This window comes from Myodes glareolus, chromosome 10 (genome assembly GCF_982192425.1).
Source record: "Myodes glareolus chromosome 10, mMyoGla1.1, whole genome shotgun sequence".
Classification (NCBI taxonomy): domain Eukaryota; kingdom Metazoa; phylum Chordata; class Mammalia; order Rodentia; family Cricetidae; genus Myodes; species Myodes glareolus.
The window spans coordinates 45507203-45795560 of record NC_142035.1 but is presented as its reverse complement, the minus strand read 5'-3'; the positions used below and the strand labels follow the sequence as shown (position 1 = coordinate 45795560).

Sequence of the window (288358 nt, the reverse complement as noted above, 5' to 3'; positions counted from 1 at the left end):
AACTCGAGGAAACTGTGATATCCCACAATCCATTAATGCCCCAAGCCCAGCAGCCTTCTTAGATACCAAGGACAGATGTGTTCAGAAAGAACTTCAGGAGACAACTCAATTTGCGATTGCAACAACAACAGAAACCACTTGGCATAAGTTTAGCCGAAGTAAATGAAAGACCTTTTAATAAAAACTTCAGAATACTGGAGAGAAATTGAAGGCAACACTAGATGTGGAAAGACATCCTATGTCGTGGTTGGAAGGATGAATACTGTGAAAATGGCTGTCTTACCGGAAGCAGTCTACAGAACCAATGCAAGGCAATAAAATCCCAACACCATTCTTCATAGACATAGAAAAGAAATAATCCTAAAAGTCCCTTGGATAGTGGTGTGACAGGCTGTAGGAAGTAAGGACACGCACGACCCCACTGATTTCTCTTTCTCTACCCCACCTTCCAGTTGCTGCCAGGGGTGTCTAAATAAAAATAACCCTCACAGTCCCATAGGGAGTGGTGCCATTAAGAGGTGTGGCTTTGTTGGAGTAAGTGTGGTTTTCTTGGAGGAGGTGTATTGCTAGGGCATGGGCTTTGAGGTCTCAGATGCTCAAGCCAGGCCCAGTGTTGAATGCTCTTCCTGCTGCCTTTGGATCTGGATGTAGAACACTCAGCTCCTTCTCCAGCACCATGTCTGCTTGTGTGCCACCATGTTTCCCACCATGAGTAACTTCCCACCATAACGGACTAAACCTCTGAACTGTATATAAACCAGCCCCAGTTAAATGTGTTTTCTTTATAAGAGTTACAGTGGTCCTGGTGCCTCTTCACGGCAATGGAAACCTGAACTAAGGCCGTGTCTGTGGGTCAGTATGTCTTGTCTGCCTGTGCCCAGGGGTTACAAACAACTAAGGTTATGGTGGTCACCCAGATCGAAGCTCATGTGGCCTCACTGGAGGCCATTTCCCTGGAATATCAAGTCCTGCTCCTAGCAGGTTCCTCTCTGGAGGATGAGTTATCCTAGGCTGGGGTTCGATGCCCTAACCATCCTGGAAGTAGTTGATCGCATGCTGGAAGGTGAAGTCCACAGTTCTGGGACCCATGCTGGAAAAGTGAGAAGTCAAACAAGAGAAGGGGGGGTGATGAGGATGACAGGCTGAGTTTAGTAGTGGATGCAGAACCACCCCAGGGCTCTGTTAATGGTGTTCCAACCTTCACCAAGAAGGATTTCAGTGCCAACTGTTGAGACTTATGGGATCCTTATGCTCTCTAATAAAGCCGCGTTTCCCAGACCAACACCCCTAAAAAATCATATGAAAGCAGCAAAGATTTCCAATAAAGCAACCCTGAGCAAAAGGATGGTACCACCACATCTGCTTGCAAGTATACAGCAGAGCCATAGTAACAAAACAAGAATGGTTCTAGAACAAAAACAAGCATGGAGAGCAATAGAATAGAATAGAGGACCCAGATGTAAACCCGTGCAGCTAAAACCATCTCAGTTTTTACGAAGATGCCAAAATGCACCTTGTGGGAAGACAGCCTCCTAAAAAAGCATGCTGGGGGAACTGGGTGTCCATGTGTAAAAGAATGTGCAAGTCCAAGCCAACCCAAATCCCAGGATGGAGTGGTGAGCAATAAGTAGTCCTACCCATTGCTGAGGAATGACTGACAGTTATTGGCTAGGAAAGAAACAGCCACTCTCCAATGGAAGACCACACACAATTGGTCTTGAAGGGTTTAGGGGGAAAAAGACCCAAAGCTGAGTGAATAGAGAAAGGGCTGGGTTTAGGAAGAGTTGGGGTGAATATAATCAAAATATATTCTACAAAACTCTCAAAGAACAACTAAAGAGAAAGAGAAAATAGGTTTGTGTACATATTCCACCATAACTACCCTTTCCTGGTCTTTAACATGTAGTCCTTTGTAGCATACAACAGATCCAAACAACGACAGCATGTAAATTAGAGTGAGTACTAGCAAAATAATGAACAGTATAATCATATATTGGCTTAAGAAATGAAGCACACGGGGAGGTGATGGTGCACACCTTTATCCCAGCACTTGGGAGGCAGAGGCAAGTGGATCTCTGTGGGTTTGAGGCCAGCCTGGTGTACCTAACAAGTTCCAGGACAGCTAGAACTGTTACACAGAGAAACCGTGTCTCAAAAAACCAAGGGGGGGGGGTGGTGTGTGTGGTGGTGGTGGTGGTGGAGGAAGAAGAGGAAGAGGAAGAGGAGGAGGAGGAGGAGGAGGAGGAGGAGGAGGAGGAGGAGGAAGAAAGAAGAAGAAATGTAGCACTGTCATTAGTCTCCGGGGTCGCTGTGTCCCTTCTTCACACTGAGGCAACTGTTATCCTGAAGTTGTGCTGGTTGGCCGTTTGCTTTTCTTCATATACTATATTTTGAGGTATATCTGGTGGGGATCAGACGAGCTTGTACCCAGGGTTCAGGCTGTGCTGAAATCTATTCCACATGCCTCTCTGATATCTCTGTTATCTATGGATTCCAAACACATGGTCTCTGAGTGGCAAAGGCAGCCGTAAAGAGGACTCAGACCTAGAACACAATCGTATTTTAGCTGGTTTGGTTTTGTTTGCCATGTCCACAAATCTCATTGGCCAAAGAAAGTCCTGTGACTAGCTAAGGCCAAATCATATGTAGTTTATTCATTTCCATCAACATAAGGTTTTTCAATTTTATCTTTATGTGTATAGTTGTTTTGTCCCCAATGGATGTCTGTGCACCCCATGCCTTCAGTGTCTATGGAGGCCGGAAGAAGAAGCTGGATTCCCTGGAACTGGAGTTGCAGATGCTTTTGAGCCACCATATGGGCGCTGGGAATCAAATCCTGGTTGTCCGGAAGAGCAGCCTGTAGTCTTAACCACTGAGCCCTCTCTCCAGCTCCAACATGACATTTTGCTGATACCATTATGCCACAGTATAGTTTTCCTTTCTCTGAATAAACACGTGGTTTTAGGTTTTGCTAATTAAGAGTATAGTGTTTTAACAGTCATGTGACTATGCCCTTCAGCAAATAGACAAGCATTGCCACAGACTGTATAACTACCTAGTACAATTAACAGAATTTTGAAGGAGAAAAGGTGATTCGTGTGACATCTGTGTATTCCAAGAGTACTTTTAATTAGGTGCACTTGAAGGTCGTTTCATTCTTGTATAATAAGTCATTGTTAACTGAGTGTTTTCAGTTGACGGCTCCAGCATTGCAATAGCTCTCTCAGTGCTGATGGCCAGCTTATAGAAAGCTAGTTAGGTGTGTTTATCCTTTAAAAGCTAGTTGACATGAAAATGCCAAAATAAACAAAGGAGATGATACCAAGTGTTATTGCCCAATGGAGGAAGTAGTCAACTTTGCATTAAATTTCTCAAAATGTCTTAGTACTTTTCTACAGATTGCATAAACACCAGTTCTCGGGTCTTCATTTAGATGATTTGCCTCCTTGGTTGATACACAACATCTTGGGCTTGTGAGGTGACCTATTGCATCAGCGTGAAGACCTAGGTTCAGATACAATGACAGACACAGTGGTGTATGCCAGACATAGAGACCAAACAAGAACCAGTTCCAGCATCAAGCACATCTCTTCCTATGCAGAGTAAGCAGAGAGTGCTAGCTAAGTGGGTCACTATGTAATGTAGCAACTTGGGACTGGAGAGATGGCTCAGAAGTTAAGAGTACTGACTGTTCTTCCGGAGGTCCTGAGTTCAATTCCCAGCAACCACATGGTGGCTCACAACCATCTGTAATGATATCTGGTGCCCTCTTCTGGCCTACAGGTGTGGAAGCTGAACATTGTGCACATAATAAATAAATAAATAAATCTTTAAAAAAAGAAAGAAATGCAGCAACTCAATTTTCAACTGGTCAAAATAAGAAACATACCCACATGACCTTGCTTCTATTTACTTTTTAAAAATTAGATTTATTTCATGTGTGTTTTAACTGCATATATGTACGTACACCACATGTGTGCTTGGTGCATGTGGAGGTCAGAAGAGGGTATTGGATCCCCGGGGTGGGAATTACATGTAGATGGTGATGAGCCACCATGTGAATACTACGAACTGAACCAGGGTTCTCTGCAAGAGTAACAGGTGCTCTTAACCACTGAGCCATCTCTCTAGCTCACTTCTATTAACTTCTGTGGGGGAAAAAACAGCAGTCAAAAAGTTCTTGCAGGCCAGGTGTGGTGGTGCAATCCTAGCCTGCTAGGAAAAGTCAACAGATCACTGTGAGTTTGAGGCCAGCCTGGTCTACATAGTGAATTCAGGACAGCCAGGGATACGTAGCCAGACTTCATAGACTGTTACCATCCTGACAGCTGTAATTTCCACAGCCTGTGATTCATTCTTGCGCAGAACAGTGCTTGCCTGTGTCAGGCTGACTTCATCCAAGCACCACCCTATTCACATCTTCTCTTCTGTGACTGTATGCGGGGAGGAGCTCGGTAGATCGCAGGTCGGGGAAGCCACTTCCATCACCAGAGGCTCTGACAACTGTTCTAAAAGTCGGGGTCACCTCTGCACAACATATCCAACTGACTTCATTTGAGCCCTCCTCTGCTTTTTCCTCTCAGCCTGTTTACTGTTGCAAGGGTGAGCTAATAGGAGGTAATTCTCACTTCGCTTCCTACTTCCCTCACTTCCAGACTGTCAGAGAAATCACACAGGGCTTCCCTGCGTTTCCTTTAAGGGTGGCAAAGAACACCGCCACTGCCGCCGATGACACAAAGCCCAACTGCTGTCACTGAGAGCTGTGCCACAAGAGCCTCTGTGGAGTCTGTTACACACACTGATGCTCATTGGTTTGAAAGGCTCAAGGTCCACATTTGTCCCACGCTACCATCTCGCCAGCAAGAACCACGCAGGACACTAGGATTCTTCTGCAGAAAAGCTTTAATGCATCCTGAGAGAGAGAGCATAAGCTAACATGGCGGAGACCCAGGACCAGGTGAACCCAGCCCTTATAAAGGAAACAGTCCTCACTTCGGACGTGTCATTCCTGGATTGGTCCGCTGCCCAAAATCCCAGATGATGCCTCGGGAGTAGGCGGGGACGCAGTAGTGGAAAGTTACCAAACACGTGTGCGTTACCTAGTTCACCTGGTGGTGGAACCGGATGCCAGCGCCATCTTGTAATGGAGTATGTGGTTGCGGTCCTCTACACACATTGACTTTCCTTTCCTTTCCTCCTTCCCTACAATTGCTCCACAACAGAAAAGTAGGCTCTTTGGGGGAGTTCTGTGTGAAGTATGTGGCTTCCATACAGATGTCCCAGCTCCCGCTGAAAGACAATATCTTGTGACTTCATGTAAGATGTGGTTCCAAACTCTTCTTTGCCACTTGTGAAAGCTAGTCTTTGAGAGGAATGATCAAACACCGATGATGGCCCACACCAGTCTCTTTATAAGCTTCCTGCTCTCCCAAATCTGGTTGACCATTATCTTCTCTGCAAGGCAGCATTGCTGGTCCTGTGACTGCTTGTCCCCAGGGTAGCTCTGACATGGAATGCGTGTTCCCTAGCTGCATGCACTTAACTTGAGACTAGGGGAATATGCCACCACACTCAGTTTTGGTGGTGCTGGGCTTCATATATTCTAAGCAAGCACTTTATTAACTGAGCTACAAACCCAGTCTACCATACTGTTTCAATGTCTATAATTGTTATAAATAATGGGGGAGAGAATGCCCCAACTAGACATCTTATGCCACCAAGTGAAACATAGAGTGTCAGGAATAGGGTTACATCTAGTTGAATCATTGGCAAAAGAGGTCTTATAGACTCTTCCAAACAACTCAGGCTATTGCCAAAGCTATTGGTTGACTCCCACAAACTTATGGTGAGACCTATTGCTGGAGACAACAATATTGAGTACAAAAAAGTCAAGCTGGTACCTAAGCAGAGACTTCACCCCTGCTGACTAGTGTTCATGGTACTGGCAGACACTTTGCACACTATCAGAGGAGGAGGATGGTAATCAATCCAACTACAAACCTCAGACCTATAACAGTGACCTGCCTGTAAGATAGTCTGGTGCAATAGTGGCACAAATATTATGGGAGTAACCAGTCACTCTCTGGTTGGATTTAAGGCCTACTCAATGAGATGGAAGCCATGCTTGACGCTATTAGAGTGGTCAAGAACCTGAGACTGGATAGGTCATGGCTCTAGTATGCAATTGGATGTTTCTGTCCTGCCCACCTGTTCCCAAATATCTGATAGCCTCTTCCCAAATAATTGACTCAAAGGCTTAATATTACTTATAAATGACTGGTCAATAGCTCAGGCTTATTACTAACTGGCTCTTACGTTTTAAGTTAATCCATATTCCTTATTTACACTCTGCCACATGGTGGTACCTTTATTAGCATGGCACATTCATCTCCTGCTCCTTCTGCATCTGATTGACCAATCCTAACTCTGTCCTTCTTCATCCCATCATCCTTAGTTTGGTCACCCGGCCTACATTTCCGGCCTGGCTACTGGCTAATCAGCATTTTACCAAGCCAATTCAAGTGACAAATCTTTACAGTGTACAAGAGAATTATTGCACAGCTCTAGTATTTAGAAAACCAAATGTTAGTAGTCGTTAAAAGAGCATAGAGATAAAATAACACGTAATGACATGCTGATATACCCTCAAATCAGTGCCTCACTCAGCCTTCATCTGAGAAGCTAGCACAAAAACCCACAACTGGACAATGTGTAGAGAGTCAGAGACTTTGGAACACCCAGGCCTAAATGGGATGTCTTCACCAAACCCCTCCCCTCAGGACTCAAAGATCTATGTGGGAGAGAAGGTGAAAGAGAAGAACCAGAAGTGATGGAGGACACCATGCAAACAGTGTCTTTCAGACACAACAGAGGGCTTTCAGTGGGAGCTTCGTGAGAGCCCTCTCTCCCGGGACTCACATTTTAAAAGGGGGAGGCAGCACTAAACAGCATCGAGCTGTGAAAACTGAGGAAAGGAGTCTTGTTATTACCTTACATTATCTGTCGGTGGATGAACGTCATCCGCACAGAGATCTAAAGTGCTTACTTGGAAGTAGAATCATAGTAACCCACTGTCACTTCAGGCATGGGAGTGGGGAGTGGGGGGTGTAGATGGGAATTTCTGCCCTGGCCAGTCCCACAGCCATTCAGTCCCACATAAACACACAGAGGCTTATATTAATCACAAACTGTTTGGTCTATTGTTCAGGCTTATTGCTAACTACCTCTTACAACATAACCCATAATCTTATCTATGTGTAGCCATGTGACTTGGTACCTTTTCTCAGTGTGACATTCTCACCTCTCTTCCTCTGCTTCTGGATGACAACTGCATCTCGCCTTTCTTCTTCCCAGAATCCTAGTCTGGTTGTCCCGCCTATACTTCCTGCCTGGCTACTAGCCAGTCAGTGTCTTATTAAACCAATACAAGCACAAATCTTTACAGTGTACAAGAGCACTATCCCACAGCAGGGAACATAAACCAGTAGTATTGTGTTGGTCTTAACTGATGAAGTAGAGTCTGCAGTTTTATAACCAGATGACTTGGCATGTGTGCTCGAGAGGATGGGTGGCAATCCTGCTCAGAGCAGCAAAGCTGAATGCAACCCAACTATACTTCAACAGGAGAAATAAACAGCAAAGTGAGCGTTAACCAGGGAGATGAAATACAGGAGAAACAGTTTGAGGAAGTGCTTTGTAGTATTAAAGAGAGGCAAGCAAACCATGGCTCCATGTGTCAACTTGACAGAAAGTCCCTGACAAGGGCCGGAGGTCCAGAGAGAACACACCACTTCAAAGACACACAAAACTATTCAACATAGCCTGTGGCCATGCAAAGACGAGCGGAGAGGGAAGGGGAGTGGAGGGATGAAGAGGGGGAGGGAAGAGCTATAGGCAAAATGTAAAGAAGGGAACTGATAAAGAATGAGAACATTCTAGAAATGGTTGCAGAGATGATGGTGGTAGGAGAGAGGGGCTTGCAGAAATAATCGCGGGGTCTATATGCGGAGGTGCAGACAGTTGAGCTGGGGTGGGTGCTGTCATGAGCTGTTCTTGTATTGTGTGCACAATTTATATGTTCTTTTGAGCATAGAAAAAAATGAAACCTTGATTAGATGATAATTCATGAGAGCCTGGGCCACAGCTCTCCCTCTTCCTTTCTCCAGATGAGCTTCATGCTAAAAAATTGATTTAAGCAAAACCTTACTCAGAGATAAGTCAGCAAGAGTTAGCCCAGGGAACTTACAGAGAGAGGCTCTGCAGGAGGAAACGTGCCAAGCAAGGCCTGCTGGGAAGCCATCAGAAAAATCTCCGCTAAGGGAGGACACCGTGACCCAAATTGCTGCAATAAACTACCATCTAACCATCCTGAGACCTATGTCCTCACGGAACAGAAGGGAGACAGCAGGATGCCTTGGCAAGAAGTTGGAGAGCCAGAGACATGGCAGGTGTGAGGGGGCGTAGGAGAGATCTCTGCTCAGCTCAGAGAATTTGGCTTTCTGAGAGAGTGTGTGATGCAGATGACCAGGAGCAGATGTGACTGCTTCCATTGGAAGTCATTTGGCTGCTCAGTCCATGCAGATGTGCAAGTGTGATAAGAAATAACCCTGACTGACTCCCAGACCCTTCTTTCCCGACCTCCATCTGCTGGAAGCTCAGGCCTGCATGATGGGGGACTCTGTCCCAGCACAACCTCTCAACACACCGTCTTTCAAAGATGGGGCCTGAGTACAGCTTCCTGGAACTGGTCTTAGAGCGAGCTGCCTTGGACACAGAATAGATACCCTCAGCCACATCTCCACCCTTGGTCACCAACTGAAGCTGTTTGGATCCCAGTGTCCTGTGCTCCCAGTCGCTGCTGCCCTGATGCCCTGGTCCAGTGCCCAGGGCTTCTGTGACTCACCTTCCTTTGTCAACACCTCCCAGGCCACGGGCTTTGCTCCTACTTGTCTCTGGTCAGCACATCTACCCTTTGTGCTGCTGCCCTTGGAATCTCATTCCTTCTTCACCCCTACTCTTCTCCCTCCTTTTTCTCTTTCCCCCTCCTCTCCCTCTCTCCTTTCCTCTCTTCTCCCCTCCCTTTTCCTATCCTCCCCTCCTCTCACTTCCCCTTTCCCCTTCCCTCTCCTTTCCTCTCTTCTCCCTTCTTCTCTTTTCTCCTCTCCTCTCCCCTCCCCTCCTTTCCTCTTCCCTCTCTTTCCTTTTCCTCTCTTCTCTTCCTCATTTAAAAGACTTATTTTACGTATGTGTGTGAATGCCTGCATGTAAGTATGTGCACCACGTGTGGCCAGAGGAAGGCTCACATTGACATCTCTCTTTGTCTATTAGCATAGCTGAAAGAAAAAAAACAATGACCATAGAAAGAACTAGTAAGGCGGGTGGACAACCAGTCTCTCCCATGATGCTGTTGGAAGAGTAAAATGGTAGCACTGTGGGAAAGTTCAGAAGTCTCTTAAAAAAAAAAGCTAAACAGCAACGGGCAGTGGTGGCACATGACTTTAATTCCAGCACTTGGAGGCAGAGGCAGGCAAATCTGAGTTCGAGGTCAGTTTGGTCTACAGAGCAAATTCCAGAACAGCCAGGACTACAGAGAGGAAACCCTGTCTCAAAACAAATGAAAAACAACAAAGCCAAAACAAACAAACAGAAAACTGAACATGCAACTTCAACCTGAAACCATCTTCAGGGAAGCTTCCCCTGCAGCAGACAGGAAGGAACACATACAGGGACCCACAGCCAGACGTTATGCGGAGAGAGAGACCCTGGAACACTCAGACCTAAAGGTAATGTCTCCATCAAATCCTTCCCCTCGGTTCAGGTTCAGGGAATCCCTCAGAGGAGGAGGCAGAAAGAGTGTTTTAGAGAGCCAGAGGGGATGGAGGACACCAAGGAAATAAGGCCCTCTCAATCAACATGAGCAATACCCATAGAAACTCACGGAGACTGGAGCCATGTGTCATGTGTATGGGGACTGCATGGGTCTGCCCAACTATATATATGTATATAGCTAATTATATATTAGTGTTTTTATGAGATTCCTGAGTGTGCAAACAAGTGGCTCTTTGATTCTTGTGCTTTCTCTTGGGTGCTTCATGCTTGTTTTAAATTATTATTCTTCCATAGAAATTTGTTTGTTTTCTAATGAGAGACAGAAAGGGAGTAGACCCAGATGGGAGGGGAGGTGGGGAGGAACTGGAGAGTAGAGGGAAGGAAAACCATAATCAGGATATATTATGTGAGAAAAAATACATTTTCAGTAATAAAAAATCTTGGTAGAATGTGAACATGAAGATAAATAAACCAAAAAAAATGAACATACAGTAATCACTGGACTTGGTGACTACAGTCTTGGGGATTACGTGTGCACAACAGCAGTACATGGATATCTACAGCAGCTTTCTTCTCACCGGGCCAAAGTGGAAAGCACCCAGATGTCCCTCAGAGCACTATTCAGACCTTGCAGAGGGCAAATGCGTCACAGGCTCGGCAAAGTCCCGATTCACCTAGGCTGGGGCAATCCTGACTTCAAAGCTGATCTACGCCTTTACAATAACTTGCCGCAAGCACAAGCAGCATCTGAGCTGGATGCAGATTTCAAAGACAACAAAGGATCGTGTAGTTTAAATTCTTCACTTTTCAGTCAAGAGGCTGCGTGCCCTAATTGCTTCCATTCATTTATGAAGAATTTAGCTTGCAGTTGGACGGCAGTCAGTGGCTGACATACCTCATCATACCGCTGCAGCCACCTGTCATAGTAGTACTTACTTTTGTTGTACAGTTGAGGAAAAGTAAAAATTGTTAGAAGCCTTGATGATGGAACTCTGCACAGAAGCTGAAGGGCGCTGATAATGCATTCGCCTGCCGTGCTGCAGTGGCCTGATGCATGAGGTGCCCGCAAGGTGGCGCTCACGTCTAAAATTTTATTGCTCCAATGCCAGCAATTCATCAAGAAAAAAAAAAAATCAAAGCCAGAGGGTTGTATACATCTGTAAAGTCAATGTTCAGAGGCTACAATCAGAGCACTGCAGCAAGGTTCAGGCCAGCCTTGACTATGCAAAGAGACGCCCTGGGAAACAAAACAAAAACCGACAGTCTGGCCATGGTGGTACATGGCTATAGTTGATCCCATTATTTGGGAGACAGAGAGAGGAGGGTCACTACAAGTTCCAGGCCAGCCAGAGCTACCCAGCAAGAAGCAGTTTCAACGATAGGAGGCTGGAGAGATGAATCCTTGGTTAAAAACACTGACTGCTCTTCCAGACCTAAGTTCAAGTCCCAGCACCAAAGGGCAGGCTAACAACCATCCCGTAACTCCAATTCTAATGCCGCCTCTGGTCACTGTGGCACCAGGTGTGAATATAGTATATATACATATTTGCAGACACTTGTGAAAATACTCAACCACACACACAAAAAAGGTGTGCCTGAGCAGGCTGAGAGGTGGGCGCCCTGGCTTCTTCAGAAGAGTACTGGATTTCTGTCAGTTGTAGAACCAATCACACGGATATCCACAATGCTGCAGGTTGTAAACAGCCCCTGTACTAGCCAGCGACACTATGAGCCTTGCGGGTTCTCAGGGAAGTCTCAGCTGCCTGGGCCTGCCATCTCCACTCTTGTCAATCTTCCTCACTTCCCATTGGCTTCTCTTCTTCAGAACCTTGGAGGAGGATCCAGATCTACCGCAACCCTACCCCACCCGCTACCCTACTTCCAGCCTCTTCTGCATTGCCAGGCCCTGGGCAGCTAGTCCTGTTAGGGCCTGTCATGCAGCACCCCACAAGGCAGCCTCAGTCAGACCTCTATAATAGTGATTCTCAACCTTTTTAACGCTAAGACCCTTTAATGCAGTTCCCTGTGTTGTGGTGACCTGCAACCATAAAATTATTTCGTTGCTACTTCATAACTGTAATTTTGCTACTGTTGTGAATTGTAATGTAAACATCTGATATTCAGGATATCTGATGTGTGACCCCTGTGAAAAGGTCAGTCCATCCGGTGGGTCACCTCCACAGGTTAAGAATCACTACTCCTGCTTTATCCTGGAACTAGCTCAGTTTTAACAGGCTGACCTTGAACTACCAGAGATTCTCATGCCTCTGCCTCCTGAGTGCTGGGATCAAAGGTATGAGTCATTATAACCAGCTTTAATGCACACACGTGCTCACATGCATACACACAGTTTTATTCCTCTAGAGAACCCTAATTAATACAACTAAAGAAGTTGAACCTCTTTTAAGTATTTCTTAGCCATTTGTCATCTTTGAGAACGATTTGTTCAGTTCCACAACACATTTTTTTTTGGGCCATTTGCTTTCTTGATGTTTAGTTTTTTGAGTGCTTTGCATATTCTCAATACTAACCCAATGTCAGATGGTGAAAAGTTTTTCATTCTGAAGGCTGCTCTTCATTCAAATGTTTCCCTTGCTGCACAGAAGCTTGTGAATTTCATGAGACACATCTGCCAATTTCCTGTGTGACCAGAGTCCTATTCAGGAAGTCCTTACCCCAGGTTTAGGGGTCATTGAGGAAGAGGGGTGTCTCTTAGTTTGCTTTCTCCTGCTGTGATAAAACATGTTCAAAAGTAACTTAGGAAGGAAAGGGTTTATTTGACTTGTATATACTGGGTCACTGTCCACTGAGGCAAGCCCAGACAGGAACCTGGAGCAGACGCCACAGAGTATGCTGTTTACTGACTTCCTCAAGGCTTTTTCAGCCTCCTTTTATATCTGGTGCGGGAGAATTGTCTGTATTCTGTCAATCATGTTTTAAATAAATGCTGATTGGCCAGGCAGGAAGTATAGGTGGGTCAACCAGACAGGAAGTAGAGGCAGGGCGATGAGAACAGGAGAATGCTACTAAGGAGGAAGCCCATTCCTCCCATTCCTGCCCAGACCACCGAGAAGCAAGATGTAACCTGCCCCATTGGAAAAAATACTGAGCCATGTGGCTAACATAGATAAGAATAATGGGTTAATATAACCTACAAGAGCTAATAAGTAGCCTGAGCTAATGGGCCAATCAGTTTTATAACTTATGGAGATCTCTGTATGATTTTCTTTGGAACTTGCTGGCTGTGGGGTACCGGGCAGAACAGAAACCCCAACAAGCCAGCCCTCATGTTACAGAATGGCGCCTAACCTCATACTACAATATCCCACCCAGGACCATCCCAGGGATGGTACCACACACAGCAAGCTGGACTCTCCCACAACAATCAATAATACAGAAAATGTCCTAAAAACTTGCCGACAGTCAATTTGATAAAGGAATTTTCAACCGGAGGTTCCAGAGGTAGTGACTAGAGAAAACAGTATTTTCCAGGCACTATAGATACAGCTGCATGAATTCACGTGGCATTGACAGATGTGCAAAATCAAGCAAGCCAGTCCAAATCCCAGTATAGATGGGACGGGGGAAATCATGAAACCCCACTGCTAGCTTTGCAGCTATTGCCAATTAATGGTTTCCAAGAGACAGAGTTCATTTTCTTCAAGGGTGTGGCCCCTGAGAGGTTGCCTATGGTACAGGAGTCCCACCCATGCACACACTGCCAGCACTAAGTGCATCCAATGGGATTATTTTATTTTATTTTTTTTTTTTAAAAAATACATGAACGAGGCTGGAGAGATTGCTACAGATGAAGGGCATTTTCTGTTTTCAGACGATCTGGGCTCAGTTTGCAGCATCTACACAGTGGCTCATAACTGTCTGGAATTCCAGTTCAAAGGGATTCAATACCTTCTTCTGGCTTCTGCCAGTACCAGGCACACTACAGTATACATGCATACATGTAGGCAAAACACTTATACACATAAAATTATGGTAAGTCCTTAGACAGCTTTAAAAGAGCACTCGACATAGGGAGTACTGGGGAGCAGGACAGGGCACGGGGAAGAGGCGGATTTGATCAAAACACAATATATACATAAATAAAATTCTCAAACATTTTAATCATCTACTTGAATTAACATACACTTATTGGGACTGGAGAGATCACTCAGCAGTTTAGACACTGCTGTTCTAGCACAAAACCCAAGTTCAGTCTCCAGCACCTCCACCTCTACAGCTCCTAACAACCCATAACTCTGGTCCAGGGAATCCAATGGTGCCCTCTAACCTCTACTAACACCAGGTGCGCACACACACACATATGCATGTAGACCAAATGCTCATAAATCAACCTAAACCAATTTTTGAAAAATGTTTATAAATACTAAGTATGTAATTTATCTTACTGTGAGAATAAAATGCAAGCTGCTAAAATGAAAACCTACACAAAATTATGCTGGAACATTTTACAGACCTGTATTCCCATTCACAGACATGCTTAAAGGCCGCAGAACAGCTTAAACTGATACTGGGAAGAAGTGGGAGTTCTGGAAGAAAGTGAGAAATATCATAGAATGAAAGGAATGTCCAAAGAACCCCATCAGAAGGCCTAAGATTCAGACTTGAGAGGTGTCCCTGTAGGGAAGTGAGAGTTACAGCTCTGGAGCTGCAAAGATATCCTGGCCTATGGGGAAGCCAGGGTATACTTGGCAGAGCCGCAGGAGGACAGCTCTGGAGGCTGGAGCTGCAATTGGACATCTCAGCCCATTTTATGGGCCAGTTAGATGACTCACTGTTACGAATATCCTACTTTCAACTTGAAAAATCACACAATCAAAACGAAAGTAAATAAACTGTATCTAAATCTCAATGAAGGGTACTCTTTCATGAATGCAGTGTAATCAAACCTATCACACTGTAGACACTACAATGCAGTGACAGCTACCCAGGGAAAGACAGGCAGAAAAGACGATTGTTCCTCATGACTACCAAGCTGGACTGCACCACACTCAGGCCCAACAAGTTCTACCTTCCCAGACAGGCCAACCCTCAGTGCGGCCTCAGGAGAGAGCTGTGTGCCTCAGTTTACTCAGCAGTGCCCATACACAGGACCAGAGAGCGATGCCAAAGAATCATACAACTCTCCAGAAAGAATAAAAATAATTACATTCAACTTTTTTGAGACAGGGTTTCCCTGTGTAACAGTCCTAGCTGCCCTGGAACTAGTTTTTGTAGACGAGGCAGGCCTCAAACTCAGAGATCCACCTGCCTCTGCCTCCCAAGTGCTGGGACTAAAGGTGCGCGCCACCACTGCCCGGCTTATATTGAACTTTTACATGCAAAAGCTGAGAGCTGAGTGTAGTGACGCACGCCTTTGAACCCAATACTTGGAGGCAGAGGCAGGAGAATCGCTGTAAATTTGAGGCCAGTCTGGTCTACAGAGCAAGTTCCAGGAGAGTCAGAGCTACAATGAGAAGGCCCCCGTCTTGAAAACGACAACAATAAAAACCAAACAACCAAACAGACTTGACATCAATAAACTATCCCAGTGGTCATAATGCATTTTAAAATGTGCATTCATGGCAACATGTCATGCACCATGGAGAGAAAAATACGGCAGGTACGATGAATGCTACCCGTGTCTCTCTGGAATGTCTCAAGGTTCAGTAAGATCACTGGCACACACAATATAACGAGTACTAAAAGGTCCCTCCCTTTCGACAGTATTGGCAATGAAGAAAGATGGCACAGAGATAGAGTATGGTATGGCGGGGTAAAGTGATTGAGAGAGTTTCCAAGCAAAGGGCACAAAGGCACAGGGATGGTCACAGGCACAACTCTGCTGAGTAGAGTGGAAAGGTGACAGCTAGTGATATGGACCCTGGGTTAGCTCAGGTAAATAGTCTAGTTACCCATTAACAGGAAGAGGGACAAGGGTTCTGTGGTAGTCATCCCAGCTCTTTGAAACTAAACCCACACTCCACAGCAACTCCTTTCCATAACCTCTCTGCTGTGCCCCTTTACTTCCCTCTGCCCCGGAGACCACCATGGAGCTAGAAGTGGAAAGTCGTGGGAAGGACCACAGAACAAAACTAGAAAAGTCTAAGGAAGTGCTCACACATGGTGTGCAGGTCTACAGAAGAAAAACAGGTCTGTTTCCAAAGGTACTGATTATACGAAAGTGCTAAATTCCCATTTGACGTGGGGAAAGACATAGAAATGGCCATGCAGAAGACATGTTCTAAACTATGCTCCATTAAACATCACATTTCAAATACAATACTGTAGGATTGCAGGCCCATATCTCCGCAGTGAAGAGCTGACCAAAGCCCCATTGGTGTACTGTTAAAAAACAAACCAGGAAGCTGAAGGTGGTAGCGCAGGGCTTTAATATCACAGGAGGCAGAGGCAGGAGGATCTCAGAGTTCAAAGCCAGCCTGGTTTACACAGTGAGTTCCAGGAGCCAAGGCTACACAGGTTGTCTCAAATTGTCATTTCAAGTCTTAGGTTCTTGGCTCCTGTCAAAGTATGCCAAAGAGTGAACAAACTGCCTCAGTAGGAACACACTGAGAGAGCAGTGAGCCAGCTTTATGATCAGAATGAAATTGCTGTTCATCAGAATACCATTATAAAACCATTCTTCAAAAGTAACACCTTCTTGAAATTCCATCTGAAGATAAAGAAAAAAATAATAAATCTGTCATTTTATTTAACATTCATTCTGAAGTTACAGTTTTATCAATACAATCTGCTTCTAATGAAGAAATCTTAGTATAAGCCTAAAAACATGCATTTATATACAGTAAGATCTTTGACATTCCTAAATAAATTACATACATGATATATATTAAACAATAAAGAATACCAATTTGAGAATTCAGGACATTTATTTTTCTGCACGGGGATTTAACTACTGTAACACTCACACAGCAGTTACGTGTACTAGGTAGTGAGACACTAAATAAGTATATTCAAAGTGTCTACAAACAGACTTTGTTTTTTAAGTGACAAAATATTTTCAGTCCTTGACATCTTCTCACTCACCTAGCACCAGATGCAAGGACTTAACAGTAAACATGTACAGTCTCATGCTTAAAACCTAAAGCATGCATTGAGTCAAATTTATATATTGTGATCTATACTACTATGTATGCAATATATAATTCTTTACTAACATTTTATACATTAAGTTACCCTGCAGCATTCTGGAATTTTAACATTTATGCAAAAACAGTTTTGAAAGGTTTATAAAACAAGTTTCATGGTTTGTCTGCAGGCTGGCGTGGGTCAGGGGGAAATGGCAGCAGTCTGAGATTTAGGTGGATGGAAACAGTGCATGTTCACATCAACTCATGTAAGACACCTACGTACACAGATGACAAAGATCTGTAGAGCTGGAGTCACCAGTGCAAATACATGCATTTGAGGTACTTATCTTTTTTCCATGGTCAGGTATAATTATGCAGTCATTTTTTTCAAGCACTGAAGATTTAAGACCTAATCAAACGAAAAGCCTGAACTTTAAATATCAGATATTTATATAATTAATTTCTTAGTATTATGCTTTTAATGAAGATTCAACATTATAGGCTTAGATACTCAACTGAAAATATTTAACAGTAGATTTTCTCATTGTATAGACTGATTGGTAATTATACCTGGCCAAGTGACAAATAGTATACTTGATATTTTTGCAGGAACTGTAATGAAATAGTAAAATACTTCATTATTGCTTCATTGGACTGAGAACCTAAACGGCAGAGAAGCAGTGTTCAAGGATGAAACTGAGCATCAGAACGTGACACATGCCCCCAAACGTCTTCTGTGCACTACAAACTAAGAGGTTTCCACATTGTCGATGCCATTGGCATCTACATGGATACCAGGCTCCCCACAAAAAGAAGAGGGGACAAAGTGGCCAACACTGGGACACAAACAGCTCTTAAGCTCTGGCAATTCTTGCTTCAGGCGTTCCAACTGCTCCACTTGGAATATATTTGGCTGTTCAGGCATCCAATCGTATATCCTATGGTGAAATAAACACAAAAAAGTAATGTAATTTCATGTTTATTAAAGCTGCCTGACTTAACCTTTCCAAGAAAATTCATTTTTAAAAGTGCCTGGGATGCCCTTATTGCAGAGATTTTATTCTGCTTTCTGATAAAACCAAAGTGTTAACAGAACCGTTCCTTTACAGCCCTGGTTACAAAGCAATTCTTCAAATCAGAAAACGGAATCCGCAGGTTCCTAGCGATTCTCAAAGTGTATGTCTTCCAAATCAATTAACTGTTGTGTCTTATTTCACAGGAGAAAAAGCTCCTGAGAGCTGGCGCTTGTCCCCAGTGACACAAGTCACAAGTGAACAGTATCTAGTGTGGAGAGAGCAGAGAGAGCCTCTGGTGGGTGAGGCTTGCCCAACAGCAGAGACCAGCTCCACATGCTGCCCTGTCAAAGTCAGTACAGGAGAATGCCAACTAGCAGACAAAGCCATGAAATTGTAGAGACTGGAGAAAAAGACAGCTGCAGTATCAGACAAAAGTTTTAGTTAGAAAAAAAAAAAAGATCAATTGCCAGCCATTCACAGGGAAAACAGCTTTAAAAGTAGCACAGTTTCCTTTGATCTGAAAGTAACGTGGGAGGGAGAGGAGGATGAGGTGGAGCCTGAGCAGCAACTCAGTATCTCAGTCTGGCCACGGCTGTCCTCCCTCTGACACTGACTTATGAGGTAAACAGATGTCTCTTAGAATGGAAGATGAGGTCCAGTGGAGGGTTTGGTATTTTAGAAAACCATCACCACTTCTACCAGCAGCAAAAGAATGTGTTAACCAATTAAACGTAGAGACAACCCACCCCTCTCAGCTGACCACACTAGAAGCCAGTTAAAGTCCCCCAAATATGATGCAGGCATTCTCTTATGAGGAATCCAATCAGCCAAAAAGTAAAGCCCTAAATACTAAGTAACCTCAGAGGTCTGAACAAGCAGGCCACCAAGACCACCCTAAAATGACACCCACCTCAACAATCCACTCACTAACCCAGAACTTCTAATTAATTTTCTAGATTTCAATCTCATCTAGGAAGCCAAGAATACTTTTAAACATGGAATATGAAAAAGGCAAAAAAAGACTAACTGTCCTGACCTGGAAGAAAGAGGACTTTCATCAGACAAAAGGAGGCTACTACTTGCTCCCTGCATAGCACTTTCAGCACAAAACAAAGTCCTCAGGAATTCAAAACACAATAGCATATAAGGAAAACTCAACAGAAACAGAGGGAAAGGTTCAGAGTCTTCCAGAGTAGGATGAAGAGCAAAACAGAGAATGGATTACAAGTGTTGTGTCCAAGAGTGAACAATACAGAGGGCTTACATAAAACTGAATCTAGAAATGTACATTCCCTGTTTTCTCCAGTACCCACCCATCACTGAACTACATTCCCACCTAAAGTTCCACACCTCTACAATCTCCAAACAAGGTCTCATGTCTGGTTTTGGAACTGACCTTCTCATCCTGTCTTTACCTGCAAGAGTTTTGGGTTGCAGCCACGTAGCTTCACACCAAGTTTGTGCTGTGCTGGAAACAAACTGGGTTTTGAGCACACTAGGCAAACACTATACCAACTATGCTGCATGCCACGTCCAGTCTTTAATGCCACACATCAAGCAAGAGGCTAGTGGGGTACCAACTGCTCAAAACAGGGGTAAAACCACTCAGAAGATCCATTTCTAGGATTTCAGAGCACTAGTAACAAAGTAGATTCTCTGAAGTCTCAAAAGGGAAACAAATTATACTTGAGGAAACAGCAACCAATGTGACTTCACAGTTTTCAATGCTAACAGAGAAAACAAAGCATGATGGGGGAATGCAAGAAAACCCTAATAAGAAACATACAGAATATGAGCCTGGCCATACTTTCAAACAAAGAAAACCTACAAACATTTACAATTAATTCTATGTCCTCCTCTCTCAGGATGACAAACAGGATGTGCTCTGTATCAATGATAGCAAACACAGAGAAGAGATATGGCTATGGAGACAGAAGTTTGAAGACTTGAAATGCCAGCAAGTGGCTGCTCTCAGGAAGGTGCCTGTGCTCACGGAAGCCAGCTGGTCTGTACTGGGACATCTTAGTGAAAACAGGAAACCACTGACACTTCAGTGGTCTTGTAATCTAAGGAGAGTGTCCCCTAGTCTCAACCAGGAACATGTTTTAATACAATATGCCTGAACCATGGGCTCATGTAGTTTCCTTCTCACCTGGCAGGACTCTACCCTGAGAACTGGTCATTGGTTATGATGGACACTCCAACTTACTTATCCTGCGACTCTTCAAAAAATGTTTGACTCAGACATGGATGCCTAATTTTGCTGAGCTAGCAGCTGAGTGGATCACAAAGCCAATGAAGTCAAGGTTTTAATCTAACAGTACATAACACATAATGGGGAGCACTAAGGAACCTTGTTTTTAATCTTACATACATGTATCTGTATTGTGAGTAAGCAAAGTTTTGGAGAAACTCTACATCTATATTTCAAGAGACCTGGTAAATAACATCCATATCAACATTAATAGCCTAATTATTATTAAGTAGTAGAATAACCAATTAGATTATATAGCCAGAACAGAATTTATAGCTATATACAAAAATGGATTAAGACCACAACAAAGCATAAAAATTAAATTAATATAAATATCAAATGGCCTATTATTTAAGGATTGAAATAAGACTAAAGCTTTTTGAGAAAAATTAAATGGCTGAGAAAAGGGGAGGGAGGGAGGGATGGAGGGAAGGAGGGAGGGAGAAACTGGGATTATACAGAAGCACAGAGGACTTAAAATCACTTGCCTTTAAACTCACTACAAGTGTTTGTTGTATTTTCCTCTCTTCTCTCTTGTTCCCTCTCTTCTTTGAAGCTGTTGGTGGTGCTTGGGACTGAACTTAAGTCATTCACAAGGCAACTTAAGTGCTCTGTCACTGGTCTATGGACTCCAAGTCCCTAGAATGGGTCAAGCTAGGCATTGGTAGGCATGCCTCCAATCTCAGAGCTTGCATAGAGGCAAGAGGAATAGGATTTCAGGGCCTGCTTCGCTATACTAGACCCTGTATTGCCTGCTGTACCAAAGCCAGATGAACATTTAACAAAGCTATAAAGGTCATCCTAAATTAATCACTCCCAATGAAATGTTAGAAAATAAAACGCATCAGCTTTACATTACAAATCAGGGCTACCTGTCCAATCTGTGCTTTAATGCTTCTGTAGAGAAACAGTTTTTCATCATTGAAAATGCATACTTAAGGTTGGGCTGCATGTCAGGTGCTCTAGTGCGTTCTTAGCATGCATTCTCCAGCACCATCTATAGCAGGGTGGTGGCCCATGACCATAATTGCAGCATCAGGTGGAGACAGGAGTGTTGGAAGTTCAAGGTCATCTTCAGCTATATAGTAAATATAGCTGGGGCTATATAACCAAACCAAACCAAACCTATACTCCTATCACCCCTCTTTCATAAGTTTCCCAAAGGCTCCAAATCACTAACCACTCAAAACCACCTAAATTTGTCCATTTAGAAACATACAAGCCAGGTAGTGGTGGCACTTTGAGGCCAGCCTGGTCTACAAGAGCTAGTTCTAGGTCAGGCTCAAAAAGCTACAGAGAAACCCTGTCTTGAAAAACCAAAAAGAAACATACAGGTAGCCAGGCAGTAGTGCATGTCTTTTATCCCAGCACTCAGAAGGCAGAGGCCAGCAGATCTCTGTGAGTTCGAGGCCAGCCTGGATTACAAAGAGTTCCAGGACAGCCAGTGTTGTTACACAGAGAAAACCTGTCTTAGAACCCCTACCCCCCAATAAAACAACCAAAAAATACAAGTAAATATAATATAAAAACAATAAGACAGGGACTTGGCCAGGGACAACTGAAGGAATAAAAAACTGGTAGTTTTTTTTTTATTGTAAGCCTTAGTAACTATTAGAATTTTTTATATTATACACACATATTTTCACACCAATATAACCTCCCTTGTCTCTCGGACCCTAATTAGAACTCATGCCAGTCTGGCTCTCCAAATACCTCAACAGTCATGTCCTGCCTCATGCATGCTGAACCTGGGCCTGAAATGTAAGTTCTATCAAAGAAAATATGCCCATCTCAAACTTCCAAATGTCCCTCTCTTCACAGATGCTGAGCCAGGAAAAGCTTTCCTCAGCACTTGGTATGACATTATCCTGCTATTCATGTCAACATCCAGCTCCAATCATGAAAGTCCTCGAGAGGAAGGAGCTGCCTAATTTATTTTCCTTAGCAAAATCATCTATGGAATTACCTCACACCATCTTTTCTTTGCCCCCAAATACTTGCAGTCATTTTTTCTTCTGCATACTCACAGATACACTAAAATTTCCCAACATTTGCTAAAGCCAGTATTTTTTTATCAAATTGTTAAAATAAAATTAATATTTTTATTTTGTTAGTTGGAAATACCTATTTTAAAAAACCAGCCAGCCAACTAGTTTAGAATGCAGGCAGACAGGCAGATAGCATGCAGGCTACAATTTAAGGCAGCAGAGCACCTAGGCATAGTGATCAGGTTTTGGAAAGTTGAGACAGGAAGATTGCAGGCTAAGCCAACTTGAGCTACACAGTGAAACCCCTTCCTGTCTCCAAAAATCAAAATAAATTAAGTTAAACAAATAAGTGAATAAACTAGACCAGCTTAGACAAAATAGTGGGAGTAAAATCTTTATTAAAAATGATATAATTTATCAGGACAAAGCATAGTATGTATTAAATCCAAGGAAAGTATATTTTTGGTTTTCAAGCTGGTCTGGTCCTTTACAACCCAAAACCTCAAAATAAAAATAAAAGTAAGAAAGAAAAGCAACCTTGAGTATCAGCAACTATTAGACTATTAAACTTCCATCTTAAAATACTAATTCCTAGAAAACTGTTTTTCCATCTAGTCAATATTAGCTCCCACAGTCTTTATTTTATTGCCCTAGCCTCTGAAGACAGTACACAAAACAAGCAAAATGCCTTGCTCTTGTGTGTCCCACAGTCTCTCTGTGTATGCACTATGGAACAGGGAGGTACTAATTCAAAGAGGCCAGGAAGGAAAGAGGGCACACGGTGTAATACATTACATGCTGTGTGTCAGTCACTGATAAATGGTGTTGAGCAAAGTAAAAGCAGTGCCCTGTCAACAGAAGCTACTGGCAAGTATAGTTGAAGAGCCTTCCTTCAAGTGAATTTCTCCCTGAAGCAAAAAGAAACAGCACATGGAGGGAAGTCAGAGAGGAAAGATCCCAGAGGAAAACAGGGCTGAGAGGTGACGGAACTCTGTCATGAAGACTTCAAGGATTTCCCTGAGAAAACAGAATAAGGAGAGTGCCCATTTATGTCGAAACCAGGGTGATAAGAAGGGACAAAAAGGTCAAGGAAATGTCCTGAGTTGCATACATATATTACTGGGAATGTATAAAGATATAAAACCCCATAGAATTCAAATGAGATCAATGTAGTGGTTTGAATGAGAATGTTCAGTTCCTGGTAGACAGACTTATTTGGGAAGAACTAGGAGGCTTGAAGGAGGTATGTCACAGGGGTGGACTTTGAGCTTACAAAAGCCAACAGGTCCAGTCTCTTTCTATCTTTCTGTCTCTCTCTGCCTCCTGCTTGTAAATCAGAAGTAAGCTTTCAGCTACTGCTTCAGCACCATGCCTGTCTGCTGCCATATTCTCTACCATGATAGCCATGGGCTCAACCTCTGCAACTGCAAACAAGATCCCTACTAAATGCTTTCTTTTGTAAGTCGTCGTTGGCATGGTGCCTTTTCACAGCACAGAAAGTAACTAAGACAATCACTGAGAAAGTTCTGACAGACAGGAAACAGGTGTGGGACAGGCCAAGGTAACTTGTACATTTGGGTTAAGGCTTCTCAAGTGGTTTTGACATAGTTCAACATCTGGAAAAAGCTCACAAGCTATCAAGATAAACTTTAGGCTAAACTACTTCATTTTAACCTAATTAAATTTAACAGTTTAGAAGATAAAAAGCTACACCTTTTATAACATTCCATGGAGATTTTTTACAAGAAACAAATACCTATCATATATTAGACCATTTACTCCAAATTCCTTCAGTTTCCTTCTGTTTTCAGGATCATTGGTGTCATCACCCCAGCAGAAAATGACCAATCCCTTAGCTTTTGCCTCTTGGACATAAGATGGGTTTCTAAGCAGGTCTTCAGTATGGGCATTAATCCCCTGAGGGAAAAAAATTCATTGTTTACAAAAAAAGAAATGTCATTACAAATACTAAACTATCAGACTCTAGGTTAGTGCTCTTTAGAGGAGATGAAACAGGGAAAAATGAGCAGATATTTTTCTTATAATTTCCCTTATTTAATGGATTATATACACGTGTGCATATAAACACAACATATTATTAATACCTATATGTAATTTATAAGCACACTGAATATGTAGTCATTGTCATTTCTCTACTTGACATTAGTTAAACCACGCCGGGCATTGGTGGCACACACCTTTAATCCCAGCACTTGGGAGGCAGAGGCAGGCGGATCTCTGTGAGTTTGAGGCCAGCCTGATCTACATTAGTTCCAGGACAGGCTCCAAAGCCACAGAGAAGCCCTGTCTCAAAAAAAAAAAACCAAACAAACAAATAAAAAACCATTATTTAATACTGTATTAAAAAAAGAGAGAAAAAAACGTTTGCACAAGCAACATTTAATGTACTTAGCAGGCTGAGTTTATATATTTATTCATTGTATATGTGTGTGCATGTGTGTAACAGTAACAATTAAGTTAATTATTTTTAAAGAAGAAAACTGGAACATAACTCACCAAAATATTTTCAAACTGTGCAAAGCTCATAGCAATGGGTGTTGTCCTAGATCTGAGGTCCATGAGTTCAGGGTAAATATCAGATTTTCCTTGGGTCAAAAATAATATGGGATATTTATTTTGCTTTTGCCGAACCCTAAATAGACAGGATAAAGAAAAAAATGGTAGAAAAATAATAATATTACTTTGAAACTTTAGAAACTACTAAAAAGAAAGAAAACAAAACAGAAAGAAACAAAGATATGCATTATGGCTCTTACCCACAATCCCAGCTCCAGGAGGTTGAGGCTGGAGGATCACTGTCAACTCAAGGCTAGCCTGGGCTACACAGCGAATTCTGGTCTACAGATTTCACACTCAAAAGCAGAACAAACAAGAAAGACCAATCCCATTACTCAGACACAATCATGTCAAACATAAAGATTTAAAGCCTTTATATACAAGAGTAAAATAATCTTAGAAATGGAGAATGGGAAACCGCAGGAGGGTTTACAGCTTGTATGACAGACGTGGGGATACAAGATCCACTACAGTACAGACAAAGGGTGTCAAGGTGGAGGGCACTTGGGAAAAAAGTGCTCTTTTTCAGGAAGGAAAGAAATGGACAACTGGCTGAGGACAAACCAGGGTGCCATCTGGACAACCTCCCAATACTGCCTCCCAAAACCTAGCTATAATCAAAGGGTGCAAAAACAAACAAAAGAACCTGAATATTACTCACATTGTACAAATATCTGCATCAAACGAAGAAAATACTATTCTCCTCTTCCCAGAATTTTCTAAAACAGTTTTTAAAATTATATCCAAAAACAGATTCATGTCAAAATATGTTGATAAGTTGCCATCCCATACTCCATCCTATAGAGAAGGAAGGAAATGAGAGGCTGTGATACATGCTGGAGCCACAGTATTAGACAAATGCCAAGAACAATCAGCCTAATATTTATAAATGTAGTTATGTGTTTTCCAAAGGTATACAGGATATTACAGGATACAGAGAGTAAACAGATTATTAAGTTAAAGCAAATAATCATATCCATCTTTACAGTTGCCCCCCGCTTGGGAAGCAGGAGATCAACTTATTTTAACACACATCACATGTATAGCATGAAGCACAGCCTTCAGCTGTATATGAATCTCAATCATTAGCACATCTGTTATTTTGTATTCTTTGACCTCTGATTTGTTTACCCCCTCAATGCAATTAGTAACTAGTTCTGGTCTCTATATTTAAAACAAAAAATCAGATTATTTTTATAAGTAAAACCATGCAATATTTTCCTATGGCAGCCTTACTTCTTTTTAGCAAATAATTTCTCCAAGGTCTATTTAATGTGGCAAATAGCAAGATCTCATTTTTTCTACAGACTAAATGTATGGCTATTTCTCGGCCTGTTTGCCCAGTAATGGACACGTAGACTGTCCTTTTTTTTTTTTTGCCTATTATGAAGAAGTAGGCAATAATTACCTTTACAGGGTCATGGTGCTTTCATTCCTTTTTGGTAGATACCCAGTGTGGAGGTTTGAAAGAAAATGGCCCCCTCAGGGAGTGGCATTATTATAAGGTGTGGCTTTGTTGGAGTGAGTATGGCCTTGCTGAAGGAAATGTGTTACTGTGGGGCTGAACTCTGAGGTCTCCTATGCTCAAGCTACACTCAGTGTGGCACCATAGTTGCTTCTGCTACCTGCAGATCAAGACATATCAACTCTATGCTCCTTCTCCAGCACCATGCCATCTGCAGGATGATAATGAACTACACTGTAAGCCAGCTCCAATGAAGTATTTTTCCTTTGTAAGAGCGGCTGTGGTCATGTCTCTTCACAGCAATAGAACCCTAAGACACCCAGGAAGAGGGATAGGAGATAGCTAGGTTATATGGCAGATTTCTCTTTCTAATTTCTTTAGAAACTTGCTTTCCATAATAGCTGTACCCTCTATATTCCTGTCCAACCATGCTTAGGAGGTCCATTTTAACCACATGGTGGCCAATATTTGGTTTCTTTTAACTTTTTTGGCAACCATGTTAAAGACATATGGTATGATACCTGCTCGTGGAACTAACATTTATTTCACAGATGAGGAAACCGAAGACGAGGAGGGACTGACTGTCAAAGAAGACATGGTTATCTAGTGATAGCACAGCAAATACTTAATGTACTGAGACAACAAGGATCAATTAAACAACCAAAGGCTTTGGTTTTAAATAAAACCAAATAAAATAAAAGATACATTTCTGGAAACCTTCAATTTACTATGACTTAACTATTTTGACATAATCTTCACAAACCATAAGATGTATAAGTCATTAATTATTACAAAATATCAAAATCCTTAAATATTAAGTCAAAATAATTCTCAACGCCTCAACAAACAAACAAAAAACTACATATTAAGAAAATCTTGGTCACAAATTTGCTGTCTGAACCAGGACTGCCTTAGCCTGATATAAAGCTAGTTATGAATTTTTCTAAACGAAACAAATCTAGGCTGTTGGTCCAAATGTCCAACACATAAGGACTCCACATTCCAGGCAACCTTTACCATACATACCTTCCTCTAGTCCAAAATGCATTCAATAATTAGTTCTTTCTTTCAAAGCTTTATTTTTTTTAAGTTATGGGTTTATGTGTGGGTATATGCACATCATACAAGGTGCCTGGGGCCAGAAACGTTGGTTCCTCCTAGACTTGGGGTTAAGGACAGTTATAAGGACCTGATGCTTAACTGAACTTGTATCCTTTTCAAGAGCAGTAAATGCCTTCTACTCTCAATAGTTAAATAATCCTTGTTTTTCTCAAATAGGATAAACTCTAGGGAAAAAGGACTTTACTTTGTCCTTATTCTGCTTATGTTCTCAGTACTCAGAAATGCCCTGACCTTTACTAACTCTCAGTAAGTATTTGTGGATAAAGAATAAGTAAACCTGGGAATGATTTAAAACATATTTACAAAAGTTTCTTCTCCTGTGGTAATATTTAGCTAAAGAATGCTCTTAGAAAATTATTAATATATTTTTAGATGTAGACCATAAAGAAATAATTAGTGAGAGTTTGACTATTTTTTAATATACCAAAAGCTGTTTATATTAATGTATACACAAGCCACATGTATACCAAAACTTTTACAATATACACTAAGCAATTAAAAAGCATTCAAATACTAGTAATAAGTGTAAAGTATGAATTATTAAAAGTCTTGGTTCAGCAGGTAAAGGTGTTTGCTACATAAGCCTGACATCCTAAGTTTGATCCCAAGTTTGTGGTGGAAGGAGAGAGCAGAGTCCTAAAAGCTGTCCTCTGACCTTCATGGGTATCATGGCACCTTTACATATTTTCACAAAAATACACACAAATTTCTTTGTCTTCAACTCTAAAACGTTCAGCAAACAATGTGCTTCAAAGAAAGAAACACAAGACTTCAGTTTTATTCAGTGTCATTAAAAACAAAAAGAGGAACAAAAAAATTACTTACCCTGTGTTGGCAAATCCATTTTATTTCTATATTAAATCCTACTTCTTCTGGCAATGATTCTAAAACCTACAGTGTTGTGTGTTGATGATGAATTGTGTTGGTTTTGGTAAGATGGATGGCAAAATAAGGAGGGGGAGGAAAACAGAATTATTACAAAAATCAGTAAGAATACATTACCAATATGTTTATTGTCATTATAATTCATTATCTATTCTAATACTGAACTAAAAACACAGTAGATTTTTATGTTAAATAAGAAGAAACAATTTCCAAAAAAGTAGGCTTAAGTAATATCTTTGATAACTCAATTTTCATCATAAAAATAGACCCTTAAGCCAGGCAGTGGTGGTGCACACCTTTAATCCTAGCACCTGGGAGGCAGAGGCAGGAGGATCTCTGGGAGTTTGAGGCCAGCCTGGGCTACAAGAGCAAGTTCCAGGACAGACTCCAAAGCTACAGTGAAACCCTATCTTGAGAAGAAAAAAATAGACCCTTAACTGTGGGGAATATTATTTTCAAATGTGTGACTTTTGTTTACGTTGCATTTGTTTAACTTTGTGAAGCTGTGTTACTGTGCCTGTCTAAAACACCCAATGGTCCTAATGATGAATGGCCAATAGCAAAGAAGGAGCAAGGACAGGTGGGGCTAGCAGGGAGAGAGTGCAAATAGAAGGAGAAATCTAGGAGAGAGAAAGAGGAAGAACAAGAGAACAAGGAAAGGGAAAAACTAGGGGCTACCCACCCAGCAAGTCATGGAGTATGAAGGAAAATAAGACATACAGAAGTGAAAAAGATAAAAGCCCAGAGACAAAAGGTAGATGGGATAACTTAAGATAAGAAAAGCTGGCAAGAAACAAGCCACACTAAGGCCAAGCCTTCATAACTAAGAATAAGACTCCATGTGTGACTTATTTAAGAGCTAGGTGGTGGGCCCCTCAAAAAGTTGAAAGAGTAAAATATCCCACAGCACTTAACCTAAAAGCTTTTTCATCATTCCTTTAAAAAAATATCTAAAGTGAGCTACTGGAAACAAGAATTGAATTAAGGAAGACTTACTTTATCCCTAACTCTAAACCTAACCCTAACCCAAGTCATGCTTTCTGAATTACATTCAGATATGTGGAATATACTAACATAAGATTAAGTAAAAGCCCTTAATCCCAGTACTTGGGAGGAAGAGGCAGGCGAATCTCTGTGAGTTTGAGACCAGCCTGGTCTACAAGAGCTAGTTCCTAGTTCCAGGACAGGCTCCAAGGTTTCAGAGAAACCCTGTCTTGAAAAACAAAAAACAAACAAACAAACAAAAAAACAAAAAAGAGATTAAATAAAAGTCATCATTTTAACTTTTTAAAAGGTGTCGTTGTTCAACAAATACCATGCTAATTGATAATCCCCAGAAAATACTATGCTATTGAGGTCCATAAATCAAAAAGGCTCATGCACGCGCGTGCGCACACACACACACACACATATACACACACTAATCACACACACAATTATAAACAAGTTGCTCATTCTTTCTAAAGAAAATGATCTGGACACATGGCAATCTGATGATTTAGGGAGCTATAATTGTAAAATCAAATTAAAAATATGATAAGGAGTGCTTGCTTGAAAGAGGCCCTAAGTAAATTCCTACCAATACCACCAAAGCAAAACCAGAAATTCAAGCAATTACCAGCATGAATAGAAGCATAGTTACTAGACCAAACAACTGACTTGAAAAAGGGGTTCATTATGAAAGTACATAAGCATCTCTCTAGCATCTATATAGACTTTCCTGAGGCTGTAAATTGTCTCCAGTTTTTAAAATATTATTATTACTATTATTTTAAAGGCAGGGCCTCAGCATGTAGCACCTGTCCTGGAACTGACTGTAGATCAGGCTGGCCTCACAGAGAGCTGCCTGTCTTTGCCTCCCAGAGTACAAGATGAAAGGTGTGTACCACCACGCCTGGTCAATTTTTAAAATCTTTATACTAGTTTTTGCATTTTCATAGTGTATTTCTGAAATCTTTTTTTTTAAACAATGAAGCCTCTTATGTTCTCTCCAGACTGTAAATTTTAAATACTACAAAAAGGCCTCTTCTACCATCACATCTTCCTTCCCCCTCTTTTCTTCCTCTTTGAGCCCTCTCCTTTCCTTCATACAGAAACATGCAAACTTGCTATTATCACCAAATTAGCCCAATAAGGGAGGTTTTACTCAACTAAAAGTTAAATAATTCTTTAAAACCATCTGAGCCTCAGGGGTGATAGCCAGCACCTGCAAACCCAGCACTTGGGGCAGGCAGAAAACCAGGAGTTCAAAAAGTGTAGGCCAGCATGAGCTATGTGATATCATGCCTCAAGCCTCCCATAACATCCATGATAATAAACTGATACAGCCTTTTTAGTGCTTGTTTAAGAGAGTAAAACAAACCATTATGCAATCAGGTATCAATGAGATAGCCTTGTCCAGGTACCTCAAGGAACTTACCATCTTAAGAGAAGGAAATGGCTGGTTTTCAGAAAGGAAATTTTCTTCCTCAACCACACTTTCTGAAATTTCAAATTATAAAAGTTTGGTAAATAAAATGCACTAGAGCAGATCTCCTAAACCCTAACAGAACCCCTGCACTGAAGCAATTACCAGATTTTAGGCTTAGTATTTCTGAAGGCCCTTGCACTTATTACCTTTAGCCATTAAGAAGAGTCCCATTTTCTAAATGAGCATCTAGCAACAAGACTTAATACTTCATGTAAAGATCATCCTTTGTGGCCCCAACAAGTGATTTGTTTTTAATAAAAACTGTTAAGATGACTTTCTGAATAGTAGTGAGAAGCAGTAATTATTCTCAGCAAAATTTGTAGTTGTATCAAAACCAGTTCACTGATTAGACTTAGAAAATCTAAGGGTTGGAGCATAGCTAGGGTGGTAAGGAGCTTGCCTAGCATGGATGAAGCCCTGGGCTCCAGTCTCAAGACCAAATAAAAGTAAGCATGGCATATGCCTGTAATCCTAGCACTTGGAAAGTAGAAGCAGGAGGGTAAGTTTAAAGTTATCCTTGAGTATATAGTAAACTTAAGGCTAGGTTAAGCTACACGAAACTGCCTTAAAAACAAACAGGAAAATCTATGGCTACTTTTGTTATCATAATCTTCTAATCCAAAATGGATTACATTTTTAAGAATCATAGAATTTTCTCCTAAAAGGAAAAATAAAATATCAATAATCCATGTACATCATAAATTTATTTTAAAATTAAAATTAGGTAAAAAATTTGCAACTGAATAATTAAAAGTAAAATTTTTGTGTACTGTCATAAAATATGTCTATGAAGTCATTATTTTGAGATCATCTTAGGTCTAAAGGACATAAGCCTTCACAAAGACAGTCACGTGAGCACTGGCCCTTTGCATTAGACTGTGAAAGTCAGTCTCAGGACTATGAAACCACTGTCCTGCCTTTGAGAGACAGCATAGTCTAGCTAAAGAAAGGGAGCACAAAGCAATAGGTTTCAAGAGTTTCAATGAATTACTGAGCTCTGTTGAGAAAGGAATGTAAAGTGGTCCTCCACAGCAGTGCTGCCTGACACTGTGTGAGGACACTGGGGCACAAAGTAGTGAAGTAAGTTACCTGTCCACAGTCACAGCTAGAGGGATAGGCTGATCAAACTCCTGGCACTGGACTCTGTACCTGAGAGGTACCCTTCTCTGTAACAGTTAAGAATGTTTGGAAAGAACTGACAAAAACTAAGTGAAGCCTATTATGCACCTAACACTCATCTGAAAAATCAATGTAAGAGCTACACATTTATGAAATTGTATTCAGACAGACCAATACTATAGTCATTATATGACCAAGGATACATTAAAATGAATGGGAAATATCCATCCTATCAATGCCAATCATAAAACAAAAGCAGTGATTGCAAACTGGCACATACGTTTCCGATCTTTGGCTTTTAGTGCAGTCACATGAGAAAGCTAGAACACAAACAAACAAAATACAATTAGAAAAAAATCCATAGTTTATGAAGGTAACTAGTAATTAAAGGCAATTAAAAGTAACTAGAAAAGCTACAAAGCTAGAACAGACAAAATGTGGAATTACTAGTTTAATAATAAGCACTAAGCATTATGGTACTTTCTATATAAAATCATTACCAAATACTTACGGGGTAAAAGAAAAAAAAAACCCTAAGTTACCAGGCAGTGGTGGCACACAACTTTGATCCCTCAAAGATAGAGGCAGGTGGATTTCTATGAGTTTGAGGCCAGCATGGTCTACAGAGTGAGTTCCAGGACAGCCAGAGATACACACAGAGAAACACTGTCTTAAAAAACCAAACCAAAACAAAAACTCTTAAGTTAGGAAACTATTTCTACCTAGTTATTAACTTAAGTATCTAACAGGGATGAGACACAGAATCAAGCAAAGTAACACAGCAAAACAAAATATACTAAGATCTGAAATATGAATAAAACTATCACATAAGTCCTATTGCAAAACATGATGGTTCTACAGACCATCTACAGACAGAAGCAACCTAAGACTGTGAACACATACTCTACAGCTAAGACTTATAGGCTAATTCCTCTAAGAATGGAACTCATGATACCAGCAAAGAAAATTGGAGATGAGCATAAACCCGTCCCTCAATTAGACCAGAAACTAAAATATACTTTATGTATGTTGAATGCATAATTATTCTTAAGTGCAGAGAATATTACTAAATCAGACAAATGCAAATCATACTAAAGCTGAAGGAAAATCCATATTTTTGTGTCACTGTTAATACCTTCAATAACTGGAGCTGGTCAAATGTTAATTCTTTTACTGGAATTTCAAACAATTCAACTGGATCAGCTTCAAATTTCTATTAGAAAAGAGAGAGGGAGACATTAATCTGTTTTACTATTTCTGAATGTTTGTACTACATACACCCATAACCTCAATTTACTGAAGGTGAGATAGCTCTTAGGTAGGCATCATGAACCCATCGTGACCCCATGCTGTAGTATTAAGTCAGAAGGACCTAATACTACAGGAGCTCTTGTTTGGCTCCTTGCCCTGTAGGCTTATAAGAGTCTATGGCCTTGCACATGCTAGACAAAAGCTCTTCTCTCTGAGCTACACCCCAGTCCCTGGCTTTTGTTTTTAACGGAGGCATCCAGTATCTGGAAGAAAAAGGCATCTGGAAGGGGTGGAAGCATTGGTGACCGAGCATGACGTCAGGCATCATTTTCACTGCCTCCTTCATGCAGTGTTCATTTGATATTTATCCATGCTACATGCCTAGGAAATCAACATGCAAGTATTATAAGCGAATTAATACTGCAAGTAAGTTTCTATTTTTTCTAAGCTTTTCAAATACCTAACTTGACTAAAAGTAGCAGCCACACAAAGAAATTTCCATGAATATGTGTCTGATTATCTATAAGCAATATTTAGAAACTATTATCGAGCATGTTCTCTCCACAGGCAGATCTAATCTTAAAGCCGTATCAAGTGTTATGCTGTAGGAAGTACCACTCTCTTAATGAAATGAGCTAAGGTAACACCATTAAATTAACTCAACATTAAAAGCCATTGCACAAATATATTTACTCATGAACATTGGTACAAACCTGTGTGTGCACAATTTTTTTCTGGAAGGACACACAAGAAACTATTAAGAGTAAGGAAATGAGATCAAGGGAGGGGGAGGGAGCTTTGTCATTCATTTCACTCTTTGAACTACTTGCATTTTTTTAATGGACATGGAGAAACTGTTTTTACACATAACTTAAAAAATATAACTCGCCGGACAGTAGTGGTACACACCTTTAATCCCAACATTCGAAAGGCATAGGCAGGTGGATCTTTGTGAGTTTGAGGCCAACCTGGTCTACAAGGCAAGTTCCAGAACAGCGACGGGCTAAATACACAGAGAAACCCTGTCTCAAAAAAACTAAAAAACAAACAAACAAAAGCCTAAAAAAGGAATAAAGAAATAAAACTCAAGGTAAAAATATACAATTCATCACTTTCATTCCCTCATTAACTCATTCAGATTCAACTTCATAGCAAGATAGTCTGTTGACAATAAGAGATTAGTAAGACTCTACAATAAGCTATTTTAGAAATAGTATTCTCTTGCAGCAAAAACCACCTTCACTATTGGTCCTTGGGTATTCTGCTTCCGTCATCAATAGTGTAGATGAATCTTTTTACCCTCCTGACATATTTCACAAAGACAGAGGGTTCTTATTGAGGTCTGCTTAGAATCCATCTGCGAAGCGGGCAGAGCCAGCATCCTGTCAGATTCTGTCCAACACTCGGGTCAGCTACAGTGCTCTACATAGCAGCAAACTGGCCTCGACTTTAAACCAGCTCACATGAAAATGATAACCATTATTTTAAAAGTGCAGGAAGTTCACCTGTATGCTCCAGGCCAGAATACAGACAATTATGTTCTTACAATAATAATGATAAATCTTAGGATTCTACATGTATTTTTAAGCCTCCCTATGGACTCTTCCCTGTATCATGCCTTCCTCTCCATTCTTTCTGCTTCTGCTGCACCTGTCTCACTGCTCAGTAGCCATCAAATTCCATCATTCACCAAGACAGGGATTGGTGTTGAAGTTTAGCTCTGAACATTTCTTTTCTCAACCACAGGCTTTCCTTTCTTCCTAACTCTCCCATCTAGCCTGCCTTGACTAAGGCCTTCGATATACTAACTCCACACCACTCCACTGTGGTACCTTGTAGCTTTGGCTAAACTGTGCCAGCTGACTGATTTGAGATATGATGCAGAAACATGTGGGGTCCTGGGAAAAAATTTCTTCTCTTCTCCCTGTATGATCCAGGCCAGAATACATAATACTGACAAAATGAAGAAAGTACCTGGCAGGTCCCTTCATCGGCAATATCAAAAGGCAAATTTATCAGCACTGATACCTGACTTATGGAAATCATTATTCCCATCAAACCTATGTCTTAATATTATAAGGGCTTAAGAATTGGCAGTATTTCACTAAGAAAATGAATTTACTAACTTTAACAAAAAACTAAACATGTAACAAAATTTCTTTTTTTAAATATTTTATGACATTGAGTAGGAAATACAGAAATTTCAAAATACCTTTTTCATAGTCAAACAGCAGGTGAGATCATGATATACCACAGGCACAAAGTCCTTTGAAAGGTGGACATCAAATTCTACAAATGCTGCACCCTGATAAAAGAAAAGGAAGCAAGTGTTTGAAACAAAATACTGGTAGACAACACATTTCTCAACACAAATCAAAATTTTTGTTTAGAGTAAAATTATAATTTTGCACTGGAGTCACAAGCAGCTGTGAGTCACTGTGTGGGTGCTGGGAACTGAACCCAGGTCCTCTGAAAGAGCAGCCAGCTACTGAACCATCTCTCTAGCACTCTTCCTGTTGATTTCCAAAGCAGGAAAGTTTTATGGCTTTAAATAAGAAAATACCACACAGTTTCGGCAAGAGCACAAACTACACCACTTCCTCAGAGTCCAACTACTTGCCGTCACATCTTCCTACTTAAAATATTTTATTTTATATAATCATTCATTTAAAAGAAAACTTTACTAAGAGGCAAATGATGCTTAGTTAGCAACAATGATCTAAAACTAGTTCCAAATTATGAACTATGGTCTGGTATTATATTAGATTAGAATATCTTTCAACTAAAAGGGAAAATTACATACTAATTTTTTTGAGACAGGACCTCACTGTGTAGCCCTGTCTGGCCACGAATGTACAGAAATTCACTTCCTTTGACTTCAAAGTGCTGGGATTAAAGGTGTGTGCCACCATGCCTGGCTCTCCAAATACTTTTTAAATACTAAAGTAATTACTATAACCAATTTAAGATGCCATAAATGATAAAATGTCATATACTACTAAGAAAAAGAGGGAAAATGTTGCTAATTAAACCATGAATCAAGCTATTCTGATTTCAGAGAGGTAAAATATGAACAGATATTAATATTAACATTAAGTAATCCACAGTGGATTATGTTTACGAATTTGGGTAGAAAAGCACTGGTTACAATTCCAGCAAAAGCAAGATGAACTTAATATAGTCCAATGATCTAGGACTTGCCTAAGGTCTTAGATTCAATCTGTTGTACGAAAAAAAAAATTCATTTTTTTTCTTTTTGGTTTTTTGAGACAGGTTCATCTAGCCTAGGCTAGCCTCAAATACATGTTAATCTTCCTGTCTCCTGGTGTGGGAGAATTGTCTGTATTCTGTCAATCATATTTTAATAAAACGCTGATTGGCCAGGCAGGCAGTATAGGCGGGAAAGCCAGACAGGAAGTAGGGGTGGAGCAAAGAGACTGGGAGTATTCTGGGAGGCAGGAAGCTTCCTCTGCCACTCCTGCGCAGACCACCGAAGAGGCAGCATGTAACCTGACCAGCTGAGAAAGGTACTGAGCCGTGTGGCTAACATAGATAATGATAATGAATTAATATAAGTTACAAGGACTAATAAGAAGCATGACCTAATGGGCCAATCAGCTTTATAACTTAAAGAGATCTCTGTGTGATTGATTTTCCTTTGGAATTTGCTGGCTGTGGGGTACCGGGTGGGATAGAAACCCCAACAAGCCAGCCCTCATGTTACAGTCTCCACCATGCAATTCTTTTTTGGGGGATAGGGGAATGACAGTATCTTTCTATTTAGCTCTGTCTGTCCTGGAACTCTCCAACTCAAAGAGATCCTCCTATTTTGCCTCCCAAGTGCTGGGATTAAAGATAAGCACCACTATGGCTGGCTTAAACTACTTTATAAGGAACATGGAAGCCACTGTGAAAAAATACGGAAAGGAAAAGGATGAGATGCCCTCTCATCCCACACACCAGTTAAGTCTAGAGTCTGAGTTTCTTGGTCAGGTAAAGTAAGCAAAATAAACTGATACTTTGTGACTGGATAAAAGAAGAAATTTAACATAATCAAGTTTATTTTTTCTTTTAAGAGTATAGAATAACATATTTTATTCGATATGGTATTTTATATATGTATTGATACATTTTTAAAAGTGTTATATAAAGACAGCCAGAAGACAGTTCAATGGGTAGGAACACTTGGCAACAAGAATGATGACCTAAATCTAATTTCTGGGACTGACATGGTAGGAGGAGGTTGCTGAGACAGAATTCCTACAAGCTGTCCTCTGATTTCCCCATGTATACCATAACATGTAGACATGTGCTAGCGTCCTACCCCCAATAAATAATAAAATGCAATGAAGTGTTATATAAAATCACTACCTTCTGTAAGCATTATTTCTAAACTAAAACCAGCCATTAGGAACATTTTATCTCAAAAAAACAGGTGGGAAGGGTGCATGGTGGCTCATTCGCATAATGGCAACACTTGAAAAACAAAAGCAGGTACCCACCAAAGTTCAAGGCCAGCTTGGTTATATCAGACAATTTAGGCCAGTTTCTCTATTTTTGAGACAGAAAGAGCCGCCCCCCCCCAAAAAAAGTATGTGTGGAAGGTTTGGAGAAAGCGGCTAAAGTTCTTATTCACTTGTTGCTATTTCAAAAGATGTGGGTTCAGTTCCAGCAGCCACAGGACATCTCCCAAAGGTTTGTAACTCCAGCTACAGGGGATCTGACACCTTCTGGTCTCCAAGAAAACAAGGAACACATGCAGTACACTTACACACATTCAGGCAAAACACTCATACACACAAAATGTCTTAAAAGGTTGGTTATTATTCTGTTATTTACATGTGAATCCTCACCACAAACCTAAACATACACATACATACACATCAAAAGACATTTATTCTTCACTCAGAAACATTTTCAGAACAAGGAATAGTTTTCTTTCTATCAGTTAGTACAATCTGGAAGAGTTCTCTGTCTCTATTTCAACAATCTAAAGTTATTTAAAGAAAGTAAATGGTGGAGACACACCTTTAATCCCAGCACTCGGGAGGCAGAGGCAGGTAGATCTCTGTGAGTTCAAGGCCAGCCTGGTCTACTAGAGCTAGTTCCAGGACAGACTCCAAAGCTACAGAGAAACAGTCTCAAAAAACCAAAAAAAAAAAAAAACAAAGAGAGAGAGAGAGAGAGAAAGGAAAGAAATGGTGCTTACATGACTCGCAGCATTTCTTAAAGAAGCGATAGTATTTTCCTGTACTTTAGCCAGCCTGAAATAGAGAAGTAGTCATAAGTACTAAAGAAAAGAAACACTGCAGTAAGCATCTTCAACAGTAAAAACAGGACTTACCTTTTATACAGAGGCTAATTTTGTTATACTCAAAATATGATAGGGAACAAATTTGAATGATATGTGCACTTACTTCATAAATACAAGTTATATCTATTACTTATAATGATAGATGCATTCCACATCACAACACATACCTTCCCTGTACTTGGATTTTTTTTTTCTTGGAGACAAATGAGGTGCCTGATTAAGGAAAGCAATCCTTTTCAAGGGCATGAAGAAACTAAGACAGAAGAAATTTACTACTTGCAATAAAGCCTAGAAATGTCTTCATACTGGAAAAAGATGGGAAACTGGGAACGACTGACACACCAAGGGTAGATTTCATTAAGAAAAAGAAGGAAAGATGCTAGAGGGATAGCTCAATGGGAAAGAGTGCTTGCTACTCAAGCATAAGGACTTGAGTTCAGATTGCAGCACCCATGATGTCCGCAACCATGCTTAAAAACAAAACAAAACAAAACAAAACCAGCAGCCAGGGATGGCTGTATATGCTAAAACCCCAGTGTTGCAGTAGACAGGCAGAAGAGGTCTGCTGGGGCTTGCTGGCTGCCAGACAAGCTCCATTCAGTAACCTGGTGTCAAAGGTACAGAGTGACACCCACAGAGCTTATTGACAGGAAACTTGGAAATGTTTCTTCCTTAAATGTAAACTGACTTGGTTTGGAGACCTATTATAATATCATAATGATAACCACAATACCCAAAGCAAACTAAAAATCACTCTTTAAAAAACAATGTGGGAACTGAAGAGGTGGTTCAGTGGTTAACAGCATGCGCTCTTCTAGAGGATCTAAGTTTGGCTCCTACTACACACACAAGCTGTAACTCCAGCTATGGATGATCTGATGCCCTCTATATTCCATGAGTATTGTACACACATGAACACACACACACAAACAAAACACCAAAAAAACCCCTATGTTTTTAAAGGTGGGATTAAATTTTACAGAAGAAAGCCTCTGGCAATTAAGTACGCCACTGAAAGAGTTATAAAACTAGAAGGGAAACAACTTTATTGGGCTGGCATTTGTTATCTGATAAAGCCTAGACTGAACTTACTATATACTTCCTTAGAGCTATGGCTATGTAGGTAACAAAGAAGCACTCAATACAGGTAACTTTAACAGGTGAGGAAATTAAGACCCACAGGGAGCAGCTTCCAAGAACAACAATCAAAGATAAAAAGGAGACAAAAAAAGCTTTCTGCATAAAAATCTCCCTCCTGGTTTTCCATTTTTAATGTTTTTTTCATTACGCATGCAGTATATAAAAAAGATTGAACATTATCCCAGGAGAGACTTGGTTTCTATTAAAACAGTAATCATTTTCTCCTACCATCACTTTCATTTAATTCTAATGGTAATGAAAAGGCATTTTCAGATACTTAGCAGGCAAATTCATTAATCTCACCAAGTACGAGCTAATGAATGGTAATCCCATCCAAATATGAAACTTACTGGGCAGTTGTTGTTGAGTTCCCTGCACCACGATGTCCAACATCCAGTGGTATTCTTGGCTTCCAATATTTGGAAAATGAAGACTGCATAGAACAGCTGTATCCTGGTAACGGCTTGATGACGATAAAGTCAACTTCCATAGGGAAGGGGGGGGTATGATTAAAAAGACCACTATGAGCTAAGCGACATCTGAATAGAACCAGCTTTGGTAATTTCTATCAAACAAGATCAAGGCAAAACTAATGCAGAAAATTCAGTAAGTATGCTTCTTCAAGTGTTATTATCCTATTAATAATGAAAGCAAATTGTTTATTTTGTCTTCATCACTTGCAAATAATTTAAACTAGTATAAATTCTAGCACAAGCTTAGGTTAGTTTTAAGGGCCTATCTGCTCCTCCCCAACTTACCTCTGACTTTGCCTATAGTTTTTCTGGAAACTCTGCTCATGATGGGGAGAGTAAGGACTCCAGCACTCTTCTCGCTCTCAGCAATTGTAGATGACAGTAGGCATGCTGTGCCCACATGACCGGGAAAAGCATCACCCTGAACTACATGCTCACTAAGATCTTCCTAAAAAAAAAATTTTTAAAAAGCAGTTCAGAATGTCCTAATTCTTATTTATATTTTTTAACATTTAAAAAAATTGTGTGTAGGGAGAGAATGAGATTTGACTTGCAAATGTCACTGCATACATGTAGAGGTCAGAGGACAACTTACCAAATTTGGGGCCTCTTCCATCATGTGAGACCAGGAATTTTGAATTCAGATCATCAGGCTTATAAGCAAGCACCACCCTTACCCACTGAGCCATGTTTTCACTGGACCCAGTAAAAAAACTTTTAAAAAAGGTGCTTGTAGAGGTCTGAAGAGGAGTCAGAACCCCTGGAGCTAGAGCTACAGGAGAGAGCTCAGGTCCTCCACAGAAACAGAAAGCGCTCTTAACCACTGAGCTGTTGCAGAATATATGTGTACACTGTAAAGATGTGTCTCTGCCTAAGGCACTTATTGATTGATTTAATAAAGAGCCGAACGGCCAAAAGCTAGGCAGGAGAGACTAGGTGGGAATTCCAGGGAGAGAGAGCGAGCTCTGGGAAGAAGTGAGATGGGGATTTCACCAGCAAGTCACATGTGCCATACTAAAAAGTAACCAAGCCACATAGCAGAACGTAGATTTAAAAAAATATGGGTTAATTAGGTTGTAAAAGCTCACTGGGAAAAAGTCTAAGCTAAGGTCAAGCTTTCATAATTAATAAGTCTCCATGTCATGATGCGGGAGAATTGTCTGTATTCTGTCAATCATATTTTAATAAAATGCTGATTGGCCAGGCAGGCAGTATAGGCGGGAAAACCGGACAGGAAGTAGAGGTGATGCAATGAGAACAGGAGAATTCTGGGAAGCAGGGAAGTTCCTCTGCCATTCCTGCGCAGACCACCGAAGAGGCAGCATGTAACTTGCCCAGCTGAGAAAGGTACGGAGCCATGTGCTAATGTAGATAAGGATAATGGGGTAACATAAGTTATAAGAGTTAACAAAAAGCCTGACCTAATGGGCCAAACAGTTTTATAATCATATGGAGTCCTGTGTGTGATTTCTCTTTGGGACTAAACAGCTGGGGGGTTGGGCAGGACAGAAAACCCCCAAACAAGCAGACCCGGCCCCCTCGTGTTACATATGGCACCCACATGGATAACTGCATCCACAGAAAACCTGAGAAAGTTTGGAAAAGAATAGAGTAAAACATGTTTTCTTGGTAGCAGCAATTTCTCGGGTCTGCTCTGTTTGCTAGAGGCAAGCAAGTGCTCTCATCTAAGAGAGGCTTCCTGACTCAGCTTCAGCTGCAAAACTTTGTAGCTCCTTTAAGAGGTTCAGCCGTGAAACACTTAAACGGTGTTGATGAAAAGCTGAACACATGCTTTTCAGTTTTCAGCTATAGCAGGAAAAAAGCTATGCTGTTTTAAAATGCCGGCTTTCTGGGCTGTCCTGCCAGAGCAAACTGACTCTTTCAGGCAGGCAGTCCTACTGAATATGGTCTGTGAGCAGAATGCTGCAACTTGCTTGCTAGCAAGGACCTTGAAACGTCATAGAGTTGTGGCAGTGAACACAGTTCTGGCTGGTATCTCAGCCATGAGACTGGAGAGCTGGGGAATGGGCTGGATCTAGCCGTCAAAGCCACTGCTCTCCATATTGCTTAGTAAATTAAAGGCTCATATGGTCAGAAAAAGAGAGATATACAATAAAGAGAAATTCAAAGAGGAAGAAAACCTCTAAATGGTTTACAATGTGTTAAAAATATATGCAGGCTAAAGATTAAAGTCATTAAAAATAAAAAAAAAGAAAACGGAGACATAGGGTGTGGTGGTACACACCTTTAATCCCAATGCCTGGGAGGCAAAGGTATATTGACCTTTGTGACTTCAAGGGGCAGAGGTAGATTGACCTCTGTGAGTTCAAGGTGTGGTAGTACACACCTTTAATCCCAATGCCTGGGAGGCAGAGGCATATTGACCTCTGTGATTTCAAGGGGGCAGAGGTAGATTGACCTCTATGACCTCAAGGTGTGATGGTACACACCTTTAGTCCCAATGCCTGGGAGGCAGAGACAGATCTCTGTGAGTTCAAGGTGTGGTAGCACACACCTTTAAGCCCAGCACTGGGGAGGCTGAGACAGAAGGATCTCTGTGAGTTCAAGGACAGCCTGGTCTACAGAGTTATTCCAGGACAAAGATATATACAGAGAACCTGTCTCAAAAGCCAAAAATTAAAAGTAAAAATAAAAGAAATAGAGGTTGAAATAAAGCCACATAAAGATGGAAAATACACAGAGAATCTTGATACTGTATGTTATTATGCTCTCTTTGAATTGTTTGAATGCTGAGGAAGGAGCAATAGCTGCTAAAAGACTTTTGTTTATAAATGCTGCTGAACTAACCCAAGATAGGTATTTTGAAAATACCTTGGTTTCAAAACTGAAGTCAAAAGGTTTGTTACTTTGGAGAAGAGATTTTGCTTTTGTTTCCACAGAAAATGAGAGGTTGTGGATTCATTCTGAGTTAAGAAAAATCCAGTATGATCAAGGACGGCCACCTGAGAAATCTCCGACAGGAACAGATGGCCCAGATGTCTGAGTTCTACATCCAGAACAGATTCAAGACTGCTGCCTGAGATGATCAAGACTCATAGGATACTCCAGTCAGGACTTGATTATAACTCTAAATTTTCTTTATGTCCCCATAAGATCATCAATGCCCCCAATCAGCAGGAAGTAGCCTGAAATACTACGCCCACTTTCCCAACAAATGGATTATGGGTATTTTCCTTTGTTTAAAAAAAAAAAGAGGGAAATGATGCGGGAGAATTGTCTGTATTCTGTCAATCATATTTTAATAAAACGCTGATTGGCCAGGCAGGCAGTATAGGCGGGAAAACCAGACAGGAAGTAGAGGTGTTGCAATGAGAACAGGAGAATTCTGGGAAGCAGGGAAGTTCCTCTGCCACTCCTGCGCAGACCACCGAAGAGGCAGCATGTAACTTGCCCTGCTGAGAAAGGTATGGAGCCATGTGCTAACGTAGATAAGGATAATGGGGTAACATAAGTTATAAGAGTTAACAAAAAGCCTGACCTAATGGGCCAATCAGTTTTATAATCATATGGAGTCCTGTGTGTGATTTCTCTTTGGGATATGCCGGCTCTGGGGTGCCGGATGGGACAGATACCCCAACAAGCCAGCCCCATCATGTTACAATGTCATTATTTGTGGGCTTGCAGTTCAAAAAGAAAGACTGCAACACTGAGCCACCTTTCTGAACTGCCCGAAATTTTTAAACATAGTTAATTTCCATCCCCCAAAAAGCTTTCATGTAAACTTGGACTCTATGCAGACAACTAATGAGAAAGAAATCTAGAACTAGACGCTCAATTGGTATGGTACTTGCCTATGTATTATGAAGCCTTAGGTTTGATCCCCAGCACTGGACAAAAGCAGACATGGTGGTACATGTCAATAACTCTAGCACTTGGGAAGAGGAAGTAGGAGGACTGGGATTGGCTCCTAGGTCATGTCCAATTACACAGCAATTCAAGCTAGTCTGAGCTACATGAAACCCCGCCTCAAAGATAAATGTACACATGATAGAGTCAAGCATGGTGACACTTATCTGTGACCAGCACTTAGAAGGCCAAGGCAGGGAGTATATTTGTAGTAAAATCTTAAGGTAGGCACATGAGTAATTAAAAAAATGTTCAACCAAAACTTCATACTATATTTTTAACAATTCCCATCATGTTAAGTTTAGTTCTATAATTTTTACATTAGATCTTATATATTAAGAGACAGTCAAAAGGACACTCACAAAAGTATCTAAAAATACCACCAAATTGAATAATTCAAAATTTACAAAACTTTCAATCATATGTAACAAGTTTCACTCAGTATGTTTAAGTCTATCTTGAATTCTGTTGCTATCAAGAAAATGTAGCTAGATATTACCACTGTCATAGCATATTCTCAAAAAAACAGAAATCAGCAGGGGCAGCAAAGGACCTAGCGGCTGAGAACCAGTACATATAATTTACAGGACACTGTATAAGGACTTTAAGGAAGGTATCAAGCAAGTATTACTTGCAGAAAGCAAACAAGCTAACAGTCCTATGTGTTATTAAGTTGGGGCCTCAGCATAGCTTTTTCAAAGCCCGGCATAGATAGCTGAGCAGGTAAAAAGTATGCTTACCTGGTGTTTTAGTTACTTTTCTACTGCTGTGATGATATACCATGACCTAAATAAAGCAACTTGGCGGGGGGGGTGTTAATGGTTTATTTTGTCTTACAACTTTTAGTTCAACAACCAGGGAAATCAAGGCAGGAAACAAGGCAAGAACTTGGAGACCAAAACTGAAGCAGAGGTCATACAGAAGCATTGCTTAAAAGCTTGCTCCTCACATCTTTCTCAGTTTGATTTCTTATGCCATCCAAGACCACCTGCCCAGGGATGGCACAATGGGCTTGGCTCCCCACATCTATTGTCAATCAAAAAAATACCCACAGATATGCCTACAGACCAATCTTATGAACGCATTTTCTCTAGTAGGATACCCTCTTCCCTAACATGCCTAGGTTTGTGTCAAATTAAAAAACCAAGCAGTACATCTGGAAACCTGGGTTCAGAATCCAGACCTACATACAGAAGGGACCAAATATTCCTGGGTGGGGGTAGTGCAAAGTTTTAATCCCAGAACTTGGGAAGCAGAGGCAGGCGGATCTCTGTGAGTTCAAGGCCAGCCTGGAATACAAGAGCTAGTTCCAGGACAGGCTCCATAGCTACTAAGAAACTGTCTCAATAAACCAAAAGTGGGGGAGGGGACCAAATCCCTAAGTGTCCTCTGACCTTCACATGAGCACATGGCATCATGTACATACATGTATACAAAAAATTTTTTATTTACTTGTTGCTAAACATATTAAGTTATAAAATAAATCTACCATCATAGTGACTTGTTACAATAAAAAAATACATTTGAGGCTGAGGATGTAGCTCAGTTGAGAATGTCTAGCATGCATGACGACCTGATCCCATTTGCAGCCCCACAGAAACTAGGCATAGATGTCCATGCCTATAATTAAGGTCCTTCCTGACAACATACTGAGTTAGAGGTCAACATAAAGGGCTACAAAAGGTCTTATTAGGGAAAAAATAAAATAAACTGACTTCCACCCTCTCTACTCAATCCATCGAAAAGGTCTTTGGAAGTTTTATATTATATTACTTAATAGACACATACATCTTGTCCCGATTAAAAATAATTCTACTGAAGTTGCTTATTCTGCTCCACTAAGTTTTCCTAAGGAGCAAAATCTGATCATATACAAACATAAGTTCATGCCTAAATTCTCTGCCTAGTCCCTCATTGAAACTACTACTCACCTCAAAAAAGTCAAAGATTAGTTCCAGGTTATCGGGCTCCATTGTCTGTATGCTGTACTCAGTCCAGCGATCAGGCTGTAAGCCATACCCACATTCTGGTTGTGAGTGCCTGCATTTGAACTCATGGTCACTTATTAAGGATATCTCCAGGCTGTTGGACATTTTGTGAAGAATAGTAGGAGACACCTTATCATCATCATCTTCCTCCAGACCCTCTAGTGTAAGCTTTACCCTGTATTGAGAAGAGTGAATAATAAAACCCAGTAAGAAAAAAAAAATCACAGAATGTACATAAGTACAGTTATAGCGTTTTTCAAATAGCAAAAATAACATATTAGACAATCCACATTGTAAGTTTATTTACCGTAATATCAATTATAGCTAGCTCTCAATTTCTTAGCCTTCAAAGAGTAAGAACTCCTTTCTAGGAGATCTCATTTTAGGTAGATGATATGATAGATGAATTGATCTCAAAAGCACAAACTAAACCAAAATCTACTAGGTAAGAAAGTCTTTTAGGAGGGAGTAAAGTAGGAACAACAAAAAGACACATAAAGATGTAAAATACACAGGGTGTCTGGATCCTACATGGTATCTTGTTAACTTTGAATTTTTTAAATGCTAATATATAAAAAAACAACAGCTGCTAAGAGACACCGGATTTTGGAAATTGCTAAATTAACTATATATTTTTAAAATGTCTTAACTTCAAAATGAAAGTAGACAAGGCATTGCCTTTTGTTTCCACAGAAAACAAAAGGCTGTGAATTCCTTCCAGCGATCATATTTGACCCGGAGAGACCTCCTGAGTATCTTGGCTACACATATGGGGCAGGAAGTCAAAAAGATTATAGGACAGGTGACGTGTAAATCCTTTACATGGGAACAACTGTGAGATGAGATATGATCTTACTGGCTACAGAATCCTCATGACTTATTATTACATGCCATCTTTTCATACGGCAAGGATAAATTCATATTAGTTTGGTTATACAGTCCAAATGGACTTACAAAGTTCATAGATGCCTTTTACCTGACCCAAATACAAAACAAGAAATCACCTTTAATTGACTTGTGTTCATTGCACATTCCATACTTGTGTATTTTCAGAGCAAGGGACCAGACACCAATGAAAACAGGTAGCCCAGGTGATCCAGCCCCTCAAAATGGCTCTGTTGCAATATCCTTAGAGTTCTGCATCCAGAACAGCTTCAAGGCTGCTGGCTGAAATGGCCCAGCCTCAGAGACTACTTCAGTCAGGACTTGTACTTTCCCATTGCACAGAGACTGGACAACAAAAGTTACAGCTAGTTTTCCCAGCACTGGATTGCTACCCCAACTTTCCCAGGGTCTCTTAAAGATGCCATATCCCTCAGGCAACAGAAAGCAGTCTAGAAAACATGACGCCACATCCCAAGAAGCGGGGTAGGTGGCTTTTGGTCAATGGGCTATAGATGTTTGTCATCATTTAGGGAGATTGGTTACAAGCTATTATTGGTCATGGTCAGGAAAAAAGCTAAACAAAGTGGGCAGACTCAAGGATCTCTTTCTGAAGGATAAAAAGGGGATTAGAGTATAGAAATGAGAGATTAAAAAGGTAGATTGTTGCATCCACTTTTTATCATTGCATATTGAGATATTTTTATCAAAATAAAAAGTGATGATGCTGCTGGGCAGTGGTGGCATACGCCTTTAATCCCAGGACTCAGGAGGCAAGAGGCAGATGATCTCTGTGAGTTTAGGACCAGCCTAGTCTACAGAGCAAGCTTTTCACGACAGTGAGACACATCTGCTCCTAGCAGCACCAATTTACTTCCCAAAAAGAATAGTGGACATCAAAAAAGCTCCATATGGAGTTTCTTAGGGAGCTGGGACAGAGATATCTGCCTATAGAACACTTGCCATGTTCCTCTCTACCACAGTAATAGTCCATGTAGCTTATAAAAAGTAGCTGCCAAAGAAAAGTATTACAGCAAACATCACTTTGTGTGTATATATAAATATTTTGTCTTTTATTTTGCTCATTTGTTTTGAAACAGGGTGTAAGACTATGTATCTCAGATGGCCTGATACTAGTTATGTAGCCCAGGCTGGCCTCAAACTCAGAGTAATCCTCCTATCTCAGCCTCCTTAATGCTAGGATTATAGACATGAGCCACAACCTGAGGTTCTTTGCATGAACATTATTTATGCACGTATATACTTATGAATCAACCCACTTTTCTAATCAAAGAATCTGGAATAAACCTCATAGAAACAAACACAAAACCACTACCCAAACCACAGGACATAAAGACTAGTCTACTCCTAAGGAGAGGTAATTAGCTGCAGAAACTTTTAATGCCAAAAAGTATACTGAGGCTGAGATAATTTCTTCTATCAATTAATGGAAATTAATCAAATTAAGTACTACTAATGTAGAGAACAAGTTATTGTAGAAGGTAACAGATTACAAAAAAAATTTATTCTAGACTTGATTTTGCTTGATGAGAATTGAATCTAGGGTCTCACCCATGCTAAGGAGCATTCTAGATTTAAATGGAATCTTACAAATAATAGAACTTTATTAGTGTGGGCTGCTCTCTCTGTATAAGCCCCTGCCCCAAACACTGTTGTAAGTCATATAATTGAGGTCTTCTTGACCGGCCAAACATGCAGATTACTCTATTAATAACCCTGTTCTGGTACTGCACTATAAAACATTTCATTAACTCAAAACAAAAATCATCATCTCCTCTCAGAAAGTAAACTCTTAGGAATGGTTCTGGACAACTATTAATCAGGCAGAGAGATACATCAGGAGAAACCAGAAATGTACAGAAACGAGAAGACAAAAGAACCATTTAAAAGAAGGGGCAAGTATAAAGGAAAGGGATCTGTAATTGAACAAAAGAAAACGGATGTCAAACAGCTATATAATGCTGTAATCCACTACAAAGTTAGCACTGTTACTTTCTATCTATGGATGAGTCTCCTAGAGAAGCTGGATAGGAGGGTGAACCTGAAGAAAATTCAGGTAGTTTTCCTCCTGGAAACAAAAACTTTATTATACATAGCAGACTACTTTAAAAAATAGAAGTCAAATAGACAAGGCACACATAACAAATTCTCTCTAAGCACAACAGCTAATATATGGGGTTTAAAGTGCTACCTGGAATGGATCACAAGGCAACCACTGCTGCTTGACAAAGTTCCTGCATTTTGACATTGCAGATCACACTTTACCATCATCTTTTTACTTTCATTTTTAACAATTCTCATTATTAATGACTTTCCCTTTGGGGAACTTTGTGCTTTGGTAAAGGATGAAAATGTGAATAATGGTAGCCTTTCTAAACAAAATAATTCTCTGGGGAAAAAAATAAACTTGATACCTCAGAATAAGGAATCCTTTCATGCCCTCCTAATTATACAAGGAACAGGAAAGTTAGAAATTTCCTAGACACACCTTATTCCAAGGTTGAAATGCCTTGGAAGTCAGAGGGTCCACAGCCTGAGGGCATCAAGGGGAAAAGTAGGGAGACATCAGAATGGTTCTCAGACCAAGACCTCCTTCCGTTTCAGGAGTGCAGGAGGAGAACAGCCCAATATAGTAACAGGAGGACACAAAGGGACGCGATTAGGGACAGCTCAGTACTTATCCCCTAGAGGAGTATAAATTACTCTTAAATTGGTGTGGGTTCCCACGGGTCCTTTTCCCAAGGTCAGGCACCTGGATGGGGTCCCCATTCCCTCAGGAAATTGAAGAAAGTTCCTGCTAGATACAATGAAAATTACTCTTTTTATCTCTGGCAAGAGGAACTTGTGGCTCTTCCACTAACACAGGGCTGTTGTCTACTATCAAGATCAATGCTAGATTCCTCAATTTCTGATCTCACATCCCTTTAATTTAATCCTATGTGCAACTCTAGAGTATAAAAGGTGTATTCTTTTTTCAACAGATGATGCTGGCAACCATCCCAATTCTCCCTCTGATCATGTTAGTCACCCCCTCCCAACCCCATACATCCTCTTTGGGAACTGACAGCCTCCACTCCCGTCAAAGTAGGTTTCTGGCAGCTACCCACTTGTTCTTACCTATGATTGGGATATGTATTATAACATGCTTAGGTACTGAGAGTAAATAACTAAAGATTTATAGGGTATAATATCATTATAAATTATACTAAAAAGATAATGTTAAGGTCTCCAGTTACTGCAAATGGGCATTTCTACCCAGCCTTGATATACCAGAAAAGCTTGCTTGTTACGTAACAAAACCTAGAATTACAAAGCCTAGAATTCTTGATTCCAAAATCACAAGGTTAGATGTCAAGAGTCAAGGTAGGCTACATCTTAAGGAAGCCAGCTTACTCAGATTTATGTTCAATGGTATAACAACAAAACTAATTTATCTTTGCAAAACTTTTCCATCTATCCACTAAAATAGGGAAGGGGAGGAGGGGAAGAAAAGGAGGAAGACAAAGGAAAGACTAGGTCGCAACCAAGTTTGGGCTCTAAAGGCATTTCTGACAATCGTTTCCTCTCACCACAAAAACACTTGTTTTGTCCATTTTAAAGCAATCCTGCAGTAAAAAAGGTTAACTGACAGAAACTACAAAATACAGAAGCCTAGAAACCACTTTGATTTTACAAAAGAAAATTTTTCTGGTTGCAATTTTAAGAGTTAAAACTAATATAAATGTGTAACAGCAGCAATCTGAGGGAAAAAAATAGTTCACTATCCAAGAACCCTAGAATGTAAAGGTGGGAAATCCACACTAATAGCAAAAATAAATGGCTTAAGTAATAAAATCATGTAGTCATACCTAAATCTAGATTTTTTGAATTTTTTCTTGGTAATTGAGACAGGAGGCTTCTCAGAATAATGCAGACGTAATCTAATTTCAGTCTGACATGTGAGCCATCCAGAATCCAGTGTTTCAACACCATCTGGTGGGATAAACAGAAAGGATAATATAATTACACACTTTTAAGCAATCCAGTTAAGTTTAATACGTATTAAAAACTCTAGTTCACATTCATATTTCAATACACTGAGAGTATGAAATTCTGGTTCTTTCCCAACATTAATTGTAATTAATAAATTAACTGTAATTAAGAGTAATCTTGAATGTATCACTGAAAAAGAACTTTCATTTGAAGTTAGAGAAACAAAGTTAAATGATTACTAACAAGTGGCTACTTAGCAGCTCAAGTTAATTAAGTAAATCTATAAGAATTGCCATTATAGGCCGGGCATGGCAATATACACCTTTATTTTTTCTTTGGGGTTGGGGCTCCTGGAACTAGCTCTTGTAGACCAGGTTGGCTTCAAACTCACAGAGATCCACCTGCCTCTGCCTCCCGAGTGCTGGGATTAGAGGCGTGCACCACCACCACCTGGCCAGCAATACACACCTTTAATCCTTTGAAGAATTTGGAGGCAGAGGCCCGCAGGTGTCTGTTAGTTCCAGGACAGCCAAAGCTACATAGTAAGAGACCTGTCTCACATTGAAAAATATAGATAAATATATGGCTAGATGGATGGATGGATGGCTGGCAGGCAGGCAGGCAGACAGACAGACAGACATTATTGCTAGACATGGCACCTTTCCATCCCAGCACTCAGGAAACACAGGCAGGAGAATCTTTGAGTCTGAGATCAGTCTGGTCTAAAAATAAACAGACAAACAAAAACAAAACTTGAAAAGCTTCATATCCATGTAAAACTGACCTTGAAACTTGTATTGAAGACTTGAAAAAAGAGAAGAACCAAACTGAGTCAGCTCTGATTCTCCCACTAATATGAGTCACCATAACAAATGGTGTAATAACATTCTGTTAATACTACTGCACCTGAAGTTACCTACTAATAAAGGCAATAAAATTTTCATAAATACTAGTGGTGCTGTTTCCAACCTAACGTTTTAAACCAACAGGCATTAAAAAACAAAAAATCAAATGGAGGGGGGCTGGAGAGATGACTCCGAGGTTAAGAGAACTGACTGCTCTTCCAGAGGTCCTGAGCTCAATTCCCAGCAACCACATGGTGGCTCACAACCATCTGCAATAAGATCTGGTGCCCTCTTCTGGCCTGCAGGTATACACGGAGACAGAACACTATATACATTATTAATAAATCTTAAAAAAAAATCAAAAGGCTTTTCTCCTGAGGAATGTCTTAATTGCCTGGCAGTGGTGGCACACACCTTCAATCCTAACACTCGGGAGGCAGAGACAGGTGGACCTCTGTGAGTTCAAGGCCAACTTGGTTAGTTCCAGGACAAGCTCCAAAACTAGAAAGAAACCCTGTCTCAAAAAAACAAAAACAAAAAAACCAAAAAGAATGTCTTAAAATCTTCAAAATTCAAATATTATTCATAAAATGGACAAAGTCAAAGAAATGCTTTTCCACCCTGAAAACTAACTAAAGCTGAAATTAATGACACTGGGAAGTAAAGAAGATAGAGACAAAGACAGAAACGCTGCAACGTATAACCATAAAAAGTAATTAATGACAGATATTATGTCATATATTATAGCTGAAAAAAAAAGCTACTCTCTGGGGGCTGGAGAAAAAGCACATACACTCTTAGAGAGGACCTGAGTTGCAATCCCAGTATCCACAGCAAACAGACCACAATATCTGTAACTCCAACTTGAGGGATTCTGCCACCCTCTTCTGGCCCCTTGAACACACCGGTACACGTGGGCACGCACATATCCACACACAAAAAATAAAATAGTATTAACTGGGAGTGGTAGCACAGAGGCAGAGAGAGCTCTATGAGTTCGAGGCTAGCCAGGCAACATAGTAAAACCCTACCTCAAAAAACTACAACCTAAAAACAAACAAACAAAACAAGAACAACAAAACCATTCTCTATAAAGTTCTAAAAAATATAGCATAAATATTTTGTAAATAATAGGACAAGACTTCAAAAGTAAGCATTAAAGTTATTCAAACATTTTAGACTATATTATTTCTAAGATAATACTTCATAATGAAATAATGGGGAAAGGTTTAATTCCTTTTCATATACTACCAAAGGATATATACAGCCTCTGTGTTTAATGAATATAGTAAATTCTCTAAAGAGCATTCTTGGCAGGAAAGCACACTGGTCCCCAGCAACTCATCTCTGGTTAAGAGTCAGGCCACCTTTGACCCTCAGGTACAGTACCCAGTATAAGTAAGACAAGGCAGCATGGCAGTCTGATGGACCAGGAGACTTCCAGCCACTAGAGAAAGTTTGAATTCTGAGGATAAAGTACTTACTGGAGCAGAAAGTAAAAACATTTTAAATGTGTCTTGAAGACAAGAAATTTTCAACTTTACTATAAATTAGTTTTTGAAGAGTTAGCCATAATTACTAGAACATTCTGGCTGTCTGGATTTATTGTAAACACATTATTTTTTTTTTTAAAGATTTCACCTGCCTCTGCCTCCCAAGTGCTGGGATTAAAGGCATGTGCCACCACCGCCCGGCTGTAAACACATTATTTAAACATACAAAATACACAAATTTAGCCTAGAAGCAACATTTAGCTCTTTAAATGTTTAGAACCATTTTCTACATAATAAGTGCTAAAAGGAAATGGTATGCTAATACTTTAATACTAATAATATAAATAATTTTAAAAAAATATTTGTACCAATTTAAGGGTATAGTCTCATTAATTAAAAACATATATACCATGTCTAACCAAATTGAGAAATCCTCTCAGGTATACTTCCTCTATCAGGTATACTTCATTATAATTATATAAGCTCATAAATCTGAAATGACCAAACACTAAAAACAAAGCCATGAAGCTATTTATGATTTAACAGAATATACTTGTCTGTTTTCAACATGCATTGTGTTGTCTAGTATGTTATGCTATTTCCAATGAGATGTTAAGGCAACAGGTTAATCATATCAATAAAAGTTTTCAAAATTCAGTCTCACTTACTGTGGATTCCAAATTGTCCATCATCAATAATGATTTCACTTTCTGGAATTCAAGGAAAATAAGAAGCCTAGTTAAAAACCCATGATGTCTACAGAATGAATGAACAATTGAGAATTTACTTTAAGTACTGCTTAAAATGGTAATTCTATAACATAAAGTAGCCTAAAGTGAATAAGCATATTTATAGTGGCCCTGGATAAAGTGTTCCTTTTCAGGAGGCTAGCAAGCAGTGTTGGTCCTACAGACTTGAGTTCACAAAGAGAGACAAGGTCCTGGGAAGGTGCCCTGGAGGACTGGGACGAAGCTCAGCACCCACCATGCATGAGCCTACCGAGCTGTTGGACAAGAGCTCCTTGCTTACATCTCAAACCAACAGTCTTGGCACAATTAAAATGCTTATTCTTATGTGGTTCACATTCATAAATTAGCTAAAGTGTGAATCTCCTCAAACCCCAACATTCTTGCAGCCAGCCAAAAGCTTTATAAACAGCATACACTTACCTGTACATACAGAGCTGTGGAGAGTTACCAAGAATAAGTGCTAGCACAGCCCTTCACTAACAGTTCAAGACCATTAAAAAAAGCTGCAAAGTTGTATCTAGTAACACATGAAATACATTTCCTTCTCAGTACTCTTTTCAGCTTACTTTAAGCAGCCTGAAGCATCTGTTAAAATAAGTAGGGTGCTTCCTAAAGACTGTCCAGCAGACTACACATCGCTTTTAAGTTTACATCACCTTCTTCGAAAAGCCAAACAATAATTTCTATGAGAATAGAAATAAAATCTTTCTCACAATGCAAAAATATATTTAATTTCAAGATGCACCCAAATGCAAACTGTGTTTTAAAATACTCAATTCTCATTAAGCTTCAACTTCAATATGGAATTGTTAATTCTAAAGATGCTGCTGTAAGAACTATCAAAAAATTAAAACATATAAACATATAAAAAGAACCCAGATGGAATGAGACATCTATTAAACAAGATGAGCCCTCTAAGTAGAGCGAAGCAGAAACTCCCACCACTTTCTAATCTAAGCTACGAGACCCACAATCAGTTGTTAGTTCTCAATTTTGATCTTCTGTAGGAACTAAAACATGTACCTCTTAGAGTCAATTCATAAATACAAGTAGTTTCGTGTTTGTAAAATGAGTGTCAAGATCTATTTTCAGCCTAGACAAGTGAACTAAAAAACACCTGTATGAAAAGAAATACTATTTTTGGCATTGGAAATTGAATTTTAAAAAGCCTCTGAATATAAATAATAGCACAGTCAAGAGGGAGCTAAAATGAATTAGAAGAATATGTCAAATATAACAAAGAAATGTAAATTCATTTGTTTAAGTATTTGCTAGTATTTAAAAATTAAATATGATAACTTTATTAGCATTCAAAAGAATTTTTTAGGGTTTTTATTTTGGATCAATTTTTTTCTTAAAAGGCTCTCTGAGCAAGAAAGCTAATAAAAGCCATGAGTCCTCAATAAAGAAGAATGATATTAACTTTCTAACAACTCCAAATTGAAACATAATAGTCTAAAACCCCCAAATAAAATAAGTATAAAAGCATTTTTAATAGTTTATAAAGAATAGCTACTAAAACTGTTCAGTTTTGCAAGATCCATGAAATGCTAAGAGCAATCTGGAGTACTGACAACGCATTGATTTTAAACTTCAGAATAAAAATGTATTCAGTCCCTAAGCCACTGTGCAGCACATTAGTAACTTAATGCATACGCCTCAAACAGATGCAGTTAATGCCCATACCTAAAGGGGTTATTGATCGTGGTTGTAGATGAGTCTCCCACTTGTGAACTATGACTTGACATGGACCACCGATAGTCTGCAATTTAAAAGTTAAACGTCTGCAATAATTTCTTATATCTTATTTCTAACCATGATTCCATTAGATGTTTGTGGCCTAAGTCTTACTCTAAATACAAGACCAAGAAACAAGAAATTCATCTTGCTAGTTATTAATGCTATTATGTACCAAATCAGGTACATACCCAGGTCACAAAACATGATGAAATATTACAAAAAAATGAGTTTAATCAATAAATAAAAATAACTGAGATGAACTGGCACACAAAACTCTCTTAAACCCATTTGCAAATTTATCTATTGTAGTTTGATTTCTTTTAAAAAAATTAATTTTGCACCAATATTAATTCTAAGTTAAAGTTAACATCATTTATACTTTCTTTGGTATGTCAAAGGGGTGTTTCTAAATATTCCCCTGCTATACTTTAGAAAGACTACATGTTTAGGAGACAGCCTAAACAAGCTTATGAGAGCAGGGCAAGAGCAAGTACCTCAAGATCACACAGCATACATTACTGCAGGAAGCTACAGGATAGCAAAGACCTCTACTTAAGAATATTAAATTTATTATATTTTTCATATTATAGTAACCCATGTTTGCAAAGAGAACAAGAAATCCTAGAATACATAAGTGAACAGCCAGGTTGAAGAATAATTGTGAGAAAAGTAAAATTAAATGAACATCAAACTTGAGATTTATGCTTTCAAATTTAAAAATCATAGTATAATAATTCCTAATGCTGCCATCATGTTTCCTTAATAGCAATGAAAATTATGTGCTGCTGTTGACACGCAATTTTAAAACAGGAACGAACCAACAGCAAAGACCCTCTGAACAAACACAGGGCAGACTACATACTTAAAATTATGTGCCAAAAAAGCATTTATACATCTTAAAAGCAGACTTTGAAATTACAACTCTATAGGATTTATTCTATGATAATTTTAACAAAATACAAAAAAGAAAAAAGTAAATATAAAAATTACTCACTATTACACTATTTCAGAATAACTACTACCAACATAAATCTTTGAAACTGGAGTATATAAGTTTCTCTGTGCCTATTATATAGCTTTAGATGGCTCTTTCATAAAAGTATCCCACAAATCTTACTGAATTTAATTGTTGATTTAATTTGGTAAGTGTGCCAAATAATCAGTATTCAACAAAAGAGACATATTATTAAATAACTAATTCTAGAACTTAAGCAAACAGGTTAAATTCTTTTCTAAAATTTATAAACAGTTTAAAAACTACAACAGCACTGGAGGTTTACTCAAATCGCTAAATCTGAGATACTAAATGACATGCTCTTTCACAATACCTCTTTGCCATTATATGGATTATCTTAAAATATTGTGAATTTTATTTCTAATACACTAAAACATAGTATATTTAATACTGTATCATCTGCTATATATACAAAACTGTTTTAAATTTTTTACATTTATTGAGTGTATGTGAGCACACGCGTGCATATGTACACGCATAAAGGCATATTTCCATCTGTCTTTTATTTTAACCTTCAAAAGAGGCAAATGTATACATTAAGAACAGGTGTGTTCCTTAGTAATGAAAGCACATAATGAACTAACCTAAGCCTTTTCTCATTCACTCCACTTCTCGCTCATACCCTTCCACACCTCCTGGCAGCCACACTATCTTTCTCTCAGAGATGGTGTGGACTTCTATCAGTAACCAAATGTAAACTAAGACGAGTGCCGTGAATATAACTATCAACAGGGACAAAAACAGAGGGAGAAAGGAGAGTTAATTTTGCTTTGGTTTAGGTCCAGTGTCAGGATAACTCTACAAAATATCTACTGTATCTATCCTAAGAATAGTCTTGTAAATTATATTTCATAGGAAATCTATTTTAGTAATAATTTTAATACCTTTCATTTCATCAACTTTAGTGACAAATCCATTTTTTGTCACATATACAATTATTTGTATAGATACAATATCTAGGCACATATACAATTAATTGCCTAGAACTTGAATAATGAGGAATAGTCCAAGGGCCAGTTTGGTAGGCGACTTTCTGTCTACAAACATTCCCACTACAAATACGTGCTGGCTAGTACACAAAGTGTTAGAGAATAAAACAAACAAACAAACAAACAAACAAACACACCATTAATCCCAGTACTCAGGAGCCAGTGCCAGATGGATCTGAGCTGAGGACAGCCTGGTCTACACAGCCAAGTTCCAGGCCAGTTAAGACTACAAAGTAAGATCTGTCTCATAAACAAACTAACAAAATCCCTAGTTTTAAAATAAGTACACGGATTTCTGTGTTGCTGTCTATGACTTTTACATTAGGGAATATAATCTTAAATTTACTTACTTATTTTTATAAAGATTTTATTTATTATGTATACAGTGTTCTGGCTGCATGAATGGCCTACATGCCAGAGGAGGGCACCAGATCTCATCATCAATGGTTGTGAGCCACTCTTTGCCTGCTGGGAATTGAACTCATAACCTCTAGAAGAGAAGTCAGTGCTCTTAACCTCTGAGCCATCTTTCCAGTCCCCATAATCTTAAATTTAAATTTTGCTGGTGGACTTAAAAAATAAGACTCAAATATTGGGAAATTTAAAATCCCAGTAATGATTCAAAAACACATAATCCTTTATGCTAATATGCTAATCTATATACTAACTATAATCACCTATTCTTTAAATTTTTAAGAAAGAACAGTTCTGTTCTTCAAATGATGTCTTAATTTTAAGCTTTTGGATTCAAGTAGAAGGTTACCTTTGGAGAAAGAGTAACAAGTATTATTAACATAAATGCCTGTAGTTACTTCACAATTTAATATATAAAATCGAGACTATGAAATATCTCTAAACATATGTATTACTAACAAAAACATTTGCATTAATTTTTGAAAAGATTTAGCTATTCTCTTTCTAAAAATTACTTTTAATTATGTATAGGTGTATCTGCATGTGTGTGGTACAGGTGTGGTGCAGGTGCCCTTGGAGACCAGAGGTATCAGATTCCTTGAAGTTGAAGAAACCCTACTTGTTTCTTTCTTAAATAGTTGAATACTACTCAGCTACAGCAAGCAACAGGAAAAATAAAAGAACATGTAGAGTTTGGTTTATGTTTTTAATACATCAGCATGCAAAATTGTGAGTCGGGTAAAGGCATTGCTTGCAGATGAACTAAAATTTAATTTTTACTAATTCCTTTCTTCCCATAATTTAAAAAATAACCTGCATGTATGAAGGCAGGGATTTTACTTTACAATACTAAACTCAATATTATTTAACAACATTTCTAGTAAGTCCAACAAGAAAATGGTCATCCCATTCAAATAAAGTAAGGTAGACATCAAGTTAACAGTAAAGCATTTGGCATCCAGAAGAATGTTATTATATCAAGAAGCTGCCCTAAAAAATGACAACCTAGGCTATTGTAAAAATGAACAATTACCTTATAGCTGACTGACCTGTCAAAGCATTTTTAAAAATAGGAAAGATGAAGGTAAAAATAAGTTAATAATGAATTAAATTATGAGTGTTGGCATTATAAATTATGATACTTTTAAAATATAATGGTCTGTTTCACAAAAATGAACTAATTTTTCAAAGAGCATAATAAAAATTGCATAACATTTCACTCTAAAAAAAATCCATCAACTCCTTAAATTTAAAATTTAATGCCTTAAAAAAAGTAGTTTAGGGGCTGAACAGATAGCTCAACTGTTGAGACACTGGCTGTTCTCCCAGAGAATCCAGGGTTCAATTTCCAGTATCCATACCATGGCTCACAGTATTCCATAACTCCAGTCCTATGATGTCTCTGGGCATTGTCAGGCCTCCAGGGGTACCAGGCACACACATGCTGCACATACATATGGACACACAAGCAAAATACTCATAAATGAAATAAATCTTTTAAAGATGAATATTTAGTGAAGATGTGAAATCAATGGACTCTGTGGACCCACACTGAGTTTCCATTTCAGGAATGTCCATCACCTTTGTTTGCTATAGTTAAATAAAGGGAATAGGTGCTACCTGCAAAATTACTACAATGTATCCCATTAACATCTTACTCCAACTTTACAAAGTCTACAAGAACAAACATGGCTTTGAGAAACTGAGAAAAAGGAGGAGCTCACAATACCCTCCCTTTCCTGTGTTCCACAGATTGTCAATGTTGCTAGGGATAGACGTTTTCTTTAGCGGTCGAGAGATTGGCAAGTTGTTCATTCTCCTATAAATAACCCTTCACCCATGCTCCTGTAAGCAATTCCAAGTAAACTCACTGGTACATGAGCACACACTCGTGCATGTGCACACACGCACACACACATATACACATCAAGAAAAAAGGAAAATAGAAAAAGTGAGGGGAAAAGAGACTTTACAACTCTAGGAACTAAAAAAGAACATGAAGCAATGTATGGAAAGAAGCATGAATTTTGACACTGTATTTGCTTATAATAAAATTTAATAATGAACAGGACCCAGGAAGCCTGTATTTTAAGTCCTTCATCTTATAGATAGAGCTGGCATCCATCTAAAGGTGAAGAGCAGTCACAAGTTCATCTGCCTGAAGTTCTGCAGCTACCAAGTTAGACCCCTAAAACTCCTGCCCAGTGACCTCATCTCCCACTTCAGCTTCCCTGTCAACCCCAATATTCATGAGATATGGATTCTACATATCTGTATATTTTCATTATTCAAGATGCCTTGCATATGTCCATCATTTGGCAAACTGTTAAGATAAAGTTTCATAATAATTATAATAAAAAGTGTTTCATTTTAAAAGGACCACCAACTTTTAGAAGTGTTACTTTAAGTGGGCATAAAGGGAAAAGAAAGCAGTCATATGCATGGGATTTTATGTAGCTATTTACTCTAGTCCATGAGAAACATACTTACCAGGGCAGCCCCTGCATCACACGGTACATGTGTACACGATACAGAGCAAGCACCTACTTAAAGAAACACACTCACCAACATATACTGTAAACTTTTGCAAGTATTACAAGGGAAAACTCAGTTTATTACTGACAATTTTCCAAGAAATGTCAGTGGACTGATTTGTTGCTTCTGGTTACATTTTCTATGAAAAAAACCACACTACAGGTTGGCTTACTGTGACCTGTGTTGACAATAGTTTTATGTAACTATCCAAGGGACTCACTGACTTTCACTGTCCATATCCTCCTTTTCAAATAAAATTTAATTTCCTATTACACAAAGTTTCTGTGTATCAGGACTCTCTTCTAACACCGGAGTGCCATGGTTTGTTTATTCATATACAGTTTAATTTGTACTGGAGGACTAGACCATGACCTCTAGACCAAATAAGCATATGCTTTTTGTTAGACTATTGTCAAGATAAGCCAACACAATGACCACCCACAATGTAATTTCAGTTCAATTACTGAGTGTTTGCAAAATATTCTTGGAATAAAACAGGTAATAGGTGCAAAAGACAGCTGAAGTGGATTTGTCAGCTTTTATGTTAGCTGAGAGTGAAGTAACAGAAGTTGCTAGTACCTTTCATCTATAACAAAAGTGTTCTATAATTCCCAAGGGAAATACATTTTTTCCAAAGGCCTAGTCCATGTTTAGTTTCTTACATCCCGGCTAAACTCTTGGTCACACATGCACAAGTGTGGCAAAGGTAAAAATCCAAAGGGAAAGAATTCGTTCACTAAAGAAATCAATGTCTGTAAACTAAGGAAACAAGTTAACATTTTCCTTTTCTGAAAATGAAAACAATCCTAAAATAACAAGCTGTGAACAGGCAGACTGAGAACTAATAGATACTCTAAAGCTTTCAGAGAAGACCCTGACTGGTCAGCAGCACCTATGGGAAGCTCCAAGAGGAATCACTTTGCTTTTGGTAGGCATTAAACGATGCAGCCACAGAGACAGATGACTGTCATGAAATAATTTTTTAAAACAGTAACTTGCTTAAAGTTGGTTAACATACTTTGCTAAAGGTGTTTATACCACATAACATTAAAAACATGAAAAAAAACTGCAATTGGTACTAGTTTACAAAGTTGCAGGAAATGCACACATTAGAAAACACTATATAACAGGACATACTTACTATTTATTAGTCTTTCAAAAATCCCATGACAGATAATGTCTGTCTGTGAAGAAGATACTTACTTGATTTTTTTTTTTGGTACAAAAATATTATTAAGAGTTCAATTTCTATTTGACCAAAACATATTCATTTTACTTCTAAAGTTTTCAAACTTAAATTAGTTGCTTTTGAAAGTGCTAAAGAAATTAAAAAAGAAAGAAAGACATACCTTTGGTTCTAAAAAGCACCCTCTGAAGTAGCGGTACTGAATTGATATTCCTCTACTGAGAGTAATCGCTGCTTTCCATAATATACTGATGGATGGACACACACAAAAAAGAACAACATTAACATCAAGGTAAAATGTATAAAGAACTCATAATTCACAAAATTTCTCAAATAAGGTCACTACTGTTCTAGGACATCTGTCTGTGCACTGTGAAGATGTGTTGTTGTGATTGGTGTAGTAAAATGTTGAATTGCCAATAGCTAGGCAGGAAAGAAGAGGCAGGACTTTCAGGCATAAAGAGGAAGTCAGAGGGATGAATCTAGGCCTGTGGGATTGACCAGTGAGACTCAGAGAGGAAGCAGGAGGTGTAGACTGGAAGAAAGGTAACACCATAAGGGAAAATGTAGATTAATATAAATGGTTTAATTTAAGTTGTAAGAGCTAGTTGAGAACAATCCTAAATTAAGAATGAACTTTCATAATTAATAATAAGTCTCCATGTCATTATTTGTGTTGGTGGCCCAAAGAAAAATCCAGCTACATCCTACCCATGTTTTTACTCCAGGCTTTCCCAGAAGGTAATGGGAATGCAGTGATAACCCCACTCTCAAGGAGTTTGCTTTCCTGTATGGGTAGACAAATGCATAAGCAAACAGCGAACACTAAACTAACAAGCCTAGGTGGAGAGGTGCCAGTCTTCAATCCCAACATTTGGGAATTGAGGCACAAAAATTCTGAGCTCTAGGTCTGAGTGGACTGACTGCAAAGCAAATTCAAGGCAAGCCTGAGCTACATGGTAAGACCCTGTGTTAAATTTAAAAGAGAGAGAGAGAGAGAGAGAGAGAGAGAGAGAGAGAGAGAGAGAGAGAAGACTCCATGGGAGGAAGCTTAGGAGCAGAATCCTCAATGAAAAAAATTATCTGAGCTGAGACTTAAAGAATACGAAGTAACCAGCTACACACAAAAGCAGAAAAACTATAGAAAATCAAATCAAAATATACTGTCAATCTTCTTTTGTCTTCCAACTTACCCAAGATGCTATGTGTTACTAGAAGGTTTAAGAGTACAGCCTTCAGGCCATAAGTGAGCCATGAACACTGGCAAGTTATAGTCTACTAACTATCCTTTGTTCTTTAAATAACTTAAAATTCCTATCAGCTGGTATTTCTCATAGGGACACTAGATATATACATATAATATTTAGGACAACTAGTAAAACAAATGTGATTCTATCCTAACCACTTTTCCATGAAATTAGAAAATTAAAGCCTGGATCGATCCATAAACTCTGCCCGAGATTAATTGCACACACCTAGGTCTGCCCTTTCCTAGTCTAGTGCACTAGCAACAGGTTTATACTGAAATTAATGCTGCTAGTGATTACATTTCTCTTTGTGGTTAAGGAATCAGAATGGCATGTTGTACTCAGTAATATCACATACTTCCCAAAGAGTAGTTTCAGTCAAGCACACTAACACATACTTGTGACAGCAACTGCTTAGAAGGTTAAGGCAGGAAATTTGCAAGCTCCAAAATCAAGGTCAGCCTGGACTATAGTGTGAGTTCAAGTAATTTAATTAAGAGCCAATCTCAAAACACAAAGTAAGAACAAAAGCTAGGCCAGGGATGGTGGTGTACACCTTTAATCCCAGGACCCAAGAGCACAGATCTCTGTGAGTTCAAGGCCAGCCTGGTCTCTACATAGCAAGTTGCAGGCCATTAAGAGGAACATGGTGAGATCTTGTCTCAAAAATTAGTATTTTTTTTCTTTTTTTGTTTGCTTTTTCGAGACAGAGTTTCTTTGTAGCTTTGGAGCCTGTCCTGGAACTAGCTCTTGTAGACCAGGCTGGCCTCAAACTCACAGAGATTCTCCTGCCTCTGCCTCCCATGTGCTAGGATTAAAGGCATGCACCACCACCACCTGGTTCTTATCTTTTTCTTTAAGAAGCTAGCAAGATGGCTAAATGAGTAAAGACACTTAGCCGAGCAATGGTAGTGCAGGTCTTTAATTCCAGCACCTGGGGGCAGAAGCAGGCAGACTTATGATCTGAATTTAAGGCCTAACCTGGTCTACAGAGTGAGTTCCAGGACAGTGAGGGCTACACAGAGAAATCTTGTCTCCAAAACAAATAAACCAAAAAGAGTAAAGACACTTGCAACCAAGGTAGACAACCTGAGTTCAATCTCCAAGACCCACAGAAGACAACCTATTCCCGAAAACTGTCTACACATGCCATGGCATGGGGTTGACTCATATACATATATACACCTAAATGAATACATAAAGAAATACAATTTAAAAAGAAACAAGAGAGTGAACAAAAAAACAAGTAAAGACCTCAGTGGTAGAACATTCCTCAAGCATGCACAAAGGCCCTAAATTCAATCCCCAGTACTGCTCCCCAAAACAAAAATAGCTTCATATACCAAATGTGAATGGATAAGCCTGCAATCTCACTATTCAGAAGGCTGAAGCAGGAGGATCTCGAGTTCAAAGTAGTCTTAAAATAATAATATAATAAGAGCAGTTCAATGGCAGTATGCATGTTTAGCATGTATGAGGGCCTACATCTGATCCCAAAAATACACACACAAAGAAAAAAAAGGAAGAACAGAAGAAAGAAAAAACGAACAATGAACTGAGAAAGACTGAGAAGCCTAGAGATAATACTAGATTCTGTTTTAAATGAGATAAGACCGCTATCTAGAAAATTGATGGGTGGTAGAGCTAGGGCGATGGCATGGGCCTGTGCAACAACTGAGAAGCTGAGCAGATCTCATGTTCCAGGCTCAAGATCAGACCTGGTAACTAACACAGCAAGATATCTCAAAATAAAAAGCAAAAGGAAATGGCTGTGTAACTCAGTGATATAGCTCTTACTTAGCATGTGCAAAACCTTAGGTTAAATTCCCAGTTCATCTAAAATGGGTGGGGCTGGCCTCTCAGGAGAGATAGGTTCTTTGGGAGGGCTCAGTGAGTAAAAGGGCTTGCTGCCAAGCTGCCCAGCTCCCAGATGCTAGGAGAGAGCTCACCCTGCAACTTGTCCTGACTTACACACACACACACAGGAAAGCAAACATGTGTGTGTGTGTGTGTGTGTGTGTGTGTGTGTGTGTGTGTGTATGAATATATATATATACTCATACAATAAAAGACATAATAAATAGATTCAATGCAATGCCCATCAAAATCCCAACAAAATTCTTCAAAGACCTTGAGAGAATGGTACTCGACTTCATATGGAAAAGCAAAAAACCCAGGATAGCCAAAACAATCCTATACAATAAAATAACCTCTGGAGGCATCACAATCTCTGACTTCAAACTCTACTACAGAGCTATAGTACTGAAAACAGCCTGGTATTGGTCTAAGAACAGACAGGAGGACCAATGGAACTGAATAGAAGACCCGGATATCCACATGTCTTCGAACACCTGATTTTTGATAAAGAAGCAAAAAATAGCAAATGAAAAAAAAAAGAGAGCACATTTAACAAGTGGTGCTGGCATAACTAGATATCAACATGTAGAAGAATAAAAATAGACCCATATCTATCACTATGCACAAAACTCAAGTCCAAATGGGTCAAAGACCTCAACATAAAGCCAGTCACACTGAATCTTATAGAAGAGAAAGTGGGAAGTACACTTGAACGTATTGGCACAGGGAACCACTTCCTAAATAGAACCCCAGCAGCACAGACACTGAGAGAAACAATTAATAAATGGGACCTCCTGAAACTGAAAAGCTTCTGTAAAGCAAAGGACACGGTCAACAAGACAAAACAGCCTACAGAATGGGAAAAGATCCTCACTAACCCCACATTAGACAGAGGGCTGATCTCCAAAATATACAAAGAACTCAAGAAATTGGTCACCAAAAGAACACATAATCCAATTAAAAAAAAAAAGTGGAGTACAAACCTAAACAGAGAACTCTCAACAGAAGAATCTAAAATGGCTGAAAGACACTTAGGGAAATGTTCAACATCCTTAGTCATCAGGAAATGCAAATCAAAACAACTCTGAGATTCCATCTTACACCTGTAAGAATGGCCAAGATCAAAAACACTGATGACAACTTATGCTGGAGAGGTTGTGGGGAAAAGAGAACACTTCTGCATTGCTTGTGGGAATGCAAGCTGGTACAACCCCTTTGGATGTTAGTGTGGTGATTTCTCAGAAAATTAGGAAATAACCTTCCTCAAGACCCAGTAATATCATTTTTGGGTATATATCCAAAGGATGCTCAATTGTGTCACAAGGACATGTGCTCAGCTATGTTCATGGTAGCTTTGTTTGTCATAACCAGAACCTAGAAATAGCCTAAATGCCTCTCGATTGAAGAATGCATAAGGAATTTACACAATGGAGTACTATACAGCAGAAAAAAAATAACGACAGCTTGAATTTTGCAGGAAAATGGATGGAGCTAGAAAACACTATTTTGAGTGAGGTAACCCAGACCCAGAAAGACAATTATCACATGTACTCACTCATAGGTGTTTTCTAAATATAAAGCAAAGAAAGCCAGCCTACAAACCACAATCCCCGAGAACTTAGACAACAGTGAGGACACTAAGAGACTTACATAGATCTAATCTACGTGGGAAGTAGAAAATAGAAAAAGACAAGATCTCCTGAGTCAATTGGGAACATGGGGACCTTGGGGGAGGATTGAAGAGGGGAAGGGAGAGGCAGGGAGGGGAGCAGAGAAAAATGTAGAGCTCAATAAATATCAATAAAAAAAATTACTCAGTGGTTAAGAGCACTGGTTCCTCTTTGAGAGGACCTGAGTTCAATTCCCAGTATCCATGTGGCAGCTCACAACTGTCTTTAATTCCAGTTCCAGGAACTTAACACCTCAGAGGTTCCTAGATTTATAATGTCACCATTACTCTGTAACCTGGCATTTTTGCACTCACCTTTCTGCTGTCTCGTTCTCTGGAAGAAGAGTCACCGCATTTTGAGGATTCCAGTTTCCCAGGGCATCACAGCTTCCGCATATTGCAAAAACCTCTCCTAAAGAAATCAGAGAAGTTAGACTTTTCCAAACAGCAAACTTACCAATTTTAGAAGCAAGAAGAGAGCAGTCAGTTGTAATTGTCTTTAGATTCTCCCTGAGTCAAGAAAGGGGAGACTCAGGCAAGGCTTTTGATGCACTGGTCACTCTTACCACCTTTTAAGATAATTTGACTCATCTCTCCAGAATCAGAGGTAGCAAGAAGAAATAGGCACAGGAACAAGCTTTTCTTTATTTTTTTCAACTACTTAGTAAGCAAATAACAAGCAAGCAAGTAGCAAAGTGATGAAGACACAGTACCTTCATTGAAGCTTCCCAATATAAAGAAATAAACACCAAAGAGGGTATTTGTTTGTTTGGAGACAGGGTCTTATTACGTAGCTGTGGCTGTCCTTGAACTTACAGAGATTTACACAGCTCGGCGTCCAGAGTGCTAACAATGGGCTACCAAAGACATACTAAGAATTCTAGAGAAATATTAATTAATAGCTGTAAGAGTCTCCTCCAACACCCCCCTCTGCTCCCTCTCCCTCCCTTCTCATACTCCCTAAACTTGAGTGTCTGTCTGTTAGCAAAGGTGGTTACTATGTGGTTAACTCTCCTCAGTTCATCTCTGTGATGTAGGCAGTTTCTTTTAACCTAAACTGCCTGTTTTCAACTCCCCTGGAGGAGGATAGCATAGGGACTGCTGAAGGGTGAGGTTCCAACCTTGATCCCTAACACCTGTAACTCCACCTCTTGTGAAATAGAAGCAGAAGTCCTTGGCTACCTAGAAAATTAGAGGTAAACCTGAAATATATGAGACTCTGTATCAAAAGGAGTACAACTTAGTCTGTAGTCTTTAGGAGGTTACATGCAGGTCCAGAGATGAGCAATGGCCAGCGATAACCATCACCTAAGCAGCAATCTGAAGAATTCTGCCCAGGGTATAAAACAAGCTTTCTGGCTGAGAACATAAACTTAGATACACCTTCTTCTGGCCTCTCCAGGAATTATATGCACAAGGTACACAGACATACATGCAAGCAAAATACCCATACACATAATATAAGGGGGAAATTTTTTAAATGATTAATTTTTAAAAAAAAAACTAGAAAAAAATGCTCATTTAATTTTAAAAAATATTCTAGAGTAAAGCTTTACCTGGGAAAAGAGTTCCTCTTATTTCAAAGGTGACCTGAGAAGGTGTCATTCTGATGGATTTATTTTAGAATTTCTGCTAGGGAAGAAAAGAAAAATAATCACTAATTATATACAAAGATAATAGCTTTTTAACCATCAGTACACAATGGGGCTGGGAGAGTGTTGTTCAGTTGATCCAGTGCACAATGCCCTTGGTTCAATCCCCAGCACCACGTAAACCATGCATGGTAGCACTAAAAGATCAGAAGTTCAAAGTTATCCATGCTGCACAGTGAGCTGGAAGCCAATCTGCAATACATGAGTCCCTGTCTTAACAAAGAAAGGGATCAGCTGGGCGGTGGTAGCACACGGCTTTAATCCCAGCACTCGGGAGGCAAAGGCAGGCAGATCTCAGTAGAGTTTGAGGCCAGCCTTGTCTACAGAGCGAGTTCCAGGACAGGCACCAAAACTATACCACAGAGAAACCCTGTCTCAAAAAACAAACAAAAAACAAAAACAAAGAAATGGATCAATGAGACAGCTCAGAGGATAAAAGCACTTGCCACCAAGCTTGGTGACCCGAGTTTGATCTCCAGGACCCAAGTAAAAATGGAAGAAAACTGATTCTTGAAAGTTGTCCTCTGACCTGTGCTCTTGACACACATACACTTAAGTAAATAAATGTTATTTTAAAAAACATTTAATTGGCCAGGCAGTGGTGGCACAGGTCTTTAATCCCAGCGTTAGGGCAGTAATGGCAGGTGGAACTCTGAGTTCGAGGCCAGCCTGATCTACAGCCTGAGTTCCAGGACTACTGAGAAACCCTGTCTTAAAAAATAAGACAATGGCTAGGCAGGGGTGGCACATGTTTTTAAGCTCAGCACACAGAAAGCAGAGGTACCCTTGGTCTACTGAGTTCAAGGCCAGCCTGGTCTATGAAGAGTTTCAGGACAGTCAGGGCTTTGCAGAGAAATCCTGTCTCAAAACAAAACAAAACAAAACAAAACAAAACAAAAACAAAAACAAAAACAAAAACAAAAACAAAAACCAAACAAACAAAAAACCTAAATTGGTCCATACCATATAATCTCATTTCTTGGGAAGCAGAGGTAGGGGATCTCTGAATTCCAGAAGATTTAGAACTAAAATCAAACAAACAAAAAACCTAAATTGGTCCATACCATATAATCTCATTTCTTGGGAAGCAGAGGTAGGGGATCTCTGAATTCCAGGAGATTTAGAACTAAAATATTTAATGACTTGCAATTCTGTGATAAGTTTACTTTTAAAAACTTTTAAAATCTTTTTTCTTTGAAAATGTTTATACAATTTGACCATATCCATGCCCCACTTCCTCACTCAACTCCACCTAGAGTGCCCTCTACCTTTTATCCCAACTTCATTTTACATCTTCATCAGTAAAAAGAAAATAACTTAGATAAGAAAAAGGCTAAAAGAAAAAAAAGTATATAGCAGCAAGTAGTCAGAGTCTTTACATACAAACTGACTGCATTAAGTACAAGTGTCCAGCAAGACTTACGGTTTTGTTACACACTTACCTTCCAAAAACCCAAGGATGAGTGAACAAGAAATATTGCAAAACAAGTATGTCCAAACTTTATTTTAAGGGAGTCAAGATTCTCTTGTCACACACTTTCTCCTTTGATAAGCAGCTGTGCTGTGCTAAGTCAACCTATCTTTCCTAACCAGGTCGAGGTCACGTGGTAGGAAAAGTAAACCCTAGAGACAGAAAAAGCTCAACTAAAGACTTCTACTTTAGTGACAAAACAGTAACTTAAGTCCTTCCGCTAAACCTACAGAAACTAGTTATGTTTGGTTAAAAAAAAAAAAAGCTTATGAATCTGTTTCTAATATACAATGTTAACTTGCTACCCACACAAATCCTTCCTCAAAATTAAGTCTTTTCAGATATTTTTTCTTCATAGGATTGGCACACTCAGATTCTTTAAATTTAGTCTCAACTATAGTCTATTACAACAAAACAAAACAAAAATAAAAACAAACTTGAAGCCAGGCGGTGGTGGCGGACGCCTTTAATCCCAGAACTCGGGAGGCAGAGACAGGCGGATCTCTGTGAATTTGAGGCCAGCCTGGTCTACAGAGTTCCAGGACAGGCTCCAAAGCTACAGAGAAACCCTGTCTCAAAAGAAAAAAACAAAAAAAAAAAAACCAAAAAACACTTGATCTGATGTTCATATATTCACTTTCAAGTCTACAATATTATGCAAAATCAGATCTCATGGTACTCTGGATTCTAAATCTCTTCTCAGTACTGTCTTAACCAAGGAGAATGTCTTCTCACTTCACAGATTTTATTTACAGAACTCTACACTTCTATGGCTGAAATCCTTTGCCTTTTTATTCATATTTTTCTCTCCAATTTTTTTCCTACCCATCTCCAGACTTAGCCAAGTATATTTGCCATACTTAACTAAGACAGGAAATTACTTTTTAAGTATATACATATACATAGATACATACATCTCTAGATAGTTACTAAGTCTAAACAAAGAATACATTCTTCAAATAGTGAGACATTTTACATAACAACTCAAATATCCAAGCCAGAGTTAGTTCCAGTATAGGCTCCAAAGCTACAGAGAAATCCTGTCTCAAAAAAACCAAAGAATATAATTCAAATATCAAAAAAAAAAAACCCAGCCATTTGTGGAGGAATTCCAATCATGTCTTTCTTTATGCAACATGCCCCTTAACTGACAAACTAAATTTTATTTCATTTTATTTATGAATAAGGATGCTTCTAGAATCTAGTGGGCAGAGGCCAACAGTACTGCTAGTATCACAATGACTGAGCAGTCCCCTCCACAAATAATGCCCAGTTCAAAACAGCAATAGGTCTGAGGTTCAAAAGTCAGACCTATAATACCTAGATAGGGCTAGTAAGTAATCGAATCCACAATTAATAGTAGCTACACACTATAGATGCATTGTCACATAAACACCAATTAGAAAATGTAATGCTGAAAGATATTTTATAAATGTACAGTATCATACATTTTTACATACATATGTAAAACAAGATTAATAATGTAGTATGATGTTGTACTTGGATAACTTTGTTTATGATAAAACGCCAAGACTATACACAGGAGAAAATGTGTCTGTGAGTAAAATAATTTGTAAAACCCTACTTGATTTTCTGTTTCTAAAAATAAACAAGATCTTTTCATATGAATCCATCCTGTGCTAGAACTGCTAAAGAACATCTCCACAGATAAACAGTTCTGGATTAGCCTGCTTCCTGAACACTGCAACAGGTCTTTTAGGACGGCTGACAAAAACTGGAGTATAATCCTGAGCATAAAAATTAAAAACAAAACAAAACAAACACTTTAAAGTTACTGATTTGGTGGGGTTGGGTTTTTTTTTGTTTTTGTTTTTGTTTTTTTTTTTTTTTTTTTTTTTTTTGCTTTTCGAGACAATTTCTCTTGGTAGCCCTGGCTGTCCCAGACTTCAAATGCTGACCAGGCTAGCCTCCAACTCACAGATCAGCCTACCTGCTTCTGCCTCTTCAGTGCTGGGATAAAGGCATGAGCCACCACCACCTGGCATGCTGAATTAATTTTAAGGAACAACCTAAACCCATAACTCAGCAATATGGCTGAATAACCAACCTCAATTCATTTATGTATGTGAGAAAGAGAAAAGGCGAGGGAAGGAGTTCCAAGGTATACACGTGAGGGTCAAAGAACAATTTGCAGGAATTGGTTCTCTCCTACCATGAATATCCTAGAGATCAAATTTACGCCCTCAGAACTCGGCTTTTCAGTAAGCATCCCTTTCTGCTCAGAGTCTAACCAGCTTGTCAGTCTTAAACTGCAACTTGAACTGTAACCCAGTGTTTATCATTCTAAACTAAGGGCAATCTCATCTAGAAGACCACAGAGTTGGTATTAAGCTAACTATTCATCAGCTGGCAATAACCAATTCAGTCAAAATAAGGTAAAGCACATGAAATTATTCTCATATATTCAAATCAACAGCGGGTACAAACTTAGCTGTAGACATCTACTACATGAGGACACCAGGAAGAGTCTGTGTATTTGATAAAAGGGAAACCAACCAAGCTTTCAGTTGTGACACAGCTACAGCAACTCGGCAGTGAACAGCTGCAGGGAGTGCAGCAGAGGCAGCCACACACGCGGAAGGAAGCACAGACAGAACCACCCCAGCAGACCAGTGCCCTAGTCCACTGCAACTGTCAGAAGCCAGCAATCTACTTCAGTTGCCACCTGGGATGCTGCTTCACTGGCAGCTTTCTTCACGATGGACAGAGGCCAAAATGTTGGTGCAGGACTAAAGCATAGAGTTTTGGCACCCAACTGCCTCCAAACCACAGTGATAGTTTTGAAAAGTGTCTTTCTACTGAGAATCTCAAAATCTGCACATTGACCTTTATTTCTTCTGCTGAACAAAAATATCCCGACTTGGATGGAGGAGGTCTTTCAGATACACATAAAACAGTAAAAACTGCAAGTCACTGTGCATACATAGCTCATCAGACAGACACCGGCTTACTACCTTACTACACAGCACACTTCTGGAGGTTTTGATGTTAGGCTTTGGTAACTTTTTTTTCCAATACAACCTCCAATTTGTACTGTCTAGAGATAAACACTACACAGCACTTTCAGCTGAAGTTGAAAAGTTAATTTGCTTACTTAGTTTTGAGGCAGGATCTCACTAGAAGACCTGCCTGCCTCCACCTCTAAGTGCCTGGGTTAAAGGTGTGCACCACCAGTCCTGGCCTATTTTAACCCTGTTAGAAGACTCAAGAGGTTTTTACATGCCACTGTAACCTGTTTACATTAAAACGTCTCAGTTCGCCCTACCTAGCAAAATCAACTTCACTTTTTGTGAAACGTTCAACAGTGGACCTAACCAGTTAACCAGCATGGGAAACACACTGAAGATTAAAGCTAACCAAAGATACGGGACCATTCTGGTTACAGCTGAACTAAAGGTAGGTGTTTTTAGCTAACGGGTATATTTCTAGCCAAAAAGAACATCTCTGTTTTCCTTTACAGCTTTTGGAAGAAAAAAAAAGCTGTTTCTAATTCTCCTCGTTCTTCCCTAGATTCCACCAGCTTTGATCCTCAGACCATCCTACAACCAAACAGTTTAAGTGTCCATACTGATTTCTACTCAAGCTGGCAGGGGATCATTATAGCCCTACTTCTAAGGGCTCCATATACTCTAAGCCGATATTTTAAACAAGAATGGTCTTTTTCATTAAGCAAGCGTATATGAAGATTTCTGTAAGCCAAATTAATATTTTCATCAGCTTTAGACTTTAGACATGCAGTAGAGATTTTCCAAATATTTTTCATTTCATGTTGACATTATTTTCATATGTATTTATCATATGTTTGTTATATACAAATAGCTGATTCACCCACCACCAACTTTTTGTGCACACCAAATATTATCCAGTTTTGTGTTCATTAATTCTCTGGGTCCAAATTTCCTGCATCTTTCTTTGTAGATTCCAACTGTGTTTAAAACACTGACTTATCTCCTCTAGTACTTAAGCCACTGCATGCGGTTTACCTGTTTTATTTTGTGCTGTTTGTTTCTAGAACATTGGGCAAAGGGGGAAAAAGACTAACAGCTTGTATTTATTTCTTTGTTATGTAAGTGTTAGAAATGTAACAAGCAGAAAGGTAGAGTTAGTGGGCAGGAGCAGGGAGGCAGGGACAGGAGTACGGAGGGGTACATCAGACCCGTCCACCCAGCTCTCTCGGTCAGAGAATCCCTGGAACTCGGCAAACTCCCGGCTTCCCTCCGCTTCTGGCCGGACCCGGCTGATGAAGCCGGCGACGCCAAGAAGAGGACCGCGACCCTAAAACGTCACCGAGGGCACCGACTACCGAGTTCCACGACAGCCCTGGGCTCTACCCACCCTACTGTACTGTCACCCGGAGTTTCTTTGGCGGGCACTAATTTTAGGCAATTTGGGAAAATCAGCAGCTGTCAAAACGGCGCGAGTCATCAGCACCGGCGCGAGGTGGCGCCGAGGAAGGGAGGCACGGAGAGGGCTTCGGCTCCAGCGCTGCCGTTTCTTTGTTCCCCTATTTTCCGCCCGGTTATTTCCGAGGTGGTCCCGGGTCACGCCGCCCGGAGGGACGCGGCAGCGGGGGACAGCCAGTGTTCCAGCCGCAGCGCGGCTCCGGGACGCCAGGCCGTCCGCCCGCACCTCCGCGTGAGCGCCCGCCCGCACCGCCACCCGCCGACCGCCCTCACCTGCCGCTCCGCGCCGCGCGGAGAGCCTGGGCCGCGGCCGACTAAGCCGAGCGTCCGCGCCTCGCCAGCGCTCCCTTAGGTGGCGGCTGGCAGCGCGGAGCCCCGCTACAGCCTCCTCTCAAACCGGTTTCAGCTGCCCTAGACTAAACTGCCAGCCCACCCCGTGGGGCGGGGTCGAAGGGTGGCGGGGAGGGGCGGGGCCTGACGTCACGCCCGGTCCCTTTCTGGCCAATCGGCAGCCGCGCGCCGGGGGCGGGCTGCACGTTCCTGGCAGGCGGGCCCAGAGACCTGGTAGCCCGGGTCCCTCGGCTCGCCTGGTCAGGCTCAGCTGAGGACAGCCGGTCACGAGGGGGCGGCTGTAATCCCAGCATCCGGGAGGTTGAGCAGGGCAGGAAGATAGCGAGTTCGAGGCCAACCTAGGCTGCAAAGGTAGCCTGACGTTTTCTAGAAAATAGCTTTCTTTACCAAGCACACCAAACACACTCAAAGTAAACCATTAAAGCTGCCAGGTGGTGGCCGAGCATACAAGCTCATGTCTGTGAGCTCGAGACCAGTCTGATCTACAAAGTGAGTTCCAGGACAGCCAGGGCTACACAGACAGGTTTCCCTGTCTTGCAAAACAAAGCAAAAAGTAAACAAAAGAAACCATTAAAGCTGAAATAAGGACCTGGAGATAACTCAGTGGATAATGGCACTGTCCACCAAGCTTGACGACCTTAGTTCAACCCTGGAACCCACAGAGTGGGGAAGACCCAACACTCTGACTGCTATAAGCCTGCTGTCACAAACACTAAATAAATAATAAATAAACTAGAGACAGATCCTCCCTCAACAGGGTTGCTTATTGTTTTAAGTCCTCCTTCTCTCCCCTCCCCTCCCCTCCCCTCCCCTCCCTCCCTCCTTCCCTCCCTCCCTCCCTCCCTCCCTCCCTCTCTCTCCTCTCTCTCTCTCTCTCTCTCTCTCTCTCTCTCTCTCTCTCTCTCTCACACACACACACACACACACACATTTTTTTTTTTTTTTGGTTTTTCGAGACAAGGTTTCTCTGTAGTTTTGGAGCCTGTCCTGGAACTAGCTCTTGTAGACCGTTCGTAGAGATCTTGTAGAGATCCGCCTGCCTCTTCCTCCCAAGTACTGGGATTAAAGGCATGAGTGCGGTAACTTCTAATGCAAAACTATGTAACCAGGTTACTTAAATTGAGATTGTAAACAAACAGAAGCACCTTCTCCTTTGAGGAGCTACTGGAGGTCCAGAGCTGTACCAAGCGATGGCTAATCGCTTGGCGCTGACTTCATTTCTCTGTTGTTAATCATACTTCAGCCACACAGTTTTTCAAAAGAGTCTACTTCCTTTAAATGTTTATAAAGTAGATCTCCATTCTTCTGTTGTCACCACTTAGTCAAGCTACTATCGTGGAATATTTATGGTTAAAGATGGTAGACCTGACCCATGCCCCTCCCTAAATCCTCTTGAAATAATAAACAAAAAAATGTCTAAGTCTGATGCAGGTCTATAATTCCAGAATTCTGGAAGTTAAGTTAGAATTGCTACCAGTTGGAGGCTAGCCTTGGCTACACAGTGGATACCAGACCTGCTAGAGCTATGGAACAAGAACTTGTCTCAAAACAGTAACAAAAGCATGGCTGGCCCAACACATCCTTGAGCTCCACATTGGCAGATTCAAGCAATCACAGATGAAAATAGGAAAACATACACTTGTGCTAACCATAGCCTTTTTTCTTCTAACCAATACAGTATAGTGAATACTTATGAAGCATTTTCATCATATTAAGTATGATAAGAAACTAAAGAGCCAGGTAGTGGTGGCGCATGCCTTTAGTCCCAGCACTTGGGAGGCAGAGGCAAGCGGATCTCTGTGATTTCGAGGCCAGCCTCGACTACAAGAGCTAGCTCCAGGACAGTCCCCAAAGCTGCATACACATTGGAAGGAAGGCCTCAGACTAGAAACAGAGGGATTTCTGCAAGAAAATTAGCTGGTAACAGGAGAGGATTTTCAAAGAAACCTGAATCCACATAGGTCGAGAAGGGATTCCTGGAATGTTTTCCAGGCATGCCTAGAAACTCCTGGATAGCGCCATTTATGTCAACCACGAGCCTAGTCCTGCCACCGGAGATCCTAAAACAAGACCTGGCAGTGTGTCCCCTCCTCTTGCTGCCACTCTATGTGAGGGATATCATAATTCCTCAAACACATTCCTAAGGAGATTAGTTTGAGGATTAACCTTATTATTACTGAAAGGGGACTGAGTACTTACACTCACAAAAATACTGAACATTTGCCATTTTATTTGATGAAATAATGCAATGCATTCTCAGTTGTCTGGGATCAGCACGCAGTCTCGCTTTGTGTGTTCCTCTTTACATGTGCGCATGGGGAAAGTTCTCCGTTTGGGAGCTAGGCCTCGATTTGTGCTCCGCCCATCGCCATCTGTGACATTATGAATATTAAATATTCAGTAGTAGATTTATTGCTACTAATGAATTTTGACAGAGAATTCCAGGGAGCCCATTTACTTCCTTAGTCAATTTCCTAGAGGTGGAGTTGGGCCGTTGCTAAACTGCTCCAGTTCCAGGTTACTGAAGTTAGTTCATTCAATTCTATTTCTCATATGCATTTTAATGTGAAAATAACTTAATGCTGACACTAGTTTTAAGCAAATCACCAATTATTGCTCCTACCACTGTTAGTGGTCTTTTCTTACTATTTATTATTGTTTAAATTTAGTTTAAAATTGCAAGTCTGTATTTTTGTCACAAGCACTGATTTTTCGTGTGTGTGTGTGTGTGTGTGTGTGTGTGTGTGTTTCTCCCTTGGCGGTTATAGCTACTATCAGCTTTGTTTTGCGTGCGTTTTCTTTCCTAGAAGTGTTATGGCTCAGATAAAAGGCTGATACTGATCTTTCGTCCCACATTCCACTAGAGTTCTCTATCAGCGTATTTATCATTCTCCACCTTATCAGTTGTGTGGTTTGTGAACTGTGCAGTGGACTGGCTACTCCTAGGGAGTCCTAACTCAGCCCGCACACAGTGGAATGCATCTTGTAGGTCAAGGCCTCTTGAACTTCTAATACTCATGACCCCTTCTTACTTGAGAGTTTTACAAGCCCTGGAGTGTAAAATAGATGAACAGGTTCTGCCAATGTGTAGGGAGGTGAGAAGTGCCGGACAAACTCCCACCACTATGGAGCCACCTGCCCATGGCTTTCTTCTGTAAGGGGCTGTATCCTCTCAAACTGCAAATCAAAATAAATCCCTCCTTCCTAAAAAAATAAAATAAAAACCGGGCAGTTGTGGTGCTTGCCTTTAATCCCAGCACTCAGAAGGCAGAGGCAGGCGGATTTCTGAGTTTGAGGCCAGCCTGGTCTACAGAGTGAGTTCCCGGACAGCCAGAGCTACACAGAGAAACCTTGTCTTAAAAAGTCAAAAAGTAAAATAAAATAAAAAGTAAAATAGGCATACAAATCAAACATTTTTTGGCAATAAATCATAAAGTAATTTATTTTAAGCTTACACTTTGGTATGAATACCAGTTTTATTATTTATTAAAACAAATTTGTTTATTTTTACATAAAGATTTAATCTTGACCTGGACACAGTGGCACATGCCTTTAATCCCAGCACTCCGAAGACAGGTGAATCTTTGTGAGTTTGGGGCCTGCCTCGTTTACATAGGAAATTCCAGGATAGCCAGAGCCACATAGAGAAAACCTATCTCAAAACAAAACATGACAAGAAACAAACCAACAAAAAAATCCTAGCTACTTGGGAGGTTGAAGTAGGAGGACCACAAATTCAATGCCTGCCAGGGCCAAGGTAAATTCGGGACCCGCTTGAGCAGCCTAGTGAGACCTTACCTCCAAAGAGGTCAGGAGACACAGCTCTGTGGTAGTCTCCCTTCCTGGCACAGGCATAGCCTTGGCTTCAACTCTCAGAACCACAAATAACCCAAACTAAACTTGGCCGAATGTGTGAAACTACAGGATATAGACTATCTTAACATTTCTCGGAGTTTATTGATATTTTAATTTTATAATTGCCCAGCTGGGAACACTTTTCTTAGCATGTCTCCTTGTGTGATTTAGATGATATGTGTGTATGAGTACATGTGTGTAGTTCACTTGGCTGTCAAACTGTGAACGCAGGCTTAGTTGACCTTAAGCTTCTCTGCCATTTTTCTTTCCCCTCCCATCTCCCTCTAGAAGTACTAGGATCACAGACGCCAACCACCCTTCTGGTTTTCTTTTTTTTAATTTATTTATTATGTATATAGTGTTCTGGGCACCAGATCTCATTATAGATGAGTGTGAGCCATCACGGGGTTGCTGGGAATTGAACTCAGGACCTTCGGGACAACACTCAGTTCTCTCAACCTCTGAGCCATCTCTCCAGCCCCCTTCTGGCTTTCTTTAACAAAAAACAAGAGTATTGGAGATCAAACCGGGACTCCCAGACTTGTGTAAGGCTACAGAATCATCCCCCAGATATTGACAGATATGGTGGCACACTCCTGTAATCCCAGCACCTGAGAAGCAGTGGTGGCCAGATCAGAAATTCAAGGCCATTGCTACACAGGTGCTCAGGGCCAATCCAGGTTATAGGAGATCTTCTATCAGAGAAAAAAAATCCATGGAGTTCAATAGTAAGTAAAATGTGTGCTTTGCACGCACAAGACTCTGGCTTCAATCCCCAACACTTTAAGGGAACACTTTTTATTTATTTTATTATTTTCTTATTTATTTAGGTTTTTCGAGACAGAATTTCTCTGTGTAACAACTCAGGCTGTCCTGGAACTCGCTTTGTAGACCAGGCTGGCCTCCAACTCACAGAGATCCTCCTGCCTCTGCCTCCTAGTGCTGGAGTCACGGGTGTGCAGACCACCACCTGGCTAGGGGGTACACTTTTCAAATGATTCAACAATTGACTAGTCATAATTTTATTTTACGGAAAATACTGATAACTTTCCTCAAAATGAGCTACTACTGTTTTCAGAGTATATCCTGCCTGTAAACAAAAGAACTCTTAAGAGTACTGTTACCATGTGCTGGGCTTAAATACCCAGTTGCCAACTGCAGCCTGGCAGCCAGCCAAAGCGAGCTGGGACTGGACCCAGGGAGGCAAGGTTTCTTGGCAAACGTGGCGCATTAATTATGTGCGTGTTTTTGATGAGAAGATTAGAGGCCGTGCTTCTGCTCTCTGTCTACTCCCGACTTGCAGATTCTCACTCCTCCTTTATCATTTTACCCATAAGACAGAAAGGAGAGAGGGAACTGACACCACACGGAGCTTATCTGATGGAGCTGCAGATGGGCCTCCTAGAACCGGGCTGCTAGGGAAGGAGCTGGGACAAGGATCATCACATCCCAGCATCAGACCTGGCGCATGGCAGCTGTAAACGCACCTCCACAGAACAGAGAAAAGTTCAGGAGACATGCTAAGTCCGTGTGGTAGTTCTGGCTGTCATTATTTTATTATCAGTGATAAAGTAATGGTGACTAAATCTACCGTTTCCTTCCTTCCTTCCTTCGTCTCCTTCCCTCTTTCCTTTGTTCCTTCTTTTGAAACAGGGTCTCACTATGAAACCTTGGTTAACCTGGAACTTGCTATGTAGAACAGACTGGACTGGAACTCATAGTGATTCCCTTTCCTCTACCCTCTGAGTCCTGGGATTAAAGACTTGCTCCACTACACCCAGTTCATTGCCTGGATTTGGTCAGATGTGGTGGTAGACACTGTGAACCCAGCACTGAGAGGTGGGAGTAGCAGGAGCAGAAGTGTTCAAGAACAATCCAAGTTATAGACCTTGTAAATATATATATACACAAATAATACACACACACACACACTCACACACACACACACACACACACACACACACACACACACATATATATATATATATATATATATATATAGAGAGAGAGAGAGAGAGAGAGAGAGAGAGAGTCTCTACATAGCTCTGGCTCTCCTGGAACTCACACTATGTAGACCAGGCTGGCCTGTTATGATTTTTATATTTAATCTATTTCTTGTGTGTGCGTGTACATAAATGCACGGCCCCACTTAATACAGGCCTCCACTCTGCTGCGTGAGCTCACTGACTATCCTAATCATATACTTCCTGCGTTTACTTGACCCAGCCAGGCCTTTAAGTCTGAATTCTAAGTTAATTGTCCATGAGTTAAAGGGAACCTTTATATATGAACACTTACTGCTTTTTCCTACTACACAGCAAATTAAGTCCTGGTCCAAGGGCCACAAAGAGAATTACCCAGACCTCTCAGGATTCACCAGTGGTACTACACAATCAATTCATGTGATTGTATACAAAAATATGACACTAAAAAATTCAAATGTTGTCCTAAAGAAAAAGATGAGAGCCAGGTCTAGGGCTACAGCTTTTGGAAGCTAAGGAGAGAAGATTGGAAGTTCAAGGCCTGGCTGTGCTTTTAAAGTGAGTGAAAAGCCAACCTAGTGAACTTGAAAAACAAAACAAAACAAAACAAAAAACCGGCATCAAAATACAAAGTGGGAGGGAGCCCGGCGGCGGAAGAGCACTTACCACGGTACAAAAACAACAAAAGCAAACAAACAAAACAAAACAAAACAAACAAATCCAACTAGTTCAGGTTCTCAGCACAGCGAGGCTGGTCCAAGTCTCAACTCCTCCAGGACTCTTTCATCTCCTTTAAAATCTCCCAGGAGCGTTCACTCTGTCCTAGTACGCAAAGGACGGGGCTACTCCAAACTATGCTGTGGCTCTGTGGTTTCAGAAGGCTAACCCATTGCTTGCTTCCAGTAATCCCCCATTTTTACGCTGCTAATGTCATACAACGCTGATGAGGAAGAGGAGGAAGCTGTGACGAACACATAGCCCACATTCCCGCCGCGCACCCTCCGAGGGGAACCCCAGAGTCCTTTCTGTACAGTACTCCGGGGAGCACCCTACAACAGCCTGGACTCAGAAGAACATCTGCATTTCCTATTTAGTTATGAATGTGTTCGAGTCACTTCTCTCAGATGTCTCCTACTCACAAGAAATAGAAATAGTCCCGACGCAGCTATTAAGTGCTCAGGGCCTTGACTGCACCACTTCCCCCGTAACTCTCTCCAGAAAAGGCATGATGGTGCTCTAGCACATGTGAGTGACAGTGACTTTTTTACTCCTGCTCTAATTTTATTTACTTATTTTGGTTTTTCGAGACAGGGTTTCTCTGTGTTACTTTGGAGGCTGTCCTGGCACTAGCTCTTGTAGACCTGGCTGGCCTCGAACTCACAGAGATCCGCCAGCCTCTGCCTCCCGAGTGCTGAGATTAAAGGCGCGCGCCACCACCGCCCGGCTCTAATTTATTTTTTAAACACAATCTTCAGGTATCCGGACTAAGCTCCTATCAGGGTACACACAGACTTGTGGTCAGCAGTTGCTCCAGTGCTTCGCCATAGAGAAAGTATTTCAGGGCACGTGAGACGGCTTGACCAGTAAAGCGTGACTTGTCACCAAGCCTGGGGACCTGGGCTGAACTACCAGAACTTCCTGGTAGAAGGAAAGAACCGACACCCGGAGGTCATCCTCTGACCTCTGACCTCTGACCTCCACATGCGCCCAGTGACACATCGGTATCCATATGTGCACACATCCAAAACCAACAACCTTGTTAGGAAGAATTGGGTTGGGTTTGGTTTTATGTGTATGGGGGTTTGCTTGCCCTGCCTGTGTACCGTGTGCATGCCTGGTGCCTGTGGAAGCCAGAAGAAAGAATCGGATCCCCCAGAACCGGAACTCTGAACTGTTCTGAGTCATCACATGGGTGCTGGGATTCCGACCTGGGTCCTCTGGAAGAGTAGCAAACACTTATCTCTCTGACCTAAAAGTAAAATTTCTTTTTGTTTTTGTTTTTGATTTTTCGCGACAGGGTTTCACTGTAGCTTTGGAAACTGTCCTGGAGCTCACTCCAAACAAAATTTCTTAAAGCTGGAAAGAAAATGTATTTTATTTACCGAGACAGTCCCTCGTAAGTTGTAATATGTAACTCAAGAATTCTGCACCAAGATCATTAGCAGTTAAGAACCGTTTTTTGTGGGGTTTTTTTTGTTTGTTTGTTTGCTTCCTTGCTTGGTAGATTAGTATTTTCTAAGAACATTTATATTGCTTTATGCTTTTCAATTTTCAACTTTTGGCCTTTTGAAATAGGATTATTCTGTAGCCCAAGCTTGCCTGGTCTTATTGTGTAACCCAGCCGGGTTTAGGGTTCCGGGTAATCCTGTCTCCACCTTTCAAGGGCTAGGATTTCATGTGTGACTCTTTGTCTTTCAATAGAGAACCGATGCATAGGAGCCATCTTGCAGACATGAATTTATTTAATCCTCCAAAGCATCCTTGAGATGGCGTTAGCATCCCTGAACGAGATGAAGGCCAATGAGGTAGACACTTAGCTGCTTCTATCTGACTGCCTGACTTTATACAAATTGCTCATTCTCTCCAGGTTTCTTTCTGACCTAGAAAACCAAGATAGAATCTGCCTTATCAAACATAAAATCAAAAAAGAATGCCAGGTGTGAAGGAGTTCTTGTATACAGCCCCTGATCTAGGAAAAACAAAAATTAATATTGTTTTACAGTTGTTAAATACAACCATAAAGACTCCTGAACTACAGTGTGCAGGAGGTAGCTCGGTTGCTGACTGGATAACCTTCCTCCAATCCCAATTCGCCCTTCTCGGATTGGGATTTTAGAGTTGACCTTGATGGGGTGGGGAACCAGGAAATACTACAAGCCCCTCAGGGCCCTTCTTCCTGAAGAGCCTGTTGGTCAGTAGTTCCTGGCCACCACACTTCATAGACAGAGGAACCATGGGTTTACTGGGCTGGCTAACATTCAGATTTTTCTTTCCTTTTATGAGATGCACTGATTCATAACTTGGCTCTGCATGTCATGTGGCCTGTTTTCCCCAGCTTTGATACAAAGTAATTCCAAGCATGGAAAAACAGCCCCTAAAAGGAATTTCCACTTGACAGCTGTTTCAGTCTGATTAGGGAAGCACAACACATCACACACAACACCGTGGGTCGTCGGTGTCGGTGCGAGGTTTCAAACAATGACAAAACGCAAACCAAGCCCTCTACGCTGCCAATGGCTGCCCCAAAGGACCCAGACTGACAGTTTTTCACCACGATTTTGTTTGTTGTGCTTAAGCCTTGTCATAGCTGTTTATCAATCAGGCACTAGCTCTTCTTCTACGGGACCATGTTTCATAAGAACGGTTGATTTAGAGAAATTAAGATATTTTATTAGAATAAAGCAGTATCAGCCAACATTATTTCAGTGACTGACATTCAACCCCTGAAAAACGTCCCTTTTCTCTGTGACATTTCAACCCAGTAGGGGCCAAAAGCCTCCTCCTGTCATGCTCACATCTTCAATCCTCCGACCACCTCCACTGGCATGCTCCAGTGGTTACAGCCGACAGCATTCAACATTGTAGGTCTAGCTGAAGAAAATAAAAAAAGGCCCTGCCTTCTGACTGGTCACATAATCAGCCACGTGACCGATAGCCAGCCAGTTTTTCTCCACAGCCTCAACTAGGCTACCCTGTCTGTTTGCAAGACTTCTGTAACTGGTGCCAAATGCTCAGCGGTTTAAAACTAAAGAAATGAGTTCTGTCTGCGTTCCAGAGGCTGAAAAGTTCAAGTCACCTTATCTGCAGCAGGTTCTCCCTCCGAGGGCTCTAAGAAAGCAACTTCTCTAGGCCTGCAGCTTCACATAGTGCCTGTAATTTGGGGCATTCTTAGAGTTGCAGAAGTGTCTTTGATCTCTGCCTGTCGTTTGGCACATTCTCCTTATGTGTCTGTCTTTGTGGTGTCGTTGTCCCCAGTGTGTGTCTGTTTCTTCCTTTTTTTTTTTATAAAGATAGCAGCTCTACTGAACTGTGATCCACCCTAGCGGCCTAACCTTAACTAGATTACATCTGCAAGGGCCCCGTTACCAGATCAAGGCACATTTACAGATATGGGAGTTGAGTCTTGAACAGGACATGGTTCAACCCAGAGCGGATACTAAGGGGTCCTCTGTAGAAGCTGCATAGTTGAGGAGGAGGTAGTGAATAACCGGGCCAAGCCCATCATGATTCCAAAGGAGACTGCCAGAACTTATGTGGTGTGGAAAACAGACAGGGGGCAACCCCTGGAAGCTGCAGAGTGCCGTCTGCATTGCATTGCTGCCAGCGGCTCACTCACTCCCTTGTCATTGCTCACCCGAGTGGCTTTCTCTTCCATCCTGGAAAACCACTGGGCCTCGCTTTAGTTTCTAAATGAGTCACCACGATCAAAATGCCTGACTGGAGGGAGGAGAGTTTTGTCTTGCCTCCTGGTTTCAGAGAACAGTCTTGTGATGATGGGGATGGCAGAGTGGAAGCAGGAAGCAGAGCATCTGTCAGTCCACCGATGCAGAGGATTGGTCCTCAGTCCAGGAATCACGGGAAGCTAGAGTAGAGCCAGAAGTTGGCATAACCTTCACAGTCTCGCTCCCAGTCACCAGCCAGGCTCCATTTTTAAGAAGCTACAGTAATCAGCTGGGTGGTGGTGACACACACCTTTAATCCCAGCACTTGGAAGGCAGAGGCAGGCAGGTCTTTGTGAGTTCGAGGCCAGCCTGGTCTACAAGAACTAGTTTCAGGGCAGGCTCCAAAGCTACAGAGAAACCCTGCCTTAAAAAACCAAAAGAAAGAAGAAGGAGAAGGAGGAGGAGGAGGAGGAGGAGGAGGAGGAGAAGGAGAAGGAGGAGGAGAAGGAGAAGGAGAAGGAGAAGGAGAAGGAGAAGAAGAAGAAGAAGAAGAAGAAGAAGAAGAAGAAGAAGAAGAAGAAGAAGAAGAAGAAGAAGCAGCTACAGTAATCAAAACTTCTCTCAGAGACCTGAGCCTTCACAACATGGGCCTGTAGGGGACATTTCAGATTCAAACCTTAATAGTCTTTAACCGAAGGAATAACTTCCCCAAAGTCAGTGTACAAACAGGTAGTAAGACTGACAGACAAATTCATCAGTCAAGTAGAAAAATTAGGATACACAGAGGGGTAATAAGTCTTCGTGGAGACAAAGTTTTAAAATTTATTACATTTATTTGTGTGTGTTGGAGGGACAGTCCACAGGTCACACTAGACATATGAAAGTCAGAGAATAGCTCTCAGGAGAGGACTTGGGGATCTGAACTCAGGTTTTCAGAATTTGTGAGAGCACCTTTTACTACTAGAGCCATCCCACTGCTATCACAAAGACAAATTTCTAACACAAAAACCATCCTTTGATAGATGTCATTTATTTCTGTATTTCTGGGGTCCTTATTTACTTTGAGACAGGATCTCCCTATGTAGCTCTGGCTACCCTTGAACTCATAATCCTCCTGCCCCTGTCTCCTAGAAGATGGGGAAATTGCAGAACTGTGCTACAGTGCTTGACCTACCTCTGTTTTTTTGACAGGGTCTCACGCTGTAGCCTATGCTGGTCTGGAACTCACTATATATCCCAAGCTAGCCTCCAACTCACAGCAATCCTCCTGCCCATGCCTTTCAAATGCTGGGATTACTGACAGGAGCTACCATGTTCTGCTATCTCTACTTTTATTTATTATTTTATTTATTTATTTTTTTTGCTATCTCTACTTTTAAAAGAGTAAAATGCCCATTAAAATTGTGATAAAAGCCCAGTATAAGAATGTAGGTCTGTCATTCCTGCTACTCAGGAAGCTGAGGCCGGAAAACCACACATTCAAGATCAGTCTGGGCCACAGAATAACTTTAAATTCAGTTTAGGAAATCTAGCAAGATCTTGTCTAAAGAAACAAACAAGCAAAAAGTAAAACAGGATGTAGTTCAGTGACAGAGCACCAGCCTAGTGTGTGCAAGGCTGTAGGTTTGATCCCCAATCACACACACACACACACACACACACACACACGCCAGGGAAGAGAGAGAGAGCACTTAAAATGAAACTAGACTTGGCAACATGTCAAGCATAAATTAAATTAATGTCAGCATAAATTTTCTTTTTCTTTTCTTTTCTTTTTTGTTTTGTTTTGTTTTTGTTTTTGTTTTCGAGACAGGGTTTCTCCGTAGCTTTGGAGCCTGTCCTGGAACTAGCTCTTGTAGCCCAGTCTGGCCTCGAACTCACAGAGACCTGCCTGCCTCTGCGTCCTGAGTGCTGGGATTAAAGGCGTGCGCCACCACCGCCCGGCTCATGTCAGCATTTTCATGCTGAGGAAGGAGGATCATGAATTTGAGTCAGTCTGGCTACATAGAAAGACTCTGTCTTAAAAGAAGAAGGGGTGGGGCAGGGGGAGGTTATTTTTAAGCCCATCGTGGTGACACACATCTGTAATCTGTCTGCATTTGGGAATGGAGGCAGGAGGATCCAGCGTTCAAAGTCATCCTCCACTCCTTTTTTTTTTTAAGATTTATTTATTTATACAGTATCCTGCCTGTAGGCCAGAAGAGGGCACCAGATCTTATTATAGGTGGTTGTGAGCCACCATGTGGTTGCTGGGACTTGAACTCAGGACCTCTGGAAGAGTAGTCCTTTGAGCCATCTCTCTAGCCCCCATCCTCCACTACTTATCGAGTTGCAGGATAGCCCTGTGCTAAAGACTATGGGGGAGCAAGGAGGGAAGCTGGGTGTGGTGGTGCACACCTTTAATCCCAGCACATGGGAGGTAGGACAGACAGATCTCTGAGTCCCATGCCAGTCTGGTTTACAGAGTGAGTTCCAGGACAGCCAGGACTACACAGTGAGACCCTGTTTTAAAAAATAATAATAATAAATAAATAAAAGAAAGCATGTAAGTCACCTATGTGATAGTACACCTTTAAGAATGTGCTCTAGAACATTAAAGCATCTGATGTTGCATGTGCCCGTCATAATGGTATAAATAGTCCCCACAGTCATCTCCAGCCACCAATATGTCATCCCCAAATGCTGATAGGACAAGCTGTACAATAGTTTATCAGATTTTCTGCAAAAGCAAGTGGCTCTCATGAGCACGATAAGCTGGGGCCATGCAGAGTAAACTGAGAGGTAAAAAAAAGCTGGGGCATTTATCTTTCAACTCCAGCTTTTACTGTTAGAAGACTAATTCCAGGGCCATAAAAATTCCACCTGCTGGCTTGCCTCAGTCAAGGCAGTGACCAGAAACTACTTCCAGACAGATAGAAGAAACAAGAAGCCATAAACATATATAAGAGCTGTGTGCAGGTGACTGTCAGGGCAGGCTGAAAGCAGGGTGAGTTGACAACGGAATATACTTCCTGGAAAATCAGGCTCCCCTCTCCCTAAATGGTGCTGGGACCCTTTCACAGGTTAGGCAGGACTTTTGCCTGTGAGCTATGTCCCCAGCTCCAAAATCAGGAGATCAGAGTCAAAGAACATGTGTACTATATCCTTCTAATGAGGAGCTCTGGCCAGGCTGTGTTCCTGCAAGGCTAGTCCTAAGCATTCCTCAGAGCTCTGAGTACAGCTACTTCTCTACAACTAGTTCTAGGGCCTTGCAGCTTCTGATACCTATCTGTTTGGGTGACTATAAAAGATACAATGGACCAGGTGGCTTATGAGCAACGGAGTTGCTCCTCGTAGTTCTGCAGGCAGGAAGTTCAGGATCAAGGCACTGGCTGCTTCCTGGTTCCTAGATAGCTCTCAAGAGTCTCCTATTATAAGGGCACTAAAGACAATGCAGAGGATCCTCCCTCATAAACTAATAACTTTCCACAAATCCCACCCCCAACTATCAGCACCTGAGTTGGCATTTCCACCTGTGAGCCTCGAGACACACGAATACTCAAGCCAGACAACCATCCTTGGGAAATCCTTTTCAAACTGTAGTCTGCAGGGCCATCATCACTGGAAGTCCTGTTAGATGGGAATGTGACTTGATAGTCCCCGGGTGCAGCTTCTGATGCTACAGCTTTGAGGAGCTCCAAGTGACGTCTTTGGCATCTGTGGTCCCATCTATCCTTTGAAGAATGTTCTCAACGGAGCCAGATGTGGCAGTGAAAGCCTCTAATCCAGCATTTGGGAGGCAAGGGCAAAGAGATCTCAGTGAGTCCTAGGCCACCCTGGTCTACACAGCAACTTAGAAGTTAGGGCAGCAAAGAGGATCTCTGGTTTGTCTCTTGTGCAGATTCACTGGGCTGCAATCTGGGATTTTAAATTCACTCTCTACAGCTTTAGTTTGTCTTGCTACCAGCGCTCCACAGTTATGAAGTCACTTTTAATTTCTGGGGCAATATTTACACAAAAGGTGACCATCAAACATCAAGACTGTAATTCAACATCTTTGGTTCTAGCTTCCTTGCTTTAGGCATGTCAGTTGTTGAGAGTCTTGCTATGTTACCCAAGCTGTTCTTTGATTGTCAATCCTCCTGCCTCAGCCTCCTGAGTGCTGGGATTGAAGGCACACCAGAGCCTGGCCTTCGGTTCCAGTGTCACCATCGTGTCCCCCCCAACCCCTGCATGAGTCACCTCCTTAGAGACCTTGGGTGAGTCATCTATTGGGAGTCTACAAGCTAAGGTTGGAATTCAGAAAACAATACCCCAAGGTGAAGGTCTCAGAAGCTTAAGGTGGTTTCTGCTTTTCCCCTGCCCTCTTTTTTCTTTTTTCCACCTCCTGAAAGGCAATCACAGAAATCTGAATTCTTCCCCAGGCAGGTCACAGATGCCACAGCACTCAGACTCTCTGGGATTCTCTTGGGTCAGCCTCCTGGGTGTTGGGATTGCAGGAACGCACTATTATGCTGTGCTCGGAATTGATGCTTTTAAAGGAATGTGAAAATGGCTTTGCTTCTCACCCTTTTCAAGGAAAAAACCACCGCTGGTTCCTCCCCAGCGGCCCCAGGCCGTCTACAGATAGAACTGGGCATTTACCTTTCTTTGTTTCTGTCCCATATCTGTCAAGAGGGTTCTGGTGATACTTGGTGACATGACTAGACCCGTTGTGTGGACATCTGTCTATTCCAGTCAACACATTGTCAAAGCAGATCTGTTAAACTCACTCTTCCCGCTCTCTGACACCTCAGTCACTTCCCACACTGAATGGCTTCAGCAGTTACTATTGTGGCTGCGAAGTGGTGACTAGGCAGTTTGTAATTTTCAGCAAACCGTGAGACGACTTTAATGTAACGTGAGACATGGGCCATGCTTATTTTCCGGTCAGAACAGCTTCAGAAGAATGAGTGCGCAGAGAATGAAAATAAAGGGACTAGACTAATGCCCTTGGTGTCATTTCATTGCTTTTTGAAAATAAATGGCCGATTCTTAGCTGTTAGTAGGACCGTCCACCTGCCCAGCCCAGGGTTTCTCTACTCCATTTCCAAGTTCATCTCTTTGTTAGCCTCAGGTCCTTGCTGAAACCTTACCATGAAGAAAAGCATCCTCTGTTTCTTTACCTTCCTGAAGCTTTCTCATCACGACTTGAGATCTTATTCTATGACATTGGAAGTCTTTACCAAGTCAAGAACTAACCCAAGGACAGGGGTTTGATCTGACCAAGAGGGCACATCAAAGGGACAGAACACCAGGCCCAGAGGTGTAGCTCAGCGGTAACACCCTTGCCTAGCAGGTTCCATCTCCCACACCATAGAACCAAACAAACAACTACAAAAACTATAGTGACAAATACTGGTTTCCAAAGTACCCAGTACTGGCTCAAGAAAAAAGTTAATAATAAAATTGTTTGGTTTAATCTTAAGAAAAGTCACTCCATCGATACAAATAACTCCAATTAGACCCAGATTAGACCAATTAAAATGTCTGCGTTTAATAAATGTAGCACTCTTGGGTAGACCAAGACAACAATGGCAGGGAGAGAAGCCCATGCAAACCCTGGAGACCATGTATTCCTTTTCCCAGCCCGATCCTAAATAACCTGTGGGAGTGGTCCTGACCCTCCCCAGGGGAGGGGTCAGCGCTTGGCAAGCTGGGAGTTGGAGTCCGGACCAACGCAACTCCCAGGCCAGGGGTTGGGGTGATGCTCCCAACTTAATATTACAAAAACCAGTTGACATTTCTTGACAGGGTTTCTCTGCATAGTCCTGACTATCCTTGGACTTGCTTTATAGACCAGGCTGGCCCCAAACTCACTGAGACCCACCTGCCTCTGCCTCCCAAGAAGACCAAGTACACACCGTTAAAGGTGTGCACCACAGTCGCCCAGTGATATTTCTTCCTAAATGTTATCCAACTACACACTCTTGATTAAAAGTGTCCCTGAACACTGAACAAAGAGCTACGAGATGCTCAAAAGAACACAATAGCCCCTGTACTCTGGATGCCACCATCTCAAAACTGGGAATCACTTGAGTGAAGGAGTGATTACATTGAAGAAGCACAACTATGGATAAAGAGGAGGAAATGCTTGTGACCAGTCATTAGCTTTTATTAGTAGTGTCCCTGCTGGTCTCAATAGCAGTTACTGTTCTTTGACAAGAGAATTTAGTTGGGTAACATTGTTCTAAGCAAGTCTATAGGAGCCACACCTCCATTCCGATTCTTTTCCTTTAAGAGCAAATCCAGTCTAATATAGTTTAATGGTAGTGAGATGCTTGCTTTACATGGGGTGGCAGGGAGTGAGTTGCTGAGTTCAACTCCTATACTATAAAAGGCAAACAAACCCAACTTTATTAAATGCCTATTCATCCCTCCTCGGGTGCTTGATATCTCTTTCTGCCCTATGGTAAAGTTCGAATCATGCATAGGCTCTACTGTTCCCTTACCCTGCTCCTGGCCTTGGGAAACAAAGCTACAGAAAGTCACACAGCCAGACAAACAGCTCCATCACACAGCAGCCCAGTAGCCTTCACAAGGATTTCTACTGTGCCTCTGATCAATTCCCTCTTTCATTTCTTGGATTAATTTTGCTGCAGAACAAACTCTGAAATGTAGTGACCTTGAACAACCGTTTCATTATCTCCCTCAGTACTGCTGGCTGACCAGGCAGAGCTGGGGACTCAGGATTTCTCACGGAGCTGATCCTGCCTGGGCCACATGATGGCTTCCTTGCGCATGCGTGGCCTTTCAGCTGGCATGATTGGACTAGGCATCTCTGTTTTCACCCTCCTTTCCACGTGAACTTCCTCGCAGCATGGGGCACTAAAGAAAGACGTCTTACCTGGTGACTGGTACATTTACCAAAGTAATCTAGTTAAATAATAGATTGGGGTTTTGGTTTCTTGTTTGTTTTTTTAAGTCTAGGGAGGAAAGATGCCCTGATAAATACAAACTAAGGGATGTTTTGATTCTAAAGCAACATTGTGGCCTATTCAAGGGCATGTCAGCATCTTCTGCCCCTTTCCTACATCTCAAAACACATTTATGCACACAATAATGATTTCTCTTCAAACCTAGCACATGTAATTCCAGCAGGCAGAAATCAGAGGTATAAAGATCAGGACTTCAGGACCAGCTTGGGTTCCATAACAAAAATTCTGTCTCAAACTGGGTGGTGGCGGCACAGGCCTTTAATCTCAACTCTTGGTAAGCAAAAGCAGGCGTTCCTCTGTGAGTTCAAGGCCAGCCTGGTCTACAGAGCAAGTGCCAGGACAGGCTCCAAAGCGACACAGAGAAACCCAGTCTTGAAAAACAAGCAAATAAACAAACAACTCTGTCTCAAAAACAAAACAATGCTCCCAACCTATATCTTGGATCCTTCACATCTATTTCTCTGTTTTCTAAAATATACCTGTTATATACCTGAGTTTGAAAAAAAAAATCATCATTAAAATATACAAACCTGTCTGGGAGGTTGTAACATTGCTCCCAGCAATCCAATCTCAGTGAAATATTCTGTATCTACCAAGCACTAAGAGCTGCTCAATTTAGGCTCTGGTTTGAGATATCTCAGGAAAACTGCATTCAAGATGGCTGCCAGGCATGTAGCTCTCTGAAACTCGGCTAGGGTCCAAAGATCCATCTCCAAGATGGATCCTGGTCCTTGGGGAGATGCTTCACTGTCTTTCTCGTTACCTCTCCACAGATTATGTCAGTGTTCTTTGGACATGTGGCTGCCTTCCCCAAGAGTACAAAATCCAGAGAAAGCAAGCGAAAGGCCACTGTGACTTTTGTGGCCTTGTCTTGGAAGTCATCCCACAGCGTTTCCACGGTGTCCTGTCAGTCCAAAAGGCCAGCTGTAGTCAGTGAGAGAGGATGACAGGGGAAGAGATGGCCGAGTGCCTGAGCTAGTCCGGAGGGAGACAGGTGCCGGGACGCAGCGTTAGACCCCAGGGCAGACAGAAAAGGCAAGTGCTGATTTAGCTCCCGGGTCTGGGAGAGAAACAGCTCAGCAGTCAGCAGTCACTGGCGTGGCCCACAGAAGATGAGTGAAAACAGGACAATGGCACCGATTCCTCCTTTTTCTGTTATTCCTGCACAAACGACAGAAGTGGGCTGTCCATGCTTGGTCATTTTCAATTTCTTGGCTGAACTATAAGAAGAATACTTCTCTTGAAATATTAATTAGCTTCATGATGATGCTAGGAAGACTTTTTTTGTTTGTTTAGTTTGGTTTGTTTGTTTGTTTGAGACAAGGTTTCTCTGTAGCTTTGGTGCCTGTCCTGGAACTAGCTCTTGTAGACCAGGCTCGTTTCGAACTCACAGAGATCCACCTGCCTCCGCCTCCTGAGTGCTGGGATTAAAGGTGTGCACTACCACTGCCTGGTCAGGAAGTCATTTTCAACTTCTAACAAGAAATCAGGGTCACCCCTCAACAAGGACGTAGCCAGGAAGCTTGCGCGTGCCAATATTATTAAGAGTTAATTTGCAGAACAATCGTGTCCAGGGTTCGTGCTGGGATGAAAGGAGATGATTTTCTAGTGCGCATTAATTGAAAACCGAAGCAAAGCGGACTTTGTGATCCAAACAGGAAGGGAACACTGGGTGGCTGTGTTCTGACAGTAACCTTAGAGCTTTGTTCTTTCACAACGTGCAGGGAAGCAAAAGGCCTTAAAACTACTTTCATCTGGACCTGAGCTTTTGGAAGCTTGCCCTCTCCGGTCTGTCTCCACTTCCCTCTGGCCGGCCCTTCCCCTCCCCTCCCCTCCCCTCATCGGCTTTCATCAGAGGCAGCAAGGGCATCTCTGTTGCCCAACCCGGCACGTGCTTCTGTTTTCAGCTTTTCTTACCTAAGCAAAGCCAATCAGTCGATCACCCGCTGTTTCTGTAATGTTCTCCTAGTACCAGGAATGTCCCTTTCTCGCTGTTTGCCACATCTTTGGCTATCCGTGTATGCTGCCATTCTTCAGCCTCTGAATGTTGAGCGTCTTAAGTGCTCTGGGTCATAGCTGTGTACTTCCGTGTGATCTTATCCAATTCAATAGCTTTGATGCCATCAGATGCCATATGCTAAGATTTATGTTCCCCGCCCTGGTCTCCCCCTGCAGCTTGAGATAACTATATCCAAACTGTGGTGCCGATGTTTTCATTAGGGAATCCACAGTCATCCAGATGTGCCACCTGCTGCTCTTCCTTACCATCCAAACCTGTTGCTCTACCCTGAGCCTTACCTGCCTTGAAACAGCACCATCTGTCATTCAGATGCCCGACCTGGGTGTGTCTCTCCCCTCGCTCTCTGCAGCCAGTACATCCAAGGTGCTGTCTATTCAATTTCCAAAACTCACCGCAAACATGGCCGCCTCTATCACTGCCCATCTCCCATTCTGGTCAACTTATTCTTATTACAGAAAAAGAGATATATATGAGAAAATAAAAACCATATTACACTAGCATTTACACAAGACACTTTAATGGATTCCTACTTCCCATGGAATTGAAAATAAACTTGTACTTGATGAAACATATCTATAATACCAGCCTTTGGGAGACTGAAGTCTTCAAGACCCTGTCTCCAAAAGCATTAGATAGGTCAGTAGGTAAGTAGATAAATAGAGAGATAGACAGATGACAGATAGATGATAGAAACTTGCAGAACCCTCTAAGTTGCTACAGAAAGGGATTTTGTTTTCTTTGTTTTACGTATATGCATGTATGTTTTATGTATATGCATGTATGTCTATGTGCATGAGTGCTGGTGCCCACAGAGACCAGAGGCATTAGAACCCCTGGAGCTGGAGCCACAGGCACTGTAAGCCACCTGATAGGTGTGCTGGGAGCCCGTCTTGGGTCTTCTACAAGAGCTCTTAACTTCTGAGCTATCTCTCCAGCTCCGGGAATTCTCACCGCCCTCCCAAACTCATTTCATGTCACTGGCTTTGGTTCAGAACTCCAATCCTACCCAGCCAAAGGGTCTTCGCATGTGCGGTTCCACCCTCCTAGAAACTCTTCCCCTCTTCCTTCAGGTCCCTCAGCGTGGTCTCCCCTATCCATCCTATCTGAAACAAGTCATTCTGCTCCTTTATGGCTTGGCTCTTCTCTTCCCAGCTTCACAGTAAATCCTGTAGTGCTAAGGCTAGCCCAGTTTTCCCACAGACAAGCCAAGGAACACGTTAGATCTAAGAAAAAGGAAAAGAGCATGCCCTTTTCTTTCCCTTCTGTGTGTACTCGCTTCTGCACAGCAGCGCTCAAATCTACATGTTGGTAAGACACAGCAGCACGTGACAATCAAAAACGAGAACGCTCTTGAGACCCTTTCAGTGAAACCCAGTTCCTGTTTTGCTGTAGGCTGGGCCCTCGATGACACAGCTGGACTCAACTGGGCATGCAGACACTGGGAGATTTTTCTCACGGTAAGCCTCGTTTCCGGTGTTTCTCACTAGAGGCTGTTGTTATTCCCCTATTCTCCTTCTCTAAGACCAAGGTCCCAGGGGATGGACACAGGAACAAGAAAGGAAGACTTGGACGCAACTTAAATGCATGTCAGTGCATGAATGAAACCCCAGATTAGGTTCTGGCGCTTAGAAAGTCTTACATTTCTGGGAACTCCAACATTCTAGAGCCACACCAGTACAGCATTTCATTCAGGGCTTGGGAAGGCATTTCGTGTGCATTCAGGGTACAGCCTCTCACAACAAGACCCTTTATGTCATAGATGCTGAGCTGACAACAGATCTAATAATTGTCTGTTTAGTTTGTTGTTCGTGTTTGTGCTCTTTGCATATTGTTTGCAGCCCAGGCAGGCCTAAAGGTTGAAATTCCCTTGCCCCAGTCTCCCAAATGCTGCGATCACGGACGTGCACCATCACACCTGGCAATCTTATGCTTTTGAAGTCGCTTGGCGTAAATGTTGATCACTAGCCAAGTTTTCAGCCGAATTGAATGCATGGGCACGCCTCACCTGCCTTCAGCATACAAAAAAAAGCACAAATTGCCTTTGTTGACTTTGTTGATCCTGAATATCTAGTTCACAGGGGAGTCCCTGGAGAACCATCCTCCAAGAAAACAAAAATCTTTCATATGTGTCAATAGATACAATCTTCTGATCGTGGTAGAATGCTTGCCTATCACGTGCGAGGACTCAGGTTTGATCCCCGCCTCTGGAAAGAATTAGGACATAAGAAAGTCATAATGTGGTGAGTGGGCAAATAAAGTTCCTTAGGAAGAACAGAGCTGTGTCAGCAAAGCATTTTCACATAAATAACTGACTTTCGCATCAAGAAAAAAGTGAGCTGCCAGATACCGCAGGGTCAAAGACCCAAGGCTCCCACATCCTTGAGGAAATGAATCCTGTTTACATTAATTTCTCTAAGGAAGAAACCTTAGTGACGAGCTGAAATCCTTTCTGTGTTTTCTCCTGCCATTTTCATGAAGTTTTCATTCAGGACTCAGTGGAAAATTCAAACTAACACCAAATAAACATTAGCGGCATTGTCTTTCTTAGTTTCTGGTGCTGAGGCCTAGTCCAGGCCTTGGCAAATCCTCTCATGCCCAGCTCCAACCTCAGTCCAAAAACCTTAACTAATTAATTTTTCTTTCTTTCTTTTCTTCTTTCCTTTCTGTCTCCTTCCTTCCTTTATTAAACAGGGTCTTACTATGTAGCCGTGGCTGGCCTGGAACTCGATATGTAGATCAGGCTAGCCTCAAATTCAGAGAGATCTGCCTGCTTCTGCCTACCCAGTACTTAGATTAAAGGTTTGTGCCACTACACCTAGTCAGAAACCTTAATTTTAGCATAAAGGCCAGGCTATTGAATTAAGAGATTTTTCATAAACAGCTAAGCAGACTGTATCTCAAGACTGTTTTTGTTTCTTTCTTTATGAGAGGAATTATTTTTATAGGGGATAGGAATTTCCGATTCCCCCAGCTTTCCAGTTCCTCCTTTTGGTTTTATGGGACAAGGTCTAGAGCCCAGGCTGTCCCTAAAGTCACCCTCTTGCCTCTGTCTCCTGACAGAGTTCTGGGATAGACATGAGGTTCCCCACTGGCTTTTGTCCCACTTAGCATCTCTGGGACATTACTATGTGGGATGTAATGTGGGACATTACATCAGTCCCATCTCTAACTCGCTGCATCTGGTAAACTGGAAGTTACAAAAAGCCAGGAGACACAAACACAGCTCCCCTTTGGTTACTCAACAGTGGAGACAGGATGCTTGCCACACTCTGTGAGTCACCCAGATTGGCCAATCCCAAGATCCATGTCCTGTAGGAATAGGCCTGATCCAAGTTCTTCCACGGTTAGGAAAGTAAAGCAAGATGCACACTGCAAATATTCCAGAGCCGGGAGGACCTTCAAGGACTGTGCTATTGCTCTCGCATCCTTCCCTCTGTGTTCCTCCGCTTCCTCTCCCCACTTTTCTTTCCGACAGAATTAGAGTTATTTAAAAAGATGTTAATGTAGATTTTTAAGCCTGATAGTTAAGAGAAAGACATTTAGAAAGAAAGCAAGCCACGCCCCAGAGTGTGAGCATGGGCTCCTAAAGGTTTCCCTAGTACATTATCATAGGAAAAAAAAAAATCACTGGCTAGTCTTTTATTTTGGAGTTGACGACCAGATCTGAACTTTCCTACTTTCAGGGCTGGAGAGATGGCTCAGTGATGAAGAGCAGTCGCTACTCTTCCAGAGAACCAGGATTTGATTCCCAGCACTCACATGGTGGCTCACAAGTGTCTGTAATTCCAGTTCTAGGGGGTCCAACACCTTTGTCAGGTCTCCAGGGGCACCAGGCACACCTGTGGTGCATAGACATACATATAGATAAAACACTCATGCACGTAAAATAAGATATTCCTACATTTTAAAATGACTTAGTGAGAAAACAATCACCACCTTTTTTTTTTTTTAAGAATTGGATCTCATGTAGCCAAGGTTGTCCTCAAAGTGGCTGTGTAGTCAGGGATGACCTGGTCTCCTTGTTTCCGCTTCCAGAGTGCTGGGCTTACATGTGTGGGTCATCAGGACCGGTTTACGTGCTGGTGTGGATCGAACTCAGGGCCTCACGCTCACTAGGCAAGCGCTCTACTGACTGAGCTATATTCCTGGTCTTCCATGTGTATGTAGGCAGGAAAGCTGAAAGAAAAGTACATTCCCACTACAGCACACCTGACAATTACATCATCCCAAAGCAGAAGGAAACCACGGGGGAGGTTGTTGGTAGCAACCATTTATCAGTAGGACAGACATTTAGTCCCTCTCTACTGTTCTTGTGGTGGCACGACATTTGTACAGGTTCTACTTCCCTGTTTTCTTGACAAAGCCACAGAGTCAAAACTCTTGCGTTACTTGGCTCATTATCACCAATAGAAACAAAAACAAAGGAGGGGATGGACATGAGGGTGAATATCTGAGAGCAGCCCTTAAGAGCTAGATCCAGAAGAATCAGAAGCTCAAGGTGATCTTTGCCTACACATGTGAGGCAAAGGTGATCTTTTGCCTTGTCTATGTGAGACCCTATAATCCTCTCCCTTCCCCTCGCAGATGTGGGAGTGGTACACATCTGTAATCCCAGCACACGGAAGCTGAGGCATAAGATTATGAGTTTGAGGCCAGTCTGAGCTAAATAGCAGGTTTAAGTCTAGCCTAGGCTACATAGAGAGACCCTGGATTTAAAAAAAATAATAATTTACAATGCTATTCCTGGTCTCCCCTTTCTGACTTGTTTGTTTTCCACCTGGGTGGTCCTGCACACAGACTCTGCCAATTCATTTCTCTCCATCAGAGTTTGTTCCGGAGTAAACTCAAAACCCCAGCCTGATGCTGGAGAGATGGCTCAGCAGTTAGGAGCTGAACTGCCCTTCCAGAGGACCCAAGTTCAGTTCTCCACATCCATATCAGACCGATCACTATTGTCTGCAACACCAGCTTAGCTCCAAGGGGGTCAGATACCTTTGGTTTCTACCGATACTCACACGTACATAGCCACAAACAGACACAGGTGTGAATAACAATATTAAAATCTGTTTAAAAGTTACAGATTGAGCCCCAGTCCTTCTCCAAAGAGCTTGGTCTTGAGTTCCAGTCCATTTCTCTCTGAGCAGCACATCCTGCTGTTTGACGTGGAACAGCACTTTCTAGTCCTTTCCAGAAAGTTCTTGAACTGTTTCCCCATTTTCCTGTAGTAGTTTCAGTGTCTCAGATTTTCGATTAGTCTTTGCTCATGTTGTTTTCTCCTTAAAGAAAGTGTCATTTCTTTTAGTTTTGTGTGTGTGTGTGTGTGCGCGTGTGTGTGTGTGCACCCTCACGCACACGCGCAAGCTCACTCACGCACATTTGTGCTTGTTGAGGCAGAGAAGGGTGTCGCTTCTGCAGTAGCAGTAAGTGCTCTTGATCACTGAACATCTCTCCAGCCAGTTGAATTTACTTGGATGCAGGACAAAAGATATAGCTCGGGAGATGACCCCAGAGACTGACAGATGGGAAGTTAAGGAGACTCCGTACAAAATCCGCCATTATCAGGGGGGACACGGCCTGCAGAGTGGGGAGCCAACATCTGCGTGCTGTGCTTCTGACAGCATGTTCTTGTCTTCTGCAGGCAGGGGTCCAGTTTCCCCAGTTCCTCTATGAGATAGAACATTTATTCTTAGTATATCTTTTTAACACCTTCGTCCAAAACTAGGTGTCTGAGTGCGTTTATTTCGGGGGCCCTCTCTTCTGTTCTATCGTCTATGTGTCATAGACTCTGTCATTAGAGCTCTCCAGCCTAACTGCGGTCAGCATCTGCGGTCAGCCTAGATGTACATAGACAGATCATCTAAGCATGATGCATGTACCCAGTAGAACTTTAGTCAGTCATAAAGAAAAAATGAATTCTGTAAGAAAATGTATAGATCTGGATACATTAAGCTTGGTTATTTAGACTCAGAAGGACGAATACTTCAAATTCTCTCTATGTAGATCCTAGTGTCCAGTGTTTGTATATGTGCATTTATGTGGGCGTGAGTGTGCGTACAGAATATGAGACCCCCCCCCCAAAAAAAATAAAGGAGCCACGAGAGCACGAGAGGGAAGACGAGGTTGTAAGGAAAGGTGATGGGGAGAGTAATAGCACACACTGGAAAAGAGAGTACTGGGGTGGGAGGGCACAGTGGAGGAGGAGGTCAGAGACTGGGGGAAACCTAGAAGGATCAACCAAAACTGGGCAGGTGTGAAGAACCATAGCTACACATTGTTACTCTGTGTGCCAGTCAAGAACCTTAAAACTGCAAATACACAGAGACGCTGGGTGTGGTACCTGCCTGTGATCTTAGCACTGGGGAAATGGCAGAAGGATTTGGTCCAGTCTTGGCTGTACATGAGACCCTGTCTTGAGTCTCCTTCCCCCTACACAAAAACATCAGACAACTTTTAGCACAGTCTGAATCTAAATATAAAAGGAGGAAGTAAAATGTTTTCCAAACACGCCCTGTAATTTTCTGAGTTGCCTCTTTCCAAAGAACATAACATTTCACCTTTTTTTACACAAACAGCATTCTCTCCTTTCCTTGATCTGCCTCGCCCTGCCCGGATCAGCTTGGAAGTCTCAGGCCTGGGAATGTGCAAGTGGACTGTGATTAAGCTGCCATTTCTCCACAGCTGCTCTTAGCAGCACAAAAGAGACCCAGCTGAAGCTGCTCGCCGAATGACATGATACAGACTGCTCTAGACGACAGCGAGAAACCAAAATCTATGCAGTGTCTGTGTGTGCGTGCGTGTGTGTGTGCATGCGTGCGTGCCTGTGTGTGTGTTGAAGACTACATATCCTGTATACATTCTGTTTCCTGCTTTCTGGAAACAAAAAGTCTTGTGACTCAGGGCTGCATTCGAAGTGTCTAAATTCAGAGTAAAAGAGTTGTCAAATTCTGCAGGAGCTACAATGCCCTCTTGAAACTCACCAGACGGGTTCTCCAGTCATCCCGTAGTGATAAAAATGGTGCTAACTACACAGGCTTGTTAGGAGTCTCCAGAGAAACAGTGAATTCACATTTGACGCAAGCACACACATACTAAGTAAAACATGACCATGGCACCCAGCACACAGGAAGCTTTGATTATTGGTACGTATGTAACCGTCTGTGGGTGTTGTTTTCCTTTCTGTGACTCTGATAAACCATTCTGAGCAAAAACAACTAAGGGCATTGGGGGGGGGAGCTGGTGGCAAAGGGTTTATTTGGCTTATCCTTCCAGGTTGTGGTCCACTAATGAGGGAAGTCAGGAGGGAACTCGAGGAACCTGAAGCAAAAACCACAGAGGAAGTTTGCTTGCTCACTTACTCACCAGTTCATATTTAACTGGCTGTCTAATACAGACCAGGACCACTTGCCCAGGGAATGTTACTGCTCACAGTGGAGTCGCCTGCATCAATTAACAACCAGGACAAGCCCCCATAGGCATGCTTACAGCCCGATCTGATCTGGGCAATCCTTCAGTTGAGACTCCCATCCCAGGTGAGTCTAAACTGTGTTAAGTTGATACTTACATGCTAACTAGAACCATGGATTATACATTCCCATTTAAAAAAACAAAAAAAAAAAACAAAAAACCTGTAGGGCCAGTGTGATAGATCAATGGGTAAAGGTCTTGCCACCAAGCCTGGATTTAGTCCCTGAGACCCACGTGGCGGAAGGAGAGAACCGGCTCCTGCAAGTTGTCCTCAGATCGCTATACATGTTGGTCCTAGCACACACACACCTACACACACACCCCTAATAAATAAACATAAATAAAAATACTGCAGCTTCGAAAATATTTAATGCTTTCAGCTCTAGACCAAACTTCAAAGGCCTAGTTATGGTGAATGAACAACTCTTGTACCTTTAAGGAGGCCATAATAAAGGAAATAATAGTCTTCACTTCTGTAATTTAGCCCCAAAAACATGAGAAACATAGTAATAAGTGACATTTGAGAACATGTTTTCTATCCTTGAGTCAAGGTGTCATGTTGCACAGGTTAGCCTCAAATTCCCTATGAAATCCAAGCTAGCCTTAAATTCATGATCCTCCTGCCTCTACCTCATTGTTGGAATAGCAGGCATGCACCACCAGGCCTGGCTATTCAGAACCGTTCTACCAATGCAGCTCAGGCTGATTTTGAACTCAGAATCCCCCTGACTTTAGCTCTGGAAGGCTGGAACTGCAGCCATGCGCTACTGCAGCCAGCTTCGTGCAGCTTTTTCTGTCTGATAGAAGCGTGGTGTGTTTCAGTAGGACATGCAAATTTGCCTGAGATACTGAAGTGAAATCCTTGGTTTCCAAGTTCAGAAATGCAGAGAAAGGTTAACTTCAGAGGGGGCTGGGCAAGTATAATCTGATCCAGTAGGTCAAGCTTCGTGACTGTTTCTTGCCTCTGCTCTGCCTTGTGTCTAATACGCTCTTCCCATGCTTGTATCGCAGTACGTGAGTCACTCAGAAGCCACAGCATGTTCATATCCGGTGACAGAAAAAGTCTTCTACATACTCTTTCGGTGTACTGGGGAAGCCTTTCTCATTGTTTCCTGGCCCTGACTCAGAACCAGCATGGTTAATACTGGAGGAGGAGATAGACTTTCTAGTGTCTTAAATGCAAGGTTAAATATGGAAAAAAATTCACCCTAAAATGAATTGTAAAAATAGGAAAGGTACCTCCCCCTACCCTGGGAGACGCAGATTTGTATCCTGGGAAGCCTATTCTGAGACAGTCTTTGAAGTACAGATTTATTGGAGAGAGCCCTGGGGACCAGTGCCCAGGAGAAGGAAGGGAAGGAGTGGGGCTGAACGGAAAAGCTGGATGTCAGGCAGTCTCCAAGGGCTCCAGTCCTTGATGTGGGTGGAGTATCGGGGAGGATGAAAGAGACCAGGGACTCTCTCCTGCTGTCCCCACATCCTGGTGGCTCAGGTGTAGTCTGTGTTGCGGAGGCAGGAAGAGGGAGGAAGGGAAGGAGGGTAACTCCAAGGGATGACTATTTTTCAGATAATCGTTCTGCTGATAACATTTCCAGTCACTGGGAGAGAGAGCCCTCCCAACCTGAAGAGGAATCTGGGCAGTATATTAAGTAACCAGGAAGCAGTTATGGCGGGGGGGGGGGGGGAGAGGGGAGAAAAGTCACCCAGGTTTTTCCCTTTCCAATTCTTGGGTGGAAACTCCAGCTGCCTGATTAGATGCTAAGATGTGGGCCAGGTGAGAGCTTAAGCCACGATCAGGTATCTGCCCTCAAGCTGAGTGTGGTGGTGCACACCTGTGCTCCCAGCCCCTGGGAGGTAGAGGCAGGAAGAGCTCAAAGTCAAGGTCAGCCTGGACTAAATAGTGAGTCTGAGGACAGTACAGGTTACGGAGAGACTTTCTCAAAAAATGGGCAAAAGAAAGAAACAAAGAAAGAAAGCAAAAGAAGACTGTTTCTCACGAGTACACCCACTCATTCTGTGAGCAGTAGTTCTGGACCACATGGGTTTCCTCCCTCCCTCCCTCCCTCCCTCCCTCCCTCCCTCCCTCCCTCCCTCTTTTCTTTCCTTCCTTCTTTGTTTTTCTCACAGTTGTCCAGGTTAGCCTTGAATTACCAATCCTTCTGCCAGCCTGCCAGTGCTGGGGGCTGGCTGGATTTCCTGGGGAGCAGCTCTCCTCTAACACCAGCTAGGTCCCCAGCATGCCCTCCCTTGCCACCTATGACCTCTTCTCACGAGAAAGTCACCGTAGATCCACGAGCAAAAAATAACTTCACTGAATCTCTAGCAACAGCAACCAGACCAAACACAAGCATTGCAAATCCGAGCTCAGATCTTTTAGAGGCCATTGCCCTGGCTTCTACGTTGTTGCTAACTCTTTCTGTTTCCACACACTTGTTGCTGGAGGGCATTTCTGGAAAGAAGCTGACTCAATCTCCAAGTAGCATCTGCCCATTCGTGTGTGTCCTATGAGTAGCTAAGAGGGCTGCAGGCAGGGAGAGGAAGCAATGACACACCTCATTGGGCAGCTAAGGGGACAAGATGTCTCCCCAGAGTCTCACCCTGGAACTGTCCACTCTGAACAAATGAGAATATGAAGAACATGGAAAAGTTACAGAGAAGTCACCTCCGTGATGAATGTTTTTGTAAACAGAACAGACAACAGGAGAACAGGCTGTGAACCAGGGGTTGCGAGGCCAGGTGTAAGGATGCTCATCCTCAACCCCAGCAGTCCAGAGGCCAAGAGAGCTCTGAGAGTTTGAGACCACCTTGGTTTATACAGCAAGATTCATGGCCAGCCAGAGTGACATAGTGAGGCCCTGTGGAGGAGGATAGAGGAGGAGAAGGAGGAGGAGGAGGAGGAGGAGGGAGAGGAGGAGGAGGAGGAAGAGGAAGAGGCTGTAGCAGTGGCTGCAGCTCCAAGATCCCCCTTTCATACGATGATGCAGAATTCAGAGGGCACATGTGAGCCATCGGTGGTTGTTGCATCCGTTTTGTCAGCAATGAAGACGCAACATCAGACTCTTCTTAACTGCGGTTTTATTCAGGCCCTTAAAATAATCTTCTCATCCTTTCGTTACCTCTCACAACCTCGCAACCTCTCGCCCCAGACAGAGCCAGCCCGCAGCTTAAATAACCTCTGGGTAGCCAACCCCAGCAAGCCACGTGGGAAACACAGATAGGCCCAGAAACGCAGAAGCAAGCCAGATCTTAGCGTTAGCCATATATGGAGTTGTTACACACCTGAGAGCATTCATCGTTGGAAAGGTGGAAGGTAGGAATCAGCGCCACCTGTAAGGCGTGGCATCACGCAGCTCCCTACAAGTGGTCATAGCCTCCTTCTAGTCAGTATGCCACGGCTACAAACAAAACAAGTGAAATCCAACAAATACCAGGCTCATTTTTTTTTTCTCATGAGAACAGAAGCATCAGGAAGTAAGAATGTAGTGCCTTCGGTAGTGCATTTGCTTAGGATGCATGAGGCCCTGGGTTCAATCCACTGCATTGAATAAACTGAGCACAGCGATTCCCACCTATGTGCCCAGAACTCTGGAGGGAGGGAGAGATAGGAGTACAAGGCATTCAAGGTCAACTCCATCTTTATGGTGATTTCAAGGCTAATCTGGGTTATGTGAGACTGTTTCAAAGACATGAAAGAATAAAAATAAACACAGCAGCAGAAAAAAACAGCCTAATATTGGCAAAATAACTGTAGGTAACGGTACTTGCCACCGAGTCAGAAACCTGGAATTTGATTCCTGGGACCCATATGGTAGGTAGCAGGTAAGAAATGACTCCCATGAATTGTCTTTGGACTTCTACTTTGGTGCACATGAACACACACACAAATAAATGAATAAAAAAATTCTTTGTTTTTTTAATTCATTTATACAAATAAATGAATAAAAATTTCTTTGTTTGTTTTTCATCAGAGGGTTTCTCTGTATAGCTGGAACTCACTCTCACTCTGTAGACCAGGCTGATCTTGAACTCACAGAGATCCACCTGCCTCTGTCTCCCAAGTGCTGGGATTAAAGGCGTGAAAGCTGTGTGCCACCTCTGCCTGACATGAATAAAACTTTAAAAGAAGCAATCCTCCTGCAGCTGTAAAACACCTGAAGTCAAAGAAGGACTCCAACTCAACTTTAGAAGGTCAACCCATGGAAGCTGAATCCAATAAACTGTTTCATTCCATCTGACTCCCATAGGAACAGCCAAACACACAGCTTTTCTGGATGAGACTGAATTTGATCGGTTGCCGGTGTGAAATATAAATTTTGCTCTGTTCTTGGCTCGTCCGAATCTCCTTCTTGAACATGAGGTACACAGAGTGCGACACTCTGCACTTTTCTCCTTGGTGATCACCTGATTTCACCAAGAATCTCCCAGTCTCCTTGCTCTTGGTGCAGAGCTCAGGAGTGTGGGAGGAGACACGCTCTCAAGGGAGGGTAAATCATTTCAGACAGTTCCTCAACCACCCACGTCACTCAGCAGGAGCCATGGGTTTTCTCCCAGGCAGGAAAGTCTTTTTCTGTTGGATTCAGATCTGAGCATGTTTGTGTTAAGGGCAAAGCAGATTTCCTAAGCACCAGGCTATATTTAGAGGATCTTGGGAGAGGGAAGAGCTCGGAAGCCTCCTAAACTTAGATTCAGTTTTCAGTTCAGAGTGTCTCTTAGGGACAGAGATTGCACGTGCATAAACATGTCACGCTATAGATTCCAGACTTCCTGTCCCCCTAAGCTAAGCTGAGACCTCAAAGATGAGAAAGGGCACTCTCCGACTCAAACAAAAGAGAGGGGATGAGATGGAGCTGCTGCCTGGATCAGTGTCCTGGGAAGTAACCAGCAACAAGACTAAAGACAAAAAAAAAAGGGGAATTCCTTGGACCCAGAGAAAACATTCAGTCTGATAGCTACAGTAGGCCGCGAGGTGATTCTGCAGAGACAGTGTCTGGGTATTCTCCCAAAGGCAACAGGAAGTTGGCGATCAAGGTGGTCACACAACTGGAGTCACAGTGTAGAAAAACTGCACTCGACCTTCGTGACTCCGTGACAGTCCTCGATCAGGGTGCTTCCTCCAGGCCTTCTCTTCCTGAGACACGCTTCCCTTCTTCCTCCCAATTGCCATTGCCTCTGGAATGACAGCTGCTACAAAGGGTGATTAGGGAGCTCCACGCTGAGACCAGAGAGGGACTGCTTACTCTTTGCTATGGACTGCAGCGGCCTCAAACTCTTAAGGCTGAAGCCCTATCACCAGTGATTGTACTTGGAGATAGAGTTTTTAGGTGGAAAAGTTATGAGGTCATGAAAGATGGGTCTTCATCTGGTAGCATTGCTGGCCTTAAGGAGGGAGCTAGGGGTCTCTCTATTCATACTGTCTTCATAATGAACATATTGAGGCTTTTAAAAGCTTTGTAAGTATACAGTACAAAGGTGGCCATCTATCAGCCTGATCTAGTCTTTTAGAACCCTTTGTTCATTACCTCATGATACTTTGTTTTGACTATCCTAACAGGCCGTATTAATTTTTAGTTACATTTGTATCTTTTGTGTGTGTGTGCGTGCGCAGGAGCATGTACCCCAGCATGCATGTAGAACTCAGAGAACAGCTCGAAGGAGTTGGTGCTCTGCCTTTATCATGTGGATCCCAGGGACTGAACTCTGCCTGTCAGGCTTGGCAGCAGGCATCCCTCCCCGCCCTTGCCCCGGCCATCTCTCCAGCTTCATATTAGTTTCCTGTGAATGTCTGTGACTAAAACATCTGGCCAAACAACTGAAGGGAGGAAAGAAGCATCTGGGCTCATAGGTTCAGGGGACCTCAGCCCATCATGGCGGGGAAAGCGTGACGAGTGGGACCTTGGGACAGCAGCTTCCACATTGCGTGCCCAGCCAGCAAGCTGAGAAAGCAAGCAGGAATCAGAAATGGCGATGGCCCTTGAATGCCCACCTTAGTCACATACGGCTGTCACCCAGACCCACCTGCTACAAAATAGTGTCACAAAAGCTGGGGTAAGGCATTCAGAATGGCACACTCAAACGATAAGTCACTGTCCTTCCAGACAATCTGGACCTGTGAGAAACTAGCTATGTCTAAGACTTTTAAGCCACTGACCTTGACCAATCATTTAAGATCGTTAACATTATGGTCCCATTAGAGTAAACGTTACACATTTGTAAAGTATTCCCCATCCACGGCTTCAGTTACCAATGGACAGACAATCTGAAAATAGTAAATGGAAAATTTCAATAATATGTTTGTACATGTGGGTTGGCAAGATGAAAACACTTGCCACCAAGCTTAGAGTCTTAGTTATGGTTTTGCTGCTGTGAAGAGACACCATGACCTAAGCATGTTTTTCAAGACAGGGTTTCTTTGTAACTTTGGCTTGTCCTGGAACTAGCTCCTATAGGCAAGGCTGGCCTCGAACTCACAGCGATCTGCCTGCCTCTGCCTCCCAAGTGCTGGGACTAAAGGTGTGCGCCAGATGACCAGATGACCATGGCAACTCTTATAAGAAAACATTTAATTGGGGCTGGCTCTAAGGTTTAGTCCATTACTGTCATGGCAGAAAGCATGGTGGCGTGCCGGCAGACATGTTGTTGGAGAGGCAGCTGAGAGTTCTACATCTGGATCCATAGGCAGCAGGAAGTGACCGAGACACACCGCAACTCCTCCAACAAAGCCACACCTCCTATAGGGCCACTCCCTGTGGGCCTATGGGAGCCATTTTTATTCAAGCCATCACACCTGGTGATCTCTGATGAGGTCTGAGAGCTGCACTAGTCTATGGGTAGAGAGATGAGTTTAGAGGGCAGTCCATTTAGCAAACAACAATAGTAGGTTCTCCCCTAAGGCTGGTTAGCTCACCAACCGCAGGTTCTTGGTTAAATTTGCAGTACCAGGCGTGTGTTTCTTCCTGTAGAGCAGGACTTAAATTCAACCCAAAAGTGAAATATTCATGCTGCTATTGCTGTATCTTGCTCTGCAGGTTATTGTTGCAGCTCATAGGATTCACAGTTGGGTAAGACTTTGATGACTTTTGATTCACCCCACCCAACCCAGGAGCCTGCTGCATAATCTCTTCAGGTATTAGGAGAGTTAGCCAGCAGGGAGGAAACTTCCTGGTTGGTACCAATTTGACTTCTCTGTGTCCCAAGGTATATAGAGTCTTCAATAGGATCTGGTTTTTGGGTTTTTGAGACAGGGTTTCTCTGTAGCTTTGGAGCCTGTCCTGGAACTCGCTCTGTAGACAGGCTGGCCTTGAACTCTGAGATCTACCTGCCTCTACCTCCTGAGTGCTGAGATTAGAGGCGTGTACCACCATCACCAGGCTAATAGGGTCTTAAAATCCAGCTCACACCAAGAGCAGTGGCAATAGTCTGTATTGTTTTAAGGATTTCTGGGGTATCTTTGACCACAACTCAAGAGGAGGTATCCCACACTTGGTACTGGGCTTTTTATCTGGCAGCCTTTGGCTCCTGGGGCGAGTCTTCTGTGTAGAGTAGCTCCAATTAAACTTTCATATTAATATGCACATATATGAATGTATATGGAGCTTCTAAAATAGCATATTTCCATATGGCTTTTTCAAACATCCTTAGCCTTTGTCATTCCTCCCCCAGATCTCTCCTGTGCCCTATCCTCCCATCCCTTCCCCTGCCTAAACCTCCCTCACATTTTTTCCCTTTCATATAACCTGTGTTCTACTATCCCCAGCCCTTAAAACCGTTCTTCTCCCTTCTCACCAGTGGTCCCTTTCTAGTTTCCTGATTGGACAGGTACTGCCATCTAAACATACAATGCTAAAGACTCAATGCTAAGATCTACATAGGAGTGAGAACATGTGATATTTGTCTTCCTGGGTCTGGTTTACCCTTTGGAGAATGTTTAACAGGAGAATTTTTTTTTTAAACAGTGTGTTGATATATCAGTGGCATGTCCAGAGTATGAGAATGTAATTGTATTAAGGGTCCTAATTCTAGTCTTTTTCTTCCTTTTTTTTTTTTTGTGGGAGAGGGGCTCTTACTATGCAGCCCTTGCTGGACTGCAACTTGCTTCGTAGACTAGGTTGTCTCCAATCTTGCAAAGATCTTCCTGTTTCTGCCTCCAGAGTACTCAATCAGTCATAAGCTACCATTCAGTAAGGGTCCTAATTCCCTATTCCCCCTTCTCACCCGTACCTTTGCCATGACACAATGCATCCTTCCAGAAGAAAGGAAGAGTCTCCAATTGTAAACCATCACCCCAATTAAATGTTTCCATTTGTGAGAGTTGCTGTGGTCATGGTGTTTCTTCACAGCAAGGGAAACCATAACTAAGACTGTGGGGAACGCCAGCAATCCCATCTTTTCAGAAGGCAAAGTCGGGCAGCGTAGGGAGTTCCACCCCACCTGAGCGGCAGCTGAGACCCCATGCCGCACACTCACACACAAGTGTGGAAGCAGGTGGCGATGGAACATGGCATCCTTTTGCACAGTGACTGCCAGCCCAGAAGTCAGACTTGAGAGTGAAGCTATGCTTCTATGGTACATTCTTTCCCCCACTATATACGCCACATTAGTGGGACAAGTCACACAGTTTTCTAGCAAACTCGGGAGCTCGGATGTTGTGACATCCTCTTTGAAAACATCGGAAAGTTTGCCCTTAGTTCTTCAGTGCCTGTGGCAAGACAGCAAATGAGACCCATGAGAATTAGGGCCTCGCGCGACGTTCCGCATGACATTTGCTGCTTCTGTGCCTAGGTGAACCCCGTGCAACCTAGAGGCTTGAAGCGCAGGGGCATGGTCAAGTGTTTCCATCACAAGGGGTGTTGGCCAGAGTCATCTAGGGTGGAGGATCCTAGTGCGGGCAGAACCTCCTCACTGCAAAGGGGATGCCCTAGACTCCTCTGGGTGTCATTCAATTGTCATCTTGATACAGGGGCAGATGCTCCAATCTCTACATTTCTCTAGGCAGCCTGCTAAGGACCTTGTGTTTCCTTGATACACAACAACGATCTTATGTTCGAGTGTCTTGAACAGTTCAGCTGTACTTCAAGGATGAACTGATCAGGGGTGTGGCCGTAGATCAGTAGTAGAATATTTGTTTACCAAGTAAAAAGACCTTTGATTCAGTTTCTGACACCAAAGGGGAAAAAGTTGACATAGTTGTGTATATCTATGTATCTCAGCACTCAGAAGGCAGGAGCCAGCTGGGCTACATGAGGCCATATCTATATTTAATTTTTAAAAAAGAGATATATTAGGGGCTGTGGTAGGACACTTGCCTAGCATGTATGCATAAGGGCCATTCAATCTCCAGTACACACATACATATATTACATATTACACAATATGTGTTACAAATTATACCTATATATATGTGAGCTGTGTCTGTTCTTAGGTTAAAGTGTTGATAGAAATACCGAAAACATCAGCAATTTGAGTGTTCTTTTCTTTTTCTTCTTTTTATGTGCTATATGTGTATTCATATATGTATTTGCATGTATGTGGTCACATGTGTGTGCAGGTACACATGAAAGCTATGCCAAGAATCTTCCTCAAGGAAGAGGTAGGTGGATCTCTGAGAGTTTGAGGCCAGCCTGGTCTACAGAGTGAGTTCCAGGACAGGCTCCAAAGCTACACAGAGAAACCCTGTCTCAAAAAACAAAAAACAAGAAGCAAAAACAAACAAATAAAAAAGAACCTTCCTCAATTGCTCTTTCACCTTATTCTTTTGAGGCATGACCTTTCAATCAAACTCAGCACTCCCCATTTTTGCTAATCTTGACAACCAGTTTGCTCCAAAGTCTCCCCATATAGTGACACCCTCTCCTTCAACCCTCTCTCAAGGTCCCCATGCTCCCAATTTACTCAGAAGATCTTGTCTTTTTCTATTTCTCATGTAGATTAGATCCATGTATCTCTTAGGGTCCTCATTTTTATTTAGGTTCTATGGGATTGTGATTTGTGGGCTGTTTTTCTTTGCTTTATGTTTAAAAACCATTTATGAGTGAGTACATGTGATAATTGTCTTTTTGGGTCTGGGTTACTTCATTCAAAATGATGTTTTCTAGCTCCATCCATTTGCCTGCAAAATTCAAGCTCTCGTTATTTTTTTCTGCTGTGTAGTACTCCATCATGTAAATGTACCACATTTTCCTTATCCATTCTTTGGTCAAGGGACATTTAGGTTGTTTCCAGGTTATGGCTATGACAAACAAAGCTGCTATGAACATAGTTGAGCACATTTCCTTGAGGCACGATTGAGCATCCTTTGGATATATAACCAGAAGTAGTATTACCATATTATCGGGTCTTGAGGAAGGTTGTTTCCTAATTTTCTGAGAAATTGCCACACTGACATCCAAAGGGGATGTACCAGCTTGTATTACCACCATCAATGTAGGAGTTTATTTGTGTTTTAATAAATAAAACATATATATGGCAGAAGTAGACAAGAGCTTATTAACCGCACAGAAACTGTATTAATTAAAACATTGCTTGGCCTATTGGCTTAGTTATATTTCTGGCTAATGCTTATATCTTAAATTAACCCATTTCTTTTAATCTGTGTATAGCCACGTGGTTGTGGCCTACCAGTAAAGTTCGTCGGGCATCCCGTATCTGTCTCCCATAGTGGCTGCATGACATCTCTCTGACTCCACCTACTCTCTCTATATTTTTTCAGCCTGGCTATAGTCTGTTAAGCCATTGACCTAAAGCTTTATTAACCAAAGACAACAAAACATATTCATGGCATACAGAGGAGAATTCCACATCATCGCCCCTTTGTCTGAACTTTGGTAGAGGTAAGAACTCTCTGGTGACTTGGCTACTTTGCTTTTCTGATCTTCAGCTTAAACCCAGTATCTGTCTCTGGGTTTTTCTTATTTGTGCTATAGCCTGTCTGTGTCTTCTGAGTCTGAAATCGCAGGCAAGTTGCCACTCCCACCTGGCTTTTACACAGATTCTAAAGACCGGAACTCTGGTCCTCTTGCTTGTACGCAAATGCCTTACCACTATCTCCTCAACCCAAGTTTAAAATAAAACAAAACAGGTTCTAGGTAAGTAGTCCTGACCAACCTTGAATTATCCATCCAATCGACCAGGCTGACCTCAGACTCACAAACACCTACCTACCTCTGCCTCCATGCCCATCCCCAAAATGAATGTTTATATATATACCAGAAAAAAAGAATTTTAGTCATTATATACGTAGATATGAACCAATAAGGAAAGCAGTCAGGTTTGATAGCATAGGCCTATAGTCCCAACACTCTGACCTTGAACTCACTGTGCAGCCTTTGCTGACCTCAAACTCATAGGGATCCTCCTGCCTCAGCCTCCTGAGTCCTAGGCTTACAGGCATCACCCCCTGTGTTTGGTCTTGGGGTGGGAGTGTTTTTAGACAGCAGCCCAGATTGGAACTTAGAGCAATCCCTTTGCTTCCGCTTCTTAAGTGCTAGGATTGCAGGCAAATTCTACCACTCCCAGTTTATGACAATCCTGTAAAAATCGGTAATATCCAGAGTTGGTAGGGAGCCATACTTCCTTAAAAACTTTCAAAGGACTAATGATGTCCAATACCTCCGTGGATATACACTGTTGGTGGTACTGAAAACTGGCAGAGCCTTTGACAAGAGTTGAGTATATGACACAGCACTTTAAATTTTAGCCATCGAGTCTGAAGAAATTGTTACTCATATCCACCAAGGGCCAAATACAAGACAAGGCATGAGTCACAGGCTGCAGACAGTACAAAGCCTTGCATGAGAGTGCCTATGTGAGCTATGATTCATCCATTTTATTGACAACATGTAACACCTACAGCGATGGTTTGAGCAGACCTAGAGGCAATAACAAGACAAAATCTGGCACAAGGGTAACCAATGAGGACTGCCAGTGTTGAAATCGTCCTCAGAATGTCCTGGTTATTAGGCTCTGGTAGAAATGAGTAAAAATCTAGGCTTTGCCAGGCAAGGTGGTTCACACCTTTAGTAGCAGCACTTAGGACATAGAGGCAAGCACATGCCTATGAGTTGGCCTACATAATGAGACCCTGCCTCAACCATGAATAAATACAGTTCAGTCAAAAAGTAAGCTGTAAGTGGGATATAGGAGGGTTCATTGATGAGGATTCTCGAGAGTCACAGAACTTACGGAATGAATCTATCTATCTATCCTCTATCTATGATACACACACACACACACACACACACACACACACATGAATTTTTTTGGAATGACTTACAAGCTACATTCCACCAATGGCCAGTTGTAAACAGAAAGTCCGAGAATCTAGCAGTAGCTGCTCAGTCCCACCAGGCTGGCTGGATGTCCCAGCTGGTCTTCTGTATCTGCTGGAATCCTGAGGAAGTTGCTCCAATGCCAGGGCAGGAGTGGAGGTGCTGACAAGGTGAGGGCAAGCAGGTGAAGAAGGGCACCATTCCTTCTTCCCTTGTCCTTACATAGACTTCCCGAAGAAAGGTGTGTCTCCTCACCTTGAGGTCTGTATTAAAGGTGTGTACCTTCCACAACCCGGAGCAAATGCAAGTTGTCTTCTTGTCTCAAGATCCGGATCACAAGTGTGCCTTCCATTTCTGGATTTTAGTTCATTCCAGACGTAGTCAAGTTGACAACCAAAAAGAGACATCACAGAAGGTCAGGTGTTCAAAGCCATCCTTGGCTATACTGTGACTGCTAGACAAACTTGACCCATACAAACTCCTGTTTCAAAGACAGAAAGGAAAAAGAAAAACAATCTCTTTGAGACCCAAGAAAGGAGTCAAGACTTTAACACTAAAAATAATGTATCTAGGGCTGGAGATGAGTTAGTGGAGAAAGAAAACATTTGCCATGCAAGTGTGAAGGCCCGAACTAGAATTCTCAGCACCTACATTAAGTTGGATTCCATCTGTAACCTTAGTGTTCCTGTGGAGGGAAGGGCAGTAGAGACAGAACAGTTCTTGGAAGATCCTGGGTCAGTTAGTCTGACAGACAACACCAGTAAACAAGAGACCCTGTCTCAAAGGAAAGTGAAGATCAACATCTAAGATTGTCCTCTGATTTGCACAATGACATCATGACACACACATGCCTAGACTCATGCCGACATACACCATACATAGATATTCATAGACACATATATAAATATGAATCTATATGCATGTGTCTATACAGGCATAAAATATGCTTTGTTAAGAGTAGTGTTATGGTTTTGTTTTGTTTTTTTTACATTTGTGGTGTGGGAGGTCCTTCTGTCTATGTGCTACTTTTATTAGTTAATGAATAAAGAACTGCTTTGAGCCTATGGCAGGGAAGAACAGAACTAAGCAGGGAAAGCTAGGCTGTATGCTGGGAAAAAGAAGGACGGAGTCAGGGAAATGTCATGGAGCTGCCACCAGAGTCAGACATGCTGAAACTTTGCTGGTAAGCCACTGTCACATGGCGATACACAGATTAAAGGAGATGGGTTAAATTAATGGGTTAGTTTAGGATATGAGTTTAGCCAGAAATACGCTTAAGCTATTGTCCAAACAGTATTGCAAATAATATGGTTTTCTGAGTGGTTATTTTGTGACTGAGCAGTCAGGATGAACAAGCGACCCTTCCCCCAATACATAAAAAAAAAAAGACAGAGCTTTACTATAAACCCCAGACCAGCCAGGTGGTTTCACAGGCTGATCCTTCTGTCTCTGCCTCCCAAATAGTGGGATTATATTATCTAGTTCCAGCAGTGTTCATTTTAGGGGAAGAGAGGATATGGGGGAGGGTGAAGTGATTCTATAGCTGTTATTTACTTTTGTAGAAAAATAAATGTAACTTTCATAAATATAATAAAAAGCAATATACCCCTGCCCCCTTCTCTCTCTCTCTCTCTCTCTCTCTCTCTCTCTCTCTCTCTCTCTCTCTCGAAAAGCTTGTCTTTTGTAATTGATCTGTAACTCACTATGTAGTTTAGAATTTACAGAAACCCTCCTGCCTTAGCATCTCAAGTACTAGGGTTTTCAGATGTATACCACCATACCTGACTGCAAGAAGACTATATAAAACCGCAACATTGCTGGGCAGTGGTGGCACACACCTTTAATCCAAGTACTCAGAAAGCAGAGGCAGGTGGATCTCTGAGTTCAGCCTGGTTTACAAAGCTAGTTCCAGGAGAGCCAAGGCTATGCAGAGAAACCCTGTCTCGAAAAAACAAAACAAACAAAAGAGAACAAGAAAACCCTCAACATTATATGCACACACATGTATGCACACCTACATGCTCTCACACCCACACAGGCACACCTTCACAGCTATGCCTTAGGCAAGGCAATATAAGGTTGATTCTCATCCCTGAGCTATAGAATAGCCAACATTCAAGAACTTTCAAGAACATTCAAGATTTTCAAGAACATTTCAACATTCAAGAACAAGAAAAGTCATGCTACTTTTGTACATGTTTTGTGTCCATTTTTTTTCTGAGTTTGGGTCTTAGTTCACAAGGGCGGTGTGTCAGAACTGGTCTTGGTTGAACACAACTGTAATCTCGGTCCTGGAGAGGGAGGGTAGACAGGTGGGTCTTAAATTCCAGGCCAGCCTGGGCTACATATTGAGACCCTGTCTCAAAAACTCAGAGCTGGAGAACAGCTTAGAGATAGAGCACTTGCCCAGTGTACAAGGCCCTGAGCGTGCTCTCCAGCGCCTCCAATAACAACAACGATGGCAGCCTGCTGCTTAGCATTAACCTCCTAGCCTGACGAGGCCCCTTTCTCCTGCTCTCATCCTGCTCCTCCTCACTGTAGCTGTAGACTTCTCACCGTCTCCAGGCAGTGAGGACAGACCCACCTTGCTCCAGTAGGATCTGTGTCTTTGGAAGTGGTCCTGGTGAAGAGTCCATGCAAGGTATCCAGGGAGAGGAAGAATTCTTCATCCCGTGCAATTTGCCTTGGGTCTCAGATGCTACTCTTGTCCTACAGCAGATTTAAACAGCGTTAACACATTGCTTCTGATGTGATGTATTTCTTTATTCGTTTTGGTTTTTCGTGACAGGGTTTCTCTGTAGCTTTGGGGGATGTTCTGGAGTTCACTCTGTAGACCAGGCTGGCCTCGAACTCACAGAGATACACCTGCCTCTGCCTTCTGAGTGATGTGATTAAAGGCATGCATCACCGCCTCCTGGCTTCTTTATTTGATTTTTTTTTTTCAAGACAGGGTTCTTCCGTACAGCCCTGGCTGTCTTGGAACTTACTCTGTAGACCAGGCTGGCATTGAACTCAGAGATTCACCTGCCTTCAGAGTGCTGAGATTAAAGGTGTGCACCATCACCGCCCAAGATGACAGATTTTTTTTTTAATTGAAGAAACAAATAAAACTGAAAATACAGCTAACAATGCTGTCTCTACCCTGCCAGCTTTTCTCTTCTCCTTCTTTTCATAGACACATTAGCCTCCTGAGAGCAGTATGGTCCAGGTCAGTCCACATTCCTATGTGCACCAACCAGGTCCTGGCAGGCTACAGACAATGGGAAGGGATGCCTGTTGAATAAAGGTTTCCTGCAAACCTGAAGGTTCAAGGGGACACAGTGAGGGGTGTGAAATCTTCAGAGTGGCAACAAACAGCAATATAGAACCCAGAAAGTCCTGCCTGTCCCTATGCAGAGTCACCTGACAGTAGCTGTGGTCTTTCCAGAATCGACACAGCCCTGCCCACAAAGCCAGGCACTGTGACAGGAGGAAGAGACCAGAGCCCACCAGTCTCCCTCTTGCCCTCCTTCTAAACTCCTTCCTACCAGTGTGTGTCCACTGGATAAGAGCCAGGGGATTTGAAAGAAACCAGGAGCACGGGGCCATCCTGAACAATGTGGTGTGAACTCATTTCAAAAATCAAATAAAAAAAAATAAGTAAATAAATGGAACCAAGCAGGAGAGCTCATAATCCTAGCACTCAAGGGGTGGAGGCAGGAGGATCACAGGTTTGAGGTCAGGTTGGGCAATAAATCTTATCTCAAAACCCAAAATCAAAAGAGATAATTTAAATAAATAAAAGGAAAGGTGAAAGGAGGGGAGGTGCTGCTGGTTTCTATAAGGCTTCCAAGGCCAGAGATTGGTAGAGATAACGGGGAATTTGTGTTCACAACACAAGGCATTGTTTCTGGGCTTTTACAAATTGATGCGTATCACCTTTACTCTTGGCTTTCTCGTTTGCTCTTTCATTCACTGGTGTTCATTTATTCATTTGCAGTACGGAAGATTGAACCTAGGACCTCCTGCAGCGGTAGAGGCAAGTGTTCCACCACCAGGTAACTTCTCCAGGCTTCTTTCTGCTCTTTATTTGGAGACCGGGTCTTGCTAAATTGCCCAGGATAGCCTTGAACTCTGTGGCCCAGGCTGGCTTTGATCTTATAAATCTTGTGTGTACGCCTGCCAAGTAGCTGGGCTTGCAGCCTGTGCCACCACACCCAGCACCATTTTATTTTTGCTATTTATCCATGCTGAAGACTGCAGCACTAATTCACACGTCCATTTTAACTCCTTCCTCCTGCGTCATCATTTCACCCTCCTACACTGAGCAGGTTATGTGCGTGGGGCCCAGGGCGTACGTGCAAGAATCTTGTTTGAGTGCACATATGCGTATATGCATTTGTGCACAAACATAGCCACATATCTGAGCCTGCATATGCATATTTACATATATATGTATGTTCCCACCTAGCTTTCCTTTCTGTAGAATTGCTCCCGATGGTAATAATTCCAACCTTCACTTCCACAGTTGGCTCTGAAAGTCCTCATTTCTGACCCTCCACTTACACCACCGTTGCTGTGATCTCTGACTTGCAAACCTAGCCAATCCAGTGGTTCTGAAATGGTATATCCTTCTTATTTTAATATTCACCTGCGTAAGTGTGCTCTTTGCATGCCCCTGCCTCCCAAGCTTCAATGACAACTGTAAAATCCCGGCAAAGGCTGACCAGGAAATGCTTGGGCAAACTGCTGAGGCATGCGTGCTTCTGGTTGGTTCCTCTGACCTCCGACTCATATCCCCTGAATGCCAGACCGCACAGTGGGGGCTTCATGCCAATCCATTTCACAAGAAGAAACTCAAAGCAGTCTCTGTCTCCTGTGTCTTCTTGTCACGTTTGAGGAACCCTGGTGAAGCACAGGCACTTTTGGAATGAGCACGACAGTTGTTTTTTTTTTTTTTTTTTTTCCATGTGAGGAAAGCAAGACCTGAAACAGTGAGTGTTAGAAAGTTTGTGTCTGAAGTATTAAAAGGTATAAAATGCCTCTTTCTGTATCGGATAATTAGGCAAATGATGGCGAGAATAAAGAGAGGCCTCTAGGAAGGAGAATGAGAATTCCAGGCCTGAGGTGTCATGGAAACAGGCTTATCGTTCTGTGTAGATGGATGTTAGTCCATTTTACCATCACCAAGCGGAGGACACGATCCAATTAACATGTAGTGTATGAGCTTTTGTCATCTTGGAACATTCTGTTTTAAACTTGCCAGCTGAGAATCACTGAATATTCTCTTAGCGCATTTAGGTTGCTGTAACAGAATACCATACACAGGACGACCCTGTAAACAGCAGAAATATACTTCTTACAATACTTGAAGCTCTGAAGTCCAAGGTCAAAGTGCTAGAAGATTCGATGACGTCTCATAAAGAACAGCTTCTTCTTCTTCTTCTTCTTCTTCTTCTTCTTCTTCTTCTTCTTCTTCTTCTTCTTCTTCTTCTTCTGCTTCTGCTTCTTCTGCTTCTTCTGCTTCTTCTTCTTCTTCTTCTTCTTCTTCTTCTTCTTCTTCTTCTTCTTCTTCTTCTTCTTCTTCTTCTTCTTCTTCTTCTCTATGTAACCTTGGCTGTCTTGAAATTTGCTCTGTAGATGAGGCTGGTTGAAGTCAGAAATCTGCCTGCCTCTACTTCCCAAATTCTGGGATTATAAGGCTGTGTCACTCCACCCTGCTCCCCGATAAAATGTTTAATTTTTAACAAATATAGAGCTATAAAAAAATCACCTCTCTAAAATTACAAAACAAAACAACAACAAAATGCCGGCACAGTGACTAGAGAGATGGCTCAGCAGTCAGCATTGGCTGCTCTTCCAGAGGACCCAGGTTCTATTCCTAGGACCCACATGGCAGTTCACAATCATCTGTAACTCCAGTCCTAGGGTATGTGCGGGCACCAAGCACATGCGCTGGTGCACAGACATCCATATAGACAGACCACCCAAATCCATATGTGATGGCTAACGTTAAATGTTTTAAGTTTAAATTACTGTGCTTCAGGGGCAAGTACTACTTGTCCAAGGCCATCTAACTTCTGGAATTCTGGGGGCTGTTGTTAATGTAAGATAGCAAGCTGCATAGTTTTGCTTCTGTAAACAAGCGTGGTTGCCCCCCTGATCACACGTAAGGCAGGAAGTACGTAGTCAGGAAGTATGTCAGGATGTATGCTTGCCCCCGATGGAATGAAAGCAGGAAGTACATAGTCTTGTGGGCTTTGCCTTTAGAAGCCCCTGGCTAATGTCATTTGGCTCATACTCTGAGCATGAGTCTTGGACATGGGCCTGGCCGGAATCCATGATCCTGGCCAGCATTTACTAGAACATTTTCTGTGTTGAAATTTATTCATGGTCAGACTGGTGAATCTCTGAGTGACCCCAGATCACTCAAATAACATAGTGATCATTGACTGAGTGCTTTTCCAGGTAATCGGAGCTCCTGAGTTCAATTTCCCACCAGAAGAACTGTTTGTGGTGATGCACACCTGTAGCAAGAGCACTAGAAAGGGGGAAGCAAGAGGACCAGAAATTCAAGGTCATCCTCAGCTATATCATGAGCTTGAGGCTAGCCTGAGCCCTGCGAAACCTTATCTCAAAACAAAGAAAAGAAAAATCAGCCGGGCGGTGGTGGCGCACACCTTTAATCCCAGCACTCGGCAGGCAGAGGCAGGAGGATCTCTGTGAGTTCGAGGCCAACCTGGTCTACAAGAGCTAGTTCCAGGAGAGGCTCTAAAGCTACAGAGAAACCTGTGTCTCTGAAAACCAAAAAGAAAAGAAAAGAAAAAGAAAGAAAGAAAAATCATTAGGGGATAGGCTTATATACTGAGATCCTGTCACAAAACACAGTAAAACAGAATTCTACCAATCATGGCAACACCAACCCAGGTGATGATTGTGTGTTATGGCCAGATCACAGAGTCCCCTCAAAACCAACTAGGAGACTGAGTCCTGTATGTAAAAGCAAAGAGCCATTATTCTTATACAAATTTGCAAACTTGGACTCTCTCTGTGTCCAACGTATTGGAATGACCAGAGCTCCAAGCTCAGTTAGGGTTGGGTTTTTATAGTAGCAGAGGTGGGGGTGAGGGATTTTTAAGGCTCAGGATCCCTGATCGGCTGACATTTGTCTAGGGGTGTCCTGGTGAAAAGTGGTGGATGTGTGCTGGCAGGTGATCCTATCCACAGTGGTTGGAATGTTAGGAATTTCCTTTGGATGCTCTGTTCCGGGTGGTACCAGCTTATGGCTTTTCCTGGAATCCGGTGCTGCCTGCGACGGTAGCTGTGAGACCTGGGTCCCATGTGTGGCCAGGCTGTCCTGGGCCCCACACATGTGTTTGGTACTGTTGCCCCCCTGGGTCTTCCTCGGAAGCATTCCCACCAAAGAGCCAGTTGTTAATGCTATCCTCTGTCCTACTGACCATCTTTCCCTCCACCTTAAATCACAGCCAGACTAAGCTCTCCGGGATCTTGTAGATTTGAAAAGACAGCTATACACGGCTGATGTATACACAATGGTGGCCTTGAACAGAGGCTCTAGTTTGGGAGTGCTTCTGGGGTGTGCAGAAGAGGCCCACTGGGGTGCTCTTGCTATGGGGTATCCAGCAGAGAAGACTGCTCAGACATGGGTTTAAGCCAATAGACTACACTGAGTGTTCTCGGTCCTAGTGTAGTACAAGCCTTTCTCAGGCTGAGCTTCTAAGCACAAAAAACATTTCCTGGGTTGACATACTTCCGTTAACAAGAACAGTCAGTCAGAAGTGGAACCACAGAAGCCAAAAAGCAAGTTAGTCCATTTACAGACTTCACCAGAACGATGGACTTTGATGGATTAGGTCTCTGTTTTGGTTGATGATGCTGTCTATGTGCTGAGTTTAATGGCCTGCATGGTACTTTTCAACATGGAAGTTGTTCAGTTGGAAGCTCCTCTTCAGTCCCACTCGTCCCAATTCCAGATCCTGCCCCTCAGAAAGCCTGCCAAGTGGTGGCTCCTCCCCAGGAGCTGTTCAAGACCATGCCTACTGCCTTCTAGAGAGTGGTCATGTGATATTTCCAGTCTCCTATCCATGCCTCATCTCTGGGGTTGACCTGGGAATGTTTTGCCCAATAAACCTGGTCTTTTACTTTTAATTCGACTTAATTTGGCTTCCTGAATAAGCTGAGAGACTTAATAGTGGGATATGGAGACCTTTCAGAAGTCAGTTCTGCTAAGATCATGGGCTGGTTAAACTCTCCACCTCATATAAAGCGCATGTCCCTCTATGGTCATCTTCTCTTAATTATGTGCTTGCTCATATGCACCATATTTATGCAGGTAAGAAGAGGAAATAGGTCCTCTGTGAGCTGGGATTTGAACTTGGGTCCCCCTCAAGAGCAATAGCTGCTCTTAACCACTGAGCCATCTCTCTAGGTCAAAATACATTATTTGTACCTATACTTAAACATACACTACTACTACTACTGTGGCCCTTGAGACCAGACTGATGGGCAGCCATATATTTAACAGTATAGGTTGTTGTAAAACGGAGCAAGAGAGACCTTGGCGGGTGAGAACCAGAGGTCTCACAGTGGGTGGGAAACAAATATGCCACACAGACAGAGCTTGAGTGTGGAGTTTATTTAGAGAAGGGTAAAGGAGAGGGAAAAAAGAGAGAGAGAGAGAAGCAGAGATCTGATTGCCTCTTCAGAAGAACAGCAGGAAGAGAGTAGTAATAGGTGGGGCTTGTCCTCTTAAAGGGACCATTGCACCTGCATACAGTCAGGGTACTGCTTGCCACGATCAGAGGGGTGACACATTCTACCAGGTTCCCAAGGGGCAAGGCCAAGGTGTGCCTGGATGCACAGGTAGCCTCCAGAAGTCCCTGTGGATAATTATCCTCCTTTTACGGTATCTCATTTGTTTTTTGTTTTTTGTTTTTTTAAAATATTTATTTATTTGCTCATTATGTATACAGTATTCTTTCTTCAGCCCAGAAGAGGGCACTAGGCCTCATTACAGATGGTTGTGAGCCACCATGTGGTTGCTGGGAATTGAACTCAGGACCTTTGGAAGAGTAGGCAATGCTCTTAACCTCTGAGCCATCTCTCCAGCCCCCCCCCCCCGTATCTCATTTGCTGACATGCCTTGATTGACAGTTTCCCCCTCTACTACTGATGCTTCCTCAGACTGCCTCACTTACCACACAGAGTCTACATGGCCTACTGCTGGGCATACACCCTGGGAACAGCATTCCCAACATCTTTGCTATTAAGTAAACACCACAGACTGTCACTCTACAGTTGTCAGCTACTGATGCGTCTCATGGGATCATTATCACCACTAAAGTCTCTCTCTGCATCTTGTGACTGTGTCGCAGTCAGCTTCTGGAAGCTTTCACTTTAAAACAGGACCTATTCATAAACTCATCCCGGAGACCTTAGCTCCAAAGGGATAGTTGCAAGGAGAGGAACTGTCCTAAAAGGGGTTTGGGTTTTTGTTTGTCTTCTTTCGAGGAATATTTAAGTAGGTTAATTTATCAGTGATCTATAATTTTTGTTCTTTTGAGAAAGTCTCACTATTGTGAGAAATATTTTTCTTTTTCCTATCAAAGGTAGCCAGCCCACCAAGAGCCAAATGCAATAACTCTCTCTCACCCTTAATCTCACCAACTGTATAAAACTTTTATGCAAACCTTTTAATTTCTCTGACCTGGTAAAACTTCAGTTTACATAAAGGCCCTTTCCGCCTCCCAGAACATGGTCACCTTCTCCATTTCCACAAAGATTCCTTTCTCCCTTCCTTCATTTCCTTGGCTCAGATCCTTAAGTTGGTCAATCAGGAAAGATAGAGAGGTCAGATCCCAGCCCTGGTGGGGGGTGTGTAACGGGGAGTACAGTCACTCCCTGGGTTACAAGAACCGAGGGAACTTCCTGCCCCAGTGGGCTCACCAGCCGAGTGTGTCCTGGTGCACCCTTCTTACAGAAAGAACTTGCCTTGTAAAGCTGCTTTTACTTTGTTTGTGTGGCACTGAGGTTACACTGTTTCTTTCCCTTTTATCTTTTTTTAATATATACTTTGCTTTTATTTTATGTGCATTGATGTTTCCCCTGCGTCTACGTCTGTGTGAGGGCGTCAGAAGCCCTGGAACTGGAGAGACAGACCGTTGTGGGCTGCCAGGAGTTGAACTGGAGTCCTCTGAGTGATTATCTGGAAGCGGCTATGGGACAGGGCAGGGCAAAACAGAAAAACCTCTGTTTATAGATCCTATTGTTGGCATAGGTGGGGTGTGGATTATATAAACAGAGCTCCCCATGCAGTACTTGTCTTCTTCTTCTTCAAAAAAAACCAAAACAAAACAAAACCAAAAAACACCAAAAAACCAAAACCCAAGAATTTCAGCATGAGCCAGTATCAAGCAGAGTTGGAGTTCATTAAAGGTATTTTTTTAAGCATAGACTTAAGCACAGGAATGAGCAGAGATGGAAGCATTCGGGGAATGAACAGACACAGTCAGTGGTGGCTTCTGAAGTTACACGTCACCGAGATGCCGAGGAACCTTTGCTTTTGCAGTAAATGAGATCCTAGAGTGATTCTGGATGTGCATTGGATGGCATTACAGCTGGTAAAGTAGAACCCACGGTCAGCAGGGTTGCAGGGGAAGTTGATGTCTTTCCTGTAAACAAAGGCTTAGCCTTATTGTAATAGGGCACCAGACTTTAGCAGATCCCCAGACCTTAGCACAGCTGACTCCATGATGAAAGTACCATTCAGGCCATGAAACTCAACACGTTGACAGGCACCTCCTGCCAAAACTAAAACAAAGGCCTAGTCCACCAAAGTTCATTGTTCTGGGAAAGTCTGTAAGTGCACGAACCCTGCATTATGGTTTCTACCGTTCTGCTTCTGGCTAACTGTTCTTGTTAACTGAAGCATGTCAACCCAGGATATGTTTTTAAAAACTCACCCTGAGAAAAACCCAGGTCACTGGCCAGCTAACAAAGACTTTCCATTGGCTTAAACCCATGTCTGAGCAGTCTGCTCTGGTGAACACCCTGTAACATTTCTGGAGGTCTCACTGAGATCCCCGAGACCAGAACTTGAGACACCAGGGATCTCAGAGCAGTGGTCACGGGACTCTTAGCACACAATTTGAGTTATTCTAGGTCCCCAAGGCTCCCTTTGATCAGTTGCTGCCTAACACTTTGGAGGGGTCTGACACCTCCCCCTCAATAGGAAACAAATTAGACAGTGACTGGTCTGTCACCTCAGGAGGTAAGTCTAATTAAGGTGCCTTCTGTTGGGACACACAGGAGAGGTCAAGTGTGGCTGCTGGCCTAGTGTCCAGGAACCATGTGAGATGTCATTGGATTTCCCCCTGACTGTTCAGATGTATAAATGTGTGGTGACTACCCCTGGGGTCTTTACTGCCTCTCTCTCTCTCTCTCTCTCTTTCTCTCTCTCTCTCTCTCTCTCTCTCTCTCTCTCTCTCGTGTTACTGTCAGTTCTGCTTTCCTGTATGGACCTGATGAACCTGTGACTTTCTCTGGGTGAGAATCCCCTGGCTTGAGACCTGTGCCTCTCCTGTGCCTCTCCTGTTGGGTACTTGAATTCTTTTGTCTCTGCCAGGTTGCCCAGAGAAACTATTCCTGTCCCCATCCCCCAACCCCCAGAAAATCCAAAAACAAAACAAACAAAAACCCTGCACCTGACTGTCCCAGTTTGAGAGAGGGAACACTTGCTTGTTTTGTTGCTTAACTCTTGATCATGGTCAGGGTTGGTGCCTGTGTGGAGGTGGAGAGGTGGGGAGGTGGGGAGGTGAGGAGGTGGGGAGGTGGGGAGGAGGGGAGGAGGGGAGGAGGGGAGAAGGGGAGGGGCTGGGCCTCTCATCCAGAGCCTCTTGCCATCTAAGCGGATAAGCTTTGCCTCCATTCCATGCCTGCTCTAAGCAGCCCTGTGGAAGGGAAAAAGCTCCCCTGAGCTGAGCCCAAAGGAAAAGAGAAAGTTCCATTCCTTTCTCTTTCATGATTTTATGTTTTTCTTTTTTCAATCAATGATCCATATAATCGAAAAACTCAAAACCCACCATTCCTCTGGGGAAAAAAAAAAAAAAGTAGGAAAAAAACCCTGTAGGCGAGGCAGGAGGATTTCTGCCAGACAACAGAGTTTCCCTTCTGACCAAGGAATCTTTAAACAATTTTTGCTAGGTCCTTCTTAAAAGGACTGAAGAGACAGCTGCTAAAAAGATTTCTTTTGTCACCTAGTCAGCCCCAGTTATTAAGAAAAAGTTATAAAAGTCAAAGGTAGAAGTAGGTCCCAGTTGCTGACAAAAGCTCAAAGGTGTTTAATAGTGGAGAACTGATGGGGACATGCATGACCTTTTGCATAAATTGAAAGCCACTGTCACCTTCTCTGATGATGAGACACAGTGAGACCTACAAGTTGGGTGTCTTGTCCTCTGTCAGAAGATTATCTCCTAGCTGAACATTCTGTCTCCAATTGAAAGATCCAGTTGGAATATCATCTTTCAGGCTGATAACAAAGATTCCCAAGGATATGGACAGAAACCAACTAACCTCCCCAGAACTGGCCCAACACCAAGTTCCTATAATTGTTCAACTAACCCCATTCAGATTAAACAATACCCAATGACCCTGGAAACAAAAGGGAAAATTGTAGTCTGTATTGCCTGGCTCAAAAAGACAGACGCCCTGGAGACCTGCCAGTTACCCTGGGATACATGGGGCCTCTGATTATCTAGTGTGGTTTTTCCAGAAAAACAGGTGTACACTGTCTTGAATCTGAAAGATGATTCTTCAGCTTTCCATTGGCGGAAGTGAGCCAACCCATCTTTGCTTTTGAATGGACAGACCCAAAGAGAGGTTACAGTGGGCAACTTACATGAACCAGATTGCCCCAAGGGTTAAAAAATTCTCTAACCCTGTTTAGTGAGATATTAAATGCTGACCTCCTGCCCTTCCATCAGAGATTTTCCAGGAAAATAGATTATAAAGGGTCACCAAGGGACTGCTGCCAACCTGACAGATCTCAGGCTACAGACTGTCAGCTAAGAAAGCCCAACTTTGTACATCAGAGGCTACCTACCCCAGCCACCAGGGGAGGAGAGGCCAAAGGGGCGCATCTCGGAGTAAGATCGCTGCCGGCCTCCAGATCCCAGTTCCGCAGACTAAGAGACAGACTCGAGAGTTCCCAGGTGGTTGGAGGTGTTGCTGCCTCCGGACACCAGAGTTTGTGGAAAAATGACAAACACCAGCACAAAGTGGGGGGCACTGCGCCCCTAGCCTAGACTCAGACTAAAAACAGTTTTGAGGTTGGCTCCCGTCCCAATGCTTCCAGATGCTCAAAACCTTTCATCTGTTTGTTCATAAAACAAAAGACAAAAAGGGTTTTAATCCAAACTTTGGGGCCAGGGTAACACCCTGTGATATACCTGTCCAAACGATTGAATCCTGTAGCCACAGAATGGCTCACTTGTCTAAGAGCGGCTGTGGCTACTGTAAGTCTAATGGGGGAAAAAACAAACAAGTTAACTCTGGATCAGGGTCTTACACTAACAGCACCCCTGTTGAGCACTCCTCAACAGGAGACCTGTTGAGGTCTCCCTCTGAAGAACACCAGAACTCTGGCTGTCGAATGACTGTGTGACCTAGTGCCAGGCCCTACTCCTGGGCCAGCCACCCTTGAGTCCAGTTTGAGAAATCTACTGCCATCAATCCTCCTACCCTCTTGCCTGGTGATGATCCATAGGTGCTTAGCCATGACTGTCACAAGATGAAAGATGACACCGGGTCCTTGGGAATTACAACACTTACTTTAACTGAATCAGCGATTTGAGCCCAAGTCAGGTGCCTCAGCCTAGACAGCAAAAACAAGCTATCTGACCCAGTCTCTCATGTACATAAAAAAGAGCTTTTCACTGCTGGGAAAAGGACATTAAAAACAAAACAAAAAGATCTTGGCCCTCCTATAGGTGCTTTGGCTTCCTCATATGAATTGCTGCCCGACAAATGGCCCTAGGACCAGCGGGGCCTGTTGGTATGCTGATGACATACCAAGACTCAGTGCTGCCTGAGTCTCCATGTTAAAGAAAAAATGGAAAACTCAAACCCACAGGTTGGTGGAAGACACCAGAGGAAAAGCTCGTTCTCCCAGAAACAACCGGCAGGACTCATCTGAAGCCTACAAAACTTTCTGAGTTGCTCAGATCAAGGTTTGTTATGCCTGGACTGGACAACCTAGCATGGCATGTCTTATCCAGGAAGGGGTCCTAATAACAGACCAACACCACGGCAAACTGGGAAAATGACTTCACCGAGATCCAGCCTGCCAGGACAGGACACAAGCACTTGCTAGTTCTTATGGATACTTTTTTCCAGTGGGTAGAAATGTTTCCCCACTGGACTGATGCTGTCCAAACAGTAACTAAAAAGTTCCTCCAGGAACTGGTCCCAGGCTGGAGAGATGGTTCAGTGGTTAAGAGCACTGGCTGCACTTCCAGAGGACTCGGGTTCAATCCCCAGCATCCACATAGCAGCCCTCAGCTGTCTGTAACTCCAAGAACTGATATCCTCACACAGGCATACATGTAGGCAAAATGCCAATGCACATAAAGTAAATAAGTAAATCTCAAAAAAAAAGAAGAAAGAAAGCAAGAAAGAAAGAAAGAAAGAAAGGAAGGAAGGAAGAAAGAAAGAAAGAAAGAAAGGAACTGGTTCCCTGATTTGGCCTCCCCATAGCAATGAGGGCCAAAACCTCTTGATTAACAGCTAAAACTTTAGACAAAGTTTGAAAACTTCATTGTGTTAGACTATACTAACCTCAGAGTTCTGGGAAGGTAAAAATAATAATAATAAAAAACAGGACATTAAAAGAAATTCTAACAAAACTCTCATTAGAGCTCATTAAAGGATGGACAGACTCCTTCCTTGCTTTGCCTTAGGCCTAATGCTAACTCCCATATAGAAAGGGATTTTCCCCCCATGAAATTATGTTTGGAAGAGCTCTCCACTGTTTCTCAGACTCAGAGACCAGCAGTTGACAAAACTCTCTAACGATTCCTTTCGCCAGTCATTCCCGGCCCTCCAGATCTCCGTGAAGGCTACGCCGTGGGTTATCCGAGAGACCCAGCCTACCTCGGAGTCCACCCCCAGTTTCTTCTTGTTCCAGCGCAGGGATACCTTCTGGGTCAAGCGGGCAACCAAAGAAGCCCTGGAACCAATTTAGAAAAGAACCTACATGGTGATTTTCTCCATGCCTATGGCTGTGAAGTTAGCTGGCATTATGTCATGGTTATACCACTACCCAGGGCAAGAATGCTAAAGCCATGAATGTCATTGCCAAATGGACTGTCTCCTGGACTATGGACCCATTAAAATTAAGGTCTCATCAGTCTCCAGGTCCTTCCATTCCCTGTCTTCTACCTCCTCCTGAGTCTGATGTTTTGTCCTATGGGTATGAGTATAGGGGTCATGATCCAGGCCCTATAGCCCTCAGGCCTAGCTGGTTTTGTGTGTCAACTTGACAGAAGCTAGAGTCTTCAGAAAGAAAGGAGCCTCAGTTGAGAAAATGCCTCCGTGAGATCCAACTGTAATGCATTTTCTCAATTAGTGATTAATGCAGCAGGCTCCCAGCCCACCATCCCTGGGTTGGTGGTCCTGGGTTCTATAAGAAAGCAGGCTGAGAAGTCATGTGAAGCAAGCCAATAAGTATCTCCCCTCCGTGGCCTCTGCATCAGCTCCTGACTCCAGGATCTTGCCCTGTTTGAGTTCCTGTCCTGACTTCCTTTGGTGGTAACCAGCAATGTGGAAGTGTAAGCTGAATAAACCCTTCCCTCTCCATCTTGCTTTGTGGTCATAGTGTTTCATCGCATCAGTAGAAACCTTAACTAAGACAGGCCTGGACCTGGGAACCGAGGAAGACAGATATAGGGGAGGTGATAGCTAATGTGACTACAGACTAGCAGCTCATAATTCATCTTGATCTTTGCTTACTGATGCCCACTTTAAGTGTCTGGTTGTACTGAAAAAAGAGAAAAATGTGGGAATTTATCTTTTGAGATTGAAATTCAGAGTTTACAGTTCTATGCATGCCCTGAGATTTGACCCTCTAGTTACCAGGAACAAGGGAGTTTCCATTGCAAAACGTTAGGACTGTAAAACAAAGGCTTCCTGAAAACACAGGAATGGATATACAGAAAGAAAGCCCCCTCCCAAGAGGTGCACAATAGAAAAATGAAATCCAATTGGCCATAAAATTAATAATCTTGAAATTCCTTTGAAAAATATTCTGGCCTTTGGGAAACAGGGAAAACCTGGGGAATCTGATTCTATGCCACAGCAAGGGGCCCTAGGGTTAGAGTTAATCATTCCCAGTCAGAGATCAGCCAGGATTGCTGGTTGTGCTTAGGCACCCAGCCCCTGAACGGCAGAGGGATAGGAACTAACAAGACTGTCAGTCCATCAACTGACAAAACTCACTGGGATTGGGGGCATCCCACATTAATGTTAGAGGACCTATAGGGGGCTGTCTACTATCCAAAACCTTTAACCTAGGCACTTCCCCCTATTTTGATATTTTCCATTCTGTCTTATGGGTTAATTATCTGAACAACAGCAATCGTACTAGGCCCCTGAGACTACTTGGTGGGCATATATCTTGGTTTGACTAAACGGGCCTCTTCTGATGCTTTCCAAACTAAGCAGACATGTTGATCTAGAGGTATTAAGATTTTCCATTTCTGCATTAAAACGGCAGTTAGATTCCCTTGCAGAAATGGTCCTACAAAATTGCAGAGGCTTACATTTAGCTTTTCATGAGATAAACTATGTATAGCTTTATGAGAAACTTGTTGTTTCTATGTTAATTGATCAGGAGTAATTACAAAGATCTTGCCATGGTTGGAAAAACAAACTCAAAATGAGAGAAAGACAAAGACATTAATCAGATAGTTGGTACCAGTCTCTGTTCTCTTGGCCCCTTTGACTAATTACTCTGCTGGCAGTGCCGGCTAGGCCTTTAATTCTCATTCTGCTTGAATTATTTTTGGGGCCCTCAACCTTAAATCATACGGTCAATTATGAGTCAGTTCAGTAAAATTAGAGGTCCTTAGGACCAATTACACCTCTTTTTTTGTTATTGTTGTTTAATTTTTTTTTCAAGACAAGGCTTCTCTGTGTAGCTTTGACTGTCCTGGAACTTATTCTGTAGACCAGGTTATCCTCAAACTCCAAGAATTCCTGCCTCTGCATCCCAAGAGCTGTAATTAAAGACATGTGCCATCACCATCTGGCTCTACCTACACCTCATTAAAACAGGACAAGTCCATGATTTGACTCATTCATTATGACCAGTGGGGAATGGAATGTAACAGGGCACCAGACCTTAGCCAGTCCCCAGACCTAAGCACAAGTTGGAAACCAGTTTCCATTTGCTTTTAAGTACAGAACAACTGGAATGTGTGTGTGTGTGTGTGTGTGTGTGTGTGTGTGTGTGTGTGTGTGTTTGTGCGGGGGGAGTAGGCAGATAGGATGTCTTAGAATTAGGAAATGAAAATCTCTGGCCTCAGCATGAAGTTTATTTAGATGGCTGAGCTGTTTTTCTCAAAAGGCTGGCACAGGACACAGTTAGAAAGCCTGGTTTCAGACCGCTAGGATCTTCCGGGGTGTGTCCTATCAAGTAAGGCAGACTGGAGCCTAGTGATGGTTTTAATAATAGCACGAAAAGGTATGCAAAGGCAGAATCCATACAGAAGTTTGAAGCTAAGCAGAAACCCCTTAAGGTATCTATCTGTAGGGGGTCATAAGGGTGAGAGGGAGAATGGAAATTCTGTGAGGTCCCCGCTGTAAGACAATGAATATCTTTGCTTTGAGCTTTTACCTCATTAGCTGATACAAGGACAAAGAAGTGAGGATGTGGGAATGGGAGACAAGCAAGAGAAACTTTCACTTGGGATTCTAGTACCAGGCACCAGGGCCCTTTCCAGAGCAAAATGAATGGGATACGCTTCAGAATCCCATCAGATTCTGTTGGCCTGAGCCTTGGGCCAAAGTTTCGTAGATGTCAGTATTTCCACTCACACAGCTATCCAGAGAGATTGCTGGAGGCTCAACCAGACAATAATAGAATCATACAGTACAACACAACCCAATAATACAACAAACCACAAGATAGTTATAGCTTACAGGATATTTCTAAATGTATTCATTCCCAAAATGTTGTCTACCTACCCTGTGCAAGTTTAAGGTAAGAAAGATAGTGGAATAACTAGAAACTCAGGCTCTGCTCTTGAGATGATTCCATTGTTGTGGCCAATTCAGGCAAGCTTTGACACATGCTTGGACCAACCATGGGCAGAAGTAGGTAATCCTATGATATTTCTAAAACCTGCTGCTTCTACCATCTCTCTCTTACAATCCCATGCAAAGACACTGAGCTTAGACCAGTGGTTCTCACTCTGTGGGTCTCGGCCCCTTTGGTTGAACAGCCCCCTTTTACAGGGGTTGAATAGCAGATGTTTACATTAAGATTCATAATAGTAGCAAAATTACAGTTATGAAGATGCAATGAAATAATTTTATGGTTGGGATGTCACCACAATGTGAAGAACTAAAAAGGGTTGCAGCATTAGGAAGACTGAGAACTACTGGTTTAGACTATCAAGAAAGGAAACGGGGCCGAAGAGACGGCTCAGCAGTTAGGAGCACCATCTGCGCTTCTGGAGGACCCAAGTTCAATTCCCAGATCCACAGTAGGCGGCTCACAGCAGATCCGACACTCTTCTGGTCTCCACAGACATCTGCACTGACATGTACATGACCACACACACACACACACACACACACACACACGTAATTAAAATTAAAAACAAAATAGTTTTCTAAAAAAGTGAAGAGAGAGAATGAATAGGCGAGGCTAGGCCCGAGGTAAAAGGGTTGGGTCCTCAGTGAATGCAGCCGCATGAGCAAACCCAGGCAAGAACAGGGGGAAAAAAACTACCCAGCTGAGCTCAGCCTTGACCACAGAATTATAAGGACACAAAATAATTGCTAGTTTAGCTCATGGAGTTTTCAGTGGTTTCATTACGAGAAAGAGATTATTGGTACACAAGGAAGACGAGTGTAGAAACCAGAACAACCCGAAATGTCTCTGCCCACCCACCCCACCCTACCCTCGGTTTATAAATATGTTACAGGACAAAAGGGACCTTGCAGAAGAAAGTTCGTTTTTGCAGGGCTAGAGAGCAAACAGAACCTTGAGGATGCTGGATAGTTGACTGCTGAGCATTTCCAGCCCTCGGGTTTCTGTCAATGTCACCCTGGCTGCTATGTAGCCAGAACCTCCAAGTTTTCTTCACATGGCTCCATCTCTCGAGTGTTAGGATTATAGGCATGATCCACCTTACCAGGCACCAAAGGTATTTAATGGAACCTGCATTACCTGGCTTGTTCCAGTTAGATCATATGATCCCATATAAGCAGAGTTTTCTCCGCTGACAGAAGCCGAAGGCAGAGATCTGAAGCAGTGACTAAGATATGGCGTGCTTTTCAGAGGCCACGTGGAAAGAGTTAAGAGGCCTACAGAAAGCCTCCGACAGGGTCCTTGGTTCAGAATGAGCATGGAAACCGGGATAGAAGATTGGAATTTGGCTGCCAACCTCAACACTTAGAATGTATCCCCAGAGCTCCCCGCAGGGACCAAGCCCTGATGGCACTTTTCAGAACCAACAGAGACAACCTCGCTATGCCACCTTTTCCTTGTGAACTCTGACCCCTGGGAATTGGGAGATAGAAGCTGGGTGCTGTTTTAAGCCACTATATTTGAAGTTATTTATTACAGCAATAACCGAAAGTCCCGATGTGTAAACAAGCCACTGAAAGGCAATTTGAGCTGTCTTCCTTCCAGAGGCGTGCCCCGAGCCAAGGGGGCCTGGTGCCAAGCAGAGAAGGGAAGAGCTGATGCCACCAAGAAAAAGAATCGCAGCTCGCGTTTCCTGGAGAAGGCATGTCAGAGCCCCCCAGAAGCACACTGAGTGCCAGCGCGAGAGATTGTCTAGATGATCCCAGGAAATTTCAGCAGAAGATGGGAGAGTGAGACCAGAAATGAGAGAAGTCCCAAAAGTGATTACAAAGCACTCATTCTCAGGGATGCTAGCAAATAGGGCAGGCTGTGCCTCACTGCCACCTCACCCAAAGGACACGGGCATGGGGGAGTTATACATCAAGTGCCAGCATCCTTGGTTAGAACTCTCTTGGGGGACAATAACCTCCTGACACTCCAGCCTGCTGTGTGTGTGTTTGCAGAGCAGGCACCGACAGTTTAGGAAAGCTCTCAGGGTGGGGTGTGGGCTGGGGAGCAGCAGGTCCTGTCCAAGAAGTGTGGCTGATGTGAATGGAACTAATGAGGCCAGATGAGGCGGGACATCACAGCACTTCCAGTAAAGGGTGCTGCAGGTGGAGAGAAACAGACGCATGGAAACATCCAAAGGTCTGTTGAGAGATGCTCAGGGGATTATTTATCTGGGTCGGACTGACTTACTCCACCGCCTCCTCACTTGGTGCCCAGGGCAAGTTACTTTATTGCTCTCAATATTATCACTTCTCGTATTATCTATGATTCAAATGACAGATAGGTGCAGCCTCCTTGGATTAGATTAGATAATGGTTTTAAAGAATGTGAACCTGGCACAGTGCCAGCCCTCAGCAAACAGAAAGAAATATAACAGGCAGATTTTTGTCACATATGGGTATTCCATGATTAGCCGACTAACTGCAGCCACAGACAGAGCCAGGGAAGTGGTCTGAGGAGATGCTGGGGCTAGAAGGGTGGGCAGTGGGTCTTAGTTACTTTGTATATTTCGTAATCTATATTATATATTTTATAATGTGGGTTTGTGGTGGAGGTATGTCTCCAGTGGCAGAAGACATGCTTAACATGTACAAGACTTTCCATCCATGACCAATAATCAGCACAAAATTTTTTGAAGTTTAATCTCAATTTTTAAAGTCAATTGAGGCTTACTTTTAGGACCTGTGGAAGAGTAATCCAGGACTTCTGACCCTGAAGGTTGGTGGGTGTCAAGAGCTCTGTGGGTAGAGGTCAGGTGGTCCAGAAGCTTGGATGGGAAAAGAATCACTTCTGTTTTCACCTTCCGGCCAAGGGTCCTGTTCCTTCAGAGATGAATGTAAGAAGCCACACGGATAGCAGCCAAAAAAAAAAAAAAAACAAAAAAAAAAAACGTGGCTTTGTTAGTAGTGAAAAGATAAGTAAGCAAACAGTATGCATGGGTACTTTCAACTTACACATCTTTTTAAAAATTGTACCTCGGGCTGGAGAGAGATGGCTCAGAAGTTAAGAGCACTGATTGTTCTTCCAGAGGTCCTGAGTTCAATTCTCAGCAACCACATGGTGGCTCACAACCACCTGTAGTGAGATCTGGTGCCCTCTTCTGGCCTGCAGGGACACATGGAGGCTGAACATTGTGTACATAATAAATAAATAAATAAATGTTTAAAAAAATGGTCTCTGTGTGTGTGTGTGTGTGTGTGTGTGTGTGTGTGTGTGTGAACGTGCACACACATGCCAGAACACACACATGGAGGTCAGTCAGAGGGAAATCGGCAGGAGCCCGTGAGCCCGTGCTCTCCTTCCTCCAGTCAGGCTCCAGAAGTTGAACCTGTCATCGGGCCAGAATCTTTCTTCACCAACTCAGCCATCCGGCCAGTTCCAGGTGTGTTCCAATTTATATTCAGCACTAATTCAAATCCATGACACTTTTAGATTAGATTATTGATTTTATCTGATGGCTGGGTGTTTTGCCCTCATGTATGTCTGTGTAGCATGACTATTCGTCGTGTCCCCAGAAATCAGAAAGGGGATCTGATTCCCTGGACCTGGAGCTGTGGGTGCTGGGAACTGAGCTCAGGTCCTCCGCTAGAGCAGCCAGTGTCCTTAGCATTGGAGTCACCTCTCCGAGTCCTTCAGATTTTATATTTAATGTGTTAATAAAAAGCATATTTAAAGCTCCATTGGACATATTTAAGTGAATTTCAATATAAATGTCTCCCTTTGAATTCCTAGCTGTTTTGAGTTAGAAACACGTTTTCTAAGAAACTATTCAAAAACTTCACTGGACAAGAAAACAATGAGTACAACCTCATATTCTTCTGGCTTTGCTAATATGACTAATTCTAGAGCTCATGACCCCACCCATTTATCTAATAATAAATCCCAACCACATGGACTCTGAGAAGGGGGGGTCACATGAGCAGATTTGCATGCTGGGTGAACTACACCAGTGGGCCTCAGTCCTTCCGCATTGTCTACCCTGTTAATAGTTATGGCTCAGACTTGCCCTGGGCCTCGAAATACACAAGTCAGGCCTTCTCTGGGGACAGAGTTTTGTTGTCTGTGAGGGAATATTTATGAATGGAAAAAGTCTCTTGGGTGAGCAGTCTCTCTCACACACACACCTTTCACACCCCTTAAAAACTTATTGTGTGCGTGAGTGTGTGTGTGTGTGTGTGTGTGTGTGTGTGTGTGTGTGAGAGAGAGAGAGAGAGAGAGAGAGAGAGAGAGAGAGAACACACCCTAAAATTTGTGACAGTCACCTCTCCTTCCACCATGGGGATTCTGGGGATTGAACTCATTTGGTCAGCCTTGGTAGCAAATGCCTTTACCGCCAAACCATTTCGCTGGCCCATTTTTGCTTGTTTGTGACAGGGTCTCCCATAGCACACACTGGCCTCAAACTCACCATATAACTAAGGCTGGTCATGAATTCCCAATTGCACTGCCATATCCCTAGCTGGGGATTACAGGTACAATCCCACAACCAAGCTGGGGCCCCGTATGTGCTGTTGCCACCCGTATATAATGCCTAGGTCTAAGAGTCCTGGGGGTGGACTCCTTAGGGAAAGAAGAATTTGAGCAGATCAGTTTTAAAGAAATGATTGGGTCCACAGAGAATTTGCTGGTATGGATATAAAATTGCAGTTCTTACAAAGGGAAGGGCTTCATGGCCAAATTCATAAGGAATAGGCTGCTTCCTTGTTCATGGAATCTTTTCCTTTTCTTGTAGAGACAGAGGGAAGTGGCAGACTGCACTTCCCAGCATCCCATAGTCAGCAGAGCCCTGGACTTGTGTTTGCTAGTGCATCACCTCAGTCTCCCCTTTCCCCTTCTAAGGCCCTTGTTGTGGGATAGATGTGTTGCTGTGATTGGTGTAATAAAAACCTGAACAGTCAAAAGCTAGGCAAGAGGGATAGGTGGGGCTTGAGAGAGAGAGAGAGAGAGACAGAGAGAGAGAGAGAGAGAGAGAGAGAGAGAGAGAGAGAGACAGAGACAGAGACAGAGACACAGAGACAGAAACAGACAGAGAGAGAGAGACCGGGAATTCTGGGAAGAAGAAAGACGGAGTCACCAGCCAGATTGGAAGAAGCAGGAAAGCAAGATGTGTGGTATGGAAGAGAGGCACAAGCCACATGGCAGAACACAGATTAAAAGTAGGGGTTAGTTAAGTTATAAGAACGAGTTGGAAAAAAGTCTAAGCTAAGGTCAAGCTTTCATAATTAATAAGTCTCTGTGTTATCTGTAATCTGGCAGCCCCCTGAAAGTCCGACTATACCTCATGGCTTCTTGAGACAAGATGGATAAGCTAGGATAATCCCCCATCTCCAAGCCAGCTGATTAGCAACCTAATGTTCCTCTGCCATGTAATCTAATGTCCTAACCGAGTCCAGAGACTGTGACATGGGTATCTCTGAGGGGCGATTGCCAATGGCAGTGAAAGAGACAAGCTTGCCAAGAGAAATCTGGCACATGAAAGCCCTGTACCCCCCCCCCGCCCCGACTGTAACCCAAGTGCACCCATCTTGAGGCACTTTATATTTTTGTTTCGCTTGGGTATTTTTAGACAAAGCACTACCATATCTCCTGGTTGGCCTGGGACTCTCTGCGCAGACCAGACAGGCTTGTTCTCTCAACCCTCCCACCTTTGCTTCCTGAGTGCAAGGACTACAAGTGTGCACCACACCCAGCTTTCAATTATATGTATATTAGACACCTGCAGCAGATGTTTGTGGGGTGTTTTGGCACATCGCACTACCCACCTGCTTCAGGGTACCTCGAATAGATGGTTCCACAGTCTTTGCCAGCCTCCATTGTCAGGTCAACATGGAAACACCTCTACTTTCTCTAAGGTAGCACAAGGCCACGGAGCCGGATTCAGGTACAATGTGAAAGTACATGGGGGTTACCATGCCCAGAAACAATGCTCCTCTGATGGAGAGTGGGACCTGTGGTTAGGCATGGCAGCCTCTGGCCTCTAGTGGAGCTTCTGATGGTTCCCATGGTTCCCTATGCCTCCCAGTAGTACTGAGTCTCAGTTGCCTGCAGTGGTAACTGGTTTATGAGTATACCTTGCCTTAGCATTTCTCCTCTCTGCTTCATTCTCCCTGCTTATTTCAACTCCCTGAGATTACATCCCCAACAAACTACCCACATCCTTAACCTTCTCTTGCTGCTACTTTAGAGGGAAATAAAAACCTATTGCACTTATTGCCTGTATCTTTTTTATTTGTATATATCTCGTCTAACCTGCTAGGGTCCTTTGGGTCGGCGGATGCCCCTGCCACAAAACGTACCTCCTTCTAATCTTGTCTTTGTACACAATTACATGAAAGACTGCCCCTATACATCCTTCTTGGCTGATTCCGAGGCTCTACGTCAAGACATGTTTAAAGAACAAAAGTACCTTAAGAGCAATCACCCTGAGCCACGTACTAAAAGGTCTATGTACCTAAGGGGAGGAAAGGTTGTCTGAGGTTATCTTTCTCTGAGTTCAGGCTGAAGTTCTGCTTGTTTATTTGAGTTCCGGAAATAACCCTGGGAATTTACTTAGGTGCCAAGGGAAACATGAGGACGTTGGACTCTAAAAACATTTTACTGTAAGCCCCAGAAGACAGCAGGCATACACCCAGAGTAAGACACTGGTGCCCCGCTGTAGACCCAGCAAATGCCTGCTGACTCTGGAGGAGAGATTACATGTTTTTTAATGGCCAATGGGGATGTCATTTTCTGTATGATCTAAAGAGAGGCAGAGCAAGGCTGTAGAGTTTGGGGAGGATTTTAGTAGCCCTCTGGGATGGTGTAGAGCTTGTCTTCATTAGGGTTTCTATTGCTGTGATGAAATACTGTGACCAAAAGGCAGTGTTGGGGGAGGAAATGGTTTAGTCTGCTTACATTTTCTTATCACTGTCCATCAGTGAAGGAGGTCAAGGCAGGAACCTGGAGGCAGGGGCAGAGGCCATGGAGGGGCGCTGCTTACTGGCTTGCTCCGGATGGCTTGCTCAGCCTGCTTTCTTGTAGAACCCAAGACCACCAGTCCAGAGGTGGCCTAGGGGTGGAGCCACCCATCATTGACTGCCCTATTAGTCACTAATTAAGAAAATGTCTTACAGTCAGATCTTATGGAGGTATCTTCTCAATTGAGGTTTCCTCCTTTCAGGTAACTCTAGTTTGTCAAGTTGGCCTAAGATTAGCCAGCACAGGGCTCCTCTTCCAGTGTAACACATGGCCATTCTCTTATGAAATAGTCTCCTGTACTAAGGCTGAGAGAGAGCTGGGAATGAGATCCACACCACTCAGCATCCTGGGGGGCCCCTTTCCAGGTTTAATGAAGCTGCCCTGAGATGGAGAAAGGACCATAGAAAGCTGAGGAGTGTGTTTGATGACAATGTCTTGGAGGAGAATTGGGATGTGGGGAAGTTGGCCTGCGATACCCTCAGAATACAGCCACCAGGAGATGAGAAAAGCTCCTCAGAGCTCTCCTAAACCGAGGTAACAAGTCCTTAGACATGGCTGCTCCGGAAAGGGCAAACACCTGCCTTACTTAAGAAAGCCTTAAGGTTTGAACCTCCTGGCAGCTGGAGATGAGTCACTGGGTTCTCTGATGGGGCTGGAGCAAGGTACCATCCATTGTAACCTCACTCTATTACAGTAGGGAGGTCTATGCTGGTCTCCCAGAGAGGCTCAGTTCATAGATCCACCTTCAAAGACCTTCAGCGTCCCCTGGCTATAGGACCTATTTCTACTTTGCCACTATTGGAGATCGGCTACATACAGAAAACAAACCAGCACATGGAAAAGAAAAGAAAATTTGTATTTCAATAGATCATCCTGTCCCAGAAGCAGAATATTTTATAGTCTTCAGGGCACATTCTATCGCGTGTTTCTATTTGATTCTCAGAACCTGAAAGTTGTGTTTTGTTCTACGTGTATGAGTGTTTTGTCTGCGTGTATCTGTATACCACGTGAGTGCCTGGTGCCTGAGGAGGCCAAAGGAGGGCATCAGATCCCCTGTAACTGGAGTTTTAGTGGGTTGGCAAGCCACACTGTGGGTTCTGGGACTCAAACCTCGGCTCTTGGAAGAGCACTCAGTGCTTTTAACTACTGAGCTGTCTCTCCAGCCCACTCAAACCTGAGTATTAGCATTTAATATTAACATTAAAAAGTATCAGTTGGATCCTCAGTACCACAAAACAGTGACAAGAAAAAATAGCAGAACCCTTGAGGAAGAAAAGGAAAGACCAGGGACCTGTTTGGTATATATACCCGTCCTTCTCTGACAGCAAGGAAGGCAGGGGTGCCCATCGAGAAGCACCAGCCCGCAGCACCCAGCGAAGGCTGAGTGTCTACTTGTTGGGTGCTCCCTACGTGTTTCAGTCCTCTGCTCCCTGGGTCTTTTTTTTTTTTTAAATACAGAATGTGAAGGTGTATTTTTAAAAGATTGCATTTTCCTAAAAAACTAGAATACGTAGAAATGCAAGGAATAATCTCAGTCTCTAAAAAATTAGACAACATGAGTCTGAAGCGCAAACAGCCCTCAAAATGGAGGCAGCAAACCCTCAAACTCTCACCAACACGACCACCCAAATGAGAGCTGAACAAGGAGGACACCAAAGGAGGTGCCACCTGGGCAGAGAAAAGCCTCACCACCACTCCATCACAGAGAACTATAGACCATCGAGGGATGCTGAGAGCAGGAGAGGGGCTCTTTCCCAGGGAAGAACTCAGCAATAGTTATTCAGTGTCAGATGGGTAGCACTGTATGGATCAAACAGGTTATATTTAGGGATACATACAAACACACACACACATATACACGTGTTGGGGAATATTTGTCCATTGTGAAGATGTGTTGCTGTGATTGGTATAATAAAAAAGCTGAATGGCCAATAGCTAGGCAGAGAGATAGGCAGACTTCTGGGCAGAGAGAAAGGAAGAGGAGGAGGAATCAAGGCATGCAGGTTCCCATGGAGACATGGAATGAGTCGGACACATCTAATGGAAGAGAGGTAAAAGCCACATGGTAGAACATAGATTAATAAAAATACGGATTAATTTGTTTTAAGAACTATGGGACAAGCCTAAGCTAAGGCTGAGCTTCACAATTAATAAGTCTCTGCGTCCTTATTTGTGAGCTGGCGGTTCAAAGAAAACTCCAACTACCTATGCATGCAATAACCATTAGTGAAAAGGATGCCGTGGATCTGAAGGAGAGTGGGAAGGTCTGGAGGGAGGAAAGGGAAGGGAGAAATGCTGTAAATTATAATCTCAAACAGGAAAAAAAAAGGAATGGAAGCAGGAACTTTTAGTGACAGCACAGCGCTATGTTGCAAATGAAACCATTACTGCATGGCTGCAAACTACCCTGTGTCTCCCCAACACTAAACAAAATGACCTTGGCCCCAATCATCGCAAATGGGTCTCCATACAGCAAGAAAAAAACTGAACAATACACAATCTATGCAAAGTTTCTGTAAAACTATTTAAACATCTGTAAATTTGAGGAAAGCAATCAGGGTAAGTTTTAAGAAAAAGGAAAAAAGGAAAAAAAAAAAAAGAAAAGCACCACCAACAACAACAAAAACAAAAACCCCAGCTGACTCGACCTCTCCAGCAGTCAGAGGTCCTTGTCACCCGTGGTCAAGTAAAGTTTACAGGGGACCTAAATAAATTAGCTTGATGCTGTGGCAGAGAGCTCATTTCCAAACCAATGTTTTCTCTTGGTGTGGCTTTGCCATCAATCTGTATAATTCTATGAACGGGGGATGCATCATACCTGCTCCTGCTGGCTGTCACTTATGTACTTTGTGCCATGGTAGCCAGGGGCCTCAGAAGGGTGCTCCTAGAATCTCAGGGGACTCCTAACTAGAGAAACTGTACTTAATGAGGTTCGTGACTCTATTCAGGATTGGATCCTCGCTGGAGATCTGCAGGAGAACTTGGATCAAGTCTCTGGGCCTCCTCTTTCTTACATAGGAGACAGACTGGAATAGGCAGTTCAGATGCTGGGAGACCTGGGAGAATGGAAAGTTCTTGGAAGGGGCTAAGAGGGCAGGATGAAGAGATTACTGAATATATTCCTTTGTTAAAATTGCTAGTCTTAAGATTAAGAAACTGGGCGTGGTGGTGCACACCCGTAACCTTGGTGTATTGGAGGTTGCGGGCACCCTGGTTTACACTCCACTTCAAACAAATACCCAACCAAACCACACTTTAAGAATTTCACCCATGAAGCTGGGTGTGGGAGGCAGCCACACTATAATACCTCAACGGAGGCAAGAAGATCAGGAGTTCAAAGCTGCCCACGGCAGCACAGTTCAAAGCCTTTGTTTCCTCCTGACAGTGTTGAGAATCTGAGGCCCCTGTTTGCTGTTAGTTTGTTCTTATTTTCAGGACAGTAACTCTGTAGCCCTGACTGGCCTTCCTCAGTGTTGCGATTACAAGCATAAAACACCATGCCCAGCTGTCTTTTTCTTTTCTCTTCCTTCCTTTTCTTTTCTTTCCTTTCCTTTTCTTTTCTTTCCTTTTCTTTTTTTTTGACAGTATCTCTCAACATAGCCTGGCTCTCCTAGAACTTACTATATAGACCAGGCTGGCCTTGAACTCATAGAGATCTGCCTGCCTCTGACTTCCCAGTGCTGGGATTAATGATATGTATCACATAACTAGCTCAGTTGTCTTGACCTTACAAACAAAATCAAACTTTATTTATTTATTTAACCTATTTCTTTTCTTTTTTTCTAGACAGGGTTTCTCTATAGCTTTGGAACCTGTCCTGAAATTAGCTCTTGTAGACCAGGCTGGTCTTGAACTCACAGAGATCTGCCTGCCTCTGCCTCTTGAGTGCTGAGATTAAAGGTGTGCACCACCGCCACCGGTTCATTTTTTTTAAAAGATTTATTTGCTTATGTATGTATGTGTGTATGTATGTATACAGTGTTCTGCCTGCATATATATGCTTGCAGGCCAGAAGAGGCCACCAGATCTCATTACTGATGGTTGTGAGCCACCATGTGGTTGCTGGGAATTGAACTCAGGACCTTCGGAAGAGCAGGCAGTGCTCTTAACCACTGAGCCATCTCTCCAGTCTTTTATTTGTTTTCTTAGACAGGGTTTCACTATGTAGCTCAGGCTAGCCTTGAACTCCCCGAAATTCTTCTGTTTCAGTCTCCCAGTCAGTCAGATCACAGGCATGAGCCATTAGGCTTGGCAGTCTTTTGACCTTTTAAAAACTTTATTATTAGTACTATTGTGTATGTCTATGAGGGTGTGTGTGTGTGTGTGTGTGTGTGTGTGTGTGTGTGAATGCAGATACGCATGTGCCATGACATTCGTGTGGGATTCAGAGGACTACTTTAGGTCCCCTCTTTCCACCTCACTATATAGACCAGGCTGGCCTCCAAATCAGAGATCTATCTGCCTCTGCCTCCTGAGTGCTAGGATTAAAGGTAAGCATGATCATGTCTGACTGAGTTCCGGCTTTTTTTTCTTGAATAAAGTTATTGTATTTTCTTTCTTGAATTGAATTAAGTGATAAGGCAATTGTCTTTTCCCCTAACATGTAGTATGATTTAGAAGTAAAACAAAACAAAGGAAGGGAGGGAAAAGAAACACACACACACACACACGATGGAGAGAGAGAGAGAGAGAGAGAGAGAGAGAGAGAGAGCAAAAGAGAGCAAAAGAGAGCAAAAGAGAGGAAAAGAGAACAAAAGAGAGAGAGAGCTAGTACAATACTACACTGACCCGCAAGTTAATTGAGAGTCTTGGTCTAAATTTCAAGAATTTCCCCCAGAACACAAAGACACCTTGTTGTGTTCATGGTATTTATGTTTGCTCTAATATTGTCCCTGGCCTGGAGTCTGGAGCTTCTCTCTGCTGATACACAGCTGCTGAGAGAACTCCACGCTGCAAGCACCCAAACCCCAGTCCTGCTCTCCTTACAGAGCTGGAGAAGATTCCGGAAAGTCACGCCACTGGCGTTTCCATCGCTGTCTCTGCAAACGTCATCTCTGGAATCCATGGATGTAAGATTTCAGCTGCCACTTCTACAGCGGAAATCCCACAGAGCCTTCCTGCGGATAATTAAAGGGTTTTACTACACTAGAGCAGAGAGGAACCAAAAAGCATCCATTGTATTTAGCCAGACTTAGAGGGTCCAAGGCTAATTTTCATGCAATCTGCTTCAAGTGAACTGCACCAGCCTTCTGTCTTTCATTGGCGGGGAGTGGAAGCTTTGGCCCCCAAGCATTATTTTCCAGAAAGCAACCGGCTGTCTGCATAGAAAGGCTGCAGTGGGGAAATTACTTTAAAATTTTTATTGTTAGCTGCAGGGCAGAAGTATGAAAGGTCATCATTTTATACATCTGGAAAAATGAAGTCAGGGCATGCAGCACACACAGCAGCGGCTGGAATAAGAACTGACGGAGCAAGGCTCCTGGGAGGGCTTAGTGCTGACTTACAGGGAATACTGTTGTGTTAGCTGATCTTTTTTTGTGTGTGTGTGTGTGTGTGTGTGTGTGTGTGTGTGTGTGTGTGTGCCCTCCGGTTAGTTTCCTGTGAGGCCAGTGACAACTGGCCATAGGCTTGGTGGCTCCAAACAACTGAATTATTGTCTTGATAGCTCTGGCGTTCAGAGGTTGAAAGTGTGTCTTCAGGACTGTGTTCCCTCTGGAAGCCTTAGGGGAGACCTCTGAAGTGTCTGAAGCCATCTGTATCCCTTAGCTCACGCTGCCCTCACTCTCCCACCTCTACACCCCCAGCTCATCACTATGACCTGTCTCTACTGTCCCATCTTTCGTTCCTACTCTGACCCTCTTCCATCCCTGTCTGAGGACCCTGATAATGACTTGGAGGCCACTTGGACGACCCAGAATAACCTTTTCTCTCAAATCCTTACGTTAACCACCTTGGCAAATTGGCTTGGTCCTTGTAACGAGGGGGCGCAGTCATCTGTGGGGGCCTCTGTGTTCACGTCGCCTTCTCCCGGTGCCCCTGATCTGTTGTGGCGGTAATGACAGTGGGCACAGCTGGCTGAGCGGCTCCTGTGTGCGCACAGGCGTTTTACTGATGACAGAGGAGCATCAGCCTGACCAGGTGTGGTGTCCTCACTCGAACTATTTCGGGGATCCATGGCTAGATTTCCAACTCCCAGCTGTATGGTCATTTGTCTGAGGACTTCCTCTGGCTGCCAGAGCCTATTCTGAAGCCAGAAGTAGAAAAGAATTAATGTCCCCTTGTCAATGACCAGTAGATCAACTCCCTTGACCTGTGACTGAGAACACTCTTAAGTACCCATAATGTGCAGTTTTTCAGAATTTCCAATGGAATTAAGCTACAGTTGTTTACAGTGTGTTCTGCTTGGAAAATATCTTCTCTTTTGTCTGCTTTCTCCTGGTCTTATTTCTCCCAACTCCCCTAATAATACTTCTTGGATCATTTGCCAGGTGAATTGCTCGTACTTATGTCTTCTCAGAATCTGTTTCCAGGGGAATTCAAAGTAGAATATGGGAGTAGTCAACTCAGTTGCCCTGGACTGCATGACTGATACGTCTCTCTAACCACTCCCAGTTGTTTCTCTTAGTTGACTTATACGCTGTTGTCCCTGAGGGATAAGGCTGACTTGGGATGTAATTAAGTCAGAAGGTACTTCGCCCCAAGTATCTAGCTTGAAAGATGAGAGGCGTCCCAGAGGGTGAAAGGTGACTGCAGTTCAGCCATCTGAGACCCTGATGTGATGGAATTGAGGATGCTGTGACTCTCAGGTTGCAGCAGCGTGTGGGAACTCCCTAGGCATCTCAAGGTACCGCACACAGATTCATCAGTCAATGTGAGAGGTGTGTGTATGTGTGTGTGTGTGTGTGCGCGCGCGCGCACGCGTGCGTGCGTGTGTGTGCATGCATGTGTGTGCATGTGTCCTGTCAAAGAGGGAAGGAATTGCAAACATATGACACCATGACTGGGTCACTATCTTATTGACTTAAAATTCTGCATCAGGACAAAGCAACAAAAAAAAAACCAACTGATTAAAAGTATGTCTATTGTGGTGGTTTGGTAAGAATGGCCCTCAGAGGCTCATATATTTGAATGCTTAGTCACCAGGGAGTGGCACTATATGAAAGGGCTAGAAGGATTAGGAGTGCGGCCTTGTTGGAGGAAGTGTGTCACTGGGGGCTCTGAGATTTCAGAAACCCACACAGGTCCAGGCCTGCTCTTTCTTGGTCTGCAAGGTAGGATTTAGCTCTCAGCTGCTGCGTCAGCACTGTGCGAGACGCTATGCTCTCGGCAATGGTGTTAACAGACTAAACCTCTGAAGCTATAAGCAAGCCCCCAGCTAGACCCGAAATCTAGGCTGTAGGAAACAATTTCTGCAGAATGTTATTTGATCAGCCTGCAGCTCTTTTACAAGGTGGATTTTAAACCATAAATGGAGTACACTACTGAAAAAAAAAGAAATAGTTGAATTACCCCAAGATAGGTTTTTGTTTGTTTGCTTATAACCCTTCTTACTATTTAGGGCTGATAGGAACATAATTTTTCATCTGTCCCCCCAAGACAAAAACCTCATGAGACAGGCAACTGACTCTGTTATCCTTTTATCTTTAAGAGAAGACCTTCAGTTAAGGCCTTGCCTTGTGGAGTTTGTGTGTGTAATTCTGAATTTCAGTCTCATGAGAAGAATTTCCTGGAAAACAACGTGTCCCATTGGCATTCAGAATATGAAATGAACAAGGTCGGGTCCAGGAGTTGCAGGGCCACCAATCCCAGAAGGTGCACCTGTCCCTTCGTCTGAGTGTTGGGTGCCACTTGCTACAAATCCTGCTTTTGTTACTGACTCCTGGTGTGCCGCCTTGGGTGACCTTGTCACCCTTCTCTTTCAGTTACCTTATCTTAAAACAGAAACAAAATTACGGTGTTGGGTGCCTCCCCACTGGACAGCTGCCCCATGCTGGGACTTTCTTACTGGACTGATCTACTTCAAGATGTGACGCGTCTCAGGAAGCCAGCCATGTGGAGGCTGAGGTTTCCTAGATGCGTGAGACCTGGGGTCTGACTTGTCTACTGTGCTCCCGGCTTGCTCAGCACAGGAAAAAGAAAAACTGCAGAGGTTTGAGAATTGAAACTGTTGCCTGTCGTCTTGTCATCCCTGAATTGGGCTCTAACAGTTTGTGGGCTCCTGAACGACCACAGTGCCTGAAATTAAATTACATATTAACTGTCTTGATAACTGTCGCAGTACCAATACCACACTTGCTTGTGCAAGGATGTTTGCAGAACTGTGACCTGGGAAAGTTTTGTGGAGACTACAGTTGACTCAATGTGTTGTCATGGGCAGGTTGGTTATCCCAGACCTAATCAGTAGCAACATAGATACAGAATGAATACTGGGGAGGTGGAGGCAGGAGGATCAGGAGTTCAGGCCAGCCTTCAATACATAGCGAGTTCTAGGCCAGGCAAAGCTGTGTGAGAGCCTGGTTCGGAAAGCAAACCCGGCTAGAGAGATGGCTCGGCAGTTAAGGGCACTTGCTGCTCTTCCAAAGGACCCAGAACTCCGACCCCCACACCAGAGGCGCACAACCGTCTGTAACTCCAGCTCCAGAGAGAGCTGAGGCCTCTGAACTTATCTATACTCGCATGCATATAGACACACCTGCACACAATTAAAATCAGTAAAAACCAGTTTTTCAAACAAACAGACAAACTATTGCTATAGCCAAACTAAGGCCTTACTTCTTAATCCCAAGGGGCTTTGCGTGCTTAACTAAGTCAATAAATACACTTATCCTCCAAAAAGATGAACAGATCCAATTTTCTCCCTAAACTGTTTTTTTTTTTTTAAAAAAAAAAAAATTTAAGCTTTAAAAAATGTCTTGAGCTTGGTGTGGTGATACAGGACTTTAATTCCACTACTTGGGAGTCAGTGGTTTGTGGGTCTCTGAGAATGAATTGACTTGACCTTGACCGAAGAGTTTAGAATTAGATTTTTTAAAAAGAATTTATATAGGAAAAGGAATCAAAATCTTGGGATGTAGCTCAGTGGTAGAGTGCTTGAGTATTACAAAAGAGAGGAAGGAAGGGAGGGAGGGAGGGGAGAGAACAAGGAACTGAGCACAAGATGTTTTGCTGAACAAAAGGCCTCCTGGCCTCCTTGCTGGCTGCAGTCTCTTAGGGGCTGCGAAGGCTCTGTTAGGTTTGCAAACAGCAGGACAGGTGGCAGTAGATGTTGGAAGGCTGTGGCTGCGTCACATCCAACCACCCTGCAGGAAGATGAATTTGGGGGTGAGGTGGGGGGCAACTGCCCTCAGATTCTCTAGAACTTCGCTTTTTAAACTGTGGGCCATGGCCCTGTGTGGGGTTATGGAACTGAATGTGGGAGAGGGGCCACAAAATATCTGGAAACAGTAAAAGGTTACTGACCTCCAAGAACCAAAAATTAATTCAAAATCAAATACACCATAAATCCACAATGTTTCCGGTAGCACTCGCCTTGGCTGCATGGGTCAGTTTCTCCACAGCTGTGGTTCTGAACACACACACACACACACACACACACACACTGATGGTGCAAGCCCTGCACTGCGTGAACTGCTGTGCTCTCAATACAAGGCCAGCAAGAACTGCCCCAAACAACCCAGCTCAGATTCCAGGCACTTGTGTGTTATGGGCTGCAGTGGTTCCGGTGTTTGCTGTTATAGAAACACAGTGGTTTTAATTATAGAAAACAAAGACACGTAATACTTTCCTACTGCCATTCCTTAGCATTAAATTAGTATAAGGTTGGTCTGTATTGTGGTAAGGTTTGATTTTAAAAATTGCTGTTTGAGTTACTGACTCCAGTTTCATTTAAAAAAAAATCACTGGTGTGATGCACATGACTTTAATTTCAGCACTTGGTAGGCAGAGACAGGAGAATCTTTGTGAGTTCAAGCCCCAGTGGGAGCTACTTGGTGAGACCCTGTCTCCAAAAACACAGGACAAAAGAATCAGTAAGTGCATTTTAGTTTGGTTTCAGGACAGACTTTCCAGTTGGGCTGGTGAAGTAGTTGGGCTGGTGAGGTAGTCGTCTATGAAAGCACTTGCTGTTTAAACCTAATGACCTGAATTCAGCCCTCAGATCCCTGTGGCAGAAGGAAATGGACAACTCTCAGAAGCTGTCCTCTGACCTCCACAGACATGCTCTGCACAAGTGTGCCTACACTCACACACTTCTCACACACATCATACTATCATAACACACACACACACTCACACTCACACACTTCTCTCTCTCTCTCACACACACACACACCTCTCTCTTTCTCTCTCTCTCTTTTTCATACAGACACACACACACACACACACACACACCATACCATCATACCACACACATACATATACACACCTCTCTCTCTCTCTCTCTCTCTCTCTCTCTCACACACACACACACACACACACACACACACATACACACACACACAAACACGGGTGTACACTAAATAATAAAATTTTAAGTAACTTTTCCTTTCAAAAGCTTTCTTTTAGACTGGGCAGTGATGACACACGACTTTAATCCCAGGACTCAGGAGGCAGAGGCAGGTGGATCTCTGTGAGTTCGAGGCCAGCCTGGTCTACAAGAGCTAGTTCCAGGACAGGCTCCAAAGCTACAGAGAAACCCTGTCACAATAAATTAATAAATAGATAGATAGATAAAAAACCAAACAAAAAAGAAATGAAAAGAATTTCCCACAATTTCTGAAATGACCCTAAGCACACTTCTGCCGTTTATGCTTTGTGTTTATTTGAAGCCATGCTCTCTGATGATAATTATAAAAACAGAGAATTGATCAACAGAGAAAACTATTGAAGATGTTGTGTCTTTCAGCAGAAAATATTAGCCAAGATTTAACTCTTTATGCAAAAATGAGTCCTTTCAACTAATTTCTATACAAATTTGCTTTATTCTTTAATAAATGGTAAAATAATACGTGTGCCAAAGAATTTGACCTTTCTACCTTTGACTTCCAAGTGCTGTGATAACACTCAATTTCCAAATAATTGTTTTAAAATATTTTATGGTTCTATCAGTACATGCTTTGTTTGTATATTTATTTATATGTTTATATGCCTGGAGTCCTGTTTAAAAAAAAAAAACTTCTCACGTGAAAAGGAGATCATGGGAAAAGTTTAAGTAGCCTTGCTTGGGGCAGCTCAGGGAGGATTAAGCTTGGAGAATTCTCTCCCTTCACGTAGCCACCCACTGTCAAATGATGTAAAAGAAGATGTGAAGTTTACTGTACAGTTGTGAGGGGTACAGAGTTTCGCTGTGCACAGGCTGACATTGCCCTTACCCTGGAAACAGGTGATCATTGACTCTCCTATCTTATTCACAGAGTCCTTCTGACCGCCCACCCCTGGGTGGGGCAGGCAAGTCTGTAGGCCTGCAGAAGCAAACCAGCTGCTTAGTTAGCGAATGGGTCCCAGTTGGACTGAGGGCACAGTTCATCAGGAGAGCATTTCCCTCACTTGAGGCCTTGGGTTTGAACACCAGAACTATAGAAACAAGAAAGACACAAACAGTGACATACGGTGATACTCATGTGTCATCCTAGAACATAGAAAGATCACAGGTGCAAGGCCAGCTCCGGTCACATAGTGAGTTTGAGCCAGCCTGCGCTACAAAATACGACCCTGTCTTTAAAGTCAAGTTTTCCTTTTCAACTACCAAGTTATCCAATGTTAATGTAAAACATTAACCCTTTACCCATTGCTAGAGGGTAAAAATAGAACCCTCCAGTAATGTGACTAGTACAGAACAAGGACTCCGTCCTTGAGAGGGAACAGACAGAATGTGACACTGCTGGCCCTCGAGCCTGTGGAACCTTCAAGGAATAAGCAGGTAATGCGACCTGATGCGTTAGCTCTTCTCTACTTGGTTCCGCATGACTTTCTCTTCTTTTTAACTCTCTGAGACAGGGTTTCTCTCTAGCTGTGGAGCCTGTCCTGGAACTAGCTGTTGTAGACCTGTCTGGCCTCGAACTCACAGAGATCGGCCCGCCTCTGCCTCCTGAGTGCTGGGATCAAAGGCGTGCGCCACCACTTCTCGGCCTGCAGGACTTTCTTATGTCACCAAAACCTGGCCCTTACATAGCACAAATTTTGGACTAAAAAGAAAATTTTAATACAATTTAATTAGCTAGAGAACATGGGTTTTAATCTATACAATATGAACTTAGTGAAGAATTGGACTCTAGGAGCTGGAGAGATGGCTTAGCAGTTATGAGTACTGACTGTTTTTGCAGAGAACCTGGGTTCAGTTCCCAGCACCAACATGGTGGTTCACAATCATCTGTAACCCTCTCTCCATAGGATCTGATGCCCTCTTTTGACTTCCTTGGACATCAGATACACGCATGATGCACATCCATGCGTGTAAACAAATTGCTCATAAATATAAAAGTAAATGAAAAAATTTAAATTGGCCAGGCGGTGGTGGCACAAGCCTTTATTCCCAGCACTCGGGAGGCAGAGGCAGGAGGATCTTTGTGAGTTCGAGGCCAACCTGGTCTATAAGAGCTAGTGCCAGGACAGGCTCCAAAGCTACAGAGAAACCTTGTCTCGAAAAAACCAAAAAAAAAAATAAATAAATAAATTGGAATCTAGACAGAAGAAAATGTGATGAGCCTACTGTGGGTCCTCACGTTTACTCTGCTGCTGGGCCTACTGTGGGCCCTCACGTTTACTCTGCTGGTGGGCCTACTGTGGGCCCTCACGTTTACTCTGCTGGTGGGCCTACTGTGGGCCCTCATGTTTACTCTGCTGGTGGGCCTACTGTGGGCCCTAACGTTTACTCTGCTGGTGGGCCTACTGTGGGCCCTAACGTTTACTCTGCTGCTGGGCCTACTGTGGGCCCTCACGTTTACTCTGCTGGTGGGCCTACTGTGGGCCCTAACGTTTACTCTGCTGGTGGGCCTACTGTGGGCCCTAACGTTTACTCTGCTGGTGGGCCTACTGTGGGCCCTCATGTTTACTCTGCTGGTGGGCCTACTGTGGGCCCTAACGTTTACTCTGCTGGTGGGCCTAGTGTGGGCCCTAACGTTTACTCTGCTGGTGGGCCTACTGTGGGCCCTAACGTTTACTCTGCTGGGGAGTGCTGCTTACTTAGCTGCGCTTTTAAATGTCCGTTTATTTTACTGTGTACTGCATGAGTGTTTTGTCTACATGTGTGTGCGTGTGCTCTGTGTGCATGTCTAATGCCCACGGAGGTCAGAAGGAGGCATTCATGCCCTGGAACTGAGTTACAAGTGACGGTGGACCACTGTGCAGAACTGAACCCGGGTCCTGCGGAAGAACAAGAGCAGCAACTGCTCTTAACCGCTGAGCCATCTCTCCAACCCTAAAAAGTTGTTATTTTATTGTTTTGTTTGTCATTAGTGTGCACAAGGATGTAACTTTCTCTTATCTGGGCTTTTTCTTAAACATCTTACTTATGACTCATTTATTTTCTTAATACTGGGTATTAAAATTGAGAACAATATGTGTGTAGTGTGTGTGTTTTATTTCCTCTCTCTCTCTCTCTCTCTCTGGAGAAAGAGTCTCACTATGACTGCCTGGTATATACTTACAGATCTCCACCTGCCTCTGCCTACTGAGTACTGGGATTAAAGATGAGCATTGCCATATCCAGCTAATAAACCTCTGTTATAAAGGTACTGCCTCATTCCTGGAAAATGAGGAATCTGGGACTGGAGAGCTGGCCATTGGTGAAGAGAGCCTACTTGCTCTTCCAGAGGATCCAGGTTCAGTTCCCAGCATCCATGTCAGGCAGCTTGCAACCATCTCCTCCAGCAGGGGGTCTGATGCCCTCTTCTGGCATCTATAGGCACCACACTCATGTGTACAAACCCGCACACATACTCTGAGAACAAAAATAAAATAAACCAGAGAGAGAGAGAGAGAGAGAGAGAGAGAGAGGGAGGGAGGGAGGGAGGGAGGGAGGGAGGGAGGGAAGGAAGGAAGGAAGGAAGGAAGAAAGGAAGGAAGGAAGAAGGGAGGAGGTAAAGGCATGGTGGTACACACCTTTAAACCCAGAATTCAGGAGGCAGAAGCAAGAGGATGTCTCTGGGTTTGAGACTAGCCAGAGTTTTGTAGTGAGACCAGGTCTCCGTGTGTGTGTGTGTGTCTGTGTGTGTGTGTGTGTGTGTCTGTGTGTGTGTGTGTGTGTCTGTGTGTAAACAAACATTACATTTGCATCTTGATTTTTAAACATAATAAACCCTACAACTACAGGAATACTTCAATTTTGTTAAAAAAAAAAAGAAAAGTTCTCTGATGCTATTGTTGTCAGTTTTTGTTTGCTTGCTTGTTGGAGCCAAGAGTTATCTGTAAACCAGAACTTACTTAGAGAATGGACACCCAAAGGTAGAGCTTTGACCTCCCCATGCATGCTGAGGCAGGGGAGTGCTCACACTTGCATGCAACTCATACGTCTTACACACAAGCACACAAGCAAGCTGAGTGTGGTGGTTCACACTTGTACTCCATGGAGACTGATTTACAGAGGCTATGCATGAGGTTTCTTTCAGAGGAAGGACTTTATTAAGCACGTAGCAAGCAAAAGCAAAAGAGTAACTAGTATATGGGTGGAAGCAGCAGACAGATGGCAAAGGCAACGTGAAATCGGGAGCTTACAGCGTCCATCCAGCAGGCACAGCCGGAATAACCTGGCTGGGAGAGCAAGCAAAAGCAGCGGCATCAAACCAGGCACTTGAAACATCTAGCAGAAATGACTCGGGAAGCCTTGCTGAAAGAGGACCGGAGCTCCGGACCGGGAGAGCAGAGCAGAGCAATCTCTTCATGGTGAGCATCTACCTTCCTGTTCTTCCTGTTCCCGCCACAGGCATTCATTCCGTTTGTTTTGTTTTGTTTTTTTCAAGGTAGGGTTTCTCTGTGTAGCTTTGGAGCCTGTCCTGGAACTTGCTGTGTAGACCAGGCTGGCCTCAAACTCACAGAGATCCGCCAACCTCTGTTTCCCAAGTGCTGAGAATAAAGGCACGTGCCACCACCGCCCGGCTCATTACAGGCATTCTTAAAGCACGTGATAAACAATAGTAACTTCCAGTGGAAATAGTCTACCTTCCAGCCATTTGCAAAGCTGAAATAGTTTTAAAAGCCTTAGTCACTGACTGTCGTCCTTTCTCCTGGTCCCAGAGTTAAGAACATTTGGAGGACATTCAAGGACATGTTCAAGTCTGAGAGGTGGCCCATCTCTTGTTGCCAGAGTCTGCTCTTGACACGCACAAACAGCACATGAAAAATTGCCAATGTAATGCTTATGACGCTAAGACCGAAAGACAGCTGAAAGTTCAAGGTCAGCTGAGACTCAGAGTGAGACCCCATCTCACAAAAAACAAAAACAAAATCAAAGTAAAAATAAACAAATAGCAAGTGTGGACAAAGACATGTGATGGTGTGGGATGAACCTCACATGCCTGAGAAACCAACTACCACAATCACTATGAAAGCTAATGTGGAAGTTCCTCAAGACACCAAAAACAATCACTGGGGCTGGAGAATGGCTAAACAGTTAAGAGTACAGGCAGTTCTTCCAGAGGACCTGGATTCAATTCCCAGCACCCACACATGGCTCACAAGGGTCTCTAACTCCAGTTCCAGATAACGTGACGCCCTCTTCTGGCCTCCTCGGGCATCAGTGGTACATAGACATACATGCAGGCCAAACATCCACACTCCCAAACATAACAAAACAACAACGAAAACTTATATACCACTCCTAAGAATATACTTAAAGGAATATAGCACAATGGAGTTTTATTCAGCCACAAAGAAAAATTAAGTATGCCATTTCCAGGAAAATAGATAGACCTGGAGATGATCGTAAGCAAATCGTAAGACAGAAAGACAAATATCACATTCTATCTCATCAGGTGTGTGTGTGTGTGTGTGTGTCTGTCTGTCTGTGTGCATGTGAGTGTGTGGTTTCAGTTGTTGCTCTGTTGCTGTGGTGAATACCATGACTAAAGTAATTTAGAGACGATTGGTTTTGGCTTACCGTTCCAGGGGGGAGAGTCCGAAATGGCCAGGGAGGTAAGGCATGGTGCGAGAATCGGGAAGCTGACTGCTCACTTTCCCATCTACACAAAAGAAGCAGACAGAGAGAAGAGGAAGTGGGACAAGGCTATAAACCCTCAAAGCCCGCCCCCCAGCAACTTACTTCCTCTCTGGGCACAGTTATCGTAGTTGTCAACCTGATTGGATTAGAATCAACTAAGAGAGAAGCTGCTTGTCGAGTCCATCCTGTTCCTGTAGCTCCTCAGGGATCCCCAAGTCCTTCCCTGCCATGACAGCTGCTGGCAGATCCTGACTGGGAACTGGGCAGCTGCTGAGCGTGCTCTCTCTGGTCTAATACAGCCACTGTTGGGCGGCTCTGATTGTATCATGAAGACTAATGAAATAAATGTCTTCATTCTGCTGCCCTGGACAACCCTTGACCAGCACACATAGCTGGTCTCCAGCAGCTTATACAGCTGAGGATGACTTTGAACCTCTGGTGGTCCTGTTTTCATCTCCCAAGTGTTAGGATCACAAACATGGGCCAGTTTTACGTGGGACTCAGAGAGCAAGCCAGGGCTTTGGAAATGGATGGAAAGTGTTCTGCAACCCGAGCTATGCCCTCAGCCCCAAATTTGCATGGTTTCAGTCACACAGCCTGTGGTCTTTTGTGATAGCTCTAGCAGAATAACGGTACACGCTCCACTTACGGCTTCACTTAGCTCTTTTCTACACGTGCTATCAGGGGTTTGACTTTTGCTTTGTTTTTATTGTTTCTTGTCATGGTATGGACCCTAAGATAGGATCTCACTACGTATCCTGGATGGCGTGGAACCTCTATGTAGATCAGGCTGGCCTCAACCTCATACCGAGTCTCCTGCCTCTGATTTCCAAGTGCTGCGATTAAAGGTGTGTGTCACCGCGATGAAAGGTGTGTGCCACCATGCTAGGTTTTTTCATGTGTGTGTGTGTGTGTGTCTTTAAACATAGGGAAAAAAACCAAATCTTATTTCTTATCATTGATAATTTATACCTCAGATATTTGTAGGTCTGCTTCTGTTGGGGATGTTTCTTGTTCATGTTGCTTTTGCTTCTCTCTGTGCTGCTATATTTGTGTGTTAAGCACTGAATTCATATGGGAATCATTTGAGACCAGGAGGAAGGCATCTTCCCCCAGAGAATTTTTTTGTTCCATTCCACTGTTCATCTGGAGGCAACACAAACCACTTTCATTCTAGTCCAAGCTAACACTTACGCTTCCTCAGACTGTGTAGTTATCCCAGCACACATGGGGCTAAATCTACAGGAACATATTGAGACTTCATAGAAATTTTAAATTTTTTTAAAAAAGTGTTGCATTTTCTTAGATTACCTAGGTGACAGGGACCAGCTTTAATCTGTCAGGAACTTGGCTTCACTCTCTGTTCACTCTGAAAACGCAGCTTGGTCCCAGACCAAACGGAAGAAGATCAGAATCATCAGCCGGGCCAGGCTTTGATAACTGACATTTACTTTCATTTAAAAAAAAAGTAGACACTATGTTCCTTACTTTTGAGACTACCAAAAAGCACAGCTCAGTTCCTCAGCTTTTCCTTACCAACTAACAAAAGTTCCAAGACTTTAACAGGTCTAAGCACGTTCGCTCAAGGGTCTGCCTCAGTCTAGATTTTTGGGAAGTATTTCTGTAATCTGTTGGTAACTCACTAATGGTCTAAGACAGATTACTATTTCTCTGGGTTTTAAATCCTTCCCTCAGTTGCAAACTCAAGTGACCTAGCTGCTCAGCAACTGGAAGTGTAAGTAAGGGAACTCTTACCCCAGAGTCTCAATCAGTGACCGACTCTAGGAACTCCAATGTTTTACAGTGTTCAAGAATGTAGATTTCTGGGCAGGGTGCTTACTCAGCACACACCAAGTCCTGGTTGGATCCCTAACGCTGCATAAAACCTGGTGTAGTGGAGTTTACGTACAATCCCAACTTTCAGGAGGTGGCAGCTGGGGGATTAGAAATTCAAGGTCATCCCTGGCTACGGAGGGAGTTTAGGGGGCCAATCTGAGATACAGGAGACTCGACCTCAAAATAAGATTTCATCTTATAACTCTAGCCATATAACATTCTTTGTTTGCAAGTCCTTATACCCATCTCTCTCAAAATGTCCTCTAAATGTCCTTATGAACCTTCTGTAGTCCTCTGTGCAATCATCGTGTCTCTGTAGGTGCTGTGGAGGGGACAACAGATGATGTTTTTCAATTATTAGACAGTCACCACCTTCTTTATCTGAAGATGGATACAGTGTCTGTGATGGAGCCTAGCGACATATCTGGACTGGGTAGAGATATTACCGCAGAACACTGGAGCAGCACACATGGGTTTTTCTTCTCGTGCTTTGATTCTGGTTTTGCTCTGTTTCAGAAAGGGCTCCAATCTCTAGCCCACCCTGTCCTAGAACCCTGGCTCGCTATAGGCCCAAGCTGGCCTTCAACACAGCATCACCCTCTTGTTTCAGCCTCCCAGTGCTAGGATTATAGGAATGGACCATCACACCTGCTTGACACAGCTTTTCTAAGCTCTGGTCCACTGTGTTTGCTTCCTGGCCAGATCAGGCTCAAGAGGCCACAGCCCTGGATGTTTCTTGCACGTCCCTGACGCTGATACAAAGCTCTGATGCTTGAGCTGACATGGCCAAGGAGGCAGGACAACTTCCTTTCCCCCTCTGCTTCATCATCTGATACACTGGGGCAAAAGAGGTTTACACATGAGGATGAGCCACTGTCCTGTCAGTCTGGTGGGCTGATATGTCTCATAAGCCACCAGAAAGCAGGTGGAGAGAATGGCCTTGCTGTGGAGAGTAGATTTATAGAAATCTGTAAGAGAACAATTTGGTCACATCAAGCCCAATTTAAATGCCTTACCACTTATTGGAGCAAACCTACCTATATTGAATCCCTAGATATGTACAAAATGGCATCTAGAGGAGAATAATCAATACATTGGTGAATATAAATTGAAGAATGGGAACACGGGCCCCCTCAGACACTCTGAAGCCTTCCATGCTTTAGGGAGGAACGTTCTGAGGTACTGACTGCTCTCCCCACCTTGAGCCTCCGCAGTGCCCTCCGCCAGGAAGAGTAGAAGATGGTGCCCGCATTAGGTTCCCCAGGCTGCTCTGACAAAGTACCGTAGACTGTGTGTCATAAATTAACCTACTTTCTCACACTTCTGAAATGTAGAAGTTCAAGGTCAAAGGATGGATTTTGCACTTTCTTCCTGGTTTGCAGCGATGATTGGTGGTGAAGATATCAGGTGCTTAAGATGATTGCTTCTTGACATGCCCTTTCTTCATTGCTTGGAGAGAGGGAAGGGAGGGGTAGGGAGAAGGGGAGATGAAAAGAGAGGGATGCAGGGGAAGAGGAAGGAGTTGGAAAGAGAGCAAAAGGGAAGGGGGAGTAAACTCTATTGTCTCTTACAAGGACATTAATCTACCCCCACCTTTATGACATAACTGTTTGGTTGGAGGCTTCATCCCAGGCCCTGGCATCCATTCTAAAATGTCTGAGTGGAACTTTCCATCCCAGGCCCCCTCCCCTGGGAGTTACCACAGTCCAGACTCCATCTCCAAAAAAGCTCGCCAAAAGGTGACCCCTCCTCAGGGAGGGTCAAGGCCACTCTCACAGGCTATTTAAACTGTCCCCCAGAGAACTGATCTTCCTGGTTCTCCTTTCCCCTCTCTATGTTTTCCCTGTCTTCCTTCCTGGGGGAGGGGTGGGTGGGGGGAGGGATGGGGGAGATGGGGACTGGAAGGCCACCCAGGAGCCCTGGCATCCGTTAAACCTGGGCTTTTTCTAATTTGGTTTGATTTGGTCTGATTTGGATTATTGTGTCGGTGGAAAGGTTTGTTGGGCCACAAAAACTACAATAACTTAACCTCATTATTTCCTTTAAGGGCCACCCCAAACTTTGGGGATGAAGACTTCATAGAAATTGGGGGCAGAGGACACAAGAATTCAGTACATATAGTGTATGGAAATAAATCCCAACTTGCTCTGTCTTCAGTGTGGTGGTCCTGAGGCACGTTCCACCCAGTTGTTCAGAGGGTCCCTAGTGGAACTGTACCCAGGCTACCTTCAGCTGTGACTTATTTTATAGTTCAAGACTAAGTTTCCCCTGAAAGCCTTTGTGTTTTGTTGCCAGCTGGTGGATTTGGGGGGAGGGATTAGTGTGGGGGTACACACAGATGTGAGCCTGTTTCACCTTGACTGGAGGTCAGAGAGTTTGAGCTTATTTTTTTGCTCTTTCAAAGTTGTTGACAACAGGTGCGGCTACAAAACAAGAGATCCTGACCTAGGGTGTGGTGACTTGGTGCTTTGGACAGTTAGAGGTAGATCCTCTCCACCTTGACCTGCTCCTTCATTTTAAAATAGGAAGTTAGACATAGGGTGTGGCAGCCTACAGGATGCTTGGTCTAGGGTGTATTCTCTGCATATCCTGCCCAAGACGTCAAACGCTTTTCTCAGTAAATAACACTTGATGTTTCAAGTATTGAAGCAAGTAACTGCTGTGGTTGTCCTTTGTGTCACGTGAAAGCCGTCTTTTGCCTTCTTCTCCCTCTTTTGTTTTGGGATATAAAGTATGTAAAAATTAAACATGGGCAAATTCAGTATTCAGTATCCACTGAGAGTTGCTTTCCTATCACTATCCTGTGTCTCTCTATTTCTTTCATTTCTCTGTTCCTCTTACCTAACATTTCTAATTCACATGTCCCTAACCTGAAACATGCAAACCTGCTATGGCTAGGACCACCCAAAAAGGTGACTTATGACAGGTTGGATCCTGAGGGCTTGGAACTCACCTTGATGATCATGAGATGGCATTATTCAGCGGGAAAGCGGGAAGCAGAATCTATTGGAGGAATCAGGTCACTGGAGACAAGCCCTGGAAAGGCACACCTTGTCTTTGCCTTTTGCCTTTCCCCAGGCCTCCCTATCTCTTGGCTGGCATAGGCCAGTATCCTCCAGTGCCAAAGCTTCCTTCATCCCAGATGAACCTCACCATCTGCCCACAGTGGAGCACCCAGCTACAGATGAAAGCCTGCAAAGCCCCTCTCTCAACTGTAGCACAAGAATGCCTCACAATTGCAGACATACTTGCTTTCCTGGCCTTTCTCTCTCTGACCAAGCATCCAGGGATCACCACTCTCTTGGAGTACCTATGCCTCAAACTTTCAGGGTCTGCTTCTGAGATAATTTAAACTGAAACAATGTGACAGCATCGTTAAACTGGGCTCTGGAGGCGAGGAAGCTCAGTGATATGACTCTCACCAGTGGTATTAGTGTCCTTATCAAAGAGACCTCAGAGAGCTAGTGTGGGTTATTGGGAGAAGACATCCATAGTAGGTGCTCTCTGTAAACAAGAGGGCAGGCCCTTATTAGACTCCACATCTTCCCATGCCTTAGTCTTGGATTTTATAGTTCCCAGAACTGGGTATCTTCCATGTGGGCTTCTTGGTGTATTCTCTCTGCACAGGGTAGTTTGGACTCCTTCACCATACAATTCTCTAAAGTAAGTGAAACTGATTAGAGGCAGTGTCTTAGTCAGGGTTCTATTGCTGTGAAGAGACACTATGACCACAGCAGCTCTTATAAAGGAAAAGCATTTAATTGGACTGACTTGCAGTTTCAGATGTTTAGTCTGTTGTCATCACGGTGTGACATGGTGGCTGGAGAAGGAGCTGAGTGTTCTCCATCTTGGCTTGCAGTAACAGGAGGTGAACTGAGCCACTATGGGTGGCTTGAGCGTATGAGACTTCAAAGCCCACCTCTACAGTGACACACTTCCTCCAACAAGACTGCACCTACTCCAACAAAGCCACCCTCCAAATAGTGCCACTCCCTTTGGCGACCATTTTCTTTCAAACGACCACAGAAACTCATCGTTTGCTAGAGACTGAGACAGGAGTTTAGCACTATTAGAGCATTATTAAATATTGTTAATGTTAACAATAAACCTTTATTATAAACACCACTTTTAATGTCCATTTTTTATTTAAATAGGCTAGGATATTGGGGGCAAAAATTATTTGACTCTCTAATTGACAGCTGTTCTTCCCTGGTGCCCTGGCTGCCTTGAGCAGAAGATTATCAGCCAAAACATGCAGCTAGATGGCCTTTGTGTCAGCACCAGCTCCTCTGAATACTCCATAAGGGAAGCTAGACAGCAGCTAAAGCCGCTTGCTGCTGGGGTGCAGCTCCAGCTCTAGAAGACACTTATTCCAGCCAAGACCTTCCAACATAAGCTTCAGGGAGCTCTAGATGACCCTCTAGCCACTTTCATACAGGCCAGGGGAGGAGAACGTTCGCTGGTAGCCCAGCATGAGGCCTGTGATTGGCAGAGCCCTTCATTTGTACAGACTGAGTTGTGATTGATGTGAGTGGGATCCTTCATTTGAGTGAGGGACTCCGACACGATTAGTGCAAGAATAGAATAGTCTTTCATTTGCGTGAAGTGCTGCTTTGATTAGTGTGAATTCCTTTGTCACATCCCTTTTATGACTATATAAGCAGGCTATGCAGCTTCCTTTTTGAGCGTTCAAGGAGATAGACCCCTCTCATGTTGCCTGCTCCATCCCCAATATTGCAGCATTAGAGTTAACGAAAGGCTTCTCTCCAGTGATCTTTTCGGCCACTTTTTGTTGTTGTTGTTGTTGTTGTTTTATCATCTTCATTCTTGGTACAGCTGGCTGAACTGGTAACACAACCTGAGGAGGCCAGCGTGGCAGCAGAGACACAGATGCAGTAAAGAGGACTGAGTTGGTGACAGAAATAGTGACGGAAGAGTAGCCAACACGGACAGGAAAGGTAAAAATAGCAATAGTGGGGAGAGAGAGGTCAACACAGAGAGCAGTAGTGTCTATAGGAGAGAGAGAGAGAGAGAGAGAGAGAGAGAGAGAGAGAGAGAAGCAGTGCCAACAGGAGAGAGAGATCAATACAGAGAAAAGCAGTGTCTACAGGAGAGAATGAGAGAGAGAGAGAGAGAGAAGCAGTGCCAACAGGAGAGAGGGGGGGGAGGGAGAGAGAGATCAATACAGAGAACAGCAGTGTCTACAGGAGAGAATGAGAGAGAGAGAGAGAGAGAGAGAGAGAGAGAGAGAGAGAGAGATCAACACAGAGAACAGCAGTGCCAACAGGAAAGAGAGAGGGGGGGGAGAGGGAGAGAGAAGTCAACACAGAGAACAGCAGTGTCTACAGGAGAGAGAGAGAGAGAGAGAGAGAGAGAGAGAGAGAGGTCAATACAGAGAACAGCAGTGCCAACAGGAGCAATAGTGATGAGAGTAGTCACAAGTTCCAGAAGAGCATATTTTGTGATTTTTGGATAATACAAATTACCACCCTGAAGAAATGGAAACTTGGAGATCTAGATGTATTTACAGTAGAGTTAAGGCATGAACTTGCTTTTGAGATTATATACTTTAGACTGGAGAGACAGCTCAGCAGTTAGGAGCACTGGTTGCTCTCCCAGGGGTCCCTGATTCAATTCCTGGCACCCAAATGGTAGCTCACAACCATCTGGAATTCCAGTTCCAGGGGACCCAATGGCTTCTTCTGGAATATGGTGTTACTGCGTGTATAAGGGGCGCAGACACACACATGCAGGCAGGTTACCCATACGCATAAAATAAAGGTTAATTTTTAAAAGATTACTTTGCTTTGCTTTTTAGTGGAAATAGCCTGTTCTGAACACACATCCACACATGACATCTCTAACCCTGACACAGTAGGCCGATCCCAGTGATCAGAATCTATACTCGTCTTTGCCATGCTCTCTTGGGAAAAACTCATTTATCTATGTTTCTTCGTCTGTAAAATGAAAGTACATCATTTCTCTTTCTTGTGTGGGCAGAGACAGTGATGTGTATCTCTGACTGACCTTGAACTCGCTGTGTAACTGAGGATGACCTTGAGCTTCTAATTGTCCTGATTTCATTTCCTGTGTGCTGGGATTATAGATACACACCACTATACCCATTTTTTAGATTATTTTATGTGTATGAATTATGTATGTATGAGCACCATGAGCATGTCTAGTGCCTATGGAAGTCAGAAGAGGTTCTAGAATCTCCTGGAGTTGGAGTTCAAATGGCTGTGAGCCACTATATAGGTTCTGAAAACTGAATTTGGGTATTCTACAAGAGCAGTAAATGCTCTTAATCAATAATCCATCTCTCCAGAGAACCCCCCCATTTCTCTGTATCCTTTGTATCTCTCCCTCCCACACAAGGTAGGGTTTTTCTGTGTAGCCATGGCTGTCCAAGAACTTACTCTCTAGACCAGGCTGGCCTCAAACTCAAGATCTACCTGCCTCTGAGTGCTGGGATTAAGGGCATGTACCACCACTGCCTGGCTCCTTCTTCCTTTTTAGTAGAATAACTTTTAGCTTATTCTTTGACAATTTTTCTACATGTAAACAGTGTATCTCGATCATAAGGACCTTAACCCCCACTCCACTCTTCCTAGAAACCCAGACTCCTCCATCTCACTCCCTCAGGTGCATAAAATAAGTCCCCATCTACATTCACATCCTTTCCTTTTTGTTGTTAGTGATCCACCGAGCCCAATTCTGCTGCCCACTGAAAGGCTGACTGATTTTGTCAACTTGATCTTGAGAAGGAAGATCAAAGCCTAGGTGAGTTCATGTGGGCATTGGTCATGTCATATCCCTAAAGCATCATTTCACAACAGTTTTTATTCTCCAGTATTATGATGTTCCTATTTCCCTTCTGAGATGTTCCCTGAGCCTTAGATGGAGGTGTTGATATAGATGTCCCATTTGGTACTGAACCTCAACAAATATTTATCTCTCAACACTTTGACAAGCTATAAGTCTGCATTAGTTGTTGAGAACTACGGAGAGAAACTTCTCAGACCAAGGTTGAGGGCAGCACTAACCTATGGGTATAAGCAAGCATGTTAAGAAAGAAATTTGACAACACATCACTCAGCAAAACAATGGTAGGTTCCTCCTTAGGGTCTGTGATCTCTTGACTCACGGGCTTTTGACCAGACTGTATATAGTACCGTGTAGTAAGAGGCCACTTGTTTGTTCCCAGCTGCCCAGAACCAAAATAACCACAAAGAAACTATATTATTTGCAATATTGTTTGGCCAATGGCTTATGCGTATTTCTGGCTAACTAAAATGGTTCCCAAGAAAGGCCCAGCATATAGATGTTAAAATTAGTTCTCCTTTCTCTTCTTTAAGAGCCCAGACACCTTACGAAGCCATGGAAAGTGTGGGGTAGTGCTGGGGCTCTGGAGGAGCAGGGATCTGAAGGTGACAAGTATTATGCTTTATTATTCGATCTAAATGCCACAGAGAAAAGTCAAGAGGGCAGAGACCAGATAGATAGCCACCCCCTGGCCAAGCCTCTGCAGATTTCATGCCAGGAGGCAGGGACCAAGAGGCAGATCTGGGAGAAAGGTCAGAAAAGGATGGGTCATCTAAGTCCACCATGTAGCAATTCAGCAGGGAAGGACGCCTGGAGTTTGTTGGCCTTGGTAACATGATGTACTTGGAAGAGGGAAGAGTCAAGTGTTCTTTAATTCTGAGGTTTGACCTCTTGAGAGATGGTGGTTTCTAGTTTGGGAGGGAATTGGGATCATGTGGTCCATTCAAAACTGAATAGCCTATAGATGACCCCTTATCAAAAGGCACACAGTGCATTCTCATGGCAAAGGTTGTCGGAATCCTCGATGATCTAAACCAATGGTTGTCATGAAGCTGCATGTCTTTTAGAGATGGCAGAGTTTCCTTTAGATAATGTGAGCATCAGTCAGTCTCCTGGTTCTTTCTCAGTAGGAACCTAATGTCATATGCAAATGAGGTGGCTGAGACTCTCATAGACCTTTCACAGCAGTGTGTGATGCTGACGGGCAATCCTTATGCAGGCTGCAGTGCAATGGGGCTCGCAAGGGCAGGGAGCTATTTATACCCCTAAGTCTGAAGGCAAGACAGTAGCAAGCAGTGACCTCTGTGTTGTTCTGCTCCCAACAGGACACAGCCAGGTTATAGAACTTTGTAGGGAGGACTTCAGAAGACCAATTCTATAGTCTTTGTCTCCTCAGTCAGAACCATTCTTGGCTGAATCCAAAAGGAAGGCCAGTGGGTGGGGCCCATCCAAGCAGACCACAGAGATTTGCATCTAGAACCTGGGATAGAATGGGGAAAGGCAAGGACTGGATCTGGAGGGACAAATTTCAGATACCTGGAACAAGCCCAGGTGTGTTGGCTCATCTGTCATTCCAGCACTTCTGAGGCTAGCCTCGGCTACAGAGTAAGACTATGTCTCAAACCCAAAATCAAAACAACAACAAAAGACAAGAAGAAAATGCCAGAAAATCTCCAGCATATCCATCACATGCATCAATCAGGATAACAGTCTGATTCTCTCACAGGGTGGACAGGGAGGGCCCCAATGAAGGAGATGGAGGGTGATGGAGTATGGGCTTGTTCCCACGATGGCAGAAGATGAGCCCAATGCATAAGCATTTTCCAAGCCTTGCTTTGCATCCTATTTGTGAACATTAGGCAAAACGATTTCCAGAACTAAGCTCAAATTCAAAACTCGACTCCATTCTAGGTGGGCGGATGATGTGAAGGAATGGGGAGAAACATAAGCAAATGTTATAGAGACGACAGCTGATGTCGACAGTAAATGTGGGTGAACTGAACTGATGTATAATTATCTGAGATCGCACACTTAGCTTTGGCAGTCAATGCATAGAAAGTTAGAAACAGAGGTAGAGAGAGATGGATTGGACTGTGTCGTGGTCACTAGTGAAATCCTCTCGTTTCACTCCAGACATTTGTAAAAAGTTAGGTGCATCTACCCCATCCCGATTTCTGGTTTGATTATTGTACTGGAGTTCACGTTAGAAACTGTGACAACTTTTGAAAGCCAGCGTCTGAGCTGGAGACTGTTGACATTCCAGGTCTCATGGGATCTGGGTCTTAGTCATAGTTGTTCCAAGGATAACGTCCCCCAGTGTATCTTAATTCTCTTCAGATCAGAATGGAATCCAAATGATTAGAATCATTGCTTCTAACTAGTAACCAGTGGCAGAGATTCTAGAACAGAAACCAAAGGCTCCAAGAGTTTGGTCGCCCAGTTTTTGTGTGGGTCCTGGCATGAGATTCAGTGGTCCAGGGCCTGCTGAGAAGGAATGAAGTCCTGGACTCAACCTCAGGTCACAGAAATTGGCATGGTGACTCTTGTCTGTAAACCCAGCACTTGGGATGTGGAGGCAGAGGATCAGAAGTTCAAGGGTATCCTCAGTTGAGGCCTGTGTGTGCTGAATGAGTCCCTCTCTCACAAACAAAGCAAACAAGCAACAACAACAACAACAACAACAACAAAAAACCCAAACCAGAAACAGAACATTCTAAACAAATAGCTACTGAAAAAAAAAAAAAAGCTATGTCTGGCAAAATGACTCAGTGGGTTAAAGTTCTTGCGTCACAAATCTGACCACCTGAGTTCAAACCTAAATCCATGGTGGAAGGACAGAACTGACTCCCTTATGTTGTCTCTGACATCCACAGGCGTGACGGCTCTCAAGCACCCCCCCTCCATCACACACATACATAAATACATGACACACAAAACTATTCAAGAGGCTGTATCTTAAAAACTGGTTCTCTATGTCACACTGTCAAAGAATTCCCATCTGAGAGTTGGGTCACAGAGCAGTCTCAGTCACTGGGAATCTGAAGCCAGAGAGTCACCGAGGTTTCAAAGCTAGCTGAGGCCACAGAGTACAAACCTGCCTCAAAAAGCAAAGAAGAACAAAAGAGAGTAGTAATAGTAATAATAATAATAATAATAATAATAATAATAATAATAATAATAGCTGGGCATGGTAGTACATGACGGGGAGGTGGGAACAGAAGGATCAGTGAGACTGGTCTGTATGACCACATACACATGCATGTGCATGCCCACACACAAACACACACACACACACACACACACACACACACACACACACGACAAGATCACTCTGGCTCAGTGAGTAAAAGCCCTTGCTTTTAAGCCCGATGCCCTGAGTTTTACCCTAAGAACCTACAGTTAGCTGACCTCTAACTCCCATACATACACACATGTCCAACAATAAGACCAATAAAAATTTAAAAAGTACAAAAAAGAACTTTCTTGCTGGATGGTGGTGGCACATGCCTTTAATCCTGGCACACGGGGCGGGGTGAAGGAAGGGGGTAGCACAGAGGTAGGTGGATCTCTGAGTTTGAGGCCAGCCTGGCCTACAGAGTTCCAGAACAGTCAGGGACATACAGAGAAACTTTGTCCACTGCCCCCCCCCAAAAAAAAAATAAAGAAGAAAGGACTCTAAAAGAACACAAAAGAAAGAATAAACTTTCAGGTGTTACCCTTCTTCCGAAGACTGATTAACTCAACCATCGGTGCCACCCCGATATTCATCTCATCCATCCTTACTATCCTTCCTTTTTACGGGGCCAACACAAATATTTGCAGAGCAAAGAACAAATACTTTCCTCCATAGGACTGATCTCACAGAACACTCAGAGGGAAATCATTATTTCTCAGGTAAGATGACAGGTGTTTTTGAAGTGCAGGCAAATGACTGAAGAAGGATTCATTCATGCCAGGGCAGGCCAAGTGGTACAGATACTGAGGAGTGGAGCGGGAGAATTGTCTATATTCTGTCAATCATGTTTTAAATAAAACGCTGATTGGCCAGGCAGGAGGTGTAGGCGGGAAAACCAGACAGGAAGTAGAAATGATGCAAGGAGAGCAGGAGAATTCTGGGGAGGAGGAAGTTGATTCCTCTCACTCCTGCCCAGATCACTGAAGCAGCAGGATGTGAGCTGCCCCACTGGAAAAAGGTACTGAGCCACATGGCTAACATAGATCAGAAAAATGGGTTAATCAAGATGTGAGAGTTAGCCAGTAAGAAGCCTGACCTAATGGGCCAATCAGCTTTATAACTTACGGAGTCCTTTGTGTGATTTTTCTCTGGGATTAAACAGCTGGGGGGCCAGGCAGGACAGAAAAACCCCCAACAAACAGGCCCACTCAGAGGAGAAAGCAAGAAAAGATTGTGAGGACCGAACCAGACTGCCTTTCACAGCAAGGTCCTGTGGGAAAAAAGGAGGAAGACAGGAGGGAGGGCGGAAAGGGAAGAGATGGGGGAAGGGAAGCTACCTGGCTCGAAAACTTAGCATTTGGGAAATGAAGAAATGAATATTAAGGTGACTTTGAGTCCAGGCTGGGTTACAAAGTGAGACCCTACTTCAAACCAAACAAAACAACAAACAAACAAACAACAACAGCACCAAGAAGGAAGGGAGAGAGGGAAGTGATCTACGCAGCGAAACAGAGCAGAACATTCCCTTAGTGTGCCATCACTCCCTGCCTTTCTAGATGGGGAAACACCGGAAAAGTGAAAATCGGCTGTTTTGATCTACTGCTCGGATGTGTGTTCTTATCATCCTGGAGATCAAACTCCAGAACGTGCTGAGTATGAATCTTCAAGCCTAGCTCTGTCAGGACACAACTTACAGATTTATTCTCTCTCAAGTTTTGCCATCTGGTTCTGTCTCCTCTTCCTTCTTGCTTTATTGCCTCATTGACCACATTTCACCAATTAATTAATTAATCAAGATAAAGGTTCTATGACAGTAATTCTCAACTTTCCTAATGCTGAGACCCTTTAATATAGTTCATCATGTGGTGACCCCCCCAACCATAAAATTATTTCATTGCTACTTCATAACTGTAATTTTGCTACTGTCATGAATCGTAATGTAAATATCTGTGTTTTCCAATGCTCTTAGGTGACCCCTATGAAAGGGTCATTTGACTCCCTAAAGGGGTCACAACCCAGAGGTTGAGAATCATTGTTCTGGGAGGTTCATAAACATTACAGTATTGAATTCTTGTAGTATGAGGGCTGGCTTGTTGGGGTATCTGTCCCACCCAGTACCCCGGCAGCAAGCACCAAAGGAAAATCAATCACACAGAGATCTCTATAAGTTATAAAGCTGATTGGACCATTATGTCAGGCTACTTATTAGTTCTTATGACTTATCTTAACCTATTATTCTTAGCTATGTTAGCCATACGGCTTGGTACCTTTTCCAGCTGTCAGCTTACATGCTGCCACTTCGGTGGTCTGCGCAGGAATGGCAGAGGAACCTCCCTGCTTCCCAGAATTCTCCTGTTCTCATTGCATCATCTCTACTTCCTCTCTGGTTTTCCCGCCTATACTTCCTGCCTGGCCAATCAGCGTTTTATTAAAATACATGATTGACAGAATACAGATAATTCTCCCACACCAAATTCTGACCACAACAACCACTTAGAAAAGACAAATTTCACTGGAGAAAAGAGAAAAAGGCTGCTCTTCGATGGATTACCAAGGTCGAGAATCTTGAGAAGCTAGAGAGATGACTCAGCAGTCGAGAGCACTTTTGACTCTTGTAGAGGACCTGGGCTCAGTTACCAGCACCCACATGGCAACTGATAAGCGTCTGTAGCTCCAGTTCCTGGGAATGTGATGCTCTCCTCTTGTCTCCAATGAAAATTCGTTGAGGAGTAGTGAGCTGGGTCTGTGGGTAATGGTGCTTGCCACCACGCCTGAGGACCTGGGCTTACGTGGAGGGAGGAAGAAAGTGACTCTAGGAAATTGTCTTCTGCTCTCCCGTGGATACCATGGTACACACAAGCCCATATACATACACATACATACATACATACATACATACATACATACATACATACATATTACAATTAAAAAAATAAGTTGGATAAATGCTATTCTCAGCCTTTTTAAATTAAATGTGTTCATTTATTTTATGTCCCAACCACAGTTTCCCCTCCCTCCTCTCCTCCCATGCCCTCCCTCCATCTTCCCTTTGTCCCTCCCCCCATTTACTCCTCCTCTGATTCTGTTCAGAAAAGGGCAGGCCTCCCATGGGTATCAACAAAGTATGGCATATCAAGTTGAGGTAGGACTAATCTCCTCCTCTCATACTAAGACTTGGTAAGGCAGTCTAGTATGAAGAATAGGCTCCTCAAAGCCTACCAAAGCATCAGGGACAGGCCCCATTCCCACTGCTGGGAGTCCCACAGGTAGACCATGCTATACAACTGTCACACATATATAGAGGGCCTAAGTCGGGCCCATCTAGGCTTCTTAACAGTCAGTCCAGTACCTGTGAGCTCCTATGAGCCCAGGGCCTTTGAACACACAAAGAAAATCTAGGCCTCTCTCACTCACTTAATCACATCTACGAAGTCTCTTCTGTCACCAGAGGATCTAAGTCCCAGAGATATGGAGATGATATGTGTGTAGGGGCATATTTCTGCCTGCCACACTGTTTTTAGAGTCATTCTTCTGATGACAAGGACATTCCAAGCTATGAAGAAAGACCTCTCTTGGTCTACTAATTCACAGGTGGAGTAAAGGAACACCGTACACTGTCTGAGGGAGACTGAGTCCTCTGGTTGTAGCCACTGCAAGAGGCACAGTGTGGGGGAAGAATGTTTGAGCAGTTTACCAGCAGGACTTGATCTCACAGTTTGGGGTTTAAGGCAGGAGAATTGCCACTTGTTTAAAGCTAGCCTGAGCTGACTTCAAGACTAGCCTGGGCTACAGTGTGAGACTCTGTCTCAAAACCAAAATCAAAAGTTGTGAATTCAAAGATGGCAGGTTATGTGCAGTCGGTCACCCTTGAGCCCTCCAGGCAAGATAAGGTGAGAACTCCATACAAGGAGGGACTGTCTTGAACCAAACACATCAACTTCCTGCTAGGCAGATGAGGTTACCGGCTTGGTCCGCTTGACTCTACCTTTGGGTTAGAGGAGGGACCTGACCCTTTTGAATTCTGGTAGTTGGATGCCTGCGGCTACCTATCTATCTATAGGTGAGGTATATAGGTTACAAGGTGCCTGGTGTTTATTTTTCAAAACATCCAATGTTTAAGGAGCTCCTGCATCTGTCTCTGGGAGATGCTTGATGGTGCTTGGGAGGTTTCTGGAAATCTGACCGGAACCTGGGGATGCTCTTCCTGCCTGGAGTGAAGGAAATGGAATGCATCTTCACCGACAGGCAGGAGAGGCAGCTGGCCTCCTTCTCCTCCTCCTCTGAGTCTTTTCCATCAGTAAGGGGAGAATCTGAGCAAAGAGGAGCAGAGAGTTTGGTCTGGTTTTGGCACGAGGGCATGGGTGATTTTCTTCTAAGGCTATGCAGAGTTGGGGTTTAAGGACAGCACAGACTGTTAAAACTGCTTGTTTTTTGGAAGGCCAGGGCTCCAGCTCTGAAGGATTGATTTCAGAATTCTTTTCTATAACACCAGAGAATTTCATGTTTTTATAACATTAGTTATTTTGTGTGTAAGTATGTATACGTATGTAACTATACACACCACAGCAGGCTCTCCTTCTACCACATGGGACGTGGGGCTCAAACTCAGGCCATCAGGCAATAGGCACCCTTACCTGCTAAGCCATCTTAATGGCCTTAGATGTATACTTTTTTAAATCCTTTTTAAAGACACCTCCATCTTGGAGCTCAATGGCGGTGCTGTTCCAAATAGAACACACATATCTAAAGATTCAAAGCCAGCAAACACAAATGAGAGAAAACTTGCAACCTTGTCCTTCTGGGTCTGGGTTACCTCGCCCAGGACTGTTTCCAGTTCCATCTGTTTACCTGCAAATTTCATAATCTCTTTTTTTCCCCCTCAACAGCTGAATAATGTTGTATTGTGCAAATGTTCCACATCGCCAGTATCCATTCATCGCTCGATGGATATCTAGGTTGTCTCCATTTCCTGGCTATTGTGAATGGAGCAGCTGTAAACACGAACCAACACGTTTCTCTGTGTAGGACACAGAATCCACTGGGTATCTGCCCATGAGGGGCTTGGCTGAGTCATGTGGCAGGTCCTTTATAGTTTTCTGAGGAACCTCCACACCAATTTCCACCGTGGCTGTGCCAGTTGGCACTCCCATCAGCAGTGAACAAGTGTTTCTCTTTCCCAATATTCTCGCCAGCATTTGTCATCCTTTGTTGTTTTCTTTTTTTCAATTTTAGTCAATCTGATGGGGGAAATCTCGCTGTAGTTTGAATTTGCATTTCCCTAATTGCTAAAGGTTTTGAACATATTAAAACATGTTTCTTAGCCATTTGTGTTTTCATCTCTTAAGAATTCTCTGCTTAGTGCCTTATCCCATTTTTAAATTGGGATGTTTGTTTCCTTGATATTTAGAGGGGTTTTTTTGTTTGTTTGCTCATTCTTTGTTTTTTTTCTAGATATTTCAAAATTGTGTAAATTCTCAAATAATAAATAAAAATAGTCTAATGGAATGAATTAATTTTTCAAATTGGTGTGAAGAATGTAAATAAGATTCCCTTTTCTGTCACTTAAAATGTATTTATTATAAGTCTTGTTTTGTTTGTTTTGAGACAGGTTCTCTACATAGCCCTGGCTGTTCTGGAACTCACTATTTAGAACAGACTAGACTGGAACTCACAGAGATCCACCTGTCTCTGCCTCCCAAGTACTGGGATTAAAAGTACGCACCACCATACCCAGCTGATTATAAGGTTTCTAATAATAACTTTCTTTTTTCCTTCTTTCTTTCTCTCTCTCTCTCTCTCTCTCTCTCTCTCTCTCTTTCTTTCTTTCTTTCTTTCTTTCTTCTTGAGACAGGGTTTCTCTGTAGCTTTGGAGCCTGGAGCCTGTCCTGGAATTTGCTCTATAGACCTTGAACTCACAGAGATCCTCCTGCCTCTGCTGGGATTAAAGGCATGCACCACCACCGCCAGGCTTAGGTTTCTAATAATAACATTTTTATGGAATACTTAAAATAAGATTTATTTCTCCTAAACTGTTTAGAAATAACTTTCATTAATATGTTTTCCATAACGCTCATGTGTCCATCAACATCATCTAGAAAACAAAGTAAAAGCATTGATAATGTTATTATATAGTTACTACTATTTTTATCTGTATGGATCTTTGCCTGAATGTGTGTTAGTGTACCACACGCCTGCAGCATTCATGGAGGTCAGAAGAGGCCCATGGATCCCCTGGACTAGAGTTACAGACAACCGTGGTCCACCATGGTCGTGCTGAGAATAGAACCCAGGTCCTTTGCAAGAGCAGCTGGTTCTCCTAACTCTGAGTCATCTCTCTAGTCCCTATTGTTGCTATTTTAAGTCATATAGTGTGCAGTGTTTCATATAATATATTCTTGAAGAATCTCATGATCGTCGTTGAATCTCATCACTCTATGAAAGGCAGCCAAGGTGTCGGAAAAGAATTACAGATCCAGCCAGGAAGCTTCACCGTGAGTTAACAACTTGTACTTGAAAATCCAATAAAGATCTAGCTTGGGCTAACTAGACAGTTTCTTTCTTGAACAATGTTTATCTGTGTGGGTGTGGGCATCCTTCCTTCATGTGAACCAGGAACAGACAAGCACAGCATAGCTTCTCATGGTTCCTTATTTACTGTGTGTGTGTGTGTGTGCAAGAAAGAAGACAGAGCTGCTGGGCAAGTTCCCCGGCGCATCTGAATACTCGTTATGTCTCTTTAGCTCTTTGAGGTTATCCTTTTGCTGGCCTTACTCCTGGGCTGCAAGAATATGAATTTCTGACTCTGACAAAAAAAAAATTCTCATTTCATACTCCAAATCTAAAAAGAAAGTCAGCCAAAACACAGCTGTAAAAGGAAAGGGAAAATATATCAGCATCTCTTAGACCATCCCACTCTGGAAATACAGTCATGAAGTTTCCCTCACACCAGTAGTGATTCATGTTGCCAGTCAGACACTTTCACCCGAATGTTCTGGGCCAGGAACTGCTTGCCGTTTTGGTTTTTTGCTTCTTTTTTTTCAATATACTTGGAGGCCAGAAGTTCGGCATCGGTTTTGCTGGGCTGAAACCAGCGTGTCAGCAAAGCAGGCTGCCTCTGGAGAGTCTGAGAGTTCATCCGTTTCCTTGCATTTTGCAGCTGCTGGTGCCTGTGGCCCCGTACTCTCAGGACTGCTTCCTTCTTCTCAAGATTCAAGAAATGCCTTCCATTTGCCTTTGGATCCACTCGCTACAGGGGGACTGGCCAGCGTGGGTGGATACATTAGGCTTCCTTGCCTTTTGTGTGAGACTTGGCGTAGAAAGAGTCTCCGCCAGTAATAGAGGGAAATGAAGATGGTAAGGCTGGATTGTGCATTGTTTTAGCGCTTGGTCTCATTGTCGTGATAAAATACCTGTCAGAAGCAACTTACGCAAGACAGGGTTTATTTTGGATTATAGTTGAAGGGTGCAGTCTATCTTGAAAGGGATCTGGCGCCAGGAGCAGGAGCAGATGGCAGACAATCATATTGCATCCAGGCAGGAAGCAGGGATACGTGCGTGCGTGTGCTCGTCTTCCCCATTTTGTTCCGTCTGGGACCCCAACCCTCAGAACGACACCACCCGCATCTAGAGTGGGTCTGATGGCCTCAGTTACCCTGAGTCAGACTGTCTTCCCAGACGTGCTCAGAGATTTGTTTTTTTCATGGGGGTTCTAAATCCCATCAAGCTGACAGTCAAGGTTAACCATCCCATGTTTCTTCCCAGACAAACAAATACTCAAATCCCTGATTCAAATCGGCCCCTGGAGGAACCGGCCTAGGCAGAGCTGCCTCTCTTGTCCCCTTCTCTTCAGGATGGGCTTGCTTGTCCTAGGAGCTGGGCTGTCCCAAGCTGCACACCTGAGCCAAGCTGAGCTCTACAGGTTCTTTCAGCCTACAGTCTGGTACCAGACAAGGGTGGGGGACACTGGGTAGTATCTGCAGGAGGGGCAGGGCCATATGTACCACGTGAGCAAGAGCGGCTCAGGGAGACCTGTCAATCAGAGACCTGCTCTTGACTCCCTCCGAGCTGAAACTCGGCCACTGGTTTCCTCTGTCTTACCAGCTAGTTCGGTCCTTAGTTGTTTATTTTCTTTTCCAGCTTTATTTAGAAAAACAAATCCAGGTTCGGGTGCTCCTCTTCTCCCACTCCAGCGGCAAATTAAATAACTTAGATACCACTGTGGGAGGGGACAGAACAGAAGAAAGGAAGGAAGGAGGGAGGGGGAAGGAAGGAAGGAAAGCAGGAAGGAAGGAAGGAAGGAAGGAAGGAAGGAAGGAAGGAAGGGAGGAAGGGAGGAAGGGAGGGACGGAGGGACGGAGGGACGGAGGGAGAGCCCATCGCAGCCTCCTCAGTGTGCCGGCTTCCTGTCTGACATTTTCTTGACTGCTTAATTATCTTGCTCGCCTGCATGCTGCCATGGCATCCTTGACTCCTCCCAGACCACTGGGGTCATAAGGTCAGTGGGAGAGGCTATAACGCCATGCTCAGGTCCCAGGTAGCCTCAGCCCTCCAGCGGCTGGTGCTGCTTGTGTACCGGATAGACCACTGGCAACCTACACTTCGTAGTTCTCCAAGCAGCGCCCACCTTCTTGAGTGCCGACTCTGGGTTAGGGTGCCCCAGTAGGCACCTGCTCAGCAGCACATGTCCGATGCCCACCTCAGCCGTCCAGTTCCTCTTGAATACGTTGGCACGGATCTCACCCGTGGCGCCCACATTTGGGTGGAAGGTCTTAGAGAGTAGCCTTGGGTGGGGAGGCAGGAAAGTCTTTGCCCGGTCGTAGTAGCTTCGTACTGAACAGACCTCAGGCACAGGGATTCTCCTCAGGGCCCTGAATGGTGACCTGCAGGTCCTTAAGAACCTCCTCTCTGGGGAAGACCTCATCACCACCAAGGGGGTCAGAAGTCAGTGTCATCTCCTCCTTGTACACCAGGTGGCCGGTGTGAGAAGGCAGATTCTCTAGCTGGAGTTCATACACTCCTCTGACCTCCGGCAAAGGTGGGGTTCCAACTGCTGTCTGCTGTGGCCCCAGGGAGGTCCCCCCGGCCCAACTCCTCTCATCACTACCTTCTACTCCGGCCACAAAACGCTGGATAGGTTACACCTGCTTGGCTGCACGGGCTAGCTCTGTCAGATTTTATCCCATGCCGTCAAAGAGTCAATTAATCCAGGAAACCACCATAAAAATACACCCACGCTGTCAGTGAGCCGGGAAGGCCTACCCCACTACAGTTGTAAGAATGTCTTTCTCACAGCCCCGAAAGTATAATGAGCGGTAATCTCCCCCACAGGTCAGTGAGCAAGACGTCACCTACCCTCCAGTCATCCGTAAAACTTGGCCTGAAGACCTGGTTGGCACAAAACGCCAGATGCTTCTGCTTGATCTAGGCCGACCAAAAAGGAACAGCGCATTCTCTAATTATCTTAGATAGGACGGTGACGCCTGTCCAAGCTGCTCTGGGATGAGAGATACGTGGCAGTAGCCAGGAGCCCAGGCAGGCCCATGTGCAAAAGCAGGGACAGTGCTGAAAAAACCCAGAACTTTCTATCTGCCATGGTCCTCAGATTCTTAGCTCCTGGCTTTTGCTACTGGGCCTCGGGTGCATGGCTGGGGAGAGCAGCTATCAGCACGATGCTGCTGATGGGAAAACTTCAGTCCTTGGCCAAAAACATTTTCTTTCTACAGTTTCCCGGTTCCTAAAAATTCTCACCCTGCGGTGTTTTGGCTGTGTTGTTTATAGAGTATGGTGGCAAGGGCACAGCTGTGTCACTGCCGAGGTGCAGAGAAGCCTGGAAGGAGAGGCACTGCCCACATGCTCCTGCAGTCTGGGTGGGCCATAAGTTCAGTGACCCAGGCTAACTCACTGAGACCCTCGCTGCCGCTCAGTTGCCACAGACTCTCCCAGAGCTGGTCCTGCCAAGGCCACCAAGCATCTGAGGAGGCAGATGCTAGACTCATCTACTCTTCTCCAGGGTAGAATGGTATGGATGTAGCTTGGCTGGGGAATTCAACATCACTCCATACTCTTCCCTGGAAAAGTAAGACCTGTTTCTTTTCCCTGTGTGGGACCATTGATGTAATTCTCCACAGGGAAGCAGCCCTTCTGAGCAAAGACGGGAGGCTGATAATGTTGACAGTCTCTGTGTTCCTGGCCAGAGAAGGCCAGGAACCTGTCTTGTAGTAGGCTGTAGCAGGAAGATCTCCTATGCTTTACAATGATGAGACAAACCCCCAAGAAAGGGATAGGGGGGCTCAACAAAGGGCTCCAACTCGGTTAGATCCTCGTTCCCTTGCAGGTAACTGGTGGTTTACACACTACACTGTGGATACAGAAACGGGGTTTTCCTCTGATGGAATGTGAAGGTTAAAGAGGATTGCTTGTCTCACAGCAGTGGCCCTCAGTTGGGGAGAGTTTTGCTCTCCGGAAGACACGCGGGAATATTTGAAAGGGTTCTGTCCTCGCTGGCATCTAGTGAGCAGAGGGATGAGGCTACTGGTTTGCAGGGATATTTCATTTGTATCTTAATAAATAAAGCTTGCCTGAAGATCAGAGAGTAAAATAGCCCCTCTGGTCAGCCTTACAGACCAGGCAGAGGTGACACACACCTTTAATCCCAGTAGCCACACTAGTTTGCCATAGAAACCAGGCAGTAGTGGTGCATGCCTTTAATCCCAGCACTAGAGAGGAATATAAGACGGGAGGAGACAGCTCTCACACAGTCTCATTCTGAGATTCCTGGAGGCAGGATCGCCATTTCAGACTGAGGTAGAGGAAAGAGCCAGTGGCTGGCTGTTTTGCTTTTCTGCCCTTCAGGTTGAACCCCTATATCTGTCTCTGGGTTTTTATTAATCCTAATACACCAGCCCTGTAGCTCACACACTTGCTCCATGATAAACGTGACTCAGTACCAACAATGTTAAGGCCATGTAAGCCTAAGTCTGAGATGCCCCAAGTGTGGTCAACAGGCAACATCACTGTTATCTGGAAGCATTTCCAAACATATCCTTAAACCCAATCGGAGCCTCTGGGGATGGAAGCCAGAGCTAATGGGGTGAGAGTTAGTTTGTGTCTGGGTTTGGTTTTGTTGAGACAGAACCTCATGGAGCTCACTGTTCTAGTTCGCTCTCTTTCACTGTAATAAAACACCATGACCAAAAGCAGCTTGGGGAGGAAAGGGTTTATTTCTTCTTACAACTCTCGGTCACACCCCATCCCGGAGGGAAGTCAGAGAAGTTGGGGCAGGAATTCAAGACAGGAACCTGGAGTGGGATCTTCAGCAGAATCCATGGAGGATTGGCGCTTACTGGCTTGTCAGCGTCGGCCCTCTCAGCTTACTGTTTCAAACCACCCAGGACAACCTTTCCAGGGGTGGTACTACTACACTAAGCAGGCTGGGCCCTCCCACATCAATCATTAATCAAGAAAATGTCCTCCAGGGTCGCTTACAGGCCAATCTGATGAAAGCCTTTTCTCAACTGAGGTTCCCTCTTCCCAGATGACCCTAGATTGGGTCAAGCTTACAGAACACCAAACAGAACTCCAAAGTTGGCCTTGAAATTTCTGTGTTGCCAAGGTCCATCAGGCCTTGAATTACTGATTGTCCTGTTTCCACCTCCTAAAAGTCAAGATGACAGGCATTGGACACTGTCCTTGGCTACAGATCTGTTTTAATAAGCTATCCAGGGGCTCATAACATTGGAGAGCCACTTAATTAAGGAAGGGGAGACAGCTGTCATCATAAACTAAAAAAAATATTGTCTGTGTAGAGTTCCAGGACAGCCGGGGCTAACAAAGAAACCCTGTTTCAGAAAACAAAACCAAACAAACAAATAAAATAAAAATAAGCTAAGAAGAATACTGATGGGTTTTTAAAGTAATTTGCCAATAGTCAGCAACCTCAGGAAATTTATTATAAATACAACTTCTGGGGCGCTCAGAGAGATGGCTCAGTGGCCAAAAGTGTAGAGTGCTCTTCTGGAGGACCCGAATCCAGGCACCCACACTCACAGAGTGCTCTTCCGGAGGACCCGAATCCAGCACCTCCAGGCAGCTACACTCACATGCACACACCTTACACCTCGCCCCAGGATTACAAATTAAATACTTTAAAAGAAATACAAGCCTTAAACTTTGGAAGCCCACAACTCGGGATGGTGATGTATTATTTATAATGTATCATGACTAAGAGCATACGCTTGAGTTCATCTGGACAGTGAGCACAGCCTGTCTGTGCACGCTCGCGGTTCATCTGAATGGTGGGCACAGTCTGTCTGTGCACGCTCGCGGTTCATCAAGTCTTGTTATCACCCAACTCAAGGCAATTTGCTTTCATTTGGTACTGAGGATGGAACCTAGAGTCTCAAACATGCCAAGCACATGCTGTACCACTAAGCTATGCCCCTTTCTTTTGCACCCTCAGATTAAACTAAGTGCAGACTCACAGTTTTGTCTATAAACCAGAAGAGGTGACACATGTCTGTAGTCCCAGCACTCAGTAGGCTGAGGCAGGAGGATCATGACTTTGAGACCAGCCTAGGATAAACACTCTACTCTCAAACAACAAAAAACAGTTTTCTTTTATGAAAGCCATTTTGAGTTCAAGGTTGGAGGGGATTGGAGCTTATAGGCTGGTATATTACATAGTGAGGGAGAATGTGGCTAGCTTTAGGTCTTTCTCAGAGGGGAAAGTCATCAGGACCTCTTGATTTTGGTCACAGCAGAACACTCACTGTTCTCTATGAAAAACATATAATAGAAAGGAAAAAAATACAACAACAACAACAAAACCCAACAGCCAGGGCCAGGGATGTACCTCAGTGGTAGAGAGCTGGCCAAGAATGCATAAGACCTTGGATTTGAACTCTAGATTTCCCTCCTACCCAAAAAAGCATGGTGGTGGGGGGAAGCAAGCAAGGAAAGAACTTGGACATAGAGATAGGTACACTACACACCTACAATCTTAACTTTTGGGAGTCTGAGATAGGATTGGGAACTGAATTGTAGGGTAGCCTGAGTTATACAGTGAGAGACTTTCTCAAAATCATAAACAAACCAAGAGAGTTTCTGAGGGTAAAAATGTAAGAAGTCTAGGTTCTTCCAGAAAAGCTGAGGTGTTGTAGCCTCTGGGGCCTCTTGTTCAGGTGAGAAGCAATGCTGGAGAGTCCCCCATTCCTTTGTAGCTTTTGTCTTCTGGGAAACTTCTATTTGGGGATGGGAAAAGTTTCTTTGAAGTTGGAAAGCAGCATCTCAGCCTGGATCCTTTTGTCTGAGGTACAGGATGAGGATGTTGTCAGTGTTTAGAGTGTTGGGGGGGTAATCACCAGAGAAGACTACTCAGACATGAGTTTGAGCCCATAAAAAGACAGTCAGAAAGTATTGGGGTGAGCTTTTAAGCACAAAAAACATGACCTGGATTGACATGAAACTTCAGTTAACAAGAACAGTTTGCCAGAAGTGGAAGTCAAAAATAGAAGTCAAAAAGCCAGGTTAGTACACTTCCAAACTTTCCCAGAACTATGGGCTTTGGTGGATTAGGTCTTTGTTTTAGTTTCAGCAGATGGTACTATCTACAGACTGAATATTACCCCCAAAATGAAGTCAGTTGTGCTAAGGTCTGGGGCCCTGTTACAAGAGTCATGGAACTTGTCCTGAGAAAGATGGCCTGTGTCTTCTCAACACACCCCAACTCTCTGGACCTCCATTTGTTCCTCTTTCTAGAGTGATCGCACTAAATAAATTTCCTTTCTCTGATTTCGTCTTACTTGTCTCTTCAAGAGCTGTTGAAGGCAGGTGTCCAGGCCAGCTTGTTAGGTCTGCTAGGGCCCATGCTCTGACAGTAACAACCAGGTCATATCCGATAATAACTAGGGGTAGATCCAGATGTTTGTGTAAGACATCTTGGGTTGGGATCCAAATGGTCAGGTCTGGTGGTTAAAGCTTGGGACTTCTACTTTTACCTTTTGTTTGTTTTGTTGTTATTTTTCCTTTGCAGAGAACTGTTTTTTGTTTGTTTGTTTTTGTTTCCTTGTGAAGGATGTTTGGTTGGAGGCTTCACCCCAGTCCCTGGCATCCATTCTAAAATGTCTGAGTGGAACTTTCCGTCCCAGGCCCCCTCCCCTGGGAGTTACCCCAATCCAGACTTTACCTCCAAAAAAGCCCACCAAAAGATGACCCCTCCCCAGGGAGGGTCAAGACCACTCCCACAGGCTTAAGCTGCCCCCCAGAGGACGAGCATGTGGTCTTCCTGGTCCTCCTTTCCCCTCGGCTTATTTTCCAGGAGGGCCAACCAGGAGCGCTGGCAAACATTAATCCTGGGCCTTTTCTAATTTGATTTAATTTGGTCTGATTTGGATCATTGTGTCGGCAGAGAGGTTTGTTGGGCTGCAAAAACTTTACAAAGGACTGTACAGGACTCAATACAATGTATTTCTTTACTTTTTCTTTTTCAATATTTTGAAAAGAGATCTGTCTGTGTAGGCCAATCTAATCTGAAACTGACTATGTAACCCAGACTAGCTTTAAATTTGTGATCCTCCTGTCTCAGTCTCCTGAATTCTAGGCTCACAGATGTGTATCTCCACACGTGGCAAAGGAATACATTTCTAAGAGAAGCACTTCAACGTGTGTGGCAATGAGGGTACTGAGATTCAGGATGTCCCACCTGGGGCTACTCAAGTACCCTGACAGGTGGGTAGCACTCCTCCGCAAGGGACCAAATTCCAACAATTTACTTTAAGGGTGTTAAAGAGCTTCATGCCATAAAGCAGAGCCGTGGTTAACGCTGTGACCCTCATGTTGCGGAAACCCCCCCCAACCATAAAATTATTTTCATGGCTACTTCATGACTGTAGTTTTACTACTGTTATGAATCGTAATATAAACATCTGATATACAAGGCTATCTGATATTCGACCCATTGTGAACGGGTCATTCAACTCCCAAGGGGTTGTGACCCACAGGTAGACCCACTGAAGTAGAATGTGCTTCAGTGAGGCAGGCAGAAGCTGGTTTTCTGGGTAGAAAGAGGCAGAAGGAAGCAAAAACCAAGAACGAAAGTAGGTTGCTGTTTGTTCTCCTCCTGAGGTTCCTTGTGGGGCTTCGTAGGTAGAAGACCGATCTGGAGACAGTACCAGGCTTCCGAAGGTCATCTTTTGATGTGGCTATTAGCTGCCTCATCTGGATTTCTTGGAAGATCAGATTAAAAGCTTCCTGGTTAGCTACATCTTGGTGACTGGAACACAAATAAATACGAATTATCTCCAGTTGGCTATTTAGCCTGGACTGAGGCCTGATGGTTTTAAACAAAAGCCTCCTGTGGTTTCTATTAACCACTCATTCTCTTGAGAGGTGGGCTCCTTTCTGTGAAAACTTCAGACACTGGCTCCTGTGTTGTGGGAAATTCTCCAGTTTAAGGCATTTGCAAGGACTTACTGGTGACCGTTCTTTATAATAAAAGCTGTCAGGAGACAGCATGTCAGTGTGTCTCAGAGAAAAGGGAGCAGACGGACTGTCCCTTTGAGGGACATACACACCATTGGGGGCCTCATTTTGTATTATAACTTCCCATATGAGGCAAGGTAGGTTGTGTTACCTACCTCCTTTTTACTGACCAGGGGCAGCACCAGCCACAGAACTGTAGACCTGGAGCATCTCAGACAGGGCCTTAGCACTTTGGCTCTCTCTTAAGTTCGTGCAGTTATCCATAACAGAGAGAGCTATGGGAACCCCAAAAATGTGAACCTATTCCATCTTGTCTGAAGGTCAGAGAGTTCGAGCTTATTTTGCTTTTTCAAAGTTGTTGACAACAGGTGTGGCTACAAAACAAGATATCCTGACCTAGCATGTGGTTACTTGGTGTTCTGGACATTATGATGGCCCACAGAGGTGTATCTGCTCCACCCTGACCAAAGGTCAGAGAATTCAAGCATGCTTCTGCTCCTTCTTTTGAAATAGGAGGTTTGACTTAGGGAGTGCCTGCACGATACTTGGTCTAGTGTAGTAAAAGGGGAGCAGACTACATCCCGCCACCCGACTAGCTTATACCCTGAAATAACCACACGGAAATTGTATTAATTAAATCACTGCCTGGCCCATTAGTTCTAGCCTCTTATTGCTAACTCTAACATCTTGATTTAACCCATTTCTAATACTCTGTATGTCACCACGAGATCATGGCTTACCAGGAAAGATTCAGCATGTCTGACCTGGTGGCTGACTTCATGGCGGCTCTCTCTGACTCTGCTTTCTTCCTCCCAGCATTCTGTTCTATCTACTCTGCCCTATCAAAAGACCAAGGCAGTTTTCTTTATTCAACCAATGAAAGCAATACATAGAAAGAAGAATGTCCTACACCAGTCTAGGGTGTCTTCACTGCCCCAAACATCAAATACTTTTACTCAGGAATTAATGGCTTGATGTCTCAAGTATGGGAGCAGTAACTGTTCTGGTTGTCCTTTGTATCATGTTTTTAAAGCGGTCTTTTGCCCGCTGGGCTGTGGTGGCGCACACCTTTAATCCCAGCACTTGGGAGGCAGAGACAGGTGGATCTCTGTGTGTTCAAGGCCAGCCTGGTCTATAGAGCTAGTGCCAGGACTGGCTCCAAAGGTATACAGAGAAACCCTGTCTTGAAACTGGGGAGGGGGAGGTAGTCTTTTGCTTTCTTCCTCCCTTTTGTATTGGGGTATAACACTGAATGAAAAAGAAACGCAGGTGAACTCAGAACGTAGTATTTGCTGAGTTGCTCTCCCAGTACTATCCTCTGTGTTTCTTTCTTCCTTTTTTCCTCTTTCTTTCTTTCTTTCTTTCTTGTTGTTTTTTTTTTTTGTTGTTTGTTTTTTGAGACAGGGTTTCTCTGTAGCTTTGGAGCCTATCCTGGAACTAGCTCTTGTAGACTAGGTTGGCCTCGAACTCACAGAGATCCGCCTGCCTCTGCCTCCCGAGTGCTGGGGTTAAAGGTGTGCGCCACCACCACCCGGCTGTTGCTCCTACCTAACATTTCTAACCCTCATGCCTCTGCCCTGGAATGTACAAACCCACCTTGGCAAGGATTGTAGCAGAATCACCCAACAAGGTGATTCCTGACAGAGGAGCATCTTAGACAATGAGCCCAGCAGGTGTTTGTCTTCTCCATCAATGGCTAGGAGGCATGTGAGTGAGTGTCTTAATTACATATCTCTCTTCGCTTAGATTTCATTAGTGAGTTTTCCCTTTGGTCACCTTTTCAGCAAGCCCTGTAGCGTGAGACACTCTGGCACATGCAAATTGTGTTTCTAAAATGCACGCAGGCAAGTTGGGAAGAAAAAACAAAATAATGAAATGCATGAAGGATTTGGGGCACAGATATTCAGGTGAGGAATGCCTGCTTGATCTTCCTTAGCAATTTTCATACACACACACACACACACACACACACACACACACACACACAAATAATTCATTAATTTAATATACCCTGGTTTAGCAATGTTGGGAGAGATAGGATCATGAAAGCTAGGTGAGCACATCACCATTGGGCCACATCCCCAGGCCTCCTTTGTGCATATGTACACACATATTCTACAGTGTGCATACAGAAGTCTGAGGACAACTTGGGGGAGTGGGTTTCTCTCTTCGCATGGTGATCTGAGTAAGAATGGCCCCCAAAGGCTCATATATTTGAATGCTTAGTCATCAGGGAGTGGCGCGATTTGGAAAGGATTAGGAGGTGTGGCCTTGTTGGAGGAAGTGTGTCACTGAGGTCGGCTTTAGGGTTTTAAAAAGCCAATTCCCAGCCCAGAGTCTCTGTCTTCCTCCTGCCTGTGGATGTAGAACTCTCAGCTACCTCTGCAGCACCATGTCTGTGTCTAACTGCCACCATGCTCCCTGCCATGATGATAATGGACCAAACCTCTAAACTGTAAGCCAGCCCAAATCAAATGCTTTCTTTTATGAGAGTTGCCATAGTCATGGTGTCTCTTCACAGCAATGGAACATCACTGACTAAGACACTCCATCATATGGGTCCTGGAGATTGATCTCAGGTCATCAGGCCTGGTACCAAATCTCTTTGGCCTTTGAACCATCTCTCCAGCATTTTATTTTATGAGAGGTCCTCATTAAGTTGCCCAGGTACAGATGCAATCTATAATACCCAGTACTTGGGAGGCAGAAGTAAGAGAATCAGAAATTCAGGGTTGTTTTTGGCAACATTGAAAATTGAAACCCAAGGCTGCCAAGATGACGCAGCGGTTAAGAACACTGGTTGCTCCACCAAGGGTCCTGAGTTCAATTCCCATCTACTACATGGTGGCTCATAGCCATCTGTAATGAGATCTGGTGCCCTCTTCTGGCCTGCAGGTATACACAGAGGCAGAACACTGTATACATAATAAATAAATCTTTAAAAAAAAGAATAAGAAAGAAAATTGAAACCCAGCTCAACTTAAACACATAAAATATATCAACTTCAAGGAGTGCTATTATTCTCCAAAGAGCCAAATTGCTATAGTTTAGATCTTATTGTTTGCTTGATTGCTTATTTTCTTTCTGGGACAGAGCCTTGTTGTATAGCCCAGGCTGATCTTTCTGTCTCCCTCTCATGGGTGTTGGGATTCCAGGCACAGTTCACTAGTACATCTGATTTCTAGGTTAGCTCTCAAATGTCACCCAAGGGTGTGTAAAGACTTGCTGACAGTAAGAAGATGGTGGAACCTACAGAAGGTGTAACCCAGCAGCAAGTTCAGTCATTGGGGGTTTGCATTTGAGGGGAAGCTGGCCCTGCCCCCTCTCTCCCATAAAGTGAACAGGCCTCTTCAGCCAGGTAATGGCCAGGACCCACTGTGCCACCACTGGCTTAGAAGCCCCAAGGCCAAGTAACTATGAACTTTCTTCTTAGGGCTGACTATCATTAGCTAGGTGTCTTTTCTCAGTGACAGAAAGCTGATTTGATTACAATTCTCAGCTTTTGTATTTTAGTTTTCTGTGGCTTTTTGTTTGTTTGTTTTTGAATCAGGGTCTTATGTAGCTCAGGCTGGCCTCAAGTCGACTCACTATGTACCTGGAAATTTCCCTGAACTTCTTAGTCCCACCTCTGAAGTACTGGAATCACAGGCACAAACCACCATGCCTAGCTCAAAAAAGAGATTACAAGTACGCTTTTACTGAAGAAAACAACTGAGATTTTAGCCTGGTGGCATGATCCTAGAATCCCAGCTACTTAGGAGGCTGCGGTAGAAGGACGGCAAGTTCAAGCCCCAGGTCGTCAAATTCCCGTTCCACTCATACCTGCTGGGTTTTATGTAGTGACTTCAAGGAGCTCCTGGGTGCCACAACTAGGAAACAGAAAGGACACAACTCAAGAGAACTTCTGAGCACATAATGTTGTAATTTGTTATTCAGCCCTTCTTAGGGCTCCTAGAAATGTGGCCCTTAGCTAAGAATGAGGGGTGTACAGCCCTCACTGCACTATGAGGTAAACTATAGGAGGGGAGGGGAGGGCAAAGGGGTGAAGTAAAAGGGCAGAGGGAAAGGGAGGGGGGGACAGGAGAGGCAGGGAGGGAGTAAGCCATTTGTTGCCGGTCTTTCTGGAGTAGATGAGCCTGTGCATCAGCCAGCATGGAGTGCTGTCTTTTCTCGTCTCAGAAGGTCCTTGTTAAAGGTAATGAGAGCAGAATCAGTTAGAGACTCAAAGATTACTGACAAAGTAGCTGAAGCCAGTAGTTCTCGGCAAGGTCTCTTGGGTTCCCTGTGTACCAGCTTAGTCTATGCAGGGAGGCCTATCTCGAGTACATCGCTCAAAGGCATTTGTGACTGGTCCAAGAGCCTTTGATCCCAGTACTCAGGAGGGTGAGGTAGTAGAATCCAAAGTTCCAGAGACGCCTAGGCTACACAGTAACTTCCCAAACAGGCTGCGCTACTCTGAAAGAGCCTGCTTCTTAGAGACAGTCTAGATGCCCGCCAGCAGAAGAATGAATAAAGAAAATGCAGCATACGCACAAAATGGAAATTATACATAGCCGTAAAGAAAAATGAGCTGGGTGTGGTGGCGCACGCCTTTAACCTCAGCACTCAGGTTACAGAGGCAGGCAGATCTCCGTGAGTTCGAGGCCAGCCTAGTCTAGTCTACTTAGCTACAGGACCGCTAGGGCTGTATAAAGAGACCACCAAAAGAAAAAAAAATCGATGAAATCCTAATACTACAGAAAATGGATAAACTGGAAATCATATTAAATAGAACAATTAGATTCAGAAAGACAAATGCCACCTCCCCCATTTCTCTGAGATAGGGTCTTACTACGTATCCCGGGCTGGGATTAAAGGTGTGTGCCATCGTGCTCAGCCTCACATATTTTCTCTGATGTTCAGAGCCAAGATTTAAACTTATATATATGATCCAGAGGTAGAGGCAGGTGGATCTCTGTAAGCTACAGGCCAGCTTGCTCTACATAGTGAATTCCAGGGCGGTCAGCCCACACAATGAGACCCTTTCTCAATGCAAAAGCTGTATGTCTGTACTTGTGTGTGTGTATACACCCCCCCATGAACATATTAAGGGCTGGAGGGAGATGTGAACCAGCAGTAGAGAGCCTGCCTAGCATGTGCAGGGCTGCAGCAGCACCAAGAGAAGAAGACATTGTTGCTTATAAGTCAAGTAATTGTCAGCGAAAAGAAGAGCCAGAGGTGGTGACCCTTATCCGAAAGCACACCTCTTGGGAAGCTGAAACCAAAGGTTTGCTGTGTTTTGAGGTCAGTCTGGGCTACACAGTGAGTTCCAACCTGCACTAGAAAGAGACCCTGTTTCTAAAAAACAAATTACATTTCACCTGAGACATTCCTATACTATATATACTTTTGATTGACAGATAAAATTATATGTGTATCACAATGTTTTGAATTGTATATACACAGCGGGATGACTTAATCTAGCTAAGTTATATATGTATTCCCTCACACAGGTCCTATTTGTGGTGAGGACATTTTATACTACCTCAGCATCTCTCAGGGATACAACACATCATTAACTATAGTCAGCATACTGCATGGTAAATCCCTTCCTTGCCTGATTCTTCCTATATAACTGAGATTTTTTTCACTGTCAACTCTGAATGCCAACACCACTCCCAGCCTCTGCTAACCACCATATTGTCTTCTCTGGGATAACCATGTGGGTTGCACATATGAGATCATGTGATATTTGTCTTTGAATGCTTGCCTTATTTGTTTTAATGTAATATCTTCCAGCTATATCAATGTGGTTGCAAATGACAGAATTGTTTTTAATGGTACTATTGCATTGCTTATATGTACTTTTTAAAACCCCATTCATCCACTGATGGACACTTAGGTTGTTCCCATTGCTTGGTTATTGTGAAGAGGGCTAGGCTAAATATTGGAGTACAGATGTCTTTTTGAGATATATATATATGGATTTCATTTCCTTTGCATAAATAACTGTAGTACAATTGTTGGATGATATGGTTGTTCTGGAATTTTTGTGAAACCTCAGCACAGTTTTCTGTACTTGTTAACTAATTTATATTCCCCCGAATGCTGTACTGTGCAAGGATTCCATTTCCCCCACAACCTTGTCAATATCTGCCATGTGACTTTCTGCAGAGACTATTGCTGTGTGATATTTTGATCACATTCAGATGCTCCTGAGACTGATCATAAAGTTTGCTTTGAATCAGAGGGCAGAACTAGCTATTAGCTGACCAAAATTAAGCTTACAGGTTTTGGAGGACTGAGAACGGGAAGTAGTAGGGTAGAACTTAGAGAGGGTCTTGGCCTTTTTGGATAATGGAACAATAGCTGTGGAGAGACATTGAATAGTAGAAAAAGCTGCTAAATTAAATAAGCCTGTACACTTTAAAGATGTGTTGACCTCATAATGGAAACCAGTACATGTAATACATTGGGGAAGAGGTTTTGCCTTTGTTTTCAAAGGAGAAGAAAAACTATGGATATCATCAAGATTGATAAAGACTAAATTCGAACAGAAGAGACCTCTTAATTAGAAGAGGTGATAGATAGTTCATCAAACAGTGTGGCCATTCAATCTAAACTAACTTATAAGACAAACAAATGCCTTTCATTTGATCAGATATAACTTGCCAAAAAGGCAAACTCCTAAAGTTAGGGTTGGGGCATGGTTTTGTTTATGTCTTTCTAGGCGAATAAAAGCATACAACTAAAAAAATCTGAAGACCACTAGACAAATAAGACATCTGAAGAAAAAGGTCAAATCATTCAGAGAAAATATCCCAAGAAAAAGAATAAATTGACCTAATGATATAGCACATTTCCAACAGGATAAAATTGCCTAAAATATTCCCAAATGTTTGTTTCTGCTGTTCTCTACAGACATATAAGGCAAATGGTCTCTCTGTGGTCCTAGTTCAATTAAAAATTAAAGCTGTCTTTGAAGTTGGAGTGTGACTCTCTCCTTTTCTAAACCCAAGCATGCTTGTTAAAAGAAAAATCCAAAATCCGTGTCTCATGTCAGAAAATCCACCTTTTATGGGACAGAAAAAAAATCAAAATTAAGGACTTATTCTATTGCCACTAATATCATAATTTTTTGGTTTTATTTTGACGCTTTAAAATTTTTTCTTAAGCTATAAATATTATCTCAAAATCTATAAGATTAAGGGATATATTTAAATTTCTGTTTAAATGGTCACATAGAGTACTAATTCTAGAAAAAGGCTTCATCTAGCTTTCTGTACATGATTTTTGGGCCTGAGCTGAATTAAGTTTGTGTACTCCAGATGTACTTAACAAATTGTGATCCTTTAACCTTTCTGAGATATGCTGTAAATGACATTTAAAATGTTTAGGTATTTTGCAGTGAACTGTGACCATTCCTAACCATGACTTTCGACATCTTTAAAGGATGATGGGGCCCCATAACAATGATTCCACCTAGATTGTGTTAAGGCCACTAAGCTGACAAACACCACCCAAAGATCAGCTTTGGACTACTAACTGCTCAGGACAGTTCAAGGCAGCTAGCTGAGATGGTCCAGACTCATGCACTTCTACAGCCAGGACTTAAGGTAAGCCCTACACTTTCCCATTACACAGAGACTGGCAATAAATGATACAGTTAGCCCTTCCAGGAGTTGACCCTAACTCAATTTTCTCAGGGTTCCCTAGAGATGCCATTGCCTACCCCCAGACAACAGGAAGCACTCAAGAGAACATGACCCCCTACATTCCCAAGTGGTTCCATGGGTGGTTTTGGTCATTCAGTGGGTTATGGATATTTGTTATCATGGAGGGGGGGTGGTTACAAGTTATTATTGGCAACGGTCAGGAAAAAAGTTGAACAAAGGAGATTAGATTCAGGGATCTCATTCTGAAAAGAAAAAGGAGGGACACAGAAATAATAGGGCAAAGGGCAAATTGTTGAATTTGCCTTTAAACTTAAAAAGCAAGTAGTTGGGGTGAGGGGCAGACATGCCATCAGACAGACCATACATGGGAAGGAAATTTATTGGGGAAGGGAGAGAGAGAGACAGAGACAGAGAGACAGTGATTTGCCACCTCAGAGAAAAGGCAGAGAGAGCAGGAGTGGGCGGAGCTTGTCTCTAAAAGGGACCTTTGCACCTACATACAGATTACATAGTGACACAGCAACCATAGGACCCTGGGCTGGTCAGGGTACTGCCTCTAACAGGGGCCAGCATACTGCCTGAATCCTAACACTCACCTCTCCACCCTCAGCCTTCCACCTACACACTGATTATATGTGTCTTTCAAATACTCCTTGCTTGTTCTTTCTCATCCTGACTTTTTCTTCATCATAGTTTTGTTCTTTAGGAACATTCTTTTCTCCCTTCTCATCTTTGCGATATTTCAGATCTCAGCTTTAGAGTTTTCCCTCCAGGAACCTCCTCTGACTTGTCAAATAGGAGTTGACTGTTCCTCCCAGGAGACCTACCTTACTTTTTTCTACTTATCCCTTTAAATTCTTTTGCTCTTTCTTCATTTCCCACAAAACAGTAGCTGTCTTCAGGGCAAGGGCCAAGTCTGTTTTGCATTCTTCTACCCAGATCCCGGTTCAGTGACTCAGGTTGGCATGTTGCTGTGGTCAGGAATGGGAGTAGTCCCTCCCCAGATAGCCTTCTTTTCCCACCTACACTTGACTCAGCAAATACGCAAACATGACTCTATCACCTGCTATCAGTGGAGCAGAAATCTGCAGCCTTTTGCCGTTATCACCCATGTCTGAGAAACAATTTAAGTGTCCATCTCTCATGTGTTTTGATGTCATTTTTCCACCATGAGGCTTGCTTTTCCTATGGAGCAAAGTTCTGAAGTCTAGATAATGTTGTTTACCTGTAGCCTGCTTCTGACTGTCCTCTTCTACTTTCTGGGTACCAGAAATGAAAACTGAGTGAAGTAGTCATCAAAGCAGAATCTTAAGTTGGTATAGTGCATGTCCCAGCACTCAAAAGGCTGGGAGAATGACTTGAATTTGTCCTGGGGCATTCTGTCTCCAAACAGAAAAGGGAAAACAACAGGAAATGTTAGATCAACAAAACAGCATGTTAGTCAAGTGTGGTAGTGTATGCCTGCAATCCCAAGCATTCAGAAGGCTGAAGCAGGAGGATTGTGAATTCCAGGCCATTATGGTAGTGATAGATGGTTGTGAGACACCATGTAGGTGCTGGGAATCAAGCGAGGGTCCTCTGCAAGAGCAGCCAATGTTCTTTACTGATCCATCTCTCTAGCCCTGATTCCCAGTTCTTTCGTCATTGTTTATAAAAAGGTTATATAAGTTGAGTTAAATTGAAGTTTTATACTCGTATGTTTTTAAGATCTTATTTTTAATTATTATGTATGAGTATGCGTGAGTATGGATTTGTGCACTTGAATGTAGTGCCCAAGAAGGTCAGAAAACAGAGTCAGATGCCCTGGAACTGGAGTTACAGGTGGTTGTGAGCTACCTGATGTGGGTACTGGGAAGTGGACTTAGGTTCTCTGAAAGAACAGTACATGCTCTTGACCACTAAGTCATCTCTCAGTCTGCTATATTTGTATTTTATGATCAATTATCTGCCATCAGCTAAGCCACCTACTTCAGTCAAATGTCTTTCAGCATGGAAAAATAATCATTTAGTTGAAAGACCAAACTAGCTCTTTCAAAACAGGGTGAGGTTCTTTGAAACTATCTTATCTATGTGTCCTGTTGAACTTTGACCCACCTAATTACTCTCATTTGGGAAATTAGCCTTAAGAAAGGGGAAAGGACACATTACAAAAGTTCAAGGGTTACGTAATAATGAATCCGAAAGCCTGTTATTGCTGTTTCAATCATTCGATAGTGTAAAACATAATTAGATAATAAGTTGACACTTCAGCTGCTATGAAAGAGACTGTGAGGTCCCAACCAGAGGCACAGATCTCTGGGGGGAGGTTGAGTTTTATTTCCCAGGGAGTTCTCAGCACCTAGTGTCTAGGTCACTCACTCAGCAGCACCTTAAATATCTATAAACAGCAGAAGGTTGGACTGCGAGTGTGAAAAGCACTACTAACACAATGCTAGCCATGTGAGAAGTACTCTGAAAATCTTCCATAGTGGCAGAAACGACAGTCCATTTCCTGGCACCCAAGGCTGTGAGGCCAGAGTTAGCAGCGAGCCTATTGCAGATTTGGATGGCTAATAACTATCCACAGGATCTACAATCACTTAGGAGACAAGCCTCTGGGCAAGCCTGGGAGGAACTCTCTATGCTGGTTGATTGGGGTGGGAAGAGCCACCCTAACTGTGTACCATCCCATGGGCAGAACTCATAGACGGAACGCAGAGGAGAAAGTGAGGTAGCATCCGTCACTCTCTGCTCCCTGGCTGCAGATGCATCCTGCGCCTGCTGCCATGTTTTCCCAGCTGGGTTAAACTGTGTTCCTGGGAACTGTCAATCAAAATAAACCTTTCCTCCCTTAATTAGGTTCTTGTCAAATGTTTTGTCACTTTAAAAAAGGAATTAATATGATGACGCTAGGGGTAGACATATCTAATCCATGGCCCAGAACTATCCTCAGATGTCTATGCTGAAGAAAGACGTAAGCAAGAGCCTTGGACATGGAGCTAAGAGGAGACTTAAAGCCCGAACTCTGGCTCGCTTACTGACAGTTGTATGGCTGTAGCTACTGAACCTCTCTGAGCCTTGAGTTTATTGCCTGAAAGAAAAGAACAACTAACTTCTAGAACTCCAGCTTTCACACATACATCTTTTGCTGCGTACTGAGTCCAGACTCACAAAGATTTAGAATTGTGGAAACAGCAGAAGTTTCCTTGGCTTCATTCTCTTTAAATTGTGTGAGTTCACTGCTGACCTGAAATATTTTCATTATACCTAACATTTGTTCAAATCTCTATTTAAGAATTGCCAGCTATTAGACTGACTTTTTATCAAGCTAGATAAAAACAAAACAACACAAACAAACAAACAAAAAACCCCAAGGATTGGCAATGTAGTTCAGTGGCAGAGCACTTGCCTGACGTCACAGGGCCTTGGTAAACAAGACCCCCCAGCACCAAAACAAGCAAACAAAACAGAAGCTAATACACACTGCTGGGAGGCTGTTTCCTCTAGGTCAAAGCATTTCCTCATGATTGGAGAAGAGTGGAGGCTCAGAAAGTCCATGAACCCACAAGAAACTTACAAGACTTTTGAGGGACTTCCCCCAGTGTTGGGGACAGGAGAGTTAGCCTGCGGGTTGTGTAACAGACTCCACTAACAGCCCTCATACGTCATCACCTACGCGACGACGGTCTTTTCAGGGCTGTACTTGAGTCACCCACACTCCTGTAAGTAACACAGCCCCCATGAAATCGTTGGTCCTCCAGTCTGCACTTGGATGTAATAATTTCCTTGGTCTGGCATTGTCCTCTCTATCTGGGATACAAAAAAAAAAAAAAAAAAAAAGTCTGTAGTCGGACATTTTCTTTGGACTGTCTGCTCCCCAGTAATGACAGAGGCTTAATAATTATGAAAGCGTGGCTCAGAAATTCTAGCGCGAATAGAATCCATGCAACAATATTAAAATATTTCCTTTCATCCTATTTGAGAGAATCTTGTTGGCCTTAAAGTTTATGATCGTCTTGCCTCACTCAACATCCTCCCCAAGGTTGGGGGTCAGAGTGGACCTCCAAGGCCAGTTTTTTTTCCTTCGTATCCTCTTTAGAAGACATTTTACATGCTAACAGAATTCCAGTTCCTTTGCTGCCTGCCAAGCGAACTTACTGCATCTAGAAATCGCTCAGATGACTTGCCTGCAGCAAAGGCCAGGCAAATGCCCTCAGTTAAGATGGCCGCAGCTGCTTTGCTTTGCCCTTTTCTGACCTCAGCAAAGACTACTTCCTTTTAAACCTCGCTTTTCCCACAACGAAGATGGAGCCGGCGTTTCCGGTTCCGAGCTCTCGTGGTAGGGTAAGTGACACGGGGCCTGGAAGAGGAATCTCCGCTGCTTTTCTCCTCCGTTCTGGAGCACCTAGGGAAAGGAGCAGGGAAGGAAGGAGCGGCTCTCGCGACACTTTATTTCACGGGGTTTCCCCGGCACCTGCCCCGGCCCCTCCTCCGCCCCAAGCCCTGCCCACTGCACCGTTCTTACCTTGGCTGGAATTTAGCAGTCGGGGTTAGGACTAGTTCCAATTGTTGTTTTGTTGGTTTTGCTTTTTGAGACAGTGTCTCTTTCTACATAGCCCTGGCTGTCCTGAAACTCACTATGTAGATCAGGATGACCTGGAATTTCCAGATCTTTCTGCCTCTGCTGGGATTAAAGGCGGGTCTATTCTATTTTTAAACAACCATATTAGTAATTTACTTTTCATTAAATCTAAACTGTAAACCACAATCCGTTTTGTACCCTAGCGGCATTGTGCAATTATCATCACAACCTTGGACTGTTCATCACCCCAAAGAAAACTTCTGAGGAACATAGCCCTGAACCTGGGAGCCACCAGCCCCCAACCCCAGTCCTGTGACCAGAACGCTGTCTGCCTCTATGGTTGTTTAATTTGTATGCTATATAGACGGAATCAAACACTATGTGACTAGTTTCTTTGGCCAGGGATTTGTAAGGCTTTTTGTTGGGACTTGAGAGAATTGCATTCCTTTAATGCCAAAAATGCTAGCTGTATTGAATCCTATTGCATATTTTTATTTTTCTAATGATCAGGACCTTCTTAACTACTATTTTCCAAAGTACTCCACCGACTGCCCATCAGTGTGGTTTTACTTCGGGGCTAGCTATTCTCTTTCACTGCCTTTGTGCCAGCACTGTGGTCTTCCTTACTTTAGAGGTTTCTCTTGTTTGGCCTTTTGAGACAGTGCCTTGCTACACAGTCCAGGATGGCCCTGAATTCAAGGTCCTCCTACTTGGGTGCCCCAGACGCTGGGATCACATCTGGCTTGCACTGATTTCTCTCCTTTTTTTTGTTTTTGTTTTTGTTTTGTTTTGTTTTTTCCTTCCTTTTGGTTAGTTTAGGAACTAGTAGCATCATTTTTATTTTAGCTTATTTTGTTTTATTTCATTTCAGGACAGGGTCTCACTATGTAGCCTTGGCTGGACAGGAACTTGCTTTGTGGACCAGCTGGTTTCAAACTCACAGAGATGGACCTGTCTCTGCTAGGATTAAAGGCATGTGCCACCTCCCCTGGGAAATAGTATCATCTTGAGACACTGGCTTCTGATGCATGAGCCCAGAATGGCTTTCTTTGCTTTAGTGTACATCTTGAGCTTACTTAATACAGCCCTGTTTTATTTCTGTGCTTTTATAAATGGAAATGGGTTCTAATTCACCTTTGAGGTTGTGGTTTACTAATGTGCATTAATACAAGTGATTGTGTGCATGTTGATCCTGAATCTAGCAACCTCATGTAAGTTGTTAATTTATTTTGTGGATTCTTTAAGGTTTTCTGAGTAAAATCATGTCTTCTGGGTTTGTTTGATTTTTTGCCCTGAGGACTGAACCCAGAGCCTGGAACTTGCTAGACAATGCTTTACTACCAAGCCACCTCCCCGACCCTGAATCCTGTTAATGGGGATAATTTTCTGGCTTTTTTTCTCAATCCGGACACCTTTCATTTCGTTTTCTTGTCAATTGTGCTCTCTAAAACTTCCAGCACAACATTGACCAGAAATAACAAGTGTAAAATTCGTGTTTTGCTCCTGATTTCAAAATGAAAACATTTAACTTGCCTTACTGACCATCCTTACTATGGATTTTCAGAACCACTATTTATGAGGTTGAAGAAGACGTTTTCTATTTCTAACATTTTGAGTAATGGTATTTGTCAAAAGTTTGCATGTGTAGTTGTGGGCTTGTCATTTATTCTATTAATAATGTGCGGGGATGTACAGCTGGATTGGTGGAGGTTAAAATAACTCTGAAGGCTGAGGATGTAGTTCCCTTAGAATTAGCAGAGTGCTCACTTATCATCAACAAAGCCTTGGATTTGCCACCCAGTGTGCACAAACCAGGCATACACCTGTAACCCCAACATGTCAGAGATAGAAATAGGAGAGTCAGAAGTTCAACCTCTGAGTCCATGAAACCTCATGCTCCAGATACATGAAACTGTCTAACCCAAGCAACCAAAAGAATAAATAAGATGATTTAAAAAAATCATTGAATTTTGGGTGTTAGTTCCATCTAGTCCTAAAATAATTGCCATTTCCTTCCATTTTGAGCGTACGTGCGGCACGTGTGCGCGTAGTGGAGTACTGTGGGAGGTGCATAAGTTCTCCCAGTATAACTGAGCCGCACCTCCACTCTCTAGAGCCATATCCTTCGTGTACACTGTTGATGTTCTGTAGGGACTCCTGTATGTGTGTTTGTGATACATGGCTGTAGTTTTCCTTTCTCTCTCTCTCTCTCCCTCTCTCCCTCCCTCTCCCTCTCCCTCTCTCTCTCTCTCTCTCTCTCTCTCTCTCTCTCTCCCTCCCTCCCTTCCTTTCGTCCACCCATCCTTCCTTTCTTTCTTTCTCTTTTCATTTCTTTTTGTTTGTTTTTCAAGACAGGGTTTCTCTGTGTAACAGTCCTGGCTGCCCTGGAACTAGCTCTTGTAGACCAGGCTGGCCTCAAACTCACAGTCATCCACCTGCCTCTGCCTCCTGAGTGCTGGGATTAAAGACGTGTGCCACCACCGCCCGGCTCAGGGTTGTGGTTTTCTAGTGCTGTTAAATGTTGATGTTGTTCTTATGCTGTCTTTTCTCTTTCTTATTTTCAGAAGAGAAACTATGTAAGTTCATTCTGCAGGGCTAGGAGTATAGTTTAGTGGTAAGACACACATCTGGTGTGATGAGGATAGGGCTCCATCCTGCTTTTCCTCTGTCCCATTGCATTCTCCTTCACACATTTGCTGACTCTCAGACAATGTGTTTAGAAGCAGACATGCATATGCTTATTTTATAGTGCAAAGGGTTCTGCCTTCCGCAGGGTTTTTTACTTTGTTTTGGCACAGTGCTCAGCTTGGAATTTTGAGCATTTAGTGTAAGTGATTCAAAACACAAAGGAAAATACTACAGCAGTGATTCCTTTCATTAGTGGCATCAGTTTACTGGTCTTTGAAGGCAGACAGAATATACTGTTCGCATCTGTGACGTCTTCACTCCCTTCCACAAGCTTCCTGCACCGAAGCGAAGCCAGAGGTGCCATGCAGAGGTCCCTGCTGAAGCTCCAAGCTTGCTCAGCTGTTCGTATGCCTGCAGAGAGACCGAGAGGACAGGATGTTCTGTTTTGGGGGAACTTATCTTTCCACTCCTTTTAGGAACGATCAGCTGATACCTTGGCTGATCCTCCGTCTGGGCAAGAGTCCGCAGCCTGTGACTGGGTGTCCTTGCCAGACGTCAGTGTTGGTTTGCTTGTACACTTGCTGTCTTCCTGATCAGCACTGGGGCTGCTCAGACTCGGGAGGCGGGGGTGGGGGGGTGGGGAGGGGAGCCTTCACGCTGGGCTCAGTCAGTGGGAGCAGCATAGGCGTTCCGTGTACTATATACTTGACATGGTAAACTATCCGTATTGCACTGCTCCTCGTATTCTGAAATTGCCTCTTCCATGAAATATATGTCTTTGAGAGCTTTCGAGTTCTCCCATTTTATTCTTTTTTGTTAGTTTTATCATTTTAATAGCTGTGTAGTATTCCTTGATTTCAAATCATCCTTTCTTCCAAAGCTATTCCTTGTGTTCTCTCAACTCCCTTGGTAACACAGCTGTGGCATCCAACTGTCTCTTCTAATTTCTTTCCAGGTCCTTCTTAACACTTCTCTATTCATTCGGTTATTAAGTTCTGGTCTCCTTTTAGTTCTTTTTTGTTTTGTTTTTCTTCTAGTTTTTCAGTTTTTCAAGACGGGGTTCTTTGTGTAGCTCCGGCTGTTCAAGAACTAACTGACTTTTCCTCAGGTGAAAGTGTGTCTTGTCTCACAGTCAAGGGAACTTGGTGTCCAAACACTGGGTGAAAGGGAAGGGAAGGAAACAGCATGCCTTAGGGGAAGAGAGGGGCTGGTTCCGGGACTCCCCAGGCTGTAATCTAGGGCAGCTCCTGCTGCGCACAGCCTGTGATGTGGAACTGCTTTGCTTCCCCTTGCAGGCCTATGGAATCCCAAGCTGACACACCCAGCAGCCAGTCAGTAGAGAGCTGTTCCTTGGATCTCCCAGCAGCATGTGACTTCAGAGGTCGTGAAGCAGCCCCAGAAGCCAGCCAGGGCACCAGCAGCAAGTCTCTGAGTTCTCTGGAATCCCATTCTTTCCCTTGTTCTTCAACTGCTGATCCAGGTAATAAGAAGAGTTTGAATCGAACTAACTTTAGCAACAACTGGCAGAGACACAGGCATGTGGTAGTTCTGTTTCTCCACTTAGAAGGAGTAAGTTTTTTATCTCACGTAGAAAGACACTTTACCCAGCAACACTGTGGAGAAGGACTTCAAAGAAATCTCCCAGAGTAATGGTGTATAGGAACTGGGGATGCAGAGGTGAACGCCCCGGTCCTTCCCTCAGGGAGCTCAGAGTTTGGGGTGAGCCATAGACAAAGAGGACCAGAAAGGGAAGCAGATCTTTGTTACTTCTTCCTGGCCCCATTCTGATCTCTGTCCAGAAGTGCAACACAAGACAAGAGGAACACTCGGTTTGACAAGGAGGGTGGAATTGTGCTTTGCTCTTTCAAGACTGCAGAAAACTGAAGTGTGAGCGCCGTGTGCTGTGGGTGATGAGGATGCTAGAGCCGCCACGTTTTTGGGGTGATTTCTGCCACGGTGCGGCTATGGTGGGATCCTACGTTCCAGGGTAGGGATGTGAGGATTAGAAATGTTGGGCAGGAGAAACAGGGATTAGAAAGAAACACAGACACAGGATAGTCATGGGAGGGCAACTCAGTGAATCCTGAATGTTGAATTTTGAATTGAGTTCCCCCACATTGATTTTTCATACACTTTTATACCCCAAAACAAAAGGGGGAGGAAGGCAAAAGACTGCTTTCACATGACACAAAGGACAACCAGAACAGTTACTGCTCCCATACTTGAGACATCAAGCCTTTAATTCCTGAGCAAAGTATTTGGTTTTGGGGCAGTGAACCCACCCGAGACCAAGTATCTTGCAGGGAGTGACTTCCTAAGTCAAACCTCCTATTTCAAAAAAAGAAGCAGAAGTATGCTTGAATTCTCTGACCTATGGTCAGGGTGGAGTGGATCCATCTCTATGGGCCATCTTAATGTCCAGAACACAAGTAACCACACCCTCGGTCAGGATCTCTTGTTTTGTAGCCACACCTATTGTCAATAACTTTGAAAGAGCAAAAATAAGCTCAAACTCTCTGACCTTCAGGCAAGGTGGAATAGACTCACATTTTGGGGTTCCCACAGGATGCCAGAGGACAGCAGTGAGGGCTACTGTGTGTTGTGGGCAAAGAGGATGATAAGATGTGGGTTATTGTGGGCTTGCCTTGGAGCATGTATGCAGATGGGGACAACTATGTGGGTCCCAGACATTGAACCCAGGCCGTCACATTTGAAACACCTTTACCTTCTGAGCCATCTTACCAGCCCCTGGTCTCTGGATTTCAATAAGAACCTTTCTATAAACTTTCCTGACTGAATTGCAGAAGTTGATGTTTTAAGGCTAATGGTAACTAAATTATTGATCTGGAAAGCCCATCTCTTGCCTATTAATTATCTAATCTATAGTCCGCAAACCTGGACTCAAAGTTTAAATGTACTTGTTGTTGACCTGAGCTTGCGAGGTAGACCAGGCTGGCTTATACTAACTTTGAAGTCACAGAGACCCACCTGTCCCTCTGCCTTCTGAGTACTGGGATTAAAGGTGTGTGCCACCACCCCTGGCTCCATAGAGTCTCATGCAGTGAAGACTAGTCTTGAACTCCTGGTCCTCACTCTGCCTTCTGAGTGCTGGCATTACAGGCACATACTTCGAGGCCTAGCCGCCTGTAGTTTACTTGCAAGAGCCTGTTTTTCATATTTACATGCTGAGCCGTTTGCCCTCCTGTCACTGCAGGTTTGTGGGTAGTGGTAGTTGGGGTTTTCCTCCCTGTAGCCCTGTAGCAGATTCCCGCCCACAGTTTCACCCTGCTCTGACAACTCTGGACCGTTGTCTGCTCAGATCCAGGCAGGCTTGCCTTTGCCTTGATCTCCAGTGCTGTCCCCATAGCTGCTGTTCTCGTCCAGATTCAGCCAATCAGATGTTGGTTTGTGTGTTTCCTGTTCGTATAGTAGGGAAATCCCTCTTCCGAGGACTATTCCAACTGGGCAATCCATGGGGTAGCTCTGCAGTGGCCTAAGGCACCAGTGCATACTCAGTAAGGAACACTTGACTCTTCCTGTGGCTTGTCCTTGACTCCAGATAGAGTCTTATAGAGCTGCAGGGATGGTGGGGGCTTGGGATGGAGGGCTGAGAGTGAACTTAGTAGCTGGCCTCCCTAGCTGTTAAATTAGATAGGATCCAGGCGCTGACCTTGGAAGTCTGAAGTGGAAGGCTCAGTGGTACAGCACTTCCCTGGCATGCCCAAGGCCCCCAATTCAGTCCAACACCAGAAAATTAAAGATGTGTTAGAATTCCACTGAAGTAGCCCTCTGTCAACATCTCTAGTTGAAATCCAGGCAGGAGCTGGCAAAAGAGTAGAGTATACAGTAATGGGGCGGGGCAGCCACTCCAGGCAGTGGCATCCACCTGCAACAGGTAAGCCAGTAGGCATTCACCAAAGCCCAGACATGAGCTCGTGGGATAGGCAGAGCACACAGGTGGCTTATCCAAGGCGGGGGTGGGGGTTGGGGGAGGTATCTGTGTCACAGTTCTAACCCCTGGAAGAGTGGCAGGCCAGAGAAGACCGGCTTCAGGCTTTCTGTTCTATGTTGTTTGCCTGTTCATTTGAGACAAGGTCTCAGTTATAGCACAGGCTAGCCTGCAACATCACAGGGACACCTTGGAGTGGGACTGGCGCTTCGGCCACTTCACATTTCACAACCTGCTGAGAGGTCATGACCCTACTTGGTGGTGAAGCTTCCGCTTTCAAACCTAGATAGATGCTTGACACCGGGGTGTCGTCGAGCGGCCATTTGAAAGTAAAGCTAGTGACTTTTAGCTTTACACATAGCCTCCTTCTATAGAGTTCTCTGAGACCTGTCACCAAACCCATCTATGTGGAAAACCTGCACTCTGCTTTGACATGACTTCGTTCCGTGAGAACTCTCCGCGGCCGTATTGAAGTGTGGGTTTCAGAGGCTGGAAGCTGTGTTTGCCCTGGGGTTACAGTCCCAGTTTCTTCCACCCTTTCTTTGTTCACACTGAGTTCTTCCAAACATCAGGGAGAGTATGGATGATGGGGCTTGTCATGGTCACAAATAAAGTCAGGCCAGGGAGATGCCCCTGATCCCGGACCATGGGTGTTCTGTGTAATGAACCTGCTGCTAAATCCCAAGCTGGTGATTACCAGTAGTACATTGGGGTTTTCACTGGTGGATGTCTTTCTCTTCTATACCATGTACATGAATCAAACCTTAGGTTTCCCCAGAGCTCCAGGTGTCCTGAGTCCACACACAGTGAAGAATGAGCCCAAGCTGTTGCCTCTCCAAACCCACAGAGCCAAGATGCTGGCCTTTCCACTTGTTTGTCCCTTGATTGTTCCTCTTCCCCAGGCGCATGGCCACCTCATCTACCCAGGAGACGAAGCCTACTCTGGCCCAGAGGCCCAAAGTCATGTCTAGGAGCCCTCACTGGGTGTGTCTCATCACTACCACTGTTTATGCCCTGGAGGAGGCCATTAGAGGCAGAGGTGCAAGTCTTTAGAGCACTTTCTAAGAAACTAATGGGTTATAAGAATCCCAGGAGTAAGCTAGAAAACCTCAAAAGTTTCTTTTGTTGTTTTGGTCTACAAAGGCAGGATAGGCTGGGCTGTCATCTGCATTAATAGCCATGTGTCTGTCCTGAGGTTCCCAGTTAGCCACTTCTCAGGAAGTGCTTTGAAATAAACAACCATTGCCTCACACAGGCACAGGGTCATGAAGCTCTGCCCCACGCCTGTCCCGGTAGATAAAGCAGAAGATCAGTGCTGCCAAGAAGGTCTTCCTGGGACACATTTCCATCCTAGTGTGTGAGTCTCTCTAAGACTGTCCATCCTCTTCCCTGGCAGCGGCCCCAAGCTCTCCTGTAATATGGTAGCAGTGTGATTTGTTCAAAACAACCGATCCAGCAGCAGTGTAAGGCTGTAGAGGCGCGCAGCTGCTGAACACAAACCCCTGGGACTACTCTATAATCCTGGACTCCTGTTTTCAGGCTGAGCCAAGTCTTAGAGCCTTAGCTGCCCGGTCCCCTCTTCAGGTGGTCTCCGTCCTTGATCAACTCCTGTTCGCTCCAGGAGGTGTTGAACGGGATCCACCCACCCCTCCCTGACTTCGCACATGGCAATGGACTCAAGCTCCTTGCCTGTTAGATATTTGCTGTCCCGGCTGCAGGAATAAAGGGAAACATAGATATGAAGACACAAAGAGTTGGATTAACTGATGAACTGTCTTCACTAAATATCTCAAAGGCAAGGTCACGAGGTCTCGTAGGGCACGGTCCTCGGTGTTCTGTTGGGGTTTGGTAGTCAGGTAGGTTCTGTAGCTATCTTCCCACGGCCCACGGAGCCTTGTCCTGCAGATACCCGCAGTGCGTTCTAAGGCAGAACAGAGGCTTTCTCTGCAGTTGTTTAGACGTGGCGGGACAGGCGGAGGAAATCTTGGCGCTTTCCTCAGACTAGAACTTTTGTCTGAGAACAGTGCTGGGAGCTGGAAGGCAGACAGCAAGCCTGAGTGCTAAGCACAATGAGGCTTTGATGATTAAAGGCCGGAGCTGGCAGGTAGCTGTAAACTTTAACAGCGCTTGAATGTCCTTTGGGGTTTTTTGGCAGAGAGGGGCGTTGTGGGGGTGGTGGTGGTCAACATCCCAGTCTTCAAAGGTAGCCAGATAATTTAATATTGAAGAATAGGTAAATATGCTTTATCCTGTTTAGAGCTCACATGGGATCTCTTTGTAATTCTATAAAATTCTGTTCCCATAATGGAACAATTAAAAGCCCTTACAGTCAGTACTTCATAGAAGTTACATAATCATTGTAAAAGTCTAGGTTTGGAACTGGGGAGGCAGCTCAGGGGATAAAGTACTGGCCGAGCAAGCTTGAAGGCCTGGGTTCCCAGGTACATGGCACCCATGTGAAAACAGGCTGTGGAGGGGGATTGAGACAGGCCAATCCTGGGTTCTCACTTGCCAGCCACGGTAGTCTAGATGGGGAGCCTCCAGGTTCAGACTCCCAAGGTGGGAGGGGCTAGAGGAGAGGGGTCATGAGTTAAAAGCACGCACTTCAGGTTCTATTCCCAGAACCCATGTCAGGCAGCTCTTACCCTGTTACCCCAGCTTCAAGGGATCTGACACCCTTGTCTAGCGCCGTGCACTTGCACCTGGATGAAAGAACTGACACCCCGCCCCCCCGCCCCGCACACTGCACACACTGAAACATAAAATACAACTTTAGAAACTTAGGTAGAGAGCAATTAAGGTAGACACCAGATGCCAACCTTTGGCTTACACATGTGCACGCATGGGCAAGTGCAAGTGTGTGCAAGTGCTTGTGTGCACACACGCACGATCCTGTGTCATTTCTCTTTTAAGTTAAGAGTCAGGCTGTATGGTAGACATGCAAATGATGTCAAAGAATTATTTTGATGAAGATATAAGCAATATCTAACCTACTGGCTAATGACACCCCTTCCTTCCCTCCCTCTCCGTCTCCCCTCCTCTCCGGGGTACAGCAAGGAAGGGGAGGAATAAGGCAGTGATCGTAAACTGATTCTCTGAGACAAGACTGGAAACAAAGTGAGGTTTCCAACCCACAGCCTGGCTTTTACTTGATAAATTTGTTGTTTTGCACAGCAGTACATTCCAGTGTTGGCTCACTCATGCCCACCCCCACCCCTCCCTCTCCTTGCCAATGTAGCCAACTAGAAGGAAGGTTCAGTTCCGGAACAGAATTCTGAACTCTGCCCTCTATTGGTGGAAGGCAGCTATGGTTTCTGATGGGGTTGTGATTGAGGGCCATGGGGTTGCAGGCTGCTGCAGTTCCTGGACTGTTGCTCTCCCTCCCTTCTTCCCTTCCCTTCCCTTCCCTTCCCTTCCCTTCCCTTCCCTTCCCTTCCCTTCCCTTCCCTTCCCTTCCCTTCCCTTCCCTTCCCTTCCCTTCCCTTCCCTTCCCTTCCCTTCCCTTCCCTTCCCTCCCCTCCCCTCCCCTCCCCTCCCCCCCTTCCCCTCCCCTCCCCTCCCCTCCCCCCCTCCCCTCCCCTCCCCCCTCCCCTCCCCCCTTCCCCTCCCCTCCCCTCCCCTCCCCTCCCTTCCCTTCCCTTCCCTTCCCTTCTTTGTGCTTTTATGAGCTATCACCTCACTATGTGGACCAAACTGGCCTCAAACGCCCCATCTTACCGTATTAGCCTCTTGAGTGCTGGGGTTACAGAGCTGGTAGTTGTCAAAAGTGCTGTGGACATCCCTTGGGGACTCCAGGCCAAGACTTGGGAGGGATGGTATGCTAGCCTCCCATGATGCATGCTTCTGTTGGCTTATACTGTGGATCTTCAGGCATACACTCATCTGAAGAGTTTCCCAGGGCCAAATGGAGTTTGAAAACCACCCAGCCCACCCAATCTCATTCCCACATGGGGAAGCTGAATCTCAGGATGCAAAACCACCCAAAGTCACCAGCAACCTGGAAACTGTTTCCTGATTGGCCATCTTGCAGATGACTTTAACTGTCAATTCGTTGTCTCATTTAAAATATACCAAAAGCCAGGCATGGTGCATGCCTTTAATCCCAGCAGAGGCAGGCAGATCTCTGTGAGTTCAAGGTCCGCCTAGCCTACATAGCAGCTTCTGGCCAGCCAGGGCTACAGAATAAGACCCTGTCTAGAGCTGTGTATTTAATAGAGTTCCAAATGGCTACTCATGTTAGTCACTGGAGGGGTGATGGTTTTAACCGTCTTGAAGAGCTCGATGCTGCTGCTGTCATGGGTGATAGCCTCCTCTGTTCTTCACCTTTGAATTCCATTGCTGTCTGTGAGGGCTAATGGTCTAAAAAGGAAATCTCAGCAGATCTGAAAACCAAGCAGGGCTCCCGACACCAGACAGGGCCGCAGGGCGCTTAGATGCAGAGCCAGTGGGCAGAGTCGACTGCCTGCTGACTCAGCTGCTTTCCTCACTGGCTCCTGCAAGTGAGCTTATGCTCAGGACTTGTTCAGCTCTGTCTTCCTCCAGTGCAAGGAAAGACTTGACTGCTGTAGTCAACCGGTACTGCGCCTAATTCACTACAGGCCATAAGGGAAGGCAGTGAACTTCTGTCCCTTATTGTACACCTACTCTGTAGGAGCTGTGTCATAGTGTTTATATACATGTGTGTGTCTGTGAGTGTCTGTGTGTGTGTGTGTGTTGTTGTTGTTGTTGTTGCTCTTGCCGTTGGGCAGCAAATCCAGGGCGTCCATGCTAAGCGAGTGCTCTAGTACTGTGCACCCCAGCGTCTGTTCCTTTTAGAACAGTACTGCTCCTTAGCACCACCCCCAAAGAAGTAAGAACTGTTCTGACCTCCATGTTACCCCTGAGGAAACAACCTTGGAGAGACTGGTGTTGAGATTTTATTTAAAGAGTGCTGGAAAGCTGAGACTCAGATCTGGGTCAGGCCAAGCTCAAAGGCAGGACTTTAAAAGAAATGCAAACACGAGATCTGAGTGAGGGCTATGTCCCTTCCCAGCTCCTTCTGCAAACTGCCCTCCACTATGAGTACTCAGGGGCCAGCCATGCCTCCTGCCTCACTTGAGACACACACAGACAAAGAGACAAATAGACAGACGCACACACGCACGCACGCGCGCGCATACATACACACACACACACACACACACACACACACACACACACACACACATCTTTCCTAGTTCTGCTCTGTGGAAGAAGTAGTACCTGAAGACCAGCCATGGAGAAGACATTGCCTTCCTGGTTAGTTCAGTGTCACATGAGGCAGGAGTTTGGAGTCCAGCTGTTGTCTGGAATGAGTGAAACCCTTCTATTACCCAGCAGACATTTTCTCACCTGCGTCCAGGACGATTGGCCCTTTGTCCTGTATAGCTGCCCTCTGGTGCCCGGGTTCTAGCCCTTGCCTTTGTATTTTAGGCAAATGTCACCACTGAGCTGTTCAGCCAGTGTCCTTCCTGGAGCGTTTGAACACTGCTGATGACATGCTACGAAATCCAGCATCCTGGAGCTCAGCCTTCAGGGTAAATGCATTTGTATTCACTTCTGGGCTCCCTGTGCTTGACTGGCGATTGCCACACAGTGTCTGCAGCTGCTGTCTGCCAGCTTAGGCCTTGACCTGTGAGTCGAGCAGCGCCTGGTTTTTAGGAGGTTCTCAGTTCAGGCTGCTGGACTGAATACATGAAACTTGTTAAGATTTAAAAGAAATAAGAGCTGGAGAGATGGCCCAGTGGTTCAGAGCACCGACTGCCCCTCTAAAGAGGTGGGTTGGATTCCCAGCACCCACATGGCAGTTTGCAACCGTCTCTAACTCCAGTTCTAGGGGATCCCACATCCACTTCTTTCCTGAAGATTTTGAGACTAGTTTGAACTACATCATGAGTTCAAGGCCTGTAGCAGACTTTCTTTTGGACCACCAGCCAGCTCTCAAATCATAACATTTACAGACATGGAGACTTATTATTAGTTATGAATGCACGGCCTTAGTTTGTATTTGTCCCAGTCACTCTTATAATTTAATTTAACCTGTTTTTAAAACATTTACGTTTTTCTTAGGGTTTTTTATCTTTCATTCTGTATGTCCTACTTTCCTGCTTCTTCCATGTCTGTCTTCTGGCGGCTCCCTAGCAGGCTGGCCCCAGGCTTTGTCTCTTTCTCCCTGGTTCTCTGCTAGCCTCTCAAGCCTAGATTCCCCCACCCCTACTTATTCTCTCTGTCCACCAGCCCCACCTATCCCTCTTCTGCTAGTGGCCATTTGGCTTTTTATTAGACCAATCAGGTGCCTTAGGTAGGCAAGGTGAAACAGCAACCCATCTTTATAGTTAAACAAATGCAGCATAAACAAATGTAACACACCTTTACATAGTTAAAGTAGTATTCCACAACAAAGGCCAGCATGGGCTATATAGTGAGATGTTCCCACAGGTAAAGGTGCAGTGGTTAGATCTGATGACTTGAATTCAATCCCAGGAACCCACACAGTGTGACAAGAGAACCAACTCCATAAATAAATGTAATTAATACATTAAGCAAAAAAAATTATCAAAACAGTAAGAGAATGATAGGAAATGGAAGAGCTTTAAGGATGTTACAGGGTAGAATCTGATCTGTGTATGTCCCTAGAAGAGAGTTTATTTATTTTTTCACTTTGAGACAGTCTCACTGTGTCACCCTGGCTGTCTGAGAACTCACTATATAGACAGGACTGACCTCGAACACACAGATTTGTCTCTGAGTGCTGGGCTTACGACTCATGCCCCGCTGGGCTGTTTCTTTGAGACATCATTTCTCTGTGTTGCTTACAGTGGTCTTGAGCTCAAAATCCTCTCTTCTCAGCCTCCCAAATCCTGGGATTATAGGCTTTAGGCCACTGTGCCTTGAGGGGATTGTTCAGTCATTATTTTTAAGGTTTAGTTTTATATTTTAAAAATATGTGTGTTTGTCTAAGTGTGAGTATGTATATATGAGTGTCTGCCAGTGGAGGTCAAAGATGTCAGATTTCCCTGGATCTGAGATAATAGATGGTTGTGAGCTACCTAGAGTGGGTTCTCTGCAAGGGCCTCTACCCACTGAACCATCTTTCTGCCCCAGGAATTGTTTCTTAATTCAGCAAGTATTTCCTAGTAAGAGTCCTTAACATTATAGACTTAAGAAAACATCTAAAGATTGTTTTTCTTTCTTTTTCTTTCTTTTTTTTTTTTTTGGACAGGGTCTCACTGTGTAGCTTTGTGGCTGTCCTGGAGTTCACTGTGTAGATCAGGCTGACCTTGAACTCACAGCTCACAGAGCTCCTCCTGCCTCTACCTCCCAAATGCTGAGATTAAAGTTGTGTGCCACCACTACCCAACTTGCTTTTAAAGATGTTTAAGAATTTATTTATTGTTTAGTTTGTATATAGTGTGTGTCTCAGCCCGTGTCTGAGCACACTTGCATAGTGGCATATGGAATTCGGTTCTCACACACTGAAAAAGAAAAGCTAGACATGGTGGCACACACTTGTAATTCCAGTACTTGGGAGGTACTGGGGCCTGCTGGCCTGCTAGCCCAGCTTTCTTGACGAGTTCTGGACTAGGAAGAGACCCATCCCAAGAAACTCAGAAATGGTTGGCTTCTCAAGGGCAACACCCAAGGCAATCTTCTGGCTCACACACATATACATACCCCACACAAACACATACACACCACTGCACACAGGCAGTACAATCACAACCCCATACAACACACACATACATACCACACACACTCACACAGACACACAAACACAAAGGCAGGCACAGACATGCAGACACACAAATGCACACCACATATACACACAAACCACACTCACACAGACACACAGTATACATATGCAGAGATACACACACAAACATACCACACACATATACACAGGTATATGTGTAGACATACACACAACCACTTACATATACACAGGCACACACATGCATACACATGTAGACATATATACACACAAACACAGCACAAACATATGTACCACACACATGTACACACACACACGCACGCACAGAGGCAGACACATACAAACACAAATACACAAACATATTCCTCCTTCAGGACCTGGGTTTAGCACCTCTCCCTCCACCAGCCCGCTCTGTCTGTCCTGTCTGTCAGTCCGGTTGCCGCATGAGGACAAGCTCTTGACTATTATGCTGGCCTCCAGAATAAACACATGCCTTCTTTTCCAACACCTGTCCACATAACTGCGCCCTCCAGCTTTTGGAGTCTTCATAGGTCTGCTGAAAACCCTCAGTGTGGCCATATGTGAGCATGTGGGAGTCTGAGGCATATGGATCCCTGATTTCAGGGCTAGCCTGGTATAAATTATTATTAGGTTCTGTCTCAGAAATAAATATATATATAAATAATTAATTAAAAATCCACACCTTCCTATGTGGGATCCAAGGACCCACACTTCCTCACCTCTTCGACTTTGTTTAACTTAAATTCTCTAATCTTCACTTTTGGAAAACATCTTTGCTTTTCATGGCAAGCGCTTTCACAACTGAGCGATCTCCCCTGTTTTCCCTAAGATAACCATTTCTGTCACATCCTAGCACTCTGGGTCTTTTGAGTAGCAAACATAAGGAAATGCTGAGAACACACATTCACCCATTTGCTCCCAGCATGTTAGATAGTTGGCTTCCCAAGAACTCTCTTTCTCACCTTTTCCTAACTTTTTTTTTTTTTTTTTTGAGATATGGTCTTGCTGTGTATCTCCAGCTGGCTTCGAGCTTGTGATCCTCCTGCCTCCTGTGCTGGGATTGCAAGCAAGTATGAACCACAAGTTGGGATTTCACAAAGATTGTTTGGAAAAGTGACGATTACAGAAATTAAGTAAAGCACGGTGTGAGTACAAAGTTGAACAAGTTATGAACTGAACAAGGCCACTGTCGCTTTAGGAGACCAGTTTGGGTGGAATTGGCTACAATTATTCCCCAGTTTTTAGTCAGTAATACTTAAGCAGGTGCCTGGACTTGGAACTGTGTGTTACTCTACTGCCCTCTTGTGGTTGCTGTCCACATAGTTCTGAGCCTTGGTGTGTGTGGGGGGACAGCACTTAGTGAGTTAAACCTTTTGTCATTCTCTGCTCTGATTAAGCCTACCCCCACCCCACCCCACCCCACACAAAACACTGGGGATTGAACTCAGGACCTGCACATTTGAGGCAAGAGCTCTCTCAGTAAGCTACACAGCTCTCCCCTCTCATGTATTCTTTGTAGAAGCTGTCTACTAGAAGTAAACTTAAACATTTTTGGGAGATTTATTTTTGAGATGGGGTCTTAGGCTAAAGCCTGAGAAGCTAATTTGTCTTACTGTTCCCAGTGTCATTATGTTTATGTGTGGAGTCCAGAAGAGGCCATAGGATCCCCGGAGCTGGAGTTACAGGAGGTTATGAGTGCTGGGAACTGAACTCGGGTCCTCTACAAGAACAGTACAAATTCTTAAACACTGAGCTGTCTCTCCATCCCCATCTCAGAATTCTTAAAGTTTACAACTTCCATTTCAAGGCCAGCCTGGGCTGCACAGTAGGGCTATCTTAAAACACTAAAACAAACCAAAAATGGGCTGAGGAAGGGCTGTAGAGAGCAGAGCTTGAGCCCAGCACCCCTGTAAAAGCAGATCATGGTCACACTCATCAGTGACCCCAGGGTTGTGGGAGCCAGAGATAGGCGGACCCCTGGGCTTACTGGCCTGCCACTCTGACCAAAACAGCAAGCTCCAGGCTATGTCTGCAGGGAACAAGTCAGAAAGACAGAAAACACTCGCCAACCTCCTCCAGCCGCTGCAAGTTCACGCTAACGCTCACAGACCTCACACACACAAAGTGACAGAAAATACCCACCATCCTCCCCCAGCTGCTGCAAGTGCATTTTCACGTTCACAGACCTTGCACACGCATGCTCACAGGCTTGCACGCTCATCCTCACAGACCTTGCATGCTCACCCTCACAGACCTCACACACACAAAGAGAAAAAAGAAAAAAATGGTGTATTTGTCTCTCTCTTCCTACACCAAGTCTCACATAGCCCAGGCTGACCTTGAATTCACTAAGTAGCCAAGGATGACCTTGAACTTGAGCTATCTTTTGACAGGGTTTCTCTCTTTTGTAGTTCCGGCCATCCTGTAAATTGCTATGCAGACCAGGCTGACCTCGAACTTACAGAGATCCACCTGCCTCTGCCTCCTGGGATTTTTGCCACCGTGTCCAGCTGGGCTTGAACTCTTGATTTTACTGCCTCTACTTCCCTGGTGCTGGGGAAGTGTATACCTTTTCCTTTGTAAAGCTGGTTCACTGTATCACCCAGGCTGGCCTAGAGCTTACTATATAAACCTGGCTGACTTCAAACTCCATCCCCCTGCCCCAGTGTCCTCCATGTTGAGATTGCATGCATCACCATGTGTGTCTGTTAATATTTTTGGAAGGCTAAAAGAAAACTGTTTGGGGCAGGCAAAATAGGAATATAAATGCTTGAACTTCTGTCAAATTTGTGGTCAGACAGAGGTGATTTTACTATGGTAGACTGGTGACTGGGCCTGGTGACCTTCATTCCTCTCTGAATGGGAGGAACTGTGACTGTTGAGGCTTTGGGCAGTGGTTCTCAACCTGTGGGTTGCAACCCATGGGGGGGGTGTCCAATAACCCTTTCATAGGGGTCACCTAAGACCATCGAAAAACATAGACATTTGCATTACAATTCATAACAGTGGCAAAATTAGAGTTATAAAGTAGCAGCAAAAATAATTTTGTGGTGGGGCACACTACAACTTGAGGTACTGTATTAAAGGGTTGCAGCCTTAGGAAGGTTGAGAATCACTGCTTTAAGGGCTTTTTCACTTTTTGCCTAGTTCTTAACCTTTTTACGCCTCATTTCTGTGTGAGTTTCCTAAAATAACGCTGTAAGGTGGAGTTGATGCAGTTGGTGAGAGATGACACTCTCAAACCACCTCACCACACACCACTAAACTCTCACGTGACACTCATTTGTAACAATTTCAATGTGCAATGTCACCCATAGGTTCCTATGTTTTAACACTTGGTCCAGCCCAGCTGGTGGCTCTGTTTTGGGAGGTTTGGGATCTTTGGGGTATAGGGCCTCCCTGGCTGAAAGGCTTACAGCCTGCCCCACCTCACCCCAGCTCTCTCTGGTATGCGGTGTCAGAAGCGCCTCTGCAAGCTCCACCATGGACTGACCCACCTTGGCCAACGTGTGCAGCTGGGTTTTTCTTTGGGCTGCCAGCTCACAAAAAACAACATGGAGACTTATCATTAATTATGAAAGTTCAGCCTATAGTTTAGGCTTGTCCCACTAGCTCTTTATAAATCAAATTAACCCATTTCTCTTCATCTGTGTGTTGCTGTGTGACTTACGGCTTTTACCTCTCCTCCTGCATATCTCGCTCCCTCTGTATCCAGCTGACAACTCTGCCCTTCTTCTCGGAGCTCTCTCCTCCCGAAGTCTCACCTATACCTCCTGCCTAGCTATTGGCCATTTATTTAGCTTTTTATTAAACCAGTCACAGTGACATATCTTTACAGAGTGTAATCAAAAATCTCAGGACAAAAGTGTCTTCCCCACCATGATAGATGGTACTGTCTGCAATAGGGAGCCAAGTTAAACCTGTCCTGCCTTCATTGCTTCGCTAGTTATTTGGTCACCGTGGTGAGAGCAGTGGTCTGCGAGACACGGATACCTGTCTTGTGCTTCTTTCCTCCCTGGTGAACGTGTGTGCGCCCCTCCCATGCGTGTCCCATCCTCTGGATGGCTGGCAAGCAGTCCTCATTTTCCTCACCCGCTGCTTGACGTCTTTCAGATTTGCAGTGGTGCGAAATTGGCTCACAATCAGTAGAAATCGTGCTTCTGGTCTGGGATTTGGATCTTCCCAGTGGTCTGTAGTCTGCTGTGATGCTGGCCGGTGGCAGTGAGTGGTGGGGCCCAGCCAGTCCTGCGGGGACACACCCATGTCCCGCAGCATGTTGTGTTGCTGATTCAGCATGTCTAGTGGGTTAGATGCATTGAGTGCACTTGTGATTTATGATGCTTCCAAATTACAGTGAGTGCATTTATTAGGGTATAACCCCACTGGAAGTTGAGAAGCATTGCTATTATCTGTAATTTATGCTTCTGTGTCTGTTCTAACCTTATGAATCAGACATCAGTTTTGATGAACCACCTCCAAATTTATGAAAGAATTATGTTTAGCTTCAAATAAACCAAGCAGTAGAATTGTTTATTATTATTATTATTATTACTATTATTTATGTGTCTGAATGCTTTGTATGTTTGCATTGTCCAGGAAGGCCAGAAGAGGGTGTTGGACTTGTTTTTGATTCCCTGTGGCTGTTGGGAATCGAACCTGCATCCTCTGGATGAGCAGCCAGTACTTTTAACCTCTGAGACACCTCTCTAGCCCGCAGCCATGAAGTTTTGATAGAAGTAGCATGATAGTGTTGTTCCAGGGGCTTTGGGGGTTTCTATTGGCTTTGGAGACAAAGTCTCACTTCTGTAAGACCAACTGGGCTGTCACGCACTTTGTAGCCAAAGCTGGACTTGAATTTGCTGTAATCCTCCTCCCTGTACCTCCCGAGTGCTGGGTTATAGGCATGAGCCACCACACTGGCTCCCAGGTACTCTTGCCTGCTTCTGGGCATAGACACAGCATTACTCCGTCATTGCAGAGTGACAGGAAAGTTGATTTCAGCCATCTTGCTGCATGGTGGTGTGCCCATTAGCCAAGACACCAATATTTCTTCCTTGTATGTGAGTTTTTGTTTCTGCGTGTCCAGTAGGTGTGAACTGAGGAATCCAGGGTTAGGGAAAGTACAGCATGGTAGGAGTGGTGGTTGCCAGCCTTCTGTCCCTACTCTCTCCGCTAAGATGATAAATGTGTCTTTAAGACTTGGTTTTTGTAGTTGATAGGAAGTGCTTGGCCTTCAATCCTTTACTTTTTCCTTCCTTGAATTGTTTCAATCGTGATCACATTAATCAGAAAATCAGCTGCTGGTGGCCTTGTTGACAGGACAGATGCACCACTTCAGCCGGAGCTCTGCAGGGCTGGCCCTCGTCCTGGCCTTCCTTTGTGTGCCCTCCTGTGTTGGGCTGTGGACAATTCCTGCCCATGTTGGTTATGTTGAATTATGATTTAAAATTGACACAGTGATGTCACTGCATTTTTAATTAAACTGGTCCAGGACAGCCAAACCTACATAGTGAGACCCTGTCTTGAAAACCAACAACAACAAATGAAATTTGGAAGTGTGGTACACATTCCTGACTTCTGGAGGTAACATGCGCCCCAGTTCTCCTATGCTGTAGAACGCCCCTGATTGTCTAAGTCCTGATTCCAGGGATTATTGTAACAACGTTGGAAGGGTACCCCTCAAGTTCCCTTAGGGGACTGTAGCGCAAACCTCAGACCATGTGCTTCCAAGGCTCCTGGGAGCGCAGCTCGGTGGTTCAGCGCTTGCCTAGCGTGTGAGTTCAGTCCTGGCTTTGATCCCCAGCACCACAGAGACAACAGACAGAGAGGAAAAGGACAAAGGGGATGGAACTTGTGCTTGGAAGGAAGGAGAGAGAAAGAAAAAAGTTATGCCTCTTAAAATGGAGAAGTGGGTTCAGACAATAAGCTGTCCAGGAATAGATCTTAAATATATTTTTCTATTATAGAATTGCTTCCACTATATTTGGGGGAGAGGCCTTTACTTGGATGTATGTATGATAGTTATGGCGTTTGTTATGAAGTGAGTCTGGTTTTGTTGTTTGTGTCTGTTGTGTTGCTTGGAATTAAATCCAAGGTCTTATGTGTGCTAGGCAGGCACTGTGTCACTGAGCTGTATCCCCAGCCCAAGTGAGTTCTTTTGTTTTGTTTGTTTTGTTTTTTGGTTGTTTTTTTTTTCTTTTAAAATATATTATTTATATGTGTGGGGCGCGGTGTGCATGTGGAGGTCAGAGACTACTTACAGGAGTCAGTTTTCCCAATCTGTGGGTTCCCAGGATCCGACACAGGCCACGAGGCTTCACTTATGTCCCGAGCTATCTCAGCAGCCCTGTTGTGTTTGGATGGGATCTCCCTACATAGTTCAAGCTGGCCTGAAGTCTTCCTGCTTCAGACCCCCAAGTACTGGGATTATAGGCATGAGCCGCCATACCTGGCAGATGTGTGTCTATGTGTTTTTAAGATTTTTTAAAATTTTATTTTACATGTATGAATGTTTTGTCTGCATGTATGTGTATACGCTATGTGCGTGCGTGGTACCCTCAGAAATCTGAAGAGGGCTTTGGGCTCCCCAGAACTGGAGTTACAGATGGTTGTGAGTCACCATGTGGGTGCTGGGAATCAAACAGTCCTTCGCCAGAGCAGTCAACCAGCAAGCGCCTCTCTACCCCCACAGCAGTGTTTGTTGTTGTTGTTTGATTGGTTTTGGAACTCTCCATAGACCAGGCTGGCCTTGAACTCTTTCTGTAGACCAGACTGGACTTTAGCTCTCTCTGTAGAGCAGGCTGGCCTGAACTCACAGAGATCTGGTCACAGATCCCTCTACCACCGAGTGCTGGGATTAAAGGCGCGAACCACCACCCAGTCCCACAGCAGTTCCCAATAATAAAGTTTTATTTTTTTCCTTTAAAAAATAGAGACAAAAGTAAATATTACAACAAAATATAAAATTGAGCTTAAGAGTCGATGTGGTGGCAATGGCTGGAATCCCAGCACTAGGAGAGCAGGGGTCTACATGAACACAGTAAGTTCTGTGTGAAATCTACAAAACAACTAGAATGTTCACAAAACTTCTCCTACCGGTAGTCTCGTAAACAGCTTCTGTAAATCCTTTCAGCCACTCCCCTGCTCTAAGTGTGTTCATACGAATGGATATATCCAGGTGCTGCTGTGTTTATACACAGAAGAGTTTATAAACATCAGGGTTTGAAGCACAGGAGGGTAAACCTGGGGGTGCGGCTCCGTGCCAGAGCACTAGTGTTTGTGAGGCCTGGGTTTGAGCACCGAAAGGGTTACCAAGACTCCAGCGTATCAGGTTCTTTTCATTTATTGCATCAGGGCATCTTGTGACATTGCTGCATGTGGAGTGCATGTTTTATGGCTACACGGCTTTCCAGTGTATGGTTGGGTCATGGTTTATCTAACGTGGTGAACGTTACTGGATGGGTGTTCAGTTGCCCACGACGCTAACAGTCTTGATCTCCTCGCATAGGTATCTCACTCAGTGTGTTTGGTGAATAAATGTTTTCATTTACTGTTATTACTGATTATTATAAATGATTGTTCTATCATTTGATGGATAGAGTCAATCTTGAAAGCTCTGTTGCTGTATGTCAGATGTTAGCAGTTTAGCAGATTTTACCCTAAAATGTGAAGCCTAATAACTAACAAAAGATCTTCTCAAAAACGGGGTTGCCATGAGTTCTGGGTCAGCCTAGATCACAGAATGATTTACCTCTGAAAGGGAAAAGGGGTGACACTCGGGAGATGGCTTACTCAGCTCCGACCCTGCTGTGCCCGGTGAGAGCCTGAGTCCCGATCCGTCACTCTGTCGATTCCGATCCCGGGGACCCAGATGGAAACCTGCTGCAGTTGGACACATTTGTCACCCAGTGCTGGGTGGAGCCCCTGGAGCTCCTTAGCCAGCCAGCTTAGCAGAACTGCTGAGCTGCTAAGCCCAGCCTCATTTGGTCTGGGACCTTGTCTCAGAACACAAGGTAGAGGGCTGCAGAGCTGGCTTAGCAGTTAAGAACCCTTGCTGCTCGCGCAGAGAACCGGAGTCAGTTCCCAGGATCCCATGTCAGGCAGTCAGAACCGGAACTCCAGCTCCAGAACTGATGCCCCTCTGGCTCCATGGGCTCCTATACACACGGTCCCTTGTCCCCAGACATAAACACATACACATAAATAAAAATAGTAAAGATAAAATAGGGTGGAGAACCATCAGAAGACAGCCAGTGTTGGTCTCTGGCCTTCATTCGCATGTACATGTGTGTGTGTATGTACCCACATGCACATGTGCATACACCCACATGAACATATATATACCCCGTGTGTGTGTGTGCGTGTGTGTGTGTGTGTGTGTGTGTGTGTGTGTGTGTGTGTGTGCCTAGAATCCAGTTTTGTTAGGAGCTAATTCTGGTGAAAAATTTGTTTTAGAACATCAAATTAACACCCCACACAGGAACTTAAGGGTGGCTTTTTGTTTTGTTTTTGAGTTGCTGTGGTGCAGGGACAGAGCTCTGGGACACTCAGTGGCACTTGCAGAGGTGGAGCTGCAAAAGCAACTTCTCCTAAGAGGCGGTGAGAAGTGTTGGGGCGGTTTTCTAGTTCCAAAACTGTATTTATAAGTGATTAAAATGACAGCTTTTAAATTTTTCTGAAGAACTAAACAATGTCGCTAAATAGAAAGGATCTGGCTGTACACATTTGTACAAAAGTAGGAAACCTCCGCAGTTCTGTGGGATGCCTGTGAACCATAGGTAGAGCAGTTCTCAACCTGTGGGTCGGGAAGCCCTTGGGGGTTGCATATCAGAGATCCTGCGTATCAGATATTTGTATTACGATTTATAACAGTAGCAAAATTAGAGTTATGAAATAGCAGCAAGATAATCTTATGGTTGGGTGAAAAATTGTATTAACCATATAGTTAAAGGGTCATAGCCTTAAAAAGGTTGAGAGCCACTGGTTCAGAATGACTCCTGAGAACATCTGTCTCTCTGGTGTCATTAAGAAAATCCTTAGTCAGCTGGGTGTGGTGGTGCATGCTCTTAATCCCAGCACTAGGCAGGCAGAGACAGACATATCTTTGTGAGTTCGAGGCCAACCTGGTCTACAAAGGGAGTTCCAGGACAGCCAAGATTACACAGAGAACCTCAGTCTCAAAAAACTACCAAAAAGAAGAAGAGGAAAAGGAGGAGGAGGAGGAGGAGGAAGAGGAGGAGGAGAAGAAATAAGACTTTTAGAACCCTGAGCCCCTGACCTCGCAGCTAAGTTTCCTATTTTCTTTTATGTCCCAGCTCTCTGGTTAGCACAGTTCAGCCTGCTCCTGACAGCACTTCCGCTGCACCGCAGGAACCACCCAGTGCAGCCGACCTCTGCAGCCCCTGGGGGTAGCCTTCTCCGTGAGCCTACCTTTCACGGCAGCTGCATCCCCCTCACCCACCTCGTGGGCCGTGTGTAATCCAGCCAGGGGCAGTCTCACAACCGGGACTCAGTATTTTCAGTTGTTACAACCTTGAGTGTCCTACTGGCCTCTGGTGGCTCCTTCAGTGTTCAGAGCGGCTTCCCCACTGAACACTGAGTTACTGCTCTTCACATCAGTGCCAGACACTGAGGTCTCACTGTCACTCTGGTCCGTGTGTGTGTGTGTGTGTGTGTGTGTGTGTGCGCCTATCTTTTCTGTACTGTGCTTTTCTCAAAAATGTATTGTTCCGTAAAAGGCTACCCTAGTCCCAGAGTAGCTAAGGAAACCAATACGCGGTGGAGGAAGCTGGCAGTAAGCAAGGTGGCGATTATCAATAGGTGTTCTACATTCAGTGTCACTTCAATCAGCTGCAAGACCTCCAGGAGCTGTGTTCTTGCCTCTGTGTGCTTGTGAAGGAGGGCATTGGCCTGTGTCTTCTACGGTGACTCTGTACGTCTTAGACTGTCCTCACTGCCATCACGAATGTGATTTAGGGTGGGGTGAAGGTGGGCAGCGGGTTGGCAGATGTTCTGTCCAACCCGTGCTTTTGGAGTGCTGCACCAGGCGCTGGGCCTGTCTCTCTGCGGGTGTCCTGCCTGGTGTTTAAAGATTGCCTTATACTTTGAATCTGGAATCCAGCGCCAACCAGTTCCACTGCCCGAGTAATAAGACATCACCCCCTGCGGTTGTCACGTCAGCGGTAGACAGGAGCAGCAGCTTCCAACACTTTAAATAAACACTGAGCACTGATTCACACAAGAGGCAGGAAAGGGCCTGTTCTCTAATTAAAGACCAGAGCTCATAGCTTAGAGAAATGCCCCAGGCCATGGTCTCTGCCGGTTTGGGGACAGAGGTCTTCATGGTTCCTCTTAACTCTCAGAGCATCTTCCTCCTGAGCCCTCAGTAGGTGACAGGACAGGGAATCAGAGTGCAGGCCTGCCCTCCCCGCAGAGAAAGCCCGTGCTCTCTGTCCTAGTTAGCTCCCTGTTGCTGATGAGCAGTGACTAAGCTGGCCTGTGGAGCAAAGGGTGTGATTCACCTTACAACTGCTAGGTCACACTGAACCTCTGACGGGCTCAGGGCAGGAACTGAAGCAGAGGCCATGGAGGAGGGCTACATACTGGCCTGCTTCCTTTATACGTCCTTTAAGGTCCTTTCAGGGCCACCTGATAAGGGTGGCAGTGCATGCAATGTGGTCTAGGCCCTCCACATCAACCATTCATTAATCAAGAAACCCTGTACCAGTCATTTATCAAGAAAAAACCCCACTGCTTTGCCTATTGGTCAGTCTGAAGGAGGCATTTTCTAATGACCCTGGCTTGTGTTAGGTTGACAGACACTAACTAGAACACCCCTAGAAAGGCTTCTTGTCACAGACTGAAAAAAACTCAGCTGTTGCAGATTCCTTCTGCAAACACGCTTCCCTGACACCGAGGGTACTGATGCTGAGTTGTTATCTCTGACACCGAGAGTACTGATGCTGAGTTGTTATCTCTGACACCGAGGGTACTGATGCTGAATTGGTATCTCTGACACCGAGGGTACTGATGCTGAGTTGGTATCTCTGACACCGAGGGTACTGATGCTGAGTTGGTATCTCTGACACCGAGGGTACTGATGCTGAGTTGTTATATCTGACACCGAGGGTACTGATGCTGAGTTGTTATATCTGACACCGAGGGTACTGATGCTGGGTTGATATCTCTGACACCGAGGGTACTGATGCTGAGTTGATATCTCTGACACCGAGGGTACTGATGCTGAGTTGGTATCTCTGACACCGAGGGTACTGATGCTGAGTTGGAATCTCTGACACCGAGGGTACTGATGCTGAGTTGGTATCTCTGACACCGAGGGTACTGATGCTGAGTTGGTATCTCTGACACCGAGGGTACTGATGCTGGGTTGGTATCTGACACCGAGGGTTCTGATGCTGAGTTGGAATCTCTGACACCGAGGGTACTGATGCTGGGTTGGTATCTCTGACACTGAGGGTACTGATGCTGAGTTGGAATCTCTGACACCGAGGGTACTGATGCTGGGTTGGTATCTCTGACACCGAGGGTACTGAAACTGGGTTGGTATCTGACACCGAGGGTTCTGATGCTGAGTTGGTATCTCTGACACCGAGGGTGCTGAAGCTGGGTTGGTATCTGACACCGAGGGTACTGATGCTGGGTTGGAATCTCTGACACCGAGGGTACTGATGCTGAGTTGTTATATCTGACACCGAGGGTACTGATGCTGGGTTGGTATCTCTGACACCGAGGGTACTGATGCTGAGTTGAAATCTCACTAGCAGCAGAATAACAGAGAAATAGATGTGTCTGGGAGCTGAATCCTTGTATTAAATTCCATTGCCTCTTTTTGCCTGTGACCCATTGCGAGTAATTCTCACTCATACTCTTCTCATCTGTAGAATGAGCATTTGTGATAGTTATATAGTTGCTATGAGGATGAGGATTAGGTGAGACGCTGTGTGTCTCATCTTTTCATCTTTCTTTGTTTACGTTTTAACGATAGATAGCTGTAACATTTTATTTATTTATTTATTCTTTTATTCTTTTATTTATTAGTTTTTTGAGACAGGGTTTCTCTGTAGTTTTGGAGCCTGTCCTGGAACTAGCTCTTGTAGACCAGGCTGACCTTGAACTCAAAGAGATCCACCTGCCTCTGCCTCCTGAGTGCTGGAATTAAAGGCGTGTGCCACCACTGCCTACTATTTTCACTTTTTAAGGAAAGAGCTTTAACGTATCTTGACAGATCTGTCTGGTATCAGGAGAGTCTGGTATCAGGACCAGGGAGATGACTCAGGTAGGCAAAGGTACTTGCCACTAAAACTCACGATTGGAATTCAATCCCCAGAACTCACACAGGAGAAAATTGACTTTGCAACATTGTCCTTCAATCTCACACACAAAATAAATGTTTAAATAAAAACCAAGAAATCAAACTGGTGCATTTTCTTTTGCGTAGCAAGTGAGTTTGCGAATAAGATGCCAGTTTTCTGTGGCAGGAGGGGAAAGTACAGATATGGGCAGGCATAAGAGTTACAGATGGTTGTGAACCTCCCCATGGGTGCTGGAAACTCAGCCCGGGTCCTCTACTGGAGCAGCAAGTGCTCATAACCCCTGAGCCACCCTCCAGCCCTGAGAACGCATACTTTTTTAAGATGAGGTTTTATGTAGCCAAGCCAAACCTTGAGCTTGTTACATATCCAAGGGTGATGTATGATCTCATGTAATCTTCACCCTCTTCCAAAAGAAGACCCGGTGTCAGTATTTACAGATCAGGAGACAGAGGGCTCAGAGCTTTTTGTGGGGAGACCCAGACGCGAGCAGGGCTGAGCTCCCCCGGAGCCGGCTGCAGAGCACAGCGTGTGTCTGCTTGCTGTGGCTCGCCCTTGCCCTTGGTGTTGATTGTTCACGACCAACCCGCGTTCTCCTCCCTTAGGCATCACTCTGCCCCAACAGGCACACCGTTATTTTCTTCCGATTTTGAAGTCAGTACACACTGATTTTAAAGTCAACATATTCTGACTATAGAGGAATTTGTCGATATTGTAGGTGATCTATTATTTCCAGCCCTAGCTTTGCTTAACCATGGTGCCCATCTTTGCCTTCATGGAGTATGCTAAGCACTCAGTGAGTCCTTCTTGACTTACTTCAGAGGCCGGAAACTACAAGGACTGTTTAAACCTTTGTGGTTATGCCAGAAAAACCACGGAAGGCAGAGGGTCTGGGAGTGTGTGTGTGTGTAGCTGAAGGGAAACATTTTCCCTTTGTAAAATGTTTGCACAGCTGTTGTGTTGATTTTTTTAAAAATCAGAATTTAGGCTCGGTGTGGTGTCATGTGTCTTTAACGGGAGGCAGAGACAAATGGATTTCTCAAGGTCTGATGTCAGCCAGGTCTACACAGTACAGTCCTGTCTCAAAAAAATTTTTTTAAACACAAGGGGGGGAGGGGTGACGTTTTTCTTGCATTGTTTTTTCCTGTTGAGGAATTAGTATTTTTCTCACTGAGGAGGAAGGGTTCTCTAGAAAAGCTGAAACTGAATGTATCGACTGCTTTGCTTTTAAGACATTTCTCTTCTTGCTACTCTCTCTGGGGATGTGGCCTCTTTTTGCCCTCCTGGCTACTGAGTTGTGATGACCTGGCCAGGTCTCACTCAGGCTGTGACTGAGCGCCAGCTGCGCTCTGGCGCCCCCTCCTGTCCAACCTGAGGCTGGCTCTTGTCAGCCCTAGAGAAACCGTTGTTGTGAGTTTCCCCGATTTCTGCTTCCTGCCTCATTTTATTGAGAAAAAAATGAAACAGCTTTCTCCTCCCCTGCCTCCTGGCCCCATCTGCCTCCAGCCATCACAATGGGTAGTTTCTGCTCTTGTCCCATGCGCTTTCCTGCCTCCTCGCCACCAACAACTCCCCTCAATCCCGTCCTCAGCCCCTATTGATTGTTTTGTTGGTGTTTTGAGACAGTCTCAAGTATCCTGCTGACCGTGACTCCTCTTTCTCCTTCTTTATAAGGTTTGATTTATGTAAATGGATGTTTCTCCTATGTGGACCTCTAAACACCGCGTGATTAATGATGCCCACAGAGGCAAGGAGAGGGTTAGAGCCCTTGTGACTGAATTTATAGACATCTATAGACACCCTGTGTGGGTTTTGCAAACTTGGGTCCTTTGGAAGAGCAGCCAGTGCCCTTAACTGCTGAGCCATCTTTCCAGTCCTGAGTTTTCACATCTATTTAGTTAGTTAGTTAGTTTTTCAAGGCAGGGTTTCACTGTGGCTTTGGAGCCTGTCCTGGAACTAGTTCTGTAGACCAAGCTGACCTCGAACTCACAAAGATCCGCCTGCCTCTGCCTCCCAAGTGCTGGGATTAAAGGCGTGCACCTGGTGAGTTTTCACATTTATATGTCACACATTTTGACTTCTTAAGAAAATCTGCAGTCTAATTTTCAAATTACCACAAATAATGATGTGCGTGTATTTCAGTAAGTGACTTTTCAGAAAAGTTTTATTTTAATACATTTTTCTTTACTTGTGTTATGTGTGTAGGCGGCCCAAAGACAACTTGGGGAAGGCAATTCTCTCCTTCCATTGTGTGGGTGGCAGGTATTGAACTTGGGTCACCAGGCTGGAAGCAGGTTCCTCAACCCACTTAGCTATTTCATCAGCTCCTCAAAAGTTTTAAAATAGAAAAGTTAGCGCTCACTTTGGTAACACATATTGTTATAATTTAAAAATGGCAGGAAGGAGTCATGCCATACAAGAGGGCATACGTGGAGGATTTCTTTATTGAGGGAAGGGAATAGGAAGGGGGGAGATGGGGGGGGAGAGACAGAGGCAGATAGACAGAGGTACAGAGAGGCAGAGAGACAGACACTGAGTGACAGAGAAAGGGGGACGGAGGGAGCAGGCGGCAGGCCTTTTAAGGGAGGGGAGCTGCGCATGTGCAGAGAGACCGCACAGCAGGACAGGGCACTGCCTGTGTACTGGGCATGTGCGCAGGGGTGCCGCACTCTGCCAGGTATGCCCGAATGCCAGCACATTCCCTAAGATTGGAACAGCGCAGAGAAGATGAGCGTGGCCCCTGCTCAAGCCATGCAAGTTAATGAAACATTCCTTGTTTTTAAAAATGAGAAGTTATTGCTTCCCTTTACTGCTATATTAAATTTTTGTTCCAGCTTTTAAAATTCTTGTTATGAAAATATCTACCCTGACAAGATAATGAGCATTCTGCATTACAGATATTGTCAGCCACAGGAACCCGTTGTCAAGCACGGTACCGCCACTGTGTGCCACACATTGCCTGCTGGAGTAAATGTGACTTCACCCTTCCACATGTCCCCACGTCAGGAGTGTCCTCACGTACCATGTTGTCACTAAACAGTAAAGCTGTGTAGGCAGTATATTAAAAAAAATTTCTCTGAAATTTGTACATATAAATAGCCGTGAGCATACCTGTTCAGTTTTACCCGTATCAGTCTGCACACTGGTTTCCAGGCTTGTGCAAGGAGACACACTTCCGCTGGGGTTCACTGGAGGCTGCTCTCTGGGCCGGGAGGTGCTGGAGTACCAAGTGTTGCTTCTCTCCTGGATTTTACAGATGGGAAATGTAGGTGATGTGTATGCCAGGTCTCAGAAATAGAATTTGGGTCATCCAGTTTCCATTCTGAGCTGGAGAACCATGAGGTTCCGGGGAAGTCTATCCAGAGTGGTACCCACTAAAATCTGAAATCCGGGGCCTTAGTCACAGCGGCCGTATTCAAGTGCTCGAGCACACGGGCTAGTGGCCGCCACATTGGGTGACCCGCGAAGAGCATTCTCGTCGTGGAGAGGTCTGTTTTAAATAAAGGAAACGGTGAGCTGCTCTAACAGCCTGATGGCTTTTTACTACACTATTCTTAGTCTGTTATTTTCAGTCGGTGAATTTAGAAAATGGAAATAAAAGCCCTTCATTTTCAGGGCACTTTCAAGTTCATAACACAGTTGGAAGCACAGATATTTCCCATATCCGTGCTCCCTCACACGTGTACAGTGTTCCCCACCACAGTGGCATGCTGTTCTTAAATTTTTTATTTATTTATGTTTTATATATCATGCCAGAAGAGGACATTATATCCTATTATAGATGGTTATGAGCTACCATGTGGTTGCTGGGAATTGAACTCATGACCTCTAGAAGAACAGCCAGTTCTCTTAACCGCTGAGTCGTTCTCCAGCCCCATTGCGTGCTTTTGGCAGTCAGCAAGGTGCATAGGTCACAGGTGTGTTCACTAGGTGTGGTACAGCCTATGGACCCAGCCATGTCAAGTTGTTTATTTCCACCACTGTGTTATTATGTAAGTCAACTTTCCCTTTACTGTGACCAAATTGTCATCAAAAAGAACTTAAAAGAGGAAGGGTTTATGGCAGCTCATGATTTGAGAGGTTTCTGTCCATGGTTGCTGGGGCCTGTGAGTTTGATTAGATTCTCATGGAAAGCAGGACACTGTGGTGAAGGCTGTTTTCTTCGCAGGGAGTAAGGGGCCAGGCAGAGAGGGGAGAGCCAGAGGACAAGGATAACCTTCAGAGACCAGTGACTTCTCTGGTAATTGTTTATCCCAGCTAGGTCTCACCCTGAGTACCCATGGCCACCCAGAACAGTGCTTGCTACCAGGGGAGCATCAGACATTTAGACACGGGGCCTAGAGGAGGTATTTCACGTCAGCCCGTAGCCAGTTCGCCCAGAGGATCTTTATCATCCTGAAAATCCCCTCCCCACCATTCACCCTTTCTGTCCTCTCTCAACTTCAGCCTCTAGCAACCGTTTCTTTGTACCTATCCCCACAGTATTATCATTTTCTAGAATGTATGTTCAGAGAAATCGTTAGTAGATTTGTTTAATAGTATGTGTGTATTCATGTATGTGGATGAGCATGTATATACACATGTCTGCACATGTATGTGGGGGGGGAAGTAGGCAATCTTGGAAAAGGTCCTTAGAAATACTCTCAAGTCCTTTGAGACAGAGTTGCTCATTGGCCTGAAGCTCACTATTTAGGGTAGACTGGCTGGCCAGTGAGCCTCCACAATCCTCCTGTCTCCACCTTCCCAGCACTGGGAGTACAAGTGTGTACTCATGCCCAGTGTCCTCCAGTGGGTTCTGGAGATTATAATCAGGTCCTCATGGCTGCAGGGCAAGCACTGTGCTGACCGAGATGTCTCCCCAGCCCTGTTAGTGGATTTCTGGGCTGTCAGCTGCAAGCTTTTTTACGTGACATATTTTATTTTCTTTGATAACTAGGTGGTTTGAATGAGAAAGATCCCCATAGGCTCATGTTCGAATGCTTGGTTCCCCAATCAGTGGAACTGTTGGAAAGGATTAGGAGAAGTGGTGGAGGTGTGCCCCTGGGGGTAGGTTTTAAGGCTTCAAAAGCCCATACCAGGGCTGGCCCAGTCTCACGCTAACTTGCCTGCAATTAATGGATCAGATATGCGCTCTCAGCTACTGCTCTAGTACCGTGATTGCCTGCCTGTCACCGTATTCCCCGGCTCCCTGTCATTAGGATCATGGGCTCACCCTCTGAAACGGTAATCAAGATCCCAATTAAGTGCTTTCTTCTCTAAGATGCCTTGATCATGTTGCTTCTTCACAGCAATGGAACAGTATCTAAGACATAAATTTCCTAGAAATAGAGTGTAAATATCACACTTAATTTTTATTGATTTGTTTTTATTTTTATTTTGGGGTGTGCCTGTGTTTGTGTGCACAAGCATGCACACACTAGAATCATGTGTCATGTATATGAAAGTATCCACAGAGGCTCGGAGATAGTATCAGTTCTCCTGGAACCAGAGTTATAAGAGTTGTTACAAGCCCGATATGGGTGCTTGAAACAGATCTCTGCCCTCTGAAGAGCAACGAGTGCTCCTAACCACTGAACCATCCCTGCAGTGCGCCCCACCCAGCTTTTTTTTTAGTGAAATGTTTGTTTATTATTTACTATTTGTACAGTATTCGGCCTGCATGTATCCCTGCCCACCAGAAGAGGACACCAGGGCACCAGCTCTCATTACAGATGGTTGTAAGCCATCTGTGGTTGCTGGGAATTGAACTCAGGACCTTTGGAAGAGCAATCAGTGCTCTTAAGCACTGAGCTATCTCTCCAGCCCCCCACCCAGCTTTTTTTTTTTTTTTAAAAAAAGAGAATGGATATTTATTTCTTGGCTGTGTAAACCTCCTAAGAAGATGGTCAGGTCAGCAAGGGGCTTTCCTCCAAGCAGTCCCTTGGGAACCCAGGTTCCTTCCATCCCATGGATCCCAGGTCTTGTCATTATTCATAAAATCAAAATAAGAAGCACCATGGAGAAGTGGGCAAGGTATCTTTAATGGGCCGTAGCTTTCAGGAGCACTTGTCATTTCTGACCGCATTCTAGAGGAGAAGACACAGGACCACACTGGCTAGCTCTTAGTTAAAGGATGCATGGTGGAATGCGACCAGGGAAGTCTTCTCAGAGCTTGTGCTCGCGATGGACTGAGCAAGAAGTAAATCCCTCTGTCCTCTCTGCCAGCCATAACCAAAGACTCCAGAAGTCCCACCCACAGTGCAGAGCCGCCCTGGCACAGTCAGTGTGGAGCAGCTAGCCGTGAAGCAAACTTCCTGGGTGCCCCTCTTGTTGTCAGAAGGTTGGGCTTTCTTTTTTGCTTTGTTTTTTAGACAGGGTTTCCTTGTGTAGTTTGGCCTGAAACTCACTCTGTGTACCGGATGTTTCTGCTGCTTGAATGCTGGGATTCAAGGTGTGAGCCACCACCCTGGCAAGGTTTGTTTTAAAGGGGACTTTCTGGAACAATTTAATAATGAAATGTCTAGTTTTCTGTGAACTCCGTGGTGCTGGGATCTGAGCTGCAGCCCTCAGGGTTGAGCAGTAACTACTCTTAACTGCTGAGCCTCTCTCCTGCTCCCCAAATGCCCAGTTTTCAACCATAGACATTGAGGTTTGCTTTTTTTGGTTGCTTTTGTGGTCCTTACATTTTGACAGCCTTTCTGGGCCCTCCTATTGACATTGTTTCTCAGATCTACAGTGATTTGCTCGTGTGGGTTGTGTAGAGGCTGCTGCAATCACTGGAGACCTGAGCTCTCCTCGCAAATCACAGGAATGCTTGCCTAATCATGCCCGTGGAAAGCACCTGATTAAGGTGTGTGCCTTTAAAACAAATCTACAGTTTCCACCTGTTTTTCTTGGCACCTGTTAAAGTGACTATATGGGTCATCACTGACTGACGAGCGTTACCTGCCAGCTGTCCTCTTGCACATAAAAGCTGAGTGTTCTTTCCTGTAGTCATGGCAACATGCCTTTGATAATGAGTGGACAATGTAGAAATAGACTGTTCCCTCCAGTCCTGCCTACTGCGCATGGGACACAGTATGAGAACATTCTGGAAGAGAGCAGCATGAGGTCAGGCCATCAGTAGGGCCAGCACTGTTATCTCACACCCACTAGGAAGCAAAGGCCCCTGGCAATGTTTCTTAGAGCTCATTACTGGATTCCTCATTACAATCTTGGCTGAGCTGGCCCATTTGGCGCACCATGGTGCAAAGGAGAAAGCTATGGTTGTGACTAGGGAGCAGTTTTCCTTCCTGTCTTTCTCCTTAAGGGGGGGGAGTTATTTCTAATATTTATAAGCATGCTGGCTGGGATCAAAGGCAGCCAGGGTTAAGATGGCAAGATACCATTTAAAACAAATAACAGGATGTGCCATGGGGCTGTTACATCACAAGGAGTCCTCATTGAACAGAAGCTGTTTCCACGATCTTATCTGCTGCGAGAGGCCTTAAACAAACCACCAGTTAATATTTCAGATATTTGCATATGGAGCATTGGCTATTATGAGCTGATTGAGTGGGGGCCTTTTGCACCCTTAGGGCTTGAAGGGGACCCAGAGGGAGCCTGGGCCTGGAGGAAGGAAGTGCTACTCATGCCCGGGCACACCTAGGAGGATGAGGAAGGCAGCCAGAGGTCACTGGCAGCAAGGAGGATTTTCTTTGCTGTCTGTGACTGTGAATTGGTTGCTGGTTACTTTTTCCTGCTGTCTAGGTTTTCTTTTGATTCTCTTCTTGGTCTGGGTCAAGTCATTTATTTTATGTAGCTAGTGACAAAATCCAACTCTTCATTGTTGAGCTTCTCCAGGAAAAATCAGCCAGTTTTTATCTACAGCCTCAGTTAGCTTTTTCCATGCTGAGTAGCTATTTTTAATGTTTCTTAATATTGTGAGGTTCTTTAGGACATAACCATGGTTTTATAGCAGAGCAATCATAATTTGTTTATATGTCTGTTTGTTTTGAGAGAGGCTGGCTTTGAGTGCTCTGTGTAGCTGAGGGTGACGATGAACCCCTGTCCTTCTATCTCCAGCAGTTTTCTTGGATACGGCCATTAGTTGAGCATTACCGCTACTCAGCTGCCCGGGGACATCAGCTGCCCAGGGACAGTTATTTCTCGTCTCTGAGGATAGCGAGGGTTTTCCAGGTGGCTTCACTTTAACAGCTGGCTCAGGTAGCAGGTAGTCAGACTGTTTGGGGGACCCCTGAGTCTCTCCTTCCACAACTCTGCTAGTCTGTGGGCTGCTCACCTACTGTATCATGACCTCTGCATCTCTTTCACCTTTCATACCTGTTTCCATTCCCAGAATTCCCCACCTCTCTAATTTGGAGAAATGTTGAGAATAACCACCCCCAACTAGTCTCATTTCTGTAGTTCCCCTGCCTCCAGTCAGGTACCATAATAGCCAGATGACTGTTTACGACCTCACTAGGTATAGTTCATCTGTTGACCATGCTGGTCCTTCTGAGAACTGCCACCCTATATTAGATCATCCACGTATGAGCAGACAACCATACTTCTCTACATTCCTTTATGGAGCCCAAAGTTGCCTGAACAAATGGGCAGGTGGACTTCCCAAACGTAGAGGTCAGGAGTGAAATGACACTGAGGTATATAGCAAGAGCTCTTTACCTAGCTAAGGATGGGACTGATGCTCAGGAACAGTGGAGGCCCCAGCATTTTCATTACTTAGAACTGTGTGATGTGTCCTGTGGAGCCAGGCTATTCTTCACAGCGCTCCCTACCGCTCACATTTCATTTCTACCATGTCCCCACCTGGTCTTTCCAGAGGGCATGGGGGCAGAAGCCATTTTTGTGTTGCTTGTCATGGAATCTCAAGGTCTTAGAACAGCATATGGACCATAACACGTCATTCATAAGTATTTTCATTTATATTTCCTATTTGTCTTTTTGAAAAATTATTTTCTTTGGTGTGTGTGTGTGTGTGTGTGCCGCACGCGAGCGACACACATGTGAGGGTCAGAGGACAGCTTCTGAAACTGGTCCTATCTCAGTTCCAGGGATCAAACTTCGGTCATCAAGCTTTCCCAACAAGCACTGCTATCCACTGAGCCATCTCACCAGTCCTCATGTGTTTATTGTTTCTTTTTTCTCTTCCTTCCTTCCTTTCTTTCTTTCTTTCTTTTTTTTTTTTTTTTTTTTTTTTTGTTGTTGTTGTTGAGACAGAACTTCTCTGTGTAGCCCTGGTTGTTCTGGAACTTACTCTGTAGAACAGGCTGGCCTGGAACTCAGAGGTTCACTTGCCTCTGCCTCCCAAGTGCTGAGATTAAAGCCGCATGCCACGATGCCTAGTTTTATTGTAGTTTTTTAATTTGTGGTGTAAGTAACATATATTCAGTTATAATTTGGACTACCTCAAGCCTATTTATTAATTTTGAACATATGTAAATAAACTTTAGGTCTTATTGAAAATTGACATTGTTTTTATATATTACTATTGTGACATACTTTATTATTAATGACTAAGGGCAAGCCTTTTTAAAGGTCACAAATGATGTTTAATAACCTGAAAAAAGATTACCTTGGGAGACAGGAAGCAGCAACATAGCCTCGAATCCTTGATTTATTTAAGCCCTGCATGGCCCAGTAATCTTTTCATCTGCCATTTCCCCAGGCCTAATATTCTGAAAAAAGCTCTGGGAAGGAAATTGAACATGAACTTTGAGATAGCAGAGCCCTATGAAGCTCATAAACCAAGCATATTAGGAAAAGATACCGATCAAATAGAAAAGCAAAAGGCAATTAGCTTTAAGGGACTAAGGAGGATTATATAAAGTGAAAATCTGGAAAAATAAAGTGAGCAGATGGTCCTAACGAGCCGGGAAGTTGGCTCTGGTGCCCGCTGCAGCAGCTTCACTGGTGCATCTGCCACAGACTAATTGCCCCTTGTCTGCCTGGGCACCTAAGCCAAGATGTGCGGCGTTTGTAGCAGACGCTAGTAAGAGCTCAACCCTGGCTAATTTTTTTCCATTAATTTGCCAGTGAGTGTTCGGGTTTATGTGGATCATTTGATTTACTTTGAGTTAATTGTAATTATGTGTTGCATTTTGCTCAACAGTGTGTCCTTTGTAATATAATTTGCTCTTAACTGCAGTATTATTTCTTCTTGATCAATAACCTCTTCACTAGGGGAAAAATAAGCTTAAGGAATATCCGTGCAGGGAACTGTTGTTATTTGTTTTGTGCTCTGCTTTTGGTTTTTGACTGCCCTAGCTGATGGTGACCGGGAACTCACTATAGTCCGAGCTGGCCATGGACTCTTCTTGGTCCTTGTACCTCAGCTTCCTGTGTGCTGACAGTACAGGCATGAGCCACTATGCCTGGCTCGAAGATACTTTTATTATTATTTGTGTGTGTGTGTGTGTGTGTGTGTGTGTGTGTGTAAGTAGGAAGTAGGGGAGCACACATGTGGCACATGGCATGCTTGTGGAGGTCAGGGGACAAGTGTGGAGTCCTAACTCTTCTACTTTCACACGGGCCCCAGAGAAGGAGAGCAGGTCTTCTCACTGACTCTTCCAGGTAATACTTTTAAGTTAGATGGGCTGCATGCTTCTAATCCTGGATGATGAAAAATCAGATTTGCCCAAGTCCTGGCGTGAGATAGCATTGTTAAGATGCAGGCGGGAGAAGAGCCAGGCTTAGGTCACATAGAAGCTACCCTTCTTGTGTGCAGTATCTCTAAAAGCTGAGCATGTATGTTCACCGGGGCACAGCCCTTCTACTGCCAGGTACACCCCTAACATGGACACACCCGTATGTTCATAGAAATACTCCACTGACAGCCAGCAGCTCTAATGGTGATTATAACTGGAAACCACCCAGGGGGCGCCACAGCTGAAGTGGACCATCATGGGGCTTCCTCACAGTATAGAGTCATCATTGAAAATGCACACATTGTCACAGCATACACCATGAATGACAGTCACAATCCAATGATAGGTGAAAGAAGCCAGACCCCATGGAGCACATCCTGTGTGACTTCCTGTTTGTAAGTCAGAAAGACAGCAATCTGGAGTGGTTTCAGGCTCAAGGTTAAGAGCACCTGCTACTCTTGCAGAGGACCCAAGTTTCTTTCCAGGCACCCACATCAGGACAGGGGGCTCACAGACACCCATTACTCCAGCTCCAGGGACTCTGGTGACCTCTTCTGGCCTCTGTGGGCCCCCTCCCCACGTACACACATGTGGCATACAAATACACACAAGTAAATGAAAATAAAAATACTTCCTAAAAAGACAAAGTGATATAGGTTATGGGAGTCAGAGTGGTAGAAGCACTAATAAGATCACAGATGGAGGGTGCAGTATGGCAATCTGGGGCTCTGGAGTCCTCGACCTTGGGGCTGATCCTTCCAGTGTGTTCAGTTTGTGGAAACCAATAGAGTCGTGATGATTTTGTGTGTGTATAATATGTATGTATGTATGTATGTATGTTATAGTTTAATGGAAGTTTTAAAAAATCAGTGTGAAAATGTGGCGGTGCGGTCCCTTAAAGAAGGGCTGTGCTTGACTCCAGGTGCTTGGTGCCACTTTGTGAGGTAAAGCCAGTCTCCGCAGCTCAGTGACCATTTAATATTTGCTTATCTAACGTTAAGGGCTTGCACTGGCTCCAGATGCAACTTCATTCTCTGCCAGGAGTAAAAGAGGCCCTGCAACTCTTTCAGAATCCCGGGAACTTGTCCAAGGCCTTATTTCATTTGACTAATTCCAGAGTCTTGGTTTAGTGTTTTGTTTTTCACATTATTTTATATTATTTTTTAAAAAAAAAAAAGACAATAAACGGGGCTGGAGTGATCACTCCGTGGTTAAGAGCATTGCCTGCTCTTCCAAAGGACCTGAATTCAATTCCCAGCAACCACATGGTGGCTCACAACCATCTGTAATGAGATCTGGTGCCCTCTTCTGGCCTGCAGACATACACACAGACAGAATATTGTATACATGATAAATAAATAAATAAATAAATAAATAAATATTTTTTAAGAAAAGACAACAAACTTCTCTTTTTTCCATTTTACATACCAATTCCAGTTTCCACTCTGTCCCCTCCTCCCATTCCCTTCACCTTTCCTCTCACCTTACTCCCCATCCACTCCTCAGCGAGGGTAAGGCACATTGCTTTGAGGAAGATCCAAGGCCCTCCCTAATATATATAGGCTGAGCAAGGTATCCATCCAAAGGAAATGGTTTCCAAAAACCCACAAGAGTCAATAGGGATAAATTCTGGTGCCACTGCCAATGGCCCCGCAGTCTGCCCCAGCCATACAACTGTCAACCACATTCAGAGGGTCTAGTTTGGTCCTATGCTGGTTCCTTCCCTGTCCGGCCGGCCAGAGCTAATGGTCAGCTCTCATTAGCTCAGGTAAGCTATTTCAGTGGGTGTCCCCATCACGGTCTTTGGTTTAGTGTTTAAGCCAGGGTCTCATGTAGTCCAGACTGGCCTCAAACTTGCTTTATAATCAAGGAGACCTTGACCTCCTGATCCTCCTGTCTCCCCTTCCCAAGTGCTGGGATTCCAGGCCTGTGTTCACACCCATCTTGGTTCCCTCGCCCTGGTACCTCTGTCTCCTGGGCTCTTTTGGTTATTTTGTGACTGAGTTTGTTGACGCCAGCTGCCTCACCTGTCCTTTCTCCATCCAAGGTCAGGCATTGTGGGCAGGCACTGGACGTCTGACAGGACTGACTGTTGAAGAAAGAGGCACTGGCTCTATTGCTGCCCTTTCTCAGTCTCCCTTTGACACCTCTGTCTGTGAGTCAGTCAATCAAGTCTGTCTCTTTCAAAGTTTTCTGGTTTGCATGCTCATTGTAAAAGATCAGGAAATATGTGAAAACTCAAAAGAGAAAGATAAGCACCCGTAACCTTTCTACACAGGGAGTTCCTGCTCTATTTTGTTGGTTTTTCTTTTCTTTCTTATTTCTTTTCTTTGCAATTTCTATTATACCATTGTTCTTGTGCCTCTGTCCTCTCCAACTCCTCACTTTGTCTTCAAGCCTTGTGTGTGTGTGTGTGTGTATGTGCGTGCACGTGTGTGTGTGCGTGCAAGCGTGAGTGTGTGTGTGTGTGTGTGTGTGTGGTTCCTAAGTAGCCCACGCTAGCCTTAAGCTCACTCTTCTTACTGTTACCTCCTGAGTTCTGGAATTACAAGCCTGTGTTCACCATGCCCAACTCTGCTTTCATTTCTTTTTTTATGGGGCGGGTGTTCAAGGTTTTTCCATGTAACCCTGATTGTCCTGCCTCTGCCTCCCGAGTGCTGGAATTAAACATGTGAACCACTACCGCCTGGTGCCAGCTCTTCTTTCTAAAGGCTTCTTGAGGAAAGTGGACACTGAATGCTGCCAACTCCATTTTCCTCCCTCCATAAACAGGATTTTACTGAGATCGGGGACTCAAGTGTTCAGATTCTTCAAAAGCCAATACAGTGTAACACAGAACTCTAGCTCCTAGCCACTTCTTACATTCTTGAGATTACCATGGTTAGGGTCTATAACATAAAAGACAGAGGACTGGCAAGGTAGCTTAATCACCCTTTCTGTCAATCCTGAGGACCTGGGTTCAACCTCTGGAGCCCATGTGGAAGGAGAGGATTCTCACAAGCTGTACACTTTGTACACATGTGGGGCATGACATGTGCACACACATACATGCACATGTGCCTTCCTTAATAAACATATGTAAAAAAACAAAAGACTTATAATTTAGTTGTTTGTTTTTTACTCTTTTGGCTCTTTGAGGGCCCTTTGCTCTTGGGGGGCCGGCCACCCATCCCCCAAATAAATCACACACAGAGGCATATTCTTTCTTATAAATGCCTGGCCTTATCTTGACATAGCTGGTTTCTAGCCAGCTTTTCTTTGTTTTTGTTGTTGTTTGTTGGTTGGTTGGTTTTTCGAGACAGAGTTTCTCTGTAGCTTTGGAGCCTGTCCTGGAACTAGCTCTTGTAGCCCAGACTGGCCTTGAACTCACAGAGATCCTCCTGCCTCTGCCTCCCTAGTGCTGGGATTAAAGGCTACCACCGCCCAGCTAGCCAGCTTTTCTTAAATTATCCATCTACCTTTTGCCTCTGGGCTTTTTCCTTTTCTTCTGTAATCTTACTTTCATTCTTACTCCGTGGCTGGCTGGGTGACTGGCCCCTGGCATTCTCTCTCCTTGTTCTCTTTTGTTCCTTCTTCTTCTCCTCCTGCTTATTCTTGCCTGCCTGCCATCCCCACCTGTCCTTTCTCCTGCCCCGCTATTGGCCATTGAGTTCTTTATTAGACCATCAGGTGTTTTAGGCAGGTAAAGTAGCACAGCTTCACAGAGTTAAACAAACGCAACATGAAATAATGCAACACATCTTCGCATCATTAAAACAAATGTTCCACAGCATAAACAAATGTAACAGATCCTAAAATAACATTCCACAGCATATAGTTCTTTAGAATAGAACCATGCTTCTTGCTATTTCTGTTATAAATCTTCTCTACTTTTTTTTTTTTTTTTTGGAAGTAGCCATTGAGTCAAGAGCTCTTTTCCCAGTAAGTGCTAGAAGTCAAACCTTTACCTTACCCATTCTAGGCAAACCACTGAGCTGTGTGTATCCAGCATTGATACCATATTTGTGTTTTCTTGTTGTTTAAGAAATATTTTAATTGTACAGATGAAGTTTCATTGTAATGTTTTCATGCCTTTATACCATTGTAACTTACTTGTATGTGCCTGTCTCTTCCCCATCCCTCCTCCTTCTTGTGGGACTACTTCCTCCCCCCAAATATTGCCCTTCTGCTTATTATTATTATGTTATATAGATAAATATACATTATAGTTAAATTAAGCTTCCATATATGAGAGAAAACACACACTACTTTATGTTTTCAGCATTACCTTCTTGTCTTTCTCTTCCTTCCTTCAAACCCTTTTCTTCCACCCTCATTAGGCCCCCTTGATGTTATTTTAGTGGAAGCGTGCGCACGTGTATGTGTGTGTGTGTGTGCTCGAGCGCACACGCGTGTGCGCGCGCGCACTTTAAGAACTTTTAGCCTTTAAAACCTCATGTTTTCTGGGTTCTTGGCCTTGAATCGTGAATTTTCCTTTTTGGATTCTGCCTGGATTTCTAGGTAGTTGCAGTGACCTTTATGTTTCTGGACTCACAGTAACTGCTAGCATGGTAGGACTAATGTGGCCTGGCTCTGTTGCCGTGGTGTTCCCAGCCTGTATGTGTCTAAGCACACACAACCTACAATCTTTGACCTCGTTTTTGCCTCCTAAAACGAGCTCCTATGGCAGTTTTGATTCAGGCTCTTGGATTTCTTTCCTTGACTTCCTTCAGGTTTTTCCTACCAGACTCCTTTGAGTTTCCTCTTCCTTTTTAGGCTTCTGAAGCATGTGAACAGCCCTAAGGAGCCCGCAGCACCCGTGGCTGTCCTCTCGAACCTTGTGAGTGTGTTGTTTTGTTTGTTCTGCTCTGGTGTAGTGTGGTATGATATTCCCATTGTCCCAGGGCCTCTGTTTAAGTGTGTGTCTGTAAGTTATTGTCCGTCCTGAGCAGGTCCTCTAGATGAGTACCCTGCCGAGTAGAGTGGAGTGTGTGCTGAGAGAGGGACAGCAAAGAGTTTCTTAAAATACGCAAAGGGGAAGTAGCTTGCACTGGCGTCTTTATCATTTCTACTCTGTAGAGCCCCTGGCCACTCACTGACTGTACCCCCTCCCCAAATCTTCCCTCTTGGCACTCCACCTGAGGCGCTCCCCTGCACTAGGCATGGAGGAGAGAGAGAGCTGCAGGGGGTATTTGTATGTCATCCCCTCCAACTCTCTAAGTGTTTTAGTACTACTCGAGGGCCGGTTTGCAGTCCTGGGGTTGTGACTGCGCCAGTTACAAAGGCAGTGGGGCCTTCCTTTTCCCAGAGCACAGACCTCTCACTTCAGGAGCCGCTTCCTGCAGGAAGGAGGTGGGAGGGGGTTCCTACAGCAGAGGAGGAGCTCTGCCTCTGAGTCTTTCTCTCCAGATCCTTTTTAAAGGCAGTCTGAGTGTGTTTATATTGGTTCATGTACATGAGTGTGTGTGTATGCATGTGCACACACACTTGGAGTTCAGAGGAGGATATCAGTGTCTCTACCGCTGTCCACCTACTTGCCTTGAAACAGGGTCTCTAGGTGAACCAGAGGCTCATTGTTGCCTCCCAGTGGTCAGGTCACAGGCGTGTGCAGCCACGCTCAACTGTCTTTTTCTTTTGTTTTCTACATGGTGCTGGGGATTCAAACATATAGGTCCTTCCTTATGCTTGCCTAGGAAGAGCCTGCCACCTTCTCAGCTGTAGGTATTGTTTGTTTATTGTTTATTTGTTAGCACTTTGGAACTTTCATCAGAGAACTGGGAAAGGGACCATCTGTCTAGTGATGCAGGCACCAAGCATCCCAAGGTCACTGGCTTGGCTCCCATTCTAATTTGCCTAACATTTTGAGTGAAATAGCTTTCTCTCTTTAAAAAGTTTATGAAAAACATCTACGGAGTGTGATAGGAAGGATGATGGTAATTAAAAAAAAAAACAGAAGCAAAAAACCCCCCACAGATCAAAGCTGGAGTGCTGAATGCCTGTAATTCATTCAGGAAGGTCAGGAGTTCAGGGCCAGCATGGACTGTAAGAGACTGTGCCTCAGTAAAACCAAGAAGAACAAAATCCCTAGAGTCCAGTTAGCCAGCTCTTCTCTTCATCACTCCGGCCCAGGTTCTAACCCTGTGGGTAGAAGTCTGCATACATAGAGCAGCTCAGTGTGTTCCGCAGTCCGCCTTGCTCTGTTTGGGTGGCTATAGTCAACTAATTAGCTTGTAAATAAAAGAAGTCTGTTGCTTACAGTTCTGGAGGCCGGCAAGTCCTAGGCCAAGGGGCCAGCAGATTCGGTATATGATGAGAACCTGGTCTCTGGCTCAGAGCTGTCCGTAAGCAGTGGAAAGGGCTGTCTGAGCCCTCCTTTATAAGTCACTAATATGTCACAACTAATAAAGGCTCTTCCGCTATGCCTCAGTCACTCCCCAAAGGCCCCACTTCCAGCACCATCACCGGGGATGGGATTTCATCATATGAACCCGAGGAGACACACACCTGCAGACTCAAGCATCCTATTTATTCTCAAACTTAGAAACCCGAAATCACCCTTTTTGTGTGTGAGAAAATGCAGGTAGAGGAGGTGGGCTCAGAAGCCAAAGCACTAGCCAGGGACTGAGCTGGGACCCAACTTTTGCCTCCCACCCCACTACCGTCTTTCCAGGTCGATGGTTTTGATGTGTCGATGGTTATTTGGGACTGTCCTTTAGCATTAGAAACCAGGGCAGTCCACCCATTCAGTCTTCCTCACTCTCTAAAACACTGTAGCTAGGACAGGGTCCCTGTTTCCAGAAAGGACAACCTGAGAAATAGAGACAGAATAACCTGCTGAGTGTGTGCACTGAGTAGGGCCTGGCGGGGACCAGCCAGCTCTGTTGGTGAGCTGAGGATGACTACCCAGAGGATGGGCACTGGCCATGGTGCTCTCGGGTAGAGGAAACGAGGAACGGCAGCATAGGGAACAGTCTGGCAGTATGCAGTCCTGTCTGAATAGAGTCGTTCTCATCCCGAGCTTGTCAACTGTAGGACCCACTCCTCCTCTCCTGTGCTTCCTAGTAAAGCATGTGACCCACCCGCAGTGTGATTCTGCATTTATCCCCCATGCTAAAGTGGGGGTTAGGCGGAAAAGAAACCAGTTCCAGACCTTCCAGGGCCCGAGTTGAAAACTTGATTCATTTTCGACCCCAACCCTTAATCCAGCTACTACTGGTTTAGGAGGCATTGTTTTTGTTTTTAAGACAGAGTCTCACTATTAGCCTTGGCTAGCCTGGAGCTTGCTATGTAGACCAGGCTGGCCTCAAGCTCACAGACATCAGCCTGCCTCTGCCCCTGTTACTTTGCTTCTTTCTCAGCGATATGAGCTGCTTTTGTGACGTAGCCGAGGCATGCCCGTGGAGACTTATTCAGGGACTTTTTAGTATGTTTATAAAGTATCATTTTTTTTTTCAGGCTCTTCATAAGGTTGCATGAACACTGTAGAAAATTCCAGGTAACTGTTACCCTGCCTGATTAACCAGAAGGAAATCAGAGGGGATTTTCTATGTCTGATGTAAAATATTGTAAAAATAAATTGGATTCATTTGATAGAGTATTACAGAAAGTTTTGACTTTGTAAATGCCTTGACAAGGGCTATAAAAAACTGCTTCTCATACTCTAGAGATGTCTCCCCTCCAACCTGCTGGTCCTGGTTCTCAGGGCTCTGGCTGCAGAGGCTGTGTCCCATCTTTGCTCACCTGTTATGTTTCCGGACTGTTTCCTTCCCTCTGCCTGTGACCTGCCTGACCCTGGTCTTTGCACTGCTCCCCGTCTTTGTACTTTGGTCTCTGGTTAAGTCTCCAGAAAGAGGACCCTGAACCTTCCTATCTGACTGGTCAGGTGGTGGGAGGATCTTTCTACAAGCTCTGTCCGTGTGAGAGCTTCCTGTTAGCTTTTTAAAGACTCCCCCAATACAGACTCAACCATTCAAGGAGTCCTCCATTAGGAATGTAGAGCTGTGGTGACCAAGATTGTAGTAAGAAATGAGGAACGTGGAGAAGCGGAGACAACTAAGGAGACAGAGAAATCTGCAAACAGAAACAAAACACCAAAGCCAGATTGGCAGAGAATCAAGCAGGTTGAAGCAAGGAGGTAGAAGGTTCTGGGCTGAGAAAGTGCAGTTTTATCCCAGTCACTTAACAGAGGAAAATGGTCCTGAGAGGCTAGCACAGGATTGGGGTGTTTTAGTTAGCTATAAACACAGCCGATAAACTGGGCACACGCGCCTTTAATCCCAGGACTTGGGAGGCAGAGGCAGGTGGATATGTGGGTTCCAGACCAGCCTGGTCCACACAGTGATTTCCAGGTTAGCTGGGGCTATATAGTGAGACCCTGTCTAAAATCACAGCTAACAAATAAAGAATAGAAAAAAGAATGTACAAGTGATCAATTTTATATAAACACTAAATATTGCTTTAATGAAATTGATGTGACCATTCTTAGAGAATGGGAAAGGGACGCCATTCCCTCTACCCAAGAAAGGGATGAACAGGTGATGTCCAGAACTGCTGTGTTGCCTTGAGAACATCCAGAGACACAAAGATCTGACAGACTGAAGCAGTAAGTTGAAGTGGTGACTATGGGGGATGCAGAAGGGTTGGGAAGCCATTACTTTTCAGCGTAAGACTCAATCTCTTTTTTCAAAATTACAAGCAACTACTATGTCAATAAAACTAAAAATTAGTCATTAATTAATAAGCCTTTTGATGGCCCTTCTATGGACACGTGCCCCTGGAACAGTGGGATGCATGTTTGGTTACTAGGAAGTTTCTCCAGCATGTGGAAATGAATGTGTAGATCAGGCTCATTTCCTAAGCCAAGTCTGTGTCTGCTTACTTTGGGAGTAATTAACTCGGGTTTGCCTCACTGGAAGTCATGCTAAAGATGTATGTCATTTCCCTCTGTGCCATGGAGACAGATTGGACTGTGGCTCATAGTTGTTGATGCTGTAGCTTTATTAAAATTGAGTAAGGCTGTCATATGAAATTGGGTTTTTTGATTACTTTAAACTTGATGACGTATCTTTTCCATCTGTATAATCTTCAGCAAACATTTACCTTCCCCAACTGGCAGACTTATAATTTATAACTACTCATGTCTAATTAAACATTTTCTCTTTCCTCTGCCTTCATAGGGATCTCTGTTCACAGCTGTCTTTCAGAATAGTTGACATGTCCCCTGTGCACGCAGCATTTCCATTCTCTATATGCGAACTTGCCCTTCTCCTTCCTCTCACTTGCATTAGTCACATTCCTCTTGCAGTGACACAAACACCATGACCTAAAGCAACGTATAAAAGGCTTGTTTTGGCTTATGCTTCCAGAGGGACACCGTGTCTGTCGTGGTGGGAGAGTGTGACTTGGCAATGGGAGTAAGAAATTGGGAGTGGCAAGAAGGAAGTAGAGAGGGACCAAGGCTGTTAGTCTCAAAGCCAGTGACATACTTCCTCTAACGAGGCTGTACCACCTATACCTCCCAAAGAATGTCACCAACTGGGGACCAAACATTCAAATGTCTGAGACTATGAGAAACATTTTTCTTTCAAACCAACACACAACCTTAGTCTATAGTCAGTGATGTTTGTTTAAACACAGTTTGATGTTTTAGTCTGATAGTTTTGTCCGTAAAGTCAGGGTGTTATGGACAGATAAATGCAGGTAGGCAGATAGATGGATGTCAAGGACTGGCCTCGACAAAAATCACCTCTTACCAGAGTAGGGGTGTGGAAATTTTAGAAATATAAGTAACAAATATGAAGGTACATAAAAATAGTAAGACAGAAACCATGGAATAATAATGGGAGGGTATTCCAGTGATAACTGAAATCCTGAAATCACCCGTGTTTATTTTTCCACAGTTTTTATACCCAGTGTAAATGGGGCATGCGGGGCGGGGCGGGGTGGGGTAACAAAAGACTTTTGAACTCACACAGTCAATTGCTTTATCACTCTGAGACATCAAATCATTAGCATCCTATTGTCTAGTTAAGCTGCTCTAGATCATGTATGCTGAAGGCCACCCCTCCCCAGGTGACCTCATAGTTACGAAAGAAAGAACAGAAGTAGGTTTGCACACACTGACCATCTGTCAGGATTGAATGGAGCTATCTTAATGTCAAAAGAACCAAGCAAGGGCATCCTGAGTTGGGACGTACAACTATGCTTGTCAACCTCCAGCCTCAGACCGTCAGACAAAGTGGCAATTAGGCTCACATTTCGGGCCTCCATGGATGGATAGAGACGGAGATGGAGAGAGCAGGCTGAGAACCCTCGAGAGCAAACAGTAGTAGGGCTGTGTGGGAAGCAGCTCCAGCTAACAGAGCTGCACAGCAAGCCTTAGCCTCTCAAGGGTCCCCATCTGTAAACTCTACATGTGGCTATCTTTCCAAACAGAACCTAAAGAATGACCTTCCTTTATATCCAGCATAGTTCACCAAACTAATTGGCAAATGTATACTCAGTAAGGTGCTCTGTTAGAAAGGCCTGAAATAAGAGGGTGGGCTTGGTAAAGTACCTGCCTAGCATTTTGAAGGCCCAGGGTTCAATCATTAGTTTTACCTTCCTGTCCTGCACACTGCACCCCCCCAAAAAGAAAAAACTTCTGTGGTAATTTTGATTTGTACGGAACGTAGTCCTGGTGTGGTATTAATCCTCAAGTGTTTTAGCACTTCCACCCACACCCCTATCTGCTTTCCCCAAGACATTTGAGAACACTTTTAGACCAAACCAAATATGGTCAAGAAAATTAATATTTTTAAGTTTGAAGATGAGGAGCTGAAAGACTGAGTTCCTAGAGATATTACCAGTATTGCGAACAGTGAAGACAGTTGCGGTCTAATAGCAGAATTCTGTGCATTGTGCTGGAGAGCAACCTGTGCACTTACCTACACACCACAGTATTGCTCTCTTACCTGCTTCTTACCGTCTCTTCAGTCAGTGTACACTTAGTTGTATGGCTTGCAAATGCCTTCAAACAAGTGTGTGTGTGCTTGTTTGTGGTGTTGGGGGTTTAACTCACCCAAGACCTTGTATATGCATGTAAGCAATCCACCACTGAGTTTCTCTCTTATTTGGATTTCTATTGTTGTGATGAGACACCATGACCACAGCAAATCTTATAAAGGAAAACATTTAATTTGGACTGACTTACAGTTCAGAGGTTTAGTGTTGGTGGAGGCCGCTTGTTTGTTCCTGGCTGCTTAGACCCGAAATAACCACACAGAAACTATATTATTTGCAGTTTGGCCAATAGCTTAAGCGTATTTCTACCTAGCTCTTATATCCTAAACTAATCTATCTCTGTTAATCTGTGCATCACTACAAGGTCATGGCTTACTGGCAAAGTTGTAGTGGACTCTGGCGGAGGCATCTATCTCCTGTGGCAACTACATGGCTTCTTTTTGACTCTGCCTACTCTATATATCTTTTCTGTTAAGCCACTGGCTGAAAGCAGCTTCTTTATTAACCAATGGTATTCACAGCATACAGAGGGGAATCTCACATCACCTCCCCTTTTCTGTCTAAATAAAAAGGGAGGTTTTAAGATTAACATAGTTAAATTACGTAAAACAGGTATCAAGCAAGAATTATAGTTACAATATTTATATCTACTTTATCTTTTATTATAGCTAAGGAAAACTATAATTATAACTATCTATTCTATAACCTCATCAAAGACTCCAGAAGGCTATAATATTGCCTAAGTTAACAGGAAGTGCATTGTAAGCAACTTCCAAAACTCTAGAATTGACAAAGACATCTCACTGTCTGGACAGTTACCCAAAGTTTTTCTGTAATGTTGGAGTACCCATCTTCAGCCTACAGGCCCATAATATCTGGCAGTCTTTTCCATGAAGCAGAAAATTTCAAAGACAGTTTTGCCTATATTGGCAGTTTGTCAGTAATTTTCTTCTGTGTCCTGCAGAATGTCTGACAGACTCTTTCATGAAGCAGGAACCCTGAAGGATCATCTCACCTTTTGGCAAGTTCAGCAGTTATCTCTCTGTGGATCCTGCATGTCCCATTAAGCCGTCCAGACAAGAACAATTTCTTGCCCAAATGCCTAACAAACTCCATAAGAAGCCTCTTTGATGCCTATCATCCTCTTGAAATAGATTGGTGCTGCCAGGAGCAGATGTGTCTCATTGTAATGAGAAGTTCTAAGTTTTTAAAACATTTTAAATGTCATTTTCCATAGGTCTTTGAAAAGTTTGAAGATTATCTAACTGAAATATATCTTTATATATTTAGAAAACCTAAATAGCATGACTACAAGCTTGACTATTATAAATGATTATCTATTAACCTGTATTTCCTAATTATACATTACATTTTTAAATGAGCTGCACAAACAGAATACCTTAATCAAGAGCAGAAATATACACATAACAAGATTGAACTTAAATTTGTATCAATAAACGAAGATCCATACCAATGCAAATCTCTATAGCATATCCCCCTTTAAATGTAAGTAAACATTTATAAATAATATTTGGGGAATTTGGGTATAGTTCTGTCCAAACTGCTTCCTGCTTTTTGTTGGGCAAAGTATTTTTGAGGGTGTTCACAGTGACCTTTCAGGGGCCTTGGTCTATCAACCCACATTAGTCTGGAAGGATTCCACGGGTTCTCATCCTCTGTGGAAACAAAAGAAGAACCTCTTTTCCAAAACAACAAATTCTTAGACCCAAATTCTGAAGACGTGGTACCTTTAAAATATCTATGCTGGTTTAGTTAGCAGCCTGCATAATGAAGTGTCTCTCTGTACTTAGCTCCTTCACAGTCAAAAATTCAATGAAAACAATAATATACATAATCTAGACTCCCTATGTATATTCCATCTCTATGTGGCTTATTTTTCTTACTCTATTACTTTTTTTACAAGTTTAATATTTATTTTATTATCTTTACTACTTTAATCTATGGCTGTCTGTACTCTTTTATAACTGTCTATACTCTTTTGCTCTCTCTTTCTCAAGCCTACATACATTTATGCAACACTGTGACCCATTTAGAGGTCTTTTTAATCTGGATTTATCTTTATTGTGTGCGTATCTGTAATTATTTTTTGACCAGGAGCTTTTTATTTTTAAATGTTAAGCAGGCATGGCTAAGACCAACTCCACAGTCCTGCCTACTTGCTCTGCCCAGTCCAACATGGCAGAGGCATAGTCACTGCCTCTGAGACTGCTGGGTGGGAGCCGTCCTCACCACCTCAACTCTGAAAAGTAGTCATACAGCATATAAACCTTTTTTATCTGAGTAAAAGCTAAATCTGCCACGCAGCACACTGCATGACCTGGAAATATCTCTTTGTATTGCTGCAGGAATCCGCCATGCTACCCTTTCAGTTTATTCCTAGCAGACCTGAGTCTGCCACCTGCCCAGGTGGGAAGCACTGAGCTGTGGGCTCTGAGTGGGCACAAAAGCATCCGGACCCAAAGTGGGTGGCGGGCATCAGCCCCAAACATTTCAGACCATGTTGGCGTGATGTGCCAATCTGTTGACGGAGGCTGCTTGTTCATTCTCGGTTGCTTAGACCCGAAATAATCATGTAGAAACTATATTATTTGCAATACTGTTTGGCCAATAGCTTAAGCGTGTTTCTAGCTAGCTCTAAAGACTTTGTGGGCCGTCATCTAATCTATTAAGTATGTCTGATTAAAAAGTCTTTACTGTTTTAGTTACTTGCTTCTGGCATAACCTTGAAGACATATACAGAAGGCTAATGCCTGTCTCTGTAAATGAAAGACGTTTGTACTTGGCTTGACTACAAGCACAGTTCTGAGGACATTAAAGAACTGATCAGTTATAAGATGACTGACCTAGCCAGGCAGTGGTGATGCACACCTTTAATTCCAGTACTCAGGAGACAGAGGCAAGTGGATCTCTGTGAGTTCAAGGCCAGCGTGGTCTACAGAGCAAGTTCCAGAACAGCTAGAGCTACACAGAGAGACTCTGTTTTTTTATTTTTTTATTTTTATTTTTGGTGTTTCAAGACAGGGTTTCTCTGTAGCTTTGGAGCCTGTCCTAGAACTAGCTCTTGTAGACCAGGCTGGCTTTGAACTCACAGAGATCCGTCGGCCTCTGCCTCCCAAGTGCTGGGATTAAAGGTGTGCGCCACCACTGTCCGGTCCACATAACTTTCTTATGTCACCAAAATCTGGCCCTTACATAGCACAAATTTTTGACTAAAATAAAATTTAATATGCTTTAATTAGCCTGCCTTTGTCTCCCAAGTGCTGGGATTAAAGGTGTGCGCCACCACCACCTGGCAAGACTGTATTTTGAAAACAAAACACCACTAACTTGCATGTCTTAATTCTCTTTAACAGTTTACAAACAAATTAGTAGCTTTTATAAGATTAGGATTTTATAGTTTTATTTCTGTTTTGACCCTAAAATTTTGAATTGAAGATTTAATTGACTATCCTTTATCATCAAAATAAAACTTTAAACCATAAGTGCAGTCCACAGAAAGACCGGGAACTTTCTGATTCTTTCATAGTGTAATTTTACAGTTTCTTGTATGACTCAGTTTATGTGAATAGCTGAAGCTTAACAAAGTTAGCAAAGACCTAAGTGGTTAGACATACATCTATGAGTCAGTTTCATTAACCTGAATAGACCTTAGCTAAGGAGAGACAGTCTATAACGGTGGATCCCAACCTGTGGGTCACATATCAGATGTTTACATTATGATTCATAACAGTAGCAAATTTACAGTTATGAAGTAGCAATGAAATAATTGTATGGTTGGGGTCGCCACAACATTAGGAACTGTATTAAAGGGTCACAGCTTTGGGAAGGTTGAGAACCACTGCTCTATAGACTCTGCCGGATGGCGTGGGTCACCAGTTTGCTGCACCACAAAATAAGAATATTCTATTTCCTACTGCATTTCTCTCGATTAAAATCATTAGTGTCTCAGTTTCTGATGCCCACAGCTGTGACCCTAACTCTTTTGCCTCTCACCTCCCTCCCCACATTCCCAGCTCCTCTTATCCCTTCTCATCCTGGAACATTCTTCTACTGCTTGAGTCTCTGTTGTCCTTCATGTAGAATAACCCTGATGTCTGTCATCTCAGTCTGTCCAAAGCCCTGGCCAGATCCTGTCTCATGAAATTAAACCTCTGCTGCTCTTCCCTAAGTTGTATTTTCAGTCAGGGGACTCTACCAGGGATGTCAGTCCCTGCTAATAACTGTCAGGGTGGCATCAAAACCTGGCCAGAGGCGAGCAGCCCTAAGCCAGGAGGTGAAATTGGCTCATCTGAGGCCCATCCTGTTCCTACCAGAAAGGCCTTGTCTGATACATAAAAGAGGAGAAGGAAAGAGAGTGGGGAGAAGGAAGGAGGAACAGTTTTTTTTTCTTTTTTTTCTTTTTAAAGTAAAGCTGTTAAACTCAAGAATCTCTATTCCTTGCTCTTCTCTCTGTTCTCCTAATGGCACAGAGACACCTGTGAATGGCCAGAATCCATCTGGCTAAGTGAGTTTCTGCTTCTGTTTTAAACAGTGTGGAGGTGGATGCCTGCAACACAAGGGCCCCAGAGATGCAGCTCCAAGACAGCAGATCCTGGACTCTCTGTGGGTCAGTGTGGGTTACTTCAAGCATATTTTGTGCCCCCAGGAAATACAAAGAAGCCAAGCCTGAGTCCTCTGACTTTCTAATCATGAGATAAGCCTGTCCCTCTTCCTGGAGGAGACCTGGGCTGACTTCTCCAAGAGAGCTGCTCCTTTCGTCCCCTGTGCCACGTGGTTCTGCTTCTGCTGGCACTTTCTGCCTTGACCTTTTTCATATGGGTGTTTTGGGCCGAGTTCTCTGGGTCCTAAGTTGGTGCATTCTGTTAGCTCAGAGATATATCCGGCCACAGCTCCCTACTTATAGTGAAAACTAGAATTGGCAAAATTACTAGAATTGCTGCATATATCAAACCAGTGACATTTGCAGACTCTGCATTTGAGGACATTCAAGGACAAACATTCTAGTTCAATCCATGACACTATTCTGAGATAAAGCTGACGTTCAGAAGATCTGTTGTTCACACTGGCATTTCCAAGGACAATACTAATTTTTCCTGCTGAGAAACCATTCATTGCCCTAGATAGATTTACTAAATATTTCCACAATTACATAACTATTTACATAAATATTTCCTTTGCTTCCTTAAAAGACTTTCTTTTTTTACATTTCTGTGCTTCCCTCAGTAACTCAGCCTTTTTCAAAAGAGCGAAGAGTTACTAAGCAAAGTAAGCGAAGCCTCATTTACACTGCCTTGACTGCAGGATAGAAATCACTGAACGCTTTCGCTGGCGTCTCTAATCACCATAGCCTCTTCAGTGCTGGCCCAGGCCTTTCTGTTTACTCAGGTCTCATAGCAAAGAACACTACAGAGGTGAAGAGTTGCCTGCATTTCCCCACCTGCGAAGTTTTCTGTTTTCATTTTTTAATCCTTGGCTCTAAATGCATGTGGGTGCAGCTTTGATATCTTATTCATCAAGCATGTGGTGTTTTAAAGTCCCATTTCTCATAAACCTTGTTCATGGTTGTATCCTCTTCTGTTATTTTTACTCTCAGGACGAAAATCCTCATACAAAAATCCATTCTAATCCAAAATACCTTGGAGACCTGCTGCTGACTCCTTAGTCTAAGCAGGAGATGTGATGATAAGCAGAGGGATCGGAAGGACTGAAAAGTTTTACGGATGTTGTTTTCATTGGTTTATATCACGTGGTCATCTTAAGATAGTGGTAAAAATCACAAGGCATGTTCTCTCTTTAAACTTAGTAAAGATGGCCGCCAGTCATATGGCTGCTTCCATCCTGATGAGGTCATCGACCAAGATGGTGGCAAGCCACATGCCTGCTATTTACTGCAAGGTGAATCCATCAGGTACACACACCCCCAGGAAGGCTTAGAAAAGCAACAGGCTCCAGCAGGCCAATGAGAGGGACAAAGACAGAGCAGACAGATCCTGGGGGGAGATGGGGAGATAAGTAGTTAGCCTTGGATAGAGACAGGGTAAGCTACAGGAGGGAGCTGAGAGACAGACGGAGAGAGCTATGGGGGAGGCAGCCAGGAGCAGCAGAGAGGCCCAGAAGGGTGTAAAGAAGTTGCCCGCTATGACTTTTGTAGCAGCAGCAGGTTCTAGGAGCCAACAGAGCAGGCAACTCTGTGGTGACACAGGAAAGAGCAACAGCAAGGTTCCCCGTCTGCCTGCAACTGGTAAGATTAATGGGAGCCCCCAAAAGGGACAGATACAGTGGCAACAAATCCAGGACACAAATCAGTGACCACCAAGACAAACCAGATCCTGCGGATGCCTGGTATTGTCCTGGCCACAGCCAGACTCTGGAATTCTCACACTGCATCCTTTTTTGCATGAATCCTCCTGATTGTCATCCCAGACAGAACAGAAACCTGAAACAGGCTTATCTTTAACCTGAATCCTAGGCTTATCTTACCTCTGGAGGTCCTGAAGGAGGCAAGTTGGTGAGGGGTATCAATTCCTGAAGCTGAGGAATGACATCACAGTAGCCTCTGCTAGGACTGGCAACCCTTAACCTTGCCTAGGAATAGTTCCACTCCCAGGACTCGGAGTCTTATCAGGAATTTCAGTAGGACTCTCAGTGTTATGGATATATGAAGGGAAAAACTCCCAGAAGGCCTGATGAGTCAAATGGAGTCTTCATTTGCCAATAGTGGGGCTATTCTAAGCAAAGCAGTGGAAAGCAGCCTTGACCTCCAATTTGTTTGAGTTTTTAAAAGGCAAAACTGTGTCTGTGACAGATATACAGAAAGGCCACTCTGGATATCTACAGCAAGCAACCCTTGTTTACAGAAGCAAAACGAAAGCAGTCAAGCAGTCAGGCCATTCTCATAACCTTGAAGTCAGGGACACATTGTATAGGAATTTAGGGATGCTCTCAGTGACCAGGGACCAGTTTGTCCAAGATGATTTTGGCATTTAAAGTTTTCTTATGAATACTTTCACAAGATGGCAAAACTATAGTTCAGTAACCCAGTACAGATTGGCAAGCAGGAGGAAGAAAGGATTACCTGGTAAGGGTGGGAACCTTTTGAAACCTCAAGCCTGCCCGCAGTGGCACACCTCTTCTAACAAGGCCAGCCCTCCTAATCCTTCCCAAACAATTCCACCAACTGGGGACCAAGTACTCAAACATGAGCCACCACAATATACTTTCATATGTGGGACCATCCCCAGGGGCATAGTTAAACTACTAGAGACCACACTCTTAAGAAAGCTAACTCTTCCTCTCCCAGAAGCCATAACTATCAGTAGTTCCCCCAGGAAGAAGGGCTCATGGGCCCCTCCCCCTACATACTTGTGCAGACCCCAGCTGCTGTGAACGCATGTGTGTAGTAGTCCTGCCATGCCTGAACACACAGTTCTGCTCCGGTCCTCCCTATTTTCTGACTTCTACAGTCTTTCTGCTCCTCCATGGCCTTTGAGCCTTGTGGGGAGCTGGATAAATTCTTGAATTCTCTGTCTCGCTTTTATCATCTGATGACATGCTAATCCACTCTACCTGTTCCCTTCTAGCGTGATTTCTTGTTTCAAAGAATATGCCAACTTTTGGCTTCCAGAATCCCTATGGCTAGTGTTCCCAGTGTAAACTAAGATCTGCCAGCTGGACATAGCCCCACAGACCTCTGGATTCCAGCCTAGGATATGTGGGAAGAGAACTGGTGTATGAAACCCTGGTTTGGAATGGGTGTGAGTGAGAGCAGAGGTTTCGTGGTTCTGGAGTCAGTGCTGTGATCAGGCACATCCTGAGTCAGCAGACAGCTTCCTCACTGGGGAGCTTTCGGGTTCTTGTAGCAACTGGGATAGTTTGGAGCCAACATCTGTAGCAGAGGTTTCTGAATTCTTTAGGTTCCCAGCAGTGAAGCAGCAGCCCCTTGACCGTCCAGTTGTGCTGAATTGTCGAGGAGTCATTTCTCGAGGTCAGCCCATGGGCTTTCTGCTGCTCTCCCAGTAATGTTGTCAGCTGTCCCAACCATCTTGTGTCTGTTTTCTTATAGTACTACAGTGATATATGTTCGCAAACCAACATCCAGGACAGTCAGCTTCCTCGTAGGATTTTCATGAGATTTGTATTAGTCAGCTTTGCATTCTTATAAGGATCCCTGAGCAACTAAGTTAAAAGAGAAGAGATCTGGAGATTCCAGTGCAAGATGAGGTGGTCCTGGTGCTTTGGGGCTCTGGCAGGGGTGGTGAAAGTACATAGTGAGAACACCATTTACAGCTTGAGCCAGGAAGTAGAGAAGCAGTGAGAGGTCTGAGTTCTGAGTTCATATATATATATATATATATATATATATATATATATATATATATATATATATATATTGCTTTTATTAAGCTCTACATTTTTCTCTGCTCCCCTCCCTGCCTCTCCCCTCCCCTTCAACGCTCTCCCAAGGTCCCCATGCTCCCAATTTACTCAAGAGATCTTGTCTTTTTCTACTTCCCATGTAGATTAGATCTATGTAAGTCTCTCTTAGGGTCCTCATTGTTGTCTAGGTTCTCTGGGAAAGGCCACACATCCCACGGTTCTAGGAGGGAACATCATTGTTACCAATCTAGAGTCTCCTATGATTAAAATGGTAATGAGTCTTATACTCAGAGGACAACACCCTAGGATACATATAGGAAGGCTAGTTTTAATTCTCAATGCTTGGTGTCATCTAACCATAAGCATGAGGATTATCCTTTGCTATGTGGTCAAGGGCATTCTTGGCTATATGCCACACTTGGGTTAGTAGCTTAGTGACAGTGTGCATAGCACATGGAAGTCTCTGTGCTCATTAGAGAGGCCTGAGTTCTAAATGTCCTTCGAGGGTATGTCCCCAGTGACTAAGGACCCCCCCCCATCAATACCCTCTCTCTTCAGGTCTCATCACCTTCCAGTCACCCACTCTGGAAGACCAAGACTGTAAAGCACAGGCAAGACTTCATAAGGTGAGGCAAGTAATGCTTAAATTATCTGGCATGAATTCTCACCGGCTTAGTTCCTGAGGCTTTTTCTGAAGCCTTAGCCCATGGCACTCCTGCAGCAAAGACGCTCATTTGTTGGTTCATCCAGTCATCTACTCACTTAGCCCGTAAGGAAATTAACATTTCTAAATATGTGTTTTAGTTCGGACATGCTCTGGTTGCTGTAGCTGAACATAAACACAATTGCACAATTGATGACTCTTGAATACCCTTAATTTCTGTAGTGTGCCTGAGACAGCTCTAGCTCTGTTTATCTATATCTATCTCCGTTTATATCTATATCTGTATCCCCAGCCCCTCTAAATACACTCGACATTCATTCTGAGGAAAGGTTGCTCTGTGTGTGTGTGTGTGTGTGTGTGTGTGTGTGTGTGTGTGTGTAGGTAGATATTTCAAACTGAGATACAATTTACCTAACAGTAAAGTACAACAAATGTTAAGCATTTCAGTTTAATATTTGTATAGACCCATGTATCATTGACCCTGAGCAAGATACAGAAAAATGGAATTATTAATAAAAAAAAATGGATTGTGTGCCTATGTTTGGGTGCTCTTCTTAGGAGCTAAGGTTTCACTTGAAGTTTTACCATTTTAGGTTTTTGTTGTTGTGATGCAGAATGGTCAGTATAATTGAATCATTTTTTTTTCTTCTTTATTGTCCTCTTTAAGTTTTGTTATTGTTTTGGGGTTTTTTTTGTTTTTAGGTTGTGCTTTTATATGTGGAATACAATTAATTTAAGTAGGACCTTATGTTATAGGATGCTCACCAGAGATGAGCACTCAGACTTAATTTATAGCCAATTGAACATCTTTATTTCAGCTGGGACTACACCCAAGTGTTTGGGAACCTGGGTGTAGCCTCAAGTATCTCGAACACTTTTTTTTTTTTTTTTAAAGACAGAAACCATGTTCTGGCTGTGGGGCTGCGGGGACTTCACAGAAGGAAGTAAGCAGGTTTTTTTTTTTAAGATTTGTTTATTTATTGTGTATATAGTATTCTGCCTGCATGCATGTCCGCAGGTCAGAAGACAACACCAGATCTCATTATCTCATTATAGATGGTTGTGAACCACCATATGGTTGCTGGGAATTGAATTCAGGACCTTTAGAAAAGCAGGCAGTGCTCTTAACCACTGAGCCATCTCTCCGGCCCCTGAAACAAGTAGTTTTAACAGAAATTAAGTTATCTAGGACATCCTGACCTTTGTTCCTAGAATAGAGTTGGGTGATTTTCCATGGGATTCTCCATGACATGTTCTTTGTTCTTTTTGTTTCTTTTTCTTGTTTACCTAGTCATTATTAACATTATTTATTTATTTTGTGTGTGCAAGCACACATTCACACACATGTGCCACAATGCACATGTGGAGGTCAGAGGACAATTTTAGAAAGGAGTTGATTCTCTCCCTCCAGTCCAGCATGAGGACCTGAGGTCAGAGTCACAGCATCCATGTCTAGGTACGGTGGTGCCTGTCACCCCTGCCCAGTGTGGGGAGGAGAACAGAGACCGGGAGATCCCTCCAGATCGTCATCCCGCAAGCCTGGCAAAAGCGATAGTTCCATATTCAGTGAGTCACTCTGCCTCATAAAATAAGGTATAGAGTGATCAAGTAAGACACTTGACATCAGCCTACACACACACACACACACACACACACACACACACACACCATCATTTACTCAGTCTTGGCTTGCACTTCTCTGCTGCCTGCAATGCTTTTTTCTTAGGTTGCATTATGTAAATTTTAATTCTGTTTGGGGCTTTTCCACAGCTTCTATGTTACAGAAGGGAGAGCTAGAAGTTTCCTCAGACTTGCAGGTGAGAGGAGAGAGGAGGGCCCAAGGAGTCTCTATTTCCCACTCTCATTGAGCTTGTTTAAATTTAACTCTCCACACAGTTCTGACCCATCAGCAGTCCTGTGACCACTAGAGCTTTTTTGCGTCCTGGGGGAGGCAGAGGGGGCAGGGGCTACAGGGAGAACAGAGCGTTGCCCGATGCCTGCTGCCCCGGTTACTCTCCTGTTGCTGCGATGTCTGCGCTAACAAAAGCGCCTCAAAGGAAGGTGGGTTTCTGGGATACAGCCCATCACGACAAGGACTTAAAAAACACCTGCTCCCATTGTGCCCGTGGTCAGGAAGATGCCAGCCATGCTGGCATTCAGGTAGCATCCTCCTTAAGCGATCCAGGGCCTGGTCCAGGAAATGCTGCGACCTAATCAACATGATCCCTCCCCGTCTGGAGAGATGACTCTGCTTACTGCTCTTGGAGAGGGCTCAGGTTCAGTTCCCACCACCTACACATGGTTCATAACCATCTCTAACTCCCATGTCATGACGCTCTTCTCTGAACTCCATAGACACCTGGCACACCTACAGTGTGATTCTATAAATCCATGCAGAACACTCATGCACATAAAATTTACCTTTAATTTTTTTAAAAGATAACCTCCCACAGTGTGTCCGGGGGCTTGCCTCCTTGGCCCTGTCAAGTTGACAATATTAACTATAGTGATATTTTATTTATGTTTTATAAATAAAGCTTTCCTGAAGACCAGAAGGTAAAAGTAGACTAGAGGCCAAGCAGTGGTAGTACACACTTTCAATCCCAGGATTTGGGAGACAGAAGCAGATGGATCTCTGTGAGTTCAAGGCCACCCTGGGACACACAAGTTCAATGCAGAAACAGATCCAGGTGGTGGTGGCTCACAGTTTTAATCCCAGCACTAAAGAGGAATATAAACCTGAATGAGACAGAAACTAGTTCCTTTCCAGTCTGAGGATTTCTTAGAGGTAAGAACTCTCCGGTGGCTTGACTACTTTGCTTTTCTGATGTTTGGGTTGAACCCCAATATCTGTCTCTGGGTTTTATTATTCGTGCTACAATTAACCATCACAACTACCAAGCTGGAGGCTGTTGGCTTCTCTGCTCAACACACCTTTTACTATTTATTTATTTATTTGTTTGTTTGTTTGTTTGTTTGTTTCGGTCATTCAGGGTGTGTGCATGTTTGTGTGTGTTCATCTGTCTGCTGCTCTCTGAAGCCAGAAGGCATCAGGTGCTCTGGAGCTGGAGCACAAACTGCTGTGATCTACTCAACATGGGTACAAGGAACGGAGTTCAGCTCCTCTCCAAAAACTGCAGGCGCTTTTATCCATGGAGCCTCTCTCCAGGCCACTCTCTTTCTAACGAGTGTATCTTGCTTCCTGGCTGCCTCTAATTAAACTCCTAACTGCCTAGACTATTACTCTACCACATGTGAATTCTTGGGAACACAAAACCAGAAATTGCTGCTGGGGTTGAAACAGAGGAGACTTCCCCATGGTCCTCCTGGGGTCTCGTGGGGGAAGTGACTCGCGGACAGCTGGAGGGCTCTGCCAGCCTGGGCTTCTGTGTGACTCTCCCACACACTATGGCACCTGCTGTTTCCACCCACACTGGGATCACGATTGCTTTGCTGTGGGTGCTCTTGAGACCTGTCAGTCGCTGTACTCCTCCTGCGGGAGCCGGGGGATGTTCCCATGACTCATTCCTTCATGGCATGGCCAGCAGCTCCAGGGCTGCCTTTCCTTACCATAGCATCTGTCTGCCGAGGAGACATACACGGGCTTGTGCAACTTACCTGTTAAGATCCCAGATGTTAAGTGACAACCTCCCTGATTTTCAGTTGCACAACTCTGCTGTGGGTTCTGCTCTTGTTACTATGGCAATAATCACACAGTATCTTTTATTCCTGGAGCACTTGATATGTCCTAGGCTTCATGTTAATGGTTCACTCAGTGCTTGCAGCAGTCCTGTTGTCTAGGTGATAGCCGTTACCGCATAGATGGAAACATGAGATTCAGAGACATCAGGTAACTTGCCCAAGGTCACATGGCTTGTCTCCTAAATTCGCAAGCATCTCTTCTGTCAGGACAGAGATATTCCAGTTCCAGGTCTTTGACCATGAGCATTTACAAGGCCAGAGCTGAAATCCATTTAGAAATCTGTCCATATTGTTGCCTGGTGCTGCTCAGAACTGGTTTGGGGATTCTTTTGTGAGGGCTGCTTTTTAAATTAGTTCATGAAACATGAAGGAATCTGTCCCTTTTTGTGGCCAAGCTGGCTTTTGCCCTTGACCACTTTGCCCTCCTGATGCCCTACAGTGTTTACCAGATTTCAGCAACGATGCCTCATGACACTTTCTAAAAGGGTGATGCCATCCTCTGGGGTCGAGATGTGTCACTGGTGGGGACACTCAGAAGACTCTAGGGCTGAAGATAATTTCTGGCATTTCTGAGCAGGGTCAGAATTTTACAACACAAAATGTTGGCCCCTGGGTACGGACTTCAAGGGGGACACAGAGCTCTGTAATTGCTTTGTAGCATATTTGTTTACAGTTAAGTCTGTCCCTGTAGATTTGAACCAAGATGGAAAGACAGGGAAACTATGGGGACATGGGAGAGACGAAGAGCCGCTTACCCCAGTCTGGCTGAGCCTCTGACTAACGGGGAAGCATGGATTTTAGCACAATTAACATGGGCTGTGAAAGCTGCTGGCACAGGGATGATATGCCCTTCGTCGATGAGTATTTTATGTTCAGACAGCCATGACCCAGGCTGATGGGCTGAGTGTATATGATGGCAGACAGGGCCTTATTCCTGTCCCCAGACATCACCTGAGAATCTCAAACTGGACTGAACTTTGCCTCAGAAATGTTCAACCTTCCTGCATCCTGGGCAGTGTATCAACTGTAATCTTTGGTCGGCAATCATCCTGTGACCCTATTGAAGTTTCTTAGCAACTGTTTAAAGACAGTAACTTTAAACCCCACAAATCCTATATAAGACAACTGTAAAAATAATTTTTAAACAAAGATGGTCTGAGACTGTCCAAGTGAAGACCCCATCCCACACTTGGCTGCATCTCACCATCTAGAACTCTTCTCTGAGAAGCCATACCCCTTGATTTGGTCTGTCTTGCTTTCTTCTGAGTGCCTCTCTTTCTCTTGATCCTGTGCTAAAGCCTATATAAGCCTTTATTAAACCCAACTCTTCTGGCTTTCACAGTCACCAGTACTCATGTGCGTGTGCACACGCGCGCGCGTACACACACACACATTCACTCACACACATGCATGTGTGAATAAAAATAAATCTTTTTGAAATACTTTTTTGTTTTATAATTAAGATTAAAACTTCAAGCATCATCTTAATTAGCAGTTCGCATTTAACCTGATTCTGCTGAAGAGAAGTCATATCAGAGTAGCCATACTGGAGCTGGGGGATGGCTGTTGGTAGAGTGCTTGCCTAGCATTGGGGACGTCCTGGATTCAATCCCCAGGACACATAAACTGGCCATGGTGGTGCATGATGAGGCAGCATAGGAACATGCCGCACAAAACCAACAAACAAAAAATCTAGGATCCCAGTCACTTGCTTTTTTTCCTGCTCACAAGTGGTCCTTAGTGCCCAAGCCAGGGTTTGAGCTATTCACTGAATTGAAAGTTTGAAGATGTGCTTTCTATTTTGTGTGTATGGTTGTTCTGCCTGCATGTATGTATATCGTGTGCCTTCTGGCAGAGGCCAGAAGCGGGCGTCAAATTCTCTAGAGCTAAGTTACTGATGATTGGGAGCTGTTATGTGGGTGCTGGGAGCTGAACTAGGGGCCTCTAGAAGAGCAGCCAGTGCTCTTAACTGCTAAGCCATCGCTCCATCCCCTGAAAAGAAAGTTTAAAAGCTATGTGGGAGAACTTTTTTTTTTTTGGACAGGGTTTCAGTGTGCCACTACCTTTAGCTAAGGTTGCATTTTTCAGGGATTCCTTTCCAGGATAACTATATTTGAAAACAAACAAACAAACAAACAAATGGAACTCATTTCTCACAGGAACAAACATGTGTGTGTGTGTGTGTGTACATGCACACACATATGTACATGCATGTGGAGTTCAGAGGATAGGGATCAAAGTCAGGTCATTATGTTTATACAGCAAGCACCTGTAGCCACTGAGCCATCTCTCTAGTCCTAAAACATGTTAGTTTCTTAGGATTAATACTTAATTTTCCCAGATAGTTTACAATTCAGAACACGGTGGGATTCAGTTGCCTTAGTCCCAGTGTGAGGCTTTCTCTGTGCACATGTATTTTTCCAGCTTTCACTGTCCTCCTCAGCGGTCACCTGCCACAGGGCTCTGTCCCTTGAGCATCTGCTCGTCACTGAGATGAAGGGTGGCAGCATTTGCCATTTCCCTCTGGATGATTCTTCCAGCTTTGGCTGTCAGATATAAACAAGCACCCACAGGGACGGCCTGGCTTCAAAAGCGCTGGACCCAGAGGCAGCCATTCTCCTTGTGAAATGTTAATTTGGATTCAATATCTTGATACCCACACACTTGCTTTGTGATTTCAATATCTGATCTCCACACACCCTCTTTGTGATTCTGTCTCTGAAAGGAACTGTTGCAAATCCTAGAACGTATAAACCATCGGTGGCAAGGTTGCTAGGCATGAAGGCGGCTCAGGCTTATCCATGTTTTTTGATTCATTTTATTAATATGGTAGAATATAAGTTCCTGAAAATTCCAGTGCAGTTGTTATGGGAGGAAGGGGGAACAAACCAGAAAGAGGACTCAAGATGCTGAGAGAGTGACTAGGGGTCAGCCCTTCCCTCAGTTTCCAGAAGCAGGGGAGCAGAAGATGTCCACTGTAAAAAGGGGGAAGGAAGGACAAGTGGGGTTCAGTGAGACAGGCCCACCAAACAAGCTTCACCAAAGAGATGTCCGAGGGCGCCGTCTGTGCGCACTGTCTCAACTAGCATAGCTGTTGCTATGATGAAACACCACAACTTAAAAGCAAGTTGGGTGGGGGAGGGTTTGTTCAGCTCACACTTTCACACCACTGGTCATCACCAAAGGAGTCAAGACAGGAACTCAAACCGGACAGGGTCCTGGAGGCAGGAGCTGATGCAGAGCCCATGGAGAAGAGCTGCTTACTGGCTTGCTTCCCATGGCTTACTCAGTTTTACTTCTTATAAAACCCAGGACCAGGAGCCCAGGGATGGCACCACCCCTCCCTCACTCATCACTAATTGAGAAAATTCCTTATTTTTAGAACTGAGAGAGGCATTTTCTCAACTGAGGCTCCTTCATATCTGATGACTGTAGTTTTTGTCAAGATGACACACAAAACCAGGTGTATGTATGCGTATGTACATACATATTAACAAGCCTTATGTATGCAACTAACAAAATCACATTCCTACTCTATATTATGACAGCCTGTTAACAATTCTTGCCTCGAAACTGTAGGAGTGGGTAGGAAGAGAATGAGTTAAAGTTTTACTTCTGAAAGAGTTAAATATGCGGATTTGGCTAGCTTCTTAAAGCACCTTTTTCTTATCTTGGGAGGTAATGTATGGTGGTTTGAATGAGAATGGTTCCCATAAGCATGTGTATTTAAATGCTTGGCCCCCAGTTGGTGGAACTGTTTGGGAAGGATTAGGAGGTGTAGCCTTGTTGGAGGAAGTGTGACGTTAGGGAGTAAGTGTGTAACTGGGAGGAGGGGAAATTTCGAGGTTTGAAGAGCCCATGCCAGCCCAGTGTCTCTCTCTCTGCCTGCTGCCTGCAGATCAGGATGTAAAGCTCCTAACAACTTCTCCAGCACCATGCCTGTCTGCTTCCTGCCATAGTGATCATAGTCTAACCCGCTAAAACTGTAAGCAAGCTCTCAATTAAATGCTTTAAGAATTGTCTTAGAGCCAGGCGGTGGTGGCGCACACCTTTAATCCCAAGACTCAATAGGCAGAGACAGGAGGATGGATCTCTGTGAGTTTGAGTCCAGCCCGGTGTACAAGAGCTAGCTCCAGTACAGCTAAGGCAGTTCCACAGGAAAACCCTGTCTCAAAAACAAACAAACAAACAAAAAGAATTGTCTTGGTCACGGTTCTCTTCACAGCGACGGAGTAGTGGGTAAGACATTGCCTCAAGAAATTATTGCTACATCTATCTGATCAAACCAGGGATCCTGTTTGCTAAGAAGGGATGTTTTAACTGCTTCCTGCAATATTTATTTGTTCCTGAAATCATGTCTGAGTGGTGATGGAAATTTCCACCTCAGATGGTCCCATAAATGAGTTTCAACAGATAGCCAACAACCTATAGGAGCTGTAAGCAGCTCTGGATTGGGACTGGACTGTACAAAGTGTTAGTTTGAGCCTAACCCTCCACAAATCAAGCTGAGTCCTACTCCGGGTACCTGCTGGTTCCTCGCTGGCCAGTGTTCCTGGAACAGTTGGCACTTTTGCTTCCATTTGACTCTTGTAAAATTGGGAAATAAGGTTTTGAATGATATGCTGTGAGGAGCTGTGGTTGGGTGAATCCGTGTTCACCGGTGTTCTCTGCCTCTCCCCACACATGGCCGTTTGAAATCAGGCTTGTGTTGTGTTCTGGGACAGTTAATCTTGAAGAAACCCAGGGAGGAGAGTACCTGTGTCAGGTACCTTTTGTTTGCAATGATAAAACACCTTGACCGAAAGCAGCCTACAGACCAGAGCTTTTATTTGATCTGTGGTTCTGCAGGGATGAGGCTGCCAGAGTGGGACCTTGGTAGCAGGAGCAGGAAGCCAAGAGGATAAATGGAAGTGGGGGAGCCCAGAACTCAAGCCCGTCATTAGGAACAAAGGATAAATCATCTCTGTATTGCACAAAGGCGCATACAAAGTGAAAGTATCTGGGCAGGGCAATTCATCTTGAAAAATGGTACACCAAGACCCAAGCCTAGCAACACACCAGGGCAGCATCCCCCGTGTCCTTTATCCCTGACATAGCATAGGAGACATGTGGGTCCCTGTACTCACAGATAAGCAAAGGGAACCAGGACTGTTGAAACCACGAAGTTCTCTCTTAAGGGACAGACATATAACCTGTTTTACATGCAGAAGTCTGGAGGCGTGGTTAATAGCCTGGTGACCCTTGTGCTATCTATGTGGCCAGACCACACTGGGCCCCCCACCCCCACCCTTATCTTGAGCCTGTTTTCTCAGTCTGCAGAGCCTGTCTTTATGGACGACGTCACTTGTCCTTTACAAGGAACTTCAATGTAGCCATGCTTTAGCTTTGTTGTGCACATGGGACTGAGTCAGCTGTCACCAGGAAACGTTTTCCCATTGTGCTGTGCTTACATGTGCCTAAAATAAACCACCCCAGGTCAGACGCTCTCACTTTGAACCAGCACTGGCTACTGAGTCGTGATGAACTGGGCCACCTTCTTGCCTCCCACCTGTCATTGCTGTGCTGGCCGAGGTGGTCACAGAGATTCCCTGTCCCTCACAACGTGGGAGCTGACTGCCTCTCATCCCATTGGCAGGAGCTTGACTTCACCGTCTGTTGTGATTGGCTAAAAGATACTCAGGGGAAGAAGAAAGTTTGGCTTCAGGAAATTTGCCCTTGACAGACTAACAACGACCTCTGGTTTAAAAATGATAATTCTCACACCGTCCTCCAGCCAGGCTCCACCCCCTAAAAGTTCCATCATCTCCCAGAACAGTGCTACCAACTGGGAATCAAGTGTTTAAATATGTGGACATTTCTCATTCAAACCACAGTAGTAAAGCACGCCTTCAATGACAGACACCACTGGGCATGTCTGTAGGGCATTTCCAGAGACAATCAGACCACGAGATCTGTGGCCCAGTGAATTGTTACATCTGTTGAAAAATGTGAATTTTGAATCATCTATTCGCTGGTAGTAGAGCTGTGGAAGGTGGAGCCTTGCTGTAGTAGGTGGGCGGTTGGGGATGCCTTTTAGTGTGTCTTGGCCACAGCCCCTTCCTATTGCTCTCTCTGGGTCCTGGCTGTGGTGAGGTAAGCAGCCTCCTCCGCCACTCACTTGCTGCCATGACACTCTGTCCATGGCAACAAAGCCAGGAGACTAGAACTCTGAGTCAAAACGAACCTTTTCTCCTTTAAGTAATCTGAGTATTTGTCATAGTATTTGACAAATGAACCAGCTCACCTGCAAAGAAACCCCACATGCAGGAGTCCTAAGGAGGAGCCCGGTGGGTGCAGTCAGGGCCACAACAAAAGCCAGGTAATTCTGCAGACAGTGTGAGTGTCCAGCAGACCTTCCTCAGGGCTTGTAGGGCTCCACTGGGAACAGCACCCAGTTTTGTTCCTTAAGTGATCCTGGTCACTCCTCCAGGAGGTGGCTAGTAAGAGGAACAAAGAAAAGAAAAGGGTTCACAGTCTAGAACAGAGAGGTGAGGCACCACAGAGCAGGGTCCCTCATTTACAGGCAGTAGCATCTAATATACTTCACATGATGTTATCCACGGAAACAGTGAGTTCAGTTCTGTTCTGGCACACAAACACACGTGCTCGCTCTCTCTCTCTCTCTCTCTCTCTCTCTCTCTCACACACACACACACACACACACACACACAAATAAATCAATAAACATAACCTTAAAACCTTTAAAATAAGAAAAGTTCCACTTAATTTAAATAGTAGAATCATTTGTTCCTGCTAAGACTGATAGTAATAATAAAAATCCCTAGCTCATTGCCTGAGAAAGGAAAACACACCATATGACTGGGTACCAACAGAAGGGGGATTCGTACTAAAGGTACCATGGGGTGTTTAAGGCAAATCAACATGTTGTGCAGTGGGTCCATTCATCCTACAATCCATCCTTTGAGACAATATTTCTCTTCTGGAAGGAGCAGGCTACTGGGGACATCACTGGCATCTTTGTCATCTCAGACTATCCTATACACTGTAGGATACTTATTTCCTTGACCCTACTCAGTATCAGGGTTAAATATCATACAGCTAAATATTATATTTAAGTAATATAGATATAACCATTTAGTATAAGTAGCATTTTGTAATTACTCCCAGACTCTTTGTAGAGCAGATATTACCGTCCCCAGTTGAGAGCCTTATAAATCTGGGTGAGATCCACAAGCAGACTGGGGTGGTGTTTGGACATAATGGTAAGGGTACCGCAATGAGTGGAGCTTTGAAGATCCACTGTTGTCCCTCACCCAGGGCATCAGGAGAGGAGAAGGGACAGCTTCGCTTGCTGCCAAGGAATCAGTGACATCCCAAAGGCCATAGCAGCTGCACGCTGAGAAAGAAGCCTGTGGTTTGCAGCAAAGCGCATTTGAAAGAGAATCGGAGACTGGGCGGCCTGGAGGCAGCATTTGCTTAGAACTGAGGAGCTGAACATACTCGGCCATATGTCTTTGTTCCTTTGCAAGAGGAGGGGTTGTTTCTTTGAAGATAAGTTACAGTCTGCTTGACATTTGCATGAAAGACACAGGAGATGAGCCAGTTTTTAGGCTCTTTTGTAAACATCTCATAGTCACAAGCTGGAGAGATGGCCTCAGCCTGAGAGAGGTCTCAGGTTCAGTTCCCATCACCCACATACTGGTTCATGAGCATCTGTAATCCCAGATCCAGGGTTTTCAATGCCTTCTGACCTCATCAGGCACGAAACACACACAAGTACGCAGGCGCTATGTGCACTCAAACACCCATACATGTAACTAGAGAAAAATGAAATGCACATGAAAACATGAGCCCTGGATGTCTGGTAAATGTCTGGGCAGTTATTGAGAGGATGTGAGAGGATGCGCCATGTTCTTGGAGCTCTGGGTGTGAAGCCTCAGGTGGGAAGTTTCAGGAATTTCTTAGCTTCCCCAGTGTCTTCTGGGAATTTCCATGCTCCTCCATCCTTCCCACCAAGACTTCTCTACATCTTCTGCCTTTCCAGTGAGCAGCCAGATTATCTGTAGGGGACACATCAAGGGGCTTCTCGTTCAACCATTGTGGCTCCCACTTCTTCCTTCTCTAGTTTTTAACAGCAAAACCATCTGTAGGATATGAACTTGCTACTATCTGGGCTTTGTTTTTGTTATTGTTGTTTAAAGTGGGAGGAGGTAGCAGTTTTCTCTCAGGGTTTGCCTTAAAACGTTTTTGTCATAGTCTCAGAGACACCAGCAAATACAGCACAGAACTTTTGTCATGCATTATTTATGTTGGGGGTTCTCGTTTGTTTTATTTTTGTTGCTATTGTTGTTTTTGATTTTTCTTCCATAGGGTGGCTCTTATTCCAGACTGATCCCAAACTGACTGTGAAGCTGAGGATGACCTTGAATTTCTGATCTTCCTGCCTCCGCCACTAAGTGCTGGGATTACGTGGGTGTACCATCAGACTAGGGTAGTGGAGGACAGAACCCAGGGCTTGGTACATGCTAGGAAGCTCCTCCAGCTAAGCTACATCCCTAGCCCTCGTGAATTATTTGCGAGTAAACTCTAACCTGATTTCTATCACTCCTAGTTATCCTACCAACTGAGACATTCCCCTACGTGCTAAGATCAAGCTGTCGTTATCAGGAAGTTGGCTGCCATACCTTAACAACCGTCTAACCCACAGCCCTCATTCGCAAAGCTCCAGTTGTCCAGTAATGTGCTTTATGTCCCAAAGATCCAGTTGAAAACTTCCTGATGCTGTTAGTTGGCTTGTCTCCTGGAGGTATCAGTCTTTTCTTGGTTCACGTGAACTTGGCACTCACGAAGAATACAAGCTGGAAAGTCGTCCCCTGTTCCTCCAACACTTGGACTAGAGAAGCGATGCCTCCCTCCATTTCTAGCCACCCAAGAGCTCTGCCCAGGGATGGGGTTGCTGGCAGGAACTCAGGGAGGATGACTGGCCAAAGTCCTGGCCCTAGCAGAGCAAAGGGACGTTTCCTTAGTTTTCTCTTTTTGTCTTTCTTCCTCCCTCCTTTCTTTCCCTGTGATTGAGGAACACAGGATATACAGAGTTATTTGTGCATGATATTTCCTTGAATTCACTACTAGGAAAGAGAACTTGGAACCAAGCCTGACAGCCTGAGTTTGATACCTGGGTCCCGTGTGGTAGAAGGAGAAGACTAACTTCTGCGGGTCATCCTCTGACCTCCACGTGCACGCACACGTGCACACACACACCAACGACCTCTGACCTCCACATGCATGCGCACGTGCACACACACACCAACGACCTCTGACCTCCACATGCATGCGCACGTGCACACACATACCAACGACCTCTGACCTCCACATGCATGCACACGTGCACACACATACCAACGACCTCTGACCTCCACATGCATGCACACGTGCACACACACACCAACGACCTCTGACCTCCACATGCATGCGCACGTGCACACACATACCAACGACTACTATATAAACATTTATAAAAGAACCAATGAGTGATGAAGTATACATTTAAATAAGTGCATAGACAACATCAGGTATTGGGATTAGTAGCTGGAATTGTCAAAGCAGTGTGCCTCGCTCTGTCCAGGATGCTGTGCAGTGCCATAATTAAGTGAAGTAGACAGTGGGATTGGAGGCTAAGAGCCCACAGTCTTCAGCAGTCCCCACTGCCTTGTCCACAAAGGCTGCTGCCAATTTCACCAGAGAAGGAAATGCTAAATTTCAGGTGGAAGGTAATAATGATAGGATTTCTTTTTCAGTCTCCATGAATCTATATACAGGACCCCGAGGCTAAGAGCTCCTGATCCAAGCTGGAAAGATAGCTCCATGGTTAAGAGCACTGGCTGGTTTTCCAGAGGACTCAGGGTCAGTTTTTAGCACCCACATGGCAGCTCATAACCATCTGTAACTCCATGTCTTAGTTAGGGTTTTTGTTTCTGTGAAGAGACACCATGGTTTGTAACGGAAAACATTTAATTGGGACCGTGTTACAAGTTCAGAGATTTAGTTCATTGTCATGGTGGGAAGCATGGCAGCACACAGGCAGACATGGTACCAGAGAGGAGGCTGAGAGTTCTTTATCTGGATCAGCTGGCAGCAGCAAGAAAGAGAGACTGGGTCTGGCTTGAGCATCTGAAACCTCAAAGTCCTCCCCCAGTGATGTACTTCCTCCAATAAGTCCACACCCACTCCACCAAAGCCACGCCTCCTAATATTTCCGCTCCCTATGAGCCTATGGGGGCCATTTTCATTAAAACCAGGTCCTGAGGACCTGACACCCTCCCCTGGCCTCATTAGGCACTGCATGCTGGTGGTGCACAGACAAACATGCAGGCAAAATGCCCATACACATAAAAGAAAAAAGGAAAACAAGGGACTCCTGACCCACATGTGGCATAACCTGAGGACAACGGGAATGCTTGTGAAATCAGGTAATTCTGCCTGTTGTTAGTGTCTTGGGAGTAGTAAGTGTGCTGAGCTGAAGAGAGACATTTGTGGTTTTGGTTGCTTTCTGATCTTAAAAAATTACCATTATCGTGTGTGTGCATGCTGCTGTAGGAAGTCCGTGCCATCATGTGCACATGGAGGTAAGAGCGTGACTTAAAGGAGTCTGTTCTCTCCCTCCATGTCACTTTGGTTCTGGGGATCCACCTCAGATCATTAGGTTTGTGTAGCAGAGACCTTTACCCACGGAGCCACGTCACCAGCCCAGTTTCTGAGTGTTGACTGCCTGTTTGAGAACTGGAATGTGTTGTGTCTTGCAGATAGCAGTTCTTTAAACACTGAACAAAAGGGCTCCTGGGACTCCGAGAACTTCTGGCTTGATCCTTCCATGAAAGGCCAGTTGGAGACCAGTGAAGAGGAGGATGGACTCCGGACATCACTGGACAGATTCTATGAAGCATTTGCCCGTCCTCTGCCGGACTCCGGGGACCAGCTCTCTGCCCCTGTGTGTCGGTGTCTGTCTCAGGCAATCTCTGAACTTGAGGGCCAGGAGAGCCAGAAGTACACTCTCCGCAGTTTCCAGATGGCACGAGTTATCTTCAGTCGGGATGGCTGCTCCATCCTACAGCGGCATTCCAGGCAAACCCGCTTCTACCCTCTGGAACAAGGAGGCAACTCTTTGGAGGACGAAGAGCCCACCCCAGGACTGTCAAGAGAGATCGTTCATTTCCTCTTGGAGCAGAACGTAATGAAAGACTCATAGCTGGGGCTGGTGTGAAAGTTGGCAATGCTGGAGGGGAAGTGCTGTATCTTGGCCCTCAGAACCCCTGAGGGGTCTCCTGGTAGCTTCTTGTTTCCAGCCATTAGCTACAAGCTTTGCAGGTAGAGGCCGGCACCAGGGAGCTAGTAAGCCTCTAGGTGTGCCACCCACCACTCACATTGGCGAAGGCTGCTACTGACTCAACTAGGGTTCCTTGCCTTAGTCTGTGTTCCAGAGTGTTCTGCTGGGGTCCAGACCAGGGCTAGGACTTTGGCAGGAAATCACTTCCTTGCTTGGTTCATTCCTCCTCCCACTCACCTCCTGGTGTCTCTGGGGCCTTTTCTTAATAAACCTTTATATCCACATCCTTGACTCAGTCTACTCCTGGGAGAACAAGCCTTGGAGAACCAGCTTCTGGGAGATGAGTGTTTTGAGGATATACATTGTGCTGAATCAAGGGTAACAATTGTACAGAGTTGTCAATGGGGACCAATCAATTGGCCGGAAGCAATGGAAAGATTTAAAAACTCTTCCAGATACCACATCACATCCTAATCATACCTTCGCTCCTCCCCAAAACCAAAATTCCCTGTTCTATATTGACAGTGGGGAAGGAACGTTTGGACCATCTACAAAGCTAAAATTCACTCACAAAGAGGCTTCTTCAGGTCCACTAGATTGCAGTGTGCAAGGTGAGGAGATACACTGGACTGTCCACTCGGGATGTGTGAACATAGGCCTAATGTGTAAGGTTGGCACTGTGTGACCCTGCCAGTTTGTGCTTAAAGGGAATAAGGAATCCTTTGCCCGCCAGCTTTTCCCTCTCCTTGTTACTTTTGCCCTCTGTCCACTGCCAGCATCCCTTGTCATCCTCTGAAGAGTTGCCCCTCATTCCTGCCCTGTTCTTGCCTCCAGCATCCAGAGCTTCAGTGCATATGCTTGCCCTGAGCAGGCCTTTGCTGTCACCTGTGCCCGGCCTCCAGGCAGGTACACAGCCTGACAGGGAGCTCTTTAAATAGCTAGTTCAGGCTTGCACTGGCAGATGCTCCACTCTGCGGGTTGCGTCCTGAGCCCCAGTTTGAGAATTACGTCAGCTGGCACCAGGAGCTCTGAAACAGTAATTGGAAGCCTCATAGAGCTCCGCAAGCAAATTACCTCAGTAGAAAGGCCCATTTCCCTCATTTGGGGGAATAGAAAACGCCAGCATCACTGCACAGTTGGAGTCTGTGAAACTTGAGGTGAAGTTTAATTGGCATGAGGCGCCAAAGCTTTTCAGAAAGTGGATTATGCAAATTGGGCAGCCTAAAGTGCACCCTAAAAGTCAGTACATTGCAGAGTCTCTTGGGGACTCTTGTATGGAAAGAAGCCTAAAAGGAAGTAGGGGTGTGAGCAGGCTTCCAGGTCAGGGAAGGTCCGAGGTGAGACTTCCACACGGAAACGTCGAGGCACATGTGCAGGGATTCCATCTGGTAAGAAATTGTGTGAGTAGGACCTTGGGGGGCACTCACAAATGGGGCTCCAGCTCTCCCCCTCACAGGTAGTCACCTGCTACTTCCTCCTGTTCAACAGCCTATTCGGTAATCATGAAACCGGTGCAATTTCAAACCTGCAGGTCAGATGTGAAGGCTGTTGGTCTTATTGTTTTAACTTAAAGCATGCCAGGAGACACCCGTGAAGAATGGTGAAAATAATCTAACCAAGGGCATACTCACAGTTCGTCTCCATGGCTATCAGTGGAGGGAACCTGGGTTATTCTATGCTTGTTTTTAAAAGGCAACAAAAAAGCTGTTTGACTCTTCAGGTTAGGAGGTAGTGGTTTCTATTTTGAAGGGAGTTTTTAATATCAAAGACTACCTACACTTCCCTGAGGTCAGCACTGAAGGGGTTCAACAAGAGGAAGCCTCTGATGGTACAGCGTGGGAGAGTAAAAGCCAGGGTTGCCCTGGGGAAGCACAGTGAATGGTGTGTGTTCACTTAAATCTGCGTAAGTGTTTGTGACAGGCCAGCGCAAGATATCTGATTCTCTGGGGTCCTGCCCCTTAACTCAATCTCTGGGAGGATAGAGTGGCTTTTTCCATTTATCTCTGTGAACCTTTAATAAAGATTAAGATAAGACCCAGCAGCCCAGGCCTTTGGCAGGATTGCCTGTTTCAGCACCAAGGGTAAATTCACGACACCTTATCAGCTCATGAACACTGTGAGGGGCCTTAGGACATCATCTGTGATGTTTTCCAGAGCCCCAGAGCCCCAGAGCCTTTGTGAGGGTCACTTTGTTCCAGAAACATCAAATCCTGAAGATGCGAACTGCTGGCCCAATCTGAGGTTCGCGTCCTGTGCTCGGGACATTAGCCTGTTACTCCAGGTGACTCATGCTCGGGATTGGAGCCTGGGACCTTGGACTAGCTCAGCCTGCAGTCCTCTATTGAGTTCTACCCGAACCACAGTGATTGCTCTTTGGGAACATGTGGCTGATCATATTATCAGTAAATTCAAAGTACAACAGCAGCAGTTCTGTTTAAAGTTGGAAAGGTTTTTAAAAATGCTATATTGGAAGGAAAAGGAAAGAAATGGGTTTTAAACACACACAAAAAAATGTTGTATTGGATTCACAGTTACACACAAAAGTGCATACATTTTATATGTGAATGTCAGTAATTCTCACAGGCTGAACCTATCTGTGCAACCCGAATGTTCCTTGAGCTATAAGACCCAGTGCTGCCCCTAAGGGAAGGGTTCCATCTGCAGAACTGATGAGGGCAGTGGGCACTGCCCTGTTTTCTTGGGGTGCTGAGCAAACACACGGATAGTGTTTCTTTCATTGCTAACCTGTGCTGTTCAACATGCTAGGGAAATACAAATACTGCATGCAATCCATGGTTTTAGATGGCAGTGTTCATCTAAATATAAGTTTAATATGTTTAAAATGTAAAGGGCTAATTTAATCATAGAGTAGGTGACACCAGATGCTCAAAAGTTTAGAACTGTGATGTGCCCCCAAATCGCTGAAGTCCAGGATACAGTAGAATAGATTATTCTAGGGGCTTGTGGGTAACTACAGGGTGGAATGGAATAGGACGGAACGCATCCATGTTTCAAGCTACCTTTGCCTCTCTTCGCCACAGTGAAAGATATTTTAAAAAGAAAAGCATTCATGAATGATCAGACAATATAAAAGACTAGTGATATCAAAATAGGAAAATAGTTTCTGGCTAGTAATTGAAGCAGTACCAATGTAAAAGTGGATACATCAAAGGAAAGGATTGCTTCCATAAAGCAGTGTGGCAGTTTGAAAGAAAATGGTCCCCATAGGGAGTGGCATTATTAGGAGGTGTGACCTTATTGGATGAAGTGTGTCACTGTGGAGGTGAACTCTGAAGTCTCATGTATGCCCAAGCCACCCCCAGTGAGTCAGCCCATTTCCTGTTGCCTTCTGATCAAGATGTAGCCAGCACCATGTCTGCCTGCAAGCCACCATGCTCCCCACCATGATGATAACAAACTGAACCTCTGAACTGAAAACTGCCACCTCAATTAAATGCTTTTCTTTGTAAAGTTGCTGTGGTCATGGTGTCTCTTCACAGCAATAGAAACCCTAATTAAGACAAGCAGATATGCTAATTGATTACATAATGAAGGTGGCATTTCAAATTAGGCATGGCTGGGGATGTAGCTTGGTGTTGACCTATATAACATGCACGTGGTCCTAGGTTCATCGCCAACACAGGAAGAAGAAAATGTAAGACAAAGACAGCTGTCAGCAATGGTTTTGGAATGACAGACTCCCTGCTTTGGGAGAGGGAGAGTCAAAATAGAAAGCTGGGCTCCCCATCTCACTTCTTATATCCAAATGTCTTCTAGATGGGTATCGGGGTAAAAAAAAATCTATATAATAAAAGTGTAAGAGATATATATATTTTATATTATACATATATTATACACAGGCATATGGGGAGAAAAAGATGTCTTGGATTGGGGAAATCTTTCTAAGAATTGCTTTTAAACAGAAAATCCTTAAAATTTCAAAGAAATTTTGATGAAATTGTCTAAAAATATATACCTTCTGGTCTGGTAAGAATGATTCAAGAGGTGCTTGCTGCCGAGTGTGGTGATCTACCTGGGCTTGATCCCAGGACTTCATAGCAGGAGGAGAGGGGAGAGCTGACTTTAGCGAGTTGTCCTCTGACCTCGAAGTTGTACTGGAGCGCACATGTGATTTTTTTTTTTGTCAACTTGACACAAACTTAGCCATATGTAGGAAGAGGGAATCTCAACTGGGGCCTCCGTCAGATCAGCCTGTGCACGTGTCTGTGGGGCATTTTCTTGATTGTTGATTGATTTGGGAGGGCCTAGCCCACTGAGGACAGAGCCATCTGTGGGCAGGTGGGCCTTGGCTGTAAAAGAAAGCAAGCCGGCGTAAACAAGCCAGAAAGCAGCCTTTCTCCATAGCTTCTTCTTCAGTTCCTGCCTCCAGGTTTCTGCCTTGGCTTCCCTTGTTGATGGACCTGTAAGCTAAGAAAAACCTTCCCTTGCCCATGTTGCTTTCAGTTAGATTTGTTGTTGTTGGTTTTTTGAGACAGGGTTTCTCTGTGTAACAGGTATAGCTGTCCTGGAACTAACTCTGTAGACCAGGTTGGCCTTGAACTCACAGAAATCTGCCTGCTTCTGCCTCCCAAGTGGTGGGATTAAAGACATACACCACCACCGCCTAACTGGTTAGGGTTTTTATCACAGCAACAGAAATTAGACTAAGAAACAATATACAATGAAACTAAAGGTTGATTCTTCAAAAATATGAAGCTGAATAAATCTTTCAAATCACCAGTAACACTGTGTGACAGTAACAGTGTCATTGATAAAACTGCACCCAGCTGAAGGTTGGGTACAAGGCAAATGGGGAAAGCTGACCAATATCATCTACCAATAGCAATATCCGTGTTGTGATAGTATACTATAGTTTTGCATAGTGAAGCCAGTAAGGGAAATGAAGTAAAAAATATTCAGGATATCTATTATTTCTCACAGCTGCAGATGCTATACACTTATAACAAAATCTAAAATACAGTTGAAAATACTGAAGGGAGATGGCTCAGTAGGTAAAGCACTTGCCATACGATTCTGGGTGTTTGAGTTCGTGCCCTGGGACCACATAAAGGTGAACGGAGAGAACTCACTCTCCGAAGTTATTCTCTGATCTCTACACACGTGATGTGGCAGGTGTGCATACACACTAGTCCACATGGAGTAATAATAATCAATAAATGCAGTCTAACAATGAAGGGCCAGGCATTAGGTCACACTCGCCAACAATCCCAGCTCTCAGCAGTCTAAAGCAAGACCAACCTGGGCTGCATAGACCCTGTCTCAAAAAAAAATTTTTTAAAGGTCACCACATTATGTCAGGATTGACTAAGCAGCTATTTGCTGGATGCTCTTGTAGTTTTGTCCACCTGGCAGATTCATGGTACTGGACAGTCTGAGATGGCCTGGCATGCATGCCTATCTGTGGAGCCAGCTGCTGACCAGGCCATTATGTAGAGGGCAATTTCCAAGGGTATGCTCCACTTGCATTCTTTAAACCTCTCCTTACATATTTACCAGGACCTCATAGGCCAAAGGAAGGTACACGGTCAAGTTCAAAGGCATTGTGAGAAAGGACTATGTAAGAGCGTGAATACAGAGACATGAATCATTGGGTGCCATTTTTGAAAGAACTTTCCACAAAGAATAGGAAGGATTTATTTTTAAAATCTACAACAACAAACAAGCAAGCAAAGCAAAAACAAAAAAGCCCACAAACTCTTGCATTTGCCTTTTTTTTTTTTTACCGTGACCACCGCTTCCTACCACCTCTCTCTTATTCTCCTTCTGCCCTTGTCCAGCCCATACAGGAGCTTTCCAAATATTCCCCCCCAGAGGCTCCCAAGTTCCCGAATGTCCACCACAGGTGAAGGCCATGCTGGTTTCCAACCCAGTTATTCTGTCTTGTCTTTGCTTTTTGGACCTGAACTTCCAAAGCCATCCTGTTCTGCCCCCATTATCAGGGTTCTACCTAACTACTCAGCTACAATAATCCTACACAGCAGGACCTCTTTTAGCTCTTAGCTCCTGCACATTCCTTCCCTAGTTTACCCTCTCAGTGCCAGGCAGGGATGGGAGAGAGCCAAAGTTAATCAGGACATGAATTTTATATCCATGTCTCTTGTTCAGCATCATGGAGAAGCATTACAACCGCTTAGTTCTATTCTTAGCTGGAACCACAGACATTTAAAGCTAAGAGCAGCAGCTAAAGCAGGAGGTAGGTTTGCGCCCTTTGAACACCAACATGGCAGAAGGAATAGTCCCACTGCAGGCGTGAGGTGGTGACACTCTGTTAGAAAGCAGGGTGTCCCCCTAAACCCTCCGGCCCTCTTTTCTGCCTCTGCCAAGTGAGGTGATTAGCGCAGCTCCAGATTCCCTCAAGCTCCGACACTGATGCATCTCCAAAGAGGTTGGATCTGGGGGCCTGGGTTTCCAAATTGATTGAGCAGCATGGAGTTAAGTGCATGGAAAATTAAACTGCTCTTCGTAACAATTCATTTCCTGAGTTCAGTCCATTAGCCCACATTTATTAAACATCACTTACTCTGCAGCCCTGGGTTGAATGCTATGGAGACAGAAGGAGCATCTCAGAGGATTCAGGGCCTAAAGCAGTTTGTTATATAATCGGAGTTGTTTATATGATACAGACTTACCAAGCTCATTCTCCAGCTTATGTGCCTAAAACTTCTTTTGTCACACCAAGTGACTTGACTTCAATCATTGCGTGCAATCCCTGTGTCAGCTGTGGCTCTATGTGGCACTTCTATGCTATTTTACTTGAAATATTGATGTGGATATATACATATACATGTGTATGTGTGTTCTAGATGTAAACATATGCATTTCATAAAAGATATACATTTGAAATGTATTTGTTTAAAATATATTTATTGACAAGTTGGGGTTTGTTTTTATTTTTTTGGTCTGTTTGTTTTGTGTTTTGATACAAAGTCACTATATAGCCTCAGCTGCCGTGGAGCTCCCTATGAAGCCCAGGCTGGCCCCAAATTTGGGATAGCAGGCCTGTACCACTAAAGCTGGTTCATGTGGGCCTGGAGGCAGGTAGGTACTCTACCAAGATGCAATGCAGCCTTTCACTAGGGTGCTTAGTAACAAATCCCAGACGTTGCTCTATTGCATAAGTAAGTCTAGCAAAATATATCCTATGGGTGAAACTTTTGGGGGTGGAGGATAGGGTCTCATATAGCCCAGGCTAGCTTCAAGCTAGGTATGTAGCTGACGATATCCTTGAACTTCTGGCCTCCCTACCTCCAGTGCTCTAATTACATGTATGAACCACCACACCCAGCTTCTTTCTCTTTTTCAGTCACAACACCACTAATATCCCCAAGGAAATAGTCCATTCCTTGACATCAGTCAATCCTCTGTCCATGTCCAGTTCCCCCAATTCTCTCAAGAATGGCTTCTCGCTACTGAAATAAGGATCCAAATAAGGATTCGTGGTTCCACGTGGTTGATGTGCTCCAGAAGCATCTTTCGAATTGTGGTTGTCTTCCTTTCTTTTTGGCACTGTACTGAGGACTTTCACCCTATGCACATACCCAGTGACTTAGGGCACTATATGGTTTGACGTGGACTCAATCTCTAGTTTTTACACAAGCATGTTTCTTTCCCAATCTTCCCATCACCATTGACTATGTTAGCTGTGAATCTCAGCTGGCCAGCGCGGCATGTGAAATCAGGGAACTTTAGAACAGGAGCATAAACTAAGCATTAAGCAGAAGGGACCCCTAAAGGAGAGGGAGCAAAGGACCCCACCACGACCTTCATCCTCCCTGCACAAGACCCTGGAAGAAGCTGTATTCTGGGCTATTGATTTCCCTGTCAGTCGATGTTCTGGGTATTGTCAGGGAGAAATGAACTCAGACTGACTTCAATGGAGGGGCCATGAATTTGCTAAAGGAATTAGCCAGAAGGATGGATACCAGGTTTCTAAAAACAGGTGAGCTATGTGGATATGTGGCCAGCGGGAACACTGCCAAAGGCACACCTCAGAGACACTCCAGGTAGGATGTCCCTAACTCTTACCCTCCTCTGTGGAGCAGTAAATGAAATGAAAAGTCCTGCCACTGAATTTGGCTAGCAGAGTCTACAGTCGCAACCAATTAGGGCATTCCCTATTCTCTGTCTGATGCATTCTGTCTCCAGACAAGCAGCAATATTTTGGGTGCCACGTTTGCAAAGGCTTTAACCTCATTAAAGAGGAAGCAATTTCTTTTTGTGTATTGGTGGCACCTTTACTGTCACCTGACCCAGTTCTAAAGGGAAACCAAGCACAATGGATCTACTTGATGTTGCGCTAACCTAAATGTGAGCATTCAAATCTCTTCTCTGAGGTTCCGTCATTGCTTGAGTTGCCCGTGAAAGTGTGCCAGGCTACAGCAGGCTAGGCGGGGCAGACGTGGACCTTAGATTTGCTGCCCTCTGCACTTCGGTGTATTTCTGATGATGCTCGGATTCCATAAGGAAGATGGGGTTGTGTGGCTTAGTAACACGAGGCCGCAGCTGACACCGTGACCGCAGTTCCCTGAGGCTCAGAGCTTGGCTGTTACTGGGAAAAGGTGCCCTTGAATTTCCTGGCTTGGCAGACATGGTCTTCTCTGCTTTCTGATTGCCTCAGTGGACAGCATGGTGTAAACTAACGAGCTAGAAAGACCTCCAGCGCCTGTGAGTCCAGTTTTAGGTTCCACTCAGACACAGATCCTGGGGGACAAACGCAAAAGAAAGCAGTTTTTCTTCCTACAGAGATGAGGTGCTGGGACTGAGACTAGAAGCCAGGAAGATGGTACCATGCAAGTGGGCACTAGAGGTGAATCCAACTGGGAGAGGCTGGCAGCCAGGGCAGAAAGTAAGCACATGGAGTGGGGGTAGGGGTGGGAAATAGTTGGGTTCTTTGTTTTTACTCTTTGAGGGCCCACCACCCAGCTCCCAAATAAATACACAGAGACTTATTCTTACTTAATGAATGCCCATCCTTAGTGTGGCTTGTTTCTTGCTAGCTTTTGTAACTGAATTATCCCGTTTCCCTTTAGGTACGTTTTGCCTCTGGGCTTTTTGCCTTTCTTTATCTTTCCTTCTTACTCCTTAGCTGGTTGTGTGACTGGGTAGGTGGCCCTGGCGTCCGCATCCTCCTTCTTCTCTTTCTTTTTTTCTCCTCCTCACTCTTCCCTTGAACCTAGACTTCTCTTCATGTTTATTCTCCCTGCCCAGCAGTCCCCGCCTAGCCTTTCCCTTGTCTAGCTATTGGCCGTTCAGTTCTTTATGAGTCCAATCAGGTGTTTTAGACAGGCAAAGTAACCCAGCATCACAGAGTTAAAACAAATGCAACATAAAAGAATACAACACACCTGTGCATCATTAAACAAATATTCCACAGTGTAAACAAATGTAACACATCTTAAACTAATACTGCACAATGGGCGGTGTGGGATGGGTGCTGTAAACACCAGTTCCTGTCAGTCTGGTAGAAGCTGGGGAGACACTCGTTTTCAGTACTACACTGCAGTGTTCAGACCTTAGCTACCAGACAATTCCCTTCCTTACAGAGACAGTTGTGCCAGTTGGAATGAAGGCTGGAATTCACAGAATCTGAGGACCCAAAATGGCTGGAAAAGTCACCCTCATCACCAGGTACCCTGAAGTCACTTTCTTCCTCTAGTCCTAACAGTTTGGGTAAGAACAACAGCCTTCCATACAGGAAGACTCTTGTATGGTAGAAACTAATGAACGCTTGCTTGTCATAGTGTTAGGTTCAAGCCCAAGACCTTGAGCTTCTGAGCAGCCATTCTACCACTGAGTTTTATCCCCAGAACCATAACCTTGATGGAATAGAATGTTTCTCTAAGGAAGGAGATGGGCTTCCTTCAAGAAGGTGGAGTATTTGCCTAAACTGAGTGTCAGCTGTGAGCAGGTAATATCTAAGAGAGGTTGGTGTGTTGGTTAATGTAGAAACACTTCGTTGGTATGTCTGGAGCATGGACATCCTGACTTTTCCTGAATGAGTTTAAAGATTGATCCGAGGTCTTCATGTAATCTTATATTAATAAATAGTCTGGTTTGTTTGTTAACTTTCTTGTTTTTCTTAATACAAGCTCTAGCTCTGTAGCCCAGACTGGCCTTGAACTCCTGGTCTGCCTGCCCATTGGTAGCATCACAGTAGTGCGTCACCATCCTTGGCTTGAAATCTTATGTCTTTCTGGTTTTCATCGTTTTTTTCTGTAATCTTAAGCATCAGCCTTTAGTATCAACTAAGATATTCCAGGATCAGCTGAATCTACTAAAAGGAGCCTTAGAAGGTCACCAGTGCAAATCACAACCGAAGGCTTGGATTCTTAGCCCTTTGACCTATAGGAACTGAGGGTGTGTTCACACAGTACAAAGGATTTACCTAATGGTCACAAAAGATGTTAGGTCATGAGCAAAGGAGGTCAATAAATGACTGAGGAGGCTAAAGATGCCCCAAGATCATTTGGCTCAGTACTAGGAATATTCTGTCCTCTCCACATCACTACAGTTCTAATCTGCCAACCTTTTCAGACACAGCTTCTTTCCAGGAATTCTTATTCACAGTAGCTTCAACTTTAGACTCCAGAGGCTTAAAAATCACAAATCAAAATATTCTAATACTGCAATTTAAAAGAAAAAAATAAAAGCTGACTATGGAGGCATCCTCCCATTAAGCATTTGTCTAATTATTATTTATCAACAAAAATCTGGAGTCAGATATGGGGGTTAGAATCCAAATGATCAGATACTTTTATACTTTTGCACAATGAAAAGTATCCTTAAGACTATGAAAGGCAGCATGAAAGAGAAATTTGATAACTTGTATTTGCTCTCATACATTTATAACTTGCAGGTACACACCTTAATAACTTGTATTTGTATTTACTGAAATTTGCTTGGTTTCTCACCTGCCATGTGGCTCCCTGCCCTCAGGTGGACCCGCTGACCCTCATGACCCACGGGCCACTTGGAGGCCCCCTGCCTAGAACTGGCTGCCTTCGTGGCCCACCGTGATCCTGGGACCCACTGCCTACTGCCGCCACTCGCCACTCGGGGACCTGCAGCGTTTCTGCTGCTGCACCCCTCGGAGAACAGTACCAGTTTACTTAAACCGTAATAGTGTCCTTACTTCTCTCTCTCTCTCTCTCTCTCTTGGTTTTTTGAGACAGGGTTTCTTTGTAGTTTTGGAGCCTGTCCTGGACCAAGCTGGCCTCAAACTCACAGAGATCCGCCTGCCTCTGCCTCCCTAGTACTGGGATTAAAGACATATGCCACCACTGCCTGGCCCATGTCCTTACTTCTAAAAGAAGGCAATGACTTACTGTTAGGTTTAGGAGAAGGGAAGGACATGCGGTAGATTCGAAGGGGAGATACTGAGAGGAATTGCCTTTCAGAGTAAGAGATGCAGTCGGTGGGATTCTGGGGAGCTTTTCCTTCCACCAAACAAAGTGTAGTTCGCTTCTTAAAGGGGAGCAAGAAGGCCTTACACCATGGAGCTCATAAACAGTCCACAGAACAGATCTGTAGTCAGGTTGCCTCTGATAGTATCACAGCAAGTAGAGGGGAGAAAAACCACAGGGTCACAGCAGATACAGTCAGCCTGTCAACTCTTCCTCAAATACACGGAGGTAGCAAGGCTGTGGGGAGCGTGGCTAGATCTGAAAGGTAGGTGTGTGCTGTTTCCAATCTTACAAAGACCCTACATCCCAAGTAAGGTCACAGTCTGGTGCTCCAGGTAGACATGAAATTTGGGGAAGTGTTTCACTCAACGTGGAGTGGAAGCAGAAAAGAGAAAGCCATGGTTTCACTTTGGCGTGTCCGAATCTTGCCCACCACGAAGGCCCGATGACTTGGGTGTATTGTCCCTGACACACATCCTCAGACAAGCCACTGTAGTAAGTCTGTTCTGTGCCCACGAGTATGCTGTCTTGAGAAAGTGTGAAAAAGAAAGCCCTGGTATTTACACAGCTGCGTTCTGTGCTGTACTTTCTCTCACTACAGCCAAGTTCACACTGCTAACGTACTAACCAGCTCATATATTCCTAAAAATGTCACAGTCAGCTCTCTGGTTTTGTGTGCCAGCTCCAGCACAAATAGCACACTGCCTCGCAACTGCTGTTTTGTTGTCGAAATCACCAACCTGGGACACGGTAAGCTTCTCTGACATGTTTCCTAAAAAGAACCAGTTCCAAATCACCTCCAGGTCCCGAGGTTCTCCTGCCTTTGACATCCTGATTGGTCCCACTTTGCATTTTCCTCTGAGGGAGCACCCAGAGTCCCACATTATAACCACAAGCCCCCTCCACAGCTAATGCACTTTTTGGCCTTTGCTGGTGCAACAGCAATATGCATTTGGTAGAAGACATTGTTTTGGACTTGCTATTTTCTTGGGCTGACTAAATGCAGTTATGGTACTCACTGGCAGTGGCAGTGAAGCCTCAGCTCAAGTCAGCCATAGCCCTGGGATGGAAACAGCCAGGGTGTGGGTAGATTAGTTGTGTAGATGTAATTCCAATTTATGACATTTCTAGTTTACCAGGAGTTTGCTGGGAGTACTCTCCCAATAAGCCAAGAAACACCTGGGTTTATCTCTTTTTTAAAATTCCCAATAAGCTCCCGGAGTACAGTTATCTACATCCTTGGGTACCAATTGGGCAACCACACATCAGCCTTCAGCAGGTACTCACTGATCAAATGAGCTGAGGGATCATCTTGTTTTACTTTTTACACAGAGCAAACACTTAGCCTCTTTCCCCACTTCACACGATGTCACGATTCTGATCACACTGCACATACGGGATTTACTAGAAGGGCTTATGTGATAGGACCTGAGTAGCGTCTTGAAGCTGGATGCCTCAGCCGTCCTAATCCGACATTGGAGGCCTGGAAGGTTTCTGGGGGAGAGGGGGTTATGGGTATTCAGTTCATGTTGGATGGACAAAGAAACTAGAGTCTAATGTTAGAAGAGGATGGGGGCAGGCCAGCAGCAGCAGCAGCAGCAAGTAATGACGACAACGATGATGATGTTGCTGATGATGATACATTTTTTTCAAGAAGAAGGTAGACCGACAGTGCTGCATTCTATTGGACATCTTTTTATTTCTTTGTGCTGAAAGGTGCTGTGCACTCTTGAGTTATGCCCTCCTCCATCAGCTATGTCTCTCTGGATACACCCTCACAGATGAATCTAGAGGCGTATCTCCTAGATGATTTTAGTAACTCAGATTGACCATCACAATTACCCTCCCCAAGGATGAGCCCCCATATCTGCTCGTGCCTGATTTATTTACTCAACAATGTGTGTGGTGCAGTCACTGTAAGCCAAGTCCTTTTCTGAGAAAGGAGTGTATGATGAATAAGCAGAACCCTCACCGTCTGAAGTTTATACTCAACTGAAAGATAAGCTACAAGTAAGGAAAATGCGTATGGTATCTTACTGATCATGTTAAGGGCTCTGGAGATGAGTGAGTTGGAAGAATGGACAAATGGAGAGAAAGCCTGTGACAGTGTCACTGAAGAGGTGGCCTTGAAGCAAGCTATAGAAAAGGGAGGGGGGATGTGCGGGGGTGTTGCTCTGTATGAGGGCATATACGAAGTGCAAAGGACCTGTGACAGAGCATGTATCCGGAATAGTGTAGAAGCCAGTGTTGGGAGGGGGGATGGGAACCAAATCTCAGCACCTGGTAACTACTGTAAGCCTTTGGCTTGAAATAATTGGAGTATAGGAATGCACAACAGAACCTTGTGTGATGCTATTCCTGGGTAGACATAAACAAGGGTGTATTCACCCCAGATAAGGAGCCAAAAACACATCACATAGATATCAAAAGTCCAATTTGGTAAACCAAAAAGTTTTATTGGGGTTCCTTACAAGAGCTGAAACGACTTAAAGACAGCTGTATAGCGAAACCAACGCCAGCATGAGTGCGAGTTCACAAAAGCTGGAAACCCGGAGGCACTGCACAGCCTGCAGGCAGCCCGACAGGTTGGCGAGTGTCCTTGTGATGTCAGGTTAGCTGGTCTGAGCCTCTTCAAGTCCACTCAGCTTGTCTGAGAGCATCTCTCAGCAGTCTGCAAGCTTATCGGTACCTGGAGAGGGAGGGGCCTCGTGAATCTTGTCAGCTGTAGGGTCTTCCTAAAGCTATTTTGAAGTTGTTGATATTTTGTTTTGTTTTGTTTTGTTTTCCTGTCTTGGAGGACACTAATCAGTTATTTCGGTCCACTCTGTCTGCCTGCCATGTGGAGCACGGGCTGTGAGAAGACAAGGGCCGAGCAAAAGCTGGTGAGGAAGTCACTCATGACATAGAACGCTGGTGATTCCTGGCAGTGGGTACAACTCTGCAAGTATAACCTTAAAACCCAATGAATTCTGGATGAGCTTTATTGTATGGAACCATATCTCAAAATATAATATTTAAGCTGCAGCAGCAGCCACCCTATCTTGAGTGTTCCCACATGTCCTGCACAGCAGGGGGCTCTCATCATTGCCCTCCTCATAGAGGGAAGGAAGTTAAAGTCCCACAGAATGAAGCTATGTGTCTGTAATCATGTAAGTGACCTAAGTGGGATTTGATCTGAGATTCCCAAACTCTTTTATTTATTTATTTATTTATTTATTTATTTATTTATTATGTATATAGAGAGTTCTGGGCACCAGATCTCATTTTAGATGAGATGGAAGGTTGTGAGCCATCATGTGGTGGCTGGGAATTGAACTCAGGACCTCCAGTACAGCAGTCAGTTCTCTTAACCTCTGAGCCATCTCTCCAGCCCGAGATTCCCAAACTCTTACCCACAGACTATGGAGTCTTGATGACTGGGGTGGGGGTGGGGGATGAATCATAACCAAGATGAGTCATCAGGATCCAGATTCCAGACTGGGCAAATGTGGTCTGATGCTGAGTTCTCTGCTTCTCTTCTAACTGAGGCTGCAGGAGGGCCCTGAGGCTCAGGCATAGCTGAACATTTCAGTGCATAATGAATAGGTAAGAACTGCAGAAGTAGCCAAGTGATAGTCCAGGATGACATTTCCTTAGCCCCATGAGATGCAAACTACCTAGCCAGAGACCAAGATTGAGCCAGAAGATATCAGGGTACAAAGACTAAAATATCATCCCCTCAAGATTTCTAAATGGCTTCGCAGCCCACCACCTACTCTGAAGGTCTCACAGAGATGTCCATCTTGCCAGCTCCCTGTACCTCACAGATATTATCATGAGGGTTTTTTTCTCTAGAAGAGTTAACCCACTTAGTGTTCTATGGCTCACTGATTATAAGGGATCTCATAAAGGTTATTAAACGGTATCCGTCATTGGCTCCTGCACTGAGTCTATAGTTACACTCATGGACAGTCTCACCTTGGGCGTCTTCTGGCTTGTGTCAAGTTGGCATAAAAAGCACCTAGGACAGGTGAAACTCTACTTTGAAATTCTACTTTCTTTTCTCCCTCTGGGCTAGAAGTTGGTACCTGTTGGAAGAGACTTAGTCTGATAAACCTTGATACTCCTGCGTATATCTAGAGCTGAGACACCACTCAGCTCTTCGTATCTGCCAAGGATTCTTTGTCCTGGGAATTCTGTGAATTTTGACTTCACTGTGCTTCTGGAATAGTGTGGGAGACAGGAAAGACCAAATTTGGTAAATGTTCTAGCATTTTCTTTATGCCTCATAGGATCATATGTCTTCTAAAGGTCAAAATAGATTGTGTGGAGATGAGCATATGCATTGGAGATATGCCATTTTAGACAGCATCATGTTTATGTGGCAATATAAAATTTGTATTTTTTTCTTTTTCTTTTTTACCTTTATGAGTGGTAAAAGAAATGAAAAGCAAGTAGGGACAGAGGGCGGGGGAGTGATCCTTTAGCAAAAATTACATTTGCATATTTGTTACTCAAAACAAAAACATGGGCAATTATATCTTGAGAGCACTTAGGGTATCCATATTTACTTAGCAGTAATGGTTCCTCAAGGGCCATTATGAATTATTGGGGAATGAAATATTCATAGGTAGATAAAACTGCAATTCTCCCATGTAAAGTTTTCCCTGGATATTCCACCTACAGAATGCAGTTTTGTTAGGGGAGAGCTGCCTAGGGCTGCCGAGTTCTACAGTCCCCATCAATAACTTTCATTTCAGCATCAGCAGAAGGAGGCTGACTCCCAGAGCAAAGTCATCAAATCTCAAACTCACAAGGCAGAACCAACTGACATTTCATTGCTCCTTGGGAGGAGAGCAGAGACTGGTAACAGAATTCAACAGTCAGAGCGGGGGAAATGGGGAACCCAAAACCATCAGGACAGAACTACTGGGAACTCTCCCTCACGGCTCTGTTAGCCCGAGAGTGGCCATGACTCTAAGTCATGGCCACCTGTTCTGGAGGGTACTGGAAATGCCACATATTTAAAGGGTTGTTTTATAATGTAGCTGAATATCAAATCTCCTTAGGAAGACAGTTGTATCCACAGGCTTTTTCATAGCTAGGGGATAAAGAGGCTGTGAGCAGGCACCAGGGACACAGAGAAGTGGTCCTGGGAGATGGGAAGATCCCCCCAAGAGGTCAGGAAAGAGGTCTCAGCCTCCCACTGCTCAGCACTCGAGGACTATTAGGGTATGAGAGAAAACACATGCACAAACCTGCACTTCCATCTGAAACCCGGTCAGACTTTCTTTCTCTCTCTTTTTTTTAACTTAGATTTTTTTTCCATTTTCATACCAATCCAAATACCCCTCCCTCTCTTTCTCCTGCCCCACCTCTCCTCCTTTCCACCCCACAGAGGAGGTAAGGCCTCCTTTGGGAAGTCAACAAAGTCTGACAAATGTTCTTTTAAATCTGACTGGGAATTGAATGGGACCTGACAGATGGTAGGCAAGTGCTCAGCCTCTGAGATACACCCTAGGTCTTTGTTGACTTCTTAGCCTGAGTCAAGATCTCACTGAATTGCCCAAGCTGGACTGGGACGCACTCTGTAGACTAGCTCTTAATCTTGCCATTTTCTTGATCCTGAATCCAAAGTGAATGAAACTACAGGTTTGTGTTCTCAGGACTAGCCAGATTTCACGATTACTCCTAGCTTCCTTCTGCTTTGTGGCTAGGAAGAACCCAAGGCCACCCAGTCCTTGTATTGATTCTACCTGGGAGACTCTTTTTCTGCATTGCTGTGCACCTATCTGCTTTATACAACATGCAAACATTTTTCTTTTTTTTTTTTAAAAAAAATCTATCCATCATCTATCTATCTATCTATCTATCTATCTATCTATCTATCTATCTATCTATCTATCTATCTATGCATTGATATTTTGCCTGCATGTATGTCTGTGTAAAGGTGTCAGATCTTGGAGTTACAGACAGTTGTGAGCTGCCATGTGTGTGCTGGGAGTTGAACCCAGATCCTTTAGAAGAGCAGCCAGTGCAGTGCTCTTAACTGCTAAGCCATCTCTCTAGCCCCATACATGTGAGCATTTTTCACAGCACATATGAGCACACACAGCATTTTGCTGAACTTAGATGGTACACTGAGGGAACAGCTTCCATTTTATCTCAGGTTCTGCCAACTGTCCCTTCTTGGTCGGTAGACAATGTCCCAGGCCTCTCATTAACTCTAAACCACCCAATAGACTATTTTAACCTGAATTTCCACATAGGTGCAGGTGTGTACAATCTCTCTCTGCTCCTTTGTGAAGCTTGAAGTCAAAGAAAACTGAAGTGTCCTCTCACGTGGTCGCACTGGTCTGGTCTTTTCACTAGGGTTTCTAGGGAAAAAATACCAAAAATAAGAAAAATTAGTGTGATCTGAATGGAGAAAGTGTCCTCCCAGTGAGGTTAGTTCCTTTCCTGTCTTGTCTCTGGGCATTACCAATGAGTCAGCAAATGATAAACTTTGCCAGACTTTGTTGATTCCCCAAGGGAGGCTTTACCTCCTCTGAGGAGTGGATGTGGGATGGGAAGGGGGGAAAGCGGGGAGGTACAAGGGGGAAAGGCAGAGAGGGGGTGGGAGAAGGGGAGGGAGGGGGAACTGGGGTTAGTATGTAAAAATGAAAAGATCACTTTGTCTTTGGGGACAAACTTTACACAGACTTGAGAAGGAAGTGACATGTGCCGGCCTCAGTGTGTCCAGGAACTAAGATGGCGATCCTGCCAGCTTTACGGAGTTTGTATTATGTGATGTTCACACACACCCATTGAAATCTCAGTCCCAGAAATACTCATTTCAGAACACTAGAAACATGTACAGGAGCTGATGGAACAGGTCCAGCCAAGCGTTCACAACATATTGATTCCCAGTTCTTCTAAGCTGGGAACAATCCAATCTAAACACTCACCAACAGCAGCATGGATAAACTGTTCCACACCATAGTACGGAACACTACACAGAATCGGGGAGCGTGAACACTGCTCTCTCCAGACACATGGGCAGATCTCAGTGATGCTACAGTGACCTTAAGGGCTCAGACACAAAAGGGCACAGGTGACATGGTGCCATTTATACAAAATTTGAAAACAGACTGAAGGAATCTGTGGTGTTCGATCCTGGAAGTGCAGTTCTGCTTGTTGGGAGTGTTGAGTCAAAGGATGGGAGAGCTTCCTGGGTTCTGGGAATGTTCTGGATCTGGACAGTAACTACATGGGTACATGTGTTAAACTTTAATAACCTATAGATGTAAGATCTGTGGACTGCACCAGCTAATTCATTTAATATGCTCAATTTTTAGGAAGAAAATTCTTAAAATTAATTTTACAAAGAGAACGAATCTCAGCCCTGCCTTTTGTCACTGCACCATTATGGTTTGTTTTTTGTTTTTTCTTTATTTTTTTGTCTTTTATTTTAGTCTCATCTGTAAGGGAGAGCTAAACATTTGGTTCTATAACATTAATTTAAAAACCTTATTGTATAAAAGTGCTTTGGAAACCAAGTCACATTGCCCAGTGGGTGTGTATCAATGGGAGGGATACACAAAGGTCCTAAACATCCTTCATTTTAGATACTACAGTTGCAAACTGCATGGTTAGTAATATCAAGTGGTAATTTGTCAAAAGCACGAAGGGCTCATTAAACTTATCAAACTCAAAGCATAGGTAACCCTCCACCCCCTTCTGTCTCCTTCTCCACCTCCCTCCCCCTCTTCCTCTTTCTCTGTTTATTAACTGGGACAGGGACATCATACAGAGGACAACTGTAGGAATCTGTTCTCTCTTTCCACCTGGAAATCGAATGCAGGCAGTCAGGTGGGTGGCAAAGGGCTTTACCCAAAGGGGCATCTCACCAGCCCCCCCCCCCCGTCAGTGTCTTGCTTCCTCTCAAATACATTAAAGAATAAATGAGTCATTTGATATGTCTCATCGTATGCAAGCCTCAACTGCAGAACACCCCTGCTGTGTTACACAATGACATGGCTTCTCCTCCTGACTTTCCTTGAGATATGTTCATTTTATTAATATATATCTGCGTGAAAATTGTGTGGTGTTACATTAGCCACAGTTTCGTGAATTTTAAAAAAAGTAAAACATTTCTTTCTTGAGACTGGAAAGGGCTTGCTATTTCTTAATTATTTCAAAATACATCAAAAATCTTACCTGCTCGAGAAACCGGATATCGTAAGTATTCCAGAATCAAATTTACCCAGGGAACATTACTAGCTGACATAAGGCTTGGGTGGGGGAGGAGAGATGAAGCCGGAGTCACTAGAGATAAAGGTCTGTCCTGGTGGCCACCGACACAGGGAAGTCTGTGGACATACACCTGCAGGGCAACAGTTTCCATGGCTGCACCATCCCCTGGCAGGCCACGCTCTCACCTTTAATCTCCAGCCTTGTGGCGCTAACGCTGTGATTAATCTAAGGATTTACCAAAGCTGCAGTCAGCTAGCCATCCAAACAAATGAGTTAGTGAATTGGAAAACAAAAATCTAAAGTTTGAGCCCAGACTCCAAGGGCTCTTTGATCTGTTTGCCGTTTGTTTGCTTGCTTGCTGATTTTCTCTCTGATCTTATCTGTCTCATTGGGAGACTGGCTTTTGTAAATGATTTTTTCCTGGTTTGCCCTGCTGTTTCCAGGTAGCTTCAGTTGCTAAGAGGCACTAGCTTTGAAAAGAAAAGAAAAGAAAAGAAAAATAACCGCCGAGTATTCTCCCCCTCCTCCTCTGGCGGGAGCAGCATCTCTCATTTCCAGCTGCTGCCCAGCAGCCTTCCCCGGGGCCCCGATTTTGCCTTCTTATCCCTACGTATTATTTTCAGTACCAAATTCCCTTTGTTGATTTCATTTTCAAGGCTGACCATTTCAGAAGTCGTGTACAAAACCACCTTCTTAAATACTGGACCCCGGAGCTGCGTTTATTTCGCCACAGTTCCACAAAAGAATTCCGGGGAAATACTGTTTCCCGTGACTTCTTTTTCTAGTAGTTTGTTGTGTTATCTTAGATAATATTATACCCAGAATATTATCAACAATCAAAAAATTAAATCTTACCAGGCTTAGTGGCGCATACCTTTAATCCCAGCACCCAAGAAGCAGAGGCAGGTGGATCTCTATGAGTTCAAGGCCAGTCTGATCTACAGAGCAAGTTCCAGGACAGCTACTCAGAGAAACCTGTCTTGAAAAACAAAAACAATGACAAAAAAGCTGTCTTTCCAATATTGTCAAGATGTCAGCTGCTCCTATATTGATGTATATTTGGTGTTGTTCCTGTTAAAATCCCAGCTGGATTTTTAAGTGAAAATTGACCATTGATTTAAACTTTGTATGAAAATATAAAGGACTGAGAAGAGCCAACCAGCTTCCTAGCAAAAACGAGATGAGATGATCTTTGCCATCAGATGAAGACGGTCTTTAAAATGATGCGATGCAGAGAAAGTGAGTACCGAGTCAGGGAGAAGACAGGCCTGGGATCGAGCACAGCTGGGCCAAGCAGTCTACAGAAACACATCCACACAGCACAAACTCTGTTTTCTTTTTCAAGGTGAAATCATAAGGGAGTTACGAAGGGCCATCTCAAAGCAGGATTCCCAGGGCAGCCAAACTACGATATCATTAAAAAGTGTGATCGTGTCCCTCCCTCAGAGTCTAAGCCCTGGTTCCTTTAGTGTTCCTCCTTCCTTTTGTCTCCAAAAACTGCACATGCTGGCAGTCTGCTCCCAGCATCCATCACTCCTGTACAGAGAAATCTAAAAGTGGATGTAGAAACTGGCTGTTGGCCAGGGCTGTCCCTTTGCCCCCAACTAATTGGCAATGATGAAAATAGCGTTCCTTCACCAAGGTTGTCTTAATAAGCAAAGACACAGCCCAAATCCACCCTGAGAAGCCAAAAGAGGGTTCTGGCATTGTTTAATCATGGTTTTCTAGGGAAAAAGAAGAAAAGGAAAGCAATGGAAAACCGGGGTACAAATACTTCAAGGACATAGCAGTCGTAAATAACTACAGATGCTTAGCACATTTTAAAGAGTAGTATTAAGCCTTGTGTAATGTCAACAGCAGAGAGAACCTCTCATGGACGACCCTTCCCTCCCTCCTGCACTCTTTTCTTTCTAGCCCAGGCTAGCCTGGAATTCTACCACACCAAGCCCTGCTCCTGTTTCCGGTATCCACTGCTTAACAGAGATTCTAAGCAAATTCTTTTGAACCACAAACATTCACTTTTGTTTGTTTTGAAAGAATTTCAGGTTTCATAAAAAATGCAAAAATAGTATGCTATTGTAGTATACTGTTTATCATAATT

At 43.9% G+C, this 288358-nt stretch overlaps 2 protein-coding genes, 1 long non-coding RNA gene and 1 other non-coding gene across 12 annotated transcripts; 2 read left to right on the top strand and 2 right to left on the bottom strand.

Moving 5' to 3' along the window:
- Positions 1-16200: 16200 nt before the first annotated feature.
- Gpcpd1 (glycerophosphocholine phosphodiesterase 1) lies at positions 16201-74419 on the bottom strand. 4 transcript variants are annotated; one of them, XM_085696753.2, is made up of 21 exons: positions 74280-74419; positions 68016-68088; positions 66775-66871; positions 61850-61934; positions 55494-55569; positions 53727-53768; positions 50597-50720; positions 45789-46020; positions 40276-40438; positions 39868-40000; positions 38273-38327; positions 35276-35368; positions 33777-33797; positions 32948-33025; positions 32093-32132; positions 30643-30704; positions 28164-28229; positions 25413-25549; positions 24692-24827; positions 23931-24091; positions 16201-17854 (listed from the first exon to the last, which is right to left on the bottom strand). In XM_085696753.2, the coding sequence occupies exons 2-21, from the start codon at positions 68062-68064 to the stop codon at positions 17665-17667; spliced, it is 2040 nt and encodes a 679-aa protein (XP_085552879.2). In that variant the 5' UTR covers positions 68065-68088; positions 74280-74419; the 3' UTR covers positions 16201-17664. The 4 variants fall into 4 exon arrangements, with proteins under 4 accessions (XP_085552879.2, XP_085552880.2, XP_085552881.2 ...); XM_085696754.2 differs by having other exon boundaries at positions 68016-68091; positions 74280-74403; XM_085696755.2 differs by lacking the exon at positions 33777-33797 and having other exon boundaries at positions 74280-74418.
- Positions 74420-181029: 106610 nt separating this feature from the next.
- Positions 181030-191456, bottom strand: LOC146892662 (uncharacterized). Its single transcript, XR_015739068.1, has 2 exons — positions 190938-191456; positions 181030-181848 (listed from the first exon to the last, which is right to left on the bottom strand). It is a non-coding gene; the product is annotated as an uncharacterized LOC146892662 (long non-coding RNA).
- Shld1 (shieldin complex subunit 1) lies at positions 186138-266904 on the top strand. 6 transcript variants are annotated; one of them, XM_085696757.2, is made up of 6 exons: positions 186138-186252; positions 189489-189652; positions 198197-198381; positions 251490-251557; positions 252491-252539; positions 266100-266904. In XM_085696757.2, exons 2-6 carry the CDS (start codon positions 189627-189629, stop codon positions 266540-266542), a joined length of 771 nt encoding a protein of 256 aa, XP_085552883.2. In that variant the 5' UTR covers positions 186138-186252; positions 189489-189626; the 3' UTR covers positions 266543-266904. The 6 variants fall into 6 exon arrangements, with proteins under 6 accessions (XP_085552883.2, XP_085552887.2, XP_085552886.2 ...); XM_085696760.2 differs by lacking the exons at positions 186138-186252; positions 189489-189652 and adding an exon at positions 193390-193413; XM_085696758.2 differs by lacking the exons at positions 186138-186252; positions 189489-189652 and adding an exon at positions 193885-194035.
- LOC148120622 (U6 spliceosomal RNA) lies at positions 223609-223710 on the top strand. The gene has a single exon (XR_015739163.1). It is a non-coding gene; the product is annotated as a U6 spliceosomal RNA (small nuclear RNA).
- Positions 266905-288358: the final 21454 nt, after the last annotated feature.

What these genes read in the sequence shown, in the direction of transcription:
- Gpcpd1 (XM_085696753.2), bottom strand. Translation starts at nt 68,064, where the DNA reads ATGACACCTTCTCAGGTCACCTTTGAAATAAGAGGAACTCTTTTCCCA. An exon ending in ACGATCAATAACCCCTTTAG is followed by an intron (nt 53,769 to 55,493) that starts GTATGGGCATTA and finishes CTTGAATTCCAG; the next exon opens with AAAGTGAAATCATTATTGAT. An exon ending in TTCAAAAAATCTAGATTTAG is followed by an intron (nt 46,021 to 50,596) that starts GTATGACTACAT and finishes TTCTCAATACAG; the next exon opens with GGTAAAGCTTACACTAGAGG.
- Shld1 (XM_085696757.2), top strand. Translation starts at nt 189,627, where the DNA reads ATGCACTTCTACAGCCAGGACTTAAG. An exon ending in TTCTACAGCCAGGACTTAAG is followed by an intron (nt 189,653 to 198,196) that starts GTAAGCCCTACA and finishes TTCCCCTTGCAG; the next exon opens with GCCTATGGAATCCCAAGCTG. An exon ending in CGGGGACTTCACAGAAGGAA is followed by an intron (nt 252,540 to 266,099) that starts GTAAGCAGGTTT and finishes TGTGTCTTGCAG; the next exon opens with ATAGCAGTTCTTTAAACACT.